The sequence below is a fragment of the Tachypleus tridentatus genome, chromosome 13 (assembly GCF_004210375.1).
Source record: "Tachypleus tridentatus isolate NWPU-2018 chromosome 13, ASM421037v1, whole genome shotgun sequence".
NCBI lineage: Eukaryota > Metazoa > Arthropoda > Merostomata > Xiphosura > Limulidae > Tachypleus > Tachypleus tridentatus.
This window is the reverse complement of record NC_134837.1, coordinates 118,610,083-118,880,895: the sequence shown is the minus strand read 5'-3', so window position 1 is coordinate 118,880,895 and position 270,813 is coordinate 118,610,083. Positions and strand designations below refer to the sequence as shown.

The window sequence follows — 270,813 nt, the reverse complement described above, 5'->3', positions numbered from 1 at the left end:
TCCCAAAATTAAATTATAATCTAATTTCCTTCTTTGGCATTTTAAACTGATTTTAATTATATATATTTGTTTACATATGCCTTGTGCTAGTGCTGGCTCACGTTTTCAATAAAATACATCTATCCGTCCATTCATTACACACATTGATCCATCAAATTGTTGTCTATTTATCTGTCTATCGGCTCGTTATCTATTGTGTATTTATCACTCCATGTATTTTTCTACCTCTTTCGCACGTTCATCTTGCTTCTCTGTCTCTCCATTTCTCCATGTATATATCCAGTGATTTCAATTTGTTTTCTGCTTATCTATCTCGTGAGCCTTTTTATGTATTAATCAATCCATTCGTCTGATCTACCTATTTTCACCCCATAATAATCTATGAAAGAGATAAATACAGGTAAATCTTAATAACTTCAGAAACAGCGGGTCGCTGTAGTGTTACTGAAGGCTTTTAACAGAACTTTGAGTCTACTCGGCATTCTGTTAGGATCTTATCTCCAAAAAAATGCAGTCATTCTGTCACTTTTTTTTTATCTTTTGCCACTTTTTAATGGAAAGTTGTTACAAATAGCTTTGCATTTAATGTCAAAGAAAGTCTTTACTTCATTCTCGCCGAAAGGATTATTTATCCTATTTTGCTAAAAAAGAAATACCTTAAGAGCTAGATAGTGTTATGATGTTTCTAAATTCTGCAAAATCCGTCCCGAATCGATGAAGACACAGAGAAGCAAGATAGAACATACAAATTATTTTCAGAAACAGCGAATTTTAAGAACGTAAGCGGGTCTGTCAATTAATGATTGTTAACCAATAGAATTCCAAGACTTGGACATACATTGCTACAATTTGAGAGGAGCTTCTTAGATGGTGGAGGAAAATTTGTTCTTTGGTCTTGTTTGAAATAAAGCATAAAGTACACAATTAACAAACTGTGCTTTCCCAACTACAGAGAATTAGCAAAACCAATTGGTTAGAGCGCTTGATTCTTACTCTGTAGAATATGGGTTCAAAACTTTGTCACCTTCAACATGCTCGCTCTTTTAAATTTTCCAGTGGGTGAGAGTTGTCAGATTATCTCTTAAAGTATTATTTCCAGTAAAAGATGTAACTTATAATAATTATTATGAACAAGTAAAATTAAACTATTAATTTCTGAACTGTTATATATAACTTTAATATGACGTAAGTTTTAGAATGCTCTCTTTTTTATTTTCAATGCAGTACGTTCCACAACCTCCTCAAGGGCAAAATTTATTTCTACACAAAAATAGTCACGAAAAAGACACGTGTGATAAATGAAATTGTACTTTTATTGTTGTTGTCTTAGTCCAACACACAAATCTTCCATCGTTGGACGAGTGTAATTATTATTCTCCCAGTGTCTTACAAAGTGAGTATTTAAAGGGACCGTGTGCATTGTTCATTTTCTGGTTCTGAATGCGGTGGACATAAAGTAGTAGATACGATATTTTTCTCGGGAAGAAAAAAAACCATTAGCAAAGGGATAAAACAAAAAAGTACACTCGCATTTTGGTTAGTATAGCTGATGAAGGATCAATATACAATGATCGTATACATTTTGGTTGGTATAGCTGATGAAGGATCAATATATAATGATCATATACATTTTAGTTGGTATACCAAATGAAGGATCAATACATAATGATCATATACATTTTGGTTGGTATAGCTGATGAAGGATCAATATACAATGATCGTATACATTTTGGTTGGTATAGATGATGAAGGATGAACATATAATGATCATATACATTTTAGTTGGTATAGCTGATGATAAAAATACAATGATCGTATACATTTTGGTTGGTATAGCTGATGAAGGATGAACATACAATGATCATATACATTTTGATTGGTATAGCTGATGATAAAAATACAATGATCATATACATTTCAGTTGGTACAGCTGATACAGGATCAATATACAATGATCATATACATTTTAGTTGGTATAGCTGATGATAAAAATACAATGATCGTATACATTTTGGTTGGTATAGCTGATGAAGGATGAACATACAATGATCATATACATTTTGGTTGGTATAGCTGATGATAAAAATACAATGATCATATACATTTCAGTTGGTACAGCTGATACAGGATCAATATACAATGATCATATACATTTTGGTTGGTATAGCTGATGAAGGATGAACATATAATGATTATATACATTTTAGTTGGTATAGCTGATGAAGGATGAACATACAATGATCATATACATTTTAGTTGGTATAGCTGATGATAAAAATACAATGATCGTATACATTTTAGTTGGTATAGCTGATGAAGGATGAACATACAATGATCATATACATTTTGGTTGGTATAGCTGATGAAGGATGAACATATAATGATTATATACATTTTAGTTGGTATAGCTGATGAAGGATGAACATACAATGATCATATACATTTTAGTTGGTATAGCTGATGATAAAAATACAATGATCGTATACATTTTGGTTGGTATAGCTGATGAAGGATCAATATATAATAATCATATATATTTCGCTGCCATAATTTTTACTAAAGTCACGCTATCATTATCATAAGCTCCTCAGATGTCTAAGCAGTAAGCTTAAAGTCTTATAGCTTAAATTTTGGGTTCGATTCCTGCAGTAAACACAACACAACTTTGTACTTAACCGCAAAAACAAAACTCGCCATAATTAATAGAATTAAACACTAAAGAAGTTGAAATATATATCTCAAATTAGTAGGTTTTCATATTTTATGTAAATTCTGCTAGTTTGATTTCACTCACTATAATTGTTACACACACACACAACCTTTTGTTTGTTTGTGGTAGAGTACAAAGCTACGTAATGGACTATTCGTGCTCTGCTCGGAACCTGGTATCTCCCATTGTAAGACCACTGACATACAACTGTGCCACTGGAGTGGGGTGGACATATTTAATTAGAATAAAATTTATTTCACTTTCCTCTATGAACTTTATATTGTAAGAAAGAAATTATAAACTTTTTTTTTATTTGCACATATTATGAATGTGAGAAATATGGAAATTCAGTGTTTTAAGTAAGGTTTGACCAAAGCCATTTTTCTTCTCGACACAGGATTCCTATTATGTTCCGAAGACGATATCTTCTGGTAAATTACACCTCAGGACTTCTTTTCTCCAAATAGAAATCGAAGTAAAAAAAAAAAAGCAAAGTCCATTGTGTTACATACAGACTTTGGGAATCTTGAGTGCGTTGTAACAGTGAAGGTCACATTCAACTATTCTAGCCGATTAACAGAAGCCTGGCATGGCCAAGCGTGTTAAGGTGTGCAACTCGTAATCTGAGGGTCGCGGGTTCGCATCCCCGTCGCGCCAAACATGCTCGCCCTTTCAGTCGTGGGGGCGTTATAATGTGACAATCAATCTCAGTCTTACATTGCTAAATTAGGGACGGCTAGCACAGATAGCCCTCGAATAGCTTTGTGCGAAATTCAAAATACAAATACGATTAACAGGTTCGTGCCGTGACTTTCATTTAGCTCGACCATCTTGGGGTGAAGTGGGATTTGGATATTTGTTGTTTGTAGAATTTCTTGCAAGGCTACTCGACGCTTATTTATTCCAATCGTATACAGTTTTGAAGGGATAAACAAGAGAAAAGGCAGCTGGTTAGCTAACATCGCCCACTACTTGCTCGTGGCCTACTATACTGGAATAGTGAGTGGGATTCTAATTTCAGCGTTGTAACATATCTACGTCCCCAAAGTCCAAAGCGCTATTTTTGTTGTGTGTTATTTATTATTGTTATTATTGGACGTCAATAGGTCGCGCCCAACACATCTCTTTATGAAAAGATTTAGCATGTTCGATGGCATTCTAATTTTATATATGTATTTATTTTTACTAAAAATATTTTAAACCAGTTGGAAAACAAAAAATTGGATTAGATATCAGATAACTCGTATCTTGAAAATGTATATGAAAACAGCAAGGAATTTTACAAAATATGTTTTTATCCTAACGGTTATGAAAAGGCTTCTAGAATGGAGTAATGGATCAAATATCTAATAATATCAACCCAGTTTATAAGTAAATGTAGCTAATTTAATCTTTAGGGGTATCTCTTGATATAAATAAATATCTCTTCTTTTTTTAAGACTATAGTACTGAAAAAGTCATAGCTCTTTCGTTTATTTAATATTTTCATAAATGTAAAACAAGTCAAACGTATTCTAGTAATTAATGTGCTTGTCTGTAGGACGCAAGGTCCAAGGTTTGCACGGTAATCTCGCATGTTCAGTTGAATGTGCATTATATGAATGACTGTCCATTCCATCAGTCGTTAATCGGTTCAAAGTCCTTGTGACGGCGAATAGTGGTGCCTGGTTCCCTTTTCTCTGTACAATAGTTCAAAATTATGAACTGATACACCTGAACTAATGAAGAAAATGTGAATTATTATACCTCAAAGATTTTGTTTTGAATTTTCGCACAAAGCTACTCGAGGGCTATCTGTGCTAGCCGTCCCTAATTTTGCAGTGTAAGACTAGAGGGAAGGCAGCTAGTCATCGCCACCCACCGCCAACTCTTGGGCTACTGTTTTACCAACGAAAAGTGGGATTGACCTCACATAATAACGCCCCCACGGCTGGGAGGGCGAGCATGTTTAGCGCGACTCGGATGCGAACCTGCGACCCTCAGATTACAAGCGCATGCCTTAACGCGCTCGGCCATGCCGGGCCTCCTCAAAGACAAAATCACTTTTAATGCTATCCGTAAACTACGACGCAACGTCAGGCTTAACAACTATATTAGAAATCCAAACTATTCTACATTAAATTAATAATAATATATATCTTAATTATATTCATGACAGTATAGCTCTACGTCAGGCTTAGCAAATATACTAGAAATGTGAACTATGTATTGTACATTACACCCAATTTTCGAGGTCTGTAGTCAGCGTGCTTGGATCATCAATACGACAGCATTATTTACGACAAGAACATTTGTTGTATATTGAGAACTTGATTGCGTTATGAAAGTAGCGACTAGATCCTACTATTCGACTCGATCAGAAAGAGTAGCCCAAGGGTTGGCGGTGGGTGTTATTTAGCAACAGCCTACCCTTCTAATTCTAGAACCGCCTTCAAAAGTCTGTAGCAATGCTAAATGTCGACACGTTAACAGTGAGTTGTCACTATTCCTGTTCAGTTTAGAGTGTTCCATCTCACGACTTCACTCTTCACATAAAATTAATTCAGTGTTGTTGGGTTTTTCATTCGGAATATGTTTATGTATCTGATTTTAGAGATCGATTTACCTTTGAGACATTTGCGTATTTACCTCGAAGTGTGAGGTTTCTGATATGTTTATGGTCTTGTAAAAGTTTAGAAAAGGGGGGATACCAAGTTTTACATTGTTACTGGAAAGCCCCACCCTCCGCCCATCATAGGTGATTCACCGGTCTGTGGATTTCGATACTTGCGGTGGAGAGACCACAAATAACTCACTTAATTCAGAACGGCTGGTATGGGTATTAACACTTCTATTGATAAGCAGAAAACATCGTTTCGACCTTCCTAGGTCATCTTTAGGTTAAGAAAAAGCATATGGAAGAGCACGTTATATGAGAAATCTAAGTAACAGGTGTATGTTTCGAATTTATGCTACGTTTACAATATTTGGAAACTCTACTACTTGGTATACGCGCAAGATTCAAAGTATTTGCGAAACCTTAAGTATCAAATAAATATTAAGTTGGATTTTTTATAATGTATATAAAGAGTCTGTTGTTTTCTATGTGTGGAAGTGAAATTCCTTGCAACATACAAAGTCAAAGAATTTATTAAAAGTAAAACGGTACAAAATGTAGTAAAAAAAACCGTGAAACTTCTCGTTAATGCCAGTTGAGTATCAGGTAGTCATGGTTTGACAAACTGTAGTAAAAGAAAACACGATTAGTGACGGAAACAGCGCATTGAATTATGGGAAAATGTAAAATATAAATGTTCAGGGTATTTAATGCAGGCGCCCCCCGCTAGTACAGCGGTAAGTCTAGGGATTTACGACACTAAAATCAGCGGTTCGATTCTCCTCGGTGAGCTCAACAGATAGCCCGATGTGGCTTTGCTATAAGAAAACGTTTAAACACACTTTAATGCAGGAAGATGTTTTAAGATTCGAGTTAACATGTTGCACTCTTAAGTTGAAATAAGAAGAAGAACTTAAGCATAATACACTTACAAACAAACTAGAAAGAGGAATCTTTACCGTTTTATTTTTAAAAACTTAATGTTTACTTAAGTATTAAAGAAACATTACTTACAAAATACTGTAGATTTACTTGAAAAAGCTGTTTTATCGGTTTTACAGTCTCAAATGTTATTAACTTTCTTTAGTTAAGTATAAGCAGGCCCTTTTCTTGCATTATATTTCTGAGTGCGTGCTATTAGACAAACATTTTATGAAGAAGGTAGATCAGAGAAACTTGCTTCTTTTAATATTGGTTTCTGAAAATAAAGCCTTCAGGATTAAATAAGACTATGGTAATCTTTTTAAAAGTTTCTGTCGGATTTAAGGTTAGGTCCGCCACTGTTAAAATCAAAACAAAACATAATCCCGTCTCTGTCAAGTTGTGGAATCTAGTTAGTTTTTCAATACATTTAACTGTTTTTGTTCTCTTGTTGTTGTTGTCTTTCTTTCTTTTTTGGAGGAAAATGTAGATGGAACAAAGAAATGAGACTCATGACGCAAGATAACCATTAGGGCGCATTTCTTCAATGCTATTCCCTCACAGTAAAAACCATCAGGTATAGCAAACACTAAAAAATCCTAAACATGTACCAATTTCTACGTGTGGTTTAAAGTCGCTAATTACATTTCTCTCTTTTCTTTCTTATGCGAATTACATCAGGGCCCGGCATGGACAGGTGGTTAAGTCATTCGACTCGTAATCCGAGGGTCGCTGGTTCGACTCCCCGTCACACCAAACATGCTCGCCCTTTTAGCCGTGAGGGCGTTGTAATGTGACGGTCAAGCCCACTATTTGTTAGTAAAAGAGTAGCCCAAGAGTTGCTGGTGGGTGGTGATGAGTAGCTGCCTTCCTTCTAGTCTTACGCTGCTAAATTAGGGACGGCTAGCGCAGATAGTCATCGTGTAGCTTTGCGCGAAATTAAAAACAAATCAAACCAATTACATCAGAAGACTAGAACTCTTAACATGTTTATAATTTATTTTAGAACAGAATTCGCTTGTGGACTAATCCTACTGTTATCAACAGGGGTACAGACCTCTTCATTCCACTAGATTTTCAAGAATAATTTCTAAAATTATTTATGTATCATACTGTTTTTAGTCCATGACTGTGTTGAATCACTGACAGTAACAGATCACAGAAAAAAATGAACAAAATAATATCGTGTTTGTGTTTATTTTCTTATAACAAAGCCACATCTGGCAATCTACTGTGTTTACTGAGGGGAAATAAAATAATATCAATACTGTAATTAGCACTATTAATTAATTCTGACGTCACTATGTATGTTGAATAAAAAATACAAAATTAATGGTGAACAATGATAAAACAGGAAACAAAAGTTGGTGAACAATCCTTCTGATCAGATATCCAAACAAAAACGAATTATCAAACGCCATAATAAAAATTTTGAAAATAAAACAAAACTTTAAACCGTTATGTTTACTGAAAAAATTATTTAAATTAATAAATACAATTCGGAAAACAAATTAAATCTAATAACATATTGTTAGGATTATAGCCGAAAACGTTGTTAAGAACGAGAGTATTGAACTCACGATCATCACAACTTAATCACTGTAGTTATAATGTATTTATTTACAACATTAAGTATATATATAAATATATAATAAGTTTGTTTTGCGATGTTGTCGTATTAATATCTTAATAAGTGTATATAAATATCAAATTACCGCACTGGCCTGATTATAGAGCGATCTTGAATATAAGGCGATCCCCATTTTCAGACCTCATGAAAAACAATTGACTGTGATAACATGCTTTTTCAGTTTTGCAAAATCAATATTATAACTGAACAGATTGTAGGTGAATTAACTGCAAGAATTAGAGATGAATTTGAGCAAACAACTGGCGCGAATAAGCAGATGAATGCTGTCTAGACGTTCAAACATGCGACAGGCTAGAGCAGAAGGAAGTGGGCCTGTAGTCATCCGCGATTATAAGACGATTATGAATTTTATAACTTAATTATTAATCTAGAAATATCGCCTTATAATCGAGTTAGTTCTGTATATTAGTTCTTATTTACACTGTTAACTTACTTCTATCTATAACTCATTTTTGCTAAATAGGAAAAATAAAACTTAAATTTTAAATTATCTTGCTAACTGTGAAAATAAAGCAGAACTACTTTATAAAGAGCTAATGTATACTGACTAAATATAGAAAATAACTAAGAACTGTAAAAAGCAGCTGTTTCCTAAACTGAAGATAAAACAGAATATTCGGTTTCATACATAACAATCATAAAAATACATTAGATACGTGATTTATGTAATGCTAAAGGTAAAGATGAGAGAACTCTTGGTTTTATACAAGAGGGAATCACACTTTGAAATTCTAAATATGTTGACACGGCAGAACATTCAACCTTAATCCTAATCCGACCTATAGCAACAGGCACAGTAGAGTGGATACTCGGAAGAAAGGAACCGTAAAAAAAGCTCCGTGAAGCTGACCTACTGATAGTGTTTTCATCTCTACACTTCAAACGACTGTTCTGGAAGAAGAGAAAGTTATACTGTTATTATTCAGATCATTTCTCAATGTCACTTTCTTCAAGATTATCGAAACCTTTCCTTTTGGATCTATGTTATTCTATTACGTTGAGCTCCTCTAAGAGCTCTTGCGCGACGGTTTGTTTACTCAGGTTGAAAGTTGCTGTTTGAGTAGGTTAACCTGATATTATCTCGTTTAAATAAATATCCATAATATGGTGCTGTTTATTCAGTTTTCACTAAAAGCTGTTTGTCAATACGTTGAATAAATACTACTAAATGTATCTTATACTATTGCTGTAGTAAAGAAAGAAAGTGAAACATAAGATAACATTAGAACAAAGAGAGTCTCCAGGTCTTAGCTCGAATACTTTTACTTCTTTGTAAACAATATAATGCAGACCAGTATACCAGCAGCTTTTAACAGAAAACAGCATATCGTAAAGTGAAACGTTCTCGTTACCATGGGTAACGATAATATTAATTAACCTCAGAATGAAACCTTCTGGGTACCATGGATAAAGATAATATTAATTAACCTCAGAATGAAACCTTCTGAGTACCGTGGATAAAGATAATATTAATTAACCTCAGAATGAAACCTTCTCGTTACCATGGGTAACGATAATATTAATTAACCTCAGAATGAAACCTTCTCGTTACCATGGGTAACGATAATATTAATTAACCTCAGAATGAAACCTTCTCGTTACCATGGGTAAAGATAATATTAATTAACCTCAGAATGAAACTTTCTCGGCACCATGGAATAAAATGATTAGAGATGACATCAATTAACAATTTTTCCTCCTCGTAACAAAGAGAAACAAACATACATAAACTTACTTTTATAAAATATTAATTTAATACTAACAGTGTTACTTTTTTTAATGTTTCCTAGACCGGGAGGTAGCGTTGTGGTTTGTGTGTCCGGAATGTGAATTTGTAGATTCGTGATTCATCCTCCATTACCACCAAACCGCGCTTAGAACTTTGGGATCATAGATGTGTGCTAAGAGAGACAGTTGTATCCACCTACTGGATCAAACAAGAGTTAACTAAGAAGTGTGTTCTGTTGACTAGTTTTTTTGTGTAAATCAGAAACGTGTTTTATTTCTTTCTGTGCTTTCTCGTGCGATAGTCTACACTGGCAGAACGAGACATCTGTTGTCTTTCAACGCTTGCATTCAGTGACATTTCAAGTAAATCACACCCAAAAATAAGTCTGATAAAGAGTATAGCTAATCAAATGCGCAGTTTTTACGTTCGTATTTCATTAGAATGTATTGTTTGATAATTTGGGTATCATTTTCTTAAACAATACTTTCGGCCGTAAATCCAATAATATTTGACGAGGTTCGACCAGCTTAGGATTTAGTATTAACCTAAATCACCATATATTAATTAAGTTAACATTGTTTCAAGGAATTAATGCAGGATCATTGACATGCTGGCAGCAATAGTCAGACATAAATGACATCAAGATCAGAAGAAAAGTAGAAGAAGGTAAAGTTTCTCCTACTGTGAACACGAATCAAAGTGAAATACTGACCCTTCAATTCATTTGGGATTATCCAACGGAAATAAATAGCATTTCTTTTCGCCTTTACTTCCAATCTTGTAACTTTAATGAAGTTAAAGCTCATGAAATGATCTCTGACTTAGTTCTTTATCTAGAAGAAAAGAAAGTAGTTACTAATAATCGTTAGTATTTTTTAAACTAATGGCTCGTAGTTTTCGCTTAAGATTGAATCTCCATTTTTAACTGAAACAGTTCTTGACGATTCTGCAGTAAGGAATCCAAGATCAATTTACAGTAAATGATTTTACATTATTATTGGCAGTAAAACTGCAGAAAAGTGGTCTTAAAGGACTTTTACGTTATTTTGAAAAATGTTGATTTCCAGGTTTAGCGACTTGTCGGGATGTGGCCTATTGGTTAACATGTTCCCCAACAAATTTTGAAAATAATATATGAAGAATGAATTTGATTTTCGTTAATCAGTTTAGAAAGGAACTCCTAACTAATTATGTATAAAAGTTTGTTTTTTTTCTGAGTTTCTTTATTTATGGTATGCGGTCTGTTGTGGATGCGCGTGGATGCATTATAAGAGAGATTATAAGATGCATTATGAGAGAGATTGTGTATTCTCTATTCAAATCGGGCATGAGTGGCCTATGAGTTGGCGGTATATGTTGTTGATTAGCTGCCTTCCCTCTAGTGTGTCAGATGAAATATTTATGTGATATAAAACCAAGTTAAAACTTTACGCAAAATTCCGAAAATAATATATAAAGAATGAATTTGATTTTTGTTATTCAGTTTAGAAAGGATCTCCTAAACAATTATGTATTTACGATTTTTTTCTGAATTTCTTTATTTATTGGTAAGCGCAAAGCTATACAATGGGATCTCTGTGATGCAACCAACACAGGTATCGAAATCCAGTTTTTAGAATTATAAGACTTCAGACTTACTGCTTACTTTTCAGTTTAGAGAGATTATTTTATTCTTTGTTACTAACGCACATCATAATAGGAAAATTGTATCGTAAAACTGTATTTCTATATTGTATAGGTAACGGTATATCAAAAAATTACGTTTAAGAAAAAAATTACTTGAAACAATTGGTCGAGAAACTCATAGCGGTGTTACAATCAGTTGGGGGTGATAACATACGTTTCTTTATAATTAATTATTTTTCAGAATTTGTAGAACAGACTGGAAGAATTTATGGATTTTAGCAACAAACTTAAAAAAAAAACTATCCCTATTATCCATATAACAATTTTTATGTCACTTTCTGTTTTGGTTTAATGCTAATAAAAAAGAAAGTTCCCCACCCATAACGCTTCCTCACTGATATAGAAGTGAATGATTTATAATACCCTCTAGAATAGAAAAGGGTGGCTACTTCAGGGCACTAAAGTACTCTGTTTTCAGGAGTTTCATAAAACAAACACGTTCCATGAGTAAATCAGTCGCTTTGCAAGTGGTCATTAAATCCCATTTATAGATAACATCTTAAATTAGGGTGGTTGTTCTACAGATGTTGAAAATAAAGTTTGTTTCTTTTTAAGTGAACAATATGCTTCATCTTTTGTCTTTATGAATAACATATTTTTAACTGTTAACGAATTCACTGAAGATGGGCGACCATAGAGAATATTGTTGAAGATGGATATGACCATAGATAATATTACTGAAGATGGGCGACCATAGTGAATATTGTTGAAGATGGAGGACCATAGAGAATATTGTTGAAGATAGATGACTATGCATAATATTACTCAAGATGGATGACCATACATAATATTATTAAAGATGGATGACCATAGATAATATTACTGAAGAAGGATGACAATAGATAATATTACTGAAGATGGATGACCGTAGATAGTATAAACATAACAAATAAAATATACAAAAATATTTATTTTATCATCATTTTGTTAAAATTGAGAGATAATTGCCAAAGGTGGAGAAATAACGGCTTAAAAGTTGATACTACAACAGTGAGTGACATTCCTGCACCAAGTGGCGCGTGATGGCACGCTTGTCGACATGTTTAATGATGTAAAACGAAAGTAACTGACAATGTGGCTTTTCTCGAATCCGTTTTAATTAGCAAGGACTGGATAAGTGAAGTCTTCGAGATGTAATTTGTGAAACGTGATTAGTACGATGTGTTCACCACAGATGAAGAATACCGTGTTCCCTACTATTCATATTCTGAACGAAGTACTCAGTTCCAATGTCAGAATTAGTTAAATCTGTGATTGAAACTTCTGACGGAAAGTTGTTTATTTGGTCCTGACGTGACCTAGTGGTTAGTGTGCTGGACTGCGTTACGAAGAGTCCAAAATTTGATTTTGTTTCTTTATCGTTAAGCACATAGCTACACAATATGTGACCTGCAGGGATATTTCTGAACTCTAAGAATCTGTGACTTGCTCACTTAGCCCACGCTGGTACCGTTCAGTTTGAAAATTCCAATAAATATACAATCAATTTAAATTACCAGATAAAACTGAGTGTGTCAAAGAAAGCGGACTTAACTGGTATTTTTTGTTGACATTAAGATGAGACTTCGAAACAAGTTGTTGAATGTAAAATATCTCACTTCAATTGACTGGTTAATAAAATACTGAGAGATAGTAACAGGTTAGAAAGGAACTTGTGCGAAAACAAGAGACGACAAAAAGTGTAAAATAATATGGGTGTTTTCTTATAGCAAAACCACATCGGGCTATCTGCTGAGCCCACCGAGGGGAATCAAACCCCCTAATTTTAGCGTTGTAAATCAGTAGACTTCCCGCTGTACTAGTGGAGGGCGTGGAGACGAAACGTGAGAAAGTTGATAATATACTTTCTGTCGAGAATAAAATAAATTATCTTCACGAGGATCTCGAAAGGTTGGCGAAACGTTGATGTGGTTTTACATTATTTTGTAAAATAATGGTAATCTTCAAGCATCCACAAGAAAAATATCTAACAAAAATAGGAGATCGGAAGTGCTTTATGAAATTAACATAAAAAAAAAACACACAAGAAAACTATCTTCTACAAAAATTACTTTTTTTTATCTTAAAAAATTAATGTATTCGGGTAATAGATTAAAACTTAGCAATATAGATAGCCACAAGAGAATGGCAGTTCGTACTTCAGAGGTTAACTGTAACTTTTGAGCGAAAGATCAGGCAACATTTGTCTCGAGTTGAGACATACCAATCTTCCAGTTTACTGTTCAAACAGCGCCACCTATAGAGCAGTTATTAACTTAATAGGAGAACTGACTATTACTACACTACATCTCGAGCAATAAACGGTAAACATGTAGATCAATCCGCAGTGGCTCAGCCGTAAGCCAGTAAAGTAGGCTTACAACAGTAAAATAGAGTTTCGATACCCGTGGTGGGCAAAGCACAGATAGCCCACTGCGTATCTTTCTGCTTAACTGAGCCAAACCATTTAGTTTAAATTAGACTTTTTTAATGTAAAAAGAATCTTTTTAAATTTCTTCGTTGAAACACTATACCAAAAACTGTGACATTTATTTCCCATTTATCGCGGAGGTATTATTACGGGTTCAGTTTCATTTTTGCGAAAAAACGCTCTTCACAAAATTACATCATGTCGGACAGGTAAGCTTAAGATATTGAGAATGGTGTTAAATTTAGCTCATCCAACGTTAACAGAGAATGTTTTCAGCCACATTAGATTTCGAACAATCCCGAATTTTAGTATTATAAACCCTGACGCTTGATTCTACGTACAAACGTAAGTAGATTTTCTAAGTTTAACAAATCAGTTTTGTTCTCCGTAACATTAAATGTGGTAACTCAGATGAACATTTATTGATGTTATTTCCCACCCTCGCAGAAAAATATATCCTAACAAATAGATGGGACAAAACATTAACAACCTTATGTCCAACAGTAACAACGATTGACTGTTCAAAAGTTACAATATTCGTGAACTTATACCGCTAGATGGCGAAGTGACATTACTCGGGAAATGGCGGATGGTGATTACACATTTCTTTCTTTCTTTTTAAACAGTGGTTTTCAAACTATGTTCCGAGAAACTTATAGGGTTCCCCACAAAGATAACAAATAATGATAGACTTTTCTTAAATTTTTGGGTGCTAAACTGTTGAGAACAAAATTTATTTTAAAAATCACGAAACAGTTTACGTTCAATGTTTTCCACACAAGCAAAAATAAGCAAATATCTCTACGTATACAGATTTGTCTATGTATGTATGGTAATAGTAACCAAAACAATAAATATTTCTACGTACCCAGATTTCTGTATGCAATTACAGTAATAGTGGAAAAAACAATAAATATTTATACGTCTACAGATTTCTCTACGTACGTATGCTAATAGTAAATAAAATAATAAATATTTCTACGTATACAGATTTGTCTAGAACGTATGGTAATAATGAACAAAACCATAAATATGTGTACGCCTACAGATTTCTCTACGTACGTATGCTAATAGTGAACAAAATAATAAATAATTGTACGCCTACATATTTGTCTAAGTCATATTATTTTAACAATGCTGCCACCAACTGAATGACTCTATATCATATTGTAAAATTAAATATATGTGTTAAATTCTTGTTTCTTTATAATAATTTTAACCATGCTGCCACCAACTGAATGACTCTATATCATATTGTAAAGTTAAATATATGTGTTAAGTTATCGTTTCGTTATAATTATTTTAACAATGCTGCCACCAACTGAATGACTCTATATCATATTGTAAAATTAAATATATCTGTTAAGTTATTGCTTCTTCATAATTATTTTTATTTATCAGTTTCCTTGCAGGGTAACAAACCAAGGTACGTAAAATAGAATGGATCCAAATGAGGAAATGTTTTTAGTTTTAAGCCGTTCGCAAACAAGCATAATTAAAACATTGTATCATGGGAAACTTCGTTTAATTTAAAGTTACATTTTTTTCTAACCAATTACTGCTAACATTAACTTAAATATTTTTATCTCTTTGATCTACACTTCTGGCTTCTTATTAAACAGAGTTTCATTGAAAAACAACAACTTGTCTCAGTTTCTCCCTGTGACAATCCTTAAATTACACCGTCTCTTATCGTGGGATCCATATTGCATCATATTAATAACTAACGAGAGAATTCGGTGAACTTCTCCATTTTCTGTGTAATAGTTAAAATAGGCTCCAATAACAACTGAAGATATTAATTGTAGTACCAACTATTATTAGTATCTGATGTATAACTAATACATTATTATGAAAATCACAGCCTCCCCCCCCCATACAATTTCGTGATTAATAAAGTTGAGACAAATGCTGACAACGTTACACGATGTTGGATGTTATTAGTTTTGGTAAATGGAGGGTGTTCAGACTCTTAAGAGAAACGGAAATATTCACTCTAAATGATCTCAGTGAAAGAATCAGAAACGATGGAAACGAAGAGAAACTATCAGCTGTTGGTTTGTTTTATACTGGCTATGAAAGGCACAAGCTACAAGTGAAACATGCATTAGACAAGCCTGCAAGCAATAAGGACAGTTGGAAACAAAATAACCTTCATGTCTAATATGATGAAGGGATTGGATACGGGGTGAATTGAATAAATATTATTGGAAGGAAAATGTTAGCAAAAAAAACTGTGGAAAAAGTATTAGATACATATACACGTGTGTCATCGTTTATTCTGTTTCAAAATACCCCCCACCCCACCCCAAGTAGCACAGCGTTATGTCTGCGGACTTACAACCCTAGAAAACGGGTTTTGATGCTCGTGGTGGGCAGAGTAGAGATAGCCCCTTGTAGAGCTTTGTGCTTAACTACAAACAAACCTTTTTCGCTATGCCATTTATTATAAAATAGTCTTTGATGGTTTCCAGCTGTTACAATTAAAGATAAATTAAATCACCAGAGGCCACTACCTGCAATCTTTTATTTTCGACCCTTTATATATTCTACAAATGTTGTTCAATAACTTGGCATTACTTACACATATTCCTCAACCTAACAGAACACACTAAACAAACAGGTTTAACCATTGACATTTGAATGTTTTTCCTGAATCAGACCGATATTAATGTTTTAGCTAATACGTCGACCACAGTTCATCAGTGAAAGCGTAGAAACCACAGAAAAACGACCTCTATAAATTGAATTTGATATTACAGTCATACATCATCATAGTTCCTGCGTATTTATTTGTTTTCTGGGTTTTTTTAGTTGGAATAAATTTTAGAAGCAATTATGAAACGGAAATTTGTTTTCCATTTCTAGCGTTTAAATTTCGTTTTTTCTCTTTCTTCCCGGAATTATTATAATTATGTTGTATGCTCTTGACTTCACAAAAGGGAAAAAAATTGATTTGTGAGAAAAAAACAGCGAGGCCTTGTGTTCTGTAATCAGATTTCAATTAAATTATTTTAGTTTTAGGGGTTAACATGACAGGCTGCGTACAGTAACGTCCAAGGTTAGAGGTGGTGACACATAACACTATCTTCCATCTTATAAAAGTATCTCTCGGTCCCATTATTCTTTTTAAAGACCAAAAAAAAAAAAAAAGCCCTTCTGCCGGCGGGTGCTCTGAGTTAGCTATTCTTCCGCTAGTCAATAGCTAAAAGTTATGGACGGGTATACTTGAACTCTATTGGTCTCTTACATAAACGTTTAAACCGACGGCGCATAAAGTTGATCCAGCATAGCCAGGGGGTTAGAGCGCTCGACTCCTAATGTGAGGATCGCGGGTTCGAATCTCCATTACACCAAATATATTCGTCCTTTCAGCCATGGGGTCGTTATTATGTTCTTGTCAATCCCACTATTCGTTGGTAAAATTATAGCGCAAGACTTACACTAAATTAAGGACTGCTGATGGAGATAGCCCTCTTGTAACTTTGCGTAAAATTACAAAACGAAATAAATAAAGAAGCTGGGATACTGAAGTACCATAAAGAAAGAAACATCTTAGACAAAACATTAAAGTTCTTAAATCTCCTATTTATAAAGGGTAAAAATCCACAAAAAACAACTTTTAGATTTCTTGAGGCATTTCTTAGCAAAAACGGTTGACAACCAGAAAGTTGTTTCTCAGCAGAACAAAGAGTTTCTTCAGTTAACCCTCATTAAGAGTTGTTATAGAATTCAACACAAAGTTCAGATATAATATTCGCAACGTATCATTTCCAATTTGAGGAAAAACAACCGTTTAGCCGCACCCGCCACACACAGAGCTATTCTTTTATCAGTAGTAGGAATGATGTCAAACGTATAACGTCCCCAAAGATGAAAGTTTAGAACATGTCCAGCGAACTATCACAGCTCGAACCTTGGACCTTCTAATACGAAGCCCAGTACGCTTAATATACTCCTTTTAAATTATTTTTATTGAAAGTTATTGATATTAAACCCAAAGCTACACAAGAAACTATCTCTCCACGAGTATCGAAACCCGGTTTTTAGCTGTACAAGTCCGTACTGGAGGGTCTCATTGAAAGATTTTCATCACTCAAGATAAATATAAAAGTGACGTTAGAAATGAAATAATGGTCCTAATAACAGCTATTAGTCAAGGTTAATACTATTTTAAAACTGACCAGTTAAACAGAGGAAACTTTTATATGAAAATGTTTTATAGTAATTTATTCCACAAAAACTTCTGGCGATTACGGTTGAAACACCAAAAACTGACGAAACCAACGGACTTAAAATTAGTGATGAAATGACAACTATTGGGGTTTGAACTCAACGTTTAACATGTTATACTGTATATATGAACAGCGTTTTAGAAAATAGTTTGTTCTTTTTTACGCCAGCTCATCTGACGAGTTCTGCTATCAAACGAAAGGCCTCTTGGGCAGTGACTCGTGGGAAATACAAGATAGATCTGAAATGCTGTTTTATCACGCTTTTGATTTTTCAAATTTAATATTTATAAATTAAGAGAAGTTTGGTTGTTATTAAGCCCACAGATATACAAAGGGCGTTCTGTGCTCTACCCACCACGTGCATGGAAACCCAGTTTTTAGCAGTATAAGTCCACAGACATACCGCTGTTCCACTGGGGGGGGGGGTGATTATGATTGGTTTGGTTTGAATTTCGCACAAAGCTACTCGAGGGCTATCTGTACTAGCCGTCCCTAATTTAACAGTGTAAGACTAGAGGGAAGGCAGCTAGTCATCACCACCCACCGCCAGCTCTTGGGCTACTCAGGGGTGATTAAGAGGAGTGTTTGGAAAAATAAACAAACATCTCTTGACCATAATTTTTGAAATAATAGAGTTAGAGGCATCTTTTATGACATACTTGTGTGATCGAATATCAGGAGTTGAAAGCAACTCTCATAACACATCCATGGCTCTGAAACGCGGAGCACGTGTAATTTTTTTTCATTTTGTAACGACAAGTGAACAATGAATCGTCGGAGTCACAGAGCGCGCACGTTAAGCGTATCAATCAAATTAGATTTACTGTGACACCTTCACTTTACAATTGTTGTTAACATATAACACGTTCTTGTATTACGTAACACCTTCAACAGAGAATTATGACACACTCCTTTATATCACGTTACCTTCATTTCAGAATTGTTGTTAAAATATAGCTATTACACGCCCTTTTATCACAAATGTAGGAGTCAAATTAAAAGTGGTTGTGGCAAAGTTTATTTGACAGAGCGAAGAGAGGTAATGTGTGATATACATGCACCCATTACACCCAGACTGCAAGGCACGTGTTAGGACCTTGAAAGATTCGGAGTTCTGGATTAGACTGTATCTATTCCTGGTTTGGGGGGTAATGTTCCCCAATTCTGAAGTACTTTTATTTAAACAAATTAAAAATTAGGGTCAGAGATTCGAAGCCACTATCTGTCACAACTCACATGACGAATAGCTCCCTTAAATTACCGAATTCTCTTTATACAACTCACTACCGCTGTGGTTCGCTTATTATATCATATGTTGTATTTTGTCTATTACAACAGTCTCGGTATGAATAAGTGCAGGGATCACACTCATTTTTTACGTAAAATACGTAGGGTGTCTCAACACTAAATGAGCCGCCCCCCCCAATGGCTCAGTGGTGACCTGAAGGCTTATAGTGCTAAAATTCTAGTTTGATACCTGCGTTGGGCACAGCGCAGATAGTCCATTGTATACTTTCCTTCTTAACAACGACAAAAAATAATTAGCAGTAATGAGATTTTTGTTGGTGATTCATTAGGGCACAAGAGATGTTTGTACAGTTGCACTAGTACTATTGTATTTTGTAACTTTATGGCAAAGCTAATGAGGCGATCCCTAATTCAGAACTACTGACCAAAGTGACGGAAGCCAATCAACAGCATCTACCGCCCAGTATCCACGCTAAGGGATTGACTGAAACTCGTATAACGCACTCACAGCACGAATTCGTATCTTCGAAACTTCAAAGCTCTACCACAGGGCCAACTCTCCCCCCAAATAATTTAGAAAACTAAAATTAACATTAAAAAGTACTGGGTGTATTGGCCGTCTCTCTTGTTTTTCACCTCTCTCCAGTGTCTCAGCAATATATTCTGAAATTTGAGGTTCGATCTCTATTGTATCTAGACGGGAGTTAATGATTATTGTGCCACACTATGGATCCGAGGATACGTTGCGTTTAAGTGCGTTATAAGAGTTATGGTTAGCTCCCACTATTTGATTAAAGTAGCCCAAGAGTTGGCGGCTGGCGTTATTGAAGTACTGCCTTCCCTCTATTCTATGACTTCTAAATTCGGTAAGACAACAACAGAGAATAATTTTTCAACCTTACACGTACTTAATTTGAAGGAAACTGTTTAGGGTTATTTTTTATATATTTTCTAACTTGTGTAGATGTTATCACATTATCCTTTTCTCTCTTTGTTTGCTGTTAAGCGCAAATATAAATGATAGGGTATCTGTGAAATGCCAGACTTATCACCGGGAAGGGGGGGCAAATATTACTTTAAACAACTGTTTTTGTGACAACAATACACGTGTAGCTACCATCTGTGGCCCGGCATGACGGTAATCTGAGGGACGCGGGTTCGAATCCCCGTCACACCAAACATGCTCACTCTTTCAGCCGTGGGGGCGTTATAACATTACAGTCAATCCCACTATTCGTTGGTGAAAGAGTAGCCCAAAAGATGTAGGTGGGTGGTGATGACTAGCTGCCTTTTCTCTAGTCTTATACTGTAAAATTAGGGACAGTTAGCGCAGATAGCCCTCGTGTAGTTTTGCGTGAAATTCAAAAGAAATCAGAAACTATTTATCTAATAATAAAATGAAAAGTAAAGGCTTTACTTGAACAATACAACATAACTAAGAATAATCGAAGAACCTCCTATTTCTTTGATAAGTTTTTTTTTCTGGTTTCTACTTACAGTAAAAATATAATAGCTCGTTTTCGGTACTTCCTCTTGTTATCTCATCGCTTCCAGTCTGGAAGACACAAGCTACAGATGGACGCCCAATCACGAAGACAAAGCTACGAAAAGAACCAGTTTGCTCTGACCCAGTGTGACGGAGCTTCTTTCACTTGTAGCTTTATTCGCTCGCCAGGCGTCACCACCTCACTGTAAATAATTTGTACAGCACCGTAAGAAACAACAACTATGTTTGTTTTTTTATCTTCTCTCATCACAGATACGTAAGGAAGAATTCCTGCTATATAAATATCTTAAATCAGACTTTCAAAATAATAGATGTTTCCTGAAATATAACTACGTTCCTTACGCGTACTTAACACATATTAAAATTTTCATACAATCTCGAAATACCTATAAAACTTCAATAAATAGCTGTATCGATAGGTTATGGTTTAGGTTTGGTTGTTCAATGTGTTCTTTCAAGTTTGCTTTGTGTAACATGATTTAGGCAGTTTTCAAACACATTCGTGAATATGCCGGTCACTTTATTTTAGTCATTGGACAATATTAATAATGTTCGAAGTATATCCAGAAGGTAGCTACTGTTTGGGGACTTAATAGCTTTCCTGCTGTTATTTGTACAAAATATTAACCCTTAGAAATCACGTGACACTTCTGATATGATTTTTGGTATTTTCAACCTTAAAGAGTCCTTATGCAGCAAGGAGCTAAACGTCTAGTTCAGAGACCGCTAGCGTTCACATTCAGTCTAATAACAATAGGGTTTGCAAATTGCTATTGGCACTCGCTACCTACACGCATACTCTTAACGGAAGAGTGGGAATGACTGCCAAGCTTATAACACACCCACGACTGAAAGCACAAAGCGTGTTTATCGGTGTATAGCTGTCTCGAACTTTAGACTATCTGATGAGTAGTCTTAAAATTTCAAACGTTTCATTTTGTCTCGCATACAAATATCCACGGAATGTTTCTGATGTTTACATATTGAAATTTATGTTTTTGTAACATCAGTTATTTCTTTAACACTTATTACTTTCTCTTACGACGAGACGAAAACAACCTTGCAAGTCGGTACAGTAAAGAATTCTGTCACATTCCGTATTCTCAGACAAAACGCTCCAAGAATGTGTAAATCTATTTTCTTTCGTTTTTAAATATCAAGGTACGTCTGTCACATGTTACTTTCTGTTACAAACACTAACTCTACTCAACACGTGTTCTATGACTTTTTCTTAAATCATTAGTTTCCATTTAACGAAAATGAACGCGACGCCTTCCATCCTTTTCATGTTGTCAGCCTCCCTCTCTTTAATCTGATTAACTTCTCTTTTTACCGCGTTTTCCACCTTAGACTCCTTCCCGGACTTCTTCCCCATCTGTCGTTTTCACGCGTGCTACCGTCAATTTCAAGCCTCTAATAAATGTTTTTATTTCGCATTTAAAAACTGAGCGTTAGGCCTAAGGGTTTGGTTTGGTGTTTTATAACACAAAGCAGCTTGAGGGTTTAAACGAGCACCTAATATCAACCAGTCATCTCTAAGATGTAGTTTCTATTGTAAACCACCAAAATTACTGAGTTATTTTCATACATTTTACTACTGGTGTAATCTGAATATAACAAAAGTTGAGTTATAATTATAGATGATTGTAGTCGATACAGAAAATAGCTGGTTTGTTATTTTCAGTAAAGCCATGCTGGACTATTTGTTTTGCCCACAATGGATTTTAGCGTCATAAGTACGTAGTCTTACGGCTATCCCAGCGGTTGAAAATAGAAAAAAAAAAACGTTTTAAAACTATATTATACAATCTCATAAAAAGAAAAGTTCTATAAGACAATTCGAGGGTATATCATAATAAATACATTATTAAACAATAATTAAGTAATATTACCTTCATTAAATTTTATGTAATATATTTAAGCATATTTTAATACATATCTATGAAATAATGTTATTTTATGTATAAACTGTAAACAGACTTTCTGGTTTTCTTCTACGGTTTTTTGGCGGTTAAGGCGTTCGACTCCCAATTTACGGGTTACGGCTTCGAATTTTCGTCACCAAACATGCTTACCCTTTCAGCCGTGGAGGCGTTCTAAAGTAACAGTCAATCCCTGTATTGGTTAGTGATAGGGTAGTCCAAGAGCTGGCGGTTGGTGTTATTGACTAGCTACCTAGCGCAGGTAAACCCTCTTATAGCTTTGCGCATAATTCAAACCAATCAGTTAAATGAGTTATATAGTTCCTCAGATCTAATAAAACACTGATTTGATTTTATTTGGAACATCATTATAAAACTTTGACACCTCACATAAATAACTTTTTTATAAATACTTCCTTATCTAGTTCAGTAGGATTACTTCCAATGTTGGTGAAATGTTTCATTGGTCATACTGTCATGGACACATAAGTACAGTGGTACCTCGGTTCTCGAACTTAATCCGTTCCAGAAGGCTGTTTGAAAATCAAATCAGTTTTTCCCATAAGAAATACTGTAAAATAAATTAATCCGTTACATACCTCCAAAAATTACCCGTTATGAAGCATTTTAAGTAAAAAATATTGCTTATTTATTCCTGTTTAATAATACTTACATGCATAAAGTCAACCACAAAAACTATAAACACAATAAAAAACAATAAACGAATATTTAACTGCACTTTACCTGTGCTGAGGAGAGCTGATGGTGTAAGTGAAAGGTGGTGAGAAACGTGGAGAGTAGGAGGGTTATTATTGTTTGGAAGGGGAGTCACCTTCCATAAAAACGTCAGGTAACTCTCCTTCTGGGGTTCTTTCTCTTTTCTGTCTCTTTGCACCGCTACAACCTGCTTGAGACTCACTGGACCTATTTCTCACTAAAAACTTGTCTAATGAGGTTTGTTTCTGCCTGCATTTTAAAATGTTTCTGAAGTAAGACATGGCACTGTCATTGAAAAGGTTTATGCTGCGGTTTGCTACAGCTTTGTCAGGGTGAAATTTTTCCACAAAACTTTGTAACTCTCCCCATTTTCCACACATTTCCTTGATTAGTGAACTTAGAACATCCTCCCTTCCCTCCTCCTCATCTGAAGACACTTCCTCAGTTCCTTCTGTTGCTACTTCTTCTGATGGGTTTGGAGTTCTTCCGTGGTGAGCGCAGTGTTGTGGTCTTCCACCAACTCCTCCACATCATCACCACTTACATTCAAGCCCATACACTTACCTAGTGAGACAATATCCTGGACAACAGGCTCAGCCTCAAAGCCTTCAAAGTTTCTATCTGCTACTGAGTCTGGCCACAATTTCTTCCAGACTGAATTCATGGTCCTCAAAGACACTTCCCTCCAAGCTTTGTCTATAATCTCAAGTAATGGAGGATATTAAAAAGATTTTTCCAGAACTCTCTGAGAATTAACTCTGTGTTAGAGGTCACTTCAAAGCACCTTTGAAACAGTGCTTTGGTGTATAGTTTCTTAAAGTTCGATATGACCTGCTGGTCCACGGGCTGAATGAGAGGAGTCGTGTTAGGGGGCAAGAGCTTCACCGCAATGAAACTGTACTCCTCCACCAACCCGTCCTCCAAGCCTGGTGGGTGAGCAGGCGCATTGTCCATTACAAAGAGGGTCATGAGTGGCAACTGTTTCTCCGTGAGGTAATTCTTTACACTTGGGGCAAACACTTCATGGACCCATTCCATAAAAAATTGCCTGGTTACCCATGCTTTACTATTCGCCTTCCACATGACATTTAGTTTACTTTTCAGGACATTATTTTTCTTAAAATCGTCGGGTTCTCAGAATGGTACACAAGCAAAGGCTTAAGTTTTAAGTCCCCACTTGCATTACCACTTAACAATAGAGTTAGCCTGTATTGGCTTGTGTCCTAGCAGTGACTTCTCCTCCTTGGTGATGTAGGTCCTCTTTGGCATTTTCTTCCAAAAGAAGCCTGTCTCATCACAGTTGAACACTTGTTGGGAAATAAAACCCTCAGTTTCTACATAGTCCTTAAATTCCCTAACAAATTTATCAGCAGCGTCTTTGTTAGAACTGGCACCTCCCCATGTTTCACCACACTATGTATGCCACTTCTCTTCCTAATTTTTTCAAACCACCCCTACTAGACTTAAAGGCATCACTTGTATCAGCACTCGTTCCAGGGGTGTTTTTCAGGAGATCAGCATGCAACTGCTTTGTTTTCTCAAAATGATGGTCTCAGAAATGCTATCACCAGCTGACTGTTTTTCGTTTACCCAAATCAACGACAGTTTTCTACCTCTTCCATTGTTTGTGATCTTTGTTTCGTAAGCACTGTCACTCCTTTTGCAACATCAGCTCCTTTGATGAACTCTTTATTTTTCAGTATGGTGCAGACTGTAGACTTCGCCATACCAAACTGTGTAACACGGTCAGACACGCGAACACCACTCTCGTACTTTGCTATAAGATCTTTTTTCACCTCTATTGTGGTTCAAACAATTCTTTTTGGTTTGCTGCTTTCATTATCCTTTTTTGACCCCATGGTGGCTTAATTAATCAGAATAGTTAGAAAAACAACAAAAACAAAAACGAGAACGTTTACAGCAGATTTTAGCGGGGTGTGGACTGAACGACAGGTGCGGGTAAAATGTTTTGGGCAAGCTTGGCGTGGGCCGAAAATTGTCGAAGGGTCGTTCGGGTCATCAGTCGGGTTATTTCGATGGTTCGGGCTACGACAGCTTGGTTCAGGAACCGAGACATTTTTTTCTCAAACAATATGTTCGAAAACCGAATTGTTCGAGAAGGGAGTCGTTCTAGAACCGAGGTACCACTGTGTAAATTATAAATAATATGACGTGTAGATACTTTAGAAGAATATGTTTAAAAAACCAATAGAGTCCGTGATTTTATAAGTGTGTTTGAAATTTATACGTAGTGTAAAAAGATAAAAGGTTAATCATTGGCTATAATGATATACGGCAACCAGTGATATCATTGTTTAGTTCCAACTGTAAAACACTAGACGTCTTACCTCCAATAATAGACATATATATAAATGGAACTTTTAGGAGAATTTATTCTCACACACCTATGCAACGATTACTAAATGAACTGTAAATGAATATATGTGTTTATAGTAATTTACAATATTAAATTTAAATAAGTCAACGTGAATTTGAGTTATTTATAGTATTTGTTAGATTGATATAAATTATTAAACAACTAAATTAAATTGGTCAAATGTGATAAACTTGATACATGAAGATTTACATGTGATAATTCTCCTTTTGTGCTTAGTAATTTTGCTAAGTAGGCCTAGCCTTCAAGTCTTCTTGGGTTTACGGCCGAAAACACTAACAAGATACTAAACTGATAATCTATGGCACCGTGGTCTTGTTTTTTTTAATTTTCCTGTCATTCATAACTAAGACTGATTATCATTAGTTGTAATTAATACTGTTTAATTTTAGCAACTCTTCTGGTAGAAAGTATTATATAATCTTTAAAAATTGACTAAATCATTTCATCTACTACTTGTGGTCTCGAAATATTATTCATGTACATTAGGAACTTACGAAAATTTACTGAACATGTTGATACAGTAGTCAGAAAAGACATACTTTTCGTCTAGATCAGTTATTTGTGATTCTTTAGAAGACAGTCTAAATAAACTACAGTAGAGATTTTAATGATTTGACCATTTTAATTTTCTCTTATTATAAGGTAATATTTGGGGTACCCGTACCACGGACGAAAGTTAGGTAAACTCATGATTAATTAAAGGTTATTTTAAGACATGAAGAGCTGTTTCCTTTATATATAAATTTTAAAACAATAAGCATACAAACTGCAAAACACAAAGTGTGAAAAATAAATTCGCATGTATTTCTTCATGGACACATCAAACCTTCATGTCAATGATAGTTTGATATTATTTCATACTGTGAAAAGACACAGTAATTAAGGTAAATCACTTGGCTGTCGAGCACTCTAGTTGTAATCGTTTGTGTATAATGTACTTGGTCAGAAGTAACTTTAACTGGAGATTGCAAACATTCACTTACTTATAACACTTTGATGTCATCAATGATAGTTTGATATTATTTCATACAAAAGTAATTAAGGTAAATCACTTGGCTGTCGAGCACTCTAGTTGTAATCGTTTGTGTATAATGTACTTGGTTAGAAGTAACTTTAACTGGAGATTGCAAACATTCACTTACTTATAACACTTTGATGTGTCACACATAGTTGAATGGTACAACGTGATAACACCTTATTGTGTTACATATAGTTGAATGGTACAACACGATAACACCTTGTTGTGTCACATATAGTTGTACAGTATGACATGATAACAATTTGTTGTGTTATATATAGTTGTACGGTATAACATGATAACAATTTGTTGTGTTATATATAGTTGTACGGTATAACATGATAACAATTTGTTGTGTTATATATAGTTGTACAGTATGACATGATAACACTTTGTTGCGTTACATATAGTTGTACGGTATAACATGATAACAATTTGTTGTGTTATATATAGTTGTACGGTATAACATGATAACAATTTGTTGTGTTATATATAGTTGTACAGTATGACATGATAACACTTTGTTGTGTTATATATAGTTGTACGGTATGACATGATAACAATTTGTTGTGTTATATATAGTTGTACGGTATAACATGATAACAATTTGTTGTGTTATATATAGTTGTACAGTATGACATGATAACACTTTGTTGTGTTATATATAGTTGTACAGTATGACATGATAACACTTTGTTGCGTTACATATAGTTGTACGGTATAACATGATAACAATTTGTTGTGTTATATATAGTTGTACGGTATGACATGATAACACTTTGTTGTGTTATATATAGTTGTACAGTATGACATGATAACACTTTGTTGCGTTACATATAGTTGTACGGTATAACATGATAACAATTTGTTGTGTTATATATAGTTGTCGGTATAACATGATAACAATTTGTTGTGTTATATATAGTTGTACAGTATAACATGATAACAATTTGTTGTGTTATATATAGTTGTACGGTATAACATGATAACAATTTGTTGTGTTATATATAGTTGTACAGTATGACATGATAACACTTTGTTGTGTTACATATAGTTGTACAGTATAACATGATAACAATTTGTTGTGTTATATATAGTTGTACGGTATAACATGATAACAATTTGTTGTGTTATATATAGTTGTACAGTATGACATGATAACACTTTGTTGTGTTACATATAGTTGTACGGTATAACATGATAACAATTTGTTGTGTTATATATAGTTGTACGGTATAACATGATAACAATTTGTTGTGTTATATATAGTTGTACAGTATGACATGATAACACTTTGTTGTGTTACATAAAGTTGTACGGTATAACATGATAACACCTTGTAATACAGCCATTTTATACGATATGACATGATACTGTTATCACCATAGTAACAGCAACAACGTGATAGTGTTTCCATGGTAACAGAAGCAATATAACGTGTCGCTGCAGCAACAACTTGAAGAACCAATACATTAATGGAATTTCGATATTACCATACGTTGTCACGCATAATAATACAATCAAATTTAATCTTAGAATTATTTTCTCTTTTACACACATACGCTGGTGATTTAAACACATTTTTATTTATTATTCGTTTTTTTTAAATAATACAACATGCACAAAAATATTACATAGGCCATCTTCTCTCAATATGAGCGTTATATTCAGAAGACAATTATTGATAATGTAACCGATGTATTTTAGTTTGGGTTTCTATTTCACAGCTCCTAACTTCAAGTTATCCATATAGCAAATACATAATTTTCAAAATATTTAGAACTTAGACTGATAAAAAATAAAATAAGTTATTTTCATAATTTTCTATAATATAAATTATACACAGAAAGGTAAAAAGTAATATGTTTATATTTTCTGTTTATTGTGTGTTCTACGTGCGCATTTTGCAGTTTTGTATTGACTCAAACAGCTGAAATTATCTGATGTTAAATGAGGTTTTTTTTAAATTTACTTTCAAACGTTTACTTAGTTATAATAACGTTTCATAATGAGTTTCTCTGTATATCAGCCGTTCACAGAATTTGTTTTGGACTACCACGTGCGGTAATTAAAGTTTACCTAGACGTCAGTTATTGATAGATATTTCTTTGGAGCGATTTTCAATTACAGTTAAACCCTTCTAACATTTCACGGACTTGACTTTAACAAGACATTTATTTGTACATCACACGAAGCCTCTGCACTGTAAAGACAGCAGAAAACGTAGTTTTATAATACATCTTAGGACAATATATATTATGGCTGGATTTCAGAGTTTAATCATAAATATGCATTGAAAGACCCACCTAATGAAAACCGTAACCCTGAAAATGGCACAAATATGTGTTGTCACACAAACACAATGAAAACTCTAACCACAAAGACAAAATTTTAAACACCTGTTGTCAGAAGCATACAATGAAAGCTGTAACCTCAGAGGTGACACATATTTGTGTTGCGAGACACATACAGTGAAAACCGTAACCACAAAGGCGAAACAAGTGTGTTGTCAGACAAATAAAATGCTAAATCTAATTGTAACATTAAAATATGTTTAATAGTTTTTAAGTTTTGACTTGTCGGTTATGATTTTCTTAGATAAAAATTACAACTGCCCATTAGTTTTCTGCGTCTACACACAAATGTATGAAAGACAGCGGGGAGGTCTTTTCCACCCTTTCGAAAGAAGAGACAATACTCCGTTTATTGCTTATCAATGATCTTAACGTGGCGTAGTTTTATCAATATTATGTTGACGTCAATTTCTAAATAAAACAGATCAGAACTAAACATTACTCTAATAACAACACTAAACTAATTTAACATAAAACCAGGAGTATTAGTTGTCTTAAAACAGAAACAAGTAATGATTAGAATGCATTGGTTCATTGGTTGGATGTCCTCGATGATATCGATATTTTCGGCCGTAATCCCAATAGTGACACACGAATAATAAATACACGATCAAGTGAAACAATATTGTCGTTTTTAGGCTTAAGATACGTTTCTGGCATTAAATACGTGCTTGTCAAGGAATTCAACACCAGAAACTGGAAACCAATTCGCTTAATATTTGAATAAAAAAACAAGGCTTACTCCCTTTTTCTCCATTTTTTTAAATATATCCGTTGAGGGTTTTATATCATAACAACGTATACATCTCTTGATTGCAAAAACTGAATCGAATCGAATCCAGGTAGTTATTTACGTTAAAATGTATTTCAGGCCCCGTTTTTCTTCCTCCTACTTCATGATCAAGGACTAAATGACACGTGAGTGTTAAAGAACTAGGACTAACAGGTGTGGAGTTTTTAATTAGAAACACAAAGGTTTAATGATTGGCTGACTCGGCGGAACATCAGGAGAAGCCGTGCTTCAGGAGATATGGAACTAAGACCAAGGAAGGAGAGCTTCTGGATTCTTGTTGATGACTGTTACTTCTTGGGACTGTTGGGTATAGCATTGAGAATATATGTCGATAAACGACGCAACGAGGACCTTAATGTAATACCACCAAGACTCGTGATATCACAACAGCCCAAAGTCCGCCTACAGTGTTTGTTGTTAAGCTACACAATGAATTATCTGTGCTGTGCCAAAATTAAGGACGATGAGAAATAACTTTAGTATCTTTGCTATAAATACAATATATATTTTCAAACAAGAATATTTAATTTAAAAATGATAATTTTTAAGGAGGTCGTGGCTGAATTTTAATATTTCTTTTAGAAATGATCAATCATACCTAGATAAATAAGAAACGACCAATCAAACGAACATAAATAACAAACAACTTCAAAGCCGACTGAAGTAACGATTAACCAATCATAACAACTTAAATAAAAAATAACCAATCAAAACGGCTTAATAAACGAATAATTAATCAAACAGCGAAGTTGAAATCCTCTACCAAACGCGATTGCTTTTTCAGCCAAGGGGGTGTTATAATGTGACGGTCAATTCCACTATTTGCAAGTAAAGAACAGCCAAAGTGTCTGCAGGGGTTGGTACGACTAGTTGCTTGACTTCCAGGGACAGTTAACGAAAATAGCCTTCAGTTTCTGTGGGTGACAAATCAAAATGAAACACTGTGACATTCAGACCCTCTGATATATAGAAAATGAACTTAAAAGCATGACAAAATATTGATTCCAAGAATATTACCCAGAAAATAATATTAAACATTGATAGCACAAAATTGAATAAGTAATCAAAATATTTATTCACAAAATCTGGGTACATTTCAGTCTTGTTGGTTGGTTTACAATGTTTTCTTTGTCTCTTATTGATTTTTCTATACATGTCCACACAATAATTTCTAATTTACTAAGGAAATTCACCATAATCCTAAACTTCATCCGCCACGAGGTATCCCAAATTAAAAGCCTAACTCATATCAATTTGCACAAGTTTCTGTGCCACTTCAGTGAGAACAGACACATGGTCAAATTGATACGAGTTTCTAGTTCTTGGAATATTGCAAGTTTCACCTTAGTAAAAAGGTTAGTACAAAACTAGAATATTTTAACATATAATTAACCAGAATGTCATATTACATGCAGAATACCTGCCCAAAAAGTTAAAAAACTCTGCCTGAATCTGTTTGACAAGATATGCATTCTACACTAGTTATGGAACTTTGAAATTCATGACTACTGCGCTTAGAGTAAGAGCACAAACTTATACAATGGAATATTTGTGCTGTGTCAACACTGAGTATTGAAACCAGGCTTTTAGTGTAATAATCCATCAGAGTTACCGTTGATTCCACGTTATTATCTAAACAAAAAATTCATCGACTCAACTGTGAATTGTATATCAGAAATATTTAAACTTTCTACAGCCAAACACGACATCCATCAGTAACCCTACGGTTGAGTAGACTGTGCCTTGTCTGGTACTCGAAAATAAAATATCTTTAAGGTAAAAGTCATTTCATTGGTTCTCCCATTCAATAACTAATGAAGTAATAAGATAATCTAACATCCTTCGTACGTTGTTTCCATTAAAATTACAAAAAGACGAGTTTTTGGACAATACAATAGTCTCAGTTCTATATTACATGTGCGTGTTTTCTTATAGCAAAGTCACATTGAGTATCTGCTGAGTTTGCCAAGGGGAATGGAACCCCTGATTTTAGCGTTGTAACTCCGTAGACTTACCGCTGTACCAGCGGGTGACTATATTACCTGTCTAATTCAAAAATATCAGTCACCTGGTGACATATTAACTCCAACTATGACTAAAAGTATCAGTCACCTGGTGACATATTAACTCCAGCTGTGACTATAAGTATTAGTCACCTGGTGACATATTAATTCCAGCTCTGACTACAAGTATCAGTCACCTGGTGACATATTAACTCCAGCTATGACCACAAGTATAAGTCACCTGGTGACATATTAACTCCAGCTATGACTACAAGTATCAGTCACCTCGTGACCTCTTAATTCTAGCAGTGACTACTAGTATCAGTCATCTTGTGACATCTTAACTCCAGCAATGACTACGTAATTTATAAAACACGTCGTGTTTATAAAACACGTCGTGTGTATTTCCACTGACTAGTTAATTAGCCACATTAACTATTAACGTACTATTCTACTTGTTAAAAGTCGAGTTTCCATAATCATGGTGAGTACAACACAGGCAGCCAATTTTGTGACTAAAAACAAACATCTTCCTGCTTGTTAAGCTCACTCCTATCTGATTGAAAAATGTGGTATTTTTTTCGTCAGTTTTTTTTAACACAACGGATTTACTGATTATTAATAATACCGGTTTTTGTTTCAACCATTTCGTTAAACAAGCTCGGGCCCGGCATGGCCAGGTGGTTAGGACGCTCGACTGGCAATCTGAGAGTCGTGGGTTGGAATCCTCGTAATACCAAACATGTTCGCCCTTTCAGCAGTAGGAGCGTTATAACGTGACAGTCAATTCCACTGTTCGTTGTTAAAAGAGTAGCCCAAGAGTTGCTAAATTTGGGACGGCTGGCGCAGATAACCCTCGTGTAGCTTTATGCGAAGTTCAAAAACAAACAAACAAATAAACAACTTTGTGCAAATGTTTCTCTATGGTTGGTTACATTCCCTTTCCAGTTCTAATAGTGGTTATAATCACCGATACCTTCTTGAGAGGGGTCGGAGACTTGTCTTCACTTTAGTGTCTTCCCTCGTTAAAACCACGTCTTTCTTCTCTCTCTAGTCTTCCCACCTTCATTACTTTCTCTTCCACATCAATTTACTTTAACCTACCACAAGCCCAGTTTATTTGTTATACCTATTTCAAGTAATCTAATTTGCCTTTATTTTTACACTTTACATTTTCAAATCAAGCCCTAAAGAAGCGGTACTGACTTTTACAAGAAGTATAAAACAAGCAATACTGACTTTTAAAATAAGTATAAAACAAGCAGTACTGACTTTTAAAACAAGTATAAAACAAGCAGTACTGACTTTTAAAACAAGTATGAAACAAGCAGTACTGACTTTAAAACAAGTATAAATGAATGATTTCTGACTCTTAAAACAAGTATAAAGCAGGCATTACTGACTTAAAACAAGTATGAAACAAGCAGTACTGACTTAAAAACAAGTATAAATGAATTATTTCTGACTCTTAAAACAAGTATAAAACAGGTATTACTGACTTAAAACAAGTATGAAACAAGCAGTACTGACTTTTAAAACAAGTATAAAAGAATCATTACTGACTCTTAAAACAAATATAAAACAAGCATTACTGACTTAAAACAAATATGAAACAAGCAGTACTGACTTTAAAACAAGTATAAAACAAGCAGTACTGACTTTTAAAACAAGTATGAAACAAGCAGTACTGATTTTAAAACAAGTATAAAAGAATCAGTACTGACTGTTAAAACAAGTATGAAACAAGCATTACTGACTTTTAAAACAAGTATGAAACAAGCAGTACTGACTTTAAAACAAGTATAAAACAAACAGTACTGACTTTTAAAACAAGTATGAAGCAAGCAGTACTGACTTTAAAACAAGTATAAAACAAGCAGTACTGACTTTTAAAATAAGTATAAAACAAGCAGTACTGACTTTTAAAACAAGTATAAAACAAGTAGTACTGACTTTTAAAACAAGTATAAAACAGGTAGTACTGACTTTTAAAACAAGCAGTATTGACTTTAAAACAAGTATAAAACAAGCAGTACTGACTTTAAAACAAGTATGAAACAAGCATTACTGACTTTAAAACAAGTATGAAACAAGCATTACTGACTTTAAACAACAAGTGACTTTACAACAAGTATAAAACAAACAGTACTGACTTTAAAACAAGTATGAAACAAGCAGTACTGACTTTAAAACAAGCAGTACTGACTTTTAAAATAAGTATAACACAAGCAGTACTGACTTTTAAAACAAGTATAAAACAGGCATTACTGACTTAAAACAAGTATGAAACAAGCAGTACTGACTTTAAAACAAGCAGTACTGACTTTTAAAATAAGTATAACACAAGCAGTACTGACTTTTAAAACAAGTATAAAACAGGCATTACTGACTTAAAACAAGTATAAAGCAAGCAGTACTGAATTTTAAAACAAGTATAAAGCAAGCAGTACTGACTTTAAAACAACTATAAAACAAGCAGTACTGACTTTTAAAACAAGTATAAAACAAGCAGTACTGACTTTAAAACAAGTATGAAACAAGCATTACTGACTTAAACAAGTATGAAACAAGCAGTACTGACTTTACAACAAGTATAAAACAAACAGTACTGACTTTTAAAACAAGTATGAAGCAAGCAGTACTGACTTTAAAACAAGCAGTACTGACTTTTAAAATAAGTATAACACAAGCAGTACTGACTTTTAAAACAAGTATAAAACAGGCATTACTGACTTAAAACAAGTATGAAACAAGCAGTACTGACTTTAAAACAAGTATAAAAGAATCATTATTGACTCTTAAAACAAATATAAAACAAGCATTACTGACTTAAACAAGTATGAAACAAGCAGTACTGACTTTAAATCAAGTATAAAACAAACAGTACTGACTTTCAAAACAAGTATAAAGCAAGCAGTACTGACTTTAAAACAAGTATAAAACAAGCAGTACTGACATTTAAAACAAGGAAAAGTAATACTGACTTTTAAAACAAGTATAAAACAAGTAGTACTGACTTTTAAAACAAGTATAAAACAGGTAGTACTGACTTTAAAAGAAGCAGTATTGACTTTAAAACAAGTATAAAACAAACAGTACTGACTTTTAAAACAAGTATAAAATAAGCAGTATTGACTCTTAAAACAAGTAAAAAAGAAGTAATACTGACTTTTAAAACAAACATAAAACAAGTAGTACTGACTTTTGAAAAAAATACAAAATAAGAAGTACCGTCTTTTAAAACAATTACAAAATAAACAGTACTGAATAGGGTAAGTTACCAACTACAGAGTTAAGATACTTAAAAACATATCAACAAACTACCGTATTTTACACCTTGTAAGACGCTACATCGTGGAATACGCGCCCTAATTTTGGAAAGATAATTCTAAGAAAAGATATATCGACTCAGCAACCAATAACTTAATGCAGCCTTGACTTTTTTCAACCTATTGAGTAAATATAGTTAAATATGTTATATTATTCACAATATATCGACAGTATTAATTCAATTGAATGTTTTATGCTATTGAAAATACTTTTAATTGGTACGGAGTGAAAGTACAATCTGTATGAGAGGCCGTTTTGAATAGACCCTAAGCTCACCTCTTGTCTAACTTTTATCTTGAAAGACGCATAGGAATTTTTCAAGGTATTTTTAAACAAAAAGTGCGTCTTACAAGGCGTAAAATACGGTAAATGGGCCCACCATAAAAAATGATGTTTATTGAATAAGTAAAGAGGATAAACAAATACTATCCACGCTATAACGTAAGACCATCAGAGGATAAAAAAATACTATCCACACTATAACGTAAGACCATCAGGATGTTTTAGTAGTTGGTCCAACAGCGACATCAGATCTAATCACTGTGGCTTTGTAACCTGCCTATCCTCGCATCAATACTTTGTTCAATAAATCAATATAAAGCGTCATCTTCTTGTACAACAGATCAGTAACAGTGTCATAAAATTTGATAAAGAGCGCGTTACGATATTCAAAAAGGTACAGTAAATTTCCCGTTTTAAGCAATGGAATCTGATAACAGTAAGAAATTTTAAAAACGTATTTAGAAGTATATATATATATATGCACAAGGTTTCTAAAATACTACACATGAATCACTAGCGAATTTTGGAAAGAGGGCCTCCACCTTTTTTATTATTTTGCGACCTTACACTCTCAAGTGGGCTTCTTTTAACAATAAATAACTTAAATAAAAATATTTTATTTCTTGCTACAGGTGAATAATTTATAACATTATATTTATCTTATGTCCAAAAATCCTAGATTCATTTCTGTAAAGAATTATAATCATAAACACCGAAAATTATGTCCACTTCTCTTAGGCCTAACATTAGTTAAGCCTTTATTAAGTATGGCCTGTACTCAATAAAGAGATATACTAACACCAATTTGTGTATGTTATTTGCTTTAGTTCAGCTAGAGCTAAACTTGCCTTACTTAACACTGTCAGTAAATAAACTTATGATGTTGTTCTACACTGTCAGTAAATAAACTTATGATGTTGTTCTACAACTTAGCTTTAGACCTTTTTAAAAACTTTGATGAACATTGAAAATATTGTTGTTCAAGATGTTTACTAAAACATATTGGCCTCCGCCTTTCGTTTGTTTGTTGGTTATTAAGTACAAAGCTACACAATGGGCTATCCGTGCTCTGCCCATCACGGGTATCAAAACTCGGTTTCTAGCAATGTGAGTCTGAATACATACCACTGTATCACTGGAGGACAGGAACAAAACGTAATTGAGCATTAGAAAACCATAACAGTTTCTCTGTAAATAAATGAACCGACGAGAGTATCAAAGAGTTATCTTTAATTACATGTTTATAAAAAGGGTACAAGTCATCATGTGACCTAAAGAATTCATTCGAGTCAAAGTCATAAACAAAATATGTAAATATAAAAAAAAACAGTCGTAGCGCCTGTCAAGTTTGTTTCAGTTGTGTAACTATGGATACATCTTCCTTCTTCAGATAGTACAAGTCACTCTTCCTACATCACACTTTGTTACTTCGGCTCAGTTTATAACGTTCAAGTTTGTGACTCTATCCACGCACATCACAAACAGCCCATCACAGACGCTGTTTTCTTGCAAAATGTAACAAAGTAAATGGATGTTGTACAGTCCATCTGCCCTTCTTATGCAGCTAATGATTACAAGATCCTCGTGTAATGTTTTATATCTATTTAGATATATGTATAATGCAGTTAGGTTTGCTTTAAATTTCATCCAAAGATATTTGAAAGCTATCTGCGCTAACCGTTTCTAATTTAATAGTGAAAGGCTTGAGAGAAAGCAGCTAGTTATCGTCACCCACCGCCAACTTTTGGGCTACTCTTTACCGGGACTGACCGTCACATTATAAGGCCCCCGCTGTTGGTGAAACGAATATTCGAACCCACCCTGACCACCTTGCCATTTCAGACCTATTTATATAATACGGGAAAGCACTGTTACAGAAACTAAACCTGGCATTAAAAAAAAAAAAAGGCCTGACATGACCAACTGGTTAAGGCACTCGACTCGTAATCCGAGGGTCGCGGGTTCGAATCCTCGTCACACCAAAAATGTTCGCCCTTTCAGCTGTGGGAGCGTTATAATGTGGTGGCCAATCCCACTATTCGTTGGTAAAAGAGTAGTCCAAGAGTTGGTGGTTGGTAGGGATGACTAGCTACTCCCCCCTATTCTTACGCAGCTAAATTAGGGACGGCTAGCGCAGACAGCCATTGTGTAATTTTCTGCGACATTCAAAACAAGACAAAACAAACAAAATTAAAAAAAAACAAAACAAAAACACTGACACGGTTTATTTCTCAGAACCTTCGAACAAATTTCCAACATACTTTGAGGTCTTGATATCGAAAGCGCACCGAAGTCTTAGATAAATGCAAATGCACTAAAACAGCATTCTCCTGACTGTAAAGTGATCACTGGTGGCTGAGAGGTGGGGCTGACCATTCAACGAGAGACGATAGAAACAGAAGACACGATAACCCAATAAAACATTTTATTGTGTGTGTTCTCGCTTTTGCTCACTTTTTACAAGCAGTTTATTCGTTTAAAACAGGTAAATATAATGTTTATTTCGCTATTAACTCCTGCAGTGATTTTACTGAGTTAATGGATGTTGGTATGTAAAGTCTGGAACACACTGGACTAATATACACCATAGCCTACCATATAATAAACTGGAACGTGAAAGAATGAAAGTCTTGATGTAGGCAACGCAAGAAGCTTTAAAACTCGACTAAAATAACGCAATTCAATAATAAAAATGTTACAGGGAGACTGAACCAACCAAGCCGAACAGATCAGTCGAAAGACGTTAAAACAAACCACTAGGAAGGAAAACTTTAGTCACTTAAAATATAGAATAGAACTTACAAGATATTTTGAATAAAACTTTCATGGAAGAGAAACGGTCGAAACAATCGAGTATCAGTATTTCTAATAACAAATCTTTGTTGTCCGTTTCTGGTACATTGAGGTTTCTGTTAAATAAAATACATTCAAACAAAACTTAAACCCCACGCTTCTGACCTAAAGCACTGATAATCAATACACGTTAAGACTCCTCTCTTGTATACTTAAAACATTATCTTCTGTACGTGTTTACGAGTATGAATATTCACTCTCACTCTGATCTATCACTTCAAAGTAAGGGACGCTGGAATTTAACAAATAGCTTTGCGCAAAATTCTACAAACATCCCTACGAACTACTAACATGACTCGGCATGGCCAGGTGGATGAGGCACTCGACTTGTAATCAGAGGGTAGCGGGTTCAAATCCCCGTCACACTAAACATGCTCGCCCTTTCAGCCGTGGGGGTGTTATAATGTAAGGATCAATCCCACTATTCGTTGGTAAAAAAAGTAGCCCAAGAGTTGGCGGTGGGTGTTGATGACTAGCTGCCTTCCCTCTAGTCTTACACTGCTAAATTAGGTTCGGCTGGCACAGACAGCCCTCGAGTAGCTTTGTGCGAAATTCAAATAACAAACAAATAAACAAATGAGTGTTCCAGAATATCTAATAACATTCTGTAGTTCAGGAATATTCGATGAAAATCATTTATATTAATTATGCTAAGGATTCCGACCAGGTTTATTTGGGTTTTAAATTCTGACCGGATATTATGTTAAATATTTTTAAAAAGTAAGGTTTACGTGTAATATTACAGTAATATTATTTATTATTAACACTACTACGTAACGCTCAAAATACGACTTGGAGAAAAGTAGGAAACAAAATTCATTTACAACATTCAGTCTTACGTTTATTTGTTTCTTATGCAAATATATATACATATATATATATATAACCAAATACTTTAAGTTTGACTAAATATATATATATAACCAAATACTTTAAGTTTGACTAAATATACATATATATAACCAAATACTTTAAGTTTGACTAAATATATATATATAACCAAATACTTTAAGTTTGTCTATATATATATATATATAACCAAATACTTTATGGTTGACTAAATATATATATATAACCAAATACTTTAAGTTTGACTAAATATATATATATAAAACCAAATACTTTAAGTTTGACTAAAACGCTATTATTTTATCTCATTTATTTCTTGCACGCATGCGCATCAGAACGTTTGCTGTTACATCTAAGTATAAGAATGTTTAGTTACGATCTAAATTAATTTTAATTAATAAAAAAAGTTTACTCTTTTCGAAAGTTTGCGTAATAAAATTAATTTACAATCAAAACATTTCTTGGTATTTCTTAAACGCTAATTCCGTCAATTGTTATTGTATTTGAAGCATGGTCGTCCTTTTACCACGTTCACGAGTTATTTACTTTTTTATAATGATGTTGACATTCGAATAGTTGTCATTCACGTGACTTTTTTTTCAATTGGTAAGTAACACGAAAACACTCGATGAATACACTTAAATATAGTATTTATTATTAAAACAAAAATCAAAATATTAACGTGATTTAATAGGTGGCGCTACTATTATTATATGAGTGTGGTATGAATTTGCCTTTAATGTGCCTGACTGTGAACTCGGTGATTTGTGGTTTGCGATCCATCGTTGTGAAAACACTCTCCTCACGTAATAAGAGTGGCAGTCAAATTCAGCTCTTCAATCACACTAGGGTAGCCCATTAGTCGAAGAGTTAAGCAAAACAAATTCTCTTCGCGTACCGAAGTTCGTATAGAAGTCAACAGTTGCCAGGAATTAACTTACAGAATTTGTCTTGGTAACTCTAGCCTTCAGAGTCCATTCTCAAGTGACAGAAAATAACAGAAAAGCCATAAATTCGATCTATATGTGTGTACTTCAGAGCTCGATCTGTATATGTGTTTACTTCAGAGACACACGAATATATACATAAACGAAAATTAAATATATTAAGACGAAAATTATTTCCTATGAAGAACAAAGGCTAGAATTTAAACATCATTTTTGCATGATTTTGAGACGAAGCGTTAATATTACTAATATTATAGCCTACCAATGGCCCCACGCCCCTAAAAACCGAGTTTCGATATCCGTGGTGGGCAGAGCACAGAGAGTCTATTTCTGTAGCTTCGTGTTTAATTCTAAACAAACTGGTACCATAACTGTTCTGACTAATATTCTAGTTTTTATTATGATTATTATTATTTTTACAACATTTCGATCAGTGAATTATCCAGTCACCGTCAAGTGCTATTTCAGACTTTTTTTCTTTGCTGTATGCGTCACAAGAGTTTCGAGAATTTAAATCATGTTAATTCCATAAAAATATTTCTGGCTGTGACGCGCGCGCACACACACACACACAAATAACTTACTATATATATACTAACTAAGCCAGTTTCTTTTTGTCACTTATTACTATTGAGCGCTATTATAAATGAAAAAAAATTATTAAAATGTTTAAATAATATACTGTTAAGTGCTATCTACAGTAAGCCCACTGCAGAATTGAACTAGCGTTATTATCTTTCAGGTTAACTGCTTTATCATCGGAGGGAAATTTGTTTTAGAAAAAAAAAGATTATGTAGGGAATTCATGCTCTGTTTCTTCTCTCTATATTTATATACACTGGTGGCCAAAATCTTAAGACCAATGAACATAAAGAAAAAATATGCATTTTGCGTCAATAAGTCAACCACTTATTTGAGTAGAGCTTCGAAAGATGAAAATAAGAAAAGGGAAAATAAAAATGAAATTAGCCTAAATACTAGCTGGTCTTAAGTTTAAGACCATACCAAAATGAAGTCCGTGAAACTACAACTGTCTCTTTCTGATAACTGTAAACAGCTTTCTCCTGCAGCCTGTTCTTGACTAGATGTCGTTATTTGAGTTGTCAATTCTCCAAGATACCTTCAAGATGTGCCTTAAGAACCATATCTGTTGCTTCAATTATCTTTTCCAAAATAAGGTGAATTCCGATGTAAGAACAACATGTAGATGAATATTCACAATGTAAATAAATTAAAAGATAAGACAAGGAAGTTGAAATAGAAAATGGAAATTGATTTTAAAATGTACACATACATGCATATAAATAAATGTACACATACATGCATATAAATAAATGTACACATACACAGATACATACATACACTGCTGGCCAAAATCTTAAGGCCAATGAACAAAAAGAAAAAATATGCATTTTGCGTTGTTAGACTCAACCACTTATTTGAGTAGAGCTTCGAAACATGAAAATAAGAAAAGGGAAAATAAAAATGAAATTAGCCTAAATACTAGCTGGTCTAAAGTTTAAGACCATACCAAAAAGAAGTCCTAAACAGGGTACGAAATGCCCAACAATAGGTCTCAGTAGTGAGTTGCACGGCCGTCATTGCGAATAACTGCAAACATTCGCTTTGGCATGGTCGATATAAGCGTTTGCAGAAAGCTGACTGGAATGTTATTCCAAGTGGTGAAAATGGCTTCACGAAGATCATGCACTGTTTGGAATTGACGTCCATTTCTGCAGACTTCCCTTGCCATCCACCCCCAAACATTTTTAATGGGGTTAAGTTCGGGCGAACACGCTGGATGGTCCAAAAGAATCACGTTATTCGCCATGAAAAAGTACTTTGCTCTGCGGGCATTGTGGATTGCATCGTTGTCCGGCTGAAAGATCCAGTCATTTCCACACAAGCGAAGGCCTTCAGTCATTAAGGATGGTCTCTCCAACATGCCAATGTAGCCAGCTGCTGTTTGACGTCCCTGTATAACCTGAAGCTCGATTGTTCCATGGAAGGAGAAAGCACCCCAGATCATGATGGAACCTCCTCCACTGTGTCGTGTAGAAAATGTCTCCTGTGGGATATCCTTATGGTGCCAGTAACGTTGGAAGTCATCTGGACTATCCAGGTTACATTTTTTTCTCATCAGAAAACTAAACCTTCTTTCACTTTTCAACATCCCATGTTTGGTACTTCTAAGCAAAGTTTAACCGAGCTGTTTCGTGGTGTGTTAGGAGTCGTGGCCTTTGAAGACGTTTATGGTTATTTAATGTCTTTCTCTCGTAGATGCCGTCTTATTGTTCTTGAGCTACATTCTGCGTTCGTAAGGGCCTTAATCTGGTTCGACGATCGGCTGGTGTCTTGCCGGACAACCCGTCGAATCCTCCTACTCAAAAACGGCGAAATTTTCTTTGGCCGAACACTTGAAATTCTCGTTCCGTATCCTTCAGAAATTTGCAACAGCAGTTTTACTAATCCCAAACTCACCAGCGATGGCACGTTGAGAGAGACCTTGCTTTTGCAGCTCGACAATTCTGTTGTGTTCAAACTGTGTTTTTAGCCTTTGCCATGTTTTTACCCAATGCAACACAGAAGATGTCAGTGGGAGATGTTGACAACGCTAATGCTTGAACACAAATGACTAAATTTCGTTACGTGTTTACCGATTAACGCTTCGTTTCAGTATGGTCTTAAACTTTTGACCAGCTAGTATTTAGGCTAATTTCACAGTGTTCACATTTTCCCTATTAAATGCTAAAAAAGTGTTTTTTTTATTTTCCATTTTCTTATTTTCATCTTTCGAAGCTCTACTCGAATAAGTGGTTGAGTCAAACAACGCAAAATGCATATTTTGGCTTTTTGTTCATTGGCCTTAAGATTTTGGCCAGCAGTGTATGTATGTATCTGTGTGTACATTTATATATATGTATGTATGTGTACATTTACATGTATATGTATGCATGCATGTGTACATTTTAAAATCAATTTCCATTTTCTATTTCAACTTCCTTGTCTTATCTTTTAATTTATTTACATTGTGAATATTCATCTACATGTTGTTCTTACATCGGAATTCACCTTATTTTTGGAAAAGAGAACTGAAGCAACAGATATGGTTCTTGAAGCACATCTTGAAGATATCTTGGAGATTTCACACCTCAAATAACGACATCTGGTTAAGAACAGGCTGCAGGAGAAAGCTGTTTACAGTTATCAGAAAGAGACAGTTGAAGTTTCACGGACGTGTTATAAAGAGAGAAAATGAATGTCTGGTCATGACTGGCAAGACTGAAGGAGGATGAGACCATGGAAGACAGAGGTTGGGAGTTCGACTCGTAATATGAGGGTCGCGGGTTCGAATCCCCGTCACACCAAGCATTTTCTCGCCATGGATGCGTTATAATGTGACGGCCAATTCAACTATTTGTTGTTAAAAGAGTAGCTCAAGAGTTGGCAGTGGGTGATGATGACTATCTTCCTTCCTTATAGTCTTACACTACTAAATTAAGGACGACTAGCGCAGATATCAGGTAGGTTTACGTGAAATTCAAAAACAAACAACAACAAACACACACATAGGTATGCAACATACTTCTAATTTATGCCATGATGTAAAATATAAGGACAACAAGGGACCTACTGGTCCATCTAGGCTATTTTCTCGTCTAAAAGAAGAAAAACAAAAGAAAGAAAGGAAACGCCGAGGCAACCCTTATCACTCAAATATTTATCAAGCCCCATAAATCCCCATAAATTAACTATACACGCACTACGTGAAGTCATCCTATTCCAGAGGCCAAACACCCTGTTAGAAAAACAAACCTGTCTTGAGATAACTGAAAATTACTCGCAGCATCACAAACGTTTTTATTTGTGTTTTACTGTCAAGTAACTAAACAAAGATGATAGGTTAACACTGTAAATTCTCTTTACAATCTTAAACAGTTCAATCAGATTCCCTCTAACTAAATTTCAAAAATGACACACAATATGAAAAAGTGTAGTTTGTTTTGAATTTCGCGCAATCCTACACCGACACTATCTGCATTAGCCTTAGGCAACTAGTCATCACTACTCATCGCCAGCTCTTGAGCTATTCTTTTGCTAACGAATAGTGAGATTAATTATAACATTATATAACGCCTACACGGCAGTAAGGGTGAGCAAGCTTGGTGTGACTTAGATTCGAACCATCGTCCCTCAGATAATATAACAAAGAATCAAAACTATACCACAAGCAAAATGAAAGAAAGGCATAAATGTACTAACCGAAATGTGTGGAAAAACAACCCTAAAATATAATTTTCCCGAAACCCAAGTGGAGGGATCACCTGTTTTAACCACTCAAACCACCATACAGAAGTGTGTTGTCTGTCAGTCAGTAGACACTAAAATAGCGTCACATAAGGGACGCTTAACGTTGCGATCTGTTCTGTTGTAACGTTAGGAAAACATACGTATGCCATATATCACGAAAAAGAATTAAGCTCTCTGTAGGCTACACCACAGCATGACATATGAGTGTGTGTGTTTTTCTTATAGCATTGACACATGGGGTTATCTACAGAGCCCACTGAGGGGAATCGAATCCCTGATTCCGTAGACTTACCGCTGTACTGGCGGGGGGCATGACATATGAACTTCAACACCAGAAATAAAAATACTTGTTAATCATAATTTTTGTTTTATTTACTATCGAAACAGAACACCTTCGGGGCACCCTGCAGAAGTACAGCTAGTGTATTGTTTGCTTTATTAGACAGCTGCGAAAACCGGAGCAAAAACTATAGCATGTTTGAATAAAACCGTCAGTGTAAAAGACGCACGTTGGTAACAGCATGTAGGTTTTGGTTTCGTTTTACGATGATGTTTGTCGATACGATATCATAGTTCGTTAATACGGACGTACTGAAAATGTAATTATCCTTCTAAAATATCACTGTTGTGTATATTGTAATACATTTTTGTACTCTCAGTCTAATTAAAAGTTGTTTCTGCTCACGTGTTATTTCGTTGCACGAATCAAACTCTAGTTCAAAGTATATTGTTACACCACATTCAGTCTCTGATATATTCCACGAGAATTTACTCTAGTTTTACATATTAGTTGGAAGGCTATACCTAGCCCTATTCTTCTGGATAAATTCGCTTTGGTTACGAGTGGTAAGTTTACACACTTACTACGCTAAAATCTGAGATTCAATTTCCCGCGAAGGAACACCTCATATAACCTTTACTCTAAAACAAACAACGACTCTTCGTTTTCAATTTTTTTTAATTACGAAACTGTTGGTTTTACTTCTGTTAACAGTGTATAGTCGCCTTTAGCTTTATTTTTTTGGTGTCGTTAATGTCACATAGTTAGTTCTACTTTGTAATCTGCGCATGCGTAGTGTACCAATGACACCTAGTGTCGAGCTTGGGAAGCATGGGAAAGTGTATGCTTCTAGTTTCTTTGCTGTAAAGTACAATAATGGACTACCTGAGCTTAACACACGTAACAAAACCAGAAATTAAGTTATAAGCCCATTTACTTACTACTGAGCCACACCCAGGGAGTGGGAGGCATGTGTATAGTGTATTTTAAATTTTGTGCAAAGCTACACGAGGACTATCTGCGTTAGTCGTCCCTAATTTAGCAGTGTAACACTAGAGGGAAGGCAGCTAGTCATCACTACCCATCCCAATTCCTGGATTATTCCTATACCAAGGAAGGGTGGGATTTATCGTTACATTATGACACTCCACAGTTGAAAATATGAACATTTTCAGTGACAGGGATTCGAACCCTCGACCCGCAGATTGCAAGTCTAACTACCAGATTATATCACCCAAGTGAGCAAACACAGTGGAAAACCAGACACCTACTTCAGAAAAGAAACACATTGTTAACTATTAACACACCTCTCAAGAATGTTACTCGGGGAATAACAGGAGCCATCCCCCCATAATATCTGAGGGATCCCTAATGTCAGTTTCTGTAAAAAAAAAAATTCTAATCAGTCAGGATTAACCCCAATACGAAAAATACACCATTGCAAGGGGACCTTATCTGAATTGGAGAGGCATGTGAGGTCAGCCTTCTTCCCCCATCCTACCCACGCTCACTTTCGAAACAGTTTAAAAACATGTTTTGGTAATGTTAACAAGAGACGTGCCCTGACGGGGACTTCAAACGTGCCATTTCTCTGTTGTTTTTTCAAAGTTTCGTTGCTGTTTTCTACACATCTCTCCGTATTTTGTTCTGTTTCAGTGTACTTGATACATATTAATACAGTATCTCATACGGAAGGTTTACGTAACACTGCTTTTAAAATCAGAACCCCCCATGTTGAAAACATCTCTCTTTTAATATTTCTCTTTTTCCATCAAGTTTATCTGATAAATTTAAAATAATCTTTCGACGGTTGTTGCGTAAATATAGATAGGTACTCAAAACACAACCAGACTGTTACATTACTACATTCGTCTATAAATTATAAATCAGTCAGGCCTATAGTATCCATTTAATTTTTTTTTAAATCCCAGACATTTTGATGATAATATAATACAAGATAGTCTAAAAGTGATATGTTGTCTGAGAAAACATTCTGCACTGATAACATAATGCAAAGACAACAACTAATGGCGAATAGAATAGGTCGATACAACATTGACCTGCAACAGAAAGAAAAATATTTATTATGCATCACTTATTTCACTTTCGGGCCGAGAGTACCGAGAGTATCTCTGGACATCGAAAAGACGTAACAGTTATTTTCCTTATGTTCGATTAGTAGGTCCTAATCTTCTATCAATCCGCTATGTATCTCAGGACATCAAAGAAGAGTATCAGTTATATTCTTAATAATCAATTAGTAGATCCTAGTCTTTTATCAACCAGCTATGTATCTCACGACATCGAAGAGAATTATCAGTTACTTCTTTTAATGATCGATTAGTAGATTCTAGCCTTCTATCAACCAGCTATGTATCTCAGGATATCGAAGAGAAATAACAGTTATTTTCCTAATTGTAGCTCAGAAGATCCTAGTCTTCTGTCAACCAGCTATGTATCTCAGGACATCGAAGAGAAGTAACAGTTATTTTCCTTATGTTCGATTAGTAGGTCCTAGTATTCTATCAACCAGCTATGTATCTCAGGACATCGCATGTGAAGTAACAGTTATTTTTCTAATGATCGATTAATAGAATCTAGTATTCTATCAACCAGCTATGTATCTCAGGATATCGAAGAGAAATGACAGTTATTCTGCTAATTGTAGCTCAGAAGATCCGAGTCTTCTATCAACCAGATATGTATCTCAGGACATCAAAGAAAAGAAACAGTTATTTTCCTAACGATTGATTAGTAGATTCTAGTCTTCTTCAATCAGCTATGTATCTCAGGACATCGCATGTGAAGTAACAGTTATTTTTCTAATGATCGATTAATAGAATCTAGTATTCTATCAACCAGCTATATATATTAGGACATCGAAAAGACGTAACAGTTATTTCTTAAAGATCGCTTACAAGATCCTAGTCTTCTATTAACAAGATATGTATCTCAGAACATCGTAGAGAAGTAACAGTTATTTTCCTTATGGTCGATTAGTAGATTCTAGTCTTCTATCAACCAGCCATGTATATCAGGACATCGAAAAGACATAACAGTTAGTTTCCTAATTGTAGCTCAGAAGATCATAGTTTTCTATCAACGAGATATGTATCTTAGGACATCAAAGAAAAGAAACTGTTATTATCCTAATGATTGATTAGTAGATTCTAGTCTTCTATCAACCAGCTATGTATCTCAGGACATCGAAGAGAAGTAACAGTTATTTTCCTTATGGTCAGTTAGTAGATTCCAGTCTTCTATCAACCAGCCATATATATCAATTCATCGAAAAGACGTAACAATTATTTCTTAATGATCGCTTAGAAAATCTAGTCTTCTATCAACAAGATATGTATCTCAGGACATCGAAGATAAGTAACAGTTATTTTCCTTATGATCGATTAGTAGATCCTAGTTTTTATCCATCAGAGTAAGGACAGATGACTTGTGTACTATTTGCATATGAAGTGAAATAGATAATTTATAAATTTCGAAAAAAAACTACCTATGAAGGGGCTACAATACAATAATCACACATGTCAAAATATTGTTAAAAGTTGTGATAAACATTTGATATAAATTTTCTAGTTTTACGAGTTGGGCTTAGTTCTGTCTAGCTTGATATATCCATCCAATTAGGTTTTCATTACTAGCCTACCATTATTAAGTTGTTCCTCCCCCCTCAGAGCTTGGCCTCTTTGGTTTTTAAATGTTTTTTCATTAAAATTTACAGAACTGCTGAAGTTTAAAATTATAGCTGCACCTAATGAACATACTTGTAATAAGACATAATAGGCCTAACACTATTGTCTTACAACAAGTATTATTAATTACTATCACTCTTCGTCACATTTACTGTACTACTATTGTCTAACCATTTTTTATTATATTATAGAATCTCCTATCTTACCTATTACTTTATCTTTTCAAATTATCTTAGTCTCAGTGATTTACAACATATCATGTTATCTGTAAAAAATTCATAATCATCGCTTACATTTTAGAATTTCGCATGAAGCTACTCGAGGGCTATCTGTGCTAGCCGTCCCTAATTTAGCAGTGTAAGACTAGAGGGAAGGCAGCTAGTCATCACCACCCACCGCCAACTCTTGGGCTACATTAAATGCTAAAAAGTATTTTATTTTTATTTTCCCTTTTCTTCTTTTCATCTTTCGAAGCTCTACTCAAATAAGTGGTTGAGTCAAACAACGCAAAATGCATATTTTTTCTTTATGTTCATTGGCCTTAAGATTTTGGCCAGCAGTGTATATAATTATATATATTGTGTAGATAATTATATACATATATATATATAATTATCTATTATTTAAATAATTTCAGCCACCAGGCTTGTTATACTAAATATAATAATGCACTTAACAAAATAATTACTGTTTTCTTTTGTCTTGGGCTGGACATGGCATAATGGTTAGTGCGCCGAGCTACAGAACAAAATGTCTAAGGTTCGATCCGTGATGCTACCAAACACAGTCTGAGATATGAAGTGTTATACCAGTTACTCTTAAAAATGTGTTAAAATTAACCATGTTGGGGCAGATGTCAACAATGTTAAATTAGGATGGCCAAGGTTCAGTCTCAGGGTTTCTCACGTGGCTGATTAGCAGCTTCTCCGTTGCGTAATGTACCGTTTGGGTTGGTAAAATACTAAAACTAATACCCCTCTATCCAGTCGCATTAAAACTGGGTAAAATGTTATTCCCAAAGTTCAAATCTCATTCTTCGATCTCAGGTACATGTATGACGTATGTAAATGTTGGTCTAGTTGAAAGCCACTGACTACCAAACTGCTGTAGCTGAAAATAATGATGTAAAAATTAAAGAAATTGTAATAGGCCTAATTTGCAATTTGGGCTATCTCGCTTCTATAGTCATTTACGGTGCTAACTACTAAGTCACGCCAATATAACTCCCGAAATGAACTTTCCTCAACACTGTAAAGTAGTGGTTGGATAAATTCTGCATCATAGAGTTCTTAGAGTCATGTGATCGTAAACATACATATTACTGGAGGTCTCGTTTGGTTTTTGAATTTAGCCGTCCTTAATTTACCAGTGCAAGACTAGAGGGAAGGCAGTTAGTCATCACCACGCAGCGCCAACTCTTGGTCTGCTCTTTTACCAACGAACAGTGGGATTGACCGTAACATTATACTGTTTGGTGTGACGGAGATTCGAACCCGCGACCCTCAAATTACGAGTTGAGTGCCTTAACCACTTATCACTTTTGAGAGGGATAAAATTTCCCAAATTTAATTCTTAGATGATTTATCACAAGACTCTCTTCATCTCTGTTAATGTTGTACATTGTTCAAACTATATAGACATCATCGATTTCAGCTGTGTTCGCTGCCCTATATTACCATCCCCAGACAGGTTTTAATATATTCAAATAATTCATCCTGTGATTACAACATATATATGTCCAAAACAACACACTTACTTTTTAGCTGTTCCTCACACGAAGGTGACACTTGAAGAATGTTACTATGGATACCGTATACAACAGATTGTGATTTCCAGGATTGATCTCCTTAGTAACCTAGCCCCTAACGACGAAAACCCGCTTGTTATGTGTTTCTCTTCTTTGAGAACACCACTCGAAGTTATCTAAGCGTCATGTTTCATTTGAACCTTGCAATAATAGAAATGAAGCGCGTAATGGTTCGTTTCTGGTGATTTTGTCTCAGTTCTCAAATTTTCCAAAGCGACTTCGTCCTGACGTAAAAGAATTGCCAAGGCAACGATAACTAAACTCGTCTCTTTACAATCAACAAGACCAAAGCTGTGCCTCGTCCATCGAATTGAAGTGCTATAAGTCTCCAAGTTTACCCTCAATAATAATAACACTTTCAGGGCATAATGGCTTATTTTTTCTTTGATAATTTGAATACTAATTTGAACCTAGAAAAAGATACCACAAACCGGTAGGGCCACCAATATTTAATTAAAGGTCCTGTAGCTATATAGTAACAATGCCATGTTTGTTTTTCGACGTATTAATGTAAAGCATTAAGTTTCTAGTTTTGTTATTATTATTTTAGTTCTGATCTGTCACACTAAAAAATGAACAAAAAAACACGATAAAAACCAAAGTGTTACAACTGATGGACCTGTAGGCAAAGGCAAGGCCTATAGTTAGATTACATTTTATTAACGACCCGGCATGGCCAGGTGGGTTAAGGCGTGCGACTCGTAATCTGAGGATCGCGGGTTCACATCCCCATCGCACCAAACACGCTCGCCTTTTCAGCCGTGGGGGCACTATAATGTGACGGTCAATCCTATTATGCCTTGGTAAATTAGGGACGGCTAGCGCAGATAGTCCTCGAGTAGCATTGTGCGAAATTCAAAAACCAATATTTGATTAAAAAATATTATTAATTATTTTGATTTGTAGATAAATATTCAACAAACGTCAAACACGTATTATTCTGGGTATTTACAAAACTCGTTTCATTTTAAAACTTTACCAGGTTTATTATAACCTTCAGGGTCAGCTTACCTTCAACCTTTATACAAATTGGTATAATACCCTGCACTAGTCAACAAGATATCGTCTTGTGACAACAGGCATGCTGTCATCTGTGTTTCAACTTTCGTATTATCTTTAATTTCATGGATATGTTCACAGTATTGAAAATTTAATGAAACATTATCACATCTGTGTTATAGTTTCAGATATATGGTTTATACATTTATTTCGTATGTGTACATGTATATATATATCACCTGTTTTATTGCACTATTTAATTAATTTTTAGGCCCACGAAGAGAAACCCCTCAATTTACCAAGTTATTTTTTATTACTCACTGTTTTTAAGGTTCCCATAATGAATGTATAATACTAAATAATTTTATGTTGTTTCCTTCATATGATACTCAGTGTATAAAAGAGACAAGAAATGGTAAAATTGTCATTTTTAAGTAAAATATCTAAGGTAGTTCAGAAATAATACTGAGAGTATTTAAATTTTTTTATGTAATTTGTGTATTCTAAAGAACTCTTTGACCCACGATTTCATGGATTCAGGTCGAGTTGGAGCATAAATATTCAAAAACACATGTTTAAAAACGTTTTTACTCTTATTACTCTGAGGTTAAGTATTTCACCGTATTAAAAAAAATAATTATATTTAATTACTATTATTTGTTTGTGAATAATGCCCTAACGGTAAACGTTCGGAAATATTATACACACGTAATATTTTTGACCTTCTTAGATTAATTTTAATTTTCGTTGGTACGAGCAGAGCAACCGTTGTGTTAATTTTATAAGTAGTGTTATGCGTTTCATTATTATAATTTGTTTTGGTTCAATTACTGTTAAGCCTTACTTTGATTCAATCATTTTTACACCTTACTCAGGTTAAATCATTGTTAACCCTTGTTTTAGTTAAATCATTGTTAACTCTTACTTTGGTTCAACAATTGTTAACTCTTTATTTCACACGTTTGATCAGATTTAAGAATTCACAAACTGTACAGTAAAAATGTCTTCGCAATACTGTTTTTAAGGGAACTTGTTACCATATGTATCTAAAATGGATATTTTCAAGCACAAGCTTTATGAAGATACAAATATCCGATATCACACTGAGACTAGAATAAGAGAACAACAAATACTGAGAGAGTCACAGGTTCGAGTCATCGTCACACCAAACATGCTCGCCCTTTCAGCTGTGGTATTGTTATAATGTGACGGTAAATCTCACTCTTCGCTGGTAAAAGAGTAGCCCAAAAGTTGACAGTTGATATTGACGGCTAGCTGCCTTTTCTCTAGTCGTAAACTGCTAAGTTCAAAACATAAATAAATATACAATCTATTTAGAATTTTCTCACTACTATATTTTATTTTAAAAACCTAAACGTTTAAGGCTCTGTGTTTTCGGGGTGAATGATAAATTCGTGTTTTTTTAAGTTATTCTATTTTGCACTCAGATTACTGTTAAAATTATGTTTTCTAAGTTGTTTTAAAGAATACTGACATCGTAGCCAAAGCATACAGATACGAGTGAATAAATTAGTTCTCTACCTATTGGCAGTTTTAAACATTTACAATATTATTGTTGTCTGTGAACTGTATCGCCATCTAGCGACCAGTACAGCACGCGAATAATTTCGTCCAGGAATTTCGTTTTATCGCAATTAAAAGATAAAACATCAAAATGTGTGCTTGTTTATTTTCGTAATTAATATATGCATAGAAGAATAACTAAGTAAAGCAAACAAGATATTTTACTTGAAGCAGTCGCAAAAGTGAAACGTTGATTAAAATGAAAATCATCTTATAATTATCCGAGGTCTCAAGGTCGTTCTCTTCTAACTTGATTATTAAAACATTTATAAAAATGTTCAAACAAAGTTAACAGATTCTTAGAATGAAAATAAAGGTAATTAAGAGACACTGGTGAAGGAACAATACAAGGTACAGGGTTAACTGCTAGTGTTGGATGAAGTTTTAATATAGAAATAATAAAGACTTAGCGAATTTGGTTGAGTATCTTAAGATTAAAAAAATAAAGCAGTCTATAATAGTAGAGAAATGATAGTGAAAGATAATGTTAAGAAATAGGAATATATAAACAACAAAGCAATGTCTTTTGAACGAGCACGTGAGATTTCAGTTTACGAAGTTAATACAGGAAGGAAACAGATGCGTTAAGGAAACTGTCTCTTAGTTATAAGTAGCTATAAATTATTCTGTCTTCATATATTCAAATAATTCATCTCGTGATTATAACATATATACAAGTCCAAAACAACACACTTATTTTGTAGCTGTTCCTCACACGAAGGTGACACTTGAAGAATGTTACTGTGGATACCGTGTACAACAGATTGTGATTTCCAGGATTAATCTCCTTAGTTTGTTTTGAATTTCGCGCATAGCTACACGAGGACTATCTGCCCTAGCCGTCCCTAATTTAGCAGTGTAAGACTAGAGGGAAGGAAGCTAGTCATCACCACCCACCGCCAACTCTTGGGCTACTCTTTTATCAACGAATAATGGGATTGACCGTCACATTATAACGCCCCTACAGCTGAAAAGGCGAGCATGTTTTGTGCGACCAGGATTCGAACCCGCGACCCTCGGATTACGAGTCGAACGCCTTAACGCGCTTGGCCATGCCGGGCCAATCTCCTTAGTAACCTACCCCTAACGACGAACACTTTGTATCTTAGTTATAAGCAACTATAAATTATTGTCTCTGTTATTAACAGTACTAGTTATATATATATATATATACTATTCAGTTTTATTACATAGTCATTATTATAAGGATTATCTTATCATAAGAATTTATAATTATTCCAGTTCTCATCAGTTGACCGAAACTCGTGTGATATTAGTGGGATTACGGCCGAAAGTATAAATAACAGTGAAAATATCCAACTGATGAATCAGTGTATTATTATTATTATTATTATTATAAGTAGAGAAAAACTACATTTATTACTGTTTTTTTGTTTGTTCTGACCTACGCCGAAAACTTAATTCGATCTAGAAACCATGAATACATAAACCTTCACATATCATATACCGTGGTAGTGGTCAGTGCATGATAGTGAGGTTACGCTTCCAGAAATACTTTAGAAATTCTTATACTTCTTACGTTTGTTAAGTTAATATGTACATTTTCTTTGTTTCTAGTGTAGTATTCCTGAATACTCCTTATTCTTTGTAGCAAATAACTCAAAAACCTTTACCTCTCCATTCTATTCCATTCATTGAGGTGATATCTGGCGACGTGAGGCACAGATAATTTGTGCTCCTCGGTTCTGTTTACTTTATATATATATATACATATATATATACATATATATCTTTCTAATTTCTACGTACTGCGACGGAAATGATCCTGCCTTTTTATCGAGATTCACGAGGAATTTGAGGCTGGTCACAAAGTTATTGTAGCCAACCGGATTCTAGATTTTGAAAACAACCAATGAAAGTCATTCCAAGTAGCCAATCAGGTTCTAGGTTTAAAAACAACCGATGAAAACCATTTGAACCAGCCAACCAGGTTCCAGCTTTTAAGAACAACCAAAGAAAAATGAATAAGAAACGTTTTCAACTAAATAAGTACACAAGTGTAATCAAAAACTGATACCAACACAATAATTCTATGTCAACAAAAGTATGTTCTCGTATTAAGATAACTTGAAAATTCCTGTTCTCTATTTGGTGGTTAAAATATCGCCGACCACAAAGTTCTTGCCACATGGGAGATAAAAGACATACGTACGTCCGTGTTAAGGGGCTGTTCGAGGAGGGGGTCGGCGAATCATTTATTGGCTAACTGATGGCTTACGAATGAACTACAATTCTATTTGTTGGTATTGGTGTTTTCCTTATAGCAAAGCCATATCGGGTTATCTGTCGAAAGGAATCGAACCTCTGATTTTAGCGTTATAAATCAGTAGACTTACCGCTGTACCAGCGGGGAACGTCTATTTGTTCAACCTAAATTATACGTCGAGTTTAAAGTTCAAATAAAACCATTATAATCTTATAGATTAATAGAAATATGGCGTTAGACTGTCTTATATCAATAAAAAATCGTAAGGGTCTCTGGTTCGAATTCCGCGTACTATTCAAGTACTATCTAAGATAGCCGTCCCTAATTTATCAGTGAAAGACTAGAGGAAAGGTAACTACAACACCACCCACCGCCAGCTCTTGGATTACTTTTTTACCAACAAGTAGAAGATTTGACCGTCGAATTATAACGTCCCTACAGCTGAAAGGGTTTGCATATTCGATGATGATAAAATCATAAGATTCCGTTTCTAATCTCCATATTACCATATGGTTTTATTCTGTTAAAAATCCCTCATCAGTTTGACGTTGTTGTTTGTTTATTCTCTGTTATGATAGCAAGTAAAGAAACGCACTGGGCGAAATCATTCAGTTCATTGTAAAATATAGAGAAGGCTGTTTGTTTCTTTGGTATGTTTTCTCTTTGTTGGTTTCGAAACCAGATCTTTAGCCTGATAAGACATCAGGCTTTCCATGATGACGAGAAACTCACTTGAAGTGAAAATGTATTCTAAAGGCGGCGTTGGTGTAGGTATTAAAACTTTTATTAAAATAAAATAGAGAACAACGTTTCAGCCTTCCATCTAGTTCACACCATAATAGTCGTGGAAAACGAAGAAACGTACAGTGTCCGTAGTGTCGCAGCCAACCTGATGAGAATTGGCATTGTACGAAAGATGTCGTCGACATTAAAATAGTAGAAACAGTGTGATTGACATATTGTGACATATTCTCCTCTGCTTTCATTTAAAAGTTCTTACAACTTTAAACAACAATATAAAAACGAGTTTTGGTTAAATTATAATGAATTAATTTTCCTCCTAATTGCTATTGTTTTGAAACGTTGTTGGTAGTTTATGTCATAATTGGATTTGGTTTGGTTTGAATTTCGTGCAAAGCTACACGAGGGCTACCTGTGCTAGCCGTCCCTAGTTTAGTAGTGTAAGACTAGAGGGAAAGCAGCTAGTCACCACCATCCACCGCCAACTCTTTGGCTACTCTTTTACTAACGAATAGTGGGGCTGGCCATGACGTTATAACATTCCCACAGCTGAAATGACAAGCATGTTTGGTGCGACCGGGATCCGAACCTGCGGCCCTCGGATTACGAGTCGAACGCCTTAACCACCTGGCTACGCCGGGTCATAACAGGAGCGCAAACATTTCAAAGCCATGAAAACGTACATTACATTGACGTCAAAGAAGTCAAGGACGAGACGAGAAAGACCTGGTAAAAAAGCGTGGTTTGATAAGGCTTAGTTCACAGATGGAAAACTCTCACAGATAGAATAGCGTCATTCCAAGATAAAATCACCCCACCATTGTCGGAAAACACCTGGACGGATCATCCATTACAAACATTTTATATGTTTGTTTGTTTTTTAGAGCAAAAGTTTCCTGCTGTGTCCACCGCGGGAAATCGAAGCCCAGATTTTGACGATGCGACTCCGTAATTTTACCAAAGTCCCACCGGGGAACTGTTTTAGAGGTTTGCTGCAGATATATTTTATAAACATGTAATTAAAAAAAATAACATTACCAACCCTAAATATCGAACATCATTTTGTCTTGCGTTCTCAGTAAATAACATGTTTTGGGAAAAGGAGTAACATTTAATTTGTAACTTTGGTCTCTCATTAAAAATACAGGTTATATTGAGACCAAAGTTGTTGTTAGTGATTTATTATTATTATGTAGCGGAAAGCTACCCATTTGGCTATCTGTACTCTGTTCACCACGGGGAATCAAACCCTGGATTTTAACATCATAAATCCGGTTTGGTTTTTGAATTTCCCGCATGGCTGCAAGAAAGCTAACTGCACTTGCCGTCTCTAATATAGCAGTGTAAGACTAGAGGGAAGGCAGCTAGTCAACACATCCCACCGCCAACCATTGGGCTACTCTTTTACCAGCGAATGGTTGGATTGACCATCAAATTATAATGCCACCATGGCTGAAAGGGCGAACATTTTTGGTGTGACGGGGATTCGAAACTGCGATCCTCAGATTGCGAGTAGAGCACCCTAACCATCTGGTCATGCCAGGCCACTTGTTAAATTAGTCCCATCTGCTTTCGTTATAATTACCCAGACTGGCATTATCCGTGGTGGGAGCGTTTGTGCTGTCTACTAGTTCGTATTTACCCAGATTAGTAATAACTGATGATCCGTGCTGTACTGCCTTTATATTTGGTATTTTTTAGTCCTCAAGTGATTCGTAACAAACTTATTAATTTTTAAAGCATCGATTGTAATCAACATGTCAATAAAACCTATCTATTTAAAGCCTAAAGTCAGAGGTGCTATGATTATTGCTAGGTAAATTAGATTATTGTCTATTTTAAAGGTATCATTCATAACACTTAGATTGTGTAACATGATCTTTAAATATAATATTGTGCAGGCCAAAGATTTAGATCACAGATATTCCTAATTGGGCTAATCGTATAATTCTAGAAGGTTTCTCACATTCGCAACACGTGCTTAAAAAATATAAAGATTGATCTCAAAACTGGTCGAAACCCACAATGTACTTTTGGGATTACGACCGAAAATATCGCTGACTGCGAGGGTATCAAACTGATGACCAAATGCATCCTAATCAGTATGTGTTGTTTTATGACAGTATATACTCTTAGTCAGGTAGGAATATTAAATTAAAGAAAGTATAAATTAGAAAAATTATTTAGAAGAGTAACTCTTGTTTCTGCTTTAATAACAGAATAACTGGATAAGGCTAAAGCCAACAAACTTGACGCTCCGAGTATCATTCAAATGATCCGGAAAATAAGGGTTTCAACATTGAAACCAGCGGTATTAAAGTGTCGAATTTTCTGATTTTAGTAAATACCTGATTGAGGGATGATCTGTCTGAATCGACAAACTGACTCCTGAAAATAGTCTGAATTTTAAACAAATATTAACGCTATTCTGTATTTGTCATTTTGTAGCTCAATGGACCAATGGTATATACGTTTGAGAAAAGGGGGAAGTGCAGCTGGGGATAAATATGTGCACACTCGTTACACATACACACTCATCGGTTTCTGACGGCTAACTAAATACCTTGAAGTCCTTGCCCCCACACAGTAGCTCAGCGACAAGCTTAATGGCTTACAAAAATAAAGATCGAAGTTCGTACCCTGCATAGGCACAACACACACACACACACTCAACCCATTGTGCAGCTTTGTGTTAAACAACAAACAAAGAATGATCATGGTGTTAACTTGGTGTAGTAAAATCTTAAAAGGTGATATAGTTTTGCATAGTTCAGTAATAGTATGGATCATCGAAAGGTTATTCAGGAGGGGGCAATAAACAACCCAAAACTAGGGTGTTATCAAACATTAGTCTTTTCTTCGTGCAACTGATCAAATTACATATGGCACTGCATGGAGTCATTTTCCTATTTATTTATATGTTCTATCTATTGTTAGAGATATATCCACTCTTTTGGTCGACAACACAACATTTATTCTATCTGGTACTTTGCTGTTGTTTCTTATTTCGCGCAAAGCTAGACGAGAGCTATCTGCGCTAACCGTCCCTAATATAGTAATGAAAGACTAGAGGAAAGGCTGCTAGCCATCGCTACTCACCGCCAACTATTGGGCTACTCTTTCTTTTACCAACGAATAGTGGAGTTCACCGTAACCTATAACGCCCCCACAGTTGATAGGGCGAACTTGTTTGGTATGACGGGGATTCGAACCCGCGACTCTCAGATTAAGAGTCAAACGCCTCTCCATACTATTATTAACTTTAGTCCCCTTAACACATATGGCCCGGCATGGCCAAGCATGTTAAGGCGTGCGACTCGTAATCTGAGGGTCGCGAGTTCGCATCCCCGTCGCGCCAAACATGCTCGCCCTTTCAGCCGTGGGGGTGTTATAAAGTTATGGTCAATCCTACTATTCGTTGGTAAAAGAGTAGCCCAAGAGTTGGCGGTGGGTAGTGATGACTAGCTGCCTTCCCTCTAGTCTTACACTGCTAAATTAGGGACGGCTAGCACAGATAGCCCTCGAGTAGCTTTGTGCGAAATTCAAAAACAAACAAACAAACCTTAACACATAACTTCTACATTCAGAAGGAAAAGTGACATAGGTAGCTTTTGAGGCTGTGAGTAACTAAAAACATGACAGTCAAATTCCACAATTCAGTCAGACAAGAGTAGCCCAAGATCTGGCGGTGGGTTCTGTTGACTAGATGCATTTTTCTTATCTATCAATTTAAAATCAGAGACGGATAGACTTTTGCATAGCTAAGGGCAAACATTCTGACACAAAGAAAGAAACAGAGTAAAAAATTGTAAGGCCTAAGAACTGTTAAATCTACTGTCTCCCCACATTCCTCTTAACATCTCCATTACGGGTCGAAATCAGAAGTGTGTAATGAATAAACAACGTTTCAGATCTAACTTTTGTCACCCACGTGTTATAGTAAATTTCCAGAGCGAAAACCTTACCATCTCTGTCGTAATTTAGATAAACTGATATGATATTATAACCGTTTTGTTCCTCTTTTTTGTTGTTTTATTTAGCTTTAGCAAGTAAATTTATTACAGATTTTTTAATGATGAGGTTGTTATCGTTAGAAAACACAGAAATATTTCTAGAAGCCTGAAGTAGTTAGACTATGGTGAAGCGCATTTGACCAGTCACCGAATGAATGGTGTGGGCTTCGTGGGGAATCTTGAACCTTTTCCCAAGGGTCAGATGACCACATGTTCACATCAAACAAATCACTTCCTATTACATCCGAAGGTTAATCTGCTGAAAATATTTTCCGGTAGAAGGACAAATAAGGTCGAAACTGAGGTCAAGTTTGAATGCATCCTGTTAAAATCCGGCATTAGCACAAATAGAGTTGAAGACCTTGTAGTTATCTGTGTTTCTTTCGAAAAGATAGAAAAACATGACGAGATAAGCACGTGCTTCCATACCACACAGTTCTCTTCTACTCTCACCACAACTATACTGTCAACAGACGAGTAAAAGAAATTTCGATGGTGGCGCCACAAGCAAAGGTTTAATGTCCGAAGATATATCTGTGAGAGATTAAAAAGTGTGACATAACTTTAAATTTTATTTTGTTACTATTGTTTTCATTAGGAACTGGTAAAGCCGTTTCCCAGATTCGAAAATTGCTGCCCGAGAACATGGCTTGGTCCAAGAAAATGTTTGTTGCCCTGATCTTGTGGTTGGGTATTTATCTGGGTCGAACTTCCTGCCGGACAACGTTTAGTAAACACCATGTGCTTCTCGACAATTCCACTAATTTCAGTAAGTTTGAAAAAAATAAGTATGTTTTTTTTATTATTTCAATGGTTGTTGGTTTAAATTGTTTAGTATAACGTAAATAAAAAGAAACGTTCTGGCTTTTAGGGAAAATATAGGCAAAGCTCAATCTATAACTCGGTTTATCATTTGCTACTTAGTAATACAATTTTCGGGTAATCCTATCCCTCAACAGTAACCTGGAACAAAGGCAAGACAAGGCTAGGTTTCATACAGTGGTGAAGTGAATACTTGACGTGTGGTTAATAAAAGACATCTCACAACATTATACATATAGTCAAGGTGCATAACAGAGGGAATTTCCTAACCCTTAAAGCTACCATTAGCTTTGCTTTACCAATACAAAAGCTATGTGTCTTAAATTTTTAAAAGTCTTAAATTTCGTAGCAAATAGGCATGACTGTTAGGGGCACTCGACTGAGAATCTACAGATCGCGAGTTCTAATTCCTGTTACAACAAACATGTTCACCCTTTCAGCCGTTATAATGTTATATTATAATATTATTTGTTGGTAAAAAAGTACCCCAAGAGTTGGCGGTGGGTGATGTTGACTAGATGCCTTTCCTCTAGTCTATCACAGACAGAATAAGGACAGCTATCGCAATTAGCCTTCGTATAGTTTTGCGGGAAATTCAGATGAAGCCTATATATTCATAGTAAGTGATATACCAAACCATTAGGTTTTCCAAATTCAAAATTTTGGGTTGGCGAAACTTTGTTATTTTGATACTCTTCCAATCTGCTAGATAACAACATTTCAGGCATTCTTAAACTCTAGATTCACGTTATTAAGCAAAATTAAACGTCATTTTACAGAGCTGTCAAACAGCAAGGGGCCGCAGCGGTAATTAGTGAAACCAAGTGAAATATTTATTTCATATTTGTGTACGTTTATTGTATGACTCGAACTGTGACCCTGTAACTAACAAAGTCAATTTCCTTCAGACAGTTTTGTACATGAACAGTTATGAAAAATGTGATTCAACAAACGAAAAAAGATAGAATCAGTAATTCTAGGTTTAATCGAAAATTTTCTTTAAAAAAACAACTTACTTTTGATAATTCAAAGTGTTCATTTCCCTAATTTTTTTTTAAAAAGTACGTGTTACATAACTCTATATTGTGACTAACACTTTGCTAACACTGAAGATCACATAAAAACGTGAAACTGGTTTTCAAACAAGATACAAAGCTCGAGTGATTTCACGTTTGTTTTTTCAGGTAAATAAACAGTGTTTACAGAAGGAACAGTCGACCCTGACTTGTTTATTAAAACCGTATCACTTTGTTTAGCGAACCAAACACAATACAAGTTTACAACTTTACTGATAACAGCTCCTCCTACTGCCAGTTATACACTCCAAAGTTAGGTTTACAAACACCTTAGTGTTAATTTATAGTGTTCGTGATTCCGCGAAGGACAACTCCAGTGACATCATTTGCGAAAAAGTAGTGACATCACCACGTTTAAATGGTTGATATTTCTATCTGGTCGTATAACTTCTGGTTAAGAAGTTATCACAAAGGATTACACACAAAACATGCAACTGGGACTCTTAAAAACCATTGATCAGTTGCAAAGTCTCTTTGTTAACCTGAAAGTGACCTAAAAAGATCGAAACGTTTGTTCTGTACTCTATTTTAATTAAAGTTTTAATACTCATACCAGCCATCTTTAGAATACGTTGGTCATGTGACTAATATATAGACGAAAGAATATCGTTGAACGTCGAGATAAAAGTTGGAAAAAAAAAAGATTTATTCCACATATATACCTCACCCTTTCCTCAGTACCTTCTATGGACATGACCTAATGACCTAATTATTAACCTGCTCGAACTCTGAATCTGAGGATTTATGGTTCGTAATCTATTGCCGCAAAAAACGCGCCAAGAACCTCACCCTTTCCTCAGTACCTTCTATGGACATGACCTAATGACCTAATTATTAACCTGCTCGAACTCTGAATCTGAGGATTTATGGTTCGTAATCTATTGCCGCAAAAAACGCGCCAAGAACATTAGGACCATGGTTTAGGGTTACCATCAAGTGCCATAATTCGGTTGGCGGTGGGTGCTGTTAACTAGCTTCTCCCACTCAAGTCTAATAGTTCAGAATTATGAACGTTTATGTGTAAATAACCCTTGTGTACTCTTGAGTGATATTCTGATATAAACAGGCAAACTCAGTGTTTTATTAGTGCTCTGTTCACTGAAACCTAATTTTTAGTGTTCTAAACCCTCGCAATCTAATGTGGCCGACCCGGCATGGACAGGTGAGTTAAGGCGTTCGACTCGTAATCTAAGGGTCGCGGGTTCGAATCCCAGTCGCAACAAACATGCTCGCCCTTTTTAGCCGTGGGGCGTTATAATGTGACGATCAATCGTACTATTCGTTGGTGAAAGAGTATCCCAAGATTTGGCGGTTGGTGGTGATGACTAGCTGCCTTCCCTCTAGTCTTACACTGCTAAATTAGGGACGGCTAGCGCAGATAGCCCTAGTGTAGCTTTGCGCGAAATTCCAAAACAAACAATCTAATGTAGCAAACACAAATCATGGCCTAAAGAAGCCAACTGGTGTGGACAAATTTCTCATACGTCGTTCAAAACGAACGTGACAAATATAGAAGAAAACGAAACAGATAGTAATTGCTACAAATATTCACATATGGTTGCTATATTCGTAAATATCCTTTACTTATTAGTACTGCAGTTACCCTGGGTGAAACTCAATGTTACCCCCTCAGTAGGTCAGCGGATTATGGATTTATAATACTAAAATTCAGGTAAACATTGCCCAGATATCCTATTGTTATGCAGATATTAGGGATTTGTATTAGACGTAGTCAGACTTATATAACACAAAGGAAAAATATTTATTGGTCATTGTTTTTTTTGTAACGGTTTAATATCTTTAAGGAAACAAAACTCTTATTTTTTCTATGAATTAATAATCATTGTGTTTGTTTCATTGGTATAACAAAAATTAAAATATGTATTTAAATTCCTACTCATATATATATATATATATATACAGAAATAGAAAATTTATTTAAAACAATAGCAGTGACCTCTATCGGAACCTGTACGCCTCGTTAATATTTAAAATCGAGAGGGCGGGTTCTCGTTAATGATTGAAGTATTTCTGAAATGTTCCCCTTTATATGTCTTTATTCCACAACGTGGATTTAGTCATTTCTATTCGCTGTTGTTAAAATGTATGAGTTTCTGTACATGTTGTATTACCAATGAAATTTATTAGCGTAAAATAAACCTTCCTGTTTTACTGCAGGAGGAAATGTGAAATGTTTAGGTGAGTTAGGTTGTTTCGGGACTGGAGGGGACTTCTATCACCCCATCTTCCGGCCACTCAACGTATTACCAGACGATCGTGAAGTTATTAACGTTAGATTTTATCTGTACACTCGGAAGTCTCCGAAGGACTACGAAGAGTTGTCGAATTCGGATGAAAGTAAAGTAAGAGAATCAAACTTTGATCCAGCCCATAAGACAAAGTTCATCGTTCACGGATGGATAGACAATCAACTTTTTGGATATTGGATGAGGGTATGGAGCCACAAAAACATAACCTTTAATTTCACATATTAGTGCGAATCAAGTATTGTTCTAATCAATTCGTTTATAATACACTGGTAAATATATATATATGTTAAATAATTGTGTATTCTACTCTAATTATATATCAATCTTATCACATTGAACTATGATTACTTTATTATTGAGAGTACAGAGGTTTTACTCCTAAATTAAATTATATATTAATTTATCAGTATCATCAAGTTATTTCCTAATCACTTGGCTTATTGATTAGTTTTAATGGGGCTCCAATTGTAAATATTAATATCACCGAATTTTGTCCTAATCACTTGGCTTATTGATTATATTTAATAGGGCTTCAATTATACATCCATGGTTCCAAAACGCACATGAACTACGTAACTCGGATCAACAGTGTGATTTATTTTTGTAATTATTTCCTGCAATATACATACTTTAAAGTCTATTTTAACATTCTAGTCAACATATGACGTAGTTTATAAATCATTCTAATTCCCAAGGCTGTTATTTTTATTATTTGTAGGACATGAAGGATGAGTTTCTACTCCATGACGATTATAATGTCATTATTGTGGACTGGAGTGGCGGAAATGGGTTACCATACACACAGGCTACTTCTAACACCCGTGTTGTGGGTGCAGAAATAGCGCTTCTCATCACCAGACTTCAGGTAAAATTTACAAAGGTCATTTACTTCTCAGTCGCCTAAATTTCTGTAATTTCCTAATTTTTATCTGAAAAAAAACTCCTTTTCAGACTTAAGGTTATAATGTTTTTATAACCTCACAGCATGTATTTTTCTGGATAAGGCTTTCACTGGGCAAGATTTAGTTTGTTTTGAATTTCGCGCAAAGCTACACGAGGGCTCTCTGTACCAGCTGTCCCTAATTTAGCAGTGTAGAGAAGAGGGAAGGCAGTTAGTCATCACCATCCACCGCCAACTCTTGGGCTACTCTTTTACCAACGAATAGTGGAATTGACCGTAACTTTATAACGCCCCCACAGCTGAAAGGGAGAGCATGTTTGGTGTGACGGGGATTCGACCCCGCCACCCCTCGGATTACGTATCGAGTGCCTTAACCACCTGGCCATGCCGGGCAAGGCTAAAGAAAAGCAAACAATATGTTAAGCTATGTGGTACAGGATGGTACTATGTATCTGTCCTCCCCTTGGTTAAGATTTTTTTAAATATGAACTTGTTGTTGCTCTCAGAGTTTCCAATTTGGAATATTAGATAACACTTCTACTTTCTTTGTTTTGACAACACGTAAGATCTTTCGTCGCTAATTGGTAATTATTTTACTTCCTCGTAAGAATGATAATCAGTGACGTCCAGGAACAGATGCTTTTCTTATTGGTGAATTAAATGTGAATAAAGAGCAGCCACGCCCAAGAGTTTCACCCACTATAAACAAAGATTTTATGTACGAGGTGTTCTTGTGCGCTAACTTGACTTTGTTGTTGTTGTTTATATATAAAACCAGTTCTACTCTATAAGAAGGAGGAATCAATAAGGATCTTTATGTAATCTTTAAGTTTCCGTAAACCTGAAGGTTAACTTGAACTTTTTTAAAAATGTAGTAGCTTTTAACTTGAATATGGATTTAACTTTTTGTGAACTGTTAGCATTTTCTAGTTTGTAAAACATTAGTTGGCATTTGATTTTAACTTTCTTTTGTCTTCCTTTAGCTTTAGTTAAAAGTTCCTTTATAATGTCTGATTTATTTTGAACTTGCATGAAGCCAGCCATCCCTAATTTAATATTGACAGACTAAAAGGAATCACCTACAGTGTCAGCTCTTTGGCTATTCTTTTACTAATGAATAGTGGGACTGGCTGTGACGTTATAACCCCCTTAAGACTGAAAAGGCGATCAGGTTTGATGAAGAGGATTCGAATCCGCTGCTTGTGAATCAAGTGCCCTAACCACCAGGCCATGCTAGGTCGAGGTTGAAACTCATGGTTGTAGAACTATAACTTGGCTGTATGTGATAATAACGTTTTATCAGTGTTATTGCTTCTGTTTAACTGTTTATGTTTCATTTTTATTTTAAACTTAGACGTTTAGGAAGAGGAAAACAAACAGACTGATAAAAGCTTTAGAACAAAATTATCCATTACTATTATCATTTCAACTCGCACCACTAGACATGTGACCTTGTTTACTTTTCCATTGTGTTATTATTTGAATAGTTAAACACCTCTGCCTCGTGCATCTGACGTTTGTTTTGTTTTGGCCATTTATCATAGACCATCCCGGTTGTAGATAGGGGAGTGGATATCAGTGTGCTCTGTGGGAAAGTTATTGTATACAAGATGTTAAACTTGGGTATAACAATCCAGAATAAAGTTCTGTCTCTTGAGAATATAAGCTATTAGTGTACTAGGTCTTCTGAATGGAATGTTAAAGTGGATTACAAGATATAGTCCCTTCTCTTTCAAACTTCCAGTTTAACCACTATATTGCAAGATTAATATCACATATCTGATAATCTCGTGTGTGTGTTTTTATTGTTGTTGTTTTTTATTTGGGGGAGACTGTTACATAACTGAACTAATTCACCTCAAACTTGAAAATATAAGAAATATTTTGTAGTACTTTCAGAATAACTAAAAAACAACACACACGCTCTGATAATTCTTCTTTACATTTCATAACCCTTGTTATCTATTCCGCAAATACATTTTTTGTCATATTGTGTGTGTGTGTGTGTTTTATACGACAATTTCAAGAAAAAGTTCATAAAAAAAGAATAGCGACATCTGAAGCTTTCCACATGAACTACACCGATGTTTCATAAGCCCCTTGTGTACGCGGGAAGGGCATTTTCCAAATTAATTGAACTGTCTCTGAGAATAATTATTATATGACCTTAATTTGTGAACTATTTTTCACCTGCGATTTTTAAAAGGGTGCTCAAAAAGGAAAAGGTTAACTTAATTATAATTTTGTGTGTATTTGAGGTCACCTTGAAATAACATTAAGAAGACTAGAACTTTGTATCTTGTATGAATATTTAAGGCCATGTTGAAATTACTGTTCACTTAGAAATCTGTGTTTTAGAGAGTGTACGTTTCAGGCCATTCCTGATAACTGAATTTATCACTACTAGTTTGACGTAATTATTGTCTGTCTTTGCCTACTTGAGACGCTAGTTAAGAATAAAACTATGAGCTAACTTACCTGGTAAAACATTTGAAGTAAAAATCATTAAAACCGATGTACTTAAATCTACTGGTTGTTTAACTTACAGGAATGGCTTCATGTTCGTCAAGAAGACTGTCATATTTTAGGTCACAGTCTAGGTTCTCATGTAGCAGGTTACGCTGGAGAAAGACTTGAAAAGTTGGGTAGAATAACCGGTAGGTTTATATCAACGTACTATTAAGTAAAATTATAAAGATTTTTAAAATCTAATTTCATATATTGATTTTAGGTTATTTTACGGAGATTTAATTGCTAAATTTAGTTAGAATTATTTTAAATTAACATTTAGACAAAAAGTAATGTGTTATTAATATTTACATCTTGATAATTATTACTCATCACGTTTTAGGCCTAGATCCTGCAGAACCATATTTCCAACATATGCCATCAACGGTTAGGCTTGATCCAAGCGACGCTACTTTTGTTGATGCTATTCACACAGATTCTACAACCATCTTACTGTTAGGTGTGTTACAAAATAATATTACTAATAAAAATTCCTTTCTTGATAAATATAAGAAAATGCATCTTTTGTTTTGAGTTTATTTTGAGATGAAATCTGTTGATCTAACGAATATAAGCAATCCTTTAAAAGTTAAATGCCAGATAAAATATATTTATTTTAACGGTTAACATTGTAGCTGTATTGATATTTTATACGGCTTAAGACGATACCTATTTATTCGATAATAACATAATTATCTCCTCTCTATATATATTATATATGGAAATTAAAATATTTTAATCAACTGTTGACGTTTCCTGTTAGGCCTTGGAATGAGTCAAGAAGTAGGTCACGTCGATTTTTTCCCTAATAACGGAAAGAACCAGCCTGGGTGCAAGACTAGCAAGCTTATAAGTTTTATAACAGATGGACTTGTAGAAGGTGAAAATTTTGGAGATAATACTGTTTCCATTTGAGAAAGAATCTTAGATTTTTAATAAATATATTTGTAACATTAGTGTTATGCCTTTCATATTTTTAAAAATACATTTATCTGATCCCTAAGGGATTTTCAGAATTTATAAAAGTGCATAATAATATTATTTCAACCACACTATATTTGTTAAATCATATACTGACTCTTCTGGTTGGGGAAAAACCACGAGGGCTTAAATAAAGGATATAATATTAAAAATATATTGGACCTAACACTAATGTCTTGTGAAAAGTATAATTAACTATAATCATGTTTCGTCAGCTTATAAAGTATGTATACACCATAACTGTCAGGGAACTTGCTTTTGTTTATATTATATATATAGCAAGTTAAAATGCAATAAGTATGTTAGACTGAGGATTCTTCTACAATGGGTGTCTGTGACTTAGTGGTAATACATTCGACGATAAACGAATAGCACATGTTCCGCTTGTTTTAAAATAATATCTTCAAAACAAGTTAAACGTATGTACAAAATTTATTTACAGTATAGGAAATCAGAGCTCTATCTTAATTACTGTATAGTTTAGTTATCTTCTTATTTTCAAGTTCACACGTCACACTGTTGTAGCCTACATAGTTCCTAGTTCTTTCAGCGACGTCACGACAGAATAAATTGCAATGTCAAGCATCCCTTATGTGACATTATTTTATTAAGTGACTGATAGACAACACACTGCTGTACAGTGAGGCGAATGGTGAAAAGAAACTGCAATAATATTCACGCATGTCACTTTTAGTTCTAGTGTGGTTAAAACATATAACCTCATCTATTTGTTGATTTTTTTGTTTTTTATACTCTCAGAGATGATGCTTAATGAGCAGCCTATGTTATTTCCGTCGCGGGGATCGAACGCTGAGCTTTAATGTTACAATCCCTGAATATTACTGCTCACTGGGTCACCGATGGAACTTTATTCCTCTATTTGCTCAGTTATTGAGGAGGAAGGGATCCGAAAAAGAACCGTAAAACCTTTCGACTTAAATTTATTTTTACGCTTTTGCTGAAATAACAGAAATGTCCCCCAGTGGACAACGGTACATTTATGGATTTACAACGCTAAAATTCGTCGCTCTATTCTTTGTAGTGAGCAGAGTACTGATAGCCTATTATGTAGCTATGCTCTCAGACAACACTAGACTGGAATAGTATTTGGACAGACGAACAATGTTTTTATATTTTTTTCTGAACAAAGCTACATTGAGCTGTCTACTGTTATGTTCACCGCAGAGATTCGTACTCTGGATTTTAGCATTATAAGTCCATTAAACTCACAGCTGACGGTCTTTTTGTGTAATCGCAGTTTGTGACGCATAACATATTGATCAGTTCAACCCAAATAATTGACATTTATGAGCGTCGTAAGCTATTTAAGTACTGTGTTCTAATAATAGTAAAATATTGTAGATTTATATAAACCAAATATGCTTTGATATTTTTAATGGGACTATAAGATTAGAGTATTTTGGATGCACAAATTCCAAATTAACGAATGTGAAATAGGCTCAAGATTAGTGTTTTGATGCACAACCCAACATTAACAAGTGCGAAATAAGCCTTACGTCAGGGAATCATATCTGTGGTAGCAAATATGGTGTATGGTTTACTTTTTATTATGTTTATTAATTTTTCCATATCAAAGCAAAAAAAAGACTAATTATTATTGGCCTTGAAAAATTCAAGAAAAATAAAGTTTGTTTTGTTAAGACAATTTTTGAGAAAAAATATATATACTTTTCTGAAGTTTATAATTAAACAGTATTAACATATTTTGCGCTATTTAATGATATCCATAACATTTTTACTTCCGAAAACTTACTTTGCTTTTAGGTACTCGTCGATTTGTTGCTTGTAACCATCAGAGGGCGGTAGATTTTTTTCATTATTCCGTTAATCACAAGTGTGCACCTGTCGGATACTTGTGCGCTAACTGGGAAATTTTCCTGAATGGTCACTGTGCTGAATGCGGATCAGATGGCAGTCGTTGTGCAATTCTGGGCATACGCGCTGATGAATATAAGCCATTGAAAAACCACACAGAACCTAAGAAATTTTACTTAAAGACAAGTGGATCAGCCCCATTTTGCTGTGAGTATTTCATTTGCATCGGTTTTATAAATTTTGTGTGAGATAAGAATATCCAGCTCTTTGTTGATAAGCGTCTAGTAATTAACTTTGTTAAAAATGTATCACAAATTTCGTCTTCAGTCAAGATGTTCATAATTTTCTGTTGTAATGTTTATTATTCCTTCTTTACAAAATAATGTTATTAAACGTAAGTGTTAAAACATTGTTTCACCATTGAAAGTTAAGGTTAAAGACCAGTTCACAAAATCTTACAAACTACTCTCAAGGTAAGGTTTAAACTATTGACACATTGTTATCAAATTAAGTTTTTTTTCTTGTTTCCGTTAGTGTATCATTATCAAGTTTTTGTTAAGCTATATAAACCAAGTAAGAGCAGAGACGAGCGAGGAAAATTATGGATAGCTCTAGAAGGTTCAGAGGGCAAAGTCGACTTGAAACTCAGTGATGAGTAGGTACAAATATAAATATATATTTCTCAAACTAACTATTAAGGCTTAACTGTACAGTAATATAATTATATATTCCTCTGAATTAATTCTAAACTTTGTTTAAATTGGCTATTAAAACTAAACTATACAATAACGTTTTTTATAAGCTATGTTTTTAATGTTGTAATTTAGATATTAGCTAAAGGACGCCATACATTAAAATTACGATATGGACGAAACAATCAGTTTGATCATAGAATAAAGAAGTCAGAAAATGTTTTGTTTTCAGTTATTGTTATTCGAACGAACCAGTCGTAAAGCTATATAAGAAACTTTATTTTTTACCTTAATAAATGTATTTCTCTTTGAGTGTCGTCTGTAAGGTTACTTAGGCCTATAACTTACAGGTTACAAAATGTATGTCTATGTTGGAACGCTAAGAAGGAAATAAACAAATTGCATATTGTTACATAGCCTGTAACAATACGTATGCCACGTAACAGAGCAACAATATTACAACAATATAGTTAAATATTTCTTAAACTATTATTGTAGCTATGTTTATTGAAATTAAAGTTGAAAACAGACAATCGTTATAAAGGCTTAATATGGACGATAATACGATTTATTTTTTCTTTAAACCAGAACTAAGTCATAAGCAAACAAGTACAGTTAATTATATTTTAATGTATATATTTAACTTGTTTATAACAATAAAAAATATCAATACTCAGTTCTATATGGCCCGGCATGGCCAAGTGGTTAGGGCGCTCGACTCGTATTCTGATAGTCGTGGTTTCAAATCCTCGTCGCGCCAAACATGCTCGTCCTTTTAGCTGTGGGAACGTTATAACGTGACGGTTAATTCCACTATTCGTTGGTAAAAGAGTAGCCCAAGAGCTGGCGGTGGGTGGTGATGACTAGCTGCCTCCCGTTAGGTCTTACACTGCTTAATCAGGTACGGCTAGCACAGATATCCCTCGTATAGCTTTGCGCGAAATTCAAAATAAACCATTTCAGTTCTGTAACTAGCTCCGGTTTGTACAAGATGACAAACTAAGGTACGTTTAAAACACAGATTTTTTTCCCTAGATACAAGGTTAGATAGACAAACGTTCTTAGATACACACTATAACTACTTCTATTAATTAAACGTTATTACCTAGCGTGGAAGAGTTCTACCATGGAGCTCGATATACTTATATGGTGACAACAGATAAAGACATTGGGGAAGTTCTGAAAGTAACTTTCTGGTGGGAATATTCTTCAACCATCTACAACCCCCTCACGTGGATACTGTTCAGAAAGCCACGCCTTTATGTTGAAAATATTCAAGTGAATCCTATGAACGCCATAGATAACAAGTGAGTAAATAAGATTACTTATTATTTTACTCAACAGTATATGCATAAATATATTTATATTCAGTCATATATGTTTTAATAGACTAAACGAATAAATATCTTCATCATACATGTATACAGTGGTGGCTACGAATTTTGAAAATTGGAAAAACATATTTGGTCTTTAAAATTGGCTCATACTTCGAGATCTGAATGATAAAAAAATTTACTTACCGTTTGCTTATGGGTATTTATTCTTTAATTAGAATCAGGGTTATTTTCTTTCCAGATTATTCCTAAAAATAAGGTACACAACAAGTTACTAATTTAAGACGTATTTTACTTTAGTTAATTTCCTTACATTTGTGCGTAATGCTTTCAGATGACGCTGCTGATGAATATTTCATTTAAAACCAGTACAGATTTCTTTTGGAGCAAAGCCGTATTGAACTATCTGTTGTAGCCACCATGGAGAATTGAGCCCAAGAGTTTTGCGTTGCATGTCCGTACATTTACGGTCTGGCATGGCCAGGAGGTTAGGACGTTCCACTCGTAATCTGAGGGTCGCAGGTTCGAACTCCCATAACACTGAACATGCTCGCCCTTGCAGCTGTAGGGGCGTTATATTGTCACGGTCAGCCCCATCATTCATTGGTAAAAGAGTTGGCGATGGGTGGTCTTACCCTGCTAAATATAGGATGGCTAGCATAGATAGCTCTCGTGTGGCTTCGCGCAAAATCTAAAATAAAAACGAACTGTCTACTTACGGTTGTCCGCTGGAGGAACAGTAACATAAGAAATATGAATTAGGAAACCAATCCAACTTCTATACTGGCGTTCGTGAAAAAGGACAGCACAACCTAAAAGACGTTGTTACTTTTCTAATACAAAGTGTCTTTTTTACTATAGTAGCGTATGAGCTGTGGCTATTTTATTTTATGATCTTTTTGTATCTAGTAAAGTCAGATTTATTATAGTATTTTATTTCCCCAAAAATATATAGTTTCATATTTTTTGTTTACTTGTTTTTTTATTTTAAAATGTCAAAAAAGTTTTATACGTACTTTTCGAATTATGTGGCGCCATCGTTTGAAAAACTTTGTTATTAAAATAATACTAATAAAAGCGATAACGAAAACCTTTATGTTTTCATATAGTGTTGTTTATTTGGTGTTATTGTCCATAGTTTGAAATTAGAAAGGCAAAGGAGTTAGTACAATAAATTTACAACAGATGTCTCTAAAATGTTTTATGATGGACCAAACATAAAACTTTTCATTTACTCGTAACAAATTTTTAAAATTATCTGTTATCAGAGGAGGGCGCTGGACTAATATCTGTTTTGTTTGTTGTTGGTTTTTTTCATTTTTTACAATAGGATACGGCAAGAAATGAGGGTGTTAGCATGTAAGGACCCCAACGAAGCGATTTATCCGGCCACCAAAACAGCTATGCCAATAGGCGATCATTGTTAGCGAACATGGATCTTTCGACTTGATTTTTATGAGATTTGTGGAAAATTTGGTATAATTATATATAAATTAGCATAAAGTTTCTAAATAAATTGTTTAATTAGCGAACTCGGCGGGAGTTAATAAAGATCTTCAACAAGTAAAACCGAGCGATATTTAACCAAATTAAACTATCTAAAAAATATTGTTTTTACTTGCTGACATCGTCATATTATTTGGTATCGTCACTTTAATAAATAGATTAAACAGTTTTTTTAAGCATGAATAGACTATTGGATAGAACCACAAATTAAATATACATTATGCGTGTAGCCCTTGTTATGTGAAAATCAGTGGAGTATTCTATATCAATCGCGTCTCTTAAAACGGTGTCTATTTAATATACGTTATAATAAATAAATAAAATATTTTTGCTTGAAGAGCTGTTTTTTCCTTATTAATCTTCAGCACAAAGTTTCCTCAAAATATTCACACAATTTTTATGTTTATGGTGTCAATTTTAAATTTTGAACTACTTTCAGAATATTTTTTTTTCATCGGAATTCTACCAAAAAAAATACTCGGCGATGAGTGTGATACTAAATATCGAGTATCGATAACTCGAGACTGTGAGTGATAAATAGCCTATTGTGTACCTTTATATTTAATTAAAACAGTTTAACTATTCCAAGACGAAGGTGTGACAATACATTCTCAGCGTCACCCTAAATAATCACAGAAGGACGAGTGTTAACCGTCTAATGGCTGACAAAATAGACAGTTGTATTATGATAAAAGCTAAACCTCGAACAGCAACAGTGAATAACAAATCGTTACAACATTGTCAATGGAGCGCTGTTGTTTTGTTTTTGTTTTTGATTCAGTTTTAAAATAACACCAAAGAGTTTGTAATTAATCGCCTACATTTGATCGTAACGTAGCTCCACCTATTGATAGTTTGTAAAATATTTTAACGAATATATAATTTTTATAACCTCCCTAATTAACTTTGCACTTTAATTTTAAAAAATCCAAAAAAAAAATGTTAGAAAATTAATAGTTAGATGCTTATTACTTTTCATATATTTTAAATTAAACTGAATAATTCCACTCTTTCTACAGTATTTCAATGACAATAATGGTTGTTTGTGTAGGTTTTTCGTACAGTACTCTCTTATTGTTACCAAATCTAACAGTGTTTAAGTTAGCCACCTGTGGGTTAGAAAATCTCTTGAATATGAATACAAACAGTTTAAAATGAAACACGTTCTTAAAATACGTTTCACTCGTTAAGTAATGGTTCTTCATCAAAACGATTAGAATTCAAATTTCTGACTGAAACACTAAAGAATCTCCTACATTAAACCTTGGGTTGGAGGTGACCTAATGATTAACGTACACGAACTGTGAATCTGCCAATTCATGGTTCACGTCAGATTACCGCGAGAGAGAGAGAAAAAAGGGGGGTATCTGCGTTTTGGGACTGTGTGTGTTATTAGAGAGACAGTCAAAACCCACTTTTCGATTAAATAGTGCCAGTTTAAGATTTGTTGGTGCGTGCTGTTTTATTAGCTCGAAAGGTGCATGCTGGTTATAGCACTTGGCAGGTAACCAGCAGATAAGAAGGCTGAATCCTGTCATGATATGTACTAGACTTGTCACCCGGGGGCGTTATAACGTCACGTTGAATCACACTATTCGTTGGTATAGGGAAGTCGAAAAGTTGGCGGCGGGTGGTGTTTACTTCGAAATTAGGGACGACTGACGCAGATAGCTTTGCGTAAAATTCAAGAAACACGTTAAAAGAGGGAAAGGTAATGTTCGAATAGCCCTTGCTCAGTTATGGACAGTAATTTTGAAACTGTGTTCGGGTATGTCCTAATGTGAAATGATATCGGTACAGCAGTTATTTAAAGTTGATAATAACGATATTGTTTTTAATATTCACGAACACGTAACCGATATTAGCTAGTCGGCCACGCAACTGCTCCCTCTGTGAGGAGATGGTTGGGGTACACTATGGGTTCATAGCGATGTGATAATTCGTACACGAAGAAGGCTTAACGGGAAAATTCGAAGAGGGATCACACATTCTGTGCTATCTATGCCTTTGTAACGAGATATTACTAGGTATAACTGGTCAAACAGAAACACCTCGCTAGGAATAACCGCCAATCAACAATGAAAAGCCAGTTATTATAACTAGTAGATCAAAACCATAAAACTGAATGTGACTGGTCGATCAAGGACGTATAACTAGTCCATCAATTAACTAAGTATGACTAGCCGATCAAGGTCGTGTGACCTAGTATAACTAAATGATCAAAATCAGGCCAGGTATAACTAGTCGATCACGGAACGTAACCAGGCGCAGCCAGTCGACGATTTATATATGGTCAGTATTTGAGCCCAAGGGGTGATTCTTTGGAAGAATTTTAATATCAGTGTCATTGGACTACTGAAAAATATTAAATTATATTTTTTCAGTAGCTGAAAAAATTTTAGGCGTCACAAATAATTAATGCAAATTCCGTAATTAAGAAATTTCGAAAAAAATAGTTCCAACCTGTAAAGCAAGTTTCTGATAAGACACTGGGGTATATTAGGCGTAGGAAATATCTCCACCAATCGTCTAAATCCCTGGAATCAGTTTTACTAAACGTTTTATTATTATTATTATTATTGTAGTAAACGCTAACAATTATATATTTATTAGTGACATTTACTTCACATATTACTGAAAATAAAAAAAAATATTTTTATACATGTATCGGACACGTTTTACACGCGCTTCACGTTAAACGGTAATTTTCTCGATAAATTTGCATATATATATATGTATGTATAATTTATTTAAAACTTTTCTATTTCTAAAGTCAAGGCTCTGTCACTACTGTCAATTCTAGCGAACGCATAAAATCATTGTTCTTCACGTATTTACTTTTATACGTTGCATAGCAGCGTAGGTGTATGTCTACAGAAACGAAGTAAACAGTTGTAACGCAGTAGTTGAACAAATATAATCGCTGAGTATCTGTGGGTACAAAACAATGTACATGTTAAACGAACGTTACGTGGTTCACGTGGCAATAGTACTGCGCTGATTGGATAAAATAAAATATTTATTCCCAATCTTTACAAACTATCCACCGTACTCAAACCATAACCAAGAACATAAATCGATTGTTTTAAAATCATAAACCACGGACATGCATATAACTTCTCATCAAATTGACGACAGGTCAGCTTAACTTCGTTTTTTTTAATCTAAACTCGATATAAATATATAGCAATATATTAAGTTATAGGCGAGGCCTAACTTACAATATTTAAGCCTACATTAAAATCGATATTACTTGTGAACTTTCGTTTATTCTTGGCAATTTATAATTACCTTCAAAGAAGCTTGCTGGTTTTTGTATGAATAAATAAACAAATAAAAGTGTCAAATATTAAATTGTTTTCAAATATAGTAAAATAATGTTCGAAATCCCTGAAAAGAACAAAACGTTTCGAAGCTAACACATACTAGGAGACACTTGTTTTCTTTTTTAACTTTGTTTTAACGCAAAACCACATTGGTCTTCGTGCTACTGGTAGTCGATCCCCGGATTTTAGCTCTGTAAGTACGTAGACTTACTGCTGTCCACCGGAGGTGGGAGGGGGGTATTTTTTAATCTTCCTTATTTAGACTTTATGTAAAATGTATTTGGCCTCCTTGTTGCATGATTTAAGAAATTAAGACCCCAAAGACGCAAAAAAATATTAATACGTAAGGTATCATTCTATTAATAATAATATTAGTAAACTCAGACATTAAATAAAAATAGATTTCAACACAATACACCCAAACGTAGTCTGGTACTATTATATAATACAATGATTTAAATAACACGAGCACTGAAAATCTTCGTATTTATAGATGGCGCCTAATACGAACACGAGTTAAAACAGATAATTAAAATATATATGTAAAAACGGCTCGTTTGGGTTGAGAAAATATTTTACGTAGAGGAGCGAACAACGTTTCCACCTTCTTCGGTTATCGTCAGGTTCACAAAGAAAGAAAAAGGTAACTGACCGGAAGCTGACCACATGTTTGAAAGGGGTTGTGTAACTGAGTGTCGGAATGTAGAGGGCGGTGTTAGATGTTTGAATATATAATTTTATATTATTTATTATATTATTTTTAATATAGGTATAGTGGTGTTCCTTTGTATGGTTTATTTTCGGTTTAAGTTGTTGTATAACTAAGGCTTCTTTAAATTTGAGTTTGTTTATGTTTGTTTCTTTATTTAGTATTTGAGTGTTTTCTATGGTTATGTTGTGTTTATTTGACTTACAGTGTTCGAAAACGTGTGAAGGTGACTTTTTATGTTCTTTGAATTTGGTTTCCATTTTTCTCCTTGTTTCTCCAATATAGAAGTCGTGGCAGTTATCACATTGTATTTTCTCAACCCAAACGAGCCGTTTTTACATATATATATTTCTCTACAAGTGGGTTTTCTCGACATCACAGATAATTAAAACAAACAAGACCTAGTGACCGGTTCTAACAACTGTTATCGCCCAAGAATTCAACAAACGTCGTCAGTCATCCATTACATATCGGCTTCACTTTGTCCAAGGTATGAATTCACACAAAGTTTTACGTCTGATTCTTTTCATTTAGAGATTTAAATGTATTCTCCTTGGAATGTAACCGAAAAACAACTGAGGGCAAATACCTGAAACATTGTGGTTCACCAAAAAGTCCCCCATAATTCTTCGGATGTATAACCCTAAAATCAGGAGTTCGATTCTCCTCGACGGACACACTAGATAGCTCGATATGGCTTTGTTATAAAAAAAACTTACCTAAAAATCTACAAATTTTAAATTTTTCCCTTCCAAAGGAATACTCAAAATTTATTTATCTAAATATTGTCTGTTTGTTTTGTTTGCTTTGTTTGTTTTCTGAATTTCGCGCAAAGCTACACGAGGGCTATCTGTGCTAACCGTCCCTAATTTAGCAGTGTAGGACTAGAGGGAAGGCAGCTAGTCATCACCACCCACCGCCAACTCTTGGGCTACTATTTTACTAACGAATGGTGGGCTTGATCGTAAAATTATAACGCCCCCACGGCTGAAAGGTATATTTATTACAAAGATAATGCTAAATGCTGTTATTCTGGTTAAATCTGACCAAAGTCCTTGTGGCGGAAAGTGATGCTAACTGGCTGTCTTCTCCCCATTTGGTTAGTTGCTATAAATTAAGGATCGCTATATATGAGCCATAAGGGTCTCTTACAGAGTTGTTCAGCTTGTTTGCGCACAGAGTGCTATTTGAGTGGACATATAAATAGTGAGCTAGAGCTTAGAAACAAACATGTTTCAGATATAGATTGTTTTTCGCAAGAAAATTCTCTAGATGTCTTACAAAAAAAAAAACGTTTTTTTATTCTATGCAACTGTTTTGTCTGGAGCTCCGATGTCGTCATTCGTTTCATTCTCATCAAAAATTCGATGTTTTTGTGACAAACTTAGAAACTTTGGGAAAGTTATTGTTTGACTTATGCTTTATTTACATCAAATAAATCACAGAATGGAAAAAAAATTGTGTTTAAATGGCTTATTCCTGTCAGTTATAGTACTTGTGATAGGTCGGATAACCACGACGTCGTTATGTACGTCATCAGTTACGTAGAACTAAGTCAGTCATAAAAAGATAAAGGTTTTGTCAGTTAGATCCTGGTGGTGAAATTTACTTGACCATGTTGTGTCAAGAGTTTGGTTTGTTTTGAACTTCGCGCAAAAGCTGCACAAGGGCTATCTGCGCTAGTCGTCCCTAATTTTGCAGCGTAATATTACATTACCAGCCACCGTCAACTCTTGGGCTACTCTTTTACCAACGAAGAGTGAGATTGACAGTCACATTATAACGCCTTCACGACTGAAAGGGCCAGCATGTTTGGTGTGACAGGGATTCGAATATTTGAATATCAAGCGATAAATTCAGCCTTACACCCATCACTATACGGGTACAGGTATGTTGATGATACAATTGGTGGATTCACATCTACAGAACATACACTTAGTTTTTTAAGTCACGTTAACTCGATACACCCCAACATTAAGTTCATCTGTGAACAGGACAAAAACTAATCAAATTGCATTTCTTGACCTCAAGATCCCTAGAACTGATACTAGAACTAGAATTCAAAACAGAAATCCACAGAAAAATCACCCATATCGGATTATACGTTCCCTAGGACTCAGCACATGAAATAAAACAAAAACTCAACATATTAAGAAACCAAATAAACACAACCATAAAACTATGTTCACCTGATAAAATTAACGATGAAATCAATAAAATAAAACAACACTTCATCAACATCAACAAATTTCCTCATGAAAACTGTGGAAAAATTGTACACTCACACCTAGACAAACAACAATAAATCCCAAGATACAACAAACTACAAAACCTTATATTGCTGCACACCATATGTTCCCGAAATCAGAGAAAAAATAACCAACACTTGGAAAAAAACTTAAAACAAAACACAGCATTCCAGTAAACGTCAAATTCATTCAAAAACCAGATACAAAACTAAAGTCCATACTATGTAGAGACTACACTGACAAACACAAAACCAACATAATTTATAAAATACAGTACAACAACTGCCATGACTTCTATATTGGAGAAACAAACAGAAAAATGGAAACCAGATTCAAAGAACATAAAAAAACAACACCTTAACACGTTTTTGAACACTGCAAATGAAATAAACATAACATAACCATAGAAAACACCCAGATATTAAGTATGGATACAAATATAAACAAACGCAAAATCAAAGAGGCCCTATTTATACAACAACTAAAACCAAAATTAAACCAATGTAAAGGAACACCTTTATACCTATACTAATTAACAACCTAACATATTGTAAACTCTCTCTTTCTTAACCTGAAGATTACCTAGGAAGGTCGAAACGTTGTTCTCTCCTTATCAATAAAAGTGATAATACCCATACCAGCTGTTCTGAGATACGGTATCTTTTTTGACAAAACAAGTACTGGTTGGATAGGTCACGGGATGAGAAGGCCATTCATTGTTTTAATCTAGGACAGAATGTGTTTGGTTAAACCTTTACTGGGCGGTCACTGCAGGTGTTTCCACAGGTGTCAGCCTTTTGTCTCACAAACTGAATCTCATACTTTAATAGAATCGCCTTCCTCTCAACAGAACATAAAGAATATTAAAAATGTATTTTGCGAGTTTCCTCCTAGGTTGTCTTTATTTGTGGATGAAATTACATCGTATTACAGCTTTCAACGGTGAAACGAAGAACTTCGTATCACAATTGTAGCTTATGTCTCTGTCTAAATTGTTCACCCTCTGCCTCTTGGTTCAGCGATAAGCCTGGAGTCTTATATCACTTAAAACTTATAACACTTGAAATCAGATTTCGATACCCGTGGGGAACAAAGCTCAAATATCCCACTTCGTACTTAACATCAAACAAGAAACAAAACAAGCAACCTACGTGTATATCAAGTAGCATACATTTTGTTGAGTTTCTTTTGTACTGTTGTTAAAACTGATGTTTTAGAATTTAGAGTTTATGAGAAATAAATATTTAAAATTTTGGTTGTTATTAAATAACGTTAGTTTCATGATCAACTTTGTTTTGTTTTAAATTTCGCGCAAAACTACACGAGGGTTACACAACAAATAACATTATTTAATTTCTGTAGTGCATATTTGTGTCCCGGTCGCACCAAACATGCTCGCCCTTTCAGACGTGGGGGCGTTATAATGTGACGGTCAATCCCACTATTCGTTGGTAAAAGAGTAGCCCAAGAGTTAGCGGGGGGTGGTGATGACTAGCTGCCTTCCCTCTAGTCTTACATTGCTAAATTAGGGACGGCTAGCGCAGGTAGCTCTCGAGTAGCTTTGCGCGAAATTTAAAAACAAACAAAGCATATTAGTGTGTACGAGGCGTTTTAATACCAGAAATAAACGACCTTTATATTGACAGTTGGTGTTTTAGTGGAACGTTCCTGAAGAAGCTTTAAAGCGAAACATAGAGTGTCCAGTTAAATAAAAACAACAGTTTGGTGTTATTATAAGGTTGTTTATTTCTAGCACTATTGTAAGCTGTATTTTCAATGCGGATTGAGTGAACTGATGATCCCAATTTATGACGTTCAGAACAAAAGATTAATAAGATAGACTTAAAACATGAAATATTTAGCGCATTAGGAAATAGGCTATAAATATAAGATAATTATGAGGTGTGAAAATGGAAAGTTGAATCAGTCAAAGTGTGTTTTGTGAAGTATTAGAATCTGTGTTTGCTTTTTGCGCTTATTGAATTAATTTATACGATTAAATTAATTTGTTGTACGTCAGTTAACGTCTTTTGTAACGTAGGCCTACAAAAATATACGACAGTGTACAAGTGATCACATTTTGTTGAAACGTTAAATGAAGAAACAAAATAATGTATTATCGTTACGAATGAATGCTGTATAACATGATTTGTTGCCTTAGTTATACGGCTAATTGAAAGTTATTAAATAAACTAATCACGCATATGACTAGAAACAGGACGTGTGAATACGGCAGCTATAGTTAAACTGTGATCTCATAATGAACTCAGAAAATGTTATTGCAAGTGTTGTGACATACAGTCTCTGATATTTCCGCACAACAACAATGATGAGAGAAAACTTCGTCTCAGACTCTACCTGTAAATAATGTAATAGAATTTTCAATATCCACATAGCCACATGAGCTTCATACAGTGTACCATACCCTGTCGTCGATTTGATCTTCTTTGTGGCACGTCGTTAAGTCTCCTTGGTAATATAATTTAACAAAGGTGCAGAGGCTTTAAAAAAATAAAAAAGTGTCACCATAGTGACAGAAACTATGTGAGAAAAGAAAGTGACAGAAAGCCCTGGGTCATATATTCAACCTAGCTTGTTATTTAATCATTGTTTCCTTTAGAGAACCAGAAAAATTCTGACAAAAAAAAAAAAAAGTCTACGAATTAGATAATTTTGTTTTTTGTTTTTTCTCATTTGATTTATATTGGTTACTGTGAATGATTTATATTGGTTACTGTGAATGATTTATATCGGTTACTGTGAATGATTTATATTGGTTACTATGAATGGTTTACTTTAAAATTGCTTTCAGTGTTTACGGAATTAGTCCTAGAAACCCATGTCATTAAGGATGCAATCCACAAACGTTCCTTCAGGCTACAGTTAGTCAAGAAAGGTTATCTTCACAAATATTTCACTTCATAAATGTCATATTGTTAATTAAAATCCTCATATTTTATAAAAGTCGCGAGACAAACTATTAATACTGAAATACTAAACATATAGAACTAACAACAGACGTAGATCATTAAGGTTACAGTACTATCTGTAGGTATTAAAATCATAAAGGTCACAGTATAATATGTAATCAGTCAGGCCATAATGCTACTTGTAGTTATTCAGAACATATAAAAGTCTCAATGTTGTGCGTAGAATCTCACATTACAAAAGTCACAGTGTCACCTGCAAACACTGGTATGATAAAGGTCACAGTCTCATATGTAGGCACTCGAATCATAAACGTCATTATATCACTTGCATTCATTCAGATAGTAGAGGTAACAAGTGTCATACATAGTCACTTAGGCCATCAAAGCGTCATATTCTGTCACAAAGGTCACAGTGTTAGCAACAAGACCCCAGGATATAACGTCCACACAATTAATTTTGAACACACACACATAACTTTAAGCAATAAATGCCTAACTATAGTGACATTTTTATAAAAACAACTAATGTTAAAAAATACAGACAAAATAACGCACTTAACTGGTGATCGTTTTTAATGGAATAAATCATCCCATAAATTTCCAAATTAAGTTCGATATCAAAAGATTATCTTTTGTTAAAAGTTAGGCCCAATTAGGAAACACTATAACTGAATTCATAGGAAAAGAGTTCACATGGAAAGAAGGTCTATTTTGAATGTCGTGCAAAGGTACGCAAGGAAGGTCTCCGCTAGCCATCCCTAATTTAGCAGTTTAGGACTGGAGGAGAGATAGCTACTCATAACCACCGACCGTCAACTCTTGGACTACTCTTTCAACCAACAAATAGTGGGATTGATCGTATACGGCTGAAAGGGCGGAGATGTTTAGTGTGATGGGAATTCGAACCAACGTCCCTCAGATTGCGAGTCGAGAGCCTTAACCATCAAACGATACCGGTGAATAAAAAATAGAAAAATTGACGGGAAATAAAACTTTAATAGATGTGATGCATTCAGTTTCAGGTTTCACAAAAATCATTTCTAGTTCTCAGTAAAACAGAATTTTCACAAAACACATTTCTAGTTCTCAGTAAAGCATAATCTTCACTAAACACATTTCTAGTCCTGAGTGAAACACAATTTTCACAAAAGACATTCCTTGTTCTCAGTAAAACAGAATTTTCACAAAACATATTTCTTCTTCTCGGTAAAGCAAAATGTTCACAAAACACATTTCTAGTTCTCAATAAAACAGAATTTTCACAAAACACATTTCTAGTTCTCAGTAAAGCATAATCTTCACTAAACACATTTCTAGTCCTCAGTGAAACACAATTTTCACAAAAGACATTCCTTGTTCTCAGTAAAACAGAATTTTCACAAAACATATTTCTTCTTCTCGGTAAAGCAAAATATTCACAAAACACATTTCTAGTTCTCAATAAAACAGAATGTTCACAAAACAAATTACTAGTTCTCAGTAAAACAGAATGTTCACTAAACACTTTTCTAGTCCTCAGTAAAACAGATGTTCACAAAACACTTTTCTAGTCCTCAGTAAAACAGATGTTCACTAAACACTTTTCTAGTCCTCAGTAAAAGAGAACGTTCACAAAACATATTTCTTCTTCTCGGTAAAGCAAAATGTTCACAAAACACATTTCTAGTTCTCAATAAAACAGAATGTTCACAAAACAAATTCCTAGTTCTCAGTAAAACAGAATGTCCACAAACCACATTTATGGTGTTCAATAAAACGGAATAATCACTAAACCCTTTTCTTGTTCTTAGGAAAGCAGAATGTTCACTAAACACATTTCTAGTACTCAGTAAAACAGAAAGTTCACTAAACACATTTCTAGTCCTCAGAAAAACAAAATGATCGCAAAACACATTTCTAGGCCTCAGTAAAACAGAATGTTCACAAAACACATGTCTAGTTCTCAGTAAAACAGAATTTCACAACACACATTCCCAGTTCTCAGAAAAACAGAATGTTCACAAAACACATTCTAGTTCATAGTAAAGCAGAATGTTCACTAAACACATTTCTAGTTCTTAGTAAAACAAAAAGCTCACTAAACACATTTCTAGTCCTCAGTAAAACAGAATGTTCACAAAACACATTCCTTGTTCTCCGTGAAACATAATTTTCACAAAACGCATTCCTAGTTCCCAGTAAAACAGAATATTCACAAAACACATTTTCTTCTTCTCGGTAAATCATAATGCTCACAAAACACTTTTTAGTTCTAAATAAATCAGAATATTCACGAAACACATTTCTAGTTCTCAGTAAAAAGAATGTTCATTAAACACATTTCTAGTTCTGATTAAAACAAAATGTTTACAAAACACTTTTTAATTCTTAGTAAAACAGAATTTTCACAAAACACATTTCTAGTTCTCAGTAAAGCAGAATGTAAACAAAACACATTTCTAGACCTCAGTTGAACAGATTGTTCATATACACATTTCTAGTTCTCAGTGAAACGGAATGTTCACAAAACACATTCCTTGTTCTCAGTAAAACAAAATTTTCACAAGACACATTTTTACTTTTCGGTAAATCATAATGTTCACAAAACATTTTTTAGTTCTCAATAAATCAGAATGTTCACTAAACACATTTCTAGTTCTCAGTAAAACAGATTGTTCACTAAACACATTTCTAGTTCTCAGTAAAACAGATTGTTCACTAAACACATTTCTAGCCCTTAGTAAAAGAGAATGTTCACAAAACACATTTCTAGTTCTCAGTAAAGCAGAATGTTCACTGAAGGCATTTCTAATTCTTAGTAAAACAGAAAGATCACAAAACACATTTCTAATCCTCAGCAAAGTAGAATGTTCACTAAACACATTCATTGTTCACAGTGAAACAGAATGTTCACTAACACATTTCTAGTCCTGAGTGAAAGAGAATGTTCACAAAACACATTACTAGTTGTCAGGAAAAAATGTTCACAAAACACATTCCTTGTTCTCAGTAAAACAGAAAGCTCACAAAACACATTTCTAGCTCTCAGTAAAGTAGAATGTTCATTAAACACATTCCTTGTTCTCAGTAAAACAGAATTTCCACAAAACACATTTCTGGTTCTCAGTAATGCAGAATGTTCACTGAATATATTCCTTGTTCACAGTAAAACTGAATTTTCACAAAATACATTCTTAGTTCTAAGTAAAACAAAATGTTCACTAAAATATTCTAGTTTTTAGTAAAACAGAATGTTCACAAAACACATTCCTTGTTCTCAGTAAAAGAAAATTTTCACAAAAAACATTTCTACTTCTCGGTAACTCATAATGTTCACAAGACATTTTTTAATTCTCAATAAATCAGAATGTTCACAAAACACATTTCTAGTTCTAAGTAAAACAGAATCTTCATTAAAAAATCTCTAGTCCTGATTAAAACAGAATGTTCACAAAACACTTTTTAATTCTTAGTGAAGCAAAATGTTCACTAAACACATTTCTAGTTCTCAGTAAAACAGAATGTTCATTAACACATTTCTAGATTTCAGTAAAACAGAATTTTCACAAAACGCATTCCTAGTTCTCAGTAAAACAGAATATTCACAAAACACATTTCTTCTTCTCGGTAAAACAGAATTTTCACAAAACGCATTCCTAGTTCTCAGTAAAACAGAATATTCACAAAACACATTTCTTCCTCTCGGTAAATCATAATGTTCACAAAATACTTTTTCGTCCTCAATAAATCAGAATGTTCACTAAACACATTTCTAGTTCTCAGTAAAGTAGAATGTTCCCTAAACAAATTTCTAGTCCTCAGTAAAACAGAATGTTCACAAAACACATTCCTTGTTCTCAGTAAAACAAAATTTTCACAAAACACATTGCTACTTCTCGGTAAATCATAATGTTCACAAGACATTTTTTAATTCTCAATAAATCAGACTATTGACTAAACACATTTCTAGTTCTCAGTAAAAAAGAATGTTTACTAAAGACATTTCTAGTCCTGATTAAAACAGAATGTTCACAAAACACTTTATGATTCTCAGTGAAGCAAAATGTTCACTAAACACATTTCCAGTTCTAAGTAAAACAGAATGTTCACTAAACACATTTCTAGTTTTGAGTAAAAGAGAATGTTCACAAAACACATTTTTAGTTCTCTGTAAAGCAGAATGTTCAGTAAAGTCATTTCTAGTTCTTAGTAAAACAGAAGGCTCACAAAACACATTTCTTGTCCTCAGCAAAGTAGAATGTTCACTAAACACATTCATTGTTCACAGTAAAAGAGAATTTTCACACAAAAAATTTCTAGACCTAAGTAACAAAGAATCTTCCCAAAACACATTCCTAGTTCTCAGAAAAAATGTTCACAAACACCTTTCTTGTTCTCCGTAAAAGAGAATTTTCACAAAACGCATTCCTTGTTCTCAGTAAAACAGAATATTCACAAAACACATTTCTTCTTCTCGGTAAATCATAATGTTCACAAAAAATTCTTAATTCTCAATAAATCAGAATGTTCACTAAACACATTTTTGTTCTCAGTAAAAAAGAATGTTCTCTAAACACATTTCTAGTCCTGATTAAAACAGAATGTTCACAAAACATTTTTTAATTCTCAGTGAAGCAAAATCTTCACTAAACACATTTCTAGTTCTCAGTAAAACAGAATGTTCACTAACACATTTCTAGTCCTGAGTAAAAGAGAATGTTCACAAAACACATTTCTAGTTGTCATGAAAAAATGTTCACAAAACACATTCCTTGTTCTCAGTAAAACAGAATGTTTACAAAACACATTTCTAGTTTTCAGTAAAACAGAATTTTCAGAAAACGCATTTGTTCCTCTCGATAAATCATAATGTTCATAAAACACTTTTTCGTTCTCAATAAATCAGAATGTTCACTAAACACATTTCTAGTTCTCAGTAAAACAGAAAGCTCACAAAACACATTTCTCGCTCTCAGTAAAGTAGAATGTTCATTAAACACATTCCTTGTTCTCAGTAAAACAGAATTTCCACAAAACACATTTCTGGTTCTCAGTAATGCAGAATGTTCACTGAATATATTCCTTGTTCACAGTAAAACTGAATTTTCACAAAACACATTTCTAGTTCTCAGTAAGAAAGAATGTTCCCAAAACACATTCCTAGTTCTTAGTAAAACAGAATTTTCACAAAACACATTTCTATTTCTCAGGATAAAATGTTCACAAAACACATTCCTTGTTCTCAGTAAAACAGAATGTTCACAAAACACATTCCTTGTCCTCAAATAATAGTATGTTCGCGAAACACATTTCTAGTTCTTAGTAAAGCAGAATGTAAACAAAACACATTTCTGGACCTCAGTAAAACAGAATTTTTAGAAAACACATTTCTATTTCTCGGTAAATCATAATGTTCACAAAACGTTTTTTAGTTCTCAATAAATCAGAATGTTCACTAAACATATTTCTAGTTCTCAGTAAAACAGAATGTTCACGAAACACATTACTAGTTCTCAGTAAAGCATAATGTAAACAAAACACATTTCTAGAGCTCAGTAAAACAGAATGTTCACATACACATCTCTTTACTTCAATAAAAAGAATGTTCACATACACATTTCTAGTTCTCCGTAAAGCAGAATGTAAACAAAACACATTTCTAATTCTCAGTAACGCAGAATGTTCACAAAACCCAGTCTTTGTTCTCAGTAAAAAGGAATTTCACAAAACGCATTCCTAGTTCTCAGTAAAACAGAATATTCACAAAACACATTTTCTTCTTCTCGGTAAATTATAATGTTCACAAAACTCTTTTTAGTTCTAAATAAATCAGAATATTCACGAAACACATTTTTAGGTTTCAGTAAAAAGAATGTTTATTAAACACATTTCTAGTCCTGATTAAAAGAAAATGTTCACAAAACTCTTTTTAGTTCTAAATAAATCAGAATATTCACGAAACACATTTTAAATTTTCAGTAAAAAGAATGTTTATTAAACACATTTCTAGTCCTGATTAAGAGAAAATGTTCACAAAACACTTTTTAATTCTCAGTGAAGCAAAATGTTCACTAAACACATTTCTAGTTCTCATTAAAGCAGAATGTTCACGAAACACATTTCCGGTTCTTAGTAAAACAGAAAGCTCACAAAACACATTTCTAGTTCCCAGTAAAGTAGAATTTCTACAAAACACATTTCTAGTTCTCAGTGAGAAAGAATGTTCCCAAAACACATTCTTAGTTCTTAGTAAAACAGAATGTTCACAAAACACATTCCTTGTCCTCAGGAAAACAGAATGTTCACTAAACACATTTCTAGTTCTCAGTAAAAGAAAATGTTCACTAAACACATTTCTAGTCCTGATTAAAACAGAATGTTCACGAAACACATTTCTTGTTCTTAGTAAAACAGAAAGTTCACAAAACACATTTCTAGTCCTCAGTAAAGTAGAATGTTCACTAAAAAATTCCTTGTTATCAGTAAAACAGAATTTCCACAAAACACATTTCTTGTCCTCAGGAAAACAAAATGTTCATAAAATACATTTCTAGTTCTCAGTAAACAGAATGTAAACAAAACACATTTCTTGACCTCAGTTTAACATAATGTTTACATACACATTTCTTGACCTCAATAAAACAGAATGTTCACATACACATTTCTTATTCTTAGTAAAGCAGAATGTTCACAAAACACATTTTTTTGTTCTCAGTAGAACAGAATTTTCACAAATCACATTTCTAGTTCTCAGTAAAGCATGATCTTCACTAAACACATTTCTAGTCCTCAGTAAAACAGAATGTTCACAAAACATATTTTTTGTTCTCAGTAAAACAAAATGTTCATAATACACATTCTTAGTTCTCAGTAAAACAGAATATTTACAAAACACATTTTTTCTTCTCAGTAAAACAAAATGTTCACAAAACACATTCCTTGTTCTCAGTAAAACAAAATGTTCACAAAACACATTTCTAGTTCTCAGTAAAACATATCGTTCACAAAACATATTCCTTGTTCTCAGTGAAATAGAATTTTCGCAAAACACATTCTTAGTTCTCAGTAAAACAGAATGTTCACAAAACACATTTCTAGTTCTCAGTAAAACATATCGTTCACAAAACATATTCCTTGTTCTCAGTGAAACAGAATTTTCGCAAAACACATTCTTAGTTCTCAGTAAAACAGTATGTTCACAAAACACATTCTTAGTTCTCAATAAAACAGTATGTTCACAAAACACATTCTTAGTTCTCAATAAAACAGTATGTTCACATTTTGAGACGAAGTATACACAGTAAGATTATAAATTTACAACACTAATATATCCAAATTTCGATTCGTTACATCTGATGTCCCAGTGTGGCTTTTCTCATTTGAACAACAAGTAAACCAACTTTGAAAACAAATTACTGTTTTTTTCGCGACTGAAAGTTAGAATTACATAATAATTAATAAGCAAGAGTTGGCTATTACCTTCCACAAAGTACGAGATATAAATTAAAGGACCCTCCGAGGTTAATGTGTTTGACTTGAAACCTGAGCGTCGCAGTTTCGAATCCCCGTCACACCAAATATGGTCACTGTTTTAACGGTGGGGGCGTTATGATGTGACGGTCAATACTACTATTGAATTAAATTATAATAACACTTTTTTATTTGTTACATTGTTATGTGATATAGCGAAACGAAATGTGTCTTAATTAATAAATTCCATCAAACTAAGTCGAAAACCAGAAAAAAAATAATCGTGTTTATTTAGATAGCTAGGTGATAAGAAACGAATGTCTGGTCTAGTTGAAACAATGACATAAACAGGTTATTTAGAAGTATTACTATGTTTCCAGGAAACACAACGTTGTTTGTGAATTGCTTCAATGATATTTAAAACCGTATTACCAAAGGAACGCTGAACCCTTGCCAATCACTAGAGGTCACTGTCTACCAAAGCAGAAGGCTTGACAGCGAAAGCTGTGTTCGGTATCTCAGAGTCTAACAAGTTATACTACGCCATTGTATACATTTGCAGCGTTAGGTTTTGAGATTATGAACCTCAACAATGGGTTATGATTGCAGTACATTTAATTTAAACCGTCAGTGTTTATTAAGACTTTTTAAATGAAACTGTTTACTTATGAATGTTTACATTTAATTGTATAATCAATATATATGAAATACTCATTACAGAATTAATGAAAAATAACACAATGGTTCATAAATACGTCATTTATTACGACCGTGGTTTCGCCAGTAAATGCGCCATTAGGTACAGACAAAATTCAAGATGGTAAAATGAAAGTATTATGAATAAATTAGCAATATTTTTACGTTTCTGTTGCTTGGATTGGTAAATAACACCGAATAACTTACAATTAAAAGAGATTTAAAAAACACTGAATATTATTTTAATATTCTGAATTGCAACTGCAATGATTTTTTTTTTTTTTACACGGGACAAATGGAATAAAAATGTTCATAAAAGGGTAATTATCTTCAGTGATTAATAAGTGCTATTGTTGTTTTATAAATAGTTTAAGCTAGTGGTTCTCAAACGTTTCAGGTTCGCGTACAACTTATTTTTTTAATTCTTAAAATTACGAACCCTGAACTAATTTTCAAAAAGCAGAAAGATAAAACCTAGTACAAAATTTACATTTTTAACAATGACCTATTAATGCGAAGCATGCGACTGTTTTTCTGACACGATTGAAAAATATGTGATACTATTTTTGTCAATTTTTTAAGAAAATAAAATAATAGTAAGTTTATTAAAAGAGGGTGAGTCTAAAAGTGAGGTCAGTGTGCGTACGTATATGGAAAGCTCAGATAGGTCTTATTACAAATTTTATGAATGTTTGTGTTAATTAAGTCGTGTTTATTTGTTTGTTTTAGAATTTCGCGCAAAGGTACTCGACGGCTATATTGCGCTAGCCGTCCCTAATTTAGCAGTATAAGACTAGAGGAAAGGCAACTCGTCATCACCACCCCCCGCCAACTCTTGGGTTACTCTTTTACCAACGAATAGTGTGATTAACCATCACTTTATGACACTCCCACGGCTGAAAGGGCGAGCAAGTTTGGTGCGACCGAGATTTGAACCCGCAACCCTCAGATTACGATTTGAACGCCTTAACCCACCTGGCCATGCCAGGCCAATTAATTCGTGTTTCACCGATATAAGCTATACGTACCAAGTTCAAGTTACACGTTTAGAAGAGTTTCCACTGTTTAAGTATATGGATCTCAATAAACACTATCACTTGATTTAACGTACAAAAATAATATAGTTACTTATTTTAAAAGATTTAAAAATCAAGAAGGCGAATGAATCATTTACCGCGCCATATGTTCGAAAAATTACACATTCTATAAAATGATGTGTAGAACACAGGATTAAAAGTTTATAAAGCTGGAAAACCAAGCTTTTAATTCATAAAATATCCTTTGAAAGCTAAAACTAGTAAAAGGCAAATTCGACGTTTCTTAATTAAACTTAAATGTTCGATATTGTATGAATGATTTGAACAATATTAGTTGCTAGGCTCAATAAAATAACCCTCAACTTACTAATTGCGGAACGGTACAGCTATAAAATAAAAATGGTGTAAGAGGCATCTAGCGCTAATAATCGTATTATTTTAAACTATCTATGAATTTGAAGTTTGTGTCTTAATGTTAATATTACCGAGTTATACCATATATTTAACCAATCAACGATCTTATAACAAGAGGAGCCATTGCTTGTTCACTAGCCAATCATATTCTCGTGTTTCCGAGGTCACGTGACAGTACCTCCGTCACACATGGTTGTGTGAGAGGAGGCTTCTGTGGTTCCTTGTTTCGTGGTAAAATGAGGAATATATGAAGATTGTAGTTAGAAGATATCTGGTCTTAGTGGTTTTGATTGTTTAGAGTGAAAGATAATGGCCCAGCAGTTAATTTTACACAGCCCCGCTGGTGCAGAACCGGCAATCTACCATTGGCCTTTGTCATCATCAGTAAGTTCATACATCATTGTAGTCTGTTCTACGCGTGCTCATCGAGTCCAAGATTCGTAGTCTTGATGGGGTTAGGTATCGATCCAAACCCGAGTAAACGTCGTCTATTTAGTTTACAAAATCTACCAAAGAAATAACTCATCATTATTTTCTCATTTTTATCTTATAACGTTAAATATTTTGTATCAATGACTTTGAATACCCAATTGATGTTTCATTTTTATGTTTTTCGTTGTAGGATAAGAACGACGGTGCTGTTGAGATTGTGGAAACCATTAGGTAAGTGGATGAATTAGTTGACTGCCCCCTGAAATGTTTTGTTTTATACACGACATTCCAGTTTTGGCTCCACTGACCTTTCTCCTTACGCATCAATCAACGGGCCTAACTGGCGCAACGCCTAACGTTAAAATATTTTTAACGTTAAACCGATTTAAATTTTAAACTGTATATGGTTTTGCTAGCGTTACTGTTACAAAATATAATATTTTAAGTAATGTAGTATATTATATTGTATTATTAATACTAGAGCTGGAATTACTAATTTGTAAATATATTTTATTTATTAGTGATTTTAGTGTTAGTTGTTCCATTTCATTTATATACTATTATTTATTCACTGTTATTACTATTAGTGTTAGGAATGTTATTTGGATTCGATTACACACTAAAATGTAAATAAAGTTAAACTTTTTAATAATAGCTATAATTGTTAGTGTCGATGTCAAACATTGACATTAGCAAGTAACTTGTTTTTTTATTTAACTGAATGCTTAACTTTAAGTAACATTTATGTTGGCCAAACCTACATTTTAAAGAAGTGTTAAACCAGTACGTTACCTACCAGTACTAAGTTTTTGTTATGGTCCACACGTCTTGTGAGATGCATTATGGTTAGAAGATTATTTACATAAAAAATGTACAAGTTAATTATTTCACAAATAGACATTTTGTATTCTAAGGGATAAAGGAAAATTGAAACATCTGATGACATTAAAATTTTTTATGTGGTTGATTTATTCCATATCTTATTGAAGAGATCCCTTCCAAGCCATATATCATTGGATTTTGTGTATATAAAAAAACAACAAAAATTATCAAATCACTCCTACATGACCCCCACCCCCCTAATAAAATTCTTTTAGCCCAATTTTAGGTCCTATTAAAATTTTATCTTTGATACAAGTTATTCCCTGTGAATCAACACTGATGACATTTCACTAAGATTAATAATGACAATGATTTTTGAATTATCTGCTTATATTGTTGACCATGGCCAGTAATACTTGTAGAATCATATTATTTACCCTTCTATTAAAGTTAAGTTATATTTATACTAATAATGTGATATTACATGTTTAAAAAATGGTAGCCCACAAACTAGCATGACTGGAGAAAAATATTTTAGTACAGTGGTGAATAAGTCATGGAAATCATGGAGGCAGTTGTCTGTTGCTCATAGTAAAACTAATAATATTTCAGATTTAGTTATGCAATTGATTGGTTGAGTCCAATCCAAAGGATGTAATTATCTCTATACAAATCACGAGTTACACATCACCTGAAAAACTGGATGTAGTTCTGGTGTTTTTGTCCTAGAAAGGGTATTGATTTATTAGAAAGAGTTAAGAAGATTGTTACTGGAATGATTTTGAGAATGAAAGGGTTACCTTATGAACATAAGTTAAGGTCCCTTATTTTTTCTTGAGGATACAATGGTTATATGTAACCTTTTAAGTTTACAAACTATTAATGAGGTCTTGGAATATTCTGAAACTAATTCAGTGAGAAAACACAAGCTAATCTCTACCTGAGACAGCTTCATTTTTCTAACATGATGGCCATAGAATATATTTCTATTAGCAGTAGTAGCAGTTAGCACATTTCAGTAATTTAAAAAGTATCTTGAAATGTAAGCCAGTTATTTTGTCTGAAGCAATGCTGGGTATGTATGGTCAGATCTGAGTGACCCTTTGTATGTTTGGTATGAAGATGTCCTGACTGAATTAAAATTTGGACAGTGTACATAACTATCTCAACTGTTAAGAAACTTAATGTTCTACAGAACAGGCTGATTGTTGTAGTTGGCTTGTTTTATTTACACTGTTTGTGAAGGGAAGCATTAATTGTGATATCAAATTGTTCAAAGTATTTATGGTTATAAAATAAATGCATATAACTAGAAGAATATGTTTGGATAATAAAATTTTTAATAAACAATTTACAGGTTTGAATTTTATAAAGTAAATGATCCAATAATTTATCACCACTCATTTTTTGTTACCTTAAGGTGTTTGTCTACCAGTTGTACGTATAACTATTTTGTGTATGTTTATGTACTTATATTTGTCTAGTTATTTTTTAAAACAGTGAAAGGGGTGAAAAAGTATAGGTTATTGTAGTGTTATTTACATATATCCCTTACGTATGGTGAACGACTTATCGTTAGCCATCAAATTCGTATTAACTCGGCGACTATTGGCTACAATTAAGTGTTGAGTTAGATTAGTAAAGGGGGCGTTGGCTCAGCTTCCTCATGTGATGGTACAAGCTTAGTACATTCACGTATGGTTCACTAGAGGGCTTTATAAACCTGTAATTTTCTCGAGTATAGTAGGCTTTTCCTCAGTATTTGTTTTGCTTTTTTTTATTTTAAATTATTACGAAAGTAAAATGTTTACCGGTGTAGGGCACATAATGAAAAGTACTAACATTTCTCCAAGAACATCTTGGTTGTATAGAAGCAATTGGTCACGTTGTGGATTGTTTTTATTGTTGGAGGCCCCATACAACAACTGTGCTATACTCACCCTTATAGAAGAAAAATAGTTTTAAGGTAGTTCGTTATCATAATAATATAATTTATTTTAACAACAGCGACGGAAACTACATGCTTACAAATTAGTGTAAAATAGAGGTTATATTCTGACAATCCTTTCTTTAATACTTTAGTTCTGTCAATAATCCATTGGGGGCGTGGCAGTGCGTGCTATAAGAAGTGGAAAGCATTGTTACGTCACTGTTGTCGTTCTTTCTGTTCTCGTGTAAAATCGGAGATATCTTACCTCGCAACAAATTTAGAAACATTACAAACACATTAGTAACAGATTGTGTGGAGGATAGATTATAGTTAAACTTGTTTGAATGTTATATAAGGTAATAGCCAAGTGGTATAGTCTCTGTTGTGTAATAACTATTTTAACGTAGAATATTAATATTACCGTGTCCAGAATAATAAACAAGCGGGACACTTTGTAAAAGTTGGTGGTGAAGGAACGCCAAGTGAAGTTAATTTGGAGGTTTATTATGGTTGTATGTTTTTATGTCAGGGTTTTCAGTACGTGAACACAAACTTTAAATAGCTGTTTGATTTGTAATACGTCACGAATGTTGAAGTTTCGACAGTACTAATTATTTTATTAGGACTTTAAGTCTAATTGGTTTTGGTGTTTTAGTTTTAAACTGGTTTAAAAATTATATTTGTTGCATATTATACACACACACACACATATATATATATATATATATAATAATAATATACGTGTATTGTGATTTCTATTCATGAATACGTAGTATAGGATTTGTGAAATAATGGCTTTAATCATCGCGTTAGTATAGTTTTCAATATTGGCATTTATGATTATCATTAATAACAATAAGGTATAACTTTTGAAGGTTTATTTTGCATTGTTTATATATGGGTTTAAGACTACCTAAATCTCCCACTTCTGTTGTACTTTATGAGGCTTTTGGGGTTACGGGCGAAAGTTTCGATAATATCACACGAGTATTTGATGGCCTAATTAGTGCGTTCTAATTACTTTTTTTTAGTCATATTGATTTACAGCATTATGTTCCTCTACACAGTTTATTGTGTAATTTGATTAACTGTTACGTTTTTTAATCAATTACCTAATTATACAATTACCTTAAGTTATTATAAAGCTTATTTAATCGGCGTGTTCAAAACTTTTCAGTTATTTACATTAATGTTGATTGTCTTCATTGTTTACATTTTTGTTTTGTTTTTTATTTATTAAATGTACAAAATTAGTCTTACAAAAATCACTTAACGCGTGTGACAAAAGAGGGCGTTCTTAATCAATATAATTATAATTTTGTTCCATTAAGATATTAAAGAATGGCTTTAGTATTTTTTGTTGAGCGTGATTGAAACAGTGGTTTGATTCATAATTGTTTGTTTTATGACATTTAACAAACATTTCATTTAAAGAATATGTATTTACGTTGGGGATAGGGACATGTCTATTGTACACATTGTGAAAATAAGTAGAAACTTAATAAAACGTATGATGATGTAATATGTATAGGAGAGGATTTGTTATTCGATCTACTTCTTGCTTCAAAACGTATTATTTTTATTCGTTTTTTTTTTAAATAATATTACTTGTTTTATCTGAAAATACTCCTAACATTAGAATCTCAGTACACAGTAGGCGTATCTCAAAGATGGTACGGGGTGAAGTTAAACGTATAATCATGTTTCTGATAAACAATCTGTCATCAAATTCTGGGGTAGTTAAGTGAGAATATAGAATAAAAAGTGAAGAGATACAACGTAACCAACTAACTGATAAGATAGGGTGCGGTTAAAGTAAAATTATGTTTAGACAATAAAATAATTAAAAGGAAAAACAAATTAGTATATGGAGAGGCCTAGCTAGTCCTGGTCAGGTGGTTAGGCGTTCGACTCGTAATCTAATGGTCTAGGGTTCAAATCCCCATAGCACCAAACATTTCCCGCCCTTTCAGCCGTAGGGGCATTATAATGTAACAATCAATCACACTATTAGTTGGTAAAAGAGTTGGCGGTGGTTGGTGATGACTGACTGCGTTCCCTCTAGTCTTAAACTGCTAAATTAAGAACATGTAGCTTTGCGCTAAATTAAAAAAATACAAACAAACAAATAGTATACAGAGAAGTAAAAAATTGCTGTTGTGCAGTGTTTCCAAAAGTAATTCGCTGTCCCCCTTTCATTCTGTTTATTAATTTTTGCTGAGTTTCTGCGACAGACATTTGAGTGACAAATGTCTTCGTTAATTCATCAAAAGGCAGTATCCATTTTAAGTGGTATGCATTTCTATTTAGCTCTGGAATATTCTACTCCAGGACCCCTCAAGAGACCTCCCTCCCCATTTCTCTTGTCAGCTCTGGACATGGATGACAAAAGTTTAAGAAGAGTCGCATTACATTACGCACGTTAAATGTATTATTACCAACTACGATGATAGGGAGTTCAGAGCTGAAGGCATGGGTGGGGGAATACACTATGATTTAAAAAAAAAAGTGTTAATGTTTTTTCTTCTCCAGTTAAGTAAATAAGACATTTGAAACATCACTTCTTACTGAAAACCCTACGACGAGCTGATGTTTATAGTTAACGTTTTCCTACGTGCATCACGTGATCAAGTAATCTAGCGTCCTTCTGGTTTGCAGTGTTGATGTTTGTTAAGGCCATTAACCCCTTCGCTATTCTTGCACTGATACTAAGAGGGTGACATTCGTCCCCACCCCTTATTCGTAAGTTCAACTGTTATCGTTTGGCTTTCGCACAAGTGACGAGCCATGGAACGCTGTTTATGGGATTAAATGGGTAAAACAATATTTACTTGTTGCCAGCATGATCTAGGTGGCGACGTCTAGCGTGAAATTATAGGAGTTAATTAGTGGGAACCAAACGGAAAAACTATGAAGTATTTTCGCTATATCACGATAATTTGATAAATATTTACCTAAATCTCATTTTATTGTTAATATGCCACCTACAGTCTTGTTTCTATAAGTTGGTATTACATTTGTCTTTAAGTAGAAGTGTGGGCGGATGGCATTCACTTAATTTAAATCGTAGGTCGAATTCCTGAATTGCTTCCTATTTGATACAGTTGCGCAGACCCCAAAATAACATGGTACACAAAACCGTGTATTGTGTTAATTAATCAACTGCCCTTTTGAAGAATTTCTGTTTTTAGACAGGGATGGTCGTGCCGTGTATATTTATCACGCAGTCTAACATACGCGTATGTTAACAGTGTGAATAGATAAATATAGATTAAATGGATGCGAGATCTTTTCTACCGGAAGTACTGTCATCTGGGCCAAGGCTGTTGTGTAAAGTCTCGGTTGGTTTTCGTGTACATAGGATATACATTTTACGGGGCCAGACTCAATTTTGGATCAATACGAATCTCTAACAGTTCTAACTGAAGCCGCTGTTTCGTCGCCATTATCAAACGAGTAAAATTCTACATGTATCTCAAGCAAACCTGGATTTTAACGGATTAAGTTATTTTGATGTTTCGTAAACAAAATAGTGTTAGCTCAATTTATTATTAAATTTGTCACTGAATTAATTTGTCTTTACGATGTTTTATTATTATTATTGTGCAATTTTGTGACATTGACACGGGGTTGAAAGCCGCGACTGTTCCATACAGACATGACATGGACGCTTGGACTATGGAACGCCTTTTATTTTTAATCATTGTAATGCGGCAGAACTACAATATCGACTGATAAACGAATTACCTTTGACCTAGAAAGCACTCATTGCCCTTGGTTTATGGAACTACAGACCTGGGTTTTTCGATAAATGCGGAATCACAAAATATTCAGTTTTAAACTGTTGATGCGTTAAATAGTTGTAGTCAGCACCCAAGTGTGTTGCCAAGTAGCTGTTTCTCCTAACTCGTTAGAATACAGTAAATGGTGCAGCCTAGAAGTGAGCATGCTCGAACCCTGAATTCAAGGGTTAGCCTTTAAACAATAACAGACAAAAAAGTTGACAGTTTTTATTATATATATATATATATAATATGGAAATTCGATCGCGAATCGCGTGCAGAATGTCACGAGCGTTCAAAAATTTTGTTTGTTAGTACAAAATTAGGGGGCCCGGCATGGCCAGGTGGTTAAGGCCACTCGACTCGTAACCTAAGGGTCACGAGCTCGAATCTCCGTCACACCAAACATGCTCGCCCTTTCAGCCGTGGGGATGTTATAGTGTGACGGTCAATTGCACTATTCGTTGGTAAAAGAGTAGCCCAAGAGTTGGCGGTGAGTGGTGATGACTAGCTGTCTTACCTCTAGTCTTACAAAATTAGGGACGACTAGCGAAGGTAGTCCTCGTGTAGCTTTGCGCGGAATTCAAAGCAATCAAAATTAGGGATGGTTAATGTTCAGATAGCCAGCCATTTGTAGCTTTGCGCGAGAATTCTAAAATGCAGCATCTGCGCGAGTGTTTAAATCCAATTAGCTTCATGAATGTTTTTTACCCACCGACTGAGTGTGGTTTGTATTTTCTCGTTCATTCACAATAACTATTTAAGTGGTGCCTTCCCCACTTCCCAATGACACAAGTTAAATAGCCTGTTGTATCGGTTTGCATTTAAGAACGAACATTAAACAAAAGATTATCAGATTAAAAATAACGGTAACAGTTAGACTTAGGTATCCAAATGACGGATCTTTGTATTCCGGTTATTACAGATGGTAATTTTGTTCTCTATTATATCATGTACTTCTAGAAGCTTCTTATTAAATCATTAGTTAGATTTCACAAACCGTCCTCCAGTGAGAAGTACTTGTTTAAGTCGTGCAATATGCTTATACACAGGTTTGCAATATTGTAAATAATATTAAACATGGGACATATCGTGTATAGCAAAAGAAAAACACAAACGCGACTCTGAAGACAGAATGTTATTTTTAAACCCGTCTAGTACTGCGAATGTTAAAAATATATGTAATATATTGTCTTCTTATAATCTCGGCGTCTTTAAATCACCCTACGAGCGTGCTCTGGTGCGAATAGAGATGACCTTGAAGGTGCTGGGGTCATAGACCTACCCTACAAGGTTGTGTATCTCCGTTTCTTATGCATGCAAATCGAATTATTATCTGCTCACCTTGACGTACTACGAAGTTGAATAGCTCTTTGTACTTAATACAGAAGTCTTTAAAAATGTTTCTATCTTGTCATTTTTTTATTTTATTTTTTTACAGTGACGAGGTGAACGTTCAATTTTTGACTTTTAAAATATTAACTTCTGCTCAAAGCAAGGTCGGTAACACAGAGGTAAGTTCGAATTTACAACGCTAAAAATCCGGGGTTCGATTGCTCTCGGTGGAGACAGTAGACAGCCCGATCTGGTTTTGCTGTACGAAAACACATACTAAGCAAGTTATCTACACAGAACAGAAATAGATAAACCCACTAGAGATATGTAGTTAGATAACCTATTTTCATTTATAATGGATAAATAATTTTTTGTGCAGTTAATGTTTTTGGGGGGAGCTAATCCCGGTAATACCTTAGGAGATTTAACCAACTAGATTAATCCAAATGCTAACTTACCGACGCCAAATAATACTTTGACTAAAAACATGCACTGGGGGGATAGTAGATATATTCTTTATCAAACTTTAATATTTTTTATACTACAGTTCATGATCCACACGTATATATGTAAACACGAGCCGTTTTTACATATATATTTATTTCTCTACAAGTGGGTTTTCTCGACATCACTGATGATCCACACGAATGTTAGTGATGTTTGTCTCGTAAAGTTAAACTGTGTATTAATACAACCGTTGTGTGTGTGTGTGTGACCAGGTGTAACCACCAGTGGTTGGTGTGGAAGATTGTGAATTCGATGTCCTTGGCTAGCGTTTCGTTCATTAAAATTGCGCTCCCCATCGCTGGTAGTGGGTGCTCTGTGAGAGTTACTGCATTAATCAATTAGGATGTTGACGATGGGTGCTCTTGGCTAACAGTCATCTGTTCCGTGAATTTAGGATTACGGACGGCTAGCACTAGTGTCCGTTGTGTTGCTTCGTGTGAATATAAAAAGCAAAAAGCTTTTAAATTACAGAAAGAACATAAACCTGTCTGCTTATCTGGCTATTGGTTAGTTTCAGTACCGAGGTTTCTGAACGGCTCTGGACAATGGTTGATGATTTATTAGGTCAGTGCGCTGATAGACATAAATATTATCGTACACCCTTGTGCAAATTAATTGAAACACGACGGAAAACTACGATGTTTTCATTTTTTTTGCGTTTTATTTCTGAGAATCCAAAAAATACAAATTAATACATGATATGACCGCTTTTATTTTTCAGAAGATCATTAATCCGCTTTAGCATCGAGTCCACGAGTTGACTGCAATCTTTACTAATATTTGGATCACGGTAACACACATCAATTATGGCCTCAATTAGCTTATCTTTCGTAGTACAGTCTTTTCCCGAAGTCTTTCTTTACAAATCGTTCAAATATTTTCAATAGGATTTAAGTCTTGAGAGTTTCCAGGCCAGTCCAGTACCTTTATTCGTGTTGTAGTCATAAAATTCTTCAAGTTTCGATGTGTAGCACGGAGCTAGATCTTGCTGAAAAATGCCAGATCCATCTGGAAATCTCTTTTTCAATTCTGGAACGACTCTTCTCTGCAAAACTTCGAAGTACTGTCGTCCTCGCATCATACCTTCTACGATATGTAAGCTTTCGACGCCATAGTAGCTAAAAAAGCCCCAAAACATCTTCTTCAAGGGATGTTTTACGAACTGACTGATGGTGAGATTCGCGAAGTTTCTCATCTGGAGATCTGCGAACATGCAGACTTTGATCCTGTACGAAGAAATGAGTCTCATCACTGAATAACACCTTCCTCCATTGTTCTTGCGTCCAGTTATTGTATTTCAGACCCCATTGATACCGTTTTTCCTTCATTGAGTTGGTAAGAAGTTGTTTTTTGACTGGTCTCTTCAATTATAAGGGCAAGCCCTTCTAACGCAATTTCGAATGACGTAATATTCCACAAAATTTCGTCATATATCCCAAATATAGATCGACTGTACTGCAAAACACAGCTAATGACGCCGTCTGTATGAAAAATGACTATTAAAGGAAATCAGCGGGTCCAGCGAGTCTACACCGACCGCCATGCTAAAAATATTGTAAAATGACCAAATTTTTCAAGTAATTTGCACAAGGGTGTAGGAAGGGTAACATTTAATAGTAGTGACTAGCGCGTATAGTCAAATAAATGTTCAGTCACAAAAGACTGTTGCAATAAGTCATACACTGTATAAATCGTATTGGTCGACAATATACATGTTGCACCTTAGCACGATCAGTTCAAATTATGTACGGTGTTACGATAAAAATAAAGGGGTTTAGTTTTGTGTTAGTTACGCATACGTGTGCAATATTTATCAAGATGTACGATTTGAGTACGTCGTATTAAGATTTTTGAACGTGCAAATCATCAAGTCAAGTAACAACCGCAATCAGTATAAAGTTGTGGTGAAAAGGAATGTATCAGAACTATATTAATATGACATTGTTTAGTTTAATTAGATAGTATGACGCCACTGAAATTTGGTCTGTTTTGGGCAGGGTTTGCAACAGCCCTTACCGGAACCGTTTTTTTTTAAGTAGTACAAAAAACTTAACATTTTTAGGTTGCTGTAAGCAGATTGGTCATTAATAAAATAATAAATGCGCGCGAGGCGTACTGTTTGACTAAACAGTAATGGAGAGTAACAGATGGTGATTTAAATGTCCAGTTGACCTTGGTTAGGCTAAAAGAAAGTTTGACCCGTTACTGGACGAAGAGATCAAACATGTTTGTTTTTTTTAAAGTATATTTCCATTCTCGTCCGAAGTATTGGTTATCGTGTTGAAATTGTTCAACGTGATTCTTTTGATGTAATGTGTTGTTACATGTGTGTATAGACGAAAATCCTTGCAGGTACACGACAGAATGGTTCTTGTATGTATAATAAAATGATGTGCTTGCTCTGTGGGATTTTAGTGTGGTGATACGATTTATGTATATTCATGGAATTTCATACGCTTTGGTTTGATTTGTTTTGAATTTCGCGCAAAGTTACACGGCGCTAGCCGTCCCTAATTTTGCAGTGTAAGACTAAAGGGAAGGCAGCTAGTTATTACCACCCACCATCAACTCTTGGGCTACCCTTTTACCAACATGCGTGCCATTTTTCCGCTGAAACGCGGATTTCCGCGGTTTTCAAACGGCCAACGATCATCCACGAGATTCGTGTAAATTCGAGGAGAAAATATGAGCGATTTGGGGGCCGGGTAGGTGGTTTTTGAGGAGAAATCGTATTTTTTCAATGTTTATTGCAGAAAAAAAAAATCTGACCGCCATCTTGGAGGCAGTCTCGTTTTGTCTCGTTGCAGGTCTCGTGGTTGGTATCGTGTGCATACCAGACGATAAAATATTCTCTACGCTCCAAAGAAACAACAGCGATTGAAATGTTATAAAGGAAAGATGTTCATTTTGATCCTGTAGACAAGAGAATGTGTAAGGACATTAGATCAGCAGCTTCAAAGTATACCTCAAAGCTGAGGGAGAATCAGAAGAAAAGGGCAGAAAGGCTTATGGCCTATGGTTCTGTGAAATCTGGCCCAGCCACCTTGGCTAAAGAAAAAGTCCAGAAAGCCGCAGAGGCACAGAGAGCTGCCCATTCAGAGAAGGAGAGAAAAAAGCTCGGAAGAGAGCACTTGAAACCCTTATCTCGAAAAAGAGGAAAGTAGCCAAGATTGATTAAAGGAAATTAAGTGATTTGAAATTTGACTGTAATTTATGCAGCAGAGCAGAAGTTGATATCAGTGACTGAAAAACATTTTATTATCTGCAGCATACAGTGCCAGTGGTTTATTTTAAAGCATATCATTAATTTTATTTTGAAGCAATGTCAAAGCTTTCCTTGATTTGCTGTTTCAGTTTGTATTGTGAAAGAATGAAAAATATACTGATATTGAGGTACCAGTAATTTACTGACAAGATTGTATAGATGAACAAGTTTTACTGTAGGTAGTCATGTAGAGTAATTTTAAGTAATTTGAAATTTTAATGGAATACATGCAGCAGAGCAGTAGTTGTTGATGTCAGTGACTGTACAAAATTTAATTTCTGAGGCATATCACTGATATCAGTAGTTTAATATTGAACCATATCAGTAGTTGAATTTTTAAGCAATGTCATAGCTTTCCTTCATATGCTGTTTTAGTTTGTATTGTTAATTTGTGAAAGAATGGAAAATTCACTGACATTAAGGTACCAGTAGTATAATGACAAGATTGCATAGATGAACAATTTGAACTGTAGGTGGTCATGATTAGTCAAAAGAGTAATTTTATGTGATTTGAAAATTGTGTGGAATATATGCAGCAGAGAAGTAGTTATTGGCAATGACTGTAAAACATTTAATTGGCAGCATACCAGTAGTTGATGATGATGATGTTATTGATGACAAAAAGGATAATAATGAAATGATTTGTATTTGAAATATTTACTGAGTTATTTTGGCTTTATTAACTCATATTACTAATATATTTTGATTTAGAAAAAAATTAAACTGAATAAATAGCAAATAAACAATCTTAAATTTCATTTATTTACTTTTTATTTTATTTGTTAATTTTAGATATTTTGATATATCTTCTAAAATGAATGCAAATTAAAGAATAAATCAATCTGCTAAAAACTGTAAATGAAAGTTATAGTTTTTATTAGTTTGATTTAGTCTTTTAATTTCCTTTTGTTATTTTATGATATATATTGTGTACTTTTCCAACATTGCAATGTCAAAAAACATAAAGACATTATGTCCCAGATTGCACCAAATCACACCAAATAGCATCCATTTTTTTTAAATTTCCTTGGAAATTCCCCCGGACCCCCTAGTCAGGCGCGGCTGTGCCGCGCTGTGGCTCCTCTGGCACCAGGCTATATAACTTTTCCTCTTTTTTTCATAAATGTTATTGGCATGCCTGTACCAACAAATAGTGCGATTCACCGTTTCATTATAATGCCCCACGGCTGAAAGGACGAGCATGTTTAGTGTGACGGGGATTCGAACCCGCGACCCCCAGATTAAAAGTCGAGCGCCTTAACCACCTGGCCAGGCCGGATCACTCATACGCTTTCAATAAACATTATAACTATTTTATACAGATAGTAACCAGAATATCTAAGAAGGTATTTTTTCCTAAAACTTTGTTTTAATATATAGAGTCAAAGCAGTCACTGTTCCTAGTGTTAAGCGGTTTTTATATTAAGATTAAAAGCATTTTTCTCTTTCTTAAAAATTAAGATCTTTTATACAGCCCCCCCCTTCCCCAGTGGCACGTATGCGGACTCACACCTCTAGAAACCGGGTTTAGATACCCCTAGTGGACAAAGCACAGATAGCCTATTGTGTAGCTTTGTGCTTAATTCTAAACAAATTATTTTGTATAAACTCTAAACCTGCGAAATAAATTTCATATATATATATATATAAAGAAGTATAAATCTGCACAATAGGTTATCTGCCTACCACAGGTATCGAAACCAGGTTTATAGCGGTGTTAGTCCGTAGACATAATTTTTCATATTTTATGTGCTATGTTAGCAATCTTAATTTTATATGAAGTCTGTCAGTTTGACCAACTTCGTAACCACCATAAAAACACAAAATAAGTCTTTTAAAAATTACTTCAAATTGTTGCAGGAAATTACATTTGCTTGCATTAAATAACTTAAAGTTTTTACGTTATACATTTGTTTCTAATTACATTTTATCACGAAGACTCAATCTTTGTAACAAATCGTTGGTAAAATTTCATATCAGCTCCAGTGTGAACGATAGATAGACCAACGTTTTGAATAGTAGTGAATTTGTCAATAATTAAGAATATTGTAACAGAACAAACTGTCTCGACGTTTAATTTGTCTTCCAGTTGCAAATTCGTTCCCATTTTTATTTTATGAACAGACCTTTAGTATAGTACTACGTGTAATTTGTCAGCACGGAGAAGTTTGGGAATAGATAATACGATATATAAAAAAAGATGGAACATTTTAAACTTGTATTATTAACTATTCCATACATTAAAATACGCTTTTTGTCTCATTTTCCACGAGCTAAAATTATGTCAAAACTAATTATTTATGATTGCATTAGCATTTATAATTGAATTTTATTTACCTCTGAAAGTGTAAATCAGACGGATATATTTATTTTGGTGTTTTTGGTAATTATCTCCAGTATTTATTATCAGTATTTGTTTCTAAGAACCGTGATAGTTCCATACCATTGATGACAAACGTCATAATAATAATAAGTGTACTTTCGTTCTACATGCCTCGAGAAAATTTATTGAGACAAGGGTTCGCTTATCAGGCATTGTATTATTTAGGCCATGACAATAAATTATTTTTCTGCTGTTCCATTTAATGATAATGTTAAAAATATTTTAAATCTGTCGCCTTTGGCTAAGTTGTGAAGCCATTTGACCAACAGACGCACGTGTTTAAACTAGAGGTATTATACAATCTTTTGTTGTTTTTCTCAGTCTCAGGATAACTGCTCGTAGGTTTTCTTGACCGAGTTGAAATGTAATTATAGTTTTAGACTCTGAAGGTTGGACCCTTTCGATTGATAAATTTAACCCTGCCCAAGGTCTCCTAGGTTAATTTTAAGTGCCGCAGATATTCACCCATACTTCGAGAAACTAGGAGCTTAATGCAGACCAGTGGTTAGCGTTTCACACCTGTTGAGCTAAGACTGAGAGTCAAATCCCATTATTCGGCCTGGCAAGAGAAACCCGGCATTTAGCGGTGGGTGCTGTTGAACATCCTCATCTCTCTGTTACTTAAATATTATGGACGGCTGACGTAACTTTAGTCCTATTGTGGCTAAACTAACAAAGTAAAGAATTAAGAAGCTAACACTTCAGTGAAAAACACGTATTAGCTTATTTTCCCGTGTGTACAAACCAACCAGGGGCGTAGATCCTGGGGGATGAGTGGGATATATCCCCCCTTCATTTTAGGTGGAGGGTATGGTAAATACAATCCCCCCCTACAGTTTGGTCTGTTGAAGTGTTTTATTGCATCACAGGTCTACAAATTGTGTGTTTGTTCTTGTGATTCTCGTGTTCTTACCAATCAAATTACATAATTAGGCCTATATGTAGGCTTTTTCAGTAGCCGAAATGTACATCTTTAATATAGGCGTGCTTCTAAGCTTACCGATCTAAGCGATAGTTCGTAAGTAGCATACAATCAGTAGGCCTAAGTATACATGCAAGTATTATGGCAACAAGATTGCTCTGTGACTGCATGTTTACAGTTTTCAGGTTCACGTAATCAAAGATTGCAAATTTGCAAATTGAACAGTCTACATAAGTGTTTGCAAAAATCATCTCTTCCCCCCTTCGTGGGTTCGCATCCGCGTCGCGTCAAAAATGCTTGCCCTCCCAGCCGTGGGGGCGTTATAATGTGATTGTCAATCCCACTATTCGTTGGTAAAAGAGTAGCCCAAGAGTTGGCGGTGGGTGGTGATGACTAGCTGCCTTCCCTCTAGTCTTACACTACTAAATTAGGGACGGCTAGTACAGATAGCCCTCGAGTAGCTTTGTGCGAAATTCCAAAACAAACAATCTTTTCCCCCCCATCGGGTGTAAAAAAATCTACGCCCCTGAGACCAACGATAAAGTGACGGCCTTGTTCAAGATCTGTCCACTATTACATTTACCTCTTCCCCCAAAAAAGGGGAAAATTAGAGAAAATCGGGGAAATTTATCTGGAATTTTTCCAATGTACAGAAGATAAAATATGGAACAACAATCGAGAAAGGAAATAGAACATTTAGAAGAACAAAAATAGATATTGTGGTTGTTAGTAACCTAAATCTGATTATTTACCAGTATCCTGATGACTATTATCTGTATTGCTTGAATCTTATGTCCGATCCTAGATCTTCCTGATACCAATCCGGTGCATTATTCACTAGACAGAAAAAACGGACATCAAACCACAAGTAACGTAAGCAGGAAAAACACCGGAAAACTCACCATATATAACACAGCTATAAAAATGGAAAATACTGAGTAACAAAGAAAATATGGAAACGTACCACAAGTAACATACACACGCACAAAAAGGGAAAACGCATTAGTAGTGTGATGTACACCATAATTATCGTTAATTACACACCAACAGTGAAATATGCACCAGAAGTACCATAAAACTGACACCAACAGTAAAATATAAAGGTGAAGTAACCTGGAATAACCGTAGAATTATTATTTGTACATTTTCACGTGAAGAAATGTTTACGCTACTAGTCTTCACGAATCACGTAAGATTGGCTCTATTCCAATGATAGCTAACTAAAATATAGAACTGCCAGATATGCCATTTGTTTCGTTAGTATTTTCAAAGTGTTAAGAATGAAGATAAAAGAAAGTTACTTTGTTGCGTACAACATTGAAAACATTGTTTTCTTGTTGATCACAAACAAAACCATGTACAAACAATCCGTATAGTTATAAAATGTCTAAAGTCTCGGTTTAAATCAGTTGGTTTTTTTTGGTGTTTACTGACCTGATATTGCAGATTCTGTAACTGAACCACCGGGTTTGGAGACGAACTTGGTGTCAACAACACGGGCGGTGTTGCTCACCACATCCTGTTATGGACAGGAAGTGGCCAACCGGAAACTGGTATGCGCACGTTGATTAAATACGCCACACATTCGTCACGATAATTCTATACTTGTATAAATAGTTGTAAGTCTAGTTTTTGTTTTATTTACTGCTTTACCGTTGAATTTCGTGCACTACTGCTAGTGAAGTAACCATCGGAAATTTACCATTCGTATCTGATCATAAAATGTGTTCTGACTAATGCGTTGGAAACGAATTTATTATTTTTTACCTTTATGGTATATTGTATCCGGTAACATTAGGGTTCGTTTGTATGTATTACAACAGCTATGTATTTAAAATTAAAATTTCCTTCGTTGTACAAGAACAAAAAAAAAGTACGAGACGAATGTGAGACTGTGCCAGTAATCCTCTTCTATATGTCGTATAAACTGAATTGGCTGGTGACTAGTCCCAAGAGATCGGTGGCTGTAGAGAAACATACAGGTGTTTGTGTGTGTGTGTGTGTGTACACACACACACACACACATAGCTGACGGTGTAGAGCTTTCCGCATGTAATATGTTCTGACAGTTTGTTCATAGTAGTTCTACCATGTCAGAAGCTGGTAGTGCTCTGATTGGATGAGCCTGTGATTGGTTCGTCCAGCCACAGTGGGTCATATTTCAGGGTTTTATTTGTCACCTTTCTAGTGCTCAGGCAGAAAAAATATTCAGTTTTTACATCCACAGATAATTTAACTGTTTGGTCTTTCGCTCAGAGATGCCACTGTATACGCTCTGCATGAGAGTCGCTTTTGGCTTATTGAACTGTGACGTCATAGATGGTGGAAGGGGGAGACCTTGACGTGTGGAGTTTGTGCCACTTGTTTTCATAATTTTAGTTACAAGAGGTTTTACAGAAATGAAATACAACTTAGATCGATTGATATAATTTTTGCGATCAACCTATCCAGATGTCGTTACTGTGACGTAAGCGGTAGAAAATATAAATTTTGCCAGCCTTTACACTTTATTTTTACACTTGCTGAAAATTCTTTTTCTAATAGTTGAGATTTAAATTGTTTGTGTAAAGTACACTGCGATAAAATTCTCCCAAGTGTGTGTGAAACGTTTGTTTGTATTGATTTTCAACTCTCAGACTTTCGTTAATGTCACTTTTCAAACCGTGTCTTTGTTTCAACGAGCTTTTCTGGGCGTGTAATTTCACTCTGTGGGGCACGAGCCGTTAAGCGCTGCGCATGCTGGTTCTTTGAACCGTCCCCGATGTGCACGAGATCGGCATGTACCACGTACTGAGAGTACGCCAGTATTATTCCGTGCGTTAACGTTAGTGTAACGTATTGTGTAACACTTCTACTTCATTAATTCTAAACTATAACACAATCGTCTTTCTCTGGTTTTTGATGAACTTCCTATTTGCGTAAAAACAACAGCAACAACAAATCAAGAAGTAATTAGTCAAGCAATGAACCGTATCCTATACAAGTTTACATGCCAATCATTCAGCCTTGCGCAGTGCGTTAGGAATGTCGGTGGGAGGGGCATGTGAAAAGGGAGTGTAAGCTGTTGTCATGGTGAAATGATTGTATATTCCACCGTTCTTATTGATCTGTGATGTTGATACTGGAGGGAGGCTAGCTGAGCGGCTGTGGAAGTCTTACCATGTAGCTGATGTCCTTGCATATGTATAGTCCAATTATTCCTTCCCTGTCGCAGAAACTAAGTCCTATCCTGGTTTTGTTCTTAATTCTTTTAACACCTTGAAACAGCTGGAAGGATGACTTCTGACCAGTTGACCTAATATGGACAACTTAGTCTTAAGTTCCTAACCTGAAATTAGAAGTGTTATGTGTAAACGGTTCTCTTTACGCACCAATTGAAATATTTTCGAGTAACACTTTAGAAAAAAAACACAAAAAAACTAGATGGAAGGCAGCATCTACCAGCCAGTTCTCGATATAATCTTAGATATTTGGTCGACAGTTTTATAGCTCTCTCGTGGCCCCAAAATACGGAGCGCGATTTTGCGACATAGACCCTGAGATTTGCATACTGGGGCGCTGTAAGCAGTAGGTCACGTGACCTAGATTTAAAGGAGATGGAATAGAAGAATGAGGATAATGGTTAAAAGGAAACGCATTAAAGTTAGGCTTAGAGAAAAAAAATTATTCACAATTTCGTTAAAGGGCTTCTTTCTATATTTTTAGTTTACTGTAATTTGAAAATAGCGCGTTTACATCTTTTTCTTATATTTTTGAACAAAATGTCGGTAAGGAAACGGATAAAGTATCTCTCGAAGCTGAGTATGACTAAATGTTTTTTTTCGAGAAACCGTTTGATTTTATATTCAACTAAATTTATATACAATATACGTTCAACTGAAGGGTGGTCAAATCTCGGTGTTGCCGTAGTGACAATCTTGTTGATGACACGTCGGTATATAGGAATTACCAGGCGTGAAACGGTGCATTACAAATAGCATAAAAATATGAAGGTAATGACATAATAAAATCTTACTCAGTGAAATACCCTTCTAAAGAGCTGATAACACGGGTGTTACTATTTTAAAAAAAGGGGTTCCTAATGTTCTCAACTTAATAGTAGCCAGGGCTATTTTCTGGAGCCCTGTATTATTATATATTTCAGTAAAGTCTGGTAACACTTTGATTTTCTAAGCTTTCTCAAATCGCAATCCGTCTGTTATAGATGGTTTGACTTTTTTTTTTTTTTAATGTGTTTTGTACTGTGACTCAGTTTGAGAACCAATGATCACGAGTCTCAACCTTGTAGGGTTCACAAGAATAACTCTGTGGTTCTTTTGATTGTCACGAATCATTTGTATTTATTGTTCTGACTATGAACTGCCTTGTAAATTACCCGCCAGAACCCAGGATAAGTAACAATCAATTTACATGTTTTAGTAAATTTTAAAGTAAATCTCCAAAATTTATTCGCTATTAGAAAGCTCTGATACACAGATTTCTAAAGTGTAATCTTCGACGTTCGAAGGACCGACCACCTTAGATGTTCACTTGTTTTGTATGTAAACTCGTGGATTCCTTTAGCTCACATATACTGGCTTAAGTTTAAATTTTAACATTTTTCAGAATACGATGTTGGATATTGTCTTGAATGTCTCCTTACGTGTTAACATTTTTTCAAGTGAATTATGTTTGGTCAAATCGAAGACCTCCCCATCAAACAAAAAGTAAGTAGAGAGAATCCTAAATAGCCGCTACACTTAAAACTATTTTACACGTGACTAGAGTAAATTAATCTACGAGATCTTTTTTTTATCCCCATTTTTACTACATATTTTTGTGTCCCCAGTAATCCCAAGCTTGTATACCCGATTTGATTTTATTATTCATCAGGATCTCTACCAGTCTACCCTAAAATTTAAATTCTTTTAGGGAGAAGCAAATCTATAAAAGCATTATCGTGGTCAAATATATCAATCGAAGCGACTTGACTTCCTGTGTCCAAAACTCTAATTAGATCTCAAATCGGTCAAGAAATGACGGAATTACGAGATAAAACTTTGTACTTAACTTACTCGGAGTCGTTCTATGAGACACGGTTAAAAACAACGAACAAAAAAACCCATTAATGCCTTTCATTTATACAGCCCATCGCAACTCTTTCGGCAATTTTTTTTCTTCACTTTTTGTTATTTAGGGGTGAGGGGGAACTATCGTGTAAGGGTTCAAAGAGATAAAAACATTTAAAGAAAACTGATAAATACAGTTGAGATCTGCCTTAGAGATGCAAGTCGAACAAAATTGCTGATGTGATTCGTTGAACTTGTATCAACAACGAACAGACGTTGATTCTTAAGTTTGTTAGTATAAGGACTTTCTGATATGTAGCCCAGACAGTCTGTTCTGATGTTGTTTACTTGTCTTGGAAGATGAAGTTTCCAAAACCGAGAGTTGTATACGTTGCATGAAATATTTAATGCTTTGTGTGAAATCCATTTGTTAACGCTTCCCCAGGCTACAGTCGTTGAGACTACGGCTTGTATTAATCTTATTTTCATACAGTTGCCTTAGCTACGTGTATAATAGATTCCGGAATTTTCTAGTAACAATCGTCTGCCTATCCGGAACGCCATTAGTACGTCCCTTTCTTCCAATAAATGAATCGGAACAGGTAGATAGCGTTGTATTGTAATACTTCCTCTATAAACTTGATGACGTCACTATTTCCTTTACATTATTTCCGTGTCGAAGAAGTCCGTAATAGCGTTTCGAGACATTTTATTGCGTACCAGAAAGTTCCGCACGTGTATCGAGCGTTCCCTATATGTTTTGTAAATCACATGAAAGACACGTGGCATACCTCTTATCACTAGCAGGATAACGTGCTTTCATAAAAGTTTTGAGAAATCCTTGACTTATCCAATATTCACTGCTTAACCCTCTGCAGTCGTATCTAGCTACGTTTATCCACAAATAGAAAAAAAAATAGTGCTTTCAGGCGTGTTTCTCCCTTCCACGTGATGCTATAACAAACATAACTAAATCTTAGAAAAGCCCCGAGATGGATCCCTAAGTTTCTACCAGTGTTCGTACATCAACAGAATGGATTGCGTAACTTTACCCTAATTGTATTGTTATTGGCTGTACTTTTTTCCACGCATGCACATTCTATAGAATGCAAGTGCCACATCTGAACAGTATGACATGTGCGTGTGTGAAAAGCATGCCGTTTCTAGAGGGAGATGAAACTTTTGAAAATCAAATGCCATGAGATTGTATCTTGAACCATTTTAAATACAAATACTGTATATACAGGATATAATGTATTGAATGTAAAGAAACAAGTTTTAATAGACGAGTTGTAGCTATACATGTCATGAAAACGTGGTCAGGCCATGGCCCGACTGGCCTTATTTCTTTCTTAGGCCCTTACCATTTAGTCATAAATATATTTTTTGTTTGTTGAATTTAGCTACTCGGAGGATTATCTGCACTAGAAGAAAGACAGCTAGTGTTCCATCCACCGCCAACTCGGGTTATTTCTCGTTAACGAATAGGTTAATTGACTGTCATATTATAACGTCGTCACGACAGAATGGGTGAGCATGTTAAGTAATGGTATTCGAACCCGTGAACTACAGGTTGTGAGTTGAGTGCCCTAGTTACTGGGTCATACCAGCCACGTCATAAATAATATTTAAGATAAATCTGTTAGATCCAGGGTTTGTGTTGCGGGTAAGGTATGTGTAAATAATTTTCTATAGAACACATTAGTGATTTATTGTTTATTACTACATTTATTCAATATTGATACACGATAGACTTTCGTGGTATTTGTTTTTCTTTTATTGTGTGTATTTTGAATTGAATATTGTTATGTGTTAACCTGGTTTATTTGTTTTTTTAATATCGAGGTTTGATGCAATCCGTACTGTACCTAATGTATTTGAATGATACATTATTTAAACTGTTTGCAGTTAATTACGGTATTCGTATATTTTGTGTTCGTAATAGGCGAAGTTTGCTCTCATTGATTGACATAATTGTGCACGTGCTTGTAATACTTCTAATAAGAGAACGTTAGAATCACGTGAACATGAATGGATACGGCTGTTCAAGGCTAGTGAATCGACCGCCCATCTCCGTGTTCTAGGCCATAAGTCACGTGACAGCTGTTATTAAAACGATCTGCAGTTGACATGGCAACCAACCTCCTCTTTTCTTTTTTTTTTCTTCCTTCCAACCGTGTCTTTGTTATGGCGTGAGAACTCGCTGTCGAATCGGCCATAGTCATGAATAGATAACATTGAACTGGTGAATTTGTAGTTACAGTTCGGACTTTGTATAATACCAGCACCTGGCCCTTACCTAACTCGAGGCTTTCTGTTGCACGAAGGAAATTATATGGATTGCGATTTTCAGTATCTCATCATACTTAGCTGGAGAATGAAGGGCAACAAACCTTACCTTTTCCTAAGTATCAGTGTGGACCGAAAAGTATACTTTTTGGCATTCTATTTTTATACCACGCCAAATATTTTCATTGTTATGGATGAAAATTCACCCTGATTGGTTTTTAATTGACGGTAGATGTAAAAAAATAAAAAAGAATAGCTGTAATACTTACGCATTTAATTTTTGTTGTTGTGTTGCAGAGATTTTTGAACATTGTTAGTAATGATAAACAGAAAACAAAAAATGTACACAGAGTTTGACAAACTGACAAATCAGTTTGGGTCACATGGGATCTTTTATAAAATCGGGACGCATGCGCGTCTGAGCTCCGCAGCTCAAGGCCACAAACTGCTTCACCTCTCGATTAAGACTTTCAACCCAGCCGCGAAGCACGCGGTACAAGGGGAGTTGCACGTGGGTTTGTGATGAGGGTCAGTAAGAGATTAAAAGATTTCAGTGCGTTTTGGGCTTAATCTACAATACAACTACATGGTTTTGAAAGGAAGAGAAACAGGCAAACTTATGTGATATCACTCACGAAAAATTTAAAACTTGTTAATTAGGATTATGTACCATGTTTTCCTATTTTAAAAAATGAACTTTTACTCCCCCCTCATAAAAACATTCATGGGACAGGAAAAGCTGTCTTAAACTAGGTTTGCATTATAACAAATTAAGTCTGTGGATAGTTTTTTTATCTAATAAATACGTGTGACCAGTAATAACTACATAGTTCGCCTGCAGTTTTCTAGTTGTATACTGATCTACTTTTAGCGCGTACCGTTTTAAACATGTATATATACACCCTTTGAAGCATGCTGTAGAAAAGAAAAAGAAACTAACGTAAATATAAGAGATTTAAAACTACTTTTAGATTTCACAAATACTTAATTTTTTAAAGCTAGAAAATCCAGAATTTTGATAACATTTTAAAAATTATTAGATATTAACTTACTATTTATAATACGAACTGGATTTGAAGTTTTAAAACTTAAATATATGGATGCTAGTTTTATCAAATGACGTTAGGCTTAACCTTTAGTAATTGTTTTTGAAAAGATAATATTTTCTTCAAATAGCATAAGTTTATCAAATATTTAAATATGGAAGCCAGTTTTATCAAATACTTTTAGGCTTAACATTTAGTAATTGTAGTATTATTTAGACAGCAGTAGGATTATATTTGTGCCCACATATTTGTCAAGAATCGTTGATAATTGCTTATAAAAATAATCGTGACTTGATTAACATACCAAATAAATACTAATAGTTTGTGATACTGACGGTTGTTATCCAATGTATTTCAATAAATCTCAGTGAAAACATTGTTTTAAAGTCAGAGGCAGAAAAAGCTGAGAAAGGTTTTGTCCTCTTAAGACATTAAGAAGTATGTCTTTAAAGATTCCAGTTTTAAGAGTATTAGGGATTAATGTCTATTACATAGATAAACATCAGTTGTTGGGAAATGGGGGATCTTTTAAAACGTTTTTAATTATTTAAGCATTCCAGCTGGCATCTGCCCATATCTGTAAGGATTGTTGTTTTTACACTAGATGGCGTCATTACCTTAACCTGAAAGTATCTGATCGTTATTTGTTATTTACAAATTGAGAAACATCGCTTATGAACAAAACTACATTGGAAAACTGACGAACTTTGTGTAGTATATGTAAATCAACTGTGTTGATTAGATGGGAAATGATGTAGTATTCGGAAGTTATTTATTGGAATTAATAGGATGAAACAGTTTCTTTTACATTTTCTAACAAGGAAGAAAATCAGTGCATTGTGAAGCCATGATATAATTAGATTTAAAATGAATTATCTTTGATTTTGTGTACTTCAAAGGAAAATGTTATGCACATGGGTGTTCACTGCATTAAAATTGTTTATTGTAAAGAATATTTTACATTTTAATATATAGAAGAAAGTGTTTTATTGCACTTGTATTTTATTAATACAATTTAGTATTTAGTTAGTAAATTTTATTCCCCTGCCTGAAAAGGGGGTGAGATAGTGATGACACTGTTTATACGAAGATTGTAATTGAATACCACTGGTTATATCTAATGGGAGTAGAGAATCTTCCTATTGAATTTTGATTTACAAAGATGGAATGCCACTGATTCAAGAAATAAAAAGAAATTTGGCCTGTGTTTAAAAAAAAACAATACGATCATAATATACACACGCACAATATATATATATTGACTTCTACCAAACCAAACAAAATGTAACAGTCAAGGAGATCAGCCTCTAATGGTTGCTGTTTATTTATTTATTTTTAGTTTCTTTAAAATTTCTTTGCTCTTAAATGTGTATGTAGCAGTTCCTTTTTAATGTTTAGCTGTGGATTGTTCCCTGTATTCTAGGGGACTTAGTTTTTGTGCACCAAGTTTAGTTAAGTGTTTTTTTTTTTATAACAGGGTTTTCAACCAAAGTAACATCACCTCAAGTCTCATCCTCTCTTCTTCAGCTTAAGACTATCTTTATATAAACATTTATGATAATATGGATTTTCCTTACCTTTTTAAGAGTTGTTGTACTTCAGAAAGAAAGAGATAGAGAAAATACTCTCAATGGAGTTTCTTCCTATTGTATATTAACTATAAAATAAAGATGTGTTTGTAATTATTACTGTTCTTTTATTTAGTCTGTCATAAAATTATAAAAAGTCAAGACTTCTTTCTCTGTCCTACTCATTGAGAGGTGTGGCCATTATTAGCCTAAATGAAAGTAGTGTTTGGGCACACATGCACACATGTTCATTTCAGTAATTGATGTCTGCTAGATAAGCTTGCTGGAAACTGACCTTTGTAAGTGGATTCTCAGTAAATACACATGCCAGCCTTTAAGTACATTGCTGGTTTTTTTATATTCTATTTTTATACATACCAGATATTTGGTAGTTATTTCTCAATAATATTGGAATGAACTTTAATGTGTATATTCTTGTTTAGTAAAGTACACTTTAGTCATGATTCATTTATGGGAAGGTTGACCTTTCAAATTAAGAAGATAAACAGTTAAGTTCTTCAGTTATCCACTTGAAATAAAGAACTGACCAATCAAGTGGTTGAAACCTTGTTTTGCCATGTGAAATATATACAGGACCCAGCAGTAGTTCATAAGATTAATAGTAATGTTGAGGGTTTATATTTTTTTTACCTGTGTTTAGCAAAGTAATAGACCCAACAAGCAATTTAATAAATAAATAATTTAAAATAGATTTGTTTTAAAACCTGTTTTGGTCTGTGTGGGTGAACTCTCATATTTGAGTTAACCATTAGTGATACATTTATGAATGAACTCAATTTATTTGATAGTTAATATTTGTTAGTAATTTGGCAATATACATTTGATATAAGTAAAATTCAGAGAAAGAAAACCACAATAAATAAAGATTTTTTGTTATCAAGTTTAAAAACTTTCCATAAGGTTACTTTAACAACTTAAGCCTAATCAGCACCTCATTAAAAACCTAGATTTACCCATTAACAGTGATGCTGTTCGATAACATTTCTGTCTCTTTATCTGAAAACTAATCTAAACCATGTTATTATTCACAAAATTAAAAACTTTGAAGTTATGTAAGGTATGGTGATAATTATTAGGAAATTACGAAAATAACTCGTGCAACATGCACAAAGAATTATGGTTTTAAGTAGTTAAAGTGTGAATAGAATAGTAATATAAACATCTAAAAAAAATTGTAAGATTTTTATAAGACTGCATTTAAATTACTTAGCTGACAAAAATATGATTAGAAGGTTTGAAAAATAAGGAATAAAAACATCCAAGTATATTTTTAACTGTTGTTTTTGTATGTAGGTGGGTCTGTGAAGACTTCCCAGAGCTGAAACTGGCCATTAAAAACCATGTGTTAAACAATTATGATACAAGAAGGTAAGATGTTTTTTATTTGTTTTGCACACAAGCTGAACACCATTTGATTGAAAGGAGTGTTTCAAGTGTTAACAGCTTTTGGAATTCAAAGAATGGCCTCTTTCAATGTTTCTAACCATAATGGCATGTAATAATTGTGTTGTGTTCAGTCTTTTAAGGTTTTTCATCACTGTACTATTGCCCTAAAAGTTTAAGTATAGTTCTAGTGACTTGTAGAATTTAGTTAAAAAAACAACAACACAATTACAAATGCACACTCAGCACTTTAGTGCTTGTTTGTCATGTTTATGACATATCTGGAACAGTTAATTTAACAACTCACCAGATATTACTGCATGTCATTGTATGCCAAACTAAACTATTTTAGTCAGTAGGTAACTTCTAATTATAGTGATCAATATTTTTAAAGTTGACAAATTAAGGTATTATACTGAAATTGTAAAGGAGCTACGATGCTAGTGTGTTAAATTATGTATACATAGAGTTATAAGGCTGGTTATTACAGTTATCAGCATCTACAGAGACGTTTGTAGGCAAACACTCAAGTCTAAATCAGAGATACCAAATGTGCAAGTTTTTAAATTCCAGTTGGTTTAAAAGAAATAGTTTCTGTTTGCAGAAAAAATCCTGTTATTATACAGCTTCTTTTCAAGTACTGAAATCAAATCATTCAGAAACTAAGTTAGTTTACTTACTTCAAATAACATATAAATCAAAATGACTTGTATTATCCTTACAGTGAAAAACTATTAACTGTATGACATTAAAAAAATAACATCAAAACAGACTTTTTTCCCAACATAACATTTTATAGTAGAGGTGAAGTTTACTAAGATTTCTGATGATCTAATTAACTGAGGCAATGAAAAACCCCATGACAGATGGATCTTATAAAATGTGTTCACCAGTGGCCACCTGGTGTTGGTGAAGTAAATGAAGTACAGGAAGTCTGTGTCCGTTACAGTACCATGCTAGATATACCATGAAGGTGTGTTTGAGTTGACAGGATTTTAAAATTAACTTCATTGGATGACTTGCCTTTTGCTGTCCCCCCCCCCCTCTTCTCTTATCTTTCAATTTGATAATTTAGGCCTGTAAATTAAACTTTGTTAAGGTTGTTTTGCTTTTAATAACACATTTTCTGTAAATCAGGTACACAGATTAAAAAAAAAAAAATTTCTATCACATAACAATTTTTTACAAATTGGAAAGAAAATAAACGTGTACTTAGATAAAATGTACAACAAATTTACCACAAATATAACAGGATATGTTTGGGTCATTTACACAACCTATTGTTGCTATAACAGTAATGAATACATAATGTTGAAAATAAGAAAAATAATGTTGAAGCACAGCATAAACAAACACTATTCAGAAATGGCAAGTTATGCAGCCTGTTAACCATTTATATACTAGTGGTGTGTTTCTTGTGGGTTCTAAAACAATTGATGAAGAGTTTGTGGTGATGAGAAACTCACTTGAAGTAAAAATGTATTCCCAAGATGGCTGATATGGGTATCAAAACTTTAATTAAAATAAAGTACAGAACAATGTTTCAACCTTCTTAGGTCATCTTCAGATTAACAAATAAAACATTGTTTGATACTTTATTTTAATTAAAGCTCTAATAGCCATACCAGCTGTCTTGAAAATACATATTTATAAGACTCTTGCATTATGATTGGTCTATAGAAATCTATAGCCAGCAGTTGTCAATATTTTAAACACAACAAAGTTTTACCTGATTTCAGTGAAAATGATTTACTTGTATAGCAATACATACATTGATTACACAGGCTTATGATGGTTTCATTGTCTTGAAAGTTTTACATTTTATGGAATTCCTGTATGCTTAATCCAAAAATAATAATTAGCTTAATTGTTTACATTCTGTTCATCAGTTATCCTCCCAGTATGCTTGGATTGTTGGAATTAGAAAAATGTTAATTGAAAGCTAATTTTGATTAGTAGTTTATTTTGTTGAGATATGACACTAATTGATTGGTATGAATAACCTTGAATTAATAAAAAAAACAGTAATGGCAATACTTAAATTACTTTAAGTAAAAACAGTAATGGTTGCAAATAAGTTTAGTTAATTAATTATACTAATTGATGTAATATTTGCTCAGAGATGATCATTTAATCAAGCTAATTTCCCATGTCTAAATTAAAGCACTCATTTTGTGACTAAAGTTTATTATTAAATTGTTCTGAGTCTACATATATTTGTCTGCAATTTTTGTTTCTTACAACCAACCTTGCATGGTCAGGTGGTGAAAGCACTTGTCTTGCAATCTGCTGGTAATAGGCTCAAATCCAGGTTCCACCTAACATGCTTCCCCTTGCAGCTGTAGGAGCAGTATAATATCTCAGTTGATCCCACTATGTTCTTAAAACAGTAGCCCAAGAGTTGGTGGTGGGTGGTGATAACTATCTACCTTCTCTCTAGTGTGACACTGCTAACTAAGGAACAGCTAGTGCAGATAGCCCTTATATAACTTTGTGTGAAATTTAAAACAAATCAAACTATAAAAAAAGTGTGGGCAGAACTCTAGGTTGTTAAATGTGGTTTTATCCCATATTATGATCTCTTAGTTCCTATAAAATGAAGTAAAGGCCTACATTTCTCTCTTATTCTTTGTTGTTTTTTTGCACACTTCTAAATGTTACACTAATTTTATGTATGGCATAGTAATAATTTGAAGCTTTTTAGCCTGATTGGAGATTTATGAGTAACCCCCTTTTTTTTTTCTTTTTCTAAATATTAATCAGTGTGTATCCAGACTCAGTTCCATGAAGAAATGTTTATGATTCATCTTTTGCTGTGATAATAAAGAACAGCTTGTAGTTGATGTATATCTTCATTATTTGTCACCTACTGAAATTCAGATATATTTTTATGTATCCAATCTTTTATTAACAGAAATAAAGTATGAAAACTTAAATTATTTTCTTTCATTCTTTTAATCGAATAAAGTTTTAACAAAATTAAAAAAAGATATAAAAGGAGTAATGTTGAGAGTCATGACAAGTATTTGTGAAAATGTAAAAAAATCTTGATTTTACTTTGTGATAATGGGATAAAATTGGAGAAAATTCTGTGTCTACCATGGTAATCAGTGACATTTGTTATTTTTCCCTTTAGTTACAGAAGTATGAAGTCTCTGTGTGATTTGTACAATCATGCTATTGATAGTGTACTGCACCTGGTGAGTGATTGTTTCTGTGGTCTTTTTTTTTTGTGATGATGCTTAACCCTACTATCCCTGTGTTCTGCATCATGTGATAATGCTTGAGCACTTCAGTGTTATGTGGTGGTCAGCTTCGTTTAGTTGTTATGCAACTGATGATCGTGGACTTTGAATGTCGCAATAAGAACTAGTCGTTTTGATTTAATTTATGAAATTAGAAGGGGCTTCTTATGAATGGAACACGTGACATTCAAAGCTCATGTATGTGGTTATACATTAAGTTACTTTCACTCTATAAAATGTAAACCTACAATTTTTAGTTTCTAAAACTTTTTTCAATAATGCTAGAAGGATATGCTTCACTCGTACCTTCATGGGCAAGTAGTCAGATAAGTGTGTCCATAAAAATCCATTAATTACCTACATCAGGGAAAGATTTATTTAGCTAGATTTAAATGCAGTTTAATGTGTTGTTTTCTTTCAGCCTTGTTATCTCCCAGTTGTAAAAGCAGAATCTCTTATTAGGCATGCATTTGAAAGAATTGGATAATTGGAACTTATAATAAAACACACAAGCTATAGAGGGGTTTTGTTTCACCTTCCTCATAATTTCTACGTAATGTTTTTTACACTCCTGTAATTTTAGACTTGAGGACAAATTAGAAGAAATATAGAAACAAATCTGTAAATTATTTTTATCATCCCTGATTGAGGTGTTTTAATATTGTTAAGGGAAGTGATATTGTTTATGCATTAACTGTGTTTGTGCTTAATGGTGAAAATGGTAGTTTTTGTAACAGGTTTGGTTAATCTAAATGTTTGAATGATAAGGGTTGGCTTTGAATATTTTATTTTTAAGTAGAGTGGATGAAATGGACTCCATTATCTTGTTGTCCATAAATTATATATGATGTTAGGCCTATTGATTTCTAGTGCTCTAACAGCTTTCAGTGTTAAACCATGAGGAAGTATTTTGTATATTAGGTTTATGACTTTTCTGAGCACTATTTCTCATATTTTTGAGAATATGTAACAGGAAAATTGTTCATTTTTTGCAATTCCTTTAAATTTCATATTAGTATCAAGATAAATTCATCAGTTTTCATATGTGTTAAACTGTTGACCCGAGAAAAACCAATACTTCTTTTATCAACTTATTAAAATAATTATTTCAAAGATAGAACCATGAATGGAAAAAATGTATATAGAGAGAAATTTGTTTCAGTACTCTTTTCACTTATGAATATTTGTTTTTACATGATGGTATTATACTAGCATGATTTTATTCTAAAATATCCAATAAATTGATTAGAATTGAATATTTATAGAAATGACAACTGTCAGAAAGTGCTAACTTTGGTAGCAGACTTTTCGTGCACCTAATAAAATTACAAGGAATAGTGGCATCCAGTGGAAAAATATTGTTGCAGCCACTTAGTGAAGCTGATTGCTCTGTTGTGCTGGATGTATGCATCACATAAAAAAACAAAGATTTTTGTAAATGATATATTGTAGTCAGTCTCCTTTATTTAAAAAAATATGCAATGTAAATTTTGTAATTGAATCAACATATGATATGATAAAAGACAGTTGCAAGGTGTCCACTAGACAATCAAACTGTGTATACATTCTAATCCTAAGGATTGGGTTGACAGCACATTTTATGTTTATTCATTACTATTTTTTATGAAAATTACTGTAGAATTGTTTCAATGAGCATCTGCTAGAACATATATTGGTCATTAACTTACATTCCAGTTTGAAAGCTAGAACAACCCCTCTCATAAAAGAAATCATATCTGCCCTATAGCAGATGTATGTGTGTGCTTTTATTTCAAACCTTGGTTAGTAAGTAAAGTTTATCACATACTTTTGGAAGTGATAACAATTATTTGGAGAAGGAGAAATAAAATATCCTTTTAATCAGAAAGTGATTTCTGGTGTAGTATAATGTCAAGCAGCATTGTCAGATTTTTGTAGTGGTGGAAGTACATCAGTTAACCAAATGAATATCCAAACTAGCTTTCACTATAATCTATGATATGTGTAACTATAATAAATAATTCTTGTTAGATTAAAAATCTTAATGTTAGCTGTAGATTATCTTTTATTTTTGGTCCTATAAAGTCTTCAAATTTGGGAAATCATTGTATGAAACTGAGTGTGTTTTGTATTAAAATAACTTGTAGCTGGTGAAATTTAGACTTAAAAAAGAGTTTGAATTAATTCAGTTTTTCAATGAAAAGTATAAGCTGCTTTTGTTTATCTGAAACATTTAGCGTAAAGGCACTACCATTCCTGCTTGTAGCCAACCATCAACTAAATTGTTGAGGCACATCATTCAGCAGGTTTATAATCACTCAGTTACTGATCCAGAAAGGTTAAATCAGTATGAGCCATTTTCCCCAGAGGTAGGTAACTAACATTCTGGTTCATTTTTGATATTGTTTTCATATGCTATTATTAGTTCTGGGTACTGCTGGATCAAGACAATTCTAGGGCCTAGGCACCTTCTGTTCGTAGGCCCTACCAGCTATATGAGTTAAACCAAAAGTTAGATAAATTATAGATATACAGATTATAAATTCTAGTTTGAAATATAAGTATTTATATGCACATAATGTGTACTTGCTGCTTATGTGTGTTAATACACTGTAATTAAATATTGACTGTATGTTTATGTGAATGTGAGTACACAAACTGTGTATATACAAAAATATATCATATAACTTAAAGATGTAATAGTGTTTACAGTAAAATGTGTATTTCATGTTTTTGTTTATTTTTTGGCCATCTATGGTTAACTTATTTAAAGGAACATTTTCGTAGACTCATAGTTTTTGTACACCCTAGGCGCTGTGCTTATTGTGCTTAATAAATAATCTGGCCCTAGTTCTGGGAATCAGTTTTGTAAGGGAGAAAACCCCAAGTATTTATGGTAAGGTTGTGATGATTCAAAGTAAAATTTCTATAATGGTTTGTAGTGTTTATAATAACCAAAGTCTAATTATTAACTTGTCTTTTTTTAAGTTAAATTAACTCTAATTTCAAGTAGATAAGACTGGTGACACATCCCCACTGATGGGATGTTGGTATGCTGCAGGTTAACTTTCACCTAACAGCTGAAATCCATCATAAACTAGGTCAACGGGTAAAAGTCATGTAAAGTGTCTTACTTATAGACACTGCAATGTGATAAGGGCCAGTCTCGAACCCACAACCATCCAACTACAAGTTCAAAGCCAGAAGCCACTAAACCATACAGCTCATATTTTAAAAATAATTAAATTCTAATTAACAACTAAATTTACCCCATGTTCCTACTGTTAATTTATTGTTATGAGATGAACTATATGTATGTGTTGGTGGTGGCCAGCATTAGGCACTCTGACTTCTTAGTATCTGTTAACGAAACGTGGATGTTCTGATTGAAAACATTCAAATTGTTATTGATTCAAGTTCTGTTAGGGAACACAAGTCAAAAGTATAACACAGTGGACTTTCGTGAAGATCTAGAACCAGACAATTACTATCATAGAAATAGTCCTCTCCTAAGGACCTTCCTGAAGATCATAATAGTTTAACAGCCATCCAGAACATAGAATAACATCTAGTTAGTAAATAATATCTAATTAAAATAAAGATTAGTTAATAATTAGAATTTAGACTTAGATGATTGTATAGGCTATTAACATATTACAAGTAGAAAATTGTTGGATATACAAGACTGTTTAGCTTAAGTTAATATTTAATAATAATTTAGTTTTCATAACTAGAATGTTAAAAGTTAATTATATTTCTTGTGATAGTTATGACAAGTTTTCTTGTGTAACTCTATGCAGTTTAATTGTTCTGATGGGCTTCTGTGATGTTGATGTCATCTTACACAAAACTTTGAGATTTTTCTCATTGTTTCTAATACTGTTGTCACTAGAGGGCTAGACATTTCAAGTTTTTTATCATGTGTTATAAGTACATGCAGATACAGAGAGGAAGTTGTGGAAGCATATTAAGTGAGAAATAATTAGACAGATCTAGAGTAAGTGATTGGCTGCTTAGCCATGAGGAGCAGTTTATTTCTACTGAAGGTAGTAAAACAGTTTAAAGCCAGACAAAGTGAGGTTAATTAAATTCAAGTTAGACTGTATGATTGTTAATTTAACCATAATGGATGATATTTTACAGCGAGTTTCACAGCTTAGTAGAGATAAAACAGACAAAAACTTTTTGTTCATTCCTGTAAAATTCTGTATTTCTTCAAACAGTTTTTATACAGCCATTGAAGTTGCACCACTGGTGTATGTTTTGTAGCACCAAAGTCGTTAACCAATTTTGAAATGTTTTATTTTTTTGCATTATATAAGAATCATTTTAGATTAAAAATTATCTGGGGATTCTTCAAAATGCAGAACAAACTATACGAGTGAATGCCACAGCAAATTTCTATAAGAAATTAGAAGCACGGTTGATTTGCAGCTTTTCTTAATTTCAGATGCATAGCTCATTTTGGGACTGTCAAAATGTGAGAACATTGAGTTAATTCTGCTGGTAGTTTAAGCTTGTTTTAAATTACAGATTTAAAACCTGTATGTTTTAAATGGAACACATTCTGTAAACTATAGTATCCCTTGTAAATTAAAATATTTTCTACTTACATTAAGGGCTTCATTAAAGAAAATATTAAGGGTATAGTGTTTGCACTATTAATATTAAATTCTTTGGATTCTGTTAAACTCTTTGCATTATTGGAAAAAATTGAAAGTATTTCACTTTGTGTTGTGCTTCAGATAAAATATGACAAATATTCAGACAGTTTTTGATTTGGTTGAGAAGTAGTTGGAGAGTTACAATAAAACATGACATCTGGATTATTCAGGTTAAATAAAGAACAGAGATTTTGCAGATACGTATGTAAAGATACATTTTAAATGAAATGTGACTGATAAGGTTATCTGATCTTGCTTACTTGTGCATAAGATAAATTTAACTGTATTTTTGTTTTGAGAGTTAGAGGGATTCCTACTTATTCAGAATTACTGGACTCTATACCTGCTTTATAATAAAAGTTGCTACAATATGGAAAATTAAAATGTAAAATGAGTGACTGAGAGGACACATTTAGATATGCCTTCCTTTTTTTGAAATCTATTCAAGAAGTTATGTTTATCAGTTTGGGAGAGAAAAACAAAATTGTCGGTGTTGATTGTTTTTTAAACTTTTTATCTAACAGGTTCAGTGTTGAGAAAAATTTCCTGTTGTTAATTTCTTCATCCCATACTGTTTTGTCCAAATGATAGTGTTTTTAGTATGTTAGTCTTTGGGATTCATTCATTTTCACAGTCACTAGCTTGATCTAACATAAACCATGATAAATATATATTTTTTACTTTGTAAAATTACCATTTTATTCACTCCTTTTTTTTTTGACAAAGAGGAATTAGGTTTTTTAAAAAATTTTACTTGTTTAAAATATTGGGTTTGAAAGACACAAAATATCAGCTTATTTCAATGAGCGTGCAGGTACACACCTGTGTATTCCTTTTGAAAAATGCAAAATTAATCATAAAGAAAAATAAACTGATGTTAAGATTTAAAATGATTTTCAATATTCTGACAAATAAGAGATTCCTATGCCTTTAATGGCAATTATTCTTCATTTCTAATTTCCAAATCTCCAGGGAAGATAAAATGTTCTACTTTTAACACCACAGGTATATGGAGAAACATCATATGAGTTTGTGGCTCAGATGATACAGGAGATTGAAATCACTAAGGATGATGTGTTTCTTGACCTTGGGAGTGGTGAGTGAAAAACTGTATCACTGTATGAAGCTTGGTATTTAATTTGCCATCATTCAGGATTATTGACAAGAATTCCCCAAAACTGGATTAACTTGATGAAAGATAGTAAATTCAATTTCAGACTGAGTTTCACATTTATTTTTAAAAATAATAATTACCATTTGTAATTTCTTATTTAGAAATTAAAAGTATATATTACTTTTAGTACTGTTGGATAAATTATTTAATAAGTGAATAGACTAATCTGAATAAATAGTTTTTATGGTGAGTTTATATGTAAAAGATATGGGCAAAATATTGTGTTTTAAACAATGCAGTGTCATGTTGTTGTTTTATCTCATACCACTGTCGAAGGTACAAATGTCCAGACAAATTAGATTTTACTTTGTAAATACAATACTAAGATACTGGGTCAAACTTCAAAAGTGTTTTAAAAAAATAGTGTTTGGCCTCTCATGTTTTAGAATCGTTGAAAGCTATAAGTCTTCCTTGTGGACATTTTTTTACTAGCTTATGTAGAGCATGATTGTCCCTACTGGGAGTTCTGTGAATATCCTTGTTTAAATGACTGTGACAAGTGGGTAAGTGCTGAATGAAGTCTTTCAGCTTAATAAATTCATAACAAACAGAATAGTTTGATACAGTTATTTCTTATCTTTATGTCAGTGAGAGTCTAGAATTTATTGAAAGTAATGTGAATATGCTAGGTGCATTATCAAAGAATGATATTTGTCTTGCATGTGTTTTGTTTGAATTTCTTTTCTCTGAACTGGCTTCACAGTTCTGAAACTAGCAGGAAAATAACTTGACAAGTGAACTTGGGATCACCTGGAGAGTTTTAACGTGTATGGCATAACCCTTATGAATTTGAGTTACTGTGGGGAGGGGGTGCTGAAATGTACTCAAAAGATTGCTCATTGTTATGGGGGAATCTAAAGTAGGTGTGCATTCAAATCTGGTATACGTTTTGTGCTCTTAACCCTCTGAAGGTCATGGAGACATAGTTGTTTCAGCTATTCATACTTACAAGCATGTGGATACAAACTGGTAATAGTCAACATAACATACAGGCATACTAATGGATTTTTTAGGATATGTTTTAGCCATGGAAGTAACTGACAATATTGGAGAAGCTAGATACGTACATTGGGGCTTCTGTAAGTAATGAGGGGTCTTCTGAACCTCATATTAGAGTGGGTTTTTATGCTAGCTGTCACAAGGAACATTGTTGAAAGTTGTTGTTTAACTACTAGTAGCACGTTATACGTTAGGGGCACTACAGTTACGTTTATTTGATAGCAGTAAATATGTGATGTACAAAGAGGTACTTTCTTTATGGCACTCGTATTCCTTCCAATACTACTTACGATACAATATTAACTTACCATGTTGTGCTTTATGTTGCAACTTTAACGACAAAAAGAATTGGAAGGTGACAGAAATGGCAAATTCAATTAATCCTGTTGTACTGCCTTCTTATGGGAATATTTGTGGAATTAACGTACTAAGCATATCTCTATGAGCGTGAAGTTTCAGTTTACTCCATAAACAACGTTTCTGAGAAACTCATAAGCGAAATGGGGCATGGAGGCAGTCACATTCCTCAAAATGCAATAGAGTAAGTTTGGTTTTCACCAAGAACAGGGTTGGATTACTAAACATAACAGACATATCCTAGAATATTTATATGTTCTGGAGTTTAAATTTGTGGGCAAGTACAAACAGATTTTAGTTAGATGGGAGTTTAGTGGTAGGTGCTGTTAATTAACTGCCTTGTTTTTACTCTGTCAACTTGAAATTATGGACTGGTAGTGCAGAGAGTCTTTGAATTGCATTGTGAAAATATCCTGAAACACAAAAACATTGCATTTTCTATTAACCTTTTATAACTTTTAGACATCAAGTCTCATGTTACTGCATTTGACTAAGTGTTTCCTTTTATAAAATTTTATGCTGAAACTAGCAACTCTTATGTGCAAAACATAAGCACAAACAAGATTTGTCAAGGATGACATGAACTTTTTCTACTGTATTAGGTGTTGGTCAGGTTGTCCTTCAGTTGGCCGCTATGTCGCCTTGCAAGATGTGCATTGGGATTGAAAAGGCTGACGTTCCCACACTTTATGCTGAGGTAGTGTCTTTTATCATAATGATTTTCACTGTTTTTTAAAGTTATTGTAAGATAAAATAGATCTTGTAACTGTGACATATGTCTACCTTTTTCTATTTACAAAGATGTAGTGTAATTAATATCCTATTATATCTGAAGAGGGTTGTCCTAATATTACCACGTTATTGTTTTTCAGCTTTTAAATTAAATATTTTGTTATTAATTTTCTTAGTTCGGTAAACTTCAAAATTAATAAAATTCATAGATAATTCCTTTAACTTCATGGTGCTTGGATGGGAGCACCTTGGTTTGTGGGCACAGTTGGAGTGTTGATATGAAAACAAATTCAAAATAAAGTTTTCTTTCTTGCACACGTTTTTTTTTAAACGAATACTTCAGAGTTGAAAATAATTCAGTACCAAATAAAAATATTTACTTATTTACATAATTAGTGTCTGTGACCTTAAATTTGTGTCTGAGAATAATATTGTATTCAGAACCTTCTAGGAGGAAAGATGAAATAGCTTTTAGCAAAATAATGCTAATTTGAACTTTTTAACTTCAGTAAAAATGTAGTTTGATTTTAAGCAAACGCATTTCTTATCGTTGGTTGCCATGGTGTATTATAATTACCAATTGTATCTTACCTTTGAAAAATCATTTGCTTGTGATTTAAACAGACAATAAAGGCTGTTTTTCTGTTATTTTAAACTGAATAAGGCAATATGGCTTCCAGTTCAGTGGAGACTTGTGTAGAGATCAGAACCATGTGATAAAATTATAGCTTGATGATATTTTACTTAACAGGGGTGTTCGTGAACACACTGCTATCGTTACATCCCTGATTTTATTCCTGTAAATCATACTTTCGATACCATCGTGTACTTCCATGGAGTTAGGATCTTGCATTGCTATAGAAAATGAAGTATTTTTTGTGGAACAAGATGACGTAGGCTTAGTGTAGCCATTCCACGTACTCTGTTTGGGAAGTTTTATTTCACCAACAGGGCCACTGATTGTTAGGCCATGGTTATAGTGGGTACTAAATACACCTGTTTCTTAGTGAGTGTGTTGGAAGACGGGAAGAATATATTATGAAGTAGATGTTTTTAATATATGTCTTATTCCACTTTAGTCACATCATCATTTTATGGAATGTACGTCAACTACTGATGAAAATGCTGCTGCCATTGGTACTGATGTCGATGTCAGTCAGTGTTCTTCATCTACCGACTACTGATGTTGAAGACTATAATGTCAGTGTATCTTTCTAATAGACATCACATATAGACAACTTTTTAAGGGTGTATGATTTAATTACACACACACAGTGTGTATACATATATGCACACACAATGTGTATATACACATACACATGTTTATACACACACATATACACATGTGGCTGTATATTTATAAAAAATTAACACTTGAACAGTTACACAAAATAAAATCAAATAGAAAGACTGGGTAAAAAACAACATATCCAAATGACTTTTATATGAACAAATAAACCCAAACAAAATTAAATTAAAAGAATCTCCAGGATATGGGTTGTGATGTTTGATATAAAATGTGCCTTGAGTTTGGAAGGTAACTGTGGAAGTAGGACCCACATTGTGGTGGGGATACACCATCCATCAGTCTTAATTTCTGTTTGCTAATCTTACATGAAGAACATTATAAAAATAAAACCAATAAACAATACAAGTTAGGAGTGAGGTGTGGGTGTTCAAGCCCACAATGTCCCACATCTAAACCAATCTTCAATGCATGCAGACAGTTGTGGTAAGTTGACTGCTTTCCATAGTAAAAGAAAGAAAGAACATACTACCTCATGGGGGGGTTAGTAAGGTAAACTTGCCTGCTGCAGTTGGCATTGTAGCCCCCATTATACTAGTAAAGCCCTACCCTAATTTTTCTGGTAGTGCAGAATCTCAAATTAATAACAATTTAATAAATTCCATAGAATTAAAACATTTTAGAATTCTTTTTACTTCTGTTAAGATGACTATATTGGAAATTGTTAATGAAGAAATTAATAACTTCAACAAGAGAACTTCTACATTTTTAAAATTAAAAATGTTATATCATTATGGATTAAACCATTTTAATAGTCCTAATCAGTAAAGATGATTGTATTGCTAATTTTTTTCTTTATAGATAGATATTTTTAATAAAAGTAACAAAATAAGGGTAAAAGAAAAAAAAATGTTGATTGTTTAGACTTTTGTAGTCATTTAGATATTTTTAATTTTAGTATACTTAAATTATTTTTAAAAAATATTTTTCAAATTAGTCTTCCTAAAATAAGAACATAAATTAATATGTATTCTTAAGATGGCTGATATTGGTACTAAAACTTTAATTAAAATAAAGTACAGAATGTTTGACCTTTTTAGGTCATCTTTAGGTTAACAAATGAAGACGGTGTAAGAAGGTTGAAATGTTGTTCTGTACTTTACTTGAAGTAAACTTCTAATACCAGTCGTATTGAGAATACATTTTTACTTCAAGTGGGTTTCTCACTGTCATGAATAAATTAACACGATTAAAAAATTTAATTTTTGAAACAATCTTGCAGAACACTTTAATATTACACAATATTAATTACAAGTCAATGACTTATCAAGTTTTGAAAGAAAGAAACTCCAAATTAAAACTTTATATTTGGTAAGTGATTTTAATCATGAAGTATTTGATGATTTGCAGATTTCTAAAATTGTTCATCATGCTACAAAAGAAATATTTTTCTCTGTAAACTGTTAGAAAACTTTTATAACTATAATAGTGGACCAATTTGAAATACAAATTTGTGACTAGTTTAAATGTAGATCAAGTTAATAACTTATCTTGTGACTGTGAAAATAGTTTTTATTTATTTATAGTTTTCATAAACATAGTGTTACTGGTAACTTGGAAATTACAAAAGATAAACTGTTATGTGAAATAATTAGAAAATAATCAAAATACAGAATTACTACAGAATGTAATAAGCAAAATATTATAAAACCTATTGAAAACAATATTGGTGAATACATTTTGAAACTTAACTTTATTATATTTTATCTACTTAGATGGTTTTTAAAATGGAAGTTCTATGTACTTAAGAATTAATTTAAATTTCATTAAGGCTTGTAATCAATTTTATTCTAAATCAAATTATTTTTAAGATTTATTACCTTTTCTTATGCTGTTCCTAACCTTAATTATCTGATTAAAGTTAGATTTATTTCTAGTTTAATAAAATCAGTTATCAAAAAACTGGCCATTTCATTAATTAATTTTATTTAACATTTATTTTATAAAGTTAAAAATCTGTGTATTAATAATAAGAAACATATTTTTGGATAATAAAAAATATTCCATTTTTGAATACCAAAGTAACTATGAACAAGTGTAAAATATTCAAACAGTTAATTTAATCACATCTGAAGATTTAATTTATCTTATGAATTAATTAATAGAACAGTTCTGTTATTCTTTCATATAACTGGAAGAAGGCAAATTTAACAGATACATATTAAGTTTCTTTATATATATATAATAATTGTTTTTAAGGAACCAGGTATTTGAACAAGTAATAACTGTTCCAATAGGAGATAACTTGTCATGCAAATTTATATATTTATTATTGTGAGAATAGGTTTATTGAAAATTGCATCAGTCCAAAAACTTTGTGCTTTAACTTATAGATACAAAGATGATATAATTAGTATCAATAATTCTGAGATAAATAATTATATTTACACTATTTTTCTGGTAGAATTAGAAATTGAAAATACCTCAATTGCAGATGTAAAGCACATTATTTAGGTCTAGAAATTAAAATAACACTGGCCTGCATCTATAAACTTCATAAAAAATTTGATAACAGGTTTCTTCTAACTCATCTGTGCAGATTTTGAAAATATTTATTTTTTGTCTATTGTGTGAGGATTTTTTAAAAATTGGGAAGAATGAAAACTCTTGCATAGATCAAATTATTACTACATTTACCACAATGAACATTTTATTATGTCTGTTAACAAAAATGAAATAAACTAAAGAAAATGGAACAATATTGATGTCAAATGAATATATATCCTCATTTATCTTGATTTTTTTTGTCAAACCTACATCTTTTAGTCTCTAAGCAATGTGTTGTGGTGTTTCTTTTATGTATTGTGTCTGAAACACTTTGTTTCAATGACCAGCATCATGCTGATATAGGAAGGTGTAATACTTCCTTAAAATCTGTTTTCCATTTCACTGATGTCTTGATGAAACCTTTTCCCTTGTTCTTTACTGACAGCACTTAGATTTTCAGAGAAATAGTCAATATGCGAGTACAAGAAATGAATTTTCAAGCTTGTATTACAATCCAACTCTAATTTTATCAAGCATGTTACTGACAATATGTTCCTGATTTGGGTCCTTGTTGTGCATTAAAAAATTGTCAATAACATCTTTAAAGACAATCCATACTTCTTTTTCATCTTTCCTCACTGACCTTTCAAACTTTTCATCCAATTTCCTAATCTGAGACTCAACAAAAATCCCTTTAAGTTTTGCTTTTGAAAGAGCTAGGAATTGTACACACAGATACTTGAAACAGTTGCCTTCTTTGTCTAAGGTTTCAATAACTGCTCCATCAAACCCAGTATTATGTGAAGTGAAAGAAACAAGACTTTTTGTGTCAACTAATCTTTCACATTCAAAGTTTTTGATCTTGTATCAGGTTGACTCTATGTGGCCATTGCTGATTTCATGTTTTGCTGTCCCACTCACAAAAAAAACATGGAAACTAGCATCACTGGATTGTTAACCAAACAACAAGTCTCCACAAAATAGCCAACCATGTTCTTTGTATTTGACCTTATTACAAAGAGGCTTGAAATTTCCTCCAAGTGAACCAAATGAGCAACAGGAATAGATGCATATATGTTACCATTGTGAAGGAGAACACCTTTTATTTAGACTTCTTTTGGAGGAATCAGTGATTAATCACCATTCACTTGGTTCATAGACTGCAGCTCCTAGTATTGGTATTAATATTGCAATAAACCAGTGGACCTTCTCGTGAAAAGTGGTATAAACTCATTCTCACATCTGGCATGAAGGGTGATACATGGGACACTGAATGATTTAGCACCCACATCTCGCTCTCATAACTTGTATTTTTAGGAATTTATTTTATTTATAGTTTCTTCATTTGAGACTGGTGAACAAAAGTTAAGACTGGTGTATCCCCATCACAATGTGAATCCTAATTTAGCAGTTATCTCCAAACCCGAGGGCGTATTTTATATCCAGCACTACAGCTTGTTCTATGGGGTCCTTTTAATTTGTGTAGTGCTTTTAAGTTTATTTTGTTTGGGTTTGTTTGTTAAAATATATACATGCACACACTGCAGTTGTACATTTATTAGAACACCATTACATTTCTCATTTATGTCTCATATTTTAATGCTAGTATTCAATAGAGATCAGCATAGATTCTTGAAAAAAACTGATACATGTTGGGTTTTTGATTACCTGACCCAGGTGATTTTACTACCAGTGCATCAATATTAAGCTTAGAATTTAAAGAAAATGAAGACATCTGTTTTTCTCAGGAATTATATCAGAAACAGCAACAACTTTGTTATTATGTTAATGGAAATTCTGGCATTCACTAATGCTATTTTACAAAAACACATTGTAATAAAAACACGTAATAAAATATTTTAAGACATTAGGGTAAGCTATAGTTATTCTACAGCAAACGTGTACTATTTACAAACTGAACTATGTGTTATGCACTTCAAATATTAATAGGAACCCAAATTTAGGTAATTTTTACATTGAGTATCTGATTTCAAGTTTTATATTTGTGTCAATTCCTAAGGTTTAGTGTGCCTGCATTCAGCCTGAGTTACAGCTTGGTATTTCTGTGGTATTGTAACAATGTATGTTCCAAAAGTTTGTGGTGTAATTTCATTTCTTTTTTTTAATTTTTTTATTATTTTTGGAAGCTTTGTCTAGAGCCTTTCTTTGGTGTAGCTGGTCCTTTCATCAAGCATGTATTCCCTCCACCAATTCTGCTTGTGATTTCTTTCTGCCTGTCCAATATGTATTTCATGGTATTTGGTGAATAGCTGGTGTTTTTCACAGTGTTGTTAATCTCTGACCAGCATCATGTATATATTTAACTATGAATGGATGATAATCCTCTGTATTAAAATAACTTTGGAGCCTTAACTTGCCATGTAATTACAAATCATGTTGCCACATCTGGTCATGCTGTAATTGATGGCCATGCATCTTGACAATAGTCTAGCAATGTAGTTTCTGTTGCAAATGGCTTCATCATAAGGATATGTCCAAAGAAACCAACTTTTCCTAGTTTTCTGTTATTCATCTATAGTACAAACACAAAGGTTTCCCAATGCCCATTTTTATCATAGGTACTGGGCCTGACAACATGACTGGTATGTCTTTGTGTACAATTGTATGAATACCTGTTTCATTTTATAGCTGCATGAAGTATACAGCAGTTGAATGAATATGTCATGTTGCTTGTGTTGCAATTTTGTTATGGATTTTCACTTTTTTTTACAATAAAACACCATTAGTTTCCCATGGCTGGGTAAGACTTCTTGCAGTTCTCTTTCTGGATGGCTCTGATGTTCGAAGTTAATCTATATTCTTTTGTTTTCCATTCTCATTTTTGGAAATTCTAAATCTCTGATGTAAAGATATCCTTATAAATATTTTACATTTGAAAGGGTTGTTCGTATCATTCCCAATAGCAATCAGTTTTCAGTAATCATGCTAGCTCTCAAATTCGGTTCTAAAGTATGCCATTCTGCTGTGGTTGTCACATTTGTGTACTGAGAATCGTTTTCATCTAGCACGCTTGTCCTTCCCTAGTAGTTGTGTTTTTTTTTTTGTCTCTTATATGCTACATTCACTTCCATAGAAGTAAAGTGTGGAAGCAGTGTGAAAGTGCATATTTTTTCTTTGAATTTTTGTTCTAACATTTTTTTAAATTACATTGGATTCATTGAATAGGCACAACAAAACTACAGGAGCAATGAAATGTTCTAATAAACTTACACACTACATCTATATGAGCAAGTGTATATACATTGTCTTCTCTGAATCAAACATCCTACATCCATTTTTATATTAATCTTTGTAACACTACTAATCTTACAACACTTAATTGTCAAATTGTCACATGCATACCAATTTCTGAAGGCATTTTGCGGTGACAGAACTAATAACTGACGCAGATATTTTAATTTTGAGTTAATTGATGTCTGTTCCACCTCAACATGCTTGCATACTTTTTTTTTTATAAGCTCTGCCACCTCTGTTTCATTATAATGAAACTAAACAAGTCCTAGAATCACTTAATCTTTTCCAGGTTGATTTGAATAAAAGATGAATTAGAGAAGTTTAAGGGGCATATGGTGGAGAAAAAAGATGCTGTTTTTAAAGTGAAGTCCTGTCTATAACTTTTACATGTATTATAAACACTACACATTAATAAAAAAAATGATTTCAGAAAAGAAACTTTTTCACATCTTGTTCTAGGATAAACAAATAAGAAAAATAAAGTCTAGTTGACCTTCTGTTGGGAGGTGAGGGGGGAAATGATAATTTCACACAAAACATATTATATATATCAGACTTGTTTTGCCTTAATTAAGTTTAATGTAGTTTGTCAGTGTATTTAAACTGATACACATTTTTCAATGATCGATATAAAGTTCAGTTGCTAATCTTCAAAGTAATTTCGTTTTCCAGCAAATTCTTCTGGCTCCCTCCCACCTGTGTATCTTAAAATTAGTTTGATTTTGTTGTTCTCTTGGGCATTTGTTTTTTGTTATTGTATGTTGTTGAGACATTTGGCAAGTGTTACTTGCAGGTAACTCTCTCCCCACCTGTTAATTGCCAAAACAAACTGAGTTTGTTTTAATATTTATAGGCTATGGAAAAGAACTTTCGGTTCTGGATGAAGTGGTATGGAAAGAGCTATGGGGAACACAAGCTTATCAAGGGTGACTTCCTCACAAATGAGCACAGGGATACGATTGTTAATGCTACGTAGGTTCTGTATTCTTACATAAAATATTTATAGAATTTATCAAGTATAAACTTCTGTTAGAATATAAACATATGCATGCCTGAACAAACACTGAGACAAGGAAAAATGTCTATACTATTTTGTGTTAAAAATATACACAAGTTCTTTAATTAGGCTTAAAAGTGCTTCTATCCAAACCATTTCTATTTAGCTCAATTAAATATTTTTTTATTAAAATAAGGAAATGACATAGTATTCTGAGGAGATATGAATGTTTTTAAAAAAAAGAAATTCAATAAACATTTTTTGTTATAAAGTACCAGTAATATAACTGCATATGACCTGCTCCATGTTTTAGAGAGTTAGTTTTCTTGTTTGCTAGTCTTTTTGAATAACAAAGTGTTTCATTTAATAAAAATGAACAATAAGTAATAGGGTGTAAATAACATATATTGTTAGGAACTAGTGCCTTAATTCTAATGTGGTGTGACATGAATGTAATTGATCAAAAATTCCCATTCTCAAACTTAATCCAGTTCATACCATAACAATTATTGTCAAACAATATGTTCATACAGTGACTCTCATCTCAGCCAGTCTGGAGAGTTCTCTTATTGGGTGATCACTGGACATTATGAAATACATTGCACATGACAATAAAAATTTGTTTTTCTATACTTTTACTCAAAAGGTGTTATTATAAATGAACCTTTACAACCATTATTAAAGAGTTTTGTGAAAGAATCAGGTGCAGACTTACCTACAAGTAAACTTTTCAGTGGGTCTTCTTGTTCTCTTGAGGCAACAGAAATGTTTGTTTGCTGTTAACACATTGCCATTTAAACATATTTTTAATGACATGCACCAAAAAGGATACATTTGTCAGGACTTTTTGTTGTGTAGGACTTTTCTGTGTTTAAAAAAATTAATGGTTGTTTAAGCTATATAACTGATGTTTTTACATTACATATACTTTTTAAGTATGTATTTTTGTTGTTTTAAAATCTGAAGAACTATAAACTGGTTAGTAGTTCTATGCATTACTCTGCCTGATGCTTAAGGTCTCTGACCTAACTGCCTAGCCTATAAAATGTAATTTATGTTGAAAATACCAAGTAAAAATATTATACCATTATTATATTATTAAATGTTTTTTATTTCACATATGTTAGGGTTTATTTTACTCAGTGTTTAAAAAAAACATGTGGAACATCCAACTGTAAAAATTGCTTATCACCATGGAAGAAAGCAAATCTTTATATTATTTTTATTTGTGTGTTTAATTTCCACACTTTGAAATTGTCATTAATTGTTTAAGTTATTTACTGATTAACCCTTTATCAAACTAATGCTAATTTTCAAAAATTTAATGACCTGTTTTTCCAGGCTAGTCTTTGTCAATAATTTTGCTTTTGGCCCAACAGTGGATCACATGGTATGTATTCATTGAATAATTTTTGTTTTTATGTTTATCCAGCTTTTATTGAACTGAATTTTGCTGTATTCAATCTGTTTTATATTTTTTCAAGTTCTAAATGCCAGTGTATGGTTTATTTACTTTTAATGATGGGATTAAACCTCATTTGTGTATGTGGTGTTGAGTAAAATAATGTGTCCAGAACTTTGATTTATGTACGAGATGATAAAAACAAATTATCTTATAATGAGAGAGTTTTTATTTGTTTATATTATTTTAATTAAAACAAATTTTTAAAAGAGTACAATTGAAATTTATCTCTGTCACATTACTTGTACATAACAAAGGTTAAATGACATTCATGGTGAAAATATTTAATAAAAATTGTAGTTTTGTTTTTAATCAGGTCTTAAAATATATTCTAGGATTTTCACATCAATTGGTTTAAGGTTTGCTAAGCCTTTAAACAAAATCAAAAGTTTCTTATGATGACCACAGTCTTACATTTATGTTTTTCAGTTTGAAATCACTGCAGTAACTTGGTCTAAAATGATTTTAAGTGAAGGAAAGATGGTACAAATCTAGATGTTTAAACAACATTTAACAGAAGACCTGGTTCAGTGACCAAAGATCTAAGTGTTTTATATTGTTTGGACAGTAATGTATTATTCAGAATCTGTTGGTATACGTTTTTAAAAACTATTTTCTTTCACTCTTATTTCTTTTATGCTTAATTTGTATTTTTCCATCAGTAATCTGTTTTTCTTTATTATTTGGACAGTTAGTGAGATTAGTATTCCTAAAAAATCTAATGTTGACAGTCAGTTATCAAGATTAATATTTTTAAAACCTTAATTTGTAGTTAATCATTAAGATATTACATCCAGAATTCTAAAGATAACAGCTATCAAGATCTTTACATCAATTAACTAAAACATGACTTCAAGACATTCAAGGGTAATGGTTGAGTTTTAAAAATCAATACAACCAGAAATCTTTGGTAGACAGTTTAACATGGAGAAGTATTGTCCAATTGAGTACAAGTTTGAAACTCACGTGAACTTACTGAAAGAGATATTTTACTTAACATTAAGGTAAGTGTTTGTTAATAAGGTAAAAGGTGACCTATTTACATTTGTTCTGTCTAGTGTGGTTAATACCAAAAATTTAAGACTGTACTTTTTGATTGAAAATTGGTTGTTTTCAGTATTTTGTTAATAAACTTTAATGTCTTCCTTCTCAGTTGAAAGAAAGGTTTGCTGACCTTAGAGACGGTGCTAGAATTGTTTCTTCAAAAGCATTCTGCCCTCTTAACTTTCGTATTACAGACAGAACGATGAGTGGTACGTAACAAAACATGAATATATATGTATAAAATAATTACCATCTCAAAATTCTGATTTTTCATAAAATATTAAAGGAATTATTTATCATTATTTTGTGTTCCACATTCTTTCATCTTAGTGTCTTATTAATTTTTCCCCCTTTAATTAAACTGTTTTAGTTTTTTTGGTGTGATATTTTTGTTCTAATTAATTTAGTAACTTTGATTGCATCACAAAAACTTTTATGCAGAACTAAAAATTCAGATTTATCTCATTCAAATGTAGAGCTGTGTTATTGGAGAAGTTGCTTTAACGAGTTCAGCTGTCTCATGTCGACTGCTGAAAATCAGTCTTTTTTTTTTTTTTTTACTTTATTGGTTATCAGGGATGAAATACAGAAGGAATCAACTGGAGTTCTTGTCTGGTTGATAAGTCTATATTTTAATTACTAAGGTTCTATTCTTGATTTAATTCTGAAGGTTTAAAAACAAACAAAAAAACTGATAATTTGTAGCACTCAAGATTAAATGTTACGTGAAATATGGGAGTTTTGTGGATACAAATCCTGCCCTAATTTCAGTTTTTACTACTTCATGAAAATTTTAACATGTTGTGCAAATCTTATAAATATACATAGTTGGCTTGTGTTTGTTGTAGCTGTGTAAATATCTAGAGTTGGTGTGTGTTTGTTGTAGCTGTTTAAATATCTAGAGTTGGTGTGTGTTTGTTGTAGCTGTTTAAATATCTAGAGTTGGTGTGTGTTTGTTGTAGCTGTATAAATATCCAGAGTAGCTGTTTAAATATCTAGAGTTGGTGTGTGTTTGTTGTAGCTGTGTAAATATCTAGAGTTGGTGTGTGTTTGTTGTAGCTGTTTAAATATCTAGAGTTGGTGTGTGTTTGTTGTAGCTGTGTAAATATCTAGAGTTGGTGTGTGTTTGTTGTAGCTGTGTAAATATCTAGAGTTGGTGTGTGTTTGTTGTAGCTGTTTAAATATCTAGAGTTGGTGTGTGTTTGTTGTAGCTGTTTAAATATCTAGAGTTGGTGTGTGTTTGTTGTAGCTGTATAAATATCCAGAGTTGGCTTGTGTTTGTTGCAGCTGTTTAATATTTTGGGCAAGTTCAAGTGGTATATTTTCTTTTCAGATGTTTCTCTTTTATGTTCGAGATTTTTTGTTTCTGTTTCATGCAGTAATTATGCCACTTGTTCAAATTAATGAACTGTAAATGTTATTAATGTCTACCAGCTAGTATCTTTGCTCACCTTGATCCTCCATATGGTTTCATACTATGTGCCTCTTTTTTTCTATTTGACAGACTAATCTGGGGTATTTTAAACATAGAAAGGGAACAACAGTGGCCTCTAGTTGATGGCATTATTTATGTTCAACCTGAGTGTATTGCGATGAGATGAATATGGATTTTTTGATTTCAGATATTGGAACCATTATGCACGTGAAAGAAATTACCCCATTAAAAGGTTCAGTTTCTTGGACGGGAAAACCTGTTTCGTATTTTGTACACACAATAGATCGAACTAAGGTGACTATGGAATTATGATTATTCACTCTGTATTTCATAAGACCTCCATGTAAACAATTGTAAAATAAAAATAGAACTGAACTTTGAAGAAATCACTGGATCCAGACATCAGTGCTGTGTTTTGCTAGGAACTTCAGCCACTGTTAGTTATGAGGAAATCATCCACAGACCACCCTTCCTGCCATTGCTTGAAAAGACTGACCTCTTTTATCTTTGTGTTGCTTCAACTTTTTATTTATATAAGCTTTCTTTGAGTAATTAAAATATTTTGGAAGCTGGGAACATTTTTAAAAAGCCATATTTCAGTAAATATGAAATTTGATAACACTTCATATAAAGTGTTTGTGAAGGATGTTGAATTTATTCCAAATCTTAAAGTTCATCAAATGTTTCAAAGGTGATGGTGAATCAGTTAAGATTTGAAATCATCTTACTTTTTCTGATGAACTACTGATTTATTTTTTTTCATCAGCTTTGATAGTGCATTCCATCAGAATGTGTAATTATGGGTTTAGTTTTATGTGAATATAAAACCTTTTTAATATCCAATAGGTAACTGATTTATAAATAAATTAAGATGCATTTCAATTTTTGTGGCTTAGAAAATTTGGACCAATAGCTTACATTATCAGTGTTAGTCCAAGTTCAAGAATTTTAATACCTGTTCATAATTGAAGTGTTTTGGAATTTGTGTAATGATGCATATTTAATTTGCCTGTTAATGTTTATGATAATTGTTTCATAGGAGAAAAGTAGAACTATGCCAGCAAGTAAAAGTACAATTCCATAATAACTGATAGCTGTATAGGGGTGTTACGTGTTGTTTTTTTTCATCGTAATTTTTCTGTTTTTAGTTAGAACATTACTTCCATAGACTGAAGAATCCAACACTCAGGGTAAGAATTGAGCCAGTTTTTATGGTTATTGCTTTGAATAATAAATGTACACTATTATTATTAAATTCTCTGGTCTTTATTGATGAACTGGTTTTACTTAGAGCCTGTGAAATTTAAGGTCTGTTGATGCTGGTTAATTAGACATGTATATTCCCTTGTGTTGAATATCCATTATTCACTTGTGAGTTAAACTGTCAATAAATTACCAAATCAGTGCTAGATATAAAACCTGCTTCAGTTAGTGGGTAGGAAGATTTTGCACTGGTTTATGGAGTAATTGTGATAACTTTCTACGTGATAGTGCAATATACAGTAAAAACTGTGTTATCCACACCTTCTTATCCAAGAAACTTGTGACACTAAAATTTCAGTATCTCCAAATCGTCATACTTTATTGCTGTAGTCTTGTTAGCATTTTCTCACTTGCAAATTTTACTTGTTAGCCAACTGTTCTGTGATGATTGACATCTTAAATTACTCTATTTTTACACGTTTTGGTCCAGTATAAGGGTATTTCTCAACATTTATTTTTCAAAATGTTGTGTTATACTGTATGTAGAAATGCTGGACTTCAGTATATTAAGGTGTCAAAATACTGTGGATGTTCTTTCACATAGAATGATTGCCCTGGTCCAACAGATACCAGACAATAAATTTTATTTGGCGTTATAAATCATGGTTTGCTTTAAATATTTCATTCATCAAATCTGGAAATGTATCCTCATTCAAAAGAAATGAGTTGCCTAGATTTCTATGTAAGCGAACTTAATATAATATCGGAATGCTTAATAGGTCTGTTTTATATTTATAAAAGTACTGATGAAGCCAAAGTATATAAAAATTATTTCTGTGTAGTAAACAAAATGAGATTTTCCTTCTTCAGGAGGAGGAAGTTGGAAATTCTCGTGCCAGGAAATGTAAAAACACTTCTGTTAGCCACTTTTTGATGGATTCTTCTTCAAATGAATCCAAGGATCTGAGCAAAGAAGACACGGTGATTTTTGGACCAACCACTCGGAAAGCCTGGTCAGCTTGGTGCAATAGTCAGAATAAAGTGATAACTAGTAATACCAGTGGACAGGACAGTAACGAGGAAAATGGTTTGTATTTTAATTCTGTATTAAGATGTGAACCTCATATTGTAAAGTGTCAAATATACACTTCTATCTTTCATGTCACTTGTGACCTAATGGTCATTGTGCTGTAGCTTTTTTGAGCCTAATGGTTGGTTGTCTGCATGTCATTACTATAAATTTATTTCAATTTGGAAATGTGTATGCATTACGAGACTCAATTAAAATGGTGAAATTGGTGTTGGTGGCTGCTGGCTTTCATTGTAGGGACGACTAGCACAGATAGACTGTAGGTAGCTTTGCACACAATTTCCAAACATTATCTTCCATATTTCAGGTTGTGACTAAGCATGATGTTTGTATCCAAGTCAAATGTCATAAACTAATTGTAACTGCTATAAACTGGTACAATGTCTTCTATGTAACAGTTGTCATCTAGTGATGGAAATCAGCCATAAAGTTATTCAAATGTTATCTTCATTATACTCAGTTGTCTATACAATCACATAAGTCTAGTTACTAATCCCTCACCAATTATTATTGGTAGTATTATATAATGGTAATAATTAGTAAAGTGGTTCTAAAAATTTCTAGCCATGACAACAAATTAAATAAGGTTGTCAGAACTGTACTGTGAATATTAAACATGTATATGACTCTTTACCACTAATCAGCATCTGTTGTTATTAGTAAGTCAAAAACTGGAAGAACACGCTAATTAGAATTTCTGATTTTTGTTTAGTTTCACATTGAGATGTGTTTTGAATTGTTTGTCTATATGAAGGTTTCAAGGCCAAATGTCAGACTATTGTTTCATTTCTAGGTTTTATATGTTTTAGTGGTTTTTGCCACAGCAGAACGTTTGTAGCAAGAAGGTTAAGTGTGAGACAGATAATTACTGGAATAGTTATAAAATTGTATCCAGTGGATTATGAAGGTTATTTGTTACTCTAGGTGAATAACAACTTTTTTCTTTCGTCCTGTCTCAGACTTTTGACATTTTCATACTTCATTTTACACAGATACAGATTTCTCTCTTCCCCTAAGAGTGTGAACCTGAATACTTGTTTCTTAATATTTCTTACAACTTCTCACACTTTGTTACCCTCTGCTCATTATTGTTTTCTGATTTTGTCTGTGTGAACCTGGTTTACCTTCCATTTCTGTATGTGATATTTAGGACTCAACAACCAACCTAATGGAAACCTGTCAACAACCCCCAGAATAAGGCATGGGCTTACCAAGCTAAAGCCCAGGGCCTCATACAAATTAGGGAGCCTCTATAACTGGTTGGCAACTTATTTTTTATAGTGGCCACAACTGTGGTTAATGAAAACAATATTGGCCACACTATTAAAAAAAAATTAGAAAAATGTTAGTTTAATGAAAATAATTACATTTCAACTAACCTTCGACGTGAAAATTGTTAGGGTTTTTATAAGTTTTATGAAATTTGGCTTAATATCTGTGCTCAGTGAGCATCTTAGCTCTGCCTCTAAATTTATGTCAGTAAGTCAAGATCTGTATCTAGACTTGAGAAAATCTAGCAGAGAAAATGTTGACTCACACACCCATGTGGATTCAAACACTGAAAATAATTTTGAAATTGCTATCTTTAAACTTGGAAGACTCTCATCAGAATAGTGAGCCACATCTCCCTGATAGAATATTTTTGTTTACCTTTTAGGTGTTCTACACTTTGCAGGGTAAGCACCTGATCTTCAAATCCACACTTATCCAAAGACAAAAAAGGATGTAATTTTTGTACTGAAATTTCCTAAGTCCAATTGAAACAGATCATGCAAAATTTCAAATATCAGTTTTAAATCTTTAAATTTGGAGAAACATGATCCAAGTTTTTGAGATAGATTTTTGATCCAGTTTACATAGAGATCACGTATAACATCAGAGAAATTATAGTCATTATTATTTTCTAGAAAACTATTCAACTTTGCAAAATATGTCAAATCATTCTTTTGTAATTGTTTCACAAGGAGGTTTAGCTTTAATTGAAATTCATGAATAGACCAATTGCTTGCTTATTGTTTTACCTCTTCCCTGAACCTTTGTATTTAAATTATTCAAGTGAGCCATCACGTCACACACAAAGTACAAATCACACTGCCATGACAAGGTTTCAATTTCAGGGAATTTTTCAATCTTACCTTTTTCAACAAGATACTCTTGTATTTGAGGAAATAAGGAAGTAAATTGTTACAAGACGTTTCCTCTACTTAACCATCTTACATTTGCAAAATCAGTAAGATCATCAAAAGTACAGTCACTGCTTTTCTTCAAAAGCTCAACAAACTGTCGATGGATTAGAGAGCTTACACTTCTAATATAATTCACAATTTTTACAACAATGTCTAACTTTTTCAATTAATCGCTTTTAAACATCTGAGCACAAATTTTCCTGATGCAAAATGCACTGGAAAGATGTCAGCATGGACTTCACATTATTTTCAATTAAATGCAGCTTCAAAAGAGAAACAAATCCTAATTTCAGCCCAGTCATGGCAGGAGCATGTTGTGACAGAAACCAGTTTTTTAAGATCCAGATTCAATTATTTGACATTTCAAGTATTTTGTTTCTCCACATGTTCGATCTCGTAATCTGCAAAGGCCAAGCATTTCTTCCCTCACTTGAAGATCTGAAGTTATATATTGAACCCAAAATATCAACTATGCAGTGTCAATAACATCTGTTGACTTATCTAGTGCTAAAGAAAAATACAAACAGTCTTTTAGTTGTTCAAGCAACTGATATTCTATGTCTTTCGTTAACTCTAGCATTCTGTGGACAATTATTCTTCGACTTAATTGCAAATTATTTACCTTTTGTAGAATATCATGTTTTATTTTTAATCATAATTCTCCAACAGTTTCAATGACCACAATCAATATTTCTTTTACTTTTTCAGCATCAGAAAATTATTTCTTTTCTTGAGCTAGAATCCAAGCTACTTTATAACTAGCTCACATAATTAGTTTTATCTATAATAAAAATCTTTTTAGGCCCCCCTTTGTTTATGAAATTGTGTTTTCAGATGGTTAATTTCATTCATACAATTTTTGTTATCAACTGGAAATTTTACATCAAATTTGCTGTGAAAATTGTTAAAGTGTTGCTTAAGGTTGTACACTTTTATCATTCCTGAAAACTTAGTTACACAAAAGACACACTGGATTATTATTTACTTCAATCACTGCAAATTTCATCTCCCAACTTTCATCAAATTCTCGTTTCACATTTTTCTAGTCATGCCTCATTCTCTTTTCGGCAGTAATGCTAGAATCAATTAACTTGTATTTATTTTCTGACTGTTCACCATCACCTGGATTCTTTTGTTTTCGAATTATCCACTTATCCATATTATGGAATTAAAAACAAAATGTATTTAAACACTTGAATGTTGCAGAATAAAAATATGTTTGAGAGCTTATGCAAAACAACACACACTTGATAACAATCATCTGAACCAGACTGATGTTACAAAATGGGTGAAGACTGTGGCAGTGATGAAGCTCGTGATGTTAGCAATGACATGAGGCAGTGCAGTTGCTGATTATCAAACTTGCAATAAAAAAAATAAATGATGGAAAAAGATGATTCTTAAACTTGCTGGCCACAGTTATGCTATCCACTGGCCATGGAGTTGCCTACCCCTACTCTCTAAGTTAAAGCCTAGGGCTAATAAAACCCTTAATCTGGCCTTGCCTGTCACCATCCCTCATTCAGCCATAGAGCATTATGAAGTGATGGTTAATTCCAATATTTATTGGTATAGTGTTGCTCAACAGCTAACATTAGCTGATGATTTGCTTCCCCTCTTGTCTGTCACTTGAAAAGTTAGGGACAGCTACTACAGCTTTGCAAAAGTCAGCAAACAAACATTGTGTACACTGTGTGAATATGTTTTCAGTGTCTTGTTTTGTGGTGGCCTAACACCATTTATATGTCATTTTGACTCTTTCCAAGAATTTTTGAAAACGCTTACATTTATCCCTCTACACAGTAGCGTGTTCAGTGAAATTTGCAGTTGGATATTAAACTCTTACAACATTTCAAGTTATTTTTTTTATTTTTGATAAAATTAAATATAAACATGGTAAACTGCTGACTTGATGGGTTTTTTTCTAAATTCATAGTTGCTTATATAATACTTTGCTTCACCAGAACCACTTAAAAGGCCTGTTGGAAGACCTCCAGTTAGGCAACGGCAACAAAGACTAGTGAAATCAGGCGGACAGAAAAAGAAACCTGGGCGGCCTAAGAAAGGTCTAGTTAAGACAAAACCTCGTAAAGCTTTAAACTTCAATGGATTAGATATTCTTCATAAACAAACTGTTTTAAGTACATCTGGTGGAGGTAAGATGATTGTGATTAAAGGTTTTTGATCTTTTGTAAAACTAAGAACTCTTCTAAAGTGTTACAGTACTTTAGATTTGTTATTTTAAATCTAAAGAATAGCATTTGAAATTACCTTTTATTATTAGCTGTAATTAACAGAAGAACTGGAAGTTTCTGAAGTAGTCAGTATCAAGTGTGGGGTTTGGTCGCTTCTGTTTTAAGAGAATATTCAAAACATTAAAATGGTGTTTAAGGTTTTTAGAAGTAGTTAAAAGGATTCTGTAAAATATTTTTTGAGCTAATTTTAATGGTATCTGAAGATTGAAATGTGTATAGTTACAGTATTGTGGTTTTACTGTAAAATAATGACAGTTAAAGTGCAGTGTTTTGTGTAAAAACGTTGCTTTATGCTATCAATAACATTAATTTGCTTTTATTTTATTTTCTTCCAAAAGGAACCAAAAGCCATTTCTGATAAAACATATATTTGAGGTTCTAAAAATTGCTAAAACAAACATGTTCTTAACTTGAGTGTTAATAATGTTTTATGATGTATAAACTACAATTTTATGACATAATAATACGTAAGATTATTGTTTGTGAACTTTGTAACTGTGAGAACGTAATTTATTGTACATAGCAGTTGGACGCTCTGAACCTGCTCCTGGATGCATTGACCAAAAACTGGATACAGTGGTTGTGAACCCAGCGAACACTGCCATTTCCCTCACTTGTATGGAAGTCCCACCTGCCCTGCAACAACTGCTTGACCAGTACATGATACTTTTTCTACGCTTTCTACAAAAAATTAAAACCCCAGAGTACAAAGATGACCTGAAAAATCAAATTGAAAAAGAAAAGGTAAAAAGCTCTTTGGATACTTTGGTTATTTTGAAATTATATCCTGAGTCTGAAGTAATCCAGGAATTGATAACTCCATAGATGAAGGGTTTGACGACTTTTAGAAATGTTTAGTATATCACCATAGGTGCTTGTTGATTCTAAATAATGGTTTTGTATTTCTAATGCTTATAATCATAATAAAACAAAATTAATAGAATAGTCCAAGTAATATGTCAGTTTAAGTATGTGGCTTCATTTGTAGGTGTTGTGAGTGTAATTTTGTAGTTATTGCTTTTCTGGGATAAATTCAAGAGTGTTATTTTAAAACTGTGACTGAAAATAATTTAACAGAAGATCATTGTGTTTAAGTTCTTATATCAGGATTTTTGTTTTATAAGTAACTTTTATATTACTATGGAAGAAGAGTATGTTAATTGAAACAAACTGAAATTTTTTCACAAGGTACGAAAGAGTAATCTGAGATCAAAAGTATCACAGCTGGAGAAACATATTCAGGCTCTTAGTCAAGACAGCGTTTCACTTCTGAAGGCTCGGATGGCAGAGGTTGGAATCCAGACACTCTCACCATCTGATTTACTTCAGAAGGTACATTTTGTTTTAAGTAGAACATAAAGATAACAGAAGAGTAGTTTTAACACATCAGTTAATGATCATTGAGTTGGGTTGGGTCCAGTAGTTAGCATGCTAGACTGTGTGTTTGTGCCTATTTGCTTTAAGATCATGGGGTCATGAGTGTGTAAGAGTGACCACTCATATCTCACTATTTCATCATAGAAGAGTTAGCAGGGACTTCCATTTACTAGTTTCTTTCCCTTTAGTTTAGTATTTTGAATTTAAGGATGGCTATGTGCAGGTAACTCTCTAAGTTGCTTTACACAAATGTGTAAAAAACATTAAAATAGATGGAATCAAGTTAATAATTTGAAGCAGCTATCTGTGTCAAGACAAATATTTATAAACTTGAGTACTTAGTTTTTGTCATGTGTTTAAAGTGAAGCCAGTCATTTCAAAGCTGCCAGAAGGTTAGTGGATATCTCATAAAACGAATGTCTATAATAGCTGAGGAGTAAAACATTAACTTTAGGCTAAGTAAATAAATAAACTTGATTAGCATCCCTACCAGCTTTCCCGTTTTTTGCAGTCACCTCCACATGCTTTTGTTTTTTTAATTTATCATTTTCAAGCAAAGAAAACTTCTGAATAGAAAGTGTAATGAACAGAATTGATTTTTCCAGCTCTTTTTCTTTGTCATAAATTCTGCTTCATTTTGAGGAAAAAAATGAAACCAAAGACTTCTGTTTAACATGGGTGCTTTTAAAACAAATAACAATCATTGAGAAAATGGTTACAAACTCTCTTCTTTTTTTCAGAAATCTCTGAACAATAAGATTTTTTTTCGCTTGACCTTAAATAATTAATTAATTACTAAATTGTACATTTTTCTAAGTTTTAAACTACATTATGTGAGGTAATATAAAACTTGTACAGCACCATGTTGGCACAAAGATCTCGGAAATTATCCTATTATCAATCTTACAATAAGTTATTGTGTTATCAACCTCAAAAGAAGGTATGGAAGCGATCGTGTTAACAACCTTACAAGAAGTTATGGAAATTATCATGTTAACAACCTTACAAGAAGTTATTCTGTTACCAACTTTATAAGAAGGTATGGAAGGGATGGTGTTAACGACCTTACAAGATGGTATGGAAGGGATCGTGTTAACGACTGTAGAAGTGATTCTCTTGGGACATGATGTTAACTGTACATTTTAAACAACTGTATGGAGAGGACTAAGAAAAATCTTAGTAGTGTACAACTTTTGCAGCAGCTTGTGTAACTAATATTAAATTCAAATTCAATTTTTTTTTATTAGTCAAAGACTCAGAATAAGGTTTAGGAATAATTGTTTTGCACTAAATAAAACTGCATGAGATCTGTATACATCAAATCTCTTAACTAAGCTGGTTTAAACATGAAAATTACATCACAAATATTTTGACATTGTGTTTTGTATGCATTATTCCCTATTATCTTGGTTTAAACTGAATTTCAAATGTTAGTCCTGAAAAACATCTCAAAATAATGCTAAAATTGTCACTTGGAGATCAAGAAAAATAGACAGGGGAAGTACATGGAAACATGTTCATCATACATTTAGAAGTAAAATAGTTTAACTTTTTTCGAGCAATGTAAATTAATGTGTGGGCTCACTGTTCTGCCCACAGACGTGCAAGACCAACTTTACCAATTGTAAACCAAAAATGATGCATTTTAATAAAACATACTTCAGGGTGAAGGGTAGCTTCATGTTGACCCCCAGAAGATGATGCAGTTTTTTTTCCCTACTCTTATATACCTCAGGGTGGATTTCTGTACATGGTGAGAAGACCTCCCAGGGAAGGTTCTGTTCTTTCAGTTTACCTCCTCTAGGATCTAAGCATCCACCTATGTGTTTTCCATGCATGGTGACCCCTGAAGGGGATGATAGGATTGTTGTGAATGAAGGGTCCAACCCTAACACACCACTTTGGCCTCGAATTTTTATAAATGGGTGGACTTGGGGTGGCCCTCCCCAGGATCAATCGGCTGGTCCATTTTAGCTAGGGTTAACCAAGTACCAATGTTGGATCTTCTTAACAGGTGTTGTGGACATTGTATCTGATGCTGATGTTTGGGTATAGTGCTCACAAAACCCTGGCATTGCTACAGTGTCATTATTTGGCATTGTAGTGCATCCCCTTGTAGGGCTCCATGGTGGGAGGGGGTCAGTGGGCACCAAAACTTCTTTTTTTATTATGGATTCTCCAAATAAAAACTTAAATAAAATAGTGAAAAACAGTTCATAGGTAAACAACCATGTCTTGAAGATTCTAAGCAGCAATCTTCAATATCTGTACCTCATTTTCTTATACTACATTCTCTTTCAGACAAACCTTTAGGGCATACGTCTCCCTTTTTCATTCAGAAGGAACAAGAGAGACTTGCTGGCTCTCAAAAGTCAGTAAAGAAGCTTCACTCTGGTGATGTATTGGTGGAAACATCTACATTTCAACACAGTAAATTCCTCTTGCATTCAAAGGTGATTGGGGATATACCTATTGAAGTTACACCTCATGCTACTTTGAATTCATCACGAGGAGTTATTGTTGTGAAGTGTTTGAAGAACATCCTCGAGTCAGAGATTCTCGCTGGTTTCTCCACCCAAGGAGTTTCTGCAGTGAGGCATATCTCCACTCACAAAGATGGAATTATGATGCCGACCATTGTCCTCATTCTGACATTTACATTACCTCATCCACCTGTCAGCATCAAGGTAGGTTATGTTAATTGCAAGGTACGGCCATACATTCCATACCTTCTCAGATGTTTCCAGTGTCAGCAGTTTGGTCACTTGAATACAGTATATTGTGGTTCCTTGACATGTGCTCGTTGCAGTGGCAAGGACCATGATGCCTATAAGTGTGAAACAGACCCTCATTGCATCAGTTGCAATGGCTCTCACCCATCCTACTTTTGTTCTTGTCCTAAATGGTTGGAAGAAAAAAGAGGTGCAGCATTTGAAAATGATTCATAAGATTACTTATCCTGAGGCTTGAAAGTTGCTGTCCATCACTTCATCTTGGATGTATGCTGCTGCACTTCATTCCACTACTACAGTGGGAGTGCAGATAAATCTCTCTGTGCCTCCAAAAGAATCGTTTTCAAACCATATGAAAAGTCTTTTGACTTCCATGGTTAAAAAAGTTGAATCAATGTTAACACCCATCTCTGTCTATAACACTCACTCCAGCAAACTCCAAGCTCCGCTTCCTTTGGTTCTGGGGTACGGGCATTTTCTTGGATACATCTTCTCCTGCCCCAAGATGCAAAACAATCATTTCTTCATGTCCTCAATCACTGGAATCCTCTTCCAACAACAAAGACCTGCCCAATCAACCCAAGGAAGGATCCATGAAGGTTGACAGACCTCCTTTGAATAAAAACAAAGAAAAGACGTGGTCATAAACATAAGGGCTCTCCATCCAATTTGCCTGCACATAAATAAAAATGGCCACCTTGATACAATGGAACTGTCAAGATTAATGTTCTAACCTGGATGATGAGCTGTCTCTGTAAGACCTTAGAGAGGATGGTTAATGCTCATCTTGTTTGGCTCCTTAAATCAAACAACCTCCTGTTGTCCACCCAGTGTGGGTTCAGACGACAGCACTCCACCATGGACCACCTGATTCAACTTGAAATGTCAATCAGAGAAACATTTCTCAAATAACATATTATATCAATATTCTTTGATGTTGAGAATGCTTATGATCCTACATGGAAGTATGGCATTTTGCGAGATGTCCATTTATAATGGTTATGTGATCATTTGCCCATTTTTATTAAAAATGTTTTTAATGGACAGGTGACTCTAAGTTTGTGTTGGTTCGATACTTTCCCGTTCTTTTCTACACGAACTTGGAGATTCTCAGGGCTGTGTTTTCAGTGTCACACTTTTCAGTATAAAGATTAATGTCATCACTGAACAACTCCCTCTTACTGTTGCAGATGAATTCTATGTTGATAACTTTCACATTTCGTGTCAGCTGTCAAACATAAAGTATATTGAGCAACAGCTACAGACTGCCCTCAGTCGTTTACTGAAGTGGACCACAGCAAACAGTTTTAACTTCTCTCTGTCTCAAACTGTTTGCATGCATTGCTGCCAATGGAGTGTTCAACCTGCTTCTGAACTCTATTGGTGAAATTGTGCTACCTGTGGTTCCTGAGACAAAGTTCTTGGGGATTATCTTTGGCGGAAAGATAGTGTAGTTATACCACACATCAAGCAGCCACGGATCAAATGTACAAGAGCACATCCTCCATGCCTTCTCTGCCACCACTTGGGGAGCAAGTCAGTGTTCTACACTAAGGATATATCATGGTCTTATTCGATCGAAACTCGAGTATGGATCACTGGTCTATGGCTCTGCCAGGATCTTGACCTAAAGAGGCTGGATCCCATTCATCATCGAGGACCTCAGCTCTGCACTGGGGCTTTCTGCACTTCCCCAGATCAGAGCTTATACATAGTGTCAAGAACCTTCTTTGCACCTCTGCCATTTGCAAATGTCTTTACTATATGCTTCAAACTTTGTTCCTCTTCAAAGCATCCCACCTGGGGTTGTGTTGTCCTTCCTCGATGGGCCATGCTTTTTCAGACCAAATGGTCTGCCATTGCTCCTTTTGGCATTCAAATCCAGGCGCAGTTAAATGAATTGGGTCTGTCCTTGGATAACATTGCTATATCCACTAATCAGCCCATCCCACCATGGCTTATTACAGTCCCTGAATGTAACCTTTCATTAAATCATCTGAGAAAAGCAGATACTCCCAATTAAAAATGCTATCTGGTTTTAAAGATGTTCAGCAAATAACATTCTTCCATTCCATTTTATACTGATGGTTCGAAATCAGGTGACTCTGTGGGCTCTGCCATAGTTTGTTGTGGTTCAGTGGTTGCATGCAGAATCCCCTCTACAGCTTCTGTGTTCACTGCTGAAATCGCACCCAAATTGCACAGTCTATACTGACTCGCTTAGTTCTCTACTGGGCCTGGAATCACTTCACGTTTAGTTCACACCCTGTTCTCACCAATATTCAAAACCACCTGGCCCATTCCTCTTTAACATCTACTTCTATCCAGTTTTTCTGTATATCAGGCCATGTTGGTATTTGCAGGAATGGGCTTGACAACACTGCAGCTAAATGTGTCTTCTCTGGCATTATTATTGCTGTGCCTGTTCCATACATCGGTTATGGTCCTTCTATTATAGGCTCAGCTCCATGCAAATTGGCAGTCGACTTGGATTTAGCAACATTAAAACAAGCTTTTCCAAATAAAACCATATACTGGACTTTGGCCATCTTGTTTCTGTAAGGATTGGAAAGAGGAAGTTGTCCTAACTAGACCATGCATTGGTCACAGTTTTTTAACTCATCGTTTTCTTTTATATGGGACTGATGCACCAATGTGTTGTCTGTGTAACACTCAGGTCGTAATAAGCCACATTTTACTTTCTTGCCGTCATTACGACTTTCAACGACAGCACCATTTTAAACATGTTTTGTCCCAAAGTTTATCTGTAACATTAGACAGTGTTATTGGCGATGGTGACACTGTCCACCTTAGAAATATTTTTAGTTTTTTGAAGGCCATTAATCTTTTTAATGCTATTTAAATTTTTTAATTTATTAATTAGACCTTTTTTTAATTTGATTTCCCTTTAAGAATCAAGGTACGTCTAGTTCGATTTGAAATTAGAAAATGGATGTAATGTCAAATACTTCAACCAGGACTGGAAAGGCCAACTTCAAGTGACTAACGCTGATTTTTGAACTTACCTGTTAGTCATGCTGTCAAATTATAATAATTACAATTATGCTACAGAAAGTCCTTTACAACTTTTATTGCTGTAGTTTCTCTCTTACTACTGTAGACTAGATGTATAAATTGGTTTTAATGCTATTTATGTTTTTAATTCAAAAATTAAACTTTGTTTTGTTTTACCTTATTTTTTTTATGAATTTTACTAATTTTATTTTAATTTTTTTACTGGATGTTTGGTGTAGATAGCCTAGTTCCTTTGTGCCATAAAACACCAAACCAACCAACCCTACTCATATGAGCTGCTTAATATGATATATAGGGCAAATAATTGTTTTGGAACTTAAGCAACAAGTACGATGCTAAAATAACTTTATAGACTTTTATTTTGATTCATTATAAATCTCATACATGAGGATACTTCAATTAGTTTTTATTTCTTCTTTATGATTTCTAAGCTTATAAGCAACTGTTGACAGATAATAACAACCAATACCTACTTTCATATACGCTATTCCAGAATTGAAATTTTAATGAAATGATGGAAAACAACATATTATAGATTAGACTGGTTCTGATATTTGGATTCTCCTCTGTTTATCATTAAAGACCTCTCACTAATTGAAATCATAATCAGTTTAAGTTTGTGTTAATTTCTGTAAGATTTTCTGAGGAGAATAATTTTTTTTATGTAGTAATTGAAAACACTGACTTTATAGAAAAGTAAGCTACTTCTAATAAATTAGCCCCCTTACTGGCTCAGCAATATGTTTTAGAGTTACAACGTGAAACTCTGGGTTTTGATAACCAGCACAGATAACCCATTGTAGAACTTAGTAGTTAACACAAATAGACGAGACATTATTTTCTCGAATTGAGTTTCAAAACCTCACCTGTACACCAGTGGGGACCTAATAAAATACCTGTACACCAGATCCAATTAGTGATCTCTTATAAAAGTTTCTTAAATCAGGTCCTGTTTGAAATGTTTAATGAAGGGTAACTTAAGCTGATAAAATCACTGCAGTAACACCTGGAACTAATTTTGATTTTTAACTGATGCTAGACTAAAGAGATCGTTGTGAAACACAAGGAACTACAATGTAAAGCTTCAACGTTGCAGTGTCAAATTACCTCTCTAGAGACAGACCATCACAATCTACTTACCACTAAACAAGCTAGTGAAAAGATGTACACATCTACACAGCTCAGTGGAATAGTGAAGGTAGGCTTAGAAATCTGCTTCAAATTTTGACTGCTAGTATGTAAGATATCTGATTGTAATGGTTGATTATACACAAGTATTTTCAAAAACAATGCTATGGATGCAGTTGCCTCCGACACAAATTATAGCTCGTATTCTTGGACAAAAGGTCTTTTTCTATCCCTTAGCATGATTTAACATCTTGTCATAAACCAAATATAAAGTAGTAGTAACACTGTGAAACCTGAGTCGGTATAATCTGTTAGTAAATCATTCTTGGTTAAACCACGGTCAGTTTAACCTGTTGATAAATCATTCTTGATTTTACTTCAGTCAGTTTGGCCTGTTGATAAATCACTCTTGATTTTACTTCAGTCAGTTTGGCCTGTTGATAAATCACTCTTGATTTTACTTCAGTCAGTTTGGCCAGTTGATAAATCACTCTTGATTTTACTTCAGTCAGTTTGGCCTGTTGATATATCGTTCTTGATTAAACCTCAGTCAGTTTGGTCTGTTAATAAATCGTTCTTGATTAAACCTCAGTCTGTTTAGGCTGTTAATAAATCGTTCTTGATTTTACTTCAGTCTGTTTAGGCTGTTAATAAATCGTTCTTGATTTTACTTCAGTCTGTTTAGGCTGTTAATAAATCGTTCTTGATTTTACTTCAGTCTGTTTAGGCTGTTAATAAATCGTTCTTGATTAAACCTCAGTCTGTTTAGGCTGTTAATAAATCGTTCTTGATTAAACCTCAGTCTGTTTAGGCTGTTAATAAATCGTTCTTGATTAAACCTCAGTCTGTTTAGGCTGTTAATAAATCGTTCTTGATTAAACCTCAGTCTGTTTAGGCTGTTAATAAATCGTTCTTGATTTTACTTCAGTCAGTTTGGTCTGTTGATACATTATTCTTGATTTTGCTTCAGTCATTTTGGTCTGTTAATAAATCGTTCTTGATTAAACCTCAGTCAGTTTGGTCTGTTAATAAATCGTTCTTGATTAAACCTCAGTCTGTTTAGGCTGTTAATAAATCGTTCTTGATTTTACTTCAGTCTGTTTAGGCTGTTAATAAATCGTTCTTGATTTTACTTCAGTCTGTTTAGGCTGTTAATAAATCGTTCTTGATTTTACTTCAGTCTGTTTAGGCTGTTAATAAATCGTTCTTGATTAAACCTCAGTCTGTTTAGGCTGTTAATAAATCGTTCTTGATTAAACCTCAGTCTGTTTAGGCTGTTAATAAATCGTTCTTGATTAAACCTCAGTCTGTTTAGGCTGTTAATAAATCGTTCTTGATTAAACCTCAGTCTGTTTAGGCTGTTAATAAATCGTTCTTGATTAAACCTCAGTCTGTTTAGGCTGTTAATAAATCGTTCTTGATTAAACCTCAGTCTGTTTAGGCTGTTAATAAATCATTCTTGATTAAACCTCAGTTTGTTTAGGCTGTTAATAAATCGTTCTTGATTTAAACCTCAGTCTGTTTAGGCTGTTAGTAAATCGTTCTTGATTTTACTTCAGTCTGTTTAGGCTGTTAATAAATCGTTCTTGATTTTACTTCAGTCTGTTTAGGCTGTTAATAAATCGTTCTTGATTAAACCTCAGTCTGTTTAGGCTGTTAATAAATCGTTCTTGATTAAAATTCAGTCACTTTGACATGCTAATAAACCGTTCTTGATTAAAATTCAGTCACTTTGACATGCTAATAAACCGTTCTTGATTAAAATTCAGTCACTTTGACATGCTAATAAATCGTTCTTGATTAAAATTCAGTCAGTTTGACATGCTAATAAATCGTTCTTGATTTTTATATCAGTCAGTTTGACATGTTAATAAACCATTCGTGATTAAACGTCAGTCAGTTTGACCAGTGCTGTGGTAGCTCTGGTGAAAAAAAAAGTTTATATGTGCTTTAATTTTTTCTCATTACTCTCATCCTCAGATGCAAAATAATTTACTGTGAATTCTTTAAAATTACAATTGGTGTTTCAACTTCATTTAAACAAGCAGATTATATGTACATTTCTGGAATATATGGATAGGCTTTAGATTTACATAATTCATGAAGCCATCATTAATAGTATGGCTTTAACAGTTTAACAGTACTTGTAATAATTCTTGAGGTAGCACCTAAAATGGTTTTACAAACATTTAGTAATTTAAAAGTAAGCACATAGATTAGTTTCTCAAAAGCTAATTGAATAACTTTTTAATTACTTTGGCAGTTAGTTTTTGATTTATTTTTTCTAACCACCCGTATACCATACTTGTTGGTTCCTAACAGATATCATGATATATATTGATGCAAATGATGGTTCTCACTGTTCTATTTTTTGTTTGAGTATATGGTTATTAAGCTTGATGTTAGTGCTGTATACACTAGAGCAAACCTTCATTATATAAAGACTGTAAATCTGAACTTCATTTATTCTGTTATGAGGTGAAAGTCTGTAGTTGGAAGTGTACCATTGTAGCAAACGTTTTATTTTTATTGGTTCTATTATTTTAGAATTATCTAAATATAATTATCTAATCTTGTTTAATGGGGGGGGGGGACAACATGTTTCCACACCATGTAATGTATCAGTTTAACTATTAGTATGCTTGAAGCTAATGTTTTCAATATTTCATGGATATCGTACATGGTATTTCAGAAAGTGGAAGATCCTCCAGTGATGCAAGACCACATTCTGCAAGAGATATCCTCCACTCTGACTCAGCGCAAGGCTCTACACTGCAAGGTACAGGAGTTGAAGGATGAGGTTTACTCACTTGGAAAAGCAGCTGTTACAAAACAGAACCTTCATTGCTGCAATAACGGAAATGAACAATTTCCAAACTATGGCATTCCAGGAAACATCATTAATTCTGCTATGGGAAAGGAAGAACAATTTCCTCTTCTAAGACTGGAAAAGGAGTCAGAAAATTTGGTGTCTTTTCAGTTTTCAACTCCTTCTGTCATCATCTCTCGGGATTCTGTGTTTTCTGGAAGAGATATTGCAAAAGATGGCCCTGTTTCTTTTCCAACTTTCAAAGCACAGGAAATTAATGAAAAATTGACACAGTCCAACTCTGACTGCCATTTATCTCATAATTTTGCTATTTCATCTCTGAACTGCCAAAGTGTAATAAAGTCTGCACTTTCATCTTCAACTTGTACATATCCCAATAACAAGAATGCTTTTGCAGATGATCCTTTAACAACTATGCCATACTCACCAATAAGCCCAAGCAGAAGCCCTGTTCCCCAGTGCAACATTTTAGACAGTCAGTATGAACTAGTATCACCCTCACCATCATCTTTGTCTCAGTTTGATGAACAGGAAGGAACAGACACTGCCATATTTAATATATCCCAAACATCCTTGTCACCTCTTGGACTTTCAGAAGCTCAAAACAGCCAGAAGGTTCCTGAGGAAATTACACCTCCCCCATTGCTTTGTAGACAACCTCAATTGCCTTGCACTTTAAAACTAGAGGAATCTAAACCTGGGAAACAAAACCATCATCAGAATTGTGGTTCTAAACCCCAAAAACATGGTCCAGATGCTGAGAGGTCTTTCCAGCAAGAGACAGGTGAGAAGTCCCCAAGCTCAAAAGTTTTGAATGGTCTAGTGCTCAATTTGGGAAGTCTTCTGGCTTCCAAAAGTCCTAAAGGAAGTCCCAAGCACGAGGAGATAAAACTTAAAAGACAAAAAAGGAAACAAAATTCCTCCTTTTATAACTATGAAAGTAGTTCCCCCAAAAAACGTAGTTATTCACCTCTCAGTCGTGCACCTGACTCTGGATTTGAGAGTCTCGGATCAGTTTCCCAGAGTAGTGGACCTCCTAGTGCTGGAAGTCTGTCAGCAGCAGATACATCTTCTGGGGAAAATGGAAGCTGTTCAACAGTGGGAGGAGTCTCACCAACCAGTGTTGTAGAACATCTGGAAAATTTAACAAGATTTGAAGGTGGGTTATAATTTCATGAGTTCAGAAAGTTTTAAGATGTATGTTTGACTTTTATAAATGTAAGCTTTTTTAATGATGTTGGAGGAAATTGTATAGTTTTACACATTGTTTTGTTTTGGATCAGTGAAAGAGGTATCACAGTTACTTAACATGCCATATTCTTGTATCACATAAACATATTTTTGTACACTACATTTGTATACTGCATTTTTATGAAGAATTCTTAGAAATCATGTATTTTACTTTTTCATTCTGCAAACAGATTAATATAGGTCTATACTTGTCTGATGCAGAAAGTAGCTAAATATTATGTACTCTACATTGGGTGATATTTGTAGTTTTTTGTCTTTACCATACTATAATTTTGAACTTGTCTCCTTGATTCATGAGTCATTTCAAGGTATTTCATTATTGTTAGATGTAATATTGTGGTAATAATTTGTCTTCTGTAAGATGGGTCATGCTTTATAGCTGCATACACTGTTATTACAGCCAAATCGGAGCTGCTTGTCACAGGAGATGGAAGTGATAAACATACAGAGCAGACACGAGGAAGACACTGGCAAGCCAAAATCAACAGTAGGTTTGATAAACTTCTGGCTCTGGCATCAAATCCTGATGATGGTCAGCAAAAGGAGTTATCGAAGTCAGAAAAACGTGGTAACATCTACCACAGTTCTCGAAAGAATGCTAGTAAAGGGACCATGTCTCATCAAGAACCTAAGAAGTGGGTGGTAGACAGCATTAAACATGGTGATCACAAGTCCAGTTCTCAAGATAACTCTGTGTCCATCACCTTTAAAGCCGTGAGTCCTACAACCAGAATTACAAGCTTGGGCCACCGGACCCGAGATCACCACCACCACAGAGGTTCTTCACCCAGTAGATTGAGACTCAGGAAGACTAGTTCACCGCATCTGCCAAGAAAAGGTCCAAGGACTCCCCCAGACACACCTCCTTGCTCACCATCAGCATCTCCTGAACATCTCGTGATGGCTCGTGCCCCTATTTCTCCATACCACTGCCATAGCCCAATCAGCAGCGTTGACAGCCCATGTAGCAGACGAAGTCGTAGCAGATCAGTAAGTCCACCTTGTTATGGCCAAGAACCAGGGGTTCAGTGTCATTCCCATGCTTACTCTGGATCTCGATCACGTTCTGGTTCTGCTAGTAGTATAGATTCAACAACTAGCTTTGGTAGTGGAGGATGCTCCAAGTCTCAGAGGCATCATAAACATTACCGAAGTTCCGAAAAATTACACACCAAGAAACCTGAGAGGTGCCAGAGAGGAAACACTGTAACCGTCTCATCAAGGAAAGATAACAAAACAAATGGTGCAGATGTTGGAATAGAGAATTCTTTGTTTCAGCCAGTCTCTTCTACAGGAACAATATCCCATCCTGCCTACATGAGGGGACTTCCCATCATTTCCATGGGGAACTTTCAGTCTCAGAATGTTCATTACACTGGTCAGCTTGTGTTTCATCACTCTTCTGCAGTCAGTGTTGGAGAAACAACCAATCCTCCTGGCCCACCATCTCAGCCCCCTCCACCACCTCTTTCCTCTCCTGATATCCCTGCAGGAACTTTTGCTTTTGCTGTGGGTTCTGCACAGTCATCTGCTGTGGTTCCTCAAGTTAACTTAGCAACTATTCCAATGGCAACAGGTGTTCAACCAATAATTCCCATGATGGTGGACTTCTCTGTCCCTCCACCAAATTTCAACATGCCTCCACCCACTTCTTCAGCCTATGTACTGCCATCACAAACACTCCCAGATTTCAGTATTCCCCTACCTGATGGGGAATTGAGCACTACTGCTAGTAATCTTCAGCTTAACTCCTCAGTGAATGGTACCATTCCTAATGGTCTCACTCGGTCAGCCATTCGTGATGAAGTTCCCCTTGGACTTCAGCCAAATATTCCACCCTCTCAGATATTTCCAGTGAACAGTCAACTAGCTCGTTCTCAACCTTCACTTCTACTTACAGAACAAGTATCAAGAAAGAAGACTCCATTAACAGAAATGTTGTTTCCCATCAGTGGCTACACCCATACACATGTGTACTCGACAGTTTCTCACCCAGCCCTGTCTCTACTGATGAATAACGAGCCTCAGAAGGACACAAGGTCTGTGCCTACAGCTAACATGGATGTGGTGAACCCTGCACAGGATTACAGATCCCTGTCCAGCCATAAGCTCGATCGTCGCTCCATCGTTCGAAGAAGTGGTTCTAATTGCATTCATCAACACCAAGGTATTGACCAACTTACAACTTCTTGTGTAGTTAAGTTGTTACCTCGTAACTGTTTTGTGTGTGAACTTGATATAATTATTTTTACTTTAGTTTTTCAATTGAAATGCCTATCTGTAGTAATTTTGTGGTGAAACCTAAAGTCAGATATTTAATTACATAAAAGCTATGACTGAATGAGATTGTAAAACTTGACCTTTGCCAGCTGATATTTCTTTCTAAATGTCCCAGATATCCCATTTTTTGGTAGTTTGTTCCAGTATCTTGACAAAAGTTCTTGGGATACACAAAACATCCATTTTCTGATAAAAACATTAAGCTCTCAGTCACACGAAATGTAATAGGCTTGCTCATTGTTTTAACATCTACTCTTCTGCATCCAAAGTATCTTGAAAGTTCCATGTGCATATTGTGAGAAACCCAGGTCTTTGCAGGTTTCTTTTAGCTATTAGTAGACTAATAGCAGTTTTTGAATGTTTCATGAATGGTTAAATGTCATGAACTCTAAAGAAAGTGTTGTTTGTTTAGAAGATTTGAAAGCAGACTTCTCTTTTTTAAAGTCAATTGAGCTGGATACAACAGTTGGGTGGACTGTGTGTAAAGTTGTGTTTTCAGCAGTGAGAAATCAAACACAGTAAATCACAATAACCAATTAGAAATTACAGACAAGGGCTGGTTTGTCCTGAATTTTTTGGTTTGAAAATCTGGTTACCCTGTTTGTAGGCAGTTATTCTTACTTCATTGATTAATCTTTATTAATCATAAAAAAAAGTTCTTGACAATGTGTATATTCAAGTAACACACGAGTTAAGGTGTATTCAAGCCCAAAGTTATCAAATTTTCAATGGCTAATGTTGTACTTTTGAAATTTCTTAGTATTCATGTTACTCTAATGCATACAAATGTGTAATATGGCCTGGCATGGCCAGGTGAGTTAAGGTATTTGAATCGTAATCTAAGGGTCGCAGGTTCGAATCCCCATCACACCAAACATGCCTGCCCTTTTAGCCATGTGGGCATAATAAAGTGACGGTCAATCACACTATTCGTTGGTAAAAGAGTATCCCAAGAGTTTGCAGTGGATGGTGATGACTGGCTGCCTTCTCTTTAGTCTTACACAGCTAAATTAGGGACAGCTAGCACAGATAGCCCTTGATTAGCTTTGCACAAAATTTAAAACAAACAAACAAATAATATGTAATACAAATTTATTTTTCTAGTAATAATAATTCTTCTAATTCCCTGTAACTTAGTAAAAAAAAAATGTTTTAAATTAATACATTTCCATCCTTATAATTCATTGTCTTTTAACATTTTAGGCCTCACCCAGACGGTATCGTAAATATCCAGTACTAGTGAAAAGCAACCAGCTCATTCTGGGAAGGTAGCTACCTCAACCAATTCATACAACTTTTGACCATTGTGCAAACTGCTATGCTGACTGCTGAATGGATTATTCACCTCCACTGTCATCACGGTTACATAATAACTCTTGTAATTCCTGTTTAGTTCAAAAAAAGGGCCTTAAATGGCACAATAACTGAAGTAAATTTATGAGAAGTTTTATTTGTTTTTTTCTTTCAATCACACACTGCAAAGTTACAGTTACGATGCTGGTTGTGTTCCTTTCAACAAGTCAGTAGTACCTCAAGCCAAGGATTTGACTGATTTTAAAAAATGCAAGGTTTGTAAATTATAGCTGTAGTTTCGATCCGCAGAGAAACTTGTGCTCTATTCAAGTTTTATCTTAATCTGCAATTTTTTTTTATTTGTTGGTTTTCTCTGAGATAACATGTACAAATGAGTAGTGTTTTATTATAAAGTAACATTGTTTTTAAGTTTTTTGATCTCTCTATGAGTAGGAAAGAAAGATTTCACTCACTGTCATCAAGTTTGTACCCTAGTCTTGGAAATGTGAGATTTTTTCAAACAGGCCATAATTCATTGCCTTTCATCTTAGACATGCTACTTTGTAGCCCATTTTTATGATGAGCCTTGAAAACTCAAACTTTCTTCTCTGCTCACACTTTCATAACCCGTCCCACCCATTTAAACTCTTTCTTGAGTCATTCCATTCAGGTATCACCTAGAGAGGCATCCCACAGTTGTATAAATCATTTAATCACAACACACTGATGTCAGAACTAACTCCACAGATAGCTATGTTACCACCATAAATCTACCTAGTTATTAGCTTCTACAAACTTAATTTTTACCATCATTCTTTTTGATACTTTTGTTTTTAATCTAAATTTTTTTACGTACTATAATAGTACATGTCTGGAATGTTGACGTGTGTGTTAGGTAGTAGTGAATTTCGTTATAGACGATTTAAAAAAAAAAAGGAAAATTATACAGTGGTGGTAGCAACAATTCCACAATTCATGGTGGCAAAATCTCCTGGAATTGTGGAACATGCCTCTGAATTTGAGGATGAATTGTTCACTTTTGAACATTTATAATATTTGTACTTTATAGTCATTTTTACTTTAGTAACATGAACTAGTTCACTTACTAACAATGTGATGATATTGTTGATACTAGATTTTGAGGGAGACAATATGTTCCCATGATTCTAATATGAAGTGTAGTAGAAGAGGGAAGTGTTTAGGTATGCTTTAGTTAGAAAATTAAGAAATTTACATTCAAAATGAAGCATTGTTATTTCTCTATATCTATGTTTTTTCTGTAATAATTTTTTTTCATAATGTTTGTGATTTGTGATATAATTTTATGCATACAATGTAGTGTTGGTGAAATGGAGGGCATTAAGTGCAGGAAGTGTTAGCATGATTCAGAAGTAAATCAAAGCTACTAACCTATGATAATGTGATCAAGGCTTGCTTTCAGTATTGTCATTACCAAAAACTGAGTATCAGTTTGAGTTGGGAACATGCTTGTTTGATGTGGTAATTGATTAAGATAAGCTTTGCTTTAAAAAAAAAAAAGGGGGGGTATGAAAAGCAAATTTAATTTTATTAGCACAAGTTATTGAGTGTAGTTACTGGGAATTAACAGGAGAGGTTTTAACCACAATTGGTCATTATCCCAGTAGACAGTAGTATAGTGTACATGTAATTGTATTAAGTATGTGTTGTGTATAGAATATTAGATTAGAGTAAGAGATACACCAACTGTTGAGAAAGGCCCAGTTATTTATGTATCTGGTTTTGTCTCACTTACATTGGAACTGTTTTCGAATCCTCAAAACAGTTACGAATTGATAAAACAGTACTTGCTCTGTAGTAAGATATCCCTCTTTTAAAATGGATTTCAATTTAAAAAATGAATATCTTTAAAAACAGTGTCTGTTATTATGTGAAGCTGGTTGGGTAAGTTTTATTTATTTGTGTTAGTTCTATAACCTTGTAAATGTTTATCTTCTAATGGAGAAAAATACACTAAAAGTTGGTTTAAAATCTGATGTGCAAAGACAAATCAAGCAGTTCTAAAGTGAAAGACAAAACATTACAGCATACAAAGTTATTATTCTTGCAAAGAAAGTATCCGTGTACTGCCCTGTTCTAGCCGAAATCAGTTTAACACTGCCAATGTTTTTATATAGTGGAGGAGTGTGTGTGCTAGTGATAAAGGTTTTTTTTAGCTTGGCCTGTCACTGCCATTTTCATTGTTGCAGTAATAAGAATACCCAGTGTTCAATTGCCATATTTGGTACTAAAATAGTTACAACATACAGTTTTATTATTATTACCTTTTCTCATTAAACAGCAAGTTATGGGTGGTTTTTATACAAAATTAAGATTTGTATGTTATTTATGTTGAAACCCTGTGTGTGCATGTGAGGGGAGAAGGGCTCGGCCCAAGGTTGCAGTTTTTTTCCCTCACCTTTGTAATAAACTTCAATGTATAATTAAGTCAGTTTTTCGTTATATTATGAGATGAAAATATGATTATGTGTAATTTATTTGTGTATTGAAGAAATAACGAGTTAGGGTTCACGTTCATTTTTTTCAGCTTGTGTATACTACGTGTGCACGAGAAGAAATGGGTTTGTATTTTGTTTTGTGTGGTGTTTGAGAATATGTTGTTGTTTTATCTGTTTTTATTGATGATAATTAGAATATCTGAGGATGCAAAGAATAATTTTTTTTTAATCCAAAGCGGATCAACATGGGATTGTATATATTAACTTTTTCTTTCAACTCTGTAATTCATTTGCCTAAGAAGTGTCCAATACATTTTCTGCAATGTATAATAAAAGATTAGGCCCTTCAATATAAAGTATGAAGACATGTCTTATAAAACCTCTTCCCATAAAATGCATTTTTAAAAATATGTTAATTGTATTATCACTTGTCAAAGTTTATAAACTGTGGTTGTGCTGGGCATATTTGTTACAAAGCATTCGTTATGTTTATATCTATTCTAAAACTGTGCCTTTCAATATTGGAAGCATGTATTCAAATCTTCATCTGTAGAAAAAAACACATGGTAACCAAATCAAATCTGTCGCCTGTGTCAGCGATACAATTCAAGTACTGAATGTTTTCTTATTTCTTTTATATAACTTCAATCTCCGTAAAGTATTTCATTTTTTATATAAGCTAATAAACATCTCTTGTTTAAGGTAATCAACTCAGACCGTGACTCACCACATCATTCGATGCCTTTCTGGACAGAAGGGATACACGGTATTTAATTATTTGGTTATTAATTTCCGTCACATATCAGTAGCGTTATTATCACCTTGTGATCTCAGTGATTTCTGTTTTTGAATATTTGTTTAAGTACATGAAATTAATTGAATAAACTTTTCTCTAGAGACACTTTGTGTTTCAAAAGTATGTGACGTCACTTTTTGATTCACTCTAGTGAGGAGCATTCTTTGTGTATATTGTGTAGGAGTTGCAATAAAGAATTCCATGAGTACGTCCTTATATACTGTTGTGAATCGTACTTATTCCAAGTTTATTCGCAGTGTTTAGTTGTTTAGAAATGAGTTCCCTCAGTGAATTAGCAGTGGGTTTACAGACTTACAATATTAAAATCTGGAGTTTGATTCCCTATGGAGGACGGAACATGGATCAAACACAGTGCGTCACAGTGACTGTGATGCAACTACCAGTATTTTTTTCAAGTTTATAATAAAAATTCATAACCAGTTTGAAATAAATGTAAAACCTAATTTAATATTCTATTCATCACTTGTCACTGAGATATACCAGTGTTAACATTCTGTTCATCACTTATCATTGAGCTATGCCTGTTGTTACAGTCTAGTCTCCACTAGTCACCAAGATATACCTGTTTTGGGCAATTCAGAAGAGTAAATTTGTAGCATTATGCTACATAGCTTTCAAAATTACATGCAAGTATAGACCAACTGTCTTGAGTAAAACACTACACATAATGTACAGTCCGCTAATATAAGCTTTCCTTTATCCTTTTTATTTTTCTTTGTCAGAGAAGTTTGATTTATTATTATTGAAACAAAATTCATCTCAATTTAAAGACGTGTAAAGCTGTAACAAGTGTCTGTTAACATTTATGGGGTTTGTACATGAAAGATATTAAAACGTAATGGGAAATACAAAAATCAGTACTCCTAGATTGCTATCAGTTTCGCCGGTAGGGACAAATTTGTTTCCTTTGTTTTACGTTTGGACCGATAAAAGAAGAAAAAAACAACTAATAAGACAAACACACACTGATATGTAGGTTAATAGTCGAGTACTGAAATCGTGGTTTCAATTAAATCAGTTTTTTCGTTATGAAATAGCCTAATTATAATTCTGATGGTAGATAACTTCTAAGCCACCCTATAGGTTTTGCTTTTTTTTTTCCATGTAGTTGCTAAGCACAAGGCTAAAGAATGGGCTGTTTGTGCTGTGCCCACCCTGGATATCGAAACTCTGTTCTTAGCGTTATAAACCTTTAGACAACAATAGATCCATTTTAAACTGTTAGTTGAAGTTATTTTTATGAATAGTTTGTAAACTGTCGTAAAGGTTAGCTTGGAGTCCCTCATACAAATGATTAACATTTAAATATATTTTATTGGCTTTCGTTGATTAAAATGTGTGAAAACGTTTATAAATTTTCGCCAAAGTATTTTTAAATTAGTGAACAAAATTTTATTTTTCCCCTCTTATTCTTAGCACCCTGTGGTAACTTAACCATCAGTGTATTCCTATAATCTAAATTGTACATGTTTATTAATAAATTGGAGAAGCTGATATGAAATAACTGGAATGTCGAAGCCTTCTGTTGTTTTAATGTCGGCACTCAGAAGAACACCACCTCTAATATTTAAGAACACTGCATTTGTGTGCGAAACTTATTAAAATAAAATTATGAATAATTATACAAGAATTAATTTTATTAAAATAAAATTATGAATAATTATACAAAAATTATTAATGGAACCTCGAACATTTGTCTAACTACTTAGCCCTGTAATATATTTTGGTTCAGTGTTTTATTAAATTTGACAGTTGTGTGTTGAACTTAATTCATAAAAGAATTTTTTGGTCAGTATGCAAAGGTTTGTTTGTTTGTAATTAAGCACAGAGCTACACAATGAGCTATTTGTGCTCTCCCCACCACGGGTTTCGAAACCCGTATTTTTGGCTTTGTAAGTCCACAGATATACCGCTGTTCCACTGGGGGATATATATTGTTCATTTGTATTAAGCATAAAGCTACATGAAGGGCTATCTGTGATCTGCCCAACACAGGTATCGAAACCCGGTTTTTAGCGTAACAAGTCCGCAAACATATCGTTGTCCCAGCGGGGGGAGGTAATAAATTTTGACATTGACATGGAAATAAAAAATAAACTGAATATTTTCCAAAAATGATTAATACATTGATAGTTATTTACTGTATTTAGAAATTATTCAACATATTTTGTACAACTGATGTGTAAAAAAAAATAAAAAAAATAAACTTCTGGATTCAGCAGATCGCCCGATGTCGCTTTGCTATAAGAAGACGCAATTTAACTTTTCAAAATTTAGTGCACATCATAGTCGGGCAAATACGGTATTAATCTCAAAATACGAAATTACCATAGTCAGTGAATGAGAAAAATGTATATATATTTGCTTTTTAGTAGACGGGTATTTTTACATTAGTCAGTATTAAACTCATGTAAATACCCGTATCAAAGTGACATTGCTATATTTAGCACAATTGTCGTAATAAAACTAATTTTACATTTTTGTTTTATTATAGTTTGTTTTTGAATTTCGCGCAAAACTACACGAGGGTTATATGCGCTAGCCGTCCCTAATTTAACAGTGTAAGACTAGAGAGAAGGCAGCTAGTCATACCGCCAACTCTTGGGCTACTCTTTTACCAACGAATAGAAGGATTGACCGTCGCAATATAACGCCCCCACGGCTGAAAGGGCAAGCATGTTTGGTACGACAGGGATTCGAACCCACGGTTTTATTTTAATTAAAAATATATATGTTTATTTATTTTACATGTATTGTAAATAATGTTGTACTAATTATGTTACTTATGATAGAATATGAACAGACAATGTATTTACAAAAATAATACAACAGATCATACAGAACCTATATATAAATTGGATTAAGCCACCACAAAGAAAGGTTTAAAACATAGGCCTAACTGTTACGATAGTACAGATCTTATTATTTGCTTTGTGATCACAAATCTGTTAGTTATCATTATATGAAATTATTTAGCCCTAAGGTTATGGAAGAAATACTGTTCTTTAAAATACAGTAAGGTAAGTTCCATCTTTAAAATACTTAGGTTTTAATCATTTAAACTGTTTAGCCTTATTTAACCTAAATCGTAAACTTTTAGGTTTAAGTTTAACGTCAGCACTAAATACGAATAAACCAGGTATAATAATTAAATTTGGGATTTTAAAATTGATTAAACTTAAAGCTAGACTTATTTTAAACACACCTTTTTTATATCATAACACATGGAAATAACTCTTTAAAAACCTAACTGATGTAATATGTTTGAAATTAGTTTATCCTTTTCTCTATCACTCTTGGACATATTCGCTGACTCAACTAAACCTTTGTATAAACTTTGTTACGAAGGTACTTATCGAATGAATAGTTGGTAACCTTAAATTAACATAAACAACGAATCCACTGACGGTAGTAATAGTCAAACGATAACCATTTCACGCTGAATAGTTTGTGAAACTGAATTACGTTGAAAATTTACTTCATCATTATTTTGATTAAGAATTTAAGTTCAATTTTCAAAGCATGTCTGCAAAGATATAGCCTTTATTATAAGATAAAGAAGTGATTTTATCTTGGAAATTACTATAACTAATTACAATACCGTAACTACAGTTTAACAAAGTGTTATTAATAAAAGTTCATTTGCTTTCAAGTAAACTAGGCTTAAAAATCCAGTACATCAAAGGTAAAACAGTCTACACGTGTGTATAACATTAAATGAGATACCAACTCTCACTCATTAACTGCGAAACTTGTGAATGTCTATGCTCACGTTCACATGTGTTAATGATATTTATAGTTTTAGTCAAAGTAGCAGCCTTCTATAGTCGATAGTGGTTAATTGAATGACTAAATATAGATCAAATTGAACATAAAATTGATCAAGGAAATGCACAGTTTGGCTTCACTGAGTGAACATTTTTTGGGGGATCATGCCCCACTAAAGAAGTCAACATTTAGTGCTTTACCTTTACAAAAATTTTATTTTTTCGGAAGTTTCACTCAGACAGGCCCCTAAAAGTCGGCACACCTTCGTGTAGAATAAATTTATATTGCTTGTTATTCTGTTCCAAACTTTTAAATATTTAAATTGCTGGATCATCTCTTTATGCGTACCAAGACCACCCAGTGGTAAGTTTATGGACTTACAATGCCAAAATCCGGGTTCGATTTAATCTGAGGGACAAAGCGCATATATCCTTTTGTATGTCTTTGCGCTGAAACAAAGACTCTCAGACGGAAATAATAAATAGTTTTCCGTGTACCTATTTATCAAACACGTTGTACTTCACATTCTGTGCAATAAACTTTTGTATTCCCCTTTTTTCAGTATTTGTGAAATGAATAATTTTTAATTAGTAAATACTTGATGTGAAACACGTACCAACACGTAGGTACGTAAAGTCCATACCATAATGGTTGAATTTGATGTGCGAGTTTTTCACAATGTTTTAGTTGAGTGTTTGATTGTTTGCTTCTTATGATACTTAAGTTGTTATTGAGTAAAACAATCCAGAAAACAGGATTCAAATGGACAATGACCTTAAGCCTCCTGGAAAGGAAACTCGTTATTTGAATTAAACCTTAATATGGTGTATACTGAAATCAAATATACAAGCACAGTCAGTATACGAGATTCAAAGCTGTATCAGAATGGAGGACACCCGCTCTCCCTTATTAGATGATAATATACACTACAGTAGTGATAACAACTAGGATAAACGAAATTCAAAACAAACAAACAAACAGCAATAATGTATAAAAAATACTGATAGAAGTTCCGAAGTCCTGTATCTAGTTTACATCAAAACAAAAACGCGCTAGTAATACACTTTTCTTGATCTATAAACAAACGGTATGCTAGTTTTCGGATTGTTTTGTGTAAGTTACGGAATATTTTTTCTCGAAACACTGAGACACTATGTAAATGGTTTCTTGATCGTGGTATGGCCTGTAAGTGTTTCTTCTCCAACTTTTAACCAAATATCTCGTGAAACTTGTACCAAGAAGACAGCCGGCAACCATGTCTTAAAAAAAGGGACTTCAGTTAGAGAAGAAAACTTTATTTCAGAAACGTAGCACGATTCTCTAAAAATGTTTACGTAAATCAACTAGCCTGCTTCACCAATCAGATGTATATCGAATCTAAATTACCGATCGTACTGATGATAAAATTCACTTAAAAATTGTATTAACATTTCGGACATAACTCTTTCCCCAATGTGAACTTTAATAAAATAAAATTTGTAACGGAAACAATAAAGATAACTCTGGAACCTGTGGTAAGCATGTAGTCACCTGTCTTCTGGCCGGAAGTTTTATAAGTTCACGATTAATGAAAGGGCATGAAAAACTGTTTCCCTTAATTAAAGGTAATTGTAAGAAGCGCCCTTGAAACTGGAGAACAAAATATGAAACTGCAAGTTTATCGTATCTCCCCATGGAACCAATAAACCTCCACAACAAATTTGGTGAAGGTCCATCCACACCCTGTGAAATACATGGAGATACAACAGATAATACTGTTATATTTATATAGTGTATTATTGTTTAGGACTAATGTATAAATGAAAAATTAATCGCGGTAAGTTTTATGGTAACGATATAAAAGGCAAGCTATTTGCCACAAAATATATGTAGTAAGTGAATGCGGTTTTGGTATGGCAATCTTATTCTTATAAAAGTATTTTAAAATCTGTAAAAAAAAATAAACATGTCTCAATTTCTGCTTACGGCCAGGGACATGGGTTGTCCCCGTGGTAGAACTCTGTATTTCGGGCTCCCAAATGGCACAACGGCAAATCTGCGGAATTGTAACGCTAAAATCTGAGTTTCGATACCTGTGGTGAGCACAGCCCATTATACAAGTTTTTGCTTAACTACAAAAAAAGAGGAGGTAGGAGCTGGCGAGCCAAATTTGAGCCCGTGTAAAGTTGCAAAATATTACTCGCACTTTACACTGTAGGTACGTTAGAAGAATGACAGCCAGTCTTTCATTATGAGCGATAAAGTACTGCTGTTTGACTTCTTTCTTCCAAGTCAATACAGACATTAGAGAGGGCGGTAGATAACCATTAGTAGTCTTGCCATAAGTACAAATCCAATATATTCAGCAACACCCCTCTTTTTTTTTTTCTCTTTTTTTTTTTTGCCAAGCGAAGAAGGGGTTAAATTATCGTGGAAATTTGATGAGCAATGTTAACCCATAAACTCTTACACTACCCTGTAAAAGTTGAAGATTAAAGAAACAGCTGATTGTGTTTTTTATTTGTTTAGAATTAAGCACAAAGCTACACAATAGGGTAATCTGTGCTCTGCTCATCACGGGTATCGAAACCCGTATTTTAGCGGTATAAGTGCAGACATCCCGCTGTGCCACTGGAGGGCGATTTATTTTGTATTACACCATTCTCCTCTAACTGAGAAACAAAACAAAGGGACCGTCGTTTTAATTATGAAAACAAAACGTAAGAAGTTTGATTATTTCGTCCCGTAAGGTTGGACAGGGTACAACTTTTCTAAAGCACTATAGAGACAATAAAATGACCAATGAAACATTAAAAAAAAAAAACACGAGGAACGAGCACCGAGAAAGTAGTACATATTATAAGGAGCTAAGTATTATCAATCTCCTGGAAATTAAATAAATTCGTGCATTCATTGTTCTCAACATGTTTTAAGCTTACACAGTTCTTTGGAAATCTCAAAGCACTTTGAAACGGTCTTTGCATACGAGAAATGCTACCGGAAAGGTGCGCCCTCTATATTTTTTGCTACACTAAATTGCAGACAACGTTCTTTACAACAACTTAACAGTTGTCAAACATAGTTCGAATAGAAGAACGTATTTTACAAAAGTAGTGTCTGATTAACACGAACATTAAAATAATACGGGATTGACCAAAAGTAACTACGAAGCACGATAACCAAGAGAATACAATCAAATCTCACTGACGCTGCTCAATCAGTATTCGTTGTTGGTCTCCAAAACATTTATTTAAGCCCGAATAAAATTGCAGAACTGCTGTACATTAATGTTGTCTGTCATACCAGTATTAAGAAACAGAAGTTTTATCAATCTAAATAAAGCGCCAAAGGTCTCCACTCGTCTTTTCTTCAGCTTCTGATGTAAAAAGAATGAAAAACAAACACTAAATGAACTTTTGGTTTCGATCCCCGCAGTAAATTAAGGCCCGGCTTGGTCATGTGGTTAGGGCGCTCAACTCGAAATCTCATGTTCGTTTTTTCAGTCATAGGGTAGTTATAAAGGGACGGTCAATCCCGCCATTCGTTAGTAAAAGAGTAGCCCAAGAGTTGGCGGTGGGTGGTGATGATTAGCTTCTTTCTTCTAGTCTTAAACTGCTAAATTAAGAACGTGTAACTTTGAGCGCAATTCAAAAAAACAAGCAGTAAACAGACCACTTATGCAACTAAGCAGACACTGAGGGAGGTTGAAGTGTTCCTCGAAAATACGCGCGTTGTATTTTGTTGTTTTTTCAGATTTTTGCTGTAGTTATTTTCGTTATCAATTTACGTAAGCCGTATATATTACTTGCAATGTCAGGGAGATTAATTGAAAGTATAACTAAAAATTTAGATGAACTTTACCCAATAGTTTTAGTCACAACAAATACAAACTGATTAATACGACCTCCTTCATTTAGTCCTTATCAAAGTAGAAGATAATATTGGTAGCTTGATTTCAGCATGTAAGCAACAAAGTAGTGAGCTGTTTTATCTACTACTTGTAAATAGTTGATAAGGAACCCGATTTCGAGATGTGGAATATAATGTCTCTATTATTCCATTTAATACAGTGGTTTCCAACCTTTTTTTATGCCCTGCAACCCTAAAAAAAAATTAATATGTTCTCGCGCCCCTCATAGTAATTATTTATTTAAGAATAATGGTAAAGGTGGCCAAAACAAATGTTATCTCGCACCCCTGGTTGGGAGCCACTGATTTAATACATGAAGTTGGACATTGTTTTCTTATTAGGTAGATATGGTGTAAAGCAGGGGTCACCAAACTACGGCCCTTGAAGTCGTTTTGTCCGGCCCGTCAGCAGCTTGCCGCTTGGAAATAAAAAGTGACATTTCATCAAATGTCCGACTGTCATGACAAAATAAATCACACCGATGGTCGCTTTAAGCTGGCAAACACAAGACGTTATGATAAAAAGAAGCAATGCTGTCACGCTCATTTTTAACCAATAGGAAAATTCTTCTTTCGTCCTTGCTGCCCGTTTATTCATATCGAGGCACGTATCTATGAAAGCATTAGGATTTCGAAAACAAGTGGAGACTTAACCCTCGTCCTATCGACTCGTCTTGTAAATTCAGCGACCTTGGGTTACCGCTTCAGCAAGCTCATTTCTCTTAGTAGTCGGGTTATGCGCTCTTCGTAACTCGTTCTTAGGTAAGTGTCGTGGCAAACGTACGTTTCAATATATTTTGTTTGTGCGTTCTTGGACCAGTACAATACTTTTCTCACAGCGTTTACTGTTTTTCATTTTCAGATCCTGTTTTTTTTTCACCCATCGTTGTAGCTGCTTTTAAAAGAAGAAAAGTGGACTTTGAGTGTCGTGTTGTCAATGAAGAATGGGGAGAAAAGTACTTCTTTGTGGAAAAAAAAAACCAGAACGCTACTTGAGTGATATGCACCGAAAGTGTTGTCGTTTTGAAAGAGTACAATCTTTGGCGTCACTATGAAACAAAACATCTATCAACATATTTGAAATTTTCAGGAAAGTTCCGTTCTGAGAAATTTGAATCCATGAAACGTGTTTTTGAATCTCAAAAGAATCTCTTCACGAGAAAGTTTGCTGAAAATGAATCTGTCACTCGTACAAGGTACAAAATAGTGCATAGGATGGCAGAGCGAGGAAAACCTTTTACTGACGGCAACTTCATCAAAGAGTGTATGATGGAAGCAGCAAATGAGCTGTCCTGAAAAAGACAATTTCTTTGAAAGTATCAGCCTTTCAGCAACTTTAGTTGTATGGAGAGCAGAAGAACTTGGAGAGAACATCGCATTACAGATACGCCAAAAAGCTAGAAACTCCCTATGGTATTCTCTGGCACTGGATGAGTCTACTGATCTCTCGAGTACGTCACATCTTCTCGTGTTCATTCGTGGAGTTAATTTGGACTTTCAGATCACGGAAGAGTTGGCATCAGTTTGCAGCATGCACGGAAGAACAAATGGAGAAGAAATTTTCATGGAAGTGCATAAAAATTTGCAAGACTATAACCTTCAGTGGAATCAGCTTAGAGGTGTAACAGTTGATGGAGGATAAAACATGGCTGGAGTAAAGAAGGGTCCGGTAGGGCTGATCAGGAAACAGTTGGAAGATCTTCAACTCCCAAATGCTCTGTTCATACACTGCATCATACATCAGCAAGCACTCTGTGGAAAAGACTTAGATATTTCTTGCGTACTGAAACCAGTCATTTCTGCAGTGAACTTCATTCAGGGTCATGCACTTAATCATCGCCAGTTCAAGGCGTTTCTTGAAGAAATTGATTCGGATTTCTGTGACTTGTCTTATCACACGGCGGTGAGGTGGCTCAGCTGCGGTAAAGTCTTGTCTCATTTTTATAAGCTGAGAAGAGAAATAGATATATTTCTTATCGAGAAATATAGAGCCGATCCACTTCTGTCGGATCAAACCTGGTTGTCAATTTTGATTGACATCACATCCCACATGAATGAATTGAACTTGAAACTTCAGGGGGAGAATAACCTTGCCTGTGTTCTCTATAGAATCATTAAAGGATTTTGGAGAAAGCTGTCATTGTTTGAAGCACATTTGGAAGGAAGAAACCTCTCTCATTTTCACTGTTTCAATGAGTTTCGTGCTGGAATCACAGAAGATGTCAACCTGGAGTTTCAGAAAAAGATTATTGGTGATTTAAATAAGCATTTTTAGAGAGATTTTCGGATCTCGACAGAATCTAAAGTGACATTCTCCTTTTTCAAAATCCTTTTGATTGTGTCATTGATGACGTGCCAGTGGAACTTCAGCTGGAGGTCATCGATTTGCAAGGAAATGACTTGTTGAAAGTAAAACACAGAGAGGGACAACTTATTGCATTTTACAGCTGCATACCTGAAGATGATTTTCCAAAGCTGAAGCAGTTCGAATCTGGTATGGCATCAGTGTTCGGAACAACTTATGTTTGTGAACAAGCATTTTCAAAAATGAAGTATGTGAAGTCGGTACATAGATCAAGGTTGACTGATGAACATTTGAAAGCAATTCAAAACCGAACATTGAAGATATTTTGAAAGTCAAAAGCCAATTTCATAAATCTCACAAACTTTTTTGCGGCTTAGTGAAATTCAGATATGTACTCATTACGTGCGATGTGACAATTGTTTTTGCTAATGTCACCTTCTTTGATAACCTTTTGGTAAATACATATGTTGGCTGTATTTGTTTTTTTATTATATGTGCGTATTGCATGCTACTCCCATATGGCTAATGTGGCATCATAAACTTAGTGTTAAGTCTTTTACAGAGAGCTTTCGTTCTAGTTTATGAATATTGAACATAATGATCATGCGGCCCGCGCTTCTAATTTCCCAAGTAATCTGGCTCCCTGTGAAAAACGTTTGGTGACCCCTGCACTAGATTATTAAGAAATTGTTGTTGTTTTGAATTAAGCACAAAGCTACACAATGGGCTATCTGTGCTCTGCCCACCACGGGTATCGAAACCCGGATTTTTGCGTTATAAGTCCGCAGACATACCGTTGAGCCACTGGGGGCAGATCATTAAGAAATTGTCAGTTTAATAAGGTGCAATTTAGAGGATATTTAGTTTTTTATCCAATCAAATAATTTGTATAAATTGTGCATTGGGTTTTAAACCCGAATTATATAATTAACAGGGCCATAAGTTATTCGTTCTTGTTGTGCGCTTCTCACGATATCCCATTGATGCAGAACAATTTCGAATGAAATATAATTGTCAACTTTATTAACCATTTGCTAAAATTGCAACTTATTTTCAAATGGTTTGTTTGACTTAACGTAAATGTTTATTAAAATATTTTTCTGCATCAGAAACCAATAGATTCATACTAAAAAGATGTACATGCGATACTAACTACAACTTGTAGAAAAAGTTTAGAATATTTACTTAATTTGACGTTTTAGAAAAAACAAACAATTTTGTAATATTCCATTTTAATAATTCAAACTTTCTCCGTTTCAATGGGATACAGAGCCGAGTTAAATGATCCATAAGCTTTATTTTTTATTGTTTTTAAACATAATTTAATATCTCGCCTCTTAATCCTTCCAATCTATTAAGTATTGGCGTTGTTTCCAACAAGGATGCGTTATATTTGTGTATGTGGACAATCACATGGCCTTGCTGCAACGTCTCCCATTACAAGGACTAACAACATGTCACAGAATAGGCTTACAAGGTTTTATTTGCAAGATTAATATTTAATTTTCGAAAGCACTTGAATTCAAGTTAGTACAAAAATATTTTTCCCCATACATTCTAGCATCATACACAAATTAAGTCGTTATCAGGCACTATAATGATATTAAATACACAGAAATACAATCTCTTGCTGACATTAGATAATTAACTAGCACAAACAATGACAACAAAACTGAACACCTGTTTCGTCTCTTAAAAAGACGAAAGCTATATTACTCTGTACATCAGTATAAGAAAAACTTTAATGGAGTGTAAAAGAAATTAACATCCACTGGCCACTGGTGTGGAATAACCATTCATATTTCAAAAACGTTGTTCGTTAAAGTATGGACATCTGGTATAACACGAACGTGACACTAAACGTCACTTGATTGCATGTAAATATAGATTAAGAACAAACAAATTGTAAATGCAAGCTAACATTATGTTGAAGCAAATAATTCTTTAAGAAATATTTGTTGCTTAAGTACTATATGTAGATGTGAGCCGAGTCTATATAGGAAAATAACAAGATTGTGTTATAAAGAATATGTAGAAATAATTTTAAACAAAAAAGTGTAGCAAGTTCTTCACTGTTTTCATACTGTAAAACTGGTCAGTTCTTGTTATGACTGAAGTCGAACAGTTGGTCCACTGCATACGTACTTGTTTTTAATTATAAACAAACAAGATATTACAAATACAACAATATTAATAACAAACGTAAAACAAACAATGGTTACAGAAAGAATTTTTGAAATAGATGTAGTGGCGAAAAAAAAAGTAATTTAAGTGAACGCAGCCAACAAAAAAATTAGAAACAAAGAATGTGCACTTCTGATTATAACCTCTTTTATTCAAGTAATCTAATGTTTTCTATCACGGCTGAAGCTATACAACCTATTATGCTATTATTTTCTTTTAAATCATATGGGAAAAATATAGATGCCCGTATTGACATTTGGGCCATATTTGTGTGAAAGTTGTAACTGAAATCAAAAGACTACGTTTTTATTAAACTAAAAATGTAGGTTTTTACCGTTTTTGATACAAGTTTAACATATTCAAGACGATTACAAGTCTAGAATATGACACGTCTCACACACAGACCTACTTCTACGGTTATTCGCTAACAATTAAACAAACAAATAAAAAAATAACTTAATATCGTTGTTAACTATTGAAATACTCAAACACGGATGTTCTCGTGACAAGAAGGTTTGAAGGGTAGAGGAAGCTGGAGGCAGGTTCATTGACTCTAAGTCTTAACCTCAGCTTCTTGAATCTTTTGTTCCCACTGGTCGATTAATACACTTCGCCTTCTTTGGCCGCTTGGAGCCTGGAAATAACCAACAAGTGCTCAGAACCAAGAAGTCTCATCTTTCAGTACAAGATGCTAAATGTTAACATGTTTGTTAAAAAAAGAAAAAGGCACATACAGCGACTTTCCGAAATATAAACGCATCTGATTGCACAGTGCGTGGTAAAAATTCCCACAATTAATAACGAGTTTATCATGAAGAAAGGAGTTTGCTTCGAACGACAGATGCCATCTTGTTTTGGTTTTTTATTACATGCACTGTGTCAAAAGTTATAAATGAACTTTGAGAATACTTTCTATCAAGAAAAACTAATAAAAATATTTACACAGGTTATCTGGACTGTTGTCAGGATGTAAGAGCGTTCAAAAACAGAATTGAAGTAGGTAATAGATTTTAGTTTACGGGTAACAAATTCCATGTAAAATACATGAGTAATGAACCTTACACTTTAAGATGTTACTAGTTCCTGTCAGTCTGTTAATTTATTAAAACTACAAGTTTGTTACACTTCTAACTAATTTATTAATTGTCCTTAGAAAATAATGAGCTTGTATTTTTATAGTCCTTACATTTTACCAGATACTATATAAAAATGTCAAAGGATGGAAAAATACAAGACAGGATAATTTTAGGAATTTAACTTGTATCAAAATACCTTTTTCTCTATATGACTTTCCTCGTTACCAATTACGGACAGGTCAGGGTTACTACTGGACTTTTCTTTGATGATTTGGAAGTTTTTCTGGTCAAATACTTCAGGTTGGTCATCGGCATCGTCTAGCATGTGAAGGTTGGGTTGAGAACTTCCTAAAATACGAGCCCTTTGAAGTCTATGAGCAAAAATATTCCAAGAAAATATGTTAAAGCTCAAACAAGAACGTTAAAAAACAAAATTTTTGTTTAAGTTAGGAAAAACAAAAAGTGCTTTAAATACATTAGAAAATCTAAAAAATGTTAAGACAATGGTGGCAAAGATGTAATTCAACAAGTATGAAAATTATAAGATTAATGGAAATTTAAAAGTTTAGAAAAAGACTACCTCACCAATGCAATTAAACGTACGTTGACGCCTATTTGGTGTTAAGTGCAAAGCTATGCGGTAGGCTATCGGTGCTATACCTACTGCAGCTTTCGAACTCCTATTTTTAGCGTTATTAGCCATTAAACTTACCGTTAAGCTACCAGGAGTCCACTCAAAAAACGTGATTGCACAACAAAAAAGAAAAACCAGGAAGAGAGTTACTACGTGCAATTATTTATAAACTTTAAACTATTAAAGAGATCCGCTTTAACAACTGGATTTACCTAACACTACGAGATCACTACTGCTTTGTTTTTGTGTTTTTTTTTAATGAAGATTCTTACACACAAAAAAATAGACGAGTATCGACATTTGACCTGGAATATTTAAACTGAATAAAATTAGTATAATTGATGGTTGTAACAACTGTCCTGAGGGCTACAAGTTACGAATCAATAGTAATTTGGCGAGATTTAAGAAAACAAGAAAAACATGACAACTAGTTTTAGTTAATCTAGATGTTATACTGCAGAGGTAAACGCACGCGAAGACTCCGTCAATATTCTGGTTTTCAGTATTTATTTATATAACAATATTATGCAATACAACATTAAAAACCGGTCAGCGTAAACAAGTCTAATGTAGAAAGTAAAACATCTTACATTTGTAAGTGTTTGTTAATAGGTGGCGCTGAAATTATTATTTTTAATGCACTTCATTTGTCATCACGAGCTTACCAGTTTATAATATTTTGCTTTATTATTTCGTAAGCAAGAGAAAAATAAGTAAAAAAGTGGGTTTCAACATGCCTTCAGACAGTTAATTCTGTGACGCTTCACGTTTAAAAACATTTTTAAAAACTGTGGTTTTAACTGTAGAGGAGCAGGGCTTTCTTAGTGACAAAACTTTTCAGAGTTAATTGTACGGCCACGAGAAAAGCTTGGGGCATTACAATGGTCAAACTACAAGACTGTTACTATAACTTGGGTAACAAAACGGGACCCATGTCTAGTTTACTCAAAAGTAACACGTTTGTTCTCAGTAATAATGATAATAGCAATAATCCTAGATTACCAGGAAAACGGATAAAATATGGGATGTTTCTATCCAACATCATTTTTGCGTAGCCAAACGTTAGAAAGCGCATGCGTACAAATCATAACTGACGTTGTATTTCACTCACTGGTAAAAGACGGTAATTTTAAATAAAATCTAGTAATAAAAAAACACTGAAGTTAAACTCTATTTAATGGTTATTCGAAAAGAGGTATGCATGTGGCAGTAGCAGGCGTTTACTTTCAAACTTTGTATATCAGTAACGTAGTACAGAAACAGCAATACTTATGACCAGCAAGTTTTTCTTAATTCCAGTTTTAAGACTGTTACTGTGATAGTAGTTGTTAGGTTACTGATGGTGTAAAAAGTTTTCCACCTTAATTAGTAGTTGTTACGTTACTAATGGTGTAAAAAGTTTCCCACCTTAATTAGTAGTTGTTACGTTACTGATTGTGTAAAGTTTCCCACCTTAATTAGTAGTTGTTAGATTACTGATGGTGTAAAAAGTTTCCCACCTTAATTAGTAGTTGTTAGATTACTGATGGTGTAAAAAGTTTCCCACCTTAATTAGTAGTTGTTAGATTACTGATGGTGTAAAAAGTTTCCCACCTTAATTAGTAGTTGTTAGATTACTGATGGTGTAAAAAGTTTCCCACCTTAATTAGTAGTTGTTAGATTACTGATGGTGTAAAAAGTTTCCCACCTTAATAGTAGTTGTTAGATTACTGATGGTGTAAAAAGTTTCCCACCTTAATTAGTAGTTGTTAGGTTACTGATGGTGTAAAAAGTTTCCCACCTTAATTAGTAGTTGTTAGGTTACTGATGGTGTAAAAAGTTACCTTAATTCTTCCTCCCGTTCTTTTATTTCCTTCAGTTCTTCTTGGATTTTTGATTCTGTTGAAGGAAGAGATTTTCTGAGAACTGAAGGTGGCCTTCCTTCTCTTCTTTCTCTTTTTACCACCACAGGGGGCAGGCTATCAGAGTAGCCTTTAGTGTGATTTGCTGGATAAGTGGCTGAAGGGCTTCTGGTGTACGTCGGAGACGCATACCCATTGTAGTTATTTACTTGACAGTTAGGGGGACTTTTCAGACTGGACGTGGAGAAGGCACGAACTTCCTTTCCTCGGCTAGCAATGAATCGTTGCATGCTGATACCCCTAGTACCTGTTGGATTTTGTATAAATCTTCGGCCTGATGGTGTGGTTGCATTAGAAGAGTTTATGGAACTGACCGGGGAAGGAAGTTTTTTAGATTCTTGTCTGTGAGCACGACCATTAGTAACTGGAGATGGAGTTTTAGCTGCTAGTGGAGAACTGTCCACTATCAGGCCTTGTTCTTGTGTAGCAGGTGACCAAGTACTGCTTTTATCCAATGAACGCACTTGATCTTGCATTGGTGATGATGTCGGGGTTATACTGAATAGGGAGTCATTTTTTTCGGTTGGAGTGTTCGTATGGTTACACGGTTGTTGTACTGCTGGACTCGAAACTCTCTCACAGTCTTTATCAGCAAGACGGGTGACCTTGGAATCAGTTCGCTCTTTGGATATTGTTTGAATATGACCTCCTGCTCGAAGTGCCATCTCGCGTTCTGTCTGTTCATCGATTTCCTTCTGAATTCTTGATGCAGCCAACATTTTCTGAGTATTGCCACCAAAATTAGGAAACGTGGCCGACTTCAGTCCTGTTGTGCTTACTGGCGAGTATCTTTGAGGGGTCTTCCACTCGTTGTTTTGCGAAGTCACTGGAGGTGTTGAGCCACGTTCTTTCCTCAGCGCTTCTTCGCGTTCTTTAACCAAACGGATTTCCCTTTCCACAGGAGATTCGTTCATTGTTTTAAATGTAGGAGTCTCTTCCTCATTCTCTTGGTCTGTTAGTGGACGGACTTTTATGTTCTCTTTCCGTCTGCTGGCGAAAGCAAATCCCAAGTTGTAGTGCTGACCACCGTGTAAAGCGTCCAAAGAAATGGTACGAGTGACATTATTTTGACTAGGCTGAACAACTGGCGATTGTCGTTCAGAAGACAAGTAGTCATCGTGAGAGCTTCCAGAACAGTCAGACTGGGAAGTTTCGTTGGTAAGGTGGTTATTTTCCTCAGTTACACCAAAATGGCGAGTTTTTTGTCGTAAGTGACGTAGTTCTTCCTCACGTTCTTTGAACTGTTTGATTTCCATTGCGATTTTTGATTCAGGGGTGTAATCAGCGTTAGAACCGTTTATTTTTGGTTGATCCACTGATCTCGGAGACTCTTGGACAATACTATCTACTAGTGTAGGTTTGCTGCTGACAGGATTATGAGAAGACTGCTTTGCTTGACCCAGAGTAACAGCCTGTCTTTCTCTAGCAAGAGTTTCTTCTCTCATCTTTTGGAGCCGAATTTCCCGCTCAATGATACTCTCTTCCATTTTGGAACAATTCGTAGTTGAGTGGGTGAAAATTTCAGTCTTTTCTCCTGTAGCTAAAACTTCGTTCTTGAGGTTATTTCTCTGTTCGATACTAATACGAGTGTCCTCAGGACGGTTTGGTACGTCACCATCTGTAAAACCTCTGTCACACAATTTGTGTGTACAAGTTATTGATGGAGACCGCAGACTATCGCTTGACAAATCACTACTCAGAGAAGAGTCTTGAGAGGTGTCAAACGGTCTTTCAGAAGACTTGTCGCTACTGTTCACTTCGGCTGTATACTGCACAGAACGTTTAAACAAGTCATTGTCAAGTTCCACAAATACAGTGTTTTTGTGAGAAACGTCTCCGTTCAGTTGTGGCTTACAAGCAAGTTTGGTTTGATTATTCTGATAACGTAACTTTTCTTTATGGTCCAGATTTGAATAATTAATATTTTCTTGTATCTGAATGGGAGAAGTAAAGTCTTGATGAGCCATCATCATCTGTTCCCAGTATTTCTTGATGTTTTGCTTGTTTTGGAGGATAGAAGTTGAATCGATTGGTTCTGAAGAGGGAAAAACAAAGTTCATTTGAAAAACTTGTAACTGGTAAAGTAACATCTGTATTTGATCAAAAATAAATCTGCATGGTTTCGTAAAAGTAACAACAAAAAACATTAACCTTAAAACGAATGCTAAATTCGAAGAGTTTTTAAAGCAATTCAATGAAGTTAGAGGATATTGTTTCCTACAACCGCCATGTATTTTTCACCCCAAGAAATCCCTACAAGATAGGTCGAGTTCCAAGTGACAGTTTTAAAGTTTGTATACGTTAGCAATAAATATTATACGAAATAACGTTCATAACAATCGACTTAGGGGGGAAAAACGAAATACTGAAGTATTTAAACCGATGGTAAATCCACAAGTTCAATCATTATAACTTCGAACATAGACTAATTTATATATTAGAACAAAGCATTCACTGTAAACAATCTAGGTGTAAAGCAAAACGTGACAATGTATTATTGAATTAATAGAATAATATTAAAGTAATTAAATGTGAAGGATCTTTGTTAATGTAAAAGTTTCACATTGGCGAAGAATATTCAAATTAAGAAGAAAGAAAAGTGTGTAGTTTAAACTGTTAAAAACACTATTTGTTCAAAGAATATTGTCATTATTAAAGGCACTTGAATTTAGCCTAAATATGCAGAATTTTATTTACTAAAACTTTCGGTCACCTCAGATTGAAAGGCGTAATACTTATACCGTGGATTTCTGTTTACACTTTTTTTTTCTGTATTTAAAATTCGTAATGGTAAAGACGATGCAGAAAATTAGGCCAGCAACTTTAAATACAACGTAGTTCGATCAAATACATACATACACATTATCCTACGAAATAACATAACAGTAGTTCACGTATATGTTCATAGGTGGCTACATAAGCGATTCAATTGAGCAAGAACGTCTTGTACACTGGTTTTACCAAAGTAGTATCATATGGATTTGGTATGAACTGAAATACTTTTAAACTGCTATAGTTTCTGTTGTAGGTTCAAAGTTTTAACAAGTCTCACAAGTAGAATTTTAGCTAGTCACAAATATATTCTGACTGTACAGTTTCATTATTTTGGAAATTCTCGCAAGGCCACAAAATGTCGTTCTGTGCTCTTATAGTGCATCTACAGCCCAAAAAGTATTGAGCACATTTTTTATGAAGATGTGATACAAACAATATAATTAGTTTCAAAAATAAGCATTATTCCCCTCAATCCCGACCCCACCTTTTCTTAAGGTTTTTTTTTTTTTTTTTATGTTGGCGCAAAGCTACACAAGGGTTACTTGCGTTAACCATCCCTAATGCAGAACTCATACTGGAAGGAATACAGCTAGTGAAAAGCATCAACCGCCAACTCTTTTGTTACTCTAATCAAACAGTAGACTGATTGTAATTATCACATGTTCACGTCCCAAAAATAACGAGTGTCACATTGCTCCAACGGGACTCAAACTCATTGCATCTCATAGGTAATTAGGGTTAAATACTACATTCTACAATGAAATTTAAATTTCATACCCATGTTGAAACATGTCGGTACTTTGCCGTTATATCCCCGCAACTGTTACTGTTAAGCCTAACATCTAGGAACCAATTATAATTGTTTCTTGAAGCAGTAGTTTGTCTTCACACTAAAATAAGTCATAAAACATGTTGAATAACTAGTGAACTGCTTCCCTCATTGTATCTTGATCTGATTTTTACGAAACAGGCATCTGTGTCATGGATGACGCGACCCTCAAACAGACACCTGATGTTTGGACTAATCAGAAAACAATATTTTTCCGTTATACTTCTGCAACTATTACTGTTAATCCTAAAAGTTTAAGAATCAAGCAGTTTATTGTCTGCTCATGTTTTAAAGATTAATTTCTCTACTTGAACTTAACTATTAGTTTAAATTCAGTTAATATAAAATCACGCTAAACAGAATATATTATTAACATTACATGTATATCAAAAACTACTTATGGTCATTTCTAAGTTATCTTTAAGTTCTATATAAAGAAACTTAGTGTTAAGACAAACTAGTGAGAAAGTATTGATTCTTAAACTTTAGGCTTAACAGTAATAGTTGCAAAAGTATAACGGAAAAATATCACTTTTCTGATTAGTCCAAACATCAGGTGTCTGTTTGGGGGTTGCGTCATCCATTATACAGATGCTCATTTCGTAAAAATCAGATCAAGATACAATGAGGAAAGAGGTTCACTAATTACTTTTCTCTAATAGGTAGGCAAGAAATAACTACGTCCAGAAATGTTAGTTGACAGAATTACGACTCAGGGTCAATTTTGCGTTTCCACGCATGCGCTAATCACAATGGTAACCTCATAGATAGTTTTTTTTCACCCTAGAATGGAATCATGATTATTGTAAGCGGCGTGTTATCAAAGAGAAATCGTAACATGCGTATACAGAGCTCTCGAAGAAAATACGGATCTTGTGTTTTAACTGTTGTTATCTCACCGATACAAAGGCTGTTTATGACTACACACAGGTTCTTTCAGTTTCAGACTATAGAAATATCAATAGAAGAGGTGTCATAGGATCGATATCACGCAAGAAAAGGACAAAAAAATTAGAACTATTTCAACTCCCACACCTCCCTCCCCCTACAGACGGTGAATACTTGATGGGTATGTTACACTGCATTTTATGAAATGCGCGATTCAATGTATTGTATTAGTAAATTAACTGCTAAAACAGAAATTTGTAACTGTAATAATTACATCGATTGTTCTAAGGATGAATGATTTCTTGTTACTTTTCCTCTTGTGACATGGAACAAAAACCAGTTGATAAAGTTTTGAAAACAATACACGTTACCATATAACATGCCACATCTAAAAAAAACTGGCTACCTTTGGTTAACTGTTTCCGATTTGTAATCAAAACAGTGAATAGTATTAATGTGTTACCCTGTGGTTTCAGAACAGCCTCGAGGCCTAAACACTTTGAAAACATGGCTAACCCTAAAACTACCGATGGATTTTTTAAGACTATTTGTGCACCAAATTAGTTGTGGATTCAATACTGTTGGCATCAAGGTCCCTAATAACAAAAATAGTAAAGCGAAATACAAAAATACCGTCATTATTGCTATTAATACCATTAATTATTACTGGCGTTTCTTACGTACTTACATCGAAAATGGACGATTTAACCCTACGAAGTTTTACTTATCTATTTGTTTTACATCAGACAAGAGATTAAGAGTTAGGTTAAACCATAATAGCATATGTGCAGTCTAACTCGGGACACGAACCATATCTCACTCAAATAGTTTATATAGTCACTTTTTATTCTTTTTTGAAAACATCTTAAAAGTTTGTTTCAAAGCAAGAATCTAATTACTTAGGTAATTTGGTAATTATAATTTGTATTTTTAAAGATGAGAAGTTACACATTGCTACACAAAAATCAGGCACTTAGTTGTATAAAACTGACATCTCATTAGAACGAAATGACTACTTTATGAAAACAATTGTTAAACACTTTTAGTCGAATACGAGACAATTTTTTTCAAAAAATGACTGGAAAATACAGAAGAAATACTTATATGAAGATAAAATAAAGTTTTGTCTGAACACACACAAAAACTGACGATGCAATTTTCCACGATTTAATCATCGTTCAAGAAAACTTGAATAATTTATAGAAATTAGAAAAATTTAATGGTGGACTTCATCACGTCATTCAAGTTTTATAATTTTAATTTTTCACAAACTATATATATTTTATGCCTCATCAAAATAACGCCAATATTTTTCAAAAATCGGTATTTATGAACAGGGATGCAACATCAAAAGTGTGTTTTAAAGCGAAAACGAGTAATCATGCAGACGAGACATTTTCCCTTCGTGGTATTAATGACAAACATTGACCTAAAATATTCTCTCGATGTACAAAGTAATGCTTAACAGGGGAAACCATAACACATCGCTCAAGGCTATTCCAATTAACACTTCACTCATATTCATAAACCAAGTTAATTTTCATAATAGTTAAAACTGATTAGCTTGACTGGTATAGTTTACAAATATGTGAATTTAATATTACTAACCCTTTGAATACCAACAGAGGCGAATTAAGTTGTGCGTTACGTCTAAAGTTTCATCACTAATGTAGGTACATTGTTAGTTGTAGAGCCCTACAGTAAATCAAAACTAAACGAAAACCTTATTTACATAATTCATGTTACATAGAGTATGATTTGTCGCTCGAGTATGTTATGACTAAAGTAAAACTAGTATACTCAAACAGAATGAAAATGCGATAGCAAAAAGTGTACTAACGGAAAAGGTTTTCAGTAAACGATATTCAATTCATTGGCGAGCTAATCTCCGGTTCTTTTAACTTCACACGATATTTCTCTAACATGGTTGAAGCTTCTCTGAAGGTTGGCAACTTTAATATAAAAATTGTAGTAAATTCCCTTTACGGTGATAACGTTGGACAAGTGAAATCGTACACAACTGAATAAGTGAGGGTAAAGAATACAGGAAGTTATACAGAAATGGGTGGACACGCCAGCTAAATTTTGACAGAACTGAGAGGAAAAATTAAAATACTATATAAAACTGGTACACAACTATCTGTTGAAGATGAACCTTAGTTTCACTCACTTACCTCAACCTTTAAGAAACGACTTGAAAACCATTGATTTCCAAGATGGCTTTTCGCTAACACAGAGAAGAGAGAGTAATGTTACTTAGTAGTTGTGCTACAACTATGAAAAATAAACCGGCCCGCTCTAAATACGACACTCAACTTGGACCACGTAGCGTATGCTAAACGGAAGCTTAACTGATTGGTCAGCCAAGCCAAGCAGTTAACCGATTGTGGATGTGAGGTCACGCTCGAGGAAGCACATGGTTTTGGAAGGGGAGAAAACATAAATAAATAGTTAAGTGCATAACAAGTGAACTAAAACCGTTTAAAAGAGTGATAAAGACAAGGACCATAAGGTACTAATAAAAAATCGTGTTGCGATAAAAACAAATTATATGATTGAGAATAACCGCGTAATGAAATCTAAACCAGTGGATATTAATCATCTCTTCAGCTATGCACCAATAACGCTCGTGCCAGCGTGCTTGCAACCGCCGCTTAATTAAGTGGTAAGACCCATGTTCTTTACCCACAAAGTTCCGAATTCATCTACACGATACGTTTTCAAGGCTAGCTGTGAGTATATTGGTTAACTTTCTAAGATATTGAAAAGCTAATACGAACTCCTTCCAGGATTCTCCAATGCTTTTTTGTAGTATTTTTGTTTAGCATTCATTCTTTCCAGCCGAATTTGTAATTGATTTGAAGGGGGATCTCGCGATACGCGAGATTCATTTTGGCTTAAAAGAAACATCAACGAACCTAATGGGGATAACCAAACTTTTTTTCCAACGCTGAAACCCCATAGTCTAAAGCATGGACCAAGTCCTGATGAAGAAGTTGATTGATCAAACTTTGCTTAGACGAACTCCTGAAAATTGTAGGCCTTCTCAATGGCTTGTGTAACTCCTGTCTGACAGATACTACAATGGTTCCGTCACGAGTACGAATTATATCTAAAAAATACTACAATGGTTCCGTCACGTGAACGAATTACATCTATAAAGATACTACAATGGTTCCGTCGTGAACGAATTACATCTATAAAGATACTACAATGGTTCCGTCACGAGTACGAATTACATCTAAAAGATACTACAATGGTTCCGTCACGAGTACGAATTACATCTAAAAGATACTACAATGGTTCCGTCACGAGTACGAATTACATCTAAAAGATACTACAATGGTTCCGTCACGAGTACGAATTACATCTAAAAGATACTACAATGGTTCCGTCACGAGTACGAATTACATCTAAAAGATACTACAATGGTTCCGTCACGAGTACGAATTACATCTAAGATACTACAATGGTTCCGTCACGAGTACGAATTACATCTAAGATACTACAATGGTTCCGTCACGAGTACGAATTATATCTGAAAGATACCACAATGGTTCCATCACGGGTATGAATCGTATCTGAAAGATACCACAATGGTTCCATCACGGGTATGAATCGTATCTAAAAGATACCACAATGGTTCCATCGCGAGTATGAATCGTATCTAAAAGATACTAAAATGTTAAGAGCATTTTATCAATTCTTGTACCGAGAGGTTTGTCAGACTATAAGAACGTTGCCTTATATAGTAAAAGTTTTTCATCGAAGCTAATACCGGCATGAGTGCATGTTATTTCTTCTTCGAAAATGAAAAAAACAACATTAAAACCCCAAATAACCAATGAGGTAATTTGAATAATGTTGAATCGTGGGTTAGTTGGAAGTCTAACCAAGGAGTTCATAGGTTTACAGACAATGTGTAGCAGAATAATGTAAGTTAAAAGGACGATGGGGGGGGGGGTCAGCGTGGGCATTATCGATAATTCTAGAAGTAAATGGATACTTTTCATTCAAAAGAACGTTTTTTTTATAAATTTGATAAAATATAGAATATTCTTCTTCTATATTTTAACACGATACCCTACAAAGCAGAGTATAAATATTTTGGGTAAAATACTTCAAGGTATCAGGAGCATCATTTTTTCGAAACGCTTCTACAAAATTTTGAATATTTAAAAATTTAGTTTAATGGAAAAGTTTCGAAAATATTCAAAAACAGTTGCAAATAGTTTCACTTATTATTCTGATCCTTTGGCGTCATTAAGTGCCAGGGAGGCTTGCATATAATTCAGAAGGACAGTAGTTTTTTTTCTGTAAAGAACATTTGACCTGTAAACACCTCACAACAAACATGTTCCTCTAAACCAGTGGTTCCCAACCAGGGGTGCGAGAAAGCGTTTTTTTTTTTGGTCACCTTCACCTTTATTCTAAAATAAATAATTACTGTGAGGGGTGCGAGAACATATTAAAATTTTTTAGGGGTGCGGGGCATAAAAAAGGTTGGGAACCACTGCTCTAAACACACTGCTTAATAATTTGATAATAAAGCTTCTATTTACTGTAGATATAGGCCTACGGAAGCGCCCTCCTAACAAATTCGAATGGCAAACATTTCTATTTACTGGCATGTGCTTTTTTTACATAATATTTTATCTAAATACTGTCAGGCGTCGATGTTACTGAAATGGTGGACTATCTCTTTTCTTACCCTGGTGCAGGCACTGTGCAAATTGGTGGACTGTCTCTTTTCTTACCCTGATGCAGGCACTGTGCAAATTGGTGGACCGTCTATTTTCTTACCCTGGTGCAGGAACTGTGCAAATTGGTGGACTGTCCCTTTTTCTCCGCTAGTTAATTGTTATGTGTACTCGATCGGTCATCACATTAAAAAGTCGAGTCCATTGCTATCATCTTTATTATCAACGTTTGCGGAACTTAACAATTTACGAATATTTGTTCGTTTGTTAAGAATTTCGTGCAAATCTACCTCAGGGTCATCTGTGCTGACCTTCCCTAATTTAGCAGTGTAAGACTAGAGGGTAGGCAGCTAGTAATCATTACCCATAGCCAACTCTCAGCTACTCTTTTACGAACGAATGGCGGGATTGACCGAAACATCATGACGTTCCCACGGCTGAAAGGGCGAGCATGTTTGATGGGACGAGAATTCGGATCTGCCACCTTCAGAAAGCGAGTCGTGCGCCCTTATTATCTGACCATGCCGGGTATTTTATGAATAAAACAAATACCCGGGCAGCAATGATGATTAAGAGACAGACCCTGTGTAAAACATACAAATATGATTCGGAGATAAATAATTACAACGCTTTCAGCTAAGACTAACAATGGATAAAGAATCATAAAAAGGATGTTCACCTTCAGTGCTTTATGCCTGAAGGAAGTAGCCACCTTGCAGTTTACTAGAAATCTGTAAACTGAAGATCACTGTCAAATTCAACTGTAATTGGATCATTATTCACGAAAACGTGTTGAACGTGACATTCAAAACACGAAACGGATGAATCCAAACCAGTGAACCAAAACTCGTGACGATAGCTGTTCTGATTACAAACTGCGATACCAATTTATATTGAAAGTGAATCCTATAATTTAATGTTTACCAAGTGTCGCCCTTGTGTTTACGGATCAATGGGATTCAGTTTTGAAAATGTCCTCAACAACGGTTATAACATATAAACGAATTTCTTCCACTGATATACGGTGTCGTCTTTAACAAGATATATTACCTTTAGGTTACCACAGGTAGAAGTCCAGTTAAAATGTTTTTTTCTATGGGAAATTTCTAAGACTCGCCAACAAGAACATTAATCGTCTTGAGACCACTAAAAGTAAAAACATGTCTTCGAAGGTTTTTAGCCCTTAAACAGCAGGTATGTTGTAGGCACCAGCATCAATTGATGGTGGCAACAGTTTAAATGTTATTAAGATTTTTATAGCACTAACGTGAAGAAGGGTCATCGTCACTAGTTCACATGGGAAAAGTCCAGTTAGATGGTTTTTGTGGTTTTTCTTCCGTGTCTGGCAGTGTTACAATGTTATAGTGTAAGTAGACATTTTGCCCGAACGTATATAAAAATCTTGTCTACAATTGTCGACAAAAAAACTCGAGGTTTTTAGGTCTCAACAAGAAAGTCCACTATGAGTAGAAGTCCATAAAAGGTTTTCATGGAATAAAGTTCTGGCAGTTCTTCTTAAAGCCGTACTAACGTCATGTACGTACATCAGGGTTTACTCTGTTTTTTAATGAGGACAGTTTATAATAACATACGTCTGGTTTGACTGGTTGAAGTTAAGCACAAAGCTACACAATGGGCTATCTGTGCTCTGCCCACCACGAGAATCGAAATCCGGTTTCTAGCAATGTGAGTCTGCAGCCATACCGCTAAGCCACTAGGGGGCGCATAATTACGGTGGGCACGAAGTTTGAATGATAAATTTGATTGAAGCAGTTACGTGCAACCAAGGAAACACTCAGATAAAAGCATATTTAAAGCTGTAACTCTTTAAATCTCTTGCGAACCAAATATTTACTTTTCAGATGTATGGGAAAACTACAAGTACAATATTTTAAATAGTATTGTTTTAACTATATACATTTACAATGCGTTCTTTAGTGGAATTTGTCTGTCTAGCACATTTAGTACGATTCTGTTTATTCAGATTTCATGTCAAAGTTAATTATTATAAGGGTAGCATGCCATCCAAAACTTCCTAAACAGATGCAGTCCATTAATCATCAATGCTTTTCAGGTTTTCTTTCCTCTGTCTTAACCATCTCTACCAATTGAGTAGCTAGCTTGTGGTGTCACCTGCTGCTTTCTACTGAAAACAATCAGGAAGACGATCTTAGACAGTGTAGTTTCTGGAAAACAACTCCCGGAACTTTCGCCAGTACAAATACCATACAACTAAGATATTCTGGGTCAACTTAAAACGTAGTCACTATCAGAGTCATACCGAATGTTAACAATTCACAAAGCAGTCGTCACTAGGGGACGTGCTGATAGCTTGCAACTTCCAGAGAAGCCACCATTCGGGGGCGTATAGGTTTTTGGCGACAGGCACAAAAAGGCTGGGTTATCTGTGGTGTACAGAATCATTATAGGTTATTTTATTAATTAAAAAGAACCAAAATTCTTGGTATTATCACACAAAATTGACTTCTGATCATTTGGCCAACTTATAAACCTAAGCAAAAGTTTTTATTATTTAGCGAAGACGTATACAATGAGCTATTCGCGGGTAATCGAACCATAGATTTTAATGCTACAAGTCCGTAGATTTACTGTTGATCTACTGTATGATCAAAGCAAAAGTATATATAATTTTCTTAGGACTTATTTTCCAGTTTTTCTTTGCCTTTTCATGCAAGGAAAGTAAGTCTATTATTTCTTAATACGGCCACAGTGTGGCGTTTAACATGAACAAACAGCCAATGACCTCGATAACACACAAAAAGCAGCAGCTTATTTCCTCTTACATTTTTAATTCAATGTGTTACAATAAGTTAAAAACACACCTCTTCAATATTCAGTTCACTCTGTATTTCAACAATAAGGAATTTCGTGACCTCGATATTTTTTTACATTATTTCCACGAACTCGGTTTCTGGCATTAAAAGGGAATTAATACACGTCTTTATTAGTAGTACTGAGCTACGTTTAAAGTACACTCTATACAAAATATTTTGTATACGAAACAATGGTGATTTGTCGCCTTGACAACGGACAATGGTATACTATCTCCCCTAGAAATTGACACACTGTATCAACTTCTCTTGGCTGCTGTATAGAGTAGGTGGATACAAATAAAAGTTTTGATGGCAATAAAACTGGTTTAGAAACTCACGCAACAAGCTTTCTAGTTTCATTAGGTGGTCCAGGGTATAGAATAAGAGACAATAACCAACAAAAAAAACATGGCGGGGCAAGGCCAACGACTTACTCGAGGTTAGATGAAAAGCCACTTTTTGTTCTTAACAAGCTTCGGATTTTATGTATCGTACGTATTGTTATACTTAGATAGGGTTAGGCTTAATTTAGGCGTGTGAACACAACATGTCGAAAATGGTTCACTGTTAGCACAATATTTGTTTGTAACTAAGCACAAAGCTACACAGGGGGCTATCAGTGCTTTGCCCACCATGGGTCTAGAAACCTGGTTTCTAGCGTTGTAAGTCTGCATTGTTAAAAAAAAAAAAAATCCTTAAACACATATCCTTGAATGTGAAGGGTCGAAATTTTCGTTTAGCCTTAAATTTACAAGTTTCTACTGTTAGTGCCTAAAACTAAGTTGTAATTCATACAGTATCTCTTTAGTTCTCAAGGGAACCTGTTCCCCAAACTAATACCACCCATCAATCTTAAGTTTATATTTGGCTCAGTACATATATGCACATTAAAAAGAAGCAGAAGCTGGTACTACTTGTCTAAGTGAAAGTAAAAAATAAAAATATTGTGACTGTAACATATCCAGATTGAAGTTTACTTTTAAACAAGTAACGGATACACAGTAATACGATTAGAACAATATATATTTTTCGTATATGTAAACTAAATATATACTCAAATATTCGATTTTCAGATGCTGTTTGTTATAAAAGTTTTCTCTAATCTTGATTTATTACATCACAGAGTTTCTGTAAACTTTTAAAGTTCAGATAATTCATTAAATTAGACACATTTTAAACCAGTGATCAACCCAAACTGTTTATTAATCGATCAACATAACGTACCTGGCCATAATCACCATTAGCTGCAAACTAAATTTTCTTCCAATATTCACCATCAACACTTTGAAAAAATATATCCCCTTGTCAACCTCTGGTTTAATGTATCGTATGTGATGGGGGGGTTGAAAACTTTAAACTTTTATTTAATTTTTTAAGAGAAGAAATTTCATGTTAAGCTCTAATTATTCATCTTTCCTCTGGACGGGCGGTTCCAACGTGTAACTAAGCCACGTGACGAGCAGTAGAGTACTGTGTTCCTGTACCTAACAGGTGCTTTAGGTAGGTAACGTCGGTATGTTATCAAGAAAGTTGACATTCCAGCTAGTACCTCTGAATCAAGAGAGGGCGCTCCCCACATTCCATCATGTGGCAATAAGCTAAAGAAATATTTACATCATGAATAAAATTTTTGTCGGTCGACACTGTTTCGTGGCGTTACAAAACTATGAAGAAACAAACACTGCGCGTGCGTACCAATAAGCATATTTTATCATATATTGTATAGTTATCAGAAAAATATATTTTTAATTCTATAAAATTTATATACCAGAGGTCGCTCTACCGAGATACTGATCAACAACTTATGTCCATTCCTTAAATAATAAGGGTAACCAAAGTAAAACTTGTGAAAGCTACCCATATATCACATACAGCAGGAAAACCATGTCAATAATACGACGGACGCTCCTGAAAAAAGTTATTTTGTTCGCAGCTCGTCACCTGTAGTTCCCATTTCAAAGGAGCTCCAAATATATTACGTTTGTAGAACGTTCTCGAACTCTACGGAAATAATAATAATAAAAGGACGTTTATTTATTTAGAAACTGGCGTAAAGTTAGCTACTCACGGGCCACATTCCCAATTTGTTTTGTTTTGGAATTTCGCACAAAGCTACTCGGGGCTATCTGTGCTAGCCGTCCCTAATTTAGCAGTGTAAGACTAGAAGGAAGGCAGCTAGTCATCACCACCCACCGCCAACTCTTGGGCTACTCTTTTACCAACGAATAGTGGAATTGACCGTCACATTATAACGCCCCCACGGCTGAAAGTGCGAGCATGTTTGGCGCGACTGGGATGCGAACCCGCGACCCTCAGATTACGAGTCGCACGCCTTAACACGCTTGGCCATGCCGGGCCCACATTCCCAAAGTAATCGCGAATTTTGAACTGACAGAAGGAAGACGTCAAGTAAATAGCAACCACCGCCAACTTTCAGGCAATTTTAATCAGGTAGAGGTTTCACTGTCACTCCCATAACGCACTTAAAGGAAGGAGTGAATATTCTGGAAACGGGATATAAACCATGAACCCTCGTATTGACATTCCAGGCACGCCAGGCACTTTACATGTTGTATTTGAACTGAATTTTAAAAAATGTCACGACAGTTTTAGAGTCCTTCTATTACGAATAAGTAAGTTCTTTGTAAATTAGTAGCTGCCGAACCGATTTTGTCTTAGTTTGTTTATTTATTTAGAATTCTAGCCGTCTAGAAGGTAAAAGTTAACGATATACTGTATACTGTAGGTGTATCGGTCTCTCACCAGTTATTTATTTCCAAATAATTTAGCCGCTGATTTAAACTCAAATCCTCCAAATTTTTTAACCAAAGGTTGTCTCTATTTCCTACTATGTCGCACCAAACATACTCGCCCTTTCAGTCGTGAGGGCGTTATTATGTGACGCGCAAAGCTACACAAGGGCTATTTGTAGCTAACTGTCCCTAATTTAGCAGTGTAAGACTAGAGGGGTGGCAGCTAGTCATCACCACTAACCGCCAACTCTTGGACTACTTTTTTACCAACGAATAGTAGGATTGACCGTCACATTATAATGCCGTCACAGCTAAACGAACGAGAATGTTTGGTGAAATGAGATGTTCGTTTAAACAAGTTTACGCTTCTTTGATCTATCTCCTTACCAATAAAAATAAGTTTGTGTTTCTCTGGCATATCTTGATAGCTCGAACTGTAGTTTGGGTATATTATTTGTGCTGATTGGGTGCTCATAAAGTACTTACGTTTTATAACCCTTGACCCATACGCTTTACGTAATATACAAGACGAAGATGACGTATATTAGGTATTATAATGCAAGCTACAAGGTATAATAAATATAATCAGTCATTTCGTATTTGTTTATATGGTACGTGTCCCTAGTATTCGGTAGATGTGATATTACTGATACAACGTCCTTCAGAAGGATTACACCAAGAACTACATGAAAAGAATGACATAAACTTGCTATTTGTCGGCGATTTTGTTTTTAGCAAATCTCAAAACTCAGAACTGAGCAAAGATATTAAGTGACATTTCCGGACTCAGCAGGCGCAAGATTACGTTAACATGATGTACCCCAAAATGTCTTTTGTTCTCTTTTTGTTTCCAGGTTCTTCTTAAGAAATTCGCCTTGGCTAAAACAATCAGAGATATTTTACAACATAAGTGGCCTGCAAGATAAATGACATAGATTACTAACCCCCTGTTTTGGTGAACAAATCCGACGACGGCAGTAGAATTTCCTGGTTCTTGGACTTCATCTACCGTTAAAACTACCGCGTAGTTCCTTAAAGATTCGTTGGGTAACAAAAATAACAAAGGCAAAATGAAACCATTTAGTGCAGACCTTTCCTAAACTAAGATATTATTTAGGCCGTCTTTTTATTCGTTAATCCGAATGAAGAATGAACTAACACTATACATATTTCTATATTTACATTTGGCATACTATAAAAATGCGTTTAAAACGAGATGGCTTAAATAGCATAGCTATCTACAAGACAGCTACTAATTAAAGGGTATTTTGTCCGTGTCACTTGCGGTTAAATTACTGGATTTTCTACAGACAAAAAACATTAGGCTTAAAAAAATCTTGAACTGTTATTGTTTTCCGGATATACACTCACGAGTTCTATGAACTCGGTTAAAAGCAAAGGTTATTTTGGATTATGAGAAACGAGATGAGAGCCCTCGCAGCTTGAGATTAATTACAGATAAATATAAGATACTTCAGGACTCTTAGGACCTCTTAATATACTAAAGCTAGTTTTCTACTTCGGTAAGCCTAAATCTGTGTAAGAAGAAAAAAAAAAGGATGAGTCGACTTATTAGCAACGATGTGTAACGAACTGTGGTAGTAGGGTTAATGTCTTGATTCAGAAATAGTGTCACAGAACCTGGTTTGTCCTGAGAGTGCTCAATAACCGGACGAATTCACAGAAAACATTTTAAGAAACAATCATAGCAAAAATAATTCCACTTGAAATCACTGGTTTTCCGAGTCGGAAGTCATTTTCTACGTGAACTAAATTTTAAAGAGACATATTAGATTATCTTCAGTATTTAAACACATTCTGTCCAGTCTGTATACAGACGCACATTTAAAGTTGTATTAGGTATATTATGTAAACAGAAACAACAACTAAATTATCAGCAGTATTTAGTTTCTGCATTAAACACTCTCTTTGTTCGTACTTGACCCAAAGTTATAGAGCGGGGTCTATCTACAGCGGGGATTTGAACCTCGAACTTTAGCACTGCAAGACTCGAAGTTTACTACAGATCCATCAACATCAATTTATTTTTTATCAATAAGAAACGTATTTATTACAGTAAATGCCTCTTTTTACAAGGACTAAAAGATCCCAGATGGGCACATTTGCGCCAATTAAATCTAAATTCTAAACCAAATAGCGCGTGAGAATTCTAATTCCCGATGTTCCCTGGAAAATGCAAGTTAAATAGATCCAGAAACACTAGGGAAACAGGGTTTTTTGAGTGGAATTTCAGAATAAATCGTGTTGCTCTCACTTTGAATTGTAACATAGAAGCTATTGCTGTTGTTATAGGTAATAGTAGTAAACAATTGTGGTGTCAGTTTGTACTAACAAATCTAGAGGGATAACAGTGTTTGTGCGAATTTATCAGAAAGTGTTGATATTAATTTATTACAAATTTTATACAAAAGGGTTTCTGTCTAGAGTGCAAAAACTTCACTTACCTCTAAACAGTCATTTTACATCATTCACGAAAGTTCTAATCACACAAAGCGTGGCTACCCCCCAAAAAAAAATTATTTGGATGAATTGATAAAGCTAAGTGTAACTAACGCCCTACTTAAGTGATCTTTTGACTTCCCAACAGAAAAACCTGAAATTCTATTATCATCTGGATCACGATTTATAAATAGGTTAAAATTTTTTTAACTGATTTTAAAGTTCTTTGTTTGTCGGGAAATTCGACTTGGAAGGATTAGGTGCAGAACACTGTTAGAAAGATTCCGCTGTGCTACTGGGGTGAAGGGTCCGCCATCAAGAGCAACAATTGTTCAGATTTACCATAGGTTTAATAGTAACAGCTCAAAGATAACAACCATAGTGTGCCTAAGAAACAGTGACTGCCCTAACAAAACGCGAGACAACGAGCAGAAAAGTAAATCAGATCACATAATCCATTTCTAAACTTCGCGATAATGGGTTGGTTTATAGGCCCCTCTCCACCAGCCATCAAATATTGGAGTAAATAATTAAAGGTTTAGATAAGTTTAAATGGTCTGTCTATCTCACACACATCTTTGCATATGTTTGTTGTATATAACTAAATAACTATATATCGAACTTCTAACGTTATTTGTAACTAAAGAATGTGAAGTCCCAAGAAGTCACCTATAATTTATCTGCACTGTTTAAAAATATGGTTAAGCGTAGAATTACCGATTAGGTACACCCCTCTCCTCAACTTTATAAACATTTTTCTAGACTGTTTGTTTTATATATCAATGTATTTGTGGATACATAACTATTGCTACATATTTCCAGTATGCCAGATATTTCCATATTTCTTAATTAAGAACACTAGAAAGGAAGACAGCTGGTCTATAGTAACCAATCATCAACTCTTCGTCTATTGTACTAGAATAGTGGATCTTAAAGTTTGGAAAGCAAGAGCGCAACAACAGGCATGGGCTACCGTAAAGGGGCACTTCCCCCTGGATTATCTAACCAAAATTTAAAGGATAACATTTAACAAATGTGCTTCCCTCATCATAGCTATGATATCTGGCAAACTAACCACCAACCCACGCCTGGCCATTACAATAACTCGATATGTTCCAATACGACGATCCCACCCGTGGAAAACAGTATAAAAACCAAAAAATGAGGGTTTAATAAATTCATAAACATATTGAAACCACCTTTTATTGAAGATTAGTAAATCTTTAATGTGTTTGTTAAGCATAAAACTTTACAGTAGGCTACTACGGGCATCGAAACCAAACCTCAACGGATTACCTACAGTATAATATTCCACAATTACGTGTGTGTGTGTGTGTGTGTGTATATACAGAGGTAACATATATACGTGTAGACGTAGAATAATAAGTCGATTAGTCCGCAGAAAGCACGTAAAACGGTTTTGTATCTTCTCTTTAACCTATTCAGGACATTGCTGAAAGAGATATTTGATGACATCTAATGAACGTGCTTTATTGTTTTTTCTTCTAGGTCTATAACAGTGGTTCTTAACCTTGTTGGAGGTACTGAACCCTGGAAGTTTCGTACTTACATTCACTGAACCCTTCGTAATTGGAAAAATAAAATATGATTTTTTTCAAATTCAAAACATAAGTAGATATTTTATTACTGCACAAAATGAACCATGTATCAGTTGCACACAATATCACTGTGTTCAAAGAACAAAACCAACAAAACATAAATTCCACACAAAAAACAAAAACATAACTCAATGAATATTTACTGCAAACCAATGTGACTTTTGCTGTTGCCTTTCAGAAACAAGTTCAGAAATGCGCGGCTTCACCTTGGCAAGTGCCACTCTCATATCATTTTTACAACAAAGTCTGTTCCCTTTCTTCGTTTTTATGTCTACCATCCTCGAAAAGGATTGCTCGCAAAGATACGTTGTAACAAACGGTTTGAGTATTTCAAGGGCTTCTTTTAGTAATAAGAGGGTACGCTACGATTTGGTGACACCAAAACGTTGAGAGCGTTGTTGTTCTGAAAAGTTGCTGTTGAACCTGGCTCTGCTGAAGTTCAATGATTTCGTCGAGGTATTCATCATTGACATCTGCTGTTGCAACACTAAACGTGAACGGCTGTCTCACCCATGCTGAATATGACTCTCTGGTGGGGAAGTATCCGTCGAGAGACTTTGCGAGCTCATCTAAGTGCATGGCAATTGCTTGCTTCAGTTCCCCGGGTACATAAATGTCTCCGATTTCAGACACATCTTTGATCTTACTTACACAGTCGTCCAGCAGGGGAAAGTTTGCGAAGTTATCATTCTCTGTTCGTCGTTTCCATAACGGTAGCTTTTTTTTTAAAGTCTTCAGGTTTTCTTCCGCTTCGATGAATGTTGACTCCACCGCCCTGCATCTATTGATTGAGATGATTGAGAGCATTGAAGATATTGGCCATATACGCCAAAATTAGAATAAACTCAGATCTTTCGAAGCAATCTGCATGAAAATGTTGGTGCTCTCGCAAAAACAGGGCTAATTCCACACGCATGGCTAAAACACGATTCAGCACCTTTCCCCGGGATAACCACCGAACGTTAAAATGGTACAGAAGTACCTCGAATTCAGAGCCCATTTCATTACACATCTCTTTGAAGATGCGATGCTTCAGGGCACTATTTCGCACAAAGTTCACACATTCCACTACAATTTTTAATACTTCTGCCAGTTTTGAAGCAAGGTTTTTGTTACCAACGCATGCCTGATAAGAACACAGTGCATGACAATGATGTGTGGTGCATCGGCTTTCACCAGCGCACCAAAACCAGAATTTCGTCCCAGCATAACTGAAGCTTCGTCCGAACAAACTGCAGAAACCATATCCCACGAAAGATCGTTGTCTCTGAAGAAGTCATCCACAAGTTTCTTCACGTCTGCTGCCTTAGTTGTTGTTGTAAGAGGCTTACAAAATAAAAAAATCGTTTATCGTCGTTCTTCACATAGCGCATGAATACAACAAGCTGGCTTAGATTGGAAGCGTCGGTGGTCTCGTCGAGTTGAAGGCTGAATTTTGCTAGACTTAAAATCAGATATGCAGCTACTTGAGCCAAGATGTTATTGCTCATGTCATCTATTCTGCTGCTGATGGTGTCATTTGCAAGAGGAATTTGGGATAACTTATTTTCAGCAGCTTTTCCCAGCATGATATTCGCCATCTTCAACGCAGCTGGTTTTACGAGTGCTTCACCAATGGTGTGTGGTTTACCCTGCTTTGCGATCAAGTACGCAACTTTGTACGATGCTGAGAGGATTGGTTTGTCAATGGGTACAAAGCCGAGAACAGGCAAAGTATCCTTCTCATCGAACCTAGCTCTCTTTACCTTGAATTCAGCAAGCGTTGTGTTCTTGTATTTCCCATCTCCATGCAGCTTCAGGGAGTGTTATCTTAGTTTTGCCGGTGCTAGACTAGAATTGCTCAACTTGGCATTGCAAATCATGCATTGAGGACGCTGACTCCTGTCATGTTCCGTTATACACGTGAATCCATATTGTACGTATTCGTCCGACCACTTTCTGTTTTCGCTCGACATAGTTAGTATGAAGTGACTGAAAGATTAGGAAAAAAATCACAAATGACGCACGATTACTACAGTCACAAGTCGACTGCTAAGCGCACGAAGTTCTCTGCAGCACAGATATTAAGGCCAAGTGATGTGACGTGATCAGCCGCAGCCAGTGATGGCCAAGTGTAGCATGACGTCACGAATCATACGAGTGGGGTGGACGGAACGGACACACACACATTGTGTGTGTCTTGACCTCCGCGGAACCCCTGAGACTGACTCACCGAACCCCTGGGGTTCGACTGAACCCAGGTTAAGAACCACTGGTCTATAACTACCTAAGGTATTGCTAGATTATTTGCTTGTGTTTATACTCTAAATCACGTAATGATTATAATTTTGTCAATCAAGTTTTCTGCAATGACCGTTAGAGGGTTATCAAGTTATCTGTGAGGGTTTCTAACGTATTTACTACATGGTAGTAGGAAAGTGGATGGAACTACCATCAGAAAATGTTAAACTGTTAAGAAAAGGTTAAAAATGGAGGGTAGGACGGCAAAAAGCTAGTGGGAATCAAAGAGAACTATACATAATATAGGGAAGTAGGAGGAACTCGCAGAAGTTATAGATGAAAACATGTTAAAACTGGAGGAGAGAAGGTTAAAAGCTTGTGGGAATCAAACAAAGCTGTCTCTAAGCTCGTGAAGCTAAACATTTTTTTTTCCTTTGCATGGCTATTATTGTATTAAATTACTAACATTCAACTAAATTATAGAGTTGGTACGTTGCTCGTAACTCTAAGGGTTAGGTTTCTTCCCAAACATTGCAGTTAAAAAGACAGTGTGTGTATATATATTCATATAAAGCCATATATCGTTCAAAAATAAGTAACCGATTATACTATCAGTAAGAATTTGTTATACCAATGATGCGACACGTAATAGAAAAGCTGAGATAGAATTTAGCCCAACGGGAAGGTTTGTGTGTGGTACATTTATTAATGCTGTTTGTCTCCGTACCAGATTTTGAACTCACAACTACAGGAGGCGAGACAACCGGCTGGCAGCACCCACAGGAAACCAAAGGGTTATTTTACAAATAAATAGCGAAACAGACCTTAATATTAACGCCCTCGCAGTCGGAAAGGTAAGCGAGTTCAGTACAGGGTTTCGATCCCGCGACCATTAGATTGTGAGCCTAGCGTTCTAACCACCAGGTGATGCCAAGTCCTCTCACCTGAAGGTGTAATTAATCCGTCCTCGTGAATGCTTTTTTCTATAAACTTAAGGGCAGAATAAACGCAGTAACTAATACATACATACATAGTTGAATAACTTACCTGCCGTTTCCAACATCATTACCGATTTACTAACTTTTCTATGTAAAAAGAAACGGACGGTGTGTCGCCTATGGAACTTCTGGTCTTATGGATATGAAATCGAAATTAAAAGGACGGATTATCAATGTGAAATTATTGTCGATAATGACGGACTTCACAGCCAACCACTCCTACATTCCACGTAAACTGTGGTCCAAAAATTACAGCATTCGGTGACACATAATATCATGTTGACAAAGTAACATGTTGTAAACAATGAAAACCAATTAAGATAAAGAAATGCAAGTCCCTTACGTAACCTCATACGAAAACAATTAGTTGATAGCAAAAATAATATAGGATACCTACGTCACTTTATCGTGAAACAAGTTAAATAAATAAATGTGACATGCCGAGTCCACACCTGAAAGACTACGGTCAAAACTAGCTCTGTATTATCGATAATTCAAATGTCTAAAAATTTTTTTATCTCTAGCATTACAGATAGTGTCGATATTACATTGTACTGACGTACTATGAAACCATAGCAGAGAGGATAAAATATCTAAACACTTGGGAAACCTGTACTTCTGATAACTTATCTCAAAGATAAGAAAAGTTTCGTATTGCTGTTCAGATTTTGAAACAAGTATTGACAGTTTATTTAATTTATTTATCATAAAACATTATATTTACTATATAAACTTACAGGGTCCCCGAAAGTTTTCTATTTCAACAGTAAATAAAAGCAAAATTAATAATGACAAATATTTTATTTTTTACTTTTCAAGTTCATATGTCATGCTGTGTTGTAGCCTACAGATAGCACAATTCTTCTTGCGATTCATGGGATGCACACTTTTTACTGACGGTACAAATTGCAACGTTAAGCGCCCCTTATGTGACGCCATTTGAGTGATTATGGACTAACAATGCGTTACTGTATGGTGGTGCGGATGGAAAAAACAGGTTTCCTTGCGGGGCAAAGAAAAAGCTTTGTTTTCTGGGGTTATAACCCTGTGCGTACATCTGGTACATCTCATTTTGAAATATTTTGCGGAGGTACGTATATAACAATTACCTGTTCCACACATATAACTTTATAAAATGTTTATAAATATATTCAATATAACGTAATATGTGAACTCCATAGGTAAGGAATAATGTAAAAAATCAATAACTTGAGTTTGGTTTGTTTTCTATGTTGCACAAAGCCGTCCCTAATTTAGCAGTGATATGAAGGGAGGGAAGCTTGCCAGTTAATACCACCCACCGCTGGGAGAGGATGTTTGGTGGAACAGCGATTCGAACCAGCAACCTTCAGATTGCGAGTTTAGCCCCTAACCACTTGACAATGCGAGACTATTATGAAACAAAAAATAAATATAATATATCAATAACAAACCACTACTTCTTTTTACCCAAGTTGCCCTGAAGTTATTGCGCATTTTTACGCAATAATACGAAACCTCGTGGAGTAATGACGTAAGATTCCCAGTTTTATGAGGTTTCAATTTGTATTTACAGATTTTGCCACAATGGCTTTTAATCATTATCTAATTTACAATCAGTAGAGAACGACCAGTGACGTACAACATTTTAGGACCAATATTTTTAGTTAAATAGTTATCAACAGATGGCGCTGAAAACTTCTATGTCTGACAGTTTAAAACCACCAACTGCTTCTGAACTGTTGAAACTGATAACAACGATAAATTGATTTCTAACACAAAACCACAATGGTCTATTTATTGTGTTTATCGCAGGAAATCGAGCCCCGAATTTTATAGTTTTAAGTTCGTAAGCTTACTACTCTCTCACCGAGGGCCCCACCAATCGCCAATTTTGTTTTTGCATTGTATTCAGTGCAGGTATATATTTTTAACAGTAAGAAACATACCTGAAGACAGACAGACACTTTATATTTCTGCCGTGTTATTACAACAACTGTACTTAGGGTAAAGTTATTCTAGTAATAAAGTTTTAAAAATTTTATATGCAACTAGAAAGAAAGAAAATTGATAAATAAATAATAAATATGGATGTGTATAATTAGTAACTTAGATTTTTCCCATTCCTTCTTGGTACTTATAACGATAAATATATAAAAAGTGAGTTAGCTATACTCGTTATTAACTTAACCGTTTTGTATAAATATATAAAAAGTGAGTTAGCTATACTCGTTATTAACTTAACCGTTTTGTATAAATATATAACAAGTGAGTTAGCTATACTCGTTATTAACTTAACCGTTTTGTATAAATATATAACAAGTGAGTTAGCTATACTCGTTATTAACTTAACCGTTTTGTATAAATATATAACAAGTGAGTTAGCTATACTCGTTATTAACTTAACCGTTTTGTATAAATATATAACAAGTGAGTTAGCTATACTCGTTATTAACTTAACCGTTTTGTATAAATATATAACAAGTGAGTTAGCTATACTCGTTATTAACTTAACCGTTTTGTATAAATATATAACAAGTGAGTTAGCTATACTCGTTATTAACTTAACCGTTTTGTATAAATATATAACAAGTGAGTTAGCTATACTCGTTATTAACTTAACCGTTTTGTATAAATATATAAAAAGTGAGTTAGCTATACTCGTTATTAACTTAACCGTTTTGTATAAATATATAAAAAGTGAGTTAGCTATACTCGTTATTAACTTAACCGTTTTGTATAAATATATAAAAAGTGAGTTAGCTATACTCGTTATTAACTTAACCGTTTTGTCAAAAAAAATAAGTATGTAAACGTAAGGTATGTAGTTCGTAGATTCCAGAAGTCTAGGATTTGTTTTTGAATTTCGCGCAAAGCTACTCAAAAGCTATCTGCTCTAGCCGTCCCTAATTTAGTAGTGTAAGACACTTGAGGGAAGGCAGTTAGTCATAATTATCGTCCGCCAACTCTTTTACCAGCGAATTGACTGTCACATTATAACGCCCCCACGGCTGAAAGGGCGAGCATGTTGGGTGCGACGGAGATTCGAACCCGCGACCCTCGAAATACAAGTTGAACGCCTTAACCCACCTGGCCATGCCGGGCTGAGAAGTTTAGGAAGGATTTATTCATTATATTAGGTGTGTGAGAACAAACTTTGTAGCCATGTGTCGTACGTTTATGAACGTTATGTAATGCGTTAACTAGATAGAATAACAAACATCGCAGGGCATTACATCATCATATACAACTTTTGGTTAGGCCTCCAGAAACATCTGTATTTAATTCTCTTTTGAGGGGTTCATAGTATCGATGTTTTCGGGCTGAACGACCGCAATTGGTCTAAAATGCCAGGTCGCAGGCCTCAAACTACTGACAAAGGGAGGGCAGCCAATAAACAGCAGTTGCCAGTACAAGTTTTGTTTAGTTTCCGAAACCAAGTAACAGGACAAACTGCCGCTATTGCATTGGTCCAAAAGTTGAATGAGGGAAGTTATTTTAATATAAAGGTTCATATAATTTCTGGTACAAATCAGGTTAAGCAAAGAGATATTGAAATGGAGAAAAAATGATTGAAACAAGATCATATAAAAGCTACCAAGAATTACTGTTTGAAGTTATAGGCTACCGCAGCGACATCTGGAAATCTGATTACACATCTTAAAACAAATACAGTAAAAATACACATATAGAGAGTATTATATGAAAAATAAGGGCTATAATACATTGTCCAGTGAATGGAATATAATCTATAAATTTAGCATCAAAAGTAAATGAATTGAAAGTTTTACAAACGTAGGGTCGAATAGTTGTCTTAGAAATTAAAAAGAAAACGCGTATTATATTACTAATAATTTGTGCATAATTGTTTTGAGCCACGCAGTCTATAGAACGCAAGGGTAAAAATTTTAACTGCTCTTTTTATATTCGCTTGAAATACAGAAAATCACTTTTGTGGACTACATCTGCCTGAAGTACAAGAGTAGATGACGTTTTGGTCTCTATGCAACTTGTAGTAATTTCAAATCCAGTACATCTTTAGCAGTCTAAAACTAGAGCAGAACAAGGTGAAAAGTATCTCTACTGTACAAAAGGTGGGGTTGGGTTAAGGGGTTATTAAATTTCCACAGAAATCCATGTGACTTATACTAATATAAATTATTTCGTTTGTACAAATTAAACATAAAACTATATTTAAAAGTTACTTGGCAGTAGGGAAGAAGTTTCTTCTTCATCTGTTTATAAAAACACAGGAAGAAAGAAAATATATTGGTACAAGCTAAGCCTAATTTTCATTTAACTTCAACTAATATTAAACGTAATATTTAATTTTACCTTTGTCCTCAGCATCAATTTGTATTTCATTTAAAGATATTTAATTGCCTTTTTCAACTGTAAGTTATTTTATGAGATTCAAAGCTCGATTGTTAAATCAAATATTCAGAAATCTCTCTATTTGAGTTTCTTGGTTCACCAAATAGCTTCTGTCATTTTTTTAAATTTGATTGCTGGGGCGGTTATTATTTTTATGCATATTAAACATGCATAAATTAATCAGTATATTTAACCTAATAAAGTACTTAATTCTAATGTTACGAGCGAAAGTCCATAATTACAGTACAAAACAATATTTCAACCGCATCCAGTGTCAACGAGACCTTTCTTTCTATACCAGAAATCGTCAGGTCGCGAGTAGTAAGTACAGGAAAATAAGGTTAGTGTTACACTAAATAACATCCGGAAGTATTATTATTAATTCAAATCCTAATTTCACTCCTGAAAAACAGTAACAAACAAGTATCCTACCGTTGTTTGGTTTAAAGTCCAAACTTCCAGTACGTAACAGGGAGACCACGCTCTCCTCCGTATACTCTCAACTGACCTCACCCTATCGTCTGACAATGAAACAACCTTATACATTCGAATACCTTGCAAAACAAGTATTCGTCGTCTTCCTCCCTCCACCCCCCGTCTTCCTGTAGTCGGGTAACACCTACTTATACTCCACCTTGTTTTTACATCCCTCTAATCCAGACTAAGGAGGACCAAACTATTACTGACAGCTACCACTAGAGCGTTCACCTGTATGTGTCCAGATGACCGCTAGCCACGGAAACCAGTAGGCACTTTCGTAAAAGTTGGGAACTCAACACCTATTGTCTGGAGCTCGTATTTTGTTCTAGAGAAAAGTGTAGTAATACGTTTTTATGGTAACGAAGTGCTTAATGTGCCACAAAAAAATACATAAACATATAATAAAACAGTAAATGATTTCGGCCAATAATTGGCTCGAGCTCTGACCTTGCTTGAAGAAGAAGGAAGATATCAGGCTTAAGAAATTTTAGACGAAATTGCTAAAGAGTGTTGCTATAGCCGCCCCAACCATTTGGAGATCTTCACAAAGTCCCCCTGTATTGTGTTAGGTCTCTCTTTGCTCCCCGTACAAAAATACTTTCCTGGCTAAGGCACTGAACTCGAATATTTTTCTTCTAATCGTTGGTTGGCTATGTATGTTTAGTAAAGCAGAAGCGTAATGTGAAAGAAACATGTGTCATGAAAACTGTGAATATTAAGAAAAAAACAACACAGTTGCATTCTATTCTTCAGTTTTCTACGCATTATTGAGTTACGCTAGTTTCGGGTAACTTTAACGCTGTACGATGGCCAAACCAAACATACTGTAACCACAGACCCTTTTGGTAGTGTTGGACATTACAAACAAAAGGTCGAACTGGACGAGTTTATGCTAAATTTAATCCAGTTACCATTGATCAGGTGAGATAAACAAAATCTTATCAATTTAAGATTTTGCTTTGATTGATTATTTGTTTTTAAGCGTCTCCACAAAACTGGGAAGGATGTAAACAGAAACATACCGTTTCATTCCGTCTTATTGCGCATGCACGAAGTAATGCATCTTCCATATTGTAGATCATTTGACTACAAGAAGAAAAACGAACACAAGGTGGCGGCGAGTACATATAAATATGAATTTCATTTCTGTTATACAGTGTGGGATTACCTTAACGTCAAGGATATGGAATAACAATCTGGAAGAGAAATACCAAATTCGGTGTATATGTTTTTTAATCACATGAAAGACATGTGGCTTTACAAGATGGCGGCTTCAGTAGGATATCCAATGCTTTTATATCCTGCTACAATTAATAATTTTATTGAAAGGTGCATTGATAATATTTTGTAAAAAGTTTTGAAGGAACGTGTTTAGGGCAATTCGTCAGTAATGATGAACAGGGATTGGCGATTTTGACCATAAATATTGACCTGCACGATGATATCTCACTGGATGAAAGTTTGAAAGTATAGTTGAAGAATCCTGAAAAGAACACGTTTTTTTCCTACAGTTAATTACTTCTTCATCTATTTTAAAATCTAATTTAAATAAACCTGTCATTCGTATCCAAACATTCTCTGTCAGAGAACGCTTTAGCTACTTGTGAGCTTCCACATTCATTTATAGAGTTCCCGCACGTCCCCAATATCATACACTTGTCACTCTCCCTCAGAATCAGGCGTCAGGCACCGCGTGACCACTTCAGTTGAAGAGTGGATGTCAGAGCGTTACCAGGGTGAAGTGTTTTAGTCATAATTCACGTGGTTAAGACACCCAAATATGACATTAAATCACTTCATAACGTACATTGTAAAATTACTTATATACACATTTTAAAAAACTTATTATTTTTGTATTTATTCGTGTTGGCAAGATAGAATATGTACAAAGCATTCGAACAAAGTTGTTTAATAATGTAGGAGAGCTAGAAATGTAGTAAAATACTAAGTTACATTTTTAAAACATGTTTTAATGTTAGTGATTTTATGTGGTACTCAGTTCCTCCACAGTTACTGTTAAATTTAAATAAATTTACACGTTTTCTTTCCTTACTATATACATGTAGAATATCGTTTATTTGTTTTTGAATTTCGCGCAAAGCTACACGAGGGCTATCTGCGCTAGCCGTCCCTAATTTAGCAGTGTAACACTAGAATGAAGGTAGCTAGTCATCACCACCCACCGCCAACACTTGGGCTACTCTTTTATGAACGAATAGTGGGATTGACCGTAACGTTATAACGTCCCCACGGTTGAAAGAGCGAGCATGTTTGGTGCGATATGTATTCGAACCCGCGACCCTCAGATTACGAGTCGAGTGCCTTAACCAGCTGATCATGGCGGGTCGTAAAATATGGAGATCTACATTAAAAGTCGTTGTATTCACACACAACTGAATAAGCCCGGCGTGGTCAGGTAGTTAGGACATTGGACTCGCAAGCAATAGGTCGCAGGTTGGAATCCCTGATCCATTAAACATGCGAAATTAAAACCAAACCACAACTGTATAATAAATAACCTTTAGGTAAATATAACTTCAAAGATTTAACTAGTCACAAGTATATCGTATACTATGCATATCTCAAGGAAGACACAAACAGTATATTAAAACTGTTATTAATTTACAATATTTTGTAATTAAAGATAATTCAGAATAGCTCAGATCAAAAATATGATCTAATATACCTTGTTATAAATGGTGTTTTTGCCCCAAACAACTTTCAGATAGGTGTATTAAAATAAAAAGTTTATTGTAAGAAAACAAAACAAGACACTAATTGTGTCGCAAAACAAAATTGCCCAATTTTTATGAAACCAGGTATAACATAACGTGCAAAACTTCAAGAGTCAGCAATGTTAACAATGTCGAGTTCAGCATACCAGTAGCACACAGCACGTGAGATTTCATGCCGGATTCCTTTCCCAACCATAGTGCTAGCTCAATCAGCGTGAGCGACACACATATTTTAAACTCAGGCTTCACTGGGATTTTTTTTTTTTTCGTCTTTTAAAACTTCTAATAAATGCTGGAGGGATTTACACAATTTGGTAAAAGTTAAGAAAAATAAACAAATAAAAACGACCTTTACGTCCCAGATAAATATAATTATTTGGATATTTATCGGAAGAACAATTTTCACAAGATTACGAGTTTCCTACATGGAAACTTGCTCTAACGAAATAATTAACCGTACTTTTAAAATGGTGATTAGAACATTGGTTCGCCTGTACCTACTAGAAGATCAAGTAACGTTAATCGGTTCTTCATCTGCTGCTTCTTCGGTTTTGATGTACAGTCATCACTAAAACACTTGTTTTCAGAGTTAACAAAACTATATTTTAACATGACACTTCCATTCAAACTTCTGTTTATTAAAGTCTATCTCATAGCACTAAAAGTAACCTTGTTTTGGTGCAGAGCTACATAATGGGCTACCTGCGGACATCAAACCTCCAATTTCAGTTAATCAAGCCCTGAAGTTACCACTGGGCCCGGCATGGCCAGATGGGTTAAGGCGTGCGACTCGTAATCGGAGGGTCACGAGTTTGCATCCCCGTCGCGCCAAACATGCTCGCCATTTCAGCCGTGGTGGCATTATAATTTTGCGGTCAATCCCACTATTCGTTGGTTACAGAGTAGCCCAACAGTTGGCGGTGGGTAGTGATGACTAGCTGCCTTCCCTCTGGTCTTGCACTGCAAAATTAGGGACGGCTAGCGCAGATAGCCCTCAAGTAGCTTTGCGCGAAATTCAAAAACCAAACCAAGTTACCACTGAATCACAGAGATTGAGAATGGACAAATTAAATGACGGTTGGTTAAGAAGCTAAATGTTCCTACACCCTCCAAATAAGTTGGTGGATAAAACGGCCATTTGAGTATCTGGAGTCTGAACTCGTATATTTGCTTTAAAATACAAAGTCAGTCTTAACTGTATTTCACATTGTACTAATAATACCACTAACGTGTTATATCTAGATAGTTCTGAAGATAATACCACTTTTTGTATTAATATGTCATTAGTACATATTTAAAATAAGTAACTGAAAATGGTTTTACATCTGAAATTAAACTGTGTGATACAGTATAGAACTTAACGCCATATATTGTAGTGGAACTTAACAACCTGTACATAGAATTTATTCAACTGTCGTAATATTTTCAACAAGCTACGAATTTTAACAATAGTAATACAGAACAACGAATGATCGTCTATCAATCAGTACGTGAATTGAAACTAGGCTAGAGGCTAGAGAGAAAAATGTAGGAGATTGAGATGCGCCATCTGTCGTTAACGAGTAAAATCAAAAATAAACTGTCAGGTTATGAAAGTTAGTGTTAAAATTACGCTCATTGTTTTACACACAGGATCTCAGAAATGTTCGAAAAAAATCAAGGCTAATAAACGGGCAAAAATATTAACTTTTTATCGCAATAGATGGCAAGCTAATTATATGATTTTTTAGTATTTGCTAACTTTGTTGATATGAGAACAGTATCAAAGAATGCGTATATTTCAATCAGGAATTTCGGTTTAACAATAACAAAGCTATGCATAATTTGTTTTTCTTTCCCTTTTATATATTTGGCTCTAATTTGTAATATATTCAGTTCAAGTTGTATTGATCTATAGCAAAAGGGGAATCCTCAATAGCCATGACACTTGAAATTCTTTTAGGCAGTATTAGAGTACATTAACCTTCGAGACATTTTCCTTATTGATACCTGTACTTTGGTGCGCCAGCAATACTGAGCGTGGAGCGCCCCTGTGCCCAATTCAGTCTTATGATTCATCAAGATTTTTCTACCAGCATCTCGTCAAATTGAAGTTCTCTGAGGTGAGATTAGATTAAATTGATCTATGAGAAGTCGGGCGAGGTCACATACATCAATCGAAAGAGCCTGATCTTCTGCGTCCAAAACTGCAGTTAAATTTCAAATCGGTCAAGGGATGACTATTGCTTTCATGAGGGGCAAGTAACAACCCTTTACAGCGTAAAATATTAGCACACTCAAGTCATAATAGGATATATTTATATAAGAGATTTAGAATTGTTTGTGCGGAACTACGCGCTAAAAGTTGGAACTTGAGAAAAAATAAACTCTGAGCCATTACGTCGCAGCTAAAAATATTCAACATTGACTTTTCTCAGAACTATAGTTCCTCCTTTGTTAAATCGTCTAGAGTCAGGCGCTTAAAGAACTTTGAAAACTCAGGGGCCAACCAAAATATTAGCTCTAATTTTTATTCAAAATTACAGTTAAGAATAAAATGTGGTATGGAATGGCTACGATTCATGCATTTTTACAGAGATATAATAGTAACAAAGTTAACTTAGACTCACCTGTTACATGTGTATTGTCATCATCTTTTATCTTGTCTTGACATAGAGGGAAGGTTGACTCCACTTGTCTCCGAATTTTGTCAGCCAGGTTTTTCTTTTGCTCTTTTAGCTTTTCGAATCTTTTTATTCTTTCTTGGGCAGTAGGCGGTGGAGGTGGTTTTTTAGGTGGTATTTTGTTGGATGAGTTACGCAGCGTTTCTGGAGCGTCCTTATTACTTTTGGCAACAGCTGCGTCATCTTTCTGGTCATTGAAAGCCCATTGTTCGATTATTTTTCTCCGGACTATTTGTTTATCAATTATTCGACGCCTTTCTATCTCTATCTCGTGAAGGTTTATTTCCGAATCCGAATCAGTTTCATCTGGAACGTTCTGTGGTCTCGATTGTTGGTCAGCCTCTTTTGTTTCTTCATTTTCTGGACTTAGTTCCAATTGAGAATCATTAGCATCTGGAACGTTCTGTGGTCTCGACTGTTGGTCAGTACCTTTTGTTTCCTTTCCATTTTCTGGACTAAGTTTCAATTCAGAATCATTCACATCTGGAACGTTCTGTAGCCTCGATATTTGGTCATACTCGTTAGTTTCTTCATTTTCTGGACTTAGTTCCAGTTTAGATTCAGTAATATCTAGAACGTTCCGTGGTCTCGATTGTTGGTCAGTCTCTTTTGTTTCCTCTCTGGTTTCTGGACTTAGTTCCAATTCAAAATCATTCACATGTGAAACGTTCTGTGGCTTTGATTGTTGACCAGACCCTTCTATTTCATCTCCGTGTTCTTTCCCATCCGCAATATTTTCTTCATCGTTGATGACGAAAACCATTCTTGCTCCAACGATTCCCTGTGAACTGATGTTCTGATTGGTAGTGTCGTTTTTTATCTCAATAATTTCCATGTCTCTTAGTGGGTTAATCTTCTCTTTGGTTGCTTTCAGTTCGACAGAAAGTTCTTTATCAAAATCAAAAGTGTTTGCTCCTGTATTAGTCGCTGGCAGCGCAGGACTCTTCTCAAACACAAATTTCGAAGATATACACTGAGAGATTACAGGACACAGGCAGTCACTCGCTTCAGATTCTCTGGATATAAAACTTGGATCTTGACTTTTGAAATCGGATTCGTTTCCCTTTTCAACTTCGTCAGGACGTTTTCCCCACCTTCGGATCGATTCTTTATCTCCAAGAATTCTCTTAGCGTCTGATTTTGCCTCAGGAGCTAAATTGAAATATTCATATCCAAGACAATTAAGATTAAAAGCTCTTTGTTCAGCTTTGGTTGAACTTCCACTATCTTCGAAAGTTACGTCCAATTTCTTACAGCTCAAGTCGATGTGGTCGTCGCTTTCTTCTATTATAGAATTCAACACGCCCTGTTCAACGTTGCTGTGGTTCCCTCTTTCTTTAAAGGGTAAATTAAATCCCTCAAACTTAATCTTGTTTTGTGATTCAGTGTTCCTTTCATGCCATTTATCGGTTTGGGATGACACTCCGGTCTCACTGTAAATGCCTTCCAATTGCTTATGATACGTCACTAGAGGTTCCAAAACACGAAATCTTCCTAAACCCTGGAGTAATGACTGTGGAAAATCAAAATTGTATTTTGAAACTCTTTTGGTCAGATCATATCTTCGTGTAGAATCTTCGCAAGTCTTGCCAATAGGTTCATGGTCATGGCAAGTAACCTAGGAAGATAATACACAGACATTTTAAATACAAGTAAATAGCTTTTCGACCAATTACAACTGAGCTATTTTATGTGTAATCCGAATTACACAATAATATAATTGGAAATAAACTAACCCTAAAAGAGATACAGGAACACAGCGTTACGTGACGTTAATAACGTCTTAAACACTTCACTGCTGGCAGACCTGGTTTTGTACTGAATCATATTAAAAGAAGTTAAAATTATATATATTGTTACGCGGAAAACACTTCGCAGTTTTTAAACAAACTTTTACTACAACACTTCTATCCTAGTCTTCGAAATGTCTAGATTTAAAACTAGAAATTTCTTGTTTTTCTTTAGTTCTAAAGTCTTTCAGGTCTACCTTCTTGATTTCAGTAAAATCTTATACTATTTAAATTCATTACGTATGAACGTAGTTTTCTACGTCCACACAGAAAGACGGCAAATGAAAAGCGTGCGCGACATAATTTGTTTTATTGAGAAAACAAAAGCAAAATCTTCAATAGACGCGGCTATAATTAGATCTCAAATCGTTCAAAAGGTGGCGCTATCAACTAAAAGTTTGTACTTCAAAATACAAACTCGGAGCCGTTATGCCGCGACTAAAAATTGTACTGATTTTATCACTACGTCGTTTACCATTTCAAGTTGGAACGATTTCTTCTTTGCTTAATATTATTAAATACATGTCGAACAACAGCAACTTTCAAATATAGCGTTTATTACCAGGTGGGGTCCATCTATTACGTCCTCTTGAATGATTTTGTTTTTGCGTCTTACAACGCTCGGTACAACGAAAAGACCAAAACGGTTGAAGTGGAATCACCAATTTTTTATTAAAAATAATTTATCTGGATTGCCTCATCTTTTAGTGGGACAAACTATAACATAGATGGCATTACTGTTTAATTTATGTAGCTTGTATGTTACTAAATGTATTTCTGCAGGGTTTCCAAAAGTGTTCTGTTTCAAGAGTAAATACAACTAAAATTAATAGTAACTAATATTTTTATTTCTTACTTTTCAAGTTCATATGTCATGCTGTGTTGTAGCCTGCACAGCGCACAATTCTTCTCGTAATTTGTGGCATGCACACGTTTTACTGACGTCACGACAGTAGAAATTGTAACGTTAAGCGTCCCTTGTGATGTTATTTTAATACCGACTGAGTGACGTGCAATACATAGCCGTATGATTGTGTGAGTGGTTAAAAAACAGGTAACCTTCGGCCTCCCTCTGAGAAGTAAGTACAACTGTAGTGAACCAATAGTTCAAAATAATATGCTTGAAACTGAAGTCAAGCAAGATCCATGACGGTTAATTCCAGGGTTAACACGACTTTATTTGCTCACGTGCCCTCTTTAATTATTTTTATATAAATAATAATTTAATTGTAAAAATGTACTTTGGTTATGATTAGTTATGCATTTTTGAAACACAATGTGAATTTTAACCGAAGTACGTCCTCAATTAAGCCTTGCCTTCCAGAGTTCATCTACTTATTTTTGGCGCTTGTCTAATAGCGAATTCGATGTTTTTTCCATGAGTTCGTGGTTATGTTTCGCTACAGTTAAATGTAGTTTTAAAGACCACTGACCTCCAGAGTACTGCTGACGCCCCAAGTTCAAGAACAGGAAGTTACAAGACTTTCATGCCACTTGACAAACGCACGTGCACAAAACAAGTCCACCCTTTCTCTCTGGTTGGCGATAATAGCTGAAAGCTAATCAATGCTCAACCGTGCGGAAACATAATCACCAGAATCATTACTGAAAATATTATTTTTCTTTCTAATTCGTCACAGTTTTTTTGTATAAACTGGAAAACTGCACAGTTTATCAGAGTTCAAAAATTTCCCTAGCTTACTAGGCTCGGAAGGATACGTAATACTGCGTTGACGTAACAACTGACTGTGTAACAAGTCAGGCTGCAGTATAAACACACACGCAGTGTCAATAATCATTTACAAAATAAAATATAAAGACGACAGAAACAGGATATTGGTATATTTATTAACATTTCAAATTCTTATATATACACACGTGTGTGTGTATTAAAGAAATATCTTGGACACTGAAAGTTTCAAGCAAAGCAAAGCAGAATGTACACATCTGATTGCCCTATTACCGCGCCCTCTACACACACATACTATTTTTATGTTGAACACGTATGATTAGATTGTCTGTCTTACTAAACGTTTAAAAGTTTGCCCGGCTTAATTACAAGAAATTTAACCCTTAGTTACTTCACCTAGTCCACCCTACTTTCCAGTATTCCACAGACGTAACGCGCACCACACACACACACACACACATAGATAAAAAGTTCTATAAATGCCTAATAATGTTGTAGGATTACATCATAAATGTCATAGTATTTATTGGCTAAATATGAAAGACCCTATTTCCTAATAATATATGTACTTAGATTTTCTAGAGATAGAAATCACAACCGTAAGACCAATAATATAAGCATTAGCAGAACAATGTTAATTATCAACCAAGTGTATGTTGAGGAGTTTGGCATCCCCCAAGCACAACTGTAGTAGTTTGTCTGTAAGGAGTTAGAAAGAAACACCCTAAGCAAGATAACAATCTGGCTTTATTACGCAATGCACACAATTCCACGAAAAGTGGAATAACTGCTGTTTACGCGTGGGGTATTACCTATTGTGAACAAGTAAGTGTGTAACCCACGTGTTAACAAAGCTATTACACAGTGACTATCCTACGTGCTAAACCTACTTTTAAAACGTTCGAGTTTTCGGTATTTTTTTTATTAAGGTGTTATAATTATTCTTAAAACAAGTATTTATTATATTTTACAGGATGTACAATACTAACGTTAACTAATTACCAAATGGTATTTATGAAAGATGTACGATTACTGAAAAAAAAAGTTATCTTGAAAATTATTTTGAAATTTTTCGAAGTCGTATTAAATTTTTTAACAAACAGTACTTGTATATGTGAAGTTATAATATCTAAATTAGTGCCTCCTCCACGTCGTTTTCTCTTTCTCTTTTGGACGGTTACAATTTGTTATAAAAATTTTGACTGTTAGGTTTGTCAGCCATACATTTACGTACTTACAAAGGTAAGGTCCGGCATGTCCAGGTGGTTAAGGCACTAGAATCGTAATCCTAGCTAGGGTCGCGGGTTCAAATTCCCGTCACACCAAACATGTTCGTTCTTTCAGCCGTGGGGGCGTTATAATGTAACGGTCAATCCTATTATTCATTGGTAAAAGAGTAGCTCACGAGTTCGCGGTCGGTGGTGATGACTAGCTACCTTCTCTAGTTTTACACTGCTAAATTAGGGACGGCTAGCGCAGATAGTCCTCGTGTAGCTTTGCGCGAAATTAAAAAAAACAAAGTTAAATTTCTGGTTAAAATTGCAGTGGATAAAACTGAAATGGAAAATTGTATTATTTCGGGCTAAAGCAACTGGTAGGTGTACGCAACCCGTAGGTTAAACCGTAGAAACTATGCGTATACCAGTTGCTAAATCAATTATTAAAACAGATATTTAGACTGTGGAACATTATTTAGAAGTGCAAATAAGTTTTTTCTTTAGTCATTGATAGGCTGTCTAACAAACGAATTTACCAGTAACCCTAACAGACTATTAAAAATAGATTTTACTGGTCAACTTTGATCATATAGAACACTAGGTGAAACGAATTAATGAAGTTTACTACCACAAAATGATACGAAAGAAAAAAAATCAAATCAGTTTTTGAAAACGTCACTAAGAAAAGTCCAGGTTGTCCATAAATCACGCCACAAACCTCAATAAGTAAAAAAACTGCATCTGTAAAAAATAAGTTTCTCCGACTTCCACCTACTCTTTGTAAGACAGAAAACAATGACGTCATAATCACGTCCAATAAGTATTGTTACATATATGAGTATAATAAATACAGTATTTGTAAAACAGACGGTGAAACGTGGTGTTAACAACACTGCTAACTTGAAGTGTTATTTTTATTGCTGAAGTATCCGTCCTATGGATGGAGGTTATGAAAATTCATGATTAATGAACGGTTATCATAGGACATGAAAAGTTGTTTCACGTATATGTAACTGTAAAAAACGCCCATAAAAACTGCAAAACGTAACATGTGAAACCGCAAGTTTTCTTGTATCTCCACGTGGACACAAACTATTATGTTATATCTGGTGAAGATTTATACACAAGAGGCGAGGTAAAAAAAAACACCTATAAAAAAAAGCAAAATTGAAAATTTATATATACTTTCTCATGATCCATTGACCCTCCACACCAAGTTTGGTTTAGTTTTGTTCACAGTAGGGTTTGACTTTCTGTAACTGAATGCGTAGTTAGGTTAGATACTTTCGTACACACATACAATACGTATTCGCGTAGTAGCTCCCTCTAACGGCAATGTCTTACAGTAGAAAGATGACCTCCACCCGATGATGTAAACTAAATTAGTCTAGGAAGTAGAATTATAATTATAATAGTATAAAGGTCATGACTGAAAATCTATTTTTGTTTAAATATAACCACTCTACTACTATTATTTTTTCGAAATATATTTTTTCTGCTATTTTTAAAATAAATAATGTCTATCAAAGACATTGCGCCAAACTTGAAGAAAAAACAGATCCGAAACAATTTTGGACACACCTAAAAAGACTAACAAATGGAGATTCAATAACAAGAAAATACCCACCGTTAAAACACAGTAATACATATACAGCATATACAAATAACGAAAAAGCCGAAATATTCAAACAACAACTTGAAAACACACGATGACCCAGACATGAACACATACTTCTATAATAAAGCAAATAACTTTATAACAAACAACAGTGAACTATTCAAACCACTCTTCCCAGTAGACTTAAACAATTATCAAACCAACAACACAAACAACTACACAAATACAATTTCAGCACAAGAACTCATAGAAGCAATAACAAACACCAAAAATAAATCACCAGAAAATGGTATTCAAGCCATTCTTCTTAAAAAAAAAAAAAAAAAGGCACACCGAAATTATTTGAACATCTTACAGCAATTTTTAATCTATCAATATATTCTGGTTATATCCCGGTTTTTTGGAAGCATGCAAATGTATTAATGTTCCATAAAGAAGGAAAGTCAGCCAATAACCAAAATAGCTTCCGACCAATCAGCCTGACCAGCTGTGTAGGCAAAATTCTAGAGAGAATAATCAGTAACAGACTCTAGCATTCCTGGAGACAATATCAAAATTACCAGAAGAACAAAATGGTTTCAGAAAATTCACATAAACAACAGTCCACTTAGTCAGGTTAAGAGAAACAAATGTAGATAGTTTTAATAAACGAGAATGCACTGTCGCTTGCTTTCTCGACATTGAGAAAGCATTCGACACTGTATGGCACAACGGTCTCCGGTTCCGAATGCAAGAAATGGGACTACCGCGGGGAAGTATTCGCTGGCTGTGAAACTTTCTGGAAACAGATCATGCAGAATAATGTTGAAGGGACATTCTCTGAAAGTTTCACTCCAAAAGCTGGTGTCCCTCAAGGAGGGGGATGTTAGCCCCATCCTATTCATCATATACGTGAAAAATATGCCTCTAAAAGATTCAAATAATGGATACCCACAGTTTGCAGATGATGTAGCAGTCTGGAAAAATGTACCAACACTAGCAATAGCAGCCACAAACATGCAACCACAATTAAACAGAATAAGTGAATATTGCCAAAAATACAGAATCAAAATAAACACAACTAGTGGTATTCACAAAATTAATTAAACATAAAAAAGCACAACCACGGATCTACATGAATGGTGAACAACTCGAGATTGCTACATCAGCAAAATTCTTAGAACTAACGTTCGATTCAAAACTAACGTGGGTAAACCACATAAATAATATTAGAACAAAAATTTGGCGAAGAACAAACTATGCTAGGAGTCTAACTGGCAAAAACAGTGGAGCTACGGCAGACAATATTATGAAAATATATAAAACATATATTAGACCCGTCATTGACTATGCAGCTCCTGCATGGATAAATGTTAGCAAAATATAACTGCAAACAAAACTATAAACAATACAAAATACATTACTCACAACAGCTTATAAAGTACCTAGAACATCATCTTCCAAGTTTATGCATAAATACGCACATATCGAAACAATAACAGATAGACTCCTACATAGTGCAATAAATTATTTTAATAAAATTGGAGAAAAAATGAACTAGTGAGCGAACTTGACAGGTATTGTTTACATGATGATGATAGACCTAAGCACCTTTCCCCAGTGAATATATATTTTCTAAATAAGTAAAAGACCACCTATAAACTAGACTCCACATTAGATTAGGGATTAATTACTAAACATTGAAAGGGTTTTTTTATGTAAACGTTTTATAGTTAATATCTAACTTATGAAAGTGCAAAAATCTATGGAACTATGAGAGAAATGTTTTATTTGCACCAAGTGTATGTGTAGATTATGCATGGACATTGCCCTGAAAGAGGTCTGAGTAAGTGCGGGTTACTCTAGCCCTCGTGTACCATATATAAATACACTTGGCAATTGTAAAACCAAAATTTGAAGGAAGGAGGAAGAGGTTAACGAAACCTGACCCTCCTCGGTAGATAGACATCAATACCCAAATACCCATACAAGAGAGAGAGCAACATTGTTTTTGTAACATATTAGGCTTAAAAACATAAGAAAAACCCTTTACAACTACCCGAACTGTCACCGACCAACGAGCGAACTAATATCACTTGTCAGATAATAAAAATGAAGATTGTTATTGATTGACAAACCTTTTAAACTCTGTTCCTCCCTTTCCGTTACCTATAGGAATTTAATTTTCATGCACTGAAGCAGGCGCAAGCCACTGTAATATTTTGATCACATTTTTACGAACTTTTGCGTTTGATCTTCTGTAAAAATAGTGTTCAAAATTATTTCCAATATTGATCTAATTTTTCAATTAAATAAATTTTAATTATTATTATTATTTGCCGGGTTTGTTTTTTTTTGGATATCCTAACCCTTTGAATTATGTATTTAGAAATTCAGAATCTCATGTTTGTACCCTTCCACCCCTTCTTTTGAAAGCGTTACGGATTTTGGAATTATCTAGACTTATGGATTTAAAGTATCTTGCATGACCAGGATTACGCAACTTCTCACCTCTTCTTTCGAAAGTGTTACGGATTTTGGAAAGTGTCGATATCTCGTGAATCTCACGTATCTTGCATACCAGAATTATCGAGAACATTTGTGGTTGAGGTTTTTTCAACAAGGGGCAATAGTGAAACATAAAACAAGGATTAATATTGACATATTTTTTAAAATTATCACGATATCTTTTTTCTTGCGAGACACGAAACAGTTTTACTAGTTTCTTTGTTGATTCAAATATTTAAATATGTTTTAGTATCGAAGTTATTGCGTCACTTAACTGAATATCCAACCTCACTATATTATACAACACTGGAGTAATTTAAAATTACACAATCTTTCTCTGCCTATTTAAATAAAAATAGAAAATGCTGTGAACCTTTTCCTAAAAAGATTTGTCTGTTATACCAAACACTTATTATGTAGTCATTTAACTTACCGATAAGACAGATTGGTCATCCAACAACACGCGTTCTTGTCCTGTTTTTGACATGATCAAGTCTTAGTAGAAACTAACCTCATTACTTTACGATTAGGTCGTGTAGTGCTGGGAGCAACCAAGATAAAGAAAAACCCCTTGACTTCCCCCACACCCCGTTTTCCAGCGTACATTCCACAAATGTCCCTTTTCTTGGCCTCTTCAGAGGTCGACCTTTGTTTTTACCTTTGGGCTACCTGGTAGCAGTCATGTGAGCACTAAAGAAAACGCTCTCGTGAACCAATATCTCTTTATAGTTAGTAAAGATAGGTCACTAAACACGTATAATAGATAGGCATGTAATTCAAATCCATGTGATCATTAACCCTAACGAAAAAAGTGGCTTTTATCACTTATTTACACTTTTTGGTGCTAACCTTTTGTGAAATTCACCCAAACTTATGGCAGAAAAGGTTTTGATCGCGAATTTATCGATTAGGTGCGTGTAAGGGCGAGAACACCATTTGCTACACCAGAGTGTAAACTACAAATAATGACCGTCATTTCTTTCTCTTGTCTGGGTTGTCATTTAGTGTATATGTCCTACGATATTTGTACATGCCAACTTTCACTATCCACTCTTGTGCGTACGATTAACATGAGGACTTTCTTACGTGCCTGGTTCAACTATGTATATTGTTAACTCAGAAAAGACCTGGTATGGTCTGATGGCTGAGGCACTCCACTTATAATCTGCGGGTCCTCGATTCGAATTCCAACATCGGGCATTCTAACCTTTTAATAGTGTGGTTATTATAATGTACAGTCAGTCCCACTTTTTGTTGGTAAAAGAATAGCCCTAGAGTTAGCAGTAAGTGATATAGGCTAGCTTTCTTCTCTCAAGTCTATCACTGTCAAACTACAGAGAGCAGATAGCTCCCGAGTGACTTTGCGTGAAATTCAACAAAACAAACTAATGCAACTAGAAATGAACTTGCAAACATAAATCTCAGAGGCTTTAAAATAACCGAAGAACTTAGTTCAGTTATTCGTCAAAAATTGAAGAGAGAGACAGCGAAAGACAGTTAAGATCGACTTTGATATATCGAAGTTATTCAACTTGAAATCAAGTGAATATATATTTAGTTAAATACCTGTTTATAACTCCCCATTACTGTGAACTTCTTGTTGTGATACGAGTCAGACAAGTGCGAATATAGTATTGTAAAAGTAGGCACCTGTGATGTTAACGTTATGGTTCACAAGTGTGACGCATCTGGCAAAAAGAAATATGTCATATCATTTTTTTTTTCATCCATCTAGTACACGCAAAAACCCAATATACTCGTAGAACTTTCAGTTTATAACGTTCGATTTTTCCCCTACGTTATGTATACTGTCTGTAACGTTACTCATTCCTGATGCAATTTATCATCAGCCATGTTGTTAGGCTTAGCTGAGTTGAGAACTTTTTTTTCTTTAACTCCGTAATCCCTGCCTATTTTCTACTCATAGGCGTAGAGGGGAGCACGTACCTCAGGCTATACTATCTTTCATTTAGCCTACATACATTACTTATTTAAAACCAGCTAGCTGGTGAGTTTATTCTTTTGTTTTTTCAACATTGTTACAGAGTTTATTGATATTGATACAGTTCTCGTTGAGAGTTACAGAATTTGTTGATATTGTTACTGGTTGTTGGAAGTGTTACAGAGTTTATTGATCTTGTTTTAATTTGTTGGGAGTGTTACAGGGTTTATTGATATTGTTTTAATTTGTTGGGAATGTTACAGAGTTTATTGATATTGTTACTGTTTGTTGGGAGTGTTACAGAGTTTATTGATGTTGTTACTGTTTGTTGAGAGTGTTACAGAGTTTACTGATATTGTTACTACTTGCTGGGAGTGTTCCAGGGTTTATTGATATTGTTTTAATTTGTTGGGAGTGTTACAGAGTTTATTGATATTGTTACTATTTGCTGGGAGTGTTACAGAGTTTATTGATATTGTTTTAATTTGTTGGGAATGTTACACAGTTTATTGATATTGTTACTGTTTGTTGGGAGTGTTACACAGTTTATTTATATTGTTATTCTTTGTTGGGAGTGTTACAGAGTTTATTGATATTGTTTTAAATTCTTGGGAATGCTACAAAATTCCTTATTATCGATACTGTTTCTCATCCAGAAGAGAATTATAAGCTAAAACAGTTTCTTAACGGACAGTCGTACAATTCTACCACACTTCGTTTCAATTGTGACGTTCTCTTGTCGGGAAGGCTTTTGAGACACCGCATGGTTTTATTACCTGCAGCTTTTAATGCAAAGAAGAAAACATCCAGAACCACATTAGATTGCCCTTGAATTTACCAAATTTAAGGATGGAAATAGTTCCGTCTTCATAGAGCTAATTCTGAGTTTCCAAATTTATGGCACTTGGACGTTTGTTCCCTTTACATCTGTGAGTGACACACGTGAATGTTTATTGAGTTTAACTCTTTCATTCGTAACTCACTATGTCATTCAACAAGTGTCAGTAGCACAGGGTGTAAAAGGAAAATAAACAAGAGAACATCAAAATAATAATAATATGGAAGAATTATTTACTTTGGTTCAGAATGTGTTGATGTTCCATGTTTGACTTGTTTGGAATTTTGTGCAAAACTTCTCTAACCAGCCCTAATTGTGATTGAATAGATTATAGGGAAGGCAGTACTTAGACAACACCACCCACCAGCAACTCTTGGGCTACTCTTTTACAAACAAATGGTGGGATTGATTGTAACGTTCTAGCACCTTCACGGCTGTAAAGGGACGTTCAGAGACGGGATTCGAACCCGTGAACTTCAGATTGAGAGTAGAAAACCCTAACCACCAGGGAATGCTAGGCCTAACATTGTTCTAAGAGTTAAGATAAATGGAAAACAATAATTCGACAATACTTGCTTTCTGAATACAAAGAGGCTTATCAAAGGAAAGAAAAGTTTGTCAGTCCAAGTTCAGACCAAATATACGTCTTTCACCTGTGTTTTGTTCAAAGTATTGTGATTTATTTTTAATAGTTCTTTATCGGTTATTCATCTCCGTCGTAAGCTAGATACTCGTCAAGAAAAGGAAAGCTGTATAGTTTGTTTTTGAAAGGTATGTCTCGCAGACTAATTGTGCGAGACAATTTTGTCCATATGCATGTTTGCGCCTTTTGATTCCATATTTCTTTCCTCAACTTTTATGATTCATCTCATAATTGGAAACGAATTTCAATTATGTTTTCGTGGACTGATTAATTGGGTATTGGTTTAATGATTATGCTAACACTCGTTTTAACTGATTAAATCTTTCGAATAATTATAAATTCATTAGTTGGTATGCGTGAACGAGTCAACCTTTCGGTGACCAAGATTGGCTTCTGCACGCTGTCACATGCTTCAGTAACACGTGAATGTTTTGGTCTGCTGACTTGTAATAATTGACATAAAAATAATTATGTTACTATTTTTTGCACACAGAATGTACGTGATTTCAAACTATCAAAACAATCATTTATATATCATATTAATTATATGTTTCTGTTAGCTATGTTGGTAACAGACCTAGTTCATGGTTGTAACATCTTGGATCCGGATCCAGTAAGAAATATATGAGGTCCTAGTTTATAAACAAAATAGTGCAGCGAATTAATTGTACGACAAAGTTAAAAATTTGTTGCTCCATATCTGCAGGTCGCAGATTCAAATCCCGTCACTAAAAACGCACGCCCTGTAAAACGTGTAGGCATTATAATGTTACGATCAATCTCACTATTCCCGAAATTTGGTGTTGACTAGACGTCTTCCCTCTCTAGTCTACCATATCAAAACTAGGGACGACCAGCGGAGATAACCGTCGTGTAGATGTAATAGGATATTAATTTACGCCTCGTCTTAAGGCCCTTTTGTGAATTTTACCTGTGGGAATTAGTCTTAAGAAGGAAAAGTATTAGAATCAAATAAAAACGATGAAGGTGTTTGTTTGAAAAGTAAATATAAATATTTTTTTTCACGTCTGTCACAAGTAACTTTTATTATTATAACATTTATTATTCGTTTACTCCAAAATGTTTTGATCCCTACCTCCTTGGATCAATGGTAAGCTTGAAATCTTTTACTGCTAAAATTCAAGGTCAATCCCTGCGATGGACCTAGGTCAGATAGCCCATATGTGCAGCTCTGTGCGCAAAGACATCCAAAAATGTTTGACAAATAATCGGGGGAAGAGATGACGACAAATTTTGGCAGTGATTTTATATTGATGTCGAGTATCTTCTACGTTGGAAGAATTGTTATCGCGTTCTTTGTATTATATCTTTTATTTTTTGGGGAAGTGGAAAAGTGATGAATAGCAGAGATCACAGTGTTAATGGGTTGTGGTAACCAGATCCACTGATAACGTAGATCCGGGAAACTTCAGACAGAGATTAAATTTACCATGAATAATAAAGGAATCAAACGTACACAGAACAAGTAAACAAAAAACATTAGGTCTCTCCCTAACTGGCTAGCTTACAGAGTTCTGTCTGACTCACTGGGGTGAGAGGCTTCCTGTTTATTACCAAAGGACGAAGACAAATGGTGAAATCTTAAAAGTCCGGTATATCAAAATTCGACAATGCACACATCATCGCCTATTCAAATAGCACTCATAAGATAGAAGAGGCTCTAAACGCATGCTAATTTGTACAAGTATCTGTGACACCCTTTGCCATTGGCTCATCCTTTTCCAGGAGGGACAAACACAAGATAAAAGTGATATAAATTTCTAACCGTTGACGTATAAAATCTTTACCTCTGTAAAAGTTTTAATATAAGTTAACAAGAATGCTATAATACTTACAGACTATCTAGACGAAAAGTTTTAAAAATTTCTTTAGTATTAGCGAAAGCCCTCGTCGTTGTAAAAACAAGTTAACTTTTCGTAAACATTTTAGGGCTTTTGGTTTTCCAGTAGTTCACCGAATTTTAAATCTTACTCTTTAAATTGGTTAACACATTGTTATACATTCTTTTTTACTTTTTAAATTGGTTGTTATACTGTTATACATTCTGCTTTGTTCTTTAAATTGGTTAGCATATTTTTATATATCATTCTTTATTACTTAAATTGGTTGTTATACTGTTATACATTCTTCTTTACTTTTTAAATTGGTTTTTATACTGTTATACATTCTTCTTTACTTTTCAAATTGGTTTTATACTGTTATACATTCTTCTTTGTTCTTTAAATTGGTTGTTATACTGTTATACATTCTTCTTTGTTCTTTAAATTGGTTAACATATTTTTATACATTATGATTTATTTTTTAAATTGGCTGATATACTGTTATACATTCTTCTTTATTTTTTAAATTGGTTTACATATTGTTATACATTCTTCTTTACTCTTTAAATTGGTTGACATATTTTATACATTCTTCTTGTTCTTTAAATTGGTTAACATATTTTTATACATTATTCTTTATTCTTTAAATTGGTTGACATATTTTACACTTCTTTACTTTTTAAATTGGTTGACATATTTATTGTACATTCTTCTTTACTCTTAAAATCGGTTGACATATTTTATACATTCTTTACTTTTTAAATTGGTTAACATATTTTATACATTCTTCTTTACTTTTTAAATTGGTTGACATATTGTTATACATTCTTCTTTACTCTTTAAATTGGTTGACATATTTTATACATTTTTTTTACTCTTTAAATTAGTTGACATATTGTTATACATTCTTCTTTACTCTTTAAATTGGTTGACATATTGTTATACATTTTTCTTTACTCTTTTAATTGGTTGACGTATTTTATACATTCTTCTTGTTCTTTAAATTGGTTGACATATTTTTATACATTCTTCTTTACTCTTTAAATTGGTTGACATATTTGTATACATTCTTCTTTACTCTTTAAATTGATTGACATATTTATTATACATTCTTCTTTATTCTTTAAATTGATTAACATATTTTATACATTCGTCTTTACTCTTTAAATTGGTTGGCATATTTATTATACATTCTTCTTTACTCTTTAAATTGGTTGACATATTGTTATACATTCTTCTTTACTCTTTAAATTGGTTGACATATTTTATACATTCTTCTTTACTTTTTAAATTGGTTGACATATTGTTATACATTCTTCTTTACTCTTTAAATTGGTTGACATATTTTATACATTTTTTTACTCTTTAAATTGGTTGACATATTGTTATACATTCTTCTTTACTCTTTAAATTGGTTGACATATTTTATACATTCTTCTTTACTTTTTAAATTGGTTGACATATTGTTATACATTCTTCTTTACTCTTTAAATTGGTTGACATATTTTATACATTTTTTTTACTCTTTAAATTGGTTGACAGATTTATTATACATTCTTCTTTACTCTTTAAATTGGTTGACATATTTTTATATATTCTTCTTTACTCTTTAAATTAATTGACATATTGTTGTACATTCTTCTTCAATGTTTAGTTACCAAACCATGGATCTTATATTTTTGTAAGACTGTGTACTTACAAATGCAATATTTGCTTTCTATTGTCCAGTTATTTCATAGGTTATTTGAGGATCTAACGTGCGTTGTTTTTATACATATCGAGGACATTTTGTACCAGATGTGAGATTAAGTCCATTTTCCATTTTGTTTATTATCATTACATACCAGACATTATAAAGCATAAAGTGGTTTTGTTGCTATTAAGTTCTTGTAAAGGAGTTTCCTTCGTATAAATTTCTAATAGTTTTATTATTTTCTTATGAATTAATTCAGTAAAATAATACTTAGTTCAGTTTGTTCGGCTTGTTTAGTAGCTGTTTTTAGAATGTTCGGTCTAAACTACAAAAGAGCTATCTGAAAATAATAGTTCCTAATCTGGAGCTGATAAACTAGAAAGGAGGCAGTTAATGAACTGCACCTTCTGTTAACTCTTGCGCTTCCCTTGTTTGACTGAGTAGTGGAGCTTTAACCATCGCTCTTATACCACACGTGCATAGCATTTTTTTATATTAGAGGGATACGAACCTTCGAATTCACAATTCGAGTACTCTAGCCACTAAGCATGCAGTGGGTTCTATATTTTTAAAGTGGGATGGGGGAATTTAAAGTTTATCTTTAAATTCAAATATTATCAAACTATTAAATAGCATTGTTCAATACTGTTATATTATTTGGAGAACAAAGTACTGCCTTTTTTATTTTAAAATACTGCTAATCAAATATCCATTTTTATGTCAGATTCATATTCCACTGTTTTATTAATCACACTGTTTCTACTACGTCACTTCCGGTTTAAACATTTTCCAAATCAAACTGTCTCTACTACGTCATTTCTATGTATAGTTATTGAAACTATACTTTAAAGAAAGTTTACTCAGGTAAAATCCGTTTGGCTCTTAAAGTTTGTTTTTGTTTTTTGAATTTCGCGCAAAGCTACTCGAGGGCTATCTGCGCTAGTCGTCCCTAATTTAGCAGTGTAAGACTGGAGGGAAGGCAGCTAGTCATCACCACCCACCGCCAATGCTTTTACCAACAAATAGTGGGATTGAGCGTCAAATAATAACGCCCCTACGGCTGAAAGGACGAGAATGTTTGGTGTGACAGGGAATGTACAGAAAACAAGAGGTTTTATTCAAAGTACATTCTGTTTCACGTATTGCTTTTAAACTTTGAATATATATATATATATATACACTTGTGCCTTCTAAAATGAAACATATCAAAATAACAATCATAAAAAACGTCATTAGCGCATCAAAGGCGTTTGTAAGCAATGTATTAATAAATTAATCTTAATGACGTTATTAGGGCACCGAAGGTGTTTATAAACAATATATTAATGATGTCACTTTGGCACCAAAGGCTTTTATAGGCAATGTATTAATTACTTAATAGTAGTGACGTCATTAGGGCATCAAAGTGGTTTATAAGCAATATATTAATCACTTAATAGTAATGACGCCATTACAGCACTAAAGGCGTTTAAAGACAATATATTAATTGCTTAATAGTGATGATGTTAGGTACTATGTTTTTACAAATTGTCTGTTTAGATTAGACCTACTTTATTGGCTTTTAGTAATTGTAATAAAAGAAAAATGGTTTTAAGCGCTACCTTTAGATACTCAATTGCATCTCGCTGACCTCATAAACAGGTGTCCTTTATTGATTTACCTCGATGTTTGGATAAATGATGACAGTAAGTGAAATCCATTGAAGAACAAATTAGTTATATATGATGTAAGAAGAACAGATGGAGTGTTCAAAGCTGTGTCACCAAATGTTGGCACACTGTTGAAACTACACAAGTATAAACACGTTCAATGATTGAATAACAACTGAAAATTCGGTAATTTAATATGCTTAAGCTGAATTGGCGTATTCAACAACTGCGTGACTTGACTTTATTCAGAGAAGACTGTTTGATGATGATGTTTTGGAATTTCGCACAAAGCTACTTGAGGGCTATCTGTGCTAGCCGTCCCTAATTTAGCAGTGTAAGACCAGAGGGAAGGCAGCTAGTCATCACCACCCACCGCCAACTCTTGGGCTACTCTTTTACCAACGAATAGTGGGATTGACCGTAACATTATAACGCCCCCACGGCTGGGAGAGCGAGCATGTTTGGCGCGACTAGGGCGCGAACCCGCGACCCTCAGATTACGAAGTGCACGCCTTAACGCGCTAGGCCATGCCAGGCCTCAAGAAGACTGTTAAAACATACTTTCTTAAGCCTACTCCCACTAAAATATAACGAACATTGAATATTTAAACCCGAGTATAATCTTTATCTTTAGATAGTTACTGTTTGATTTTGGCACAAGTTATTTTGTTATGCCTGTTTGTAATAAAATATGAGAAATATTTAATATTTAACTCTGTATTTAAATTTTATTCTGGCGGATAGTTGTTGTTTCACCGTTACATGACTTATTATTTTTGTTAAGCCTACTTCCACTGAATTATGACAAACATTGAATATTTAGCGCCAAAGTTTAATCATTTCTAAAGCAATTTAAGAAAAAAAAAGACGCCGACAAAGAAGTAACATATTTTGGACAAATAGCAAATTAAAAATAAATAAATCATGGAACATCACAGTTATGCATTTGCTTCACATACAAAGAGACGACACTCAAATATCAACGTTTATTTTAAATACTATTTGATGCCTATAAAACATAGATTGAAAATCTAACAACCTGCTTTTACGAACACAAAATCTGGCCCGGCATGTCCAGGTGGTTAAGGCGCTCGACTCGTAATCCGAGGGTCGCGGGTTCGAATCCCCGTCGCACCAAACATGCTCGCCCTTTCAGCCGTGGGGGCGTTATAATGTGACGATCAATCCCACTATTCGTTGATAAAAGAGTAGCCTAAGAGTTGACGGTGGGTAGTGATGACTAGCTGCCTACCCTCTACTCTTACACTGCAAAATTAGGGACGGCTAGCGCAGATAGTCCTCGTGTAGCTTTGCGCGAAATTCAAAAGACAAGACAAGACGAACACGAAAACAGAACCAGAAACTGTTTTCGTTAAGTCTGCGGTCGTTATTAAACTTTCACTGCTATCGGCATATGTATAAATTCTCCCTTTATATCACTACCACGGACACAGGTATGAGAAACATTATATCAACTTTGTTTTAGCCTTGGAATTTATGATGGGGTCAGGCTTGATTCTAGTGATTAACTGGTCAACTATGAATCCAAGGGTTTATGGCTTGTGCCCCATTGTTGCAAAATCTCACCTCACGCTTAGGAGCCATGACCGTGTTATAAGTGTGATCGTCAAAGCCTATTTTGTTGCTGTTGTCTAACTGCCGTCCCTTGGGTGTATGAGCTCAAAATTAGGAACAGCTATAACCAGATAGCCCTTATGTATCTTTACGACTGCACCTGAAGCAAACCACTTGTGAATTTAGACGTTTGTTTCACCACAAGAAGTGTTCCACACACCTTGAAACTCTTTACAGTTTCAAATAAGTAATGATATATCTTTTTCTGTGTGCTGTGTACTGGGAGGGTTATTTATTTATAAACGCCTCAGTAGCACAGCGATATGTCTGTAGACTTACAACGCTTCTAGAATCCGGGTTTCGATACCCGTAATGGGCAGAGCAGAGAAGGCCTATTGTGTAGCTTTGTTTTTAACTACAAACAAACTTACTTTCGTGATAATTCTAAACACTAAATATTAAATAAAACCGATTTGGTAAAACTGTCGTAAAAACTAAATATAGCTAATGCCTTGTATTATCGAACGCGATATACCTTAAAACGAATGGCTGGCTTCATCAGATGAACGCGTTTGCGAGCAAAATTAATGTGAAAATTACTTAATAGCTAATAACTAACTTACGCTGAAAAAGTCCTTCTCGCACATTATTTTATAACTCTTAATAAATCCAGGTCATTTCGTGATCTTATATAACAACAACGGTTCACTCGCGCAACAAACCTCACGACCCCAACTGTACCTCAACCTCAGGGATCTTCGACGACGTGTCGCGTTAGGTGCCTCTGACGTCGATATACCAAGACAGTACGGAAACGTTTGATACTTGTTTGTTTTGTTTTTTTCCATTTCGAGCAAAGCTACACGATGGCTATCTAAGCTATAAGTCCTCAATTGGTGCTCTCAGTATAGGTTTGTTTTAGCGCATAGCTTCTCAATAGGCCATCTGCGCTCACTTCATCGCCTCAGGAAATCGAACACCTGATTTATTAGCACTGTGACTCCGGAAATTTATCGTTAACCGTGTGGTGTACGACATACCACTGAGGGCGACACAAAGTTCATATTCAATGGTAAAATGGCGAATTAGACGTTTAGAATTCGCACAGTCACCCTGTTTAACCGTTGAAGTTATCGGCTTGTTTCCATGCGGTTCAATGCCGGTAGGGGCCCACGTGTTTTGTCATATTGAGTAATTTTATGTTTATGCCTGTTTACCACAATCATTGGGTGGAACTAACGAAATAAACTATCTGAAATTACTTATCTAAAATGTGAAATGGTCCCTAATCAGTAATTAATAATAACATTAAGCAACAAAGTCGTGTCCACAACAAATTTGGTACATGAATAGGGTCTCTAGAGTCAAATTATGAAGGATTGACCACAGCCTCTGGATTGATATTAGATTGATAGATTGTTTGAAGTTAAGCACAAATATACACAATGGACTATCTTTGCTCTCTCCACTACAGGTATCGAAACCCAGTTTCTAGCATTGCACGTTTGCAGACACATCACTGTACCACTAGGGAACACACACATATATATATATCAGTTAGAACAATGGAGTTCTGAGTCCCTTATGAAGCTGTGAAATTGAAATCATTTGAGGGTAGGCGTAGACTAATTCACTAACATGGACCAAAAGGTCGAAGGTTCGAGTCACAATATACTGTTTAACGCTCTGTATTTTCAGCGTTACAACTATAAATATTTAATCTGACTATTCAGTTCAGAGCATCCTTATAGATGGTTGGTGCTTGTAACTAGTTTCTCTCCTTCTGGTCAGTAGTTCTAAATTAGGAATGACTGTACCTCAACCTCAGGGATCTTTGACGACGTGTCGCGTTAGGTGCCTGTGACGTCGACATACCAAGACAGTACGTTTGATACTTGTTTGTTTTGTTTTTTTCAATTTCGAGCAAAGCTACACGATGGCTATCTAAGCTATAAGTCCTTAATTTATAAGTGAAAGACTAAAGAGAAGACAGCTAGTCATCAGCTCTTGGGCTGTTATTTTACCAACGAGTAGTGGGATTGATCATGACATAATATCGCTCTCACGGCTGAAAGGGAGAGCGTATTTTTGTAAGTTGTGGTAACCAAACAAACGTGTAGTTCCAAAATTATAACTTTATCAGGTATTCATTTACCTCTCAATGTTGTTGTTATTATTATTACTTAAGTTATGAAATATTTTAAAAACAAGAAAAGTAGATTTTCACATTGTGTAACGTCCGTGTAAGAGGACACCTTTATGTAATTTAAGAATTGCGAGAAACTGGGTAAATGAGAAACTCATGTTTTGGGCTTATTTAAGTTAAACTTGTCTAGTCGTTTTATGAATAACGTAATTGAAAAATATTATACAGCTTAACTTCAAATTTATTATACGATTAAGATAAAACGTTAAGGGTGATATATCAGTTTGAGCTTTTATTAAATCTAACATACTCAATAACAGTTGAAGAAACAGAGAACTTCGAACAGGTGCTGTAAGATCTTTCAGAGAAAGTCTCGTGCTGCCCGTTCCGTATGTCATTATGTCTTGACGTCAGCGGTAAATTGTAATCGTGATGATATTGTTTGCTCTATTTAGAATTTCGCGCAAAGGTACACGAGGGCCTTCTGCGCTAGCTGTCCCTAATTTAGCAGCGTAAGACTAAAGTGAAGGCAGCTAGTCGTCACCATCCACCGCCAACTCTTGAGCTACTCTTTTACCAACGAATAGTGGGGTTGACCGTTATAACACTTCCACAGCTGAAAGGGCGAGCAATGTTTGGTGTGACGGGGATTCGAACCTGCGACCCTCAAATTAACTATCTCACCGTACTGGTCCGCTATTAAGAGTGAGTGAGTCATTGAACAATGACGATGATCTGTGTGATTGTTGCATCACAATTAGCAAATACTTTGATACGAAGTTCAACAAGCTTTAACCAACAGAAACTGGATTCTTTTGGCGACTTACAACAGTTCTGAATATGAGTTTTAATCCTAAACAGAATACGTATCAAACAACTGTACTTTGTTCATCGAATACAGACGAAATTCAAAAAACGTGGTTGCTAAAAACACACACTCAAAAAGAACGAACTTACCTGAATTGATACTTAGGATAACAAATATCTATCACTTGAACAGACGTGTTTTACTGAAAACTCGTGTCACACATCATCAAATATCCCTCCTTAGCAGTCCCGGGCGTGAGACGATATGTTCTGTTACAGAGTTCAGAAGTTATAAACCTAACAAAACTGATACACGTAAAGAGACAGGTTGCTTGACAACCGTCGCCTCCTTATCTAACGTCCCACGTCACTGCGCGAGCATGGTATCTAAAATACTCATGCTTATTAGAGGTCGGGAATGAACAACTGGGTTTTATTCCCCGTGTGACTCTGAGCCGGTGAGGTTAAATCCTCGGTCTCTGCTTCTACCCGTCACATTCCGACACTTTGCTGTGGGCGCGCGTGCCTTCTTCCTCATCGCCAACTCGCTTCCTGGTTTAGTTACAAGGCTTTTCGCTGCCCAAGGCTACAACTAACCCGTCAGTTTCTTCACGTACTAGTGGCGGAAAATCAAAAGTTGCAGTGTACACACCCTAACACAACCGAGGCTGAGTTCTGAAGGTACTTCATGTAACAAAATATACAAGAAACGATAAGCTGTGTTATGGAAGGGTCTTATGTAGCAACAGGTTTGAAACCTCCAGCCTGTCACAATAAATGTAAACAACAATTTAGCTTACAGGCCTGATACCTCAAGCCTGTCACAGTAAATGTAAACAACAGCTTCGTTTACAGGCTTGATACCTCTGGCCTGTCACAATAAATGTAAACAACAATTTAGTTTACAGGCCTGATACCTCTAGCCTGTCACAATAAATGTAAACAACAGCTTCGTTTACAGGCTTGATACCTCTGGCCTGTCACAATAAATGTAAACAACAATTTAGTTTACAGGCCTGATACGTCCAACCTGTCACAATAAATGTAAACAACAATTTAGTTTACAGGCCTAATTCTTCTATCCTGTCACAATAAATGTAAACAACATTTTCTTTTACAGGCCGAATAACCCTAGCCTGTAGCAATAAATGTAAACAATAGTTTCGTTTACAGGCCTGATACCTCCAACTTGTGAGAATAAATGTTAACAGCAGTTTCGTTTACGTGCTCAACGTTAATTGTTTTTGCTAACCTGGCTCAGGAACAATAATATGTCAAGTCCTTGTCACATTCGTGACTACTTTTCTAATTACATTCTACAATATCACCTTTAGTGAAAGTTTTCAGTACTAAACACTATTGTGAACTGGATGATTGTAATTAGTGTTGATTGTTTGTTCCCTGGCTACGATATTCAAAAGTGGTGTAAAGGCTAAACGTTCACCATTAGCTGGGGTGATAGGAGCAAAGAGTGGATTTTATTTGGTAATTGGAGTCTGGTGTAAACATTCTAGGAAACTAGTAGTTTATAGGTTGATAGTGAAATTATATGATTTTCTATGTAGGATAAAGAATTATAAGCTATCCCAAACAGAGTAAAGGCTTAAAGACTATCCTAAAGTGGTTAAAGGATTATAGACTATCCTAAAGATTATGAATAAGAAGAAAGGTAAACTCCGATAAATGGCAGCAGGATTTAAAGATTAAATTAATACCAAATAAAGACTTAAAAATAATACTGATAGTGCTAACACTAGTGGATTTAGTCACAATGAGCAGGTTATAACAGATTTCAACTTTTACCTTGTGGAAGTGATGAACTTGAAGAAGGAAGGGTAAGATAGGGGTCAGAGAGGAATGTGGATGATAAACATAAATAGATTATTATTGTAAGAGACTTTACGGGCAGGGGTGGAAGATAGGACTGACAGCAGTCTTTGTAGAGCACGTAGGGGCTGATGATCCAGAGTGGGTAGATAAGAGAAGCCAGTTGTTTAGTAAAGGTATTGATAGAAATGTTTAAAGAAAATGGTCATCACAGTTTAATTCGGTCATGGACACTACCAACACTGAACTGTAAGGCTGAGTGTCAAGCTTAGGTTGATGTGCAGGGAAGAGCAAGCTAGCTGGTTGGATTTGTGGATCGGTTCTGTGGAAAAATGGAACTTTTTGGAATGGACGGCTTATATATAAATATAGTAGTGGATGGCTTGTTTGCAAGGGTTATTAACTCAGCTATAAGGTAAATTTCAAACTTGGACTAGACAATGAAGAGGACAAGAATAATGATGACACACTAAGATGTATGGTATAAAAATAGTAGACTAAACTTTTATTGTTGTAATACTCTAAAGTCATCCATCTTATTTCTTATACTTCTAGCATTACAACAGAGAGCTGTATGGGAATAATTGAAACCTGGCTAAATGTATCTATTTGTGATGATAGGAATTTCTTTGAAATATAGGGTTATAGGTTGTTTCATTGGGCTAGAGTACTAAAACGAGACTTGAAAACGTGGCTTTACACAGTATTGTGTAATAGTGTTAGAACAAGAGAATATTCCATTTTGTGGTACTAATTCTTCCATATCATTACATAAGGTAAAGTTACAACACTAAACTAATGTTTCCTGACCCCTGTTGATAACTGAATGAGCCAGAGTGAGAATACTTATCATTCTTTATAATTCACATGTAATTACACCAAGGGTTTCATACGGGTTCTACTTGAATGAACACACTGACCAAATGTAGCATCTGAAATAACTCTCATGGTACTCCATATAGAAAGAATGGCACTATATAGAAAGAAGCTAACATATAGTACCGGTATATGCTAGAATAAATCAATTTAATAGCATTCTACAAACAAACCTTGACAGATATAGTATTCAACATTATATATTAAGGTTTGTTTCAATGCTGTGGCCCAAAAAGTGTATAGAATTGTCAGTAGGACAGATAGTTTACATAAAAGCTTTACGTGATGCTGGTTGGACTCTACAACAAATTATTGGAGACTTGAAATGATTCCGAAACACTGTTTAGTACAACCTTTAGTACAACCTAGATCGTGAGACAGAGACAGGTCAGATAGAAAAGGAAGAGGCAGAATAGCTAAACTAAATGATACTGATGTTAAGTATCTTTGTTTATACAGCCTTCAGGACAGAAGGAAGTCTGCCACTTATCTCAAGCGTGAGATAAACAACCATGAACCAAATAACAGAAAATTGTCCAGATCTACAGTATCAAGAAGACTCAACAAGAATGGAATACTTGGTTGTGTAACAGTTTAAAAATCACTTACTTAGGTCTCTAAATATTGTCAATAGACTGGGATTTGCTAAAAAGTTTAAACAAGTTTAAAATTGTTTTGGATATTCAAAATTTTGCCTTACTAATCTTTTGACATTTTCTGAAGAGGGTACTGCTTATGTAGATGAAGGTGGAGGTATGGATTTGGTAATCTGAATTTTCAGAAAGCATTTTTCAAAATATTACATAACAGGCTTGTTAAAAAGTTATCTCTGCAGGTGTGAAAGATAGATTTGGTCATAGAATAGAAATTTGCTTTATGAAAGGGAGTAGTGGGTTGTTATAAATGTATTTCAGTTCAACTAGATTAATGTCACTAGTGGGGTACCTCAGAGCACAGTGCTGGGACCTTATTCTCCTTAATTTACATCAGTGTTCGATAGATATTTTAAATTTGCTGATGACAGTAAAGCTTTTGGTGTTGTTGAATGTAAAGATGATGTTAGTGCTTTGCAAAAGGATTTTAGTGTTGTCAGTGAGTTGATCAAATAAATGTTTTGGATTCCTTACTTTAGAAATGACATTGAATTGTTGGAAAGGACTCAGTGAAAGACTAATAGGATAATAGCTGCGATGGAAGGTTGTCAAACGAGGACAGGCTAAGATCTCTAAACTTGTTTTCTCTTGAAAAAGAAAGTTTGAAGATGTCTGATTGAGGTGTTTAAGATTCTTAAGGGAATTGGTAGTGTTCTTGCATTATTTATTTTGTATTCGGTGAGAAGACAAAGAGATACGAATATTAATTTTAGCAGAGTAAAGGTCATCTTTGCAACGAGTTTCCTTTGGATGTAGAGGATGCAGTTAATTTAAGGAAATTTAAAGGAAGACTTCATAAATACTAGAATGATAAAAGTTTGTTTAAGGCTTTACTTTAATTTAATGGATAGGATGGTCTAGATGGATCGGATCAAGTGGTCTCTTGTTGCCCTTTAATGTTATGTTATGTTATTGACTTTCATTTCCAAATTCTAGAAATTTAACGTTAAAGTAATATTTAAGTGGTACCGCAGCAAACCGATAACACGTTATAAGTAAAACACAAAATATTAATTTTAATTAAATTTTTTGTTATCCATTTATTTGTTCATTTCAGTACACAGATACTAGTTTTATTTTCATTGTCAAACACAATTTTAAAACTTCGTAAAGTGTACATAAATAGTATCACATATGAAACGGAAAACTGTATATGTTAGTCTGAGTTCTGGCGGAAATTGTTTCAAAAAAACATGGTGGTTGACAGCTTATTAAATATGACTATAATCTTACTTCTCTGGTTAGCATCGAAGCAAAAGTAAGAGGAAAGCAGTATATCCATGGGGAGACATTCTTACTTTTCATATTTTCCTACTTGACAGTAGTATACTGTACAGAGTACTTGCACTGACGTCAAAAGTCACGCGGTCGACAGTTTACTCCGTCAAGTGTTTCCATGTCTTAGGTGAAAACTGATAAATTCGTTTTCTGATATTGTGTTACCTGAAACTTTAAACCACCTCAGTGACGTGCTACAATGATGGATCTGCATTGTGCCCACCAGGGGTATCGAACACCTTTTTCAGTGTTATTAGCTTTCAGACTTATTGGTGAACCACTGAGAGCTGGAGTTTGAGATTTGTATCTTTTGCCAAATATTATGTTTACACAATTTACAGCATGTAAAACATCACCACGTCTTGTTATAAGCACAGTAATACTTACAACAGCAATAGTCCAAATGTGCAATTCAAATTAAAATCTCAAATACACCCCAAACAGCATGTAAATATACCTTTATAAACACTTTAATATATCGTTGAATAGTAAACAAACCAACCACAGGATAACGAGTCACCAAAGCACTCGAGAAGGTTGATAGAGTAAACATTTCACAAAATCACAGATATGTTAGTCTTACTGTCTGACTAATTGATTACTGTTATTGAAGAGGCCCTCTCCTTATACATATCTAAATGCAAATGATTAAATTACTCTACCTTGGCTAAAAGTATTTTCCTTAGTTTTACTTATAACATTTTGCAAAAGTACTGAAGAACTAATTACACCAGTAACCATATACTATAATTAAGAGCACTTTCTGTGAGTTGCCAAGAAACAACTCGTTCTCATATCACATGCGGGTGAATTATCGCTTATTCACACATGCTAAGTGATCAGCCTACAGCTGTATCAACTAGACAAAAAGTTCGAACCACACATATTATCTGTATGTAGGTTCTAACTATGAAATAATCTTTAAAAGTGAAGTTTCAGTTGTATATATCTGACTCGATGGTTTTTTGTTGTGCAAAATAATTCTGTCATAGCAGCCACGTGTCTCATTACGGAGGACGAATTCTACTATTACTTCGTGTTTTACTTTGAATTTTGATCCAGTTGTTGACTTGATTTGAGTTTTATTATCAGTAGTTAATCTTTTCTAAATATTCAACAAAATAAACATTTTTTAAATTAGTTGTTTTAATAGTTTGCCCACCCCTTACTAGTCCGATAGCGATAGTGTCTTCCACAAGCAAAGTAAGACTAATAGCTCTTCATTTTTTGAATTACGACTTCGAACACTTCCTTGTGATGTCGTGCATTTCGTTAGGGTCACGTAACTTGATTACGTACATGTATTTGCATGTGGTTACTGAAACAAAGTTTAAAACTTAGAAACGTAGCTTTACCTTTTATTTAGTTTGAATACTTACCAAGTTACAAAAAGCACATGAAGTTGGAATAAACAGAATGATGACTTCACCTATTTTGAGGTTGCACCGTGTCAAAAATCATCAAATGTTTGTAATGTTACCCCACCCATTCCTATCTTGTTTCCAATATGGCGGCTTTCAGTGAAAGAGGTAGTTTTGTGACGTCAGACGTAAGACTTCTGTATCCTCAAAGAGTTTCAACTTTTAATTTTTCATCACCAAAATACCATTAAAAGACAATTTTAGAAATAACATGTCTTAGAAAAACTGAAGATGATGGATTTCTGCTATAAATAAAATACAACACAAAATATTCTCGCACTTTTGGCGCTTCCATTCTCTAAAGCAAAGAAATTTTATCACCCGATCTGAATCTTCCATTCTTCCTTCAAATAATTTCAGCAATCAAGTATAGTGTGACTGTTTTTCCTTTTTTGAAAGATGTTTTGTTGTTGCAAGTTTGGAAGTCACTACAACTAAAGGATTGAATTAACCATCCAAGTTATTTGATTCACAGCAGTGAAACATGAAACTGAAAATTCAAAATGTTACTCAGCTTTAAATCGAAAGATTTGTAAGAATTATTCATGATTAAGCCTATTATATTTAATGGTGTCACCTCCAGTTGCGAGAAATCCAATGTCATTATTTTAAATTTCATCGATGTCGTATGTAAGTTTTGTCTAATTTTGTTTGTTTGTAGTTATGCACAAAGCTAGACAGTAATCCATCTGTACTGAGCCAACCACGAGTTCTTAACCATAGAATTATAGGCCCTAGCGGATTTGTAAAGACATTTTTTCATACTTTGTAGTAAGTTAATTATCATTCCATGACTTTTCACTGCGGTATAATATACTGCGGATCCCTCTGGTAGTGAACGTTATAAAAAAAAATTGTAATTTAAGGTTTAACTAGAAATGTTATCGTCACTGCAAGGAAAAACAATTACTTTGGATTTTTAAACAGAAGGAAGAACATTTATTACATATAAATAAAAAAATATAATGAAAAATAACAAATGAATATGCAAATTAGAGAGAACTATGTAATACTTAAATTGCTGGTAAAGTATTGGAATTTGAAACCAGCAGGTCTCAAACTTGCAAAAGATTAACACATAACGTTTCTAAATTTTGATCCTCTGACCATATTGAGAAGAATGTGGAAGAAGTAAATAAACCATCAATAGTGAGTATGATCTGTAGAAACTATACCATCAGTAGTGAGTATGATCTGTAGAAACTATACCATCAGTAGTGAGTATGATCTGTAGAAACTATACCATCAGTAGTGAGTATGATCTGTAGAAACTATACCATCAGTAGTGAGTATGATCTGTAGAAACTATACCATCAGTAGTGAGTATATATAAAAACTATACCATCAGTAGTGAGCATGATCTGTAGAAACTATACCATCAGTAGTGAGTATGATCTGTAGAAACTATACCATCAGTAGTGAGTATATTTAAAAACTGTACCATCAGTAGTGAGTATGATCTGTAGGAACTATACCATCAGTAGTGAGAATAATCTGTAGAAACTATACCATCAGCAGTGAGTATGATGTGTAGAAACTATACCATCAGCAGTGAGTATGATCTGTAGAAACTATACCATCAGCAGTGAGCATGATCTGTAGAAACTATACCATCAGTAGTGAGTATGATTTGTAGAAACTATACCATCAGCAGTGAGTATGATCTGTAGAAACTATACCATCAGTAGTGAGTATATGTAAAAACTATACCATCAGTAGTGAGTATGATCTGTAGAAACTATACCATCAGTAGTGAGTATGATCTGTAGAAACTATACCATCAGTAGTGAGTATGATCTGTAGAAACTATACCATCAGTAGTGAGTATGATCTGTAGAAACTATACCATCAGCAGTGAGTATGATATGTAGAAACTATACCATCAGTAGTGAGTATATCTGTAGAAACTATACCATCAGTAGTGAGTATGATCTGTAGAAACTATACCATCAGTAGTGAGTATATATAAAAACTATACCATCAGTAGTGAGTATGATCTATAGAAACTATACCATCAGTAGTGAGTATGATCTGTAGAAACTATACCATCAGTAGTGAGTATGATTTGTAGAAACTATACCATCAGTAGTGAGTATGATCTGTAGAAACTATACCATCAGTAGTGAGTATATATAGAAACTATACCATCAGTAGTGAGTATGATCTGTAGAAACTATACCATCAGTAGTGAGTATGATCTGTAGAAACTATACCATCAGTAGTGAGTATATGTAGAAACTATACCATCAGTAGTGAGTATGATCTGTAGAAACTATACCATCAGTAGTGAGTATATTTAAAAACTATACCATCAGTAGTGAGCATGATCTGTAGAAACTATACCATCAGTAGTGAGTATGATCTGTAGAAACTATACCATCAGTAGTGAGAATGATCTGTAGAAACTATACCATCAGTAGTGAGTATGATCTGTAGAAACTATACCATCAGTAGTGAGGATATGTAGAAACTATACCATCAGCAGTGAGTATGATCTGTAGAAACTATACCATCAGTAGTGAGTATGATCTGTAGAAACTATACCATCAGTAGTGAGTATGATCTGTAGAAACTATACCATCAGTAGTGAGTATGATCTGTAGAAACTATACCATCAGTAGTGAGTATGATCTGTAGAAACTATACCATCAGTAGTGAGTATGATCTGTAGAAACTATACCATCAGTAGTGAGTATGATCTGTAGAAACTATACCATCAGTAGTGAGTATGATCTGTAGAAACTATACCATCAGTAGTGAGTATATTTAAAAACTATACCATCAGTAGTGAGCATGATCTGTAGAAACTATACCATCAGTAGTGAGTATGATTTGTAGAAACTATACCATCAGTAGTGAGTATGATCTGTAGAAACTATACCATCAGCAGTGAGTGTGATATGTAGAAACTATACCATCAGTAGTGAGTATGATCTGTAGAAACTATACCATCAGTAGTGAGCATGATCTGTAGAAACTATACCATCAGTAGTGAGTATATGTAGAAACTATACCATCAGTAGTGAGTATATGTAGAAACTATACCATCAGTAGTGAGTATGATCTGTAGAAACTATACCATCAGTAGTGAGTATGATCTGTAGAAACTATACCATCAGTAGTGAGTATGATCTGTAGAAACTATACCATCAGTAGTGAGTATGATCTGTAGAAACTATACCATCAGTAGTGAGTATGTATATGTGAAACTATACCATCAGTAGTGAGTATGATCGTAAAACTATACCATCAGTAGAAACTATATTTAGAAACTATCAGTAGTGAGCATGATCTGTAGAAACTATACCATCAGTAGTGAGTATGATTTGTAGAAACTATACCATCAGTAGTGAGTATGATCTGTAGAAACTATACCATCAGTAGTGAGTATATGTAGAAACTATACCATCAGTAGTGAGTATGATCTGTAGAAACTATACCATCAGTAGTGAGTATGATCTGTAGAAACTATACCATCAGTAGTGAGTATGATCTGTAGAAACTATACCATCAGTAGTGAGTATGATCTGTAGAAACTATACCATCAGTAGTGAGTATGATCTGTAGAAACTACACCATCAGTAGTGAGTATGATCTGTAGAAACTATACCATCAGTAGTGAGTATGATCTGTAGAAACTATACCATCAGTAGTGAGTATGATCTGTAGAAACTATACCATCAGTAGTGAGTATGATATGTAGAAACTATACCATCAGTAGTGAGTATGATCTGTAGAAACTATACCATCAGTAGTGAGTATGATCTGTAGAAACTATACCATCAGTAGTGAGTATGATCTGTAGAAACTATACCATCAGTAGTGAGTATGATCTGTAGAAACTATACCATCAGTAGTGAGTATGATCTGTAGAAACTATACCATCAGTAGTGAGTATGATCTGTAGAAACTATACCATCAGCAGTGAGTATATATGTAGAAACTATACCATCAGTAGTGAGTATGATCTGTAGAAACTATACCATCAGTAGTGAGTATGATCTGTAGAAACTATACCATCAGTAGTGAGTATGATCTGTAGAAACTATACCATCAGTAGTGAGTATGATCTGTAGAAACTATACCATCAGTAGTGAGTATGATCTGTAGAAACTATACCATCAGTAGTGAGTATATGTAAAACTATACCATCAGTAGTGAGCATGATCTGTAGAAACTATACCATCAGTAGTGAGTATGATCTGTAGAAACTATACCATCAGTAGTGAGTATGATCTGTAGAAACTATACCATCAGTAGTGAGTATGATCTGTAGAAACTATACCATCAGTAGTGAGTATATATAAAAACTATACCATCAGCAGTGAGTATATGTAGAAAATATACCATCAGTAGTGAGTATGATCTGTAGAAACTATACCATCAGTAGTGAGTATATATAAAAACTATACCATCAGTAGTGAGCATGATCTGTAGAAACTATACCATCAGTAGTGAGTATGATTTGTAGAAACTATACCATCAGTAGTGAGTATGATTTGTAGAAACTATACCATCAGTAGTGAGTATGATCTGCAGAAACTATACCATCAGTAGTGAGTATATGTGGAAACTATACCATCAGTAGTGAGTATATGTAGAAACTATATCATCAGTAGTGAGCATGATCTGTAGAAACTATACCATCAGTAGTGAGTATATATAAAAACTATACCATCAGTAGTGAGCATGATCTGTAGAAACTATACCATCAGTAGTGAGTATGATCTGTAGAAACTATACCATCAGTAGTGAGTATATTTAGAAACTATACCATCAGTAGTGAGTATGATCTGTAGAAACTATACCATCAGTAGTGAGTATGATCTGTAGAAACTATACCATCAGTAGTGAGTATGATCTGTAGAAACTATACCATCAGCAGTGAGTATGATCTGTAGAAACTATACCATCAGCAGTGAGTATGATCTGTAGAAACTATACCATCAGTAGTGAGTATGATCTGTAGAAACTATACCATCAGTAGTGAGTATGATCTGTAGAAACTATACCATCAGCAGTGAGTATGATATGTAGAAACTATACCATCAGTAGTGAGTATGATCTGTAGAAACTATACCATCAGTAGTGAGTATGATCTGTAGAAACTATACCATCAGTAGTGAGTATGATCTGTAGAAACTATACCATCAGTAGTGAGTATGATCTGTAGAAACTATACCATCAGTAGTGAGTATGATCTGTAGAAACTATACCATCAGTAGTGAGTATGATGAGTGTAGAAACTATACCATCAGTAGTGAGTATGATCTGTAGAAACTATACCATCAGTAGTGAGTATATCTGTAGAAACTATACCATCAGTAGTGAGTATGATCTGTAGAAACTATACCATCAGTAGTGAGTATGATCTGTAGAAACTATACCATCAGTAGTGAGTATGATATGTAGAAACTATACCATCAGTAGTGAGTATGATCTGTAGAAACTATACCATCAGTAGTGAGTATGATATGTAGAAACTATACCATCAGTAGTGAGTATATTTAGAAACTATACCATCAGTAGTGAGTATGATCTGTAGAAACTATACCATCAGTAGTGAGTATGATCTGTAGAAACTATACCATCAGTAGTGAGTATGATCTGTAGAAACTATACCATCAGTAGTGAGTATGATCTGTAGAAACTATACCATCAGTAGTGAGTATGATCTGTAGAAACTATACCATCAGTAGTGAGTATGATCTGTAGAAACTATACCATCAGTAGTGAGTATATGTAGAAACTATACCATCAGTAGTGAGTATGATCTGTAGAAACTATACCATCAGTAGTGAGTATGATATGTAAAAACTATACCATCAGTAGTGAGTATGATCTGTAGAAACTATACCATCAGTAGTGAGTATGATCTGTAGAAACTATACCATCAGTAGTGAGTATATATGTAGAAACTATACCATCAGTAGTGAGTATGATCTGTAGAAACTATACCATCAGTAGTGAGTATGATCTGTAGAAACTATACCATCAGTAGTGAGTATATGTAGAAACTATACCATCAGTAGTGAGTATGATCTGTAGAAACTATACCATCAGTAGTGAGTATGATCTGTAGAAACTATACCATCAGTAGTGAGTATGATCTGTAGAAACTATACCATCAGTAGTGAGTATGATCTGTAGAAACTATACCATCAGTAGTGAGTATGATCTGTAGAAACTATACCATCAGTAGTGAGTATGATCTGTAGAAACTATACCATCAGTAGTGAGTATGATCTGTAGAAACTATACCATCAGTAGTGAGTATGATCTGTAGAAACTATACCATCAGTAGTGAATATATGTAAAAACTATACCATCAGTAGTGAGTATGATCTGTAGAAACTATACCATCAGTAGTGAGAATAATCTGTAGAAACTATACCATCAGTAGTGAGTATGATCTGTAGAAACTATACCATCAGTAGTGAGTATGATCTGTAGAAACTATACCATCAGTAGTGAGTATGATCTGTAGAAACTATACCATCAGTAGTGAGTATGATCTGTAGAAACTATACCATCAGTAGTGAGTATGATCTGTAGAAACTATACCATCAGTAGTGAGTATATATAGAAACTATACCATCAGTAGTGAGTATGATCTGTAGAAACTATACCATCAGTAGTGAGTATGATCTGTAGAAACTATACCATCAGTAGTGAGTATGATCTGTAGAAACTATACCATCAGTAGTGAGTATGATCTGTAGAAACTATACCATCAGTAGTGAGTATGATCTGTAGAAACTATACCATCAGTAGTGAGTATGATCTGTAGAAACTATACCATCAGTAGTGAGTATGATCTGTAGAAACTATACCATCAGTAGTGAGTATGATCTGTAGAAACTATACCATCAGTAGTGAGTATGATCTGTAGAAACTATACCATCAGTAGTGAGTATGATCTGTAGAAACTATACCATCAGTAGTGAGTATATATGTAGAAACTATACCATCAGTAGTGAGTATGATCTGTAGAAACTATACCATCAGTAGTGAGTATGATCTGTAGAAACTATACCATCAGTAGTGAGTATGATCTGTAGAAACTATACCATCAGTAGTGAGTATGATCTGTAGAAACTATACCATCAGTAGTGAGTATGATCTGTAGAAACTATACCATCAGTAGTGAGTATGATCTGTAGAAACTATACCATCAGTAGTGAGTATGATCTGTAGAAACTATACCATCAGTAGTGAGTATGATCTGTAGAAACTATACCATCAGTAGTGAGTATGATCTGTAGAAACTATACCATCAGTAGTGAGTATGATCTGTAGAAACTATACCATCAGTAGTGAGTATGATATGTAGAAACTATACCATCAGTAGTGAGTATGATCTGTAGAAACTATACCATCAGCAGTGAGTATGATCTGTAGAAACTATACCATCAGTAGTGAGTATATGTAGAAACTATACCATCAGTAGTGAGTATGATCTGTAGAAACTATACCATCAGTAGTGAGTATGATCTGTAGAAACTATACCATCAGTAGTGAGTATGATCTGTAGAAACTATACCATCAGTAGTGAGTATGATCTGTAGAAACTATACCATCAGTAGTGAGTATATATGTAGAAACTATACCATCAGTAGTGAGCATGATCTGTAGAAACTATACCATCAGTAGTGAGTATGATCTGTAGAAACTATACCATCAGTAGTGAGTATGATATGTAGAAACTATACCATCAGTAGTGAGTATGATCTGTAGAAACTATACCATCAGTAGTGAGTATGATCTGTAGAAACTATACCATCAGTAGTGAGTATGATCTGTAGAAACTATACCATCAGTAGTGAGTATGATCTGTAGAAACTATACCATCAGTAGTGAGTATGATCTGTAGAAACTATACCATCAGTAGTGAGTATGATCTGTAGAAACTATACCATCAGTAGTGAGTATGATCTGTAGAAACTATACCATCAGTAGTGAGTATGATCTGTAGAAACTATACCATCAGTAGTGAGTATGATCTGTAGAAACTATACCATCAGTAGTGAGTATGATATGTAGAAACTATACCATCAGTAGTGAGTATGATCTGTAGAAACTATACCATCAGTAGTGAGTATGATCTGTAGAAACTATACCATCAGTAGTGAGTATGATCTGTAGAAACTATACCATCAGTAGTGAGTATGATCTGTAGAAACTATACCATCAGTAGTGAGTATGATCTGTAGAAACTATACCATCAGTAGTGAGTATGATCTGTAGAAACTATACCATCAGTAGTGAGTATGATCTGTAGAAACTATACCATCAGTAGTGAGTATGATCTGTAGAAACTATACCATCAGTAGTGAGTATGATCTGTAGAAACTATACCATCAGTAGTGAGTATGATCTGTAGAAACTATACCATCAGTAGTGAGTATGATCTGTAGAAACTATACCATCAGTAGTGAGTATGATTTGTAGAAACTATACCATCAGTAGTGAGTATGATCTGTAGAAACTATACCATCAGTAGTGAGTATATGTAAAAACTATACCATCAGTAGTGAGTATGATCTGTAGAAAGTATACCATCAGTAGTGAGTATCTGTAGAAACTATACCATCAGTAGTGAGTATATGTAGAAACTATACCATCAGTAGTGAGTATGATCTGTAGAAACTATACCATCAGTAGTGAGTATGATCTGTAGAAACTATACCATCAGTAGTGAGTATGATCTGTAGAAACTATACCATCAGTAGTGAGTATGATCTGTAGAAACTATACCATCAGTAGTGAGTATGATCTGTAGAAACTATACCATCAGTAGTGAGTATGATCTGTAGAAACTATACCATCAGTAGTGAGTATGATCTGTAGAAACTGTACCATCAGTAGTGAGTATGATCTGTAGAAACTATACCATCAGTAGTGAGTATGATCTGTAGAAACTATACCATCAGTAGTGAGTATGATCTGTAGAAACTATACCATCAGTAGTGAGTATGATCTGTAGAAACTATACCATCAGTAGTGAGTATGATCTGTAGAAACTATACCATCAGTAGTGAGTATGATCTGTAGAAACTATACCATCAGTAGTGAGTATGATCTGTAGAAACTATACCATCAGTAGTGAGTATGATCTGTAGAAACTATACCATCAGTAGTGAGTATGATCTGTAGAAACTATACCATCAGTAGTGAGTATGATCTGTAGAAACTATACCATCAGTAGTGAGTATGATCTGTAGAAACTATACCATCAGTAGTGAGTATGATCTGTAGAAACTATACCATCAGTAGTGAGTATGATCTGTAGAAACTATACCATCAGTAGTGAGTATGATCTGTAGAAACTATACCATCAGTAGTGAGTATGATCTGTAGAAACTATACCATCAATAGTGAGCATGATCTGTAGAAACTATACCATCAGTAATGAGTATTATCTGTAGAAACTATACCATCAGTAGTGAGCATGATCTGTAGAAACTATACCATCAGTAGTGAGTATGATTTGTAGAAACTATACCATCAGTAGTGAGTATGATCTGTAGAAACTATACCATCAGTAGTGAGTATGATCTGTAGAAACTATACCATCAGTAGTGAGTATATGTAGAAACTATACCATCAGTAGTGAGTATGATCTGTAGAAACTATACCATCAGTAGTGAGTATGATCTGTAGAAACTATACCATCAGTAGTGAGTATGATCTGTAGAAACTATACCATCAGTAGTGAGTATGATCTGTAGAAACTATACCATCAGTAGTGAGTATGATCTGTAGAAACTATACCATCAGTAGTGAGTATGATCTGTAGAAACTATACCATCAGTAGTGAGTATGATCTGTAGAAACTATACCATCAGTAGTGAGTATGATCTGTAGAAACTATACCATCAGTAGTGAGTATGATCTGTAGAAACTATACCATCAGTAGTGAGTATGATCTGTAGAAACTATACCATCAGTAGTGAGTATGATCTGTAGAAACTATACCATCAGTAGTGAGTATGATATGTAGAAACTATACCATTAGTAGTGAGTATATCAGTAGTAGAAACTATACCATCAGTAGTGAGTATGTAGAAACTATACCATCAGTAGTGAGTATGATCTAGAAACTACCATCAGTAGTGAGTATGATCTGTAGAAACTATACCATCAGTAGTGAGTATGATCTGTAGAAACTATACCATCAGTAGTGAGTATGATCTGTAGAAACTATACCATCAGTAGTGAGTATGATCTGTAGAAACTATACCATCAGTAGTGAGTATGATCTGTAGAAACTATACCATCAGTAGTGAGTATGATCTGTAGAAACTATACCATCAGTAGTGAGTATGATCTGTAGAAACTATACCATCAGTAGTGAGTATGATCTGTAGAAACTATACCATCAGTAGTGAGTATGATCTGTAGAAACTATACCATCAGTAGTGAGTATGATCTGTAGAAACTATACCATCAGTAGTGAGTATGATCTGTAGAAACTATACCATCAGTAGTGAGTATGATCTGTAGAAACTATACCATCAGTAGTGAGTATGATCTGTAGAAACTATACCATCAGTAGTGAGTATGATCTGTAGAAACTATACCATCAGTAGTGAGTATGATCTGTAGAAACTATACCATCAGTAGTGAGTATGATCTGTAGAAACTATACCATCAGTAGTGAGTATGATCTGTAGAAACTATACCATCAGTAGTGAGTATGATCTGTAGAAACTATACCATCAGTAGTGAGTATGATCTGTAGAAACTATACCATCAGTAGTGAGTATGATCTGTAGAAACTATACCATCAGTAGTGAGTATGATCTGTAGAAACTATACCATCAGTAGTGAGTATGATCTGTAGAAACTATACCATCAGTAGTGAGTATGATCTGTAGAAACTATACCATCAGTAGTGAGTATGATCTGTAGAAACTATACCATCAGTAGTGAGTATGATCTGTAGAAACTATACCATCAGTAGTGAGTATGATCTGTAGAAACTATACCATCAGTAGTGAGTATGATCTGTAGAAACTATACCATCAGTAGTGAGTATGATCTGTAGAAACTATACCATCAGTAGTGAGTATGATCTGTAGAAACTATACCATCAGTAGTGAGTATGATCTGTAGAAACTATACCATCAGTAGTGAGTATGATCTGTAGAAACTATACCATCAGTAGTGAGTATGATCTGTAGAAACTATACCATCAGTAGTGAGTATGATCTGTAGAAACTATACCATCAGTAGTGAGTATGATCTGTAGAAACTATACCATCAGTAGTGAGTATGATCTGTAGAAACTATACCATCAGTAGTGAGTATGATCTGTAGAAACTATACCATCAGTAGTGAGTATGATCTGTAGAAACTATACCATCAGTAGTGAGTATGATCTGTAGAAACTATACCATCAGTAGTGAGTATGATCTGTAGAAACTATACCATCAGTAGTGAGTATGATCTGTAGAAACTATACCATCAGTAGTGAGTATGATCTGTAGAAACTATACCATCAGTAGTGAGTATGATCTGTAGAAACTATACCATCAGTAGTGAGTATGATCTGTAGAAACTATACCATCAGTAGTGAGTATGATCTGTAGAAACTATACCATCAGTAGTGAGTATGATCTGTAGAAACTATACCATCAGTAGTGAGTATGATCTGTAGAAACTATACCATCAGTAGTGAGTATGATCTGTAGAAACTATACCATCAGTAGTGAGTATGATCTGTAGAAACTATACCATCAGTAGTGAGTATGATCTGTAGAAACTATACCATCAGTAGTGAGTATGATCTGTAGAAACTATACCATCAGTAGTGAGTATGATCTGTAGAAACTATACCATCAGTAGTGAGTATGATCTGTAGAAACTATACCATCAGTAGTGAGTATGATCTGTAGAAACTATACCATCAGTAGTGAGTATGATCTGTAGAAACTATACCATCAGTAGTGAGTATGATCTGTAGAAACTATACCATCAGTAGTGAGTATGATCTGTAGAAACTATACCATCAGTAGTGAGTATGATCTGTAGAAACTATACCATCAGTAGTGAGTATGATCTGTAGAAACTATACCATCAGTAGTGAGTATGATCTGTAGAAACTATACCATCAGTAGTGAGTATGATCTGTAGAAACTATACCATCAGTAGTGAGTATGATCTGTAGAAACTATACCATCAGTAGTGAGTATGATCTGTAGAAACTATACCATCAGTAGTGAGTATGATCTGTAGAAACTATACCATCAGTAGTGAGTATGATCTGTAGAAACTATACCATCAGTAGTGAGTATGATCTGTAGAAACTATACCATCAGTAGTGAGTATGATCTGTAGAAACTATACCATCAGTAGTGAGTATGATCTGTAGAAACTATACCATCAGTAGTGAGTATGATCTGTAGAAACTATACCATCAGTAGTGAGTATGATCTGTAGAAACTATACCATCAGTAGTGAGTATGATCTGTAGAAACTATACCATCAGTAGTGAGTATGATCTGTAGAAACTATACCATCAGTAGTGAGTATGATCTGTAGAAACTATACCATCAGTAGTGAGTATGATCTGTAGAAACTATACCATCAGTAGTGAGTATGATCTGTAGAAACTATACCATCAGTAGTGAGTATGATCTGTAGAAACTATACCATCAGTAGTGAGTATGATCTGTAGAAACTATACCATCAGTAGTGAGTATGATCTGTAGAAACTATACCATCAGTAGTGAGTATGATCTGTAGAAACTATACCATCAGTAGTGAGTATGATCTGTAGAAACTATACCATCAGTAGTGAGTATGATCTGTAGAAACTATACCATCAGTAGTGAGTATGATCTCAGTAGAAACTATACCATCAGTAGTGAGTATGATCTGTAGAAACTATACCATCAGTAGTGAGTATGATCTGTAGAAACTATACCATCAGTAGTGAGTATGATCTGTAGAAACTATACCATCAGTAGTGAGTATGATCTGTAGAAACTATACCATCAGTAGTGAGTATGATCTGTAGAAACTATACCATCAGTAGTGAGTATGATCTGTAGAAACTATACCATCAGTAGTGAGTATGATCTGTAGAAACTATACCATCAGTAGTGAGTATGATCTGTAGAAACTATACCATCAGTAGTGAGTATGATCTGTAGAAACTATACCATCAGTAGTGAGTATGATCTGTAGAAACTATACCATCAGTAGTGAGTATGATCTGTAGAAACTATACCATCAGTAGTGAGTATGATCTGTAGAAACTATACCATCAGTAGTGAGTATGATCTGTAGAAACTATACCATCAGTAGTGAGTATGATCTGTAGAAACTATACCATCAGTAGTGAGTATGATCTGTAGAAACTATACCATCAGTAGTGAGTATGATCTGTAGAAACTATACCATCAGTAGTGAGTATGATCTGTAGAAACTATACCATCAGTAGTGAGTATGATCTGTAGAAACTATACCATCAGTAGTGAGTATGATCTGTAGAAACTATACCATCAGTAGTGAGTATATCTGTAGAAACTATACCATCAGTAGTGAGTATGATCTGTAGAAACTATACCATCAGTAGTGAGTATGATCTGTAGAAACTATACCATCAGTAGTGAGTATGATCTGTAGAAACTATACCATCAGTAGTGAGTATGATCTGTAGAAACTATACCATCAGTAGTGAGTATGATCTGTAGAAACTATACCATCAGTAGTGAGTATGATCTGTAGAAACTATACCATCAGTAGTGAGTATGATCTGTAGAAACTATACCATCAGTAGTGAGTATGATCTGTAGAAACTATACCATCAGTAGTGAGTATGATCTGTAGAAACTATACCATCAGTAGTGAGTATGATCTGTAGAAACTATACCATCAGTAGTGAGTATGATCTGTAGAAACTATACCATCAGTAGTGAGTATGATCTGTAGAAACTATACCATCAGTAGTGAGTATGATCTGTAGAAACTATACCATCAGTAGTGAGTATGATCTGTAGAAACTATACCATCAGTAGTGAGTATGATCTGTAGAAACTATACCATCAGTAGTGAGTATGATCTGTAGAAACTATACCATCAGTAGTGAGTATGATCTGTAGAAACTATACCATCAGTAGTGAGTATGATCTGTAGAAACTATACCATCAGTAGTGAGTATGATCTGTAGAAACTATACCATCAGTAGTGAGTATGATCTGTAGAAACTATACCATCAGTAGTGAGTATGATCTGTAGAAACTATACCATCAGTAGTGAGTATGATCTGTAGAAACTATACCATCAGTAGTGAGTATGATCTGTAGAAACTATACCATCAGTAGTGAGTATGATCTGTAGAAACTATACCATCAGTAGTGAGTATGATCTGTAGAAACTATACCATCAGTAGTGAGTATGATCTGTAGAAACTATACCATCAGTAGTGAGTATGATCTGTAGAAACTATACCATCAGTAGTGAGTATGATCTGTAGAAACTATACCATCAGTAGTGAGTATGATCTGTAGAAACTATACCATCAGTAGTGAGTATGATCTGTAGAAACTATACCATCAGTAGTGAGTATGATCTGTAGAAACTATACCATCAGTAGTGAGTATGATCTGTAGAAACTATACCATCAGTAGTGAGTATGATCTGTAGAAACTATACCATCAGTAGTGAGTATGATCAGTAGAAACTATACCATCAGTAGTGAGTATGATCTGTAGAAACTATACCATCAGTAGTGAGTATGATCTGTAGAAACTATACCATCAGTAGTGAGTATGATCTGTAGAAACTATACCATCAGTAGTGAGTATGATCTGTAGAAACTATACCATCAGTAGTGAGTATGATCTGTAGAAACTATACCATCAGTAGTGAGTATGATCTGTAGAAACTATACCATCAGTAGTGAGTATGATCTGTAGAAACTATACCATCAGTAGTGAGTATATGTAGAAACTATACCATCAGTAGTGAGTATGATCTGTAGAAACTATACCATCAGTAGTGAGTATGATCTGTAGAAACTATACCATCAGTAGTGAGTATGATCTGTAGAAACTATACCATCAGTAGTGAGTATGATCTGTAGAAACTATACCATCAGTAGTGAGTATATCTGTAGAAACTATACCATCAGTAGTGAGTATGATCTGTAGAAACTATACCATCAGTAGTGAGTATGATCTGTAGAAACTATACCATCAGTAGTGAGTATGATCTGTAGAAACTATACCATCAGTAGTGAGTATGATCTGTAGAAACTATACCATCAGTAGTGAGTATGATCTGTAGAAACTATACCATCAGTAGTGAGTATGATCTGTAGAAACTATACCATCAGTAGTGAGTATGATCTGTAGAAACTATACCATCAGTAGTGAGTATGATCTGTAGAAACTATACCATCAGTAGTGAGTATGATCTGTAGAAACTATACCATCAGTAGTGAGTATGATCTGTAGAAACTATACCATCAGTAGTGAGTATGATCTGTAGAAACTATACCATCAGTAGTGAGTATGATCTGTAGAAACTATACCATCAGTAGTGAGTATGATCTGTAGAAACTATACCATCAGTAGTGAGTATGATCTGTAGAAACTATACCATCAGTAGTGAGTATGATCTGTAGAAACTATACCATCAGTAGTGAGTATGATCTGTAGAAACTATACCATCAGTAGTGAGTATGATCTGTAGAAACTATACCATCAGTAGTGAGTATGATCTGTAGAAACTATACCATCAGTAGTGAGTATGTATATACCATCAGTATGAGTGTATATGTAAACTATACCATCAGTAGTGAGTATGATCTGTAGAAACTATACCATCAGTAGTGAGTATGATCTGTAGAAACTATACCATCAGTAGTGAGTATGATCTGTAGAAACTATACCATCAGTAGTGAGTATGATCTGTAGAAACTATACCATCAGTAGTGAGTATGATCTGTAGAAACTATACCATCAGTAGTGAGTATGATCTGTAGAAACTATACCATCAGTAGTGAGTATGATCTGTAGAAACTATACCATCAGTAGTGAGTATGATCTGTAGAAACTATACCATCAGTAGTGAGTATGATCTGTAGAAACTATACCATCAGTAGTGAGTATGATCTGTAGAAACTATACCATCAGTAGTGAGTATGATCTGTAGAAACTATACCATCAGTAGTGAGTATGATCTGTAGAAACTATACCATCAGTAGTGAGTATGATCTGTAGAAACTATACCATCAGTAGTGAGTATGATCTGTAGAAACTATACCATCAGTAGTGAGTATGATCTGTAGAAACTAAACCATCAGTAGTGAGTATGATCTGTAGAAACTACACCATCAGTAGTGAGTATGATCTGTAGAAACTATACCATCAGTAGTGAGTATGATCTGTAGAAACTATACCATCAGTAGTGAGTATGATCTGTAGAAACTATACCATCAGTAGTGAGTATGATCTGTAGAAACTATACCATCAGTAGTGAGTATGATCTGTAGAAACTATACCATCAGTAGTGAGTATATGTAGAAACTATACCATCAGTAGTGAGTATGATCTGTAGAAACTATACCATCAGTAGTGAGTATGATCTGTAGAAACTACACCATCAGTAGTGAGTATGATCTGTAGAAACTATACCATCAGTAGTGAGTATGATCTGTAGAAACTATACCATCAGTAGTGAGTATGATCTGTAGAAACTATACCATCAGTAGTGAGTATGATCTGTAGAAACTATACCATCAGTAGTGAGTATGATCTGTAGAAACTATACCATCAGTAGTGAGTATGATCTGTAGAAACTATACCATCAGTAGTGAGTATGATCTGTAGAAACTATACCATCAGTAGTGAGTATGATCTGTAGAAACTATACCATCAGTAGTGAGTATGATCTGTAGAAACTATACCATCAGTAGTGAGTATGATCTGTAGAAACTATACCATCAGTAGTGAGTATGATCTGTAGAAACTATACCATCAGTAGTGAGTATGATCTGTAGAAACTATACCATCAGTAGTGAGTAGAAACTATGATCTGTAGAAACTATACCATCAGTAGTGAGTATGATCTGTAGAAACTATACCATCAGTAGTGAGTATGATCTGTAGAAACTATACCATCAGTAGTGAGTATGATCTGTAGAAACTATACCATCAGTAGTGAGTATGATCTGTAGAAACTATACCATCAGTAGTGAGTATGATCTGTAGAAACTATACCATCAGTAGTGAGTATGATCTGTAGAAACTATACCATCAGTAGTGAGTATGATCTGTAGAAACTATACCATCAGTAGTGAGTATGATCTGTAGAAACTATACCATCAGTAGTGAGTATGATCTGTAGAAACTATACCATCAGTAGTGAGTATGATCTGTAGAAACTATACCATCAGTAGTGAGTATGATCTGTAGAAACTATACCATCAGTAGTGAGTATGATCTGTAGAAACTATACCATCAGTAGTGAGTATGATCTGTAGAAACTATACCATCAGTAGTGAGTATGATCTGTAGAAACTATACCATCAGTAGTGAGTATGATCTGTAGAAACTATACCATCAGTAGTGAGTATGATCTGTAGAAACTATACCATCAGTAGTGAGTATGATCTGTAGAAACTATACCATCAGTAGTGAGTATGATCTGTAGAAACTATACCATCAGTAGTGAGTATGATCTGTAGAAACTATACCATCAGTAGTGAGTATGATCTGTAGAAACTATACCATCAGTAGTGAGTATGATCTGTAGAAACTATACCATCAGTAGTGAGTATGATCTGTAGAAACTATACCATCAGTAGTGAGTATGATCTGTAGAAACTATACCATCAGTAGTGAGTATGATCTGTAGAAACTATACCATCAGTAGTGAGTATGATCTGTAGAAACTATACCATCAGTAGTGAGTATGATCTGTAGAAACTATACCATCAGTAGTGAGTATGATCTGTAGAAACTATACCATCAGTAGTGAGTATGATCTGTAGAAACTATACCATCAGTAGTGAGTATGATCTGTAGAAACTATACCATCAGTAGTGAGTATGATCTGTAGAAACTATACCATCAGTAGTGAGTATGATCTGTAGAAACTATACCATCAGTAGTGAGTATGATCTGTAGAAACTATACCATCAGTAGTGAGTATGATCTGTAGAAACTATACCATCAGTAGTGAGTATGATCTGTAGAAACTATACCATCAGAAACTATACCATCAGTAGTGAGTATGATCTGTAGAAACTATACCATCAGTAGTGAGTATGATCTGTAGAAACTATACCATCAGTAGTGAGTATGATCTGTAGAAACTATACCATCAGTAGTGAGTATGATCTGTAGAAACTATACCATCAGTAGTGAGTATGATCTGTAGAAACTATACCATCAGTAGTGAGTATGATCTGTAGAAACTATACCATCAGTAGTGAGTATGATCTGTAGAAACTATACCATCAGTAGTGAGTATGATCTGTAGAAACTATACCATCAGTAGTGAGTATGATCTGTAGAAACTATACCATCAGTAGTGAGTATGATCTGTAGAAACTATACCATCAGTAGTGAGTATGATCTGTAGAAACTATACCATCAGTAGTGAGTATGATCTGTAGAAACTACACCATCAGTAGTGAGTATGATCTGTAGAAACTATACCATCAGTAGTGAGTATGATCTGTAGAAACTATACCATCAGTAGTGAGTATGATCTGTAGAAACTATACCATCAGTAGTGAGTATATGTAGAAACTATACCATCAGTAGTGAGTATGATCTGTAGAAACTATACCATCAGTAGTGAGTATGATCTGTAGAAACTATACCATCAGTAGTGAGTATGATCTGTAGAAACTATACCATCAGTAGTGAGTATGATCTGTAGAAACTATACCATCAGTAGTGAGTATGATCTGTAGAAACTATACCATCAGTAGTGAGTATGATCTGTAGAAACTATACCATCAGTAGTGAGTATGATCTGTAGAAACTATACCATCAGTAGTGAGTATGATCTGTAGAAACTATACCATCAGTAGTGAGTATGATCTGTAGAAACTATACCATCAGTAGTGAGTATGATCTGTAGAAACTATACCATCAGTAGTGAGTATGATCTGTAGAAACTATACCATCAGTAGTGAGTATGATCTGTAGAAACTATACCATCAGTAGTGAGTATATGTAGAAACTATACCATCAGTAGTGAGTATGATCTGTAGAAACTATACCATCAGTAGTGAGTATGATCTGTAGAAACTATACCATCAGTAGTGAGTATGATCTGTAGAAACTATACCATCAGTAGTGAGTATGATCTGTAGAAACTATACCATCAGTAGTGAGTATGATCTGTAGAAACTATACCATCAGTAGTGAGTATGATCTGTAGAAACTATACCATCAGTAGTGAGTATGATCTGTAGAAACTATACCATCAGTAGTGAGTATGATCTGTAGAAACTATACCATCAGTAGTGAGTATGATCTGTAGAAACTATACCATCAGTAGTGAGTATGATCTGTAGAAACTATACCATCAGTAGTGAGTATGATCTGTAGAAACTATACCATCAGTAGTGAGTATGATCTGTAGAAACTATACCATCAGTAGTGAGTATGATCTGTAGAAACTATACCATCAGTAGTGAGTATGATCTGTAGAAACTATACCATCAGTAGTGAGTATGATCTGTAGAAACTATACCATCAGTAGTGAGTATGATCTGTAGAAACTATACCATCAGTAGTGAGTATGATCTGTAGAAACTATACCATCAGTAGTGAGTATGATCTGTAGAAACTATACCATCAGTAGTGAGTATGATCTGTAGAAACTATACCATCAGTAGTGAGTATGATCTGTAGAAACTATACCATCAGTAGTGAGTATGATCTGTAGAAACTATACCATCAGTAGTGAGTATGATCTGTAGAAACTATACCATCAGTAGTGAGTATGATCTGTAGAAACTATACCATCAGTAGTGAGTATGATCTGTAGAAACTATACCATCAGTAGTGAGTATGATCTGTAGAAACTATACCATCAGTAGTGAGTATGATCTGTAGAAACTATACCATCAGTAGTGAGTATGATCTGTAGAAACTATACCATCAGTAGTGAGTATGATCTGTAGAAACTATACCATCAGTAGTGAGTATGATCTGTAGAAACTATACCATCAGTAGTGAGTATGATCTGTAGAAACTATACCATCAGTAGTGAGTATGATCTGTAGAAACTATACCATCAGTAGTGAGTATGATCTGTAGAAACTATACCATCAGTAGTGAGTATGATCTGTAGAAACTATACCATCAGTAGTGAGTATGATCTGTAGAAACTATACCATCAGTAGTGAGTATGATCTGTAGAAACTATACCATCAGTAGTGAGTATGATCTGTAGAAACTATACCATCAGTAGTGAGTATGATCTGTAGAAACTATACCATCAGTAGTGAGTATGATCTGTAGAAACTATACCATCAGTAGTGAGTATGATCTGTAGAAACTATACCATCAGTAGTGAGTATGATCTGTAGAAACTATACCATCAGTAGTGAGTATGATCTGTAGAAACTATACCATCAGTAGTGAGTATGATCTGTAGAAACTATACCATCAGTAGTGAGTATGATCTGTAGAAACTATACCATCAGTAGTGAGTATGATCTGTAGAAACTATACCATCAGTAGTGAGTATGATCTGTAGAAACTAAACCATCAGTAGTGAGTATGATCTGTAGAAACTACACCATCAGTAGTGAGTATGATCTGTAGAAACTATACCATCAGTAGTGAGTATGATCTGTAGAAACTACACCATCAGTAGTGAGTATGATCTGTAGAAACTATACCATCAGTAGTGAGTATGATCTGTAGAAACTATACCATCAGTAGTGAGTATGATCTGTAGAAACTATACCATCAGTAGTGAGTATATGTAGAAACTATACCATCAGTAGTGAGTATGATCTGTAGAAACTATACCATCAGTAGTGAGTATGATCTGTAGAAACTATACCATCAGTAGTGAGTATGATCTGTAGAAACTATACCATCAGTAGTGAGTATGATCTGTAGAAACTATACCATCAGTAGTGAGTATGATCTGTAGAAACTATACCATCAGTAGTGAGTATGATCTGTAGAAACTATACCATCAGTGAGTGAGTATGATCTGTAGAAACTATACCATCAGTAGTGAGTATGATCTGTAGAAACTATACCATCAGTAGTGAGTATGATCTGTAGAAACTATACCATCAGTAGTGAGTATGATCTGTAGAAACTATACCATCAGTAGTGAGTATGATCTGTAGAAACTATACCATCAGTAGTGAGTATGATCTGTAGAAACTATACCATCAGTAGTGAGTATGATCTGTAGAAACTATACCATCAGTAGTGAGTATGATCTGTAGAAACTATACCATCAGTAGTGAGTATGATCTGTAGAAACTATACCATCAGTAGTGAGTATGATCTGTAGAAACTATACCATCAGTAGTGAGTATGATCTGTAGAAACTATACCATCAGTAGTGAGTATGATCTGTAGAAACTATACCATCAGTAGTGAGTATGATCTGTATATATCAGTAGCAGCAGTAGAAACTATACCATCAGTAGTGAGTATGATCTGTAGAAACTATACCATCAGTAGTGAGTATGATCTGTAGAAACTATACCATCAGTAGTGAGTATGATCTGTAGAAACTATACCATCAGTAGTGAGTATGATCTGTAGAAACTATACCATCAGCAGTGAGTATGATCTGTAGAAACTATACCATCAGTAGTGAGTATATGTAGAAACTATACCATCAGTAGTGAGCATGATCTGTAGAAACTATACCATCAGTAGTGAGTATATGTAGAAACTATACCATCAGTAGTGAGTATGATCTGTAGAAACTATACCATCAGTAGTGAGTATGATCTGTAGAAACTATACCATCAGTAGTGAGTATGATCTGTAGAAACTATACCATCAGTAGTGAGTATGATCTGTAGAAACTATACCATCAGTAGTGAGTATGATCTGTAGAAACTATACCATCAGTAGTGAGTATGATCTGTAGAAACTATACCATCAGTAGTGAGTATGATCTGTAGAAACTATACCATCAGTAGTGAGTATGATCTGTAGAAACTATACCATCAGTAGTGAGTATGATCTGTAGAAACTATACCATCAGTAGTGATCTGTATGATCTGTGGAAAGAAACTATACCATCAGTAGTGAGTATGATCTGTAGAAACTATACCATCAGTAGTGAGTATGATCTGTAGAAACTATACCATCAGTAGTGAGTATGATCTGTAGAAACTATACCATCAGTAGTGAGTATGATCTGTAGAAACTATACCATCAGTAGTGAGTATGTAGAAACTATACCATCAGTAGTGAGTATGATCTGTAGAAACTATACCATCAGTAGTGAGTATGATCTGTAGAAACTATACCATCAGTAGTGAGTATGATCTGTAGAAACTATACCATCAGTAGTGAGTATGATCTGTAGAAACTATACCATCAGTAGTGAGTATGATCTGTAGAAACTATACCATCAGTAGTGAGTATGATCTGTAGAAACTATACCATCAGTAGTGAGTATGATCTGTAGAAACTATACCATCAGTAGTGAGTATGATCTGTAGAAACTATACCATCAGTAGTGAGTATGATCTGTAGAAACTATACCATCAGTAGTGAGTATGATCTGTAGAAACTATACCATCAGCAGTGAGTATGATCTGTAGAAACTATACCATCAGTAGTGAGTATATGTAGAAACTATACCATCAGTAGTGAGTATGATCTGTAGAAACTATACCATCAGTAGTGAGTATGATCTGTAGAAACTATACCATCAGTAGTGAGTATATGTAAAACTATACCATCAGTAGTGAGTATGATCTGTAGAAACTATACCATCAGTAGTGAGTATGATATGTAGAAACTATACCATCAGTAGTGAGTATATGTAGAAACTATACCATCAGTAGTGAGTATGATCTGTAGAAACTATACCATCAGTAGTGAGTATGATCTGTAGAAACTACACCATCAGTAGTGAGTATGATCTGTAGAAACTATACCATCAGTAGTGAGTATGATCTGTAGAAACTATACCATCAGTAGTGAGTATGATCTGTAGAAACTATACCATCAGTAGTGAGTATGATCTGTAGAAACTATACCATCAGTAGTGAGTATGATGTAGAAACTATACCATCAGTAGTGAGTATGATCTGTAGAAACTATACCATCAGTAGTGAGTATGATCTGTAGAAACTATACCATCAGTAGTGAGTATGATCTGTAGAAACTATACCATCAGTAGTGAGTATGATGTGTAGAAACTATACCATCAGTAGTGAGTATATGTAGAAACTATACCATCAGTAGTGAGTATGATCTGTAGAAACTATACCATCAGTAGTGAGTATGATCTGTAGAAACTATACCATCAGTAGTGAGTATGATCTGTAGAAACTATACCATCAGTAGTGAGTATGATCTGTAGAAACTATACCATCAGTAGTGAGTATGATCTGTAGAAACTATACCATCAGTAGTGAGTATGATCTGTAGAAACTATACCATCAGTAGTGAGTATGATCTGTAGAAACTATACCATCAGTAGTGAGTATGATCTGTAGAAACTATACCATCAGTAGTGAGTATGATGTAGAAACTATACCATCAGTAGTGAGTATGATCTGTAGAAACTATACCATCAGTAGTGAGTATGATCTGTAGAAACTATACCATCAGTAGTGAGTATGATCTGTAGAAACTATACCATCAGTAGTGAGTATATGTAGAAACTATACCATCAGTAGTGAGTATGATCTGTAGAAACTATACCATCAGTAGTGAGTATGATCTGTAGAAACTATACCATCAGTAGTGAGTATGATCTGTAGAAACTATACCATCAGTAGTGAGTATGATCTGTAGAAACTATACCATCAGTAGTGAGTATGATGTAGAAACTATACCATCAGTAGTGAGTATGATCTGTAGAAACTATACCATCAGTAGTGAGTATGATCTGTAGAAACTATACCATCAGTAGTGAGTATGATCTGTAGAAACTATACCTATACCATCAGTAGTGAGTATGATCTGTAGAAACTATACCATCAGTAGTGAGTATGATCTGTAGAAACTATACCATCAGTAGTGAGTATGATCTGTAGAAACTATACCATCAGTAGTGAGTATGATCTGTAGAAACTATACCATCAGTAGTGAGTATGATCTGTAGAAACTATACCATCAGTAGTGAGTATGATCTGTAGAAACTATACCATCAGTAGTGAGTATGATCTGTAGAAACTATACCATCAGTAGTGAGTATGATCTGTAGAAACTATACCATCAGTAGTGAGTATGATCTGTAGAAACTATACCATCAGTAGTGAGTATGATCTGTAGAAACTATACCATCAGTAGTGAGTATGATCTGTAGAAACTATACCATCAGTAGTGAGTATGATCTGTAGAAACTATACCATCAGTAGTGAGTATGATCTGTAGAAACTATACCATCAGTAGTGAGTATGATATGTAGAAACTATACCATCAGTAGTGAGTATGATCTGTAGAAACTATACCATCAGTAGTGAGTATGATCTGTAGAAACTATACCATCAGTAGTGAGTATGATCTGTAGAAACTATACCATCAGTAGTGAGTATGATCTGTAGAAACTATACCATCAGTAGTGAGTATGATCTGTAGAAACTATACCATCAGTAGTGAGTATGATCTGTAGAAACTATACCATCAGTAGTGAGTATGATCTGTAGAAACTATACCATCAGTAGTGAGTATGATCTGTAGAAACTATACCATCAGTAGTGAGTATGATCTGTAGAAACTATACCATCAGTAGTGAGTATGATCTGTAGAAACTATACCATCAGTAGTGAGTATGATCTGTAGAAACTATACCATCAGTAGTGAGTATGATCTGTAGAAACTATACCATCAGTAGTGAGTATGATCTGTAGAAACTATACCATCAGTAGTGAGTATGATCTGTAGAAACTATACCATCAGTAGTGAGTATGATCTGTAGAAACTATACCATCAGTAGTGAGTATGATCTGTAGAAACTATACCATCAGTAGTGAGGTGATATGATCTGTAGAAACTATACCATCAGTAGTGAGTATGATCTGTAGAAACTATACCATCAGTAGTGAGTATGATATGTAGAAACTATACCATCAGTAGTGAGTATGATCTGTAGAAACTATACCATCAGTAGTGAGTATGATCTGTAGAAACTATACCATCAGTAGTGAGTATGATCTGTAGAAACTATACCATCAGTAGTGAGTATGATCTGTAGAAACTATACCATCAGTAGTGAGTATGATCTGTAGAAACTATACCATCAGTAGTGAGTATGATCTGTAGAAACTATACCATCAGTAGTGAGTATGATCTGTAGAAACTATACCATCAGTAGTGAGTATGATCTGTAGAAACTATACCATCAGTAGTGAGTATGATCTGTAGAAACTATACCATCAGTAGTGAGTATGATCTGTAGAAACTATACCATCAGTAGTGAGTATGATCTGTAGAAACTATACCATCAGTAGTGAGTATGATCTGTAGAAACTATACCATCAGTAGTGAGTATGATCTGTAGAAACTATACCATCAGTAGTGAGTATGATCTGTAGAAACTATACCATCAGTAGTGAGTATATCTGTAGAAACTATACCATCAGTAGTGAGTATGATCTGTAGAAACTATACCATCAGTAGTGAGTATGATCTGTAGAAACTATACCATCAGTAGTGAGTATGATCTGTAGAAACTATACCATCAGTAGTGAGTATGATCTGTAGAAACTATACCATCAGTAGTGAGTATGATCTGTAGAAACTATACCATCAGTAGTGAGTATGATCTGTAGAAACTATACCATCAGTAGTGAGTATGATCTGTAGAAACTATACCATCAGTAGTGAGTATGATCTGTAGAAACTATACCATCAGTAGTGAGTATGATCTGTAGAAACTATACCATCAGTAGTGAGTATGATCTGTAGAAACTATACCATCAGTAGTGAGTATGATCTGTAGAAACTATACCATCAGTAGTGAGTATGATCTGTAGAAACTATACCATCAGTAGTGAGTATGATCTGTAGAAACTATACCATCAGTAGTGAGTATGATCTGTAGAAACTATACCATCAGTAGTGAGTATGATCTGTAGAAACTATACCATCAGTAGTGAGTATGATCTGTAGAAACTATACCATCAGTAGTGAGTATGATCTGTAGAAACTATACCATCAGTAGTGAGTAT

At 34.5% G+C, this 270,813-nt stretch overlaps 3 protein-coding genes and 2 long non-coding RNA genes across 11 annotated transcripts; 2 read left to right on the top strand and 3 right to left on the bottom strand.

Moving 5' to 3' along the window:
- Positions 1-52,263: 52,263 nt before the first annotated feature.
- Positions 52,264-54,620, bottom strand: LOC143239813 (uncharacterized). The gene is made up of 2 exons (XR_013021392.1): positions 54,482-54,620; positions 52,264-52,563 (listed from the first exon to the last, which is right to left on the bottom strand). It is a non-coding gene; the product is annotated as an uncharacterized LOC143239813 (long non-coding RNA).
- A 5,672-nt stretch (positions 54,621-60,292) lies between these two features.
- Positions 60,293-74,091, top strand: LOC143237592 (pancreatic lipase-related protein 2-like). The gene is made up of 10 exons (XM_076477024.1): positions 60,293-60,597; positions 63,905-64,179; positions 64,715-64,861; positions 67,446-67,554; positions 67,749-67,865; positions 68,169-68,285; positions 70,172-70,429; positions 70,757-70,877; positions 72,024-72,221; positions 73,579-74,091. Exons 1-10 carry the CDS (start codon positions 60,474-60,476, stop codon positions 73,673-73,675), a joined length of 1,563 nt encoding a protein of 520 aa, XP_076333139.1. The 5' UTR covers positions 60,293-60,473; the 3' UTR covers positions 73,676-74,091.
- A 2,669-nt stretch (positions 74,092-76,760) lies between these two features.
- Positions 76,761-168,580, top strand: LOC143238923 (uncharacterized). 6 transcript variants are annotated; one of them, XM_076479570.1, is made up of 21 exons: positions 76,761-76,892; positions 78,075-78,279; positions 93,187-93,227; positions 119,208-119,282; positions 122,434-122,497; positions 124,759-124,890; positions 128,191-128,281; positions 130,318-130,412; positions 138,349-138,467; positions 139,834-139,882; positions 141,108-141,207; positions 142,621-142,727; positions 143,582-143,623; positions 144,507-144,723; positions 148,877-149,068; positions 149,691-149,911; positions 150,356-150,499; positions 157,352-157,510; positions 160,133-161,429; positions 161,922-163,688; positions 165,005-168,580. In XM_076479570.1, exons 5-21 carry the CDS (start codon positions 122,444-122,446, stop codon positions 165,025-165,027), a joined length of 4,809 nt encoding a protein of 1,602 aa, XP_076335685.1. In that variant the 5' UTR covers positions 76,761-76,892; positions 78,075-78,279; positions 93,187-93,227; positions 119,208-119,282; positions 122,434-122,443; the 3' UTR covers positions 165,028-168,580. The 6 variants fall into 6 exon arrangements, 5 of the variants coding, with proteins under 5 accessions (XP_076335685.1, XP_076335686.1, XP_076335683.1 ...); XR_013020840.1 differs by lacking the exons at positions 76,761-76,892; positions 78,075-78,279 and adding an exon at positions 92,810-92,948 and having other exon boundaries at positions 165,005-165,369; positions 168,274-168,580; XM_076479571.1 differs by lacking the exons at positions 76,761-76,892; positions 78,075-78,279 and adding exons at positions 92,810-92,948; positions 131,527-131,647.
- LOC143238924 (uncharacterized) lies at positions 92,933-113,999 on the bottom strand. The gene is made up of 3 exons (XR_013020842.1): positions 109,377-113,999; positions 108,695-108,779; positions 92,933-93,070 (listed from the first exon to the last, which is right to left on the bottom strand). It is a non-coding gene; the product is annotated as an uncharacterized LOC143238924 (long non-coding RNA).
- Positions 168,581-179,814: 11,234 nt separating the features above from the next.
- LOC143236777 (uncharacterized) lies at positions 179,815-225,819 on the bottom strand. Of its 2 annotated transcripts, none has more exons than XM_076475321.1 (5): positions 225,687-225,819; positions 216,398-218,069; positions 184,067-186,179; positions 181,806-181,980; positions 179,815-181,167 (listed from the first exon to the last, which is right to left on the bottom strand). In XM_076475321.1, exons 1-5 carry the CDS (start codon positions 225,738-225,740, stop codon positions 181,087-181,089), a joined length of 4,095 nt encoding a protein of 1,364 aa, XP_076331436.1. In that variant the 5' UTR covers positions 225,741-225,819; the 3' UTR covers positions 179,815-181,086. The 2 variants fall into 2 exon arrangements, with proteins under 2 accessions (XP_076331436.1, XP_076331437.1); XM_076475322.1 differs by having other exon boundaries at positions 216,398-217,964; positions 225,687-225,803.
- Between the last annotated feature and the right edge of the window lie 44,994 nt (positions 225,820-270,813).

Excerpts from the sequence above, each read along its gene's own strand:
- LOC143237592 (XM_076477024.1), top strand. The coding sequence starts at position 60,474 with ATGGCTTGGTCCAAGAAAATGTTTGTTGCCCTGATCTTGTGGTTGGGT. Across the intron at positions 67,555-67,748 it reads AAAGTTGGGTAGAATAACCG|GCCTAGATCCTGCAGAACCA; the intron begins GTAGGTTTATAT and ends ATCACGTTTTAG. Across the intron at positions 70,430-70,756 it reads TGGATCAGCCCCATTTTGCT|TGTATCATTATCAAGTTTTT; the intron begins GTGAGTATTTCA and ends TGTTTCCGTTAG.
- LOC143238923 (XM_076479567.1), top strand. The coding sequence starts at position 92,874 with ATGGCCCAGCAGTTAATTTTACACAGCCCCGCTGGTGCAGAACCGGCA. Across the intron at positions 93,228-119,207 it reads GAGATTGTGGAAACCATTAG|GTGGGTCTGTGAAGACTTCC; the intron begins GTAAGTGGATGA and ends TTTTGTATGTAG. Across the intron at positions 143,624-144,506 it reads TGAAGAATCCAACACTCAGG|GAGGAGGAAGTTGGAAATTC; the intron begins GTAAGAATTGAG and ends TTCCTTCTTCAG.
- LOC143236777 (XM_076475321.1), bottom strand. The coding sequence starts at position 225,740 with ATGTCAAAAACAGGACAAGAACGCGTGTTGTTGGATGACCAATCTGTC. Across the intron at positions 186,180-216,397 it reads TGACAATACACATGTAACAG|AACCAATCGATTCAACTTCT; the intron begins GTGAGTCTAAGT and ends TTCCCTCTTCAG. Across the intron at positions 181,981-184,066 it reads GAACGGGAGGAAGAATTAAG|ACTTCAAAGGGCTCGTATTT; the intron begins GTAACTTTTTAC and ends TTTTGCTCATAG.